The following is a 262,793-nucleotide window of genomic DNA, read 5'->3' as shown; positions in this document are numbered from 1 at the left end:
AGCCACCAAGCACAGCAGCATCCATCCAGGCCTTCAGAAAGGCCTGGCCTTGGTTACACCCATTCCTCAATGCCACCAGCTCATCAACTCCCTCTGTAAAACCTCTACAGAACGATTTTCACCGCTTCTACTGCCAGCTCAGGTGCATTAGAAACATCAAATTAAGAGCTATGACCTGTAACAGAGACAGGGCTTGAGGGGAGCAAACCTGCATATGCTTAAACCCTCATGGCTGAAGAAACCCACCACCCCACACCCGCTGGCAACCCCACTGCTCCTCTGAAAGCCCTGGATTTGAATCAAGTCGTTTCCCTGGTGTGTATGAAACCTACTTTCCCAGAAGTACAGTTCTGAAGAAGCCAGGTGATTTCCAGTGTTAGCAATTCCCATTTCTCTTTCAAGAACATGGATAAAGATTAACCCACGCCATGACAGAGCAGATCCACGCTCTGCCCGTAACAGCAACCCATGGTTTAACTCAACTAGATGAAAGAAGAGAAATAACCAAAGACCTTTTGCTCACGTACACTGCGACCTTCCCTCCACCACCTTCATGCTCCTGGTCCCTTACCTACTTTAACACTAAAAGTGCTGGTGGTTTTAACTTCTTCTAACTGCAGTCCCATAGCCCACAGCCCCACCTCTGCTACCAGTGAAGCAGGTACTTTATTTTCCCTTCGCTGTAGAGTTTACCTAGTGCCTTCATAAGCTATTTCATTGCCAATTTAAGAGTAAGAAGCTGCCCTGATCTCTTGCCTGACATGCCAATCCTCTCATTTCACATCCATTTGCATAAGCTTGTTGTAGCTGTTCGTTAATGCACCCCGATGACCAAATTAATACACCGCTTTACAGGAAAGGTGAGGACTGTCTGCAGCTCCCGTGTGTTGAATGAGCAGACTCTGGTTTTGGTTTTAGCCTCAGTCAGCTGCACCACAGTTGCTCCCCAGCGTCACACCAGGTGCTTCCCCATAACAGGGGCCACCAACACACATGAGGGCTGAAAGGCGCTACGTACTACAGTCTGCATTCTGGTGACAAGTCAGAGATGAGCTGGAGAAGCAAACCCAAACCCCCATGGAAGGGAGCCCACAGGACAAGCTCCAAGTCATTTGCTCTGCTGGGTTTCCAACGAGCACTTGGCATGTTGGCCAACTGGCAGGGCCCTCACTGGGTGCACAGTTCAGACCACCTGCAGCCCCACTAACTAACCCTCTTGCCAAACCCAGTTAGGGGACACGGAGGAAGACGACAGGGAGGAACAGGAACACTCACAGGGGGACTGATAAAAAAAAAGAAGCTATGGTAACACAGTCCAGACTCTAGAGGTGTGTCCAGCCTTTAGACCTGCCCTGCAGACAGGACCTGGAGCATTCTGTAACCAACTATGCCTTGTCCTTTCTGAAAAAAAGGATGCTATGTGCCAAAAAATTTACTGCACACTCACTGAAAACGGCTTTTTGTCACCGTTTGGGTCCATAAATAAAGACTGAATGTGACTCTTCAGGGAGGAAAGCAAAAAAGAGGAACCTTCAGGGAGCTTTCCACTCGTAGCTATGACGCCCTTGAGAGAAGAGGGAGGACAGCACTCAGAGTAAAGGGCTTCCCCCACTCCAGTGTCCTACCAAGACCTTCACTAGAGACACGCACACATGGAAGGACCGTTCCTAATGGATGCTCTGCAGAAACACACTGGTGGGTCTCCCAACTGCCCCGTGCTCTGCACCACAATGACCAGCACAGCCCTCCAGGGCACCGAGAGCCGCGCTGGAAATACCCAGGCTGCAGAAAAGCAGAAGAAACCCGCATCTGGTGCCCAATGCCACGACTCCTTAGGAACACATCTGCACTGCACTGCGGCCATTAGAAGCTTACCTAGGCCAAAGAGTACTTCAGAGCAAATCTGTAGGTCATCAGCTTCAGTTAAATTAACAGAAGTCGAAAAGGGAAGCAAAACTTTCACGCTGCCTTTTCCTCCAGGTTCACAAAGTCCCTTTAAAAAGAAAATCCTCCTCCTCCTAAGCTCCCCCAGCCCTCCCTGGCTTCAAATTTAGTTTGGTGGACAGCATTTAAAGTACTCTGGAAAGCCCAGAAAGCCTCCCTTAAGAATAAGGCTTTGTTCTAGTAGCTTAAAGATGACCTCCAAAAGTTATTGGGTGGGTTTTTAATTTAATTATTTATTCTATTTAAGTCCATATAAACTATCTGCAGGCTAGACAGCACTGGGCTTTCTAACACCAAACTAGATCTCTACTCTCACAAACAACTCTTGGAAAAAACAACATTCAGGAGCATTTGATTCAAGCTCCCAGACCATCCTCCTCCTCAAAGTCTCTACATGTGGAATTACAAGAGCTATTTAATCCATGGTTCTGTGATCTGTAAGCATGTAAACCTTCTGTTTGTAAGTTCTGGTTATTATTAAAGCCATGTGGCACTTAGCACTAATTTCTTCCTAATAGGGAACTGTGGGGAAGAGGATGCTAAAGCATCTCCGAGGTGACCACAGGAAGGACTAAAGCACAGGAAGGGTCACTCACATGTACACAGTCTGGGCGATTTCACAGCACACTGAGAGTTCAGACAGTAATTCCAAGATTCATCCTCAGCCTTTTGGGCTCAAACCATGCAGGCAAGTTCTACCCAAACCGCTGCCACCCATCACTATTGGCACACTGACGTGAGCACCCACAGATCCCCCCCCCTTTTTTCTTTGACTGTTTCTCCACCAAGGATCTACAACTCCCAGCACTTGACTTGACACGTGCGGGGCCAGAAGACTTCTCCTGCTGCAGAAGTCCCCCTGGCAGACAGCTCTTAACTGTATTCCCACCCCTGCCGCACCACCCGCGTGCGCTGCGGGACGAGCCCCAGCCATGCCTCCAGCAGCTGCAGCACAACGCCTGGTGCTGGGCTTCACCTGGGAAGATCCAAGAGGAGCTTCTGGAAGGGCAACAAGGCGCCTGCAGCGCATCCTGGAGTGATACTCAAAATCCACAAGCTCGTTCTTGATTTTCCCTTTAAAACTAGAGCACTGCCAGAGCAGTTAGCGTTAATTAACAGAGGAAGATGAAAGGCTCCAGCAAGCAGGTAAGAACAGGGCAATCCTAACTCACCCATCTTCCCCGCTTCCCGCCGAGTGAGTGCACGGGAGGCCACTGAGGAGGAAAGGCACCGGGCCCTCCCTGGCCTCATCCACAACTCCACGTCACCCACACCAACACTCAAGCTCTCGCTAACGTGGAGCGGAGGGAGCAGGAATAAGGTCATGGGACACAGAAGAGGCACAAGCAACGTGCCCAGCCACACCGCACCCCGGAGCGGCTGTCGGTCACAACACAGCCCTGGAAACAGCCCTTCAGTGTGCTGCCTGCTGCTAAAAACCAGTGTTACAAGCAGACCTTGAAAGGAGAAATGGGTTTCTAAGCACATGGGTTTATGCAACACCTCAGAAAATAAGCCCAAAACATGAACACAGGAAGTTTTTGCTTTCCACAATCTCTGTGCAGGAGTTTCAAGGGGGAAAAACTAAGAACCTCTGCTTAGAGTGAGGCTCATGAGAAAACAGGGGAGCTCCAGGTCCTGGACATGGGTGGTATCAACAGCCTCTGTCACCCGCCTGAACACGCATCCAGTTTCTGTCCCAAAGGGCTCTCCATGCCCTCCCACCAGCAGGTCCCCTCACAGACACAAGTTCCCCCACGGCCACTCTTGGGCCAGAACTGCTCGGTGACACACACACCTCCCTGGGGTGTTTATATTCCCTGAACTACAGTTTCAACCCTTGATATTCTATCCAAATTCCTGCACACACTGTCTGGTTTCATCACGTGCCAAACCACACCGGGACTGCTCTTCACAGCTGCTGCAAGGCCTCCTCCTTCCCCAGATCTCCTCCTCCGAGGCGCTCGCCCAAACCCACCTGGGCACATTCCCTTTTTCCTACAACTTGCACAAGAAATGAAGACAAAAGGTTATGGGTGGTCACACAAAGACTCAAGTTCAACCCACACACAAAGGGCAAAACCTCAGCGTTGGATGCAAACCTCCCCCAGCTGATGGGGGGACCAAAGTCCTTCACCTCCAAAGCTCTGTCCCACCCAACACAGGGCTTCTGCAGAGGATACATACGCACACAAAGGTGCTGTTGCATCAGAAGCAGTAAAAGCCGAGCTCCCCTGAAGGAAGTGAATATTATACCCATTCCCACTTCCCCTTTCCTCCCCCCCACGAATCAAGAGCACAGCCAGCTCCTCAATTCCTGTGGTTACAGATATCTTCCAGAGGGGAAAAGAAAAATCCAAACAACCAAAAAACTTTCTGGAGTAAAATCCCTGTATGCTTCATTTTGCAACCGAAACACATCATCTGGGCTTCCAACCTCAGCAGTCAGAGCCCCTTAAAACGCAGGTAACTCAACACAAACACCCCGAGCCTGAGAAGTATTTTCGACATCCAATGTGTACATCTACCCAAAGTTATACCTGATATGCTTAACAGATCCTCTACACGCCTTTTGTCATCACCTTTCAGCATTTTATAGTTGCAAGACAGATGTTCACCGATTTAGAGAGAGATTTACAGGAGAAGCAACTCTCAAAGCTTTAATTAAGGAAACGTGAACGGCGAGTACAGGACGATAAACTTATTGATAAGCCAGCGACCACGTGCTGGCTGGCAGAGCGCACACGTACAGTGACCTACATCTGGGAAACGGGCTTTTTTGTTAATAGGAATGAAAAGGAGGTTAAGAACCGCAGATTTTTACAATTTATACACAAGTACCTTCCACGTATATTAACACTGCAGACTCATCTCTCTGGGAAAACCAAGGATTTTTACATGAGTAACGTGCAGGGAATGGCACTGCTGTATGGCAGCAAGTGAGATACTACCAGGCTCCACTCTTCTCGCCTTTGTTTCCAACCAGAAGTCCTTGAGATGAAATTAAAAGCTGCCATTTCCAGTTGCTGCTCCACACGAGCAACGAGGTCTTTTGGCCAACTCCAAACAGCTACATGAGGGCTCCTTCCCCAAGCCCCATTTCCTCCTGTGCCTGAGAATTCTCACTGGATATAAATAAACCAAATCAATTGCATAACCTGAGGTAGAGAGAAGGTTTTATCAATATGATGTCAGAAAGGAAAACAAAAGCCATGAAGCAAGATTAACTGTCATCTCCCCAATCAAAAGCCTGGAAGTTGGATAATTACAAGCAAGAATGCCTTCACTTTGAAAATGAAGTGGCTGGAGATAAAAATAGCCATTGCTGTTAAGTTACTCTTCAGAACCAAGTTGCTGTTTACAGTCAAATAAAAAGAAATGTTTAAAAAATAATGGGACATTTGCAGAAAGCAGCAGCCTGTGAGACACCAAAAAAAAAAAATAAAAATTAAAAAACCTTTTAATTGTGAAATCTGGGTCTCCCCCCATCCAGTATCAGAGAGATTTTGTTTTTCTTTCGCATAATCTGGGCAAGTTGCCCAGGAAATATGAAAACCTGAACTCAGGACTCAGGGAGCAAGTTAAACAAAACACAGAATTGCCTTTTAATTTTAAAGACACATTTTCATTCACTAGGTGTGGCCATACCAACCTCTGCTCAACAGCACGTGACTCTTACCAAAACTTTTTAACCCCCCCCTTGCCTCGTGGATTAAGGCACCAACCTTAATGCTTCCTATTTTAAAACAAAGCATAGGCTGTCACTGCAGAAAGCCTTTTAGATCTGCCTTAAGATCTCTGTCCTGAGAGGAAGGAGCAGAATGAGCCATGCCTGATGCCCAGGGCCCTGCCCAATCGCAGACTCACCTCCAGCTGGGTTTAAACACAAGGTTTTGAATGGAGCTCACAACACAGACACATACACTCAGCTAACTGCAGACCTCAGCTTTTATTGCTCCTCAGAGCTCAGAAGAGAGAACAATCCACAAAGACTGCCATGGCAGCAGCTAAAAACATGATGCCAGGAACTCCAGAACAGAGATACCTATTTAAGAGAAGGTGATCTTCAATCACACATCACCGGTTCCTTTTTATGGGCCCTAATTACAGCCTGAACTGTTGCTCTATCTCATTTAGTGCACAGCAACTTCTCAGTAACCTTTCCTACCAAGTCCTCTGCTGCTGCTGCAGACCTCAGCAGGAAGTCATAAAGATTTCAGGGACAGGGCTCCTAACGTCTGATAGAGCTGAAAATGAGAAATCTTCCAGGTCCATCTTCTGCCAAGGTCTGAGGCCTGAAGCAGCTCCTGACAGAGAAGTATGCATTTCAATTAAAGGTTGGGGTTTTTTCAAGAACTAGCCAAGTTTTTCCAAGCATTTGTCTTCCCACCAAATCTGCCCAAACTAAGCTTGCTGCAAGAGATGAAGTAGGGAGCAGATGAAGATGTGGCCCATTCAGTCTCACAGCTACTCCCATTTCCTCCCTTCAGACGTGATGTTGTTCTCCTTTTTCCTCCTTTTACTGGATAAAGAGCACAGCTTCACCACTAGACTCAGGCACTGCACGGTCAGAACTCCATCCTGCAGAATGAAGTCTCCACAGCTATTAGCATATCCCATTTCACCGTCTGTCTCGTGCCCTAAACCAAGTTCTGCTCTGGCTGTCAGCTCCTAACAGCAGCGCACGGGGCAGGGGGGAGACACACACTTCTTTGCTAACTTCCTTTGAAGCCCGAACTTCCCCACGCTATCCTCTTCCCAAGGCACGGGGCTGCACTCAGGCTGAAGAGGAGACGCGCGGGGTTTAATGGAATTGTGTTTACTCAAGTCCTGCCTCACCAGGACTCGCTGATTCGGGCATGACAACTCCTTCCCAGCTGAGGAGAAACAGAAAGCCTTTATTTCAATTTAAACAGAAAACTGCATCCTTGAAGGCCCAGCTGAACTGCTGTTTCCAAGGCTGGGGAAGGGTTCGTGCCGAAGCCTTTGCTGCTTTTCATTCCAGACAAACATTGTATTCCTGGAAGTTATGAGCAGGGACGGGGTATTTATAAAATGCACAAACGGAAACGGTGCTTCTGGGATCACCTGCTGCTCTGAGTGCCCCAGCGCTGAGAGGCTACACGCCGTGAAGCGAGGTCTGCGAGCTGGATTGGCTTGTGACCTGCTCTGAGCAGTGATCCACCTGAGGTACTTCCTCTGAACCAAGCTTCCAGTTCGGCACAAGCTGGCCCACCAGTTTCCACACAGGCCAGTTGAAAATAAACCAACAAACAACAAAAAACAAGCCAAGTCTGGTACTGTTCAAAAGGGGAGGGGAAAGGAGATCCCTGACCCACTGTCAAAAAACAGGCCCTGAAGAACGTCATTTTCCATAAAGGGCCATTATATGGAAGGGGAGCAGGGGGGGCCCACAAATCAAAATACATCCTGCCCGCCCCTTCTTCCAAGCTGCACCCCTTCCCTGCCTCGGTAGGGGCTAAGGAGCCCCCAGGCCTTATCTGGACTTTGCCATACATCAAGTCTTCTCCTCCCTGGCAAAGTCTTTTGAGGTTCCTAAGGCCAGGCAGCACTCGGTGCCCGAGCAGAAAGAGGGTGGAGTGCTGAAACTCCAGAGACAGTCTTTGTTCAGAGGGTTCATTAGATAATGGCAGTTGCGTTCACAAAAACACAGTTACAAACAGGGCAAAAGGAAGTGACTTTGGTCAAAGAGCTGCTCAGTTTTCACCCCTGACTCGTGTGATGTCAGAATTTCACCAGTTCTCCAGTTACCGGATGATCTCTGAGAGCAAATGAAACTCAAACACAGCACTGAGAAAAAAAAGAGAGAGAGAGAAAAAAGGAGAGAGAAAAGAGGAGGGAAAAAAGCACAAGAGAAAAACACACCCACATCTGCCTGGTCATCTGCCGCTTTATCACCTCTGAAGAGGGAACACAAGTCATCCCCATTGCTAAATCATTACAAATCAGCTATAACAGTACCACCACCAAGTTCCACAATTAACTGCTCCTGCAGCGTATCAATCCATTAAGCCCCACGCAGCTGCGCTACCCTGGCAGCGGCTACAGAAACCAACCATCCCAGCCCTCCCGCGCCAGGAAAACACGCTGCCCGGAGCCGGCCTCTGACGGCGGCCGAGGCGGACACCTCGGGAAGGGGAAACCGGCTGCTCCGGGGTGCCGGTCCCGCCGGCAGCTCGGGGGGGGGGGGGGGGGGGAATCCCCAGCGGGGTCCTTACAGCCCCTGGGTGGTCGCTGCTCCATCTCGCCCTTCGCCGGGTTAAAAAGCTGCCGGCTTCTCAATTAAAGAAATCACCTAATGGGGTGAACGGCGCTGCTGCCCGTGCCAGAACGGCAATTCAAGAGGAAGAGCACCGGAGGCTCCTCCATGAAAACAAAGGCTATAAAAAGGACAGAGAGGGTTTGGAAGGGGAAACGCTCCCGGGTGCCGAGCAGGGCGCGGGTTTAGTCACACACACAACACCCCAACTATCGCCCCCCCCTTCTACCCCCCGTAGCCAAGGCTGAGGTGCTCTCCCACTCTCCTCCCTCCCAGAGAGGAGCTTGTTTCCCCAACCTCACCTTATTTTTAGAAGCGTTTTCAAGGTAAATAAATAAATAAGCGGGGATCGCAGGGCGCACACGACACATGATGTAACCGCCGGCACCGACGTGGCCCAGACCAGCTCGACACGCAACGGCCGGTCAGAACACAGCTAAAAACAACAGAAAACCGGCAAAAGCACGACCCAGCCCCGCACGAAAACAACACCGGCCCAAGCCCTGCAGCTCCTCCCGTAGCCTGACCGGTTCCATGGAAAACTACAGTTTGTCATTCCCGAGGATTTTACATAACAGGGAATCTAATCCGTGCAGTGCCTGCCCGCCATCCACCTGTGCAGGGACTGACGGAGCCGACACCCCGGCTCCAGAGGCTCTGCCTTCTGGCGGGGGCTTTACTAAGATCCCCCAGCCCCACGAGGCCAGCTCTCGGTAAATTCGGGCCGCTCTGTTTCTCCCTGGATGCCACCCACTTTTACAGCCAAAAGGAGGCAAAATCTCCCTGTAAGCGAGCGCTGGAAGATGCTGATCCTGCGATGGAAGAAGTAAACAGCCGTAGGGATCCCGGGGAGCGTTTGGGGGTTCAGCTGGGCTCTCCCGGCTTCTGAGGGGGGGGGAATAATTCGGGACCGGGCAGGGCCGGGTCAGGGGGGAAAAAACCCACCCAAAACAGCTGAGAAAAACATCAATAAAAACAATAAAAATAAATAAATGAAATGAGCCGCCGGAAAGTAAATACAGGCAAAGGGTTTCGCGGCTCAGCCCCGCACGGATTAGGCTCCGGCAAACCCCGCGGAGGGCTGAGCGCTCCGTGACACAGCCGCGGCCCCGCTGACAGCGCCGGGAGCCCACCGGCCGGCCCCGGCCCGCTACGTTCCTGTTTTCCAGGCGGGTCTGGGGCCGGGGCAGCCGCTCCCTCCGCGCGTTTTGCAAGATTTGAGGTTATGCAATTTTTTTTTTTAATTTTTTTTTTTTTCCTGTCGACTTTTAAAACTTCGCATGTGCCCCCCCCACCCCCTTCCGCCCCCCCCACCCCCCCCCCCCGCCTCCCGGTTAAGGAGTGGTGATTCCCACCCCCGTCCCCGTCCCTCCCCGGGGGAGCGGGGCCGCGATCCGCCGCCGCGGTGCCGCCGGCCACGTGAGGGGGCCCCGGCCCGGCCCGGCGGGACCCCACCGCCCACCCGGGCGCCTCCGGGCCGGGGATCTCAATTTAAAGTGGCGCCATCCGCCCCCCCACGTCCCCCCCACCCCGCCCGAGGGAGCCGCAGCACCGGGGGCGGAGGGGGGGGGGGGTTGGAGGGAAGGGAAGGGGGGGGGGGGGGAAGAGGAGGAAGAGCAGCGGGCCGGCGGGTCAGCCCGCCCCCGGTTCCCCCCCCCGCGACCCCCCGCGCTTTCCCCGGCACCGGGAAGGGAGGGGGGCCGGGGCGGCGGGGGAGCCGCCTCCCGCCGGGCGGAGAAGTTGGGGCGCGGCGGCCGCCCCGCAGCGGGGCCCGGCGGGGCGCGGCGGCGCTAACAAAGGGGCGGCGGGGGAGGCGCGGGGCGGCGGGCGCGGAGCGGCGCGGGGCGAGCGGCACCTACCACGTGACGAGCGGCGAGCGCGGTCCGGGCGGGCTCGGCCCCCCACAAAATGGGCGCAGTTTGCAAACAAGCCCCGGCCGAGGGGCGGCTGCGGCGCCGCAACCGGGGCGGGCACCGCCAGCCCCGGCCGCAGCCCCGGAGCCCCCCCCGCCCGCTCGGGCCCGCCCCGGCGGCAGGGGGGATGGGCTCGCCCGTCTCCCTCGGCGGGCGCAGAGCGGCGGCGGCGGCCGCAGTCCGGGCTGGGGCGGGCGAAGGGGGGGGTGGGGGGTGGGGAGCGGCCCCCCCCACCCCCGGCTCGGAGCGCTGGGCGGCGGCGGCGGGGCGGGCCCGACGGGCGGCGGGGCGCGGCGGAGCGGGCGCTGCGGCGCTTTTCTTCTCCCCCCGCTCCCCCCCGCTCCGGGCGAGCGCGGCGGCGGCGCGGCTCGGAAAATGGCGGCCGGGCTCCTTCTCTGCCCTCCCCCTCCCGTCAGCCGGAGAATGCACCGGGGGGAGGAGGAGGAGGAGGAGGAGGAGGGGGGGGGGTTCGGGGACGGGCGCTGTAGCGCCCCTGCCGGCCGCCCTGCGCAGCGCACCCGCCGCCCGCCCGCAGCCAGGGGGCCCCGCCGAGCTCTCGCCGCCGCAGCGCCGGGCGCCCGCCGCGCGGAGGAGCTGCAGTGCGGGAGGGGCCGGGGCCGCCGCCGCCGGGGGGAGGGAGGAAGGGGGGGGGGGGGAAGGGGAAGAGGAAGGACGGGCGGGGGCGGGGCGGACCCGCCGCCTATTGTCCGTGCGCCGCGTACGCCGCGGCGGGCGGCTGCACCCCTGGCGCAGCCCGCCGGGGGGCGCCCGCCCCCGCAGCGCGCAGGCGCGCTCGCCCCCGCTCAAGGGCGGGGTACCGCGAGGAATGCCGGGACGTGTAGTCAGGCGCCCGCCACGTGCCGCGGCGGCCGGGCGGGCCCGGGGCGGGCAGGGCCGAGCCCGCGCCCGGCGGGACCTGACCGAGGCGCCTCCCGCCGCCCCCGAGCCCAGAGCGCCCACCACGTCCCGCTCCGCACAGCACGGCCGTCACTGTCGGCAGGGCTTTCCCCCCAGACACCACGTCTCGGCCCCACGGGCCCAGCTCTGTCCACAAACATCTGCGGCAAAGCCCATTAACCCCCCCCCCCCAGCACGCCCCGAGCCCCCGGAGCCGGCCAGACGGTACTGCGAAGTACAGGGCCTCCTGCCCCGTCAGCTCCCCGGGCACGGGCAGGGGGAGGGCTGGCTGCTCCCTGCTGCTGCCCTCTGAGGCCCAGCGCCACGAACAAGCTTTCAGCAAGTGCCGTGAGGAGACTCAGGGCCAGACACCCCAGGGAGCCCGATCAGCACAGCCGAGAGCTTCCTGCACCCCGAGAAGACGCTTCCTCCCCACCCCAGACGGAGCCCGTCCCCCTGCACGCGCAGGGCGCTGCGAGCGGCACCGCAGCGGGAGCCCGTCCGCTCAGGGCTGCAGAAACCCCTTCACCTCTTTGACCTTCAGCTCTGCCATCTGCACCAGGGTGAAACCCATCTGCACCCCCAGCAGCGCGGGCCCCTTCGCCCCCCACACCCGGGCTGCCACGGAGCCGCTGCGTGCCGCTGCCAGGCGCAGGCCCTCTGCCCCTCAGGCGGGTCTCCGCCAGCACACATCTCCCCTCGCTGCACCTCTGCTGCCTCTACAGCAGCAATGCAGTTACGCCAATTAAAACCCCCAGTGCTTTACAGCCTCATTCGTCTGCAAAGGGAAAAAGCTACAGCAGCAACGCTGGTACACACCATCCCAGCAGGATCTGCCCTAGGGAGCCGGGATGAGAGCAGAACAATGGGAAAAGTTGTGTCTGGACTGCAGAATTGGGCAAGACTTGTGACTACTGTTCTGCAGCCAGCCTGGGCAACCCTGACCTGGGTTATGCAGCATAGAGACACATTTCTTTCCACCTCTTGCTTCAGATCCCACCACCACACAAGGATTTAGAGATACACAGTCAAGATACTACTACTGCTCTTTAAAGTCTAATACATCGCTTAACGAATCATGCCATGGAACTGCCACTACAGCTGATTATTTGAGGGCTAGGAAATTCATAAGCAACGGATTTCAATGTTTTCCTTAAGGGCCTCTGTGGCCAAAACCACCCCTGGGGCCAGAAACCCAGCGTGTCTCTGCTGCCCAACACAAATGCTCAAAACTTTGCTCATACTTCAGTGCTTTTCAATTAAAAAAAGAAGAAAAAGCACCTAACTAAGGCCAGCAGAGACACCAGTGGTGGCTTCTTGCCCTGGCAGGGGTCAGCAGGCACCCAGCTCTGCTCCAGTGCATGCCATCCATCTCAGTCACAGCCCTCCCCTCCTCGATGCACGTTCCCTGTCCCAATGCACCAGTTACCCAGTCTCAGCAGTTTCATGCAGTACCTGGAAATAAACTGGCCCCTGAACTGGGCTTAAAGTCAATGATGAAACAGTGCTGAGGAGAACATCAGGACAGCGTGTTACCAGCAACCCCGTACACAGCCCGGCACCGGGTCAGACAGAGAACACACACTAAAGGTGAGAGAAATGCTGTTTCTGAAAGACTGTCACACCAGGAACTCAGCAGCTTCGTGCTGTCTCCTGATCCATTTCTCCTCACCACACTGTTTAGGAAGCCAGGCCATGGGATCCTACAACAACACACACACCTCTGATCAGTTTTTGTCATTTCCTGGTGAATCCACCTTGAATTCAGTGCAGCTAAAAAGCAGAAGTAGCAACAAATGCATTTTCATACTGGAGCAGAAGAGGGAGGGCAGTCTGGCGGCGGAAGTTGGAAGAAGTTCCTGTGCAATGAGTTCCTAATCTTGTGTTCATTCTGCACCCAGTTTTCTGCTAATTGGGGGAAACTAACCAAGAGCTGAGACCTCTGCTTGAGTCTGGTACAGATCTGGAGCCTCCTGCAGCACAGACAAGTCCACAGCTTTCATCATTCCACCTGATCTGGAGATGATGTAGCAAAAATTGTTGTGCAGTCTGAGATTACACAGCTTTGGCCTCTAACACACACCTTTTTCTAGCCCTTCCAGTCTCCACTATCCATTCAAAAGCACAACATCTCCTCCAGCTCACCCAGCTACTCCTGTACCTGCCATGCCCACACGTCCCTCACACAGCCCTGCTGATACTCCGGAGATGCCCTGCACAAAGAGGAGGCACCTTCCCCCGTGAGTCCGCCTTTTGACAGCATCATTCTCCAAACCCTTCCTTGAATTCACCCTCTTCCACAGAGCAGAGACCACACAAACCACAGGGTTCAGTATATGGCGAGTGTTACGTGCCCAGCTGCTCACACCTGGTCACTGCTTTGTGTTTACACACACACACACACACACACAGCCTCTGCCCATCGCTCCTCATGACTCGCTTCCATTGCACCTGCCTCAGATGTTTACACCTCTATGCAACAGGCATACACATAGTTGTACACATTAAATGTGCTGGGGCACGTGAAGGGAGACTTTTGAGCATCCAAAGGTGCTGGCTGGGTTTGAGGAACATCCAGCAGGTAGAAGATGCAACAACCATCAAAGAACACAGCGATGAGACTCCCCAGAGACACAGCTGCAGCTTTTGCATCTTCTTCTGCCACTGCATGTGACACCCTAAAGGCCAGTGGCTGCAAAGGCTTCAGAACGTGCAAGACTCATCTGGTTTGAAGCTAATTAGAGATAAGCTGTTGCAACAGGAAGAGATTTCATGGCAATCATGGTTCTTCTCCTACATTAGAGAAAGTGTCTGGTGACATTAAGGCACTCCTCAGCTGAGACACACAGACACAGCACATCCCAGCCAGCTCTTCTGACAATCTCCAGTAAAAAGGAAAGAAGAGGAAATAAGTCCTTAAAAAAAGCAGAAAGTAGAGCAACGTGAAGGTCAACAGTGCAGAGACTGGTAAAGCTCAGCAACCCTGATACCTCCCTGATCAGTGAGGTTCCTGTTCTACTAACTTCTCTTAAGGTGAAGCAACAAACCTACGTCTTCCTTGGGGACTCCTGTATCCATGGATTAAGCTTTAGCTTGCTTGATACAAGCAGGAGATTCATATCCTACTCACTAAAGCAGCTGAGTGATCCACATAAGTAACACTGCTTGTTTGAAGACCCCCTTGATGATTCAGATTGAGCCACTCAATCCAGAGATTCATCATTTCAAGGACAACTGGTGTTGGTTGTTCTCATACTGGAGACTCTACTCGAGAGCATCGGTTCCTCTCAAGGTTGTTACCCAAGCTTGAGGGAAAACCAGTTTCAGTCTGCTGGGCCATTTGTTACCATGACATAGCAATAAGCCATTTCACATCATTTCTGGCTCCAACTGCAGGATGTATTGCTGTGGTTTCCACGGGGACGAGGAGCGAGCAATGTGAGACTATTTAACAGAGGTAACAAGCCTCATCGCTGTACGTCTGAACCCCTGCCAAAGACACTGGTCTCACTGTGCTGAGTACCTGAGAATGCCACCCTTCCGCATCGGATCGATGCACACTGGGAAGTCAGGCTCTTCTGTACAAAGACCTCATGGGAACTTCTATTTGTACCAGTTTGGGGGAACCAGTGAAGCATCTCCCACAGAAAAACAGCAGGCTGTGTCCTCTCAGTAAAGCACCCTGAATGTTTGAGCTTGGTCCAGCTGGGGACAGCCAGCCAGGTTTCATGGACTTACAGAGGATAAAGCACCCAAGCACAGATTTGGTTGGAACCCCAGCTCATGTTGGCCTGTGAACTGCCAACACCATTATCACGTTGGCTTTGATCCATCCAAAGCAGATGTAGAAAACCAGACAGGAGATGCAAGAGTTGGTCCCAGGTCCCATCAGCCTTCTTGGGTGTTTGCTTAAGAAACACCGTGGCGGCAGGAATTCAGGCAATGCTTCCTCATGGCAATCAGTGAGATCTGTGCTGAGGGTGTCGTGTGATCCAGACACCTAACGATGCAAGCAGCAAAGTGAAGTACGAATGAACAGCAGAGTAAGGAAGGTGATGGCATGCTTATAAAGTTGCATTCCTTCCACTTCAGGTTATGAGGGGAGGAGGAAAGAAGAAAGAAAATCAGAAGAGAGAGAAATGCGATCTGGCACTACCCTGTAAGCCCACATCTCATAAAGCCACGAGGCTGAGTTCACTGAGCCCTTCACATCCCAACGCCAAGACAGACCTTATGGGGTTTGTATAGTTACAGCACAGACACCCACACCTGTGTTCCCACTGCTAGGGGCGATGCTCAGTCCCACTGCACAGCAGACATGCAGATTAAGGAGTTTTCATGTCAACAGAAGAATTACCAGGGAGCCCAGCAGCTGGGAGCAGACAGGGGTAGGCTACTGGCCGAGTGGCACTGGGCAGGCGGCTGGATTTACACCACAACTCAACCCTTCCTCTGCCTTCCAGCTGGAAATCCTTGATGCACTCGCCTTCATCCACGAGCCACGACTAAGGCCCACAGAACAGCTTCAGAGATTTGACCTGCACCAGTTTGAAGAGTCTCTGTGTGTTAATTCATGTTCCAGTCCCTGTGGAGAAGGGTTTTCTCAGGTCCCCTGAGAGGAGAACTCTCTTTCTGCTGTGGGGCACTTGCAACAAGCCTACTGCTGTTCAGTGGGTGCTTGTAACTCAGAGTAATCACACTGAAACATAGCCCATAACCAGGATATTGGACTATTTACTCTCTTGGTCACGCTCAAGGGTCATCCAGCATCTCACAACCAGATCTGTGCTCCAACAGCTTCTGTTCCAGAGGTAACACAACCTGTGAGACTGAGCTCTGAGTCTCGGAGCTTCACACAAATTCCAGCCAAATCCACCTGCCCTCAAACCCTCAGCAACACAGGAAAACATCAGCCATCATAGGTGGAAGAAGTCAAGTCCCTACACGCTCCCCTTACTAACGATACCTCCTTGGCCAAGCCTAACGCAGCAGAACGGGTGCCCCAGCGACTGCAGGAAACACCAGCCAGAGGAATAAGGCAGCAGCGAGTTCCCCTCTTCAGCGACCAGCACCAAGCACAGAGAGCTCTGGAGCAGCAGAGGCTGCAGATCCCTTCCTGCACCCACCAGATGCCAAGGACTGGGCAGACCTTCCTGCTGCTCTGCTCAGAAAAACCCTCCCTCCCCTCTGCCCAGCTCCAGCTTTATGAAGCTTAAGGGCTGTAATGGAGCTGCTCTCTCCTGTGATGAAGCATCATCACAAACTGTGATGGTAACATCAGGTGTGAGGGTACGAGCACAAGTGGGACAGGGGATGCAAAGCCACTCGACTACGTACGAATCCAAGGTTGGAAGCAGTTGGCACAGAACAGATGACACAGTCACACACACTCAGAAAACCTCCACGGGCACAGCTCCCCCCCTCAGCTCCTGTCAGCTTGTGGGAAGCAGAAGGGACCTGGTGTTACCCTCCCACGTGCCCATCCCTGGGCCACTCCACTGCAGAACACAGGTGCCTTCAGCCCCCTCCCAAAGCCCAAGCTGGGGTTCTCCCCCCTGCTGCCAGGCACAGGTCAGGGCTGCACAGAGCAGCCACTACCTGCAGCTTCCCCAGCCACCAGCACGACCGTGACACTGTCTCTCCATTTCACATCGGTTCAGGTGCTGTTAAATCTCACTTTTCTTACTCTCCCAGACTGAAGCAGAAGCCTGATGAGCCCCCGTTTGGAACCAGAACGTTTAGTGAGGGCAACACGGCTGCCACAGACCCTCACCAGGCAGCACATGCACCAGAAGCTCACGCTGACAATGCCTGGGGGCTCCACAGGTACCCACACGGGCATCAAGCTCCTCACAGCCCTGCACTAAGCCCTCACTTATCCAGCACACCAGCACATGGCACTTTGGAAGTCAGGAGCAGTGTCCTGAGAAGCCACCCGCTGCCTCCCTGACGGCTTCAGCAGGAGCTGTAGGCACACAGACTTCCAAGAAATTCAGTGATAACCTCTAAAACCTACAGCAGGGAGCTTTAATTCCTTTTTAAAGCCCCCATAACAACTTCTGATATTATGTGTACAAAGAATAAGAGCCTTAACTGTTGTGTGAGCCAACTGGAGATCAGATACCAGAGCAGATTTGTCTAAGGTCAGCACGAAAGGATCGAGTGAAGATTTTTGGGTTTCCCATTAGAAGAGAATTTGTCTAAATTCAGCCTCCATAACTGGCCCGAAGTCAGGCTGCTTTGGCTTGTAGATTTATGGAGAGAGGGAAACATCCTTCCCTTTAGGTTCTATTCAGCTTCACAGAACCCAATTGCTTCTTAACCTGTAGTAAGATCAGCAGGGCAAGAGGTGACTTGTCAAAGCATCAGCCAACCCCGGCGCCCTCCGCTCCAGAACCAGAACCACTTCAGCTGCCTCACACATGGGAAGCCAGAGGCACGGAACCACGAGCATGAAGCCTGGGGTTCAGAGCTTTGGTTGTCACAGACAGAGCCAAGGCCGCTCGACAGCAGCAGCCGAGACCCTGGGTGCTGTAACAAGGCACAGGCCAGGTTCTGTCAGTAAACGGCTCTGGCTGATGTAAACCTGAGGCTGAAAGGTACAAGTAGCACAAGGGGGAAACTGAAAAGCTCATTCTTCTCCAGGGTGAGCCCTACCCTGACGCCCCAGAGGTGCTGCACACGAGGGCTGGTAACGCCAGGAAACACGGACACCGGCTCCCAAGAGGCTGCCCATCGCGTCACGACACAGGCAGCAGGATGGCTTCGGAGACAGAAACACCCCCACGCAGGGAATGACCCCCCAGTCCCACCTGTGCTCCCCAGCCTCCATTTTAAACACACACCTCGGCCAGGAAGCGGCATGGGGGGGGTCCAGACCCATCCCGCACCCTCCGAAAACCAACACCGGCTGCAAAGGCAGCTCAGCACCTCCAGCCCGGCCAGCACGGTGCTTCGCAAAGCCCGCAGCTCGGCCGCACCACGCCAGGCAGCTGGGGGGGGCCGTACCTTGCTGGGCATCGTGGCCAGGCCCATCCTCGCCACCCGCGGTCCAGGCGGTCAGCAGCAGCACGGGGACGGCCTCCGGGTCCTCCCAGCCGGCGCCGGGCAGCTCTGCAAGTTTCTGATTTATTTACTAGAGGAGGCGGAAAAATCCCAGACCTGGGGAGAGAGAGAAGGGCTGTCAGCAGCGGCGGGGGCACCGCAGACGCGCCCCCGGCTGCCCCGGACGCGGCTCCATCCCGCCCCGGGCCGGCCGGCGGGGACGGGGCCCCGGCAGCGCCCGCAGGCCGGGCCGGGGGTGCGGCGGCTGCCGCCCCCGGATGCTTCTAGAAGCCCCCCCGGGCCCGGCCTCGCTTCCCCGGGCTAAAATGGAGGCCCGGGCCGGGTGGGGGGGTCCCCGCTCCGCACGGAGCCGGCCCGGCCCGGCCCCCCGGGCAGCGCGGCGGGGCGGAGCTCTCCCCGGCGCCCCGGGCCCTGCGGCCGGCCCGCCCCCCCCACCTCCCCAGCACGGCGAGCCCCGGCCCCCAACTCCCCGAGCGGGCGCGGGAGGAGCCGCCGCCTCCCCCCCGGCCCCACCGCGGCCCGGGCCCCGCAGCCAAGTTGCGGGACGGCAGCAGCGGAGGGGGGAGGGGGGGGCCCGCTCGACTTGGCCTGGCGCTACCCGCAGGCGAAGGGGGCACCGAGGACTCGGCACCGAGGACTCCGCGCCGCACCCCCCACGCCCGCACCCCCCGCCGCGCCCCGCGCCGGCCGGGCCCCCCCACCCGCGGCCGCCCCGCACCAGCAGCGCCTCGCCCCGCACCTACCTGCGCCGCTCGGCCAGCCTTGAAGTGGGGACCTTCCGCCCTCCCCCGCCCCCATTGGCTGAGCGCGGGGCATGGGCCCGCCCCATTGGCCGCCGCCGCGTCAGTCAGCACGGGAGGGGCGGGGCGGGGGTGATTGATGCGGTGCCGCCGCTCGCCCCCTGCCCGGCTCCCCCCGCAAGCCCCCCGCCCCCCCCCTTCCCGCGTCCCCGGGACCCCCCCCCGCCCGGTGCTGCCCCCGCCCCCCGCGACCCGCGCCGCCCCTTTCCCCGTAGGCCCGGCCCGGCCGGGAGGCCCCGGGCGCTGGGCCGCCTCCCGGGGCAGCCGCGGGTCCAGCCGGGCCGCGGGACCGGCGGGGGGGGCGGGGGGGGAGCGGTGGTCCCGCCGCAGCGGAGGCGGGGGGCTGGGGGGGGTGTCCGGCGGGCGCCGGGGCTCGGCTGCCCCGCAGGTGGCACCGGATCGCGACCCCCGAGGGACTCGGGGCGTCCCGCGGGCCACAGGCCACCGGCGGGGACACGGGCCGGGGCCCGGCCGGTCCCGGGAGCGGCGCCGGGCTCCCGCCCGCGGAGACGAGGGGTCCCGGCCCGCGGGCGACGCCGGGCCCGCATCCCGCGGGGCCTGTGGCCCACGAGTGTCGCCGGGCTCGGTCCCGCCCCGTGCGTGGCAGCGGGTCCCGGTCCCGCCCCGCCCGCAGCCCCACACCACGGGGCACGCGGGGCTGGGGGTGACACCCGCATCGCCCACCCCCCCCCCCATTCACCCCGTGACCCCCCGCCCGCGGCCGTGCCGGCGCTGGCCCAACCCGGGCTGCGGCTGCCCTGAGCCAGCGGCCCCTCCGGAGCCCGCTGGGCCTCACCTGCTTCTCCCAGTACAGGGACCCCTGCCCCGGGCTTCTCCTGCGTGCTGGGCTGGGGAGAGGGGATGTCCCAGCTCTTCCTCCCACTCCTGCTGCTTCTTGTCACCATCTTTCAGCTTTTATCCCGGTGACACGTGGGGTTGATTCACATCAAATTGCCCCACGGCCCAAGGAGGAGACAAAGTCCTTTGCTCTTCGCTGGGGGTCCTTGTGCGTGTCCAGAGTCGCTGGTTCCCCTTGGGAAGGTGGAGCTGGGGCCAGGTTTGCTCCAGGTCTGGCGATGGCACAGATGACACTCTGCTCCCCCTCCAGGAGTCACCCAGAGGGTTTGTACCACCCTAAAACATCCCCAACAACTGAGCAAAAGCGAATTCTGCTGTATGGATCAAAGGAGAAAATTCCCACTTCTGGCTCCTTGGGCAAGCTGAGCCGTGTTGGGGCTGCGCTGCCCTGTCTTGCCCTGGCACCTCCCCAGAGTCCAGGTAGGTCCATTCACTGGCCGATGCGGATGGACAGACAGACACTGCTGTGCCCAAGGGCTTTACACAGGATGAGCTGAACGCTGGTACCCCATCCAGTGCAGGGAGGCAGGGGATTACCACGCACACGTGCCTTAGGAGATGCAGCCTTTCCCTCCTCAGCTGTTCTCTCAGCTTAGGACCCTGTGAACCTTTCACCACCACTTCTGGCGCAGGGAGGAGGCAGCGGGAACTTCTGGCCCCGCTCAGTGCAGTGGCCAAACTCCTCCAGAAAGACTTAAATGAAAGGTCAGGGGCAGCCACAGACACCCATCTCTGCCTCCCCGTCCCCAGGGACGGTGATTGGTGGTGGTGGGTACAACGGGCCATTTCTTCTGGTTACCCAGGGAAATCCAGAGTGAAGTCGTGTTCTGCAGGCAGCTCCCTTAACGAAGCGTTTAAGGGGGGGGGAGATGTGCTGCTCACCCAGTGCAATGGGCCTGGGAAACACCCACCAGAAAGGGCCTTTTCTCAATCTGTTGAGACACAGGAGAAACCAAAAGCAGCAGAAAGCAGCAGAGTAATAATCCTCTTGTCTTCCTAAACTCACTTCCAGATGTCCTGATGGCCAAGAACTTCTGTAGCCCTACACGTAGGAGCTGCTGGAGGTTGATCAGGAGTTTTTAACTGGTAAAATGTCTGTAAAGATTGTCAGAAAGGGACTCAGGGCTCCTTTCTGGTCATGGTTTCTGGGGTATTTTTGAGGGACTTGACCTCCCAAAGTGTGTTTTGATTTTTTTTTCTGGTCTGGGAGGCATTTCTGACGCTTCCCTTACCGGTTCTGTTAGGATATTTCAAATCCTTCCCATCCTATGTGGCTGAAATAGCCCGGGCCAGGAGAGCAGGTCCCGGATGAGAACAAGCCAGAGCATCCCATGAGGAGGGTGCAGGAGCTGATGGACAGACCAGAAATACATCCAGAGCCACAGACAAACCATATGGGCACCACCAAATTGTCCCAATCCCAGGGGAACACGACAGTTGGCTCTGGATGGTCACGCAGCCCAGGTGCCACATGTCACCCCCTCTGTGCCTACTCACCTGTTTCTGTCTCACGTCACTGTCGCAGCTGCTGCAGCGGCTCCTCTGTCTCCTTCACCCTCATCCATCCCACATCCTCCTCCACGGGCTTTTCTGGGTCTGGCATTCCTGGTCCATGACTTTGCTCCACAGCTCTGCCCAGCTGGATGTGAGGATGCAGAGGCTGGAGAAGCGTTTGCTGTCGGGGTCTGGTGCTGCGACCCCAGGGAAGGGACCGCGTCCCTGCTCGTCCCTGCTGCTCACTGCTGTGGGATTGCTGTGCGAGGAGCAGCTCCCAGGGTTTATACAGCAGCTGGACCCAAACTGAGAAGTCAGGTGCTCCACAAACACGGATTTGAGAAGCAGAAGGGCAAAAGCAGCAGAGGAAATCTCCTCTGTGTTAATGTCATTTCAAACCCTTCTGCTCAGAGGGCTTCCTGCTCAGAAACCCCATTCTTCTGCTCCATTTTAAAACCACAAACCAGCACTGGCTCCTGGACCGGGTCTGCCTCAAATAAAGTCACTAACTTGGACAGAGGGACAGACAACAGAGAGATGATGCAGTAGCAAAGTTGCTAACGAACAGCAGAACGTGATGCACCAGCCAGAAGCTGTAGGTGACCAGAACCATTCCCAAGAGGGAGATCCCGAGGTACTGAACTGCCAGCGCTCGCTGCGTGGCCGCGACTCGGACACAGACCGAAGCGTTGCAGCTTCCAAGTCACATTTCGTGAATGCTTCTGCCTTTCTCTGGAGACATGCAAAGCTCAGCCCACCAGTCACGAAGCTTCGCACCGCCGCTGGGAAGGAACAGCCTCAATCACCCGGATTTGAGCCGACACGGAGACACCACGAGCGAGACGCAGGAAGAGCAACGAACGCTGCGCTCGCTGCCGCACGCAGCGCGGGGCGGGAAGGCGGCCACGGAGCAGAGGATGAACCAGGGGGGCAGTTGTAGGCACAAGAGTTACAGTCCAGGATTAAAAGAAACATTGAGGAGGGAAAGGGGGAGGTAACCAGGTCCAGGAAAGGGTTATGGTGAGCATCAGTTTACAGCCAAGCTCTGCTCTCAGAAATGACTGGAGGAGGCTCGATGAGCACTAGGAAAGGCTCTACTCTGCGCTGACCGTATGTGCAGCAAGAGGAATTCCACACAGCCCTGAGCTGCAGCCTTCCTGGCTTTTCCTCCAGAGCTGAAAACCCAGGGAGGTCTGTGCTCACTCCTCTGCTGAGCCAACGGGAGCTGCAGCCACAGACAGCAGGAGCTGCGACAGAAGGGAGAGGGAAAATATAACCATAAAAATACCACCCCCCCCCCCCCCATCTGCTCCAGACCTGGGGGGTTTCTGGGGCTCCTGCCCAGCTGCAGGAAGCAAAACAACCACCAGCAACGCTGCTGGAAACCTCATCGTGTGCCACCCACACCCATCACCCACAGCTCACAGCACAGGCAGCCCACGGCTTCTGCAGGACAGAACACAACCCCCCCGGACCCCAAGGGGCATCCTCAAACCTCACTCCAGCTCTGCCACACTCACCCACCTCCTGAAGGTGACTCCCAACGCTGACCCAAAGGAGCTGGGGATGAACCTGCTTTTAAAAGTAGTTTATTTGGATTTTCCACATCCTTTAATGAATCGCAAATATATTAACAGAAAAGACCTTTTTCTTTTCCCCTAAGACTGTACAATTTCTGAAATAAAAAGTCAGGAAAAGCAAAAAGAGAAAAAAAAGAGACAACATACATTGTTTCAATGCAAATTGTACACACCACACCCACACTCTGCGCTTCTCCATAGTTCTGGTGTAAGAAAATGACAGTTCCCAAATTCATTGAAGTGAACATACTCCCTCTAACCCAGCTGCCAGAGCACCCCCCTGCTCCAGTCCTTCTCCCTGCCCCTCTCCAAACACAGCAAAGGTTTATTAAATAGCTACACAATTTCATGTGTCTGTTTCAGAGGTGAAACAGCAGCACAGCCTAAATATTCGAGGTTTTTTGGGGAAAGAAATCATTTGAAGGTCTGATAGACACACCAAGCAAATCCTCCAGGTAGCAGGAACGTCCCTTCAACAGCCCAGCCCAGTTAAGGGCTCTTTGCCAGGGAGTTACAAGTTTCACATAGAAACTGTGAATGGTGTTATAGAGAACAAGAAAAAGGAAAACCACCACCCAGTTTCCCAGACCTCTGGACCCCAGTGAAACAACAGTATTTGTTATGGGGAAAAACCCAAGTTTTGAGCATAGCACCTGCTTGCTCCTGGTTTTTGCTTAGAAAATATGTTGGGGACCAAAAGGAAGCTAATTAATACGTTAATTAGTGGCATTCACACAAGTGCAGCCTCCAGAGCTGGTGCAGAGGTGCTGGGATGCACCAGGAAGACGATGGGAGAACTGTGCTGGGACAGACTGGGGTAACTCAGGAACACTGTGGATACAGATTGGGAATTGGGGACAGGCAGCAGGAAAGGGGAATCACCCCAAAGAGGCTCCAGCACACAGAGCCCTGCGGGGCTGGGAACGCTCCGGGCAGCTGAAACACCACGGAGCTCCCCAGGCACGAGCTGGTGGGACAAACACAGCAGAGGCACAGAGAGCTCCTTTAGTGATGTTCCTCAGATTGGAGAGATGCCTTTGAGGCATCGGGGGAGTTTACGCCCAGTTGTTACTGCTTAACCTCTTACTTCAGAAAAACAACCCCCCAAACCCAGCAACAAGCACCCAGAACCCCCAAACCCAGAGAATTCAGAGTTTGCTCAGCACCTCCTGCTAATGTTTCACATAAAGGTGGCCGTGGGGTTCAGGACCAGAGGGGAGCTGGGACACAGATGTGCTGAGTGAACACAAGGACAGGGTTTGAAAAACCCCTGAAGCTCTAAAGGTAACTAAGGGAATCCTAAACATACATGAAACAAAATTAACTCTGATCACAAGTATGTTGCTATGAAATTTATATCATTCCCAATTTATTACGCATAAATTGCTCTTTAAAACTGTTGTATCATACACTTTCTGTATCATCACTGCATGAAGGGCACCAGTTGCTGCTACAGAGTAAGGTAAGTGTGGACTTGTCAGCGTGGAGTCGCTCTCCTCTCCCCGGCTCTGCAGAGGGAAGGTGTTCCTACAGCAAAAGCTTAAAGAAAAGCTTAAAAAAAATAAAGAGGAGAAAGACAGGTAATTCCACATTTCTGCATCCTGCTTGGATCACACTTTACAAAAGAGTTTTAAAAATCACACTAATCTCAGACAATTATTTGATGTGTTTGACTGTAAGGTTCTGATTGCATTAAGGCTTCCAGGGTCTTCCCAGTCTGTCCGCTCAGGAACGCGCGGTCGCTCTGGATCAAGGGGTTGATGCTTTCACATTACAGCTGTTCCTACATTTCTCTCTTGATTTTTTTTCTTTTTGCCCTTTATTCATGTTTAGTCTTAAAAGGGGAAGAATAAGTCAAGGGGTGTATGAAAAGAAACGAAGGAAGGTGTGTTGCTGCCTTGGTTCTTTGAAGTACAAAGTAAACACTGACCTTTTGGAAACTAGGTGAATAAATTAATTCCTGTTAGAACATGAAAGCGTTTCACAAGAGCTGTGATTCAGCAATGGGGTTCTCCTGCTATGTTTCCACTCCTGCAAGTCTGCTCAAAGTAGGGCCATGGGGCTGCTTTACGTAGTGTGACACACTCCTGGCCCTGAGCACGTGCCTGGGGTTTGTTCACTGGAGACTCTGCAGCTTTAAGGTCATTTACATTCCCTGGCATTCGAGTTACACTACAATATGCAAAAGTCTTTAAACAGCCTGTGCCTGTCAACACCGTCCTGGAACTTGGACACGAGGTTCAGCACTCTGCTCACCAAGAAAGAACCAAACTAAGACACATTTCTGGGAAAAGAACAAGACACTGCTTCATTAGTACTATCCCCACACCTACTGGCTTCCTTACAGCAAACCACAAGTCTTTCTTCCATGATATTTTTTTTCCAGCAAAGGGGAGTCCAAACCCAGCATTTCCTCCTCAGTCACAGCCATGAACGTGCACGAGCCAACGAGTCAGACTCGGGAGCAGCTGGATAGCGCACTGCCACTGACTCTGGGTACAGTCTAAGTCTGAGTGGTGTACTCATGGTGTCAGTGAGACAAATGACAATGCTGGCTCAGTGATGTGAAGACCCAGGATGCGAAGGAAGGGGAGAACACAACAGTACCAGTCACACTCAAGCTCGGATACAGGCTTCTGGAGGTTAAAATTCATCACTTTCCACTGCGTGGAGCTGCGTGTCATCTGCATCCGTCATGCTGCTCTCCTGGGATTCGTCTGTGCCGACTTGAAAGGGAGAAGGAAACACAGAGTAGTGAGACACTCCTGGGCTGCTCACAGCAAAGGCTGCTCTTCAAACCCCACCAGCCACCTGAAACACATCAGATACCCACTGCACCAGCAACCCGTTAATCATTTAACTTCTGCACTCGTTAGAACAAAGGTGAGTATCTAATGCTGGCTGTTCCTCCCACACAGGAACACAGCTCCAGTCTGCTTTGCAAAGCACAATTTAGCAGATTAATTGTGAAGTCCCATGGCCCAGAGTTGTTTTGTGTGGAGAAACACAGATGCCTCTTAGTGGTTTAAAGCAAACACTTCACTGGGTTCGGTGCAGCGGCCTCAGCCAGTTCCCAGCCAGGGAATTTAAAGCACAAAATGCCCTACACTCCTCAAGTTATTAAAAACAATGCCCCCTGCTCCAGTACTACCTTAATTTACTTATCTCTTGTCCCTAAACCAGTTACTCAGCCAACACTGGGAAACTCCTACATTTTACCTGCAGAGCCAGGAAAGCCACTCTGCTTGTGCACAGCCCAGCACTGCTTTGATTGGACAGGTGAAGTTGGGGGGGGGGGGAGGTTCTGGGGGTGGGTTTTGGTCCTTTTTGTGTGTGTGCGTGTGTTGTTGGTTTAGTTGGGGTTTGAGGTGTGGGGTTTGTTTTATTTGTACTGGTTGGGTGTCGCTCAGCAGTTCAAGTCCTCTGTCTCCATCTCCTGGAGAGAACCATGCTCAGCCCCAGCGTCCCAAGGGAAAGAAAAACTCCAGATACTTCAGGAAGTGCTGTGTGGGGTAAACTTCCAGTATTAAAAGGCACATGGTGCACAGGATCAATAAAAATCAACGTGATAACACACAGGAAAAACATGAACCTTCAGCTGGAAGATCTCAGAACTGCAGAACATCGGACACGTCTGTCCATCAGAACCCAAACCCTGCTTTATTTTCCTCTTGGGAGGGAAAGAACATTGTTTGTTAGTGTTTCTGTCCTGTCACTGTTCCAGGCTGCATCAGAGGGGTCAGTATTTATGACTACTCTTGCCTGACACAGCTACCCAGCTACAGGAGTTCAGGCTCATCATAAGCAGCTCAGGAGGAAGAGAAGCCTGGGCCATTCCCTGTGGTACAATGGGAACATTTTATTTTCTCTTAACACAACTGAAACCGCTCCCACAACTTCCATCCAAAGCTACCTTTTATGTTTAGCCAACATCCAGTTTAATTTCTGACAAAAAGCCTCCACAGACAGTTCCAGTGGCCATTCAGTTACCTTGAATTGATCCCATGTTTCTATGAGGGAAAATCTGCGGCTCTGGGAACACCTTGTCCTCCTAGGACACTACTAGCCAACCAGGATTGGGATGAATTGCCAATAGTCATTACCTCAGTCTCACTCCATCTACAGATTGTAAAGCAGCATCACAATCCTTTAGTTCATGCTCACAGTAGGAAGCATGAAGCTCTTCTGAGCAAGAGCCTCTGAGTCTTTTCTTGCGAGCAGCGAGGTTGAGCAGTACATGTCACTTCTTAAACCCAGGCTTCTTCCTACCACCTAAGTGGAAATCCCTCCTGGAATGACAAAGGGTTGGCAATACAGACCTGATTCATAGGGGTAACATTCACTGATTTGCTCCTCTTGAGTTATTGGTTCCTCATCATCTGGAAGGTAGCGTTTATCGATGGCCTCTTTAATCTGGTTGTTGGCTCCTTTGGGATCTAAGTCCATTGCCCATGAGAAATTCATTAGGGCCAAATGTGTTTGACCCAGTTTTTTATAAACCTGAAAATAAAAAGCATAAAAAGCTACATTTACATGAAGTTGCTACTTGAAGGTGTGGACAACAAAGACACTGAGCCTCCAAAGCCATGGAGCGTCGATCTGAAGGGTTTGTTATACAAGTCCCAAGGGAAACAGCAAATCTGTGGAAAGAGTGAACAAGTGGTTCTATTTCAGCCTCAAATTTAAGCTGAACTAGCAGCTGAGGCCTAAAGACATAAGGAGGTGGACCTTCAGATAGAAACTGAAGCTCTGGAATTCTGCAGCAGGGTGACAGTTATTTTTGCCTTACCCCCTGTAACCCCAAATCTACTGTGGCTCAGAAAAGTCCAAAGTCTCAGTTTTCTGATGTTAGAGGCCCAGAGAACAGTCTGGGGAAGTATCACCACATGAAGACATTAACCTTATGCTCTTCCCTACAGCTCTCTCAGGGAGGACTAGCAGAGGCAGGATCTGACTCAGCATGTTCTCACATCCTCAAGCAGCATTTGAGCTGCCACTGCAGGTGGAGAAGGTGACAGGACTTTGTGTGACACAGCTTGTTCTGCTGAACCAAACAGCAACCCTCTCAAGACAACCCTGCAGTGCAGAACCCAGCCCATATTTTTACCACCTTTGTCACTGCAGCTTGCCCTGCAGCTCCCCTTATCACTAAGGACAGAAGAGCAAGTCATTTATCTGTGCTAAGCATTTCAACAGGGAGAGTACTGAAGTTTGTCAAGATATGGCTCTAATGTCTATTTAGAGGTCCAGCAACTCCTGAACAAATACCAGTAAAAAAAAAAATAGCACAAGTCCTTTTACCTCTCTCCAGTTTCAATAAGTAAACCCTGCTGATCAAGAGTCATCCCATACTGTGCTAGAGGTAAGTCTGTCTTGTCACTCCCTAGTGACCAGACACCCCACAGAAGAAAGATTGCAGAATTATTTCAAATGTATCAGCAGAGGAGATGGTGAGGAAGGAGGATTTCTATTACCAGTTACTTTTCTCTGGCATCAGAAGGCAGCTGTCAGCTGTGTTCATGTAGCAGTATCTTCTCCTGTGCCAGGCTACCTATCAGCCTCATTAAAGACTCTTCTACTTTCAACCCGGTAACTGTGACTGTAACCACTGTATCTCTCTCCAGTGAAATATCTTTATCAGGATCAATTTCTTGCTTTGAAATTAACTGTCTTTCCACTTGACAGTGGTGAAACCCAAGCAGGCAAATAACACTGGCTTGGGCTGTTTTGTCTCGGTCTGTTGAAGGCTGCTCCAGCAATAACTGCCTTTTGCACTCAAAAGCTGATAGAGCACGGACCTGTGAGCAGTAAGCCTTATTTAAAGCTTTGGGAATTTTTACAATGCTGCTCCAAATGGAAGCAGCTGAGTGACAGGAATCGAGTTTTCCTTGCTAGGCACACACTCCTGCAAGAAAGGAAACCAGAGAACTTTGGATCACAGTGAAGCTTTACCTACCTTTCCTATTAAAAAGTAAACAAGAGACTCTTTGGGAACAATCTGTTTCAGTTCTTCAAGTTCTTGTAAAGCAGACTGAAAAGGAAGGGAGAAAAGACGACCTTAGTGAGCACAAGCTAGCAGTCTGCAAGTAGTTATGACATGACTGTAGCTTACTACTGGCCTTTATGTACAGTCTATTCCATCAGGAACAACAGGACTGTACCACAAAAAGCATCTAGAACACCTCTTATGTTTGTTCCTCATTTAAAGACTAAGATATTCTAGCCCCATTATTCCAGAAACAGAGCAAGTTTCTCAGCCTCTGGTCTCCTACACACATAAAAATTCCAGTGGCAAATTCCCACCACCCCAGCAAGGTGTAACAGTGTGTTGCCCGATGAAGGAAGTGCTGCTGAAGACAAACACCAATGCATTTTGTGCTGGATGTGCTGCCCAAGTCCATGTTTTTGAAAGCTTCTGGTTTTAGACACCTATCTGTGGGCTTCTACAAGTGATGGCTGCCTTTACAGCAGGTGTTTGAAGCCTGAGATGTTTAGTGTAATTCCTCATTTCATTTCCAACTAACTATCCACACTGAAGCAATTTATTCTGCTGCAACAGTAACCCAGCAGTATTAATAAGTTCTAAAATACTTAGTCTGCAGTTAGAAACAGCATTGGTTTTGGTTAGAAAACATTCCATTCAACCCTCTAAAACTTAAAGTGAAGAAATTTCAAGTTAGGGCTTCCTACATAAGCAGGAGTGTAAGCCTCCAGTTATCTACCTAACAACAGCCAAATTTATCCCACTATCCAAGTTCTCTTGGTACTGGAGCTAGAAACCAAAACATTTAAGTTCCATGTAGTTTATGCAAACAGTGCAGCTTCAGTCTTACAAAACCAAGGTCTGATAAAGAAGAGAGTCCAAGTGTTTCATTTGCCAAAGCATCACTCCACCCTGGTTAAACTCCTTCACTAGCCAGAGGACAACAGTCACCAGGAAGATCTTCCCTCCTTCTAAGCAGGGTACAGTTCAGCAGGAGATTAGGCCAGAACTGCTTAGCATCTTCATTTTCACTAACAGAGCCCCTGAAACAGCTGGTTCTCACTGTCATCAGTGCTTGGAGGGCAGGCTGATGAGCCCTTTTTTAGTAACTGAGTATAAACTCACAATAACAGTCACACACAGGCAACAGCTGCCATAATTCCCCCTTCTTTCCTTCCTTTTTCCATGGTCAGACTAAAATAATTGAAAATGATCACCTGTGGGCCCCAGATTTTATAACAATCAAAAGAGTTAACATAGTTCCCTTGCCCAATGTTACACTCAGAGCAGATGCTTGGTGTTAGCCCCAGCAACACAGGGTGATGCCCTGATGCTACCCAGTGCTCCTGGCTGCAGCTTGAAGGTAACTGCAGGAGGGGTGCAGCTGACAGCTTACCTTGTACTTCTCGTTTGCAAACAGTACAGAAGCTCTGTGGAATTTGCATAGTGGGTTCTTGGGGTCAATGTTTATAGCTTTGTTTAAAGTGTCCAAGGCCTTTTCGGATTTTTTCAGTGCATGCTGGACCTGTTAGAGGAAGGGAGTGATTTCAAAGAGGGAAAACAGCTCGTCTGCCAGCCAAGGACAAGCCCATTTGGCCATGTTTACTTACAGTCTGTTTCTCTATAAAAATGAATTGTTCAATCCCAGACCAAGTCTTAACAAGCTTTCTTGCAGGAAGAAAAGCACACCTTGCCTTGTCTCCACCTCAAAACCTTCTCCCCACCCAAAGGCTTACACAAGTTCCCTGACCTTTGCCCAGGAGTGAACTCAGTGTCTTTCTCCAGGTAAGTGAGAAGCAGCCACGATCCCTGTAGTATTTGACACAGCTCTGCTGCCACAGAGGTGGCAAATGAATGCCAGTCACTAGGAATCCATCACAACCACACAGCCTTAACTCACCACCACGAATCTGAGAGCTGCTTCCCAGCTTTGTAAGCCAGCATTTACTACAGCAAGGCTACTGGTTGTAACGCCTGCAGCAGCAGGTGGGTAAGTGACCAGCTTCTCAAGCAGCCCTGTAGAGTTAATTGAACAGCTGGTGGCCAAAGCAGCTCCCTGCTACATAAGCTTCATTAACACTACCTAGGAAGTTGTCACACCTACAGGTGACTTGAATAAGGGCAGTGGGCACAGAGCCAGGACAAAAGTACTGCACTCTGAAAGGTAAGGTGAGTGCCTTCGAATTTTTACTGTGTATTACGTAGTACTAAGTATAGTATGTTAATAGTATAACCTCCCTTGCAAATACTCTCTTCACATTAACATCCACATAGAGTCTCAACCGTCACATCACTTCTATTCTGGCTGATTCAGGCACAACCTGATTGTACCATTTCATTCCTGTCTCTCTCTCCAAATTGCTTATAGCCAGTAAGGTTTCTGTTCCAACACATCAATCCTGTGGTTATTTGTTCACTTCAGATCCCCCAGCAGTAAATGAACTTGTTGGGCTTTGTTACTAAGAAAATTCAGAATAACTTTTCTACTGCAAAGTACAGAAGGCAGATTACACCACAGAGTATAGAGTGAAGTACAGGCTACTTACTACTCCAATGTGACACAGTAAGACTGAGCTCTGAGGATTGATATCAAGTGCTTTCTGGAAATGCATTTCTGCTAGACTGAATTTTTCCTGTTTGTAGTAAATCATTCCCAACCCATACCTGCAAGCAGAAGAACAATTCTGTTAAGTAAGGCCTTATCTAATCAAACTTGTCTTTGTCAGTGAGTGTGACCTGGCAGAAGTGGGCTGCAGGCTTGCCAACCCCATCCAGGGTGGGAAGCAATTTCTTGCAGGGGAAAAAAAGCTGTTTTAATTTACCTTGGTTTCTTTTTTGCCTCTTCAACTAGGTAGTCTGAAGAACTGATAGCCAATACACAACTGCTAAACAGCTACAAAAGCACACAAAAGGCTTCTCTAGATTACAGGACTCTCAACAGCAGCCCTAACTTAGTGTTTTATATATTTTTTCCACAGAAAAAAACTGTAAGAAACTGACTGCATCTTAAGGTGTAAAGGTGCAAATCCCTCATCCCTCCAACTGCAACTGAAGATCAACTAGATGCATGAGGTGTGCTGCACAGAACAACAAAATAGCTGGCATAATGCAGCCAACATCATCTGTGGAAACAAAACCACCCTAGGCTTTTTGCCTTCCTTCTGAAAAGAACATGCTAACAGACAGATGAGGCCCACATCTTCTGCAGAAATAGCTTTGCTCTCTTCTTAGAGAGAGCAGCAGCAGCATCTAGAAGGGATTTCTCCCAAAGGGCTTCTGTAACACATACAGTAGGAGGGAGATGAAGCAAACCTTACCATGCATTATAGTGTCTGGGGTTGACTCTGATGGCATTTCTAAAACAAGCTAATGCTTTGTCTAGTTCTTCTGTTAACACAAATTCATGCCCCAGCAGAGTGTAGGCATAGGCATAGTTTGGATCAACTTGGATGGCTCTCTGGAAGAACTTGATGGCGATATCGTGCTCTCGTTGCAAGCTGAAGCAGTTTCCTGCAGCACACCAAGCCTAGGAACAGCAGCACCACAAAATTAGACTGGTTTACAACTCCAGAGTGACTGAGCCCAAGCTGAACAGATTTTTCCATACCAATTTACATAACTATATATAACTTTCTCCTAGACTAAGAAGTAATGAAACAGTTAAGGCTCATTCCAGAGAGGCAGACAGGCCTGAATGCACCTCACAGCTCGACAAGCTGAAATACAGGAATCGAGTATCTGAGGACACCCAAGCCTGTGCCAGTCAGATACTCTGATGACTGATGACTAAAGCTTTTGAAGCTGCTGAGAAGCCAGAAATAAACCATCTTAGATATTTAAGACTAATGAAGGGGGAGATGGTACATTCACTTCCACTCTTCAGCTCCCTCCAACTGACCAATCTGGAATCTGCAGACTAACAATAGCAGCAGCCTCCTCTTCCCCTCCTGCTCAGCAACCAGCATGGGGATTGTAAAGCATCCCAGCCCAGGGGCCCTTGCCTGCCTGAACTGGGAGCAGCACTGCCAAATCACCTAAGTGTTCTCCTTGCCTGAATCTGCACTCTCTTCCCTCCAGGCAATTACTACAACTACCAACTGCTTCTTCCCTGGCTTATATTTGTTGACAAGCTAACAAACAACATGAACAAGAAAATCCCAATGTGTGCAGTTTCCAGACCTTTACTAAGAACAATTTATAATAAACTCACATCTACAGCTTTTAATGTGACACCCATTAAAAGCAACCTGGCTTTAAAAGCAACCTGGCTTTCTACACATGATGACTTCACACTACCACACATGCTGCAGTTCAGGGGAGTTTGGCATTGAAACACACATTATATTTGGAAATAAGTTCTAGGACAAATATTTTAACTGCCAGTGAATTTACTACAGCAATTAGAAGAGGGTACAGGAACAAAATATTCCAGCAGCAGGAGTGAGTGACCCATGATCTTCCTGGGTGAGTGGTGCCAATACAAATTTAAGTAACTATTAACAGATTAAGTGTTTCCACCTGCTCCACATAAGCTGATAGTCTAGTTCTACAAAGCCATTTTGAGTATCATCAGTTCAGACAGTCCTGACACCTCCCTCTCCACTCTTGCCATGCAGCTCTCGCAGCAGAAAACACCTGAACCAGAGTTCAGAGCTTTGTTCTGGAGCATTGATTGTGCCACAGTCTCCCTCTGTTCATTCAAGGCCACAGCATTTTTATACCTCTGGTGAGTTTTTATCCATGTCTGTCAAATCCTTTGAAAGAACGGAAAGGGCAACATCTTTCTGTAGATGCCACAGTGTAGTTGAATAGATCTCCATGCCTTCCACTCTGTAGTTTTCAATCCTCCTTACTTCTGAAAATATTCTCTCAGCCTAAAAACCAGAAATTAAAGTTAATAAAATTCTACCCATTTCAGCAGAGGATGTAGGCCAAGGTTAGAAGCCTCCTATGTCCATACTGAGCACCCTCTTTGCTTTGTAAGGGTGCTACACAGAGCTACAAGTCCTGGAGCTTCTTGAGCAAAGGGAGGAACCACACCCTGCTATAGCCCTGGCAAGCAGAAGTGCAGCCAGCCCTCCCGACCGTGGACTCACATTACATTACTGCTTCTATCACGGTGCAGAAGGCAGGCAAGAGAGTTACCTGCAAAGTCCTAAAGTCACAGTGTAGTTTTATGGGCTGGTTATGATTATTATCTGTCCTAACAGATAACAGGTATTGCATTTATACTGAGCACCCCACCCCTCCAAACACCATGCACAGCAGCTAAAAGGCTAAAGGCAACACAGCCAATGTGGGGATGGGGGCACACAGTGTCACCTGTCAGCAGGTGACAGCACATCCATGGGCTTCACCTTCACTTGAGACACCTGTGCTGCTCAGGAGTCAATTCATGGAGTCAGTCTGACCTCACTATCTATTTCATTAACTCAAGTTCCAGGTTCCAACACATGAGGGAAGGAGCTCAGCTCCAGGAACTCGTTAGGGCCTGGAGCCTTAGTCTTCAAAATAGACTATTAAGCAGCACACTGTGCTCCACCTCTAGCCAGCCTGTATGCACAGTTCAGAAACTGATTCTGAAGTCTACTGCATTTATCTCCTGCTGACAACCTGTCACTAAAGTGCTTTAAGAACTTCTTAGGAAACAGGCACGTCTGCTGTGGGGACAGCAGTGACAAGGAGAGTTCAGCTGCTGAACTGCCCTTCAGCACTCGCTGCTGCTGAAGGGGTTTGACCTCCCCTCAGCTGCACCAGTGCTGCCACCTCTGAAGCTGCAAAGGGAACTGGGTCACTGAGGCCATCTGCCTTCACTAAAAAGGGTGAGAGAGGGTTTTGGTTTTAGAACCCAAGTTGTTTCAGCAATCTCATTTAAAACATCACAATATGGTTACATCAGCACAGCTGTGGGTGAAGGAGAGAGGAGGAAGAAACCCCAGTGGTGGGATGCAAGAGAAAATAACATTTCTAAAGTAACTCTTCAGGAAAGCTGAGGATGCAGGTTCAAGATTCAAATCCCTTCCAGGTATAACTCTTATTCAGTTATCTCCACTGTAAACTTCCCAGGGCTCTTGCAGGAAGCCTGCAAGTTCTGTGCAGAGCCACACAAAGCAAAAGTGAAGAGAGTAAGAACCACCCACCCAGCTCCTACCTGCATGTACTCTGCAAGCTCGAAGTAAGCTCTCCCAATTTGGCACAGCACCCAGCCAGTGTTGTAGTGGTGGGAGGGCAAATGGCTTAAAATATTGATCGCTTCTTTGCAGTTGTAGGAACACAAGGCTAAATAACCTTTCCCCATGTCACGAAGAAGGCTCATCAAACCTTCTAGGAGAAAAATACAATAAATAAAAGTGGAAAAGAAAAAAAAGACAGCTGAGACTTATTTACTTGGAACTGCTAATCCCATAAGCTCTTCATTGTGACGGGCACTGCTCATGAATTCCCCTATGAAAATCTTTCAGGAGTTCCCCAACACAGGCTCAGGCATAATATTCTAAACACCAACCCCTTTGGTAGAAGTCAGTAACGACTCCTTAAGGCAGCAGCAGAGCACTTGAGAACAGAGACACTCCAAAGCTCAGGGCAACTCGAGTTCTGCATTTACAGCAGCCATTCAAACATTTTGTTCGGTCTGAGCACAGTTCCACATGTCTGGTATCCATGGATACACCTTCTCACTGCCTGGAAACGTTATTGAGCCAGAAGAGAGGAATTCAACAGTTTGTCTAGGATTTCCTGACGACTGAATAGAGATTTGCTTTTAAACAAGCGGGAAATCTGAAGGGAGAACAGGCTACATAAACCTTGTGTTGAGGGAAGGTGACTTAGGTTACTTGTAGCTCATCTGAGCCAGTTTCTAAGGATCTTGTCTGAAAATATTTTAATCATTAGTATCTTGCAAGCTCTGATCTTCACATCCACTTACAAGTAGCCACTTCACCTTCTAGTTAGCTTGCAAAGAAGATGGAAAGAAGTATTTACTGGATTCAATCAGTCTGTATAATTATGCAAAGGCAATAGTTACAGACTAACTGAAACAAGAAAGAAGCAAACACTGGAGCAACTCTTTTTCATTCAACCTTAACACAGACATAGTAAGTTTTACTCTACTACAGTCCAATAAGAGTTAAAACAGACCTGCTGCTGCTTTCTGTAGCGTAAAAGCCTGGATCTGTGGTGTAACAGTAGAAATTTTCCCTTCTGAAATGATTGATGAGTCCAGTTTGGTAATTTCCAAACCATCATTTAAGTTTGGTTGAGTTATTCCTCCCTTATTTGTTTTACTTTTTGTTTTTCTGTTTGGAATCTTAGGTGGAAACTTCATTTTTAATTTTTTGCTATTTTCCTGCAAGCAAGAAGAGTGAGAGTTACATAGAGAAGTGTTTTAAATTCAGATGACTGAACTTGAAAGTGAATTGTGTGAAGTTAAAATTTATGCCTCTCTGCAGCATTAACAATGATGCCTAGCCCTCTGATTTTGAAGCTAAGTAAACAGACACTTAACTTCACTGATCCTTTAGCAGCTCCTTTTTAAACAGCAAACATTCACAATCTCACAGTTACAGTATCTGTGCTTTGGTTTCTGCTCTGCTGTTTGGAGAGCAGAAATACAACATGAAAACAATTTTGTTTCAGAAAAAAAAAATCCCAAAATTATCTCCTCAAAATAAATGTTTCAATGAACATATCTAACCAACTCAATCACTTTATCAAACTTGTTGACAGCCAGCAGCAGCACCACATTTATCAACCCAGCATGCATCCTGGGGCTTGCTCATCATCCTCTTCCTCCTGCTGTTTCAGTTGAGCACTCAAGAGCTTAAAACAATAGCACATTGTGGCATCATCACCTGTTTTGTACAGGAAGATACTTCACAAGTGCTGCTCATTATAGAAGCTGTTCTATTTGCTATGCACATGGGGAAGTTACTAGTTAGTGCAGCACCATGGGTAGAGAAACCCAGAAGCCTGCAAAGCAGGTGGAGTTGTTACCTTAGTCGTAGAGCTATCGCTAGTAAACAGGCGGGAGCTTCTCCGAGGCAGCGCGTTGGGTGGAGCAGCAATTGTTGGGCTCAATACCTGAGGTGTCGTACTGAAAACAAACCACATGTTAACAGCCAGAGGCCTTCACTCCAAAAGAATGCTCTGATCTGTTTCAAACAAAATGCCCAAGTGCTATAGCACAGGATTCCCACTTCACAGGATAAACCCCCAAACATCCACCTGCTGCATGCCAAGAGCACCAACAGAATTTTCCTCCAGCTGTTCTGTCATTTGTTGATGCAACAGTCTAACTGCAAAGGGGATTTTAAACACACCAACCACCCCACACAAGCATCCTAGCTGTCCACTGAAGTTATTCCACCCAAAAAAATACATCACCATCCCAAGAGGAATGCTGCTGGAATGCCCATATAGGTTGCACAAATAAAGCAGCAAATTCCTTCAAGACAGGAGATGCAAGAGGTAATACCAAGATGTTTGTGGGTTTCCCCCCTTACCTTGTCTGGGGGCCAGAGCTCTGTGTTTGTGCAACAAGAACTGGAGTCACTTCCCGGCTATTTCCACTCTGAGAGAAGACAGATTTTGTTCCAGCTTGGCTTATCCTGCTGACAGTCTGCATAAGACAGAGTTTCTACAGGTTTGTTATTATGTCACTAAGTCATCTCAATCTCTGCTATATCAAACCAAACCCATTCTGTCTATCAAACACTGCACAAAGGATAAATACAGGATAAATACAGATTCTTTCAATAAAGGGTGGTGGTTCCTTCCAAGGAAAGCCCAAAGTGTTTCTCTTTCACCTGTTAAAGTCAGTTTATCAACTCCATGCACATTATTTGAAAGATATAAAATCTCCATCTAGTGGCAAAAAACTACGTGTTAGGAAGTTTGTACAAGAATTAAAGGCAATTAAGAGATGTCATATTATAGTTCCTTCCCTGCAGAAACCTGTACAAAAACCAACCATGGAAAGAGTTTTTGAATGACTGTATGACAATCACATCCAGAAGTCATTCAGCATTTCCACCTCAGATACTCACTGCACAGCACCTGAGCCTCCTGCTCCCCTGTCTAGCATACCTGTTTGTAGCACCAATCACTATTTCATAAATTAAATCATTACTGAGTGAGCCTTTGGAGCAGATGTAGAAATAAACTGCCTCATCAAACAGGGACCTGCATTATGCAGCACACAAAGCTGAGAGATACTGACACTCAAGTTCAGCTGGAGCAGCAAGCTACATGTAACACAAATGTGCACATGCACATTCTTAGTGCCATTGGTTTGACACAGGTTACAAGGATGTAACATGACTCAGCACCAAAAGATTGTCCTGTATCTTTCACACATCTTCAGAGAGATAAAATGCAAACTTGATGCCTACCCTGGAACAGCTGAGGTGTGGGAACTTAGAGCTGTGGTAACTTGGCTGCAGATCTGAGACCTAAGGAACAAGTTCAGATAGAAACTCATTGTCTGACATGCAGACTTCCCATGAAGAATTCAGAGCAGGTCCTCCCCTCCCTGCCTTTCAAAGAAAGCTTAAAAACACTCTCCTCCTGCCCACTCCAGGGACACTAACATTCAGCTCTGGGAAGAGATGTCCTTTAAGGCACCAGAAATCAGCAAGCAGGATCAATGACAGCACAAGCAACACCAGTTATCTGACTTCTAATGCTTTGTCCTTCCCTTCCTTTCTCAGTTTCTCTGTTATCTGAGGACAGTGAAGGCAGCCAGCAAGCAAGCTTGCCCACTCAGGAAGCCTCTGGATCCATCCTAACGTTTCATTCATTTACGTAAGTGTTTCCTAGGAAACTGCCTCCGTCAAGTCATGCACATCCCAGCCACAGCCACACTAAACCTTCCCGGAGTCGGTAATGTGAAGAGCAGGAGCAGAACTGGCCAAGTAATTCTTTGCATTGATCAAAGTGTGTATCAGAATTCCAAGATGTTTATTAAAGTGTATAAATAATTGTGTTTAGGTAGCAGCACAGATGCACCTGGGCAGAAAGGATACACATGGAGTAGCAAAGTTTACACCTTGGTGCATGCACCATACCTAGCAAAGCAAGGCAGCAGCAACTACAGCTTGATACCCCAAAACTCTTCATCCACCATGTAATTCACCCATGGGTTCTACACCCAGGAGCTGCACTTTGCTGTTTCAGTTTCAGACCCATGGCTCTTTCCCTTCCTACGTACACACAATCCACCACGAGCCAGAGTTTAACACCACCACAGAACACTGGGGTGGGACTGGGATCAGCCAGACAAAGCATCCTTCTAGCAGAATCTTTTAGTCCAGTCCAGCCTCAACAGAACAAAGGCAAAAAAGCAAGCAGGACTAAGAACTGATTGAAAGCGTTACACTAATGAGATGGCTAGAGACAGGATGGGCAGTGAGATTCCAGAGTTTCCAGTCACAAGCTTCAGAAGCCCATCCAAATGGAAAAACAGTTATCTCCTTACTGGCTTTTACTCCTTTGAGTATTACACCAATGGGAGAAGACAAACACTGTTTATATCAGCTCCCAAAATTCACTTGCAGAATAACACAGCAAGCTGAGCACCCACTTGGTTTGTCTGCAGCAAAGATGGAAATTCGAGTTACACTTTGAGGAATTCTACACCGATTTGCACTGAACTTTAAAGACTTGGTTACCTATGAAACAGTAGCATCCCTCACACAACTTCAAGATTTACTAACATTTATAAGGAAAAAACTCAGGTTTTTTTGTTTTTAGAAAGGAACAAGTGGTTCTTCAACTGTCACCAGCATTCCACCTCTCACTTATCACTATGGAAACTAGGGCTGTTTCTTCCAGAGTAAGACAATTTTTAGTTTCCTCTACACAAGATGCAGCTGAGTGAAACAGAACCACTCCAGTCAGCCCTCCACAGACCACCAGCAATATTTTGATCACTGATCTGCAAACTAGAATTCAAGAACTGCTGGCAAGAAAGTATTAGCTGCAGCTCACTTGAGGCTTCTAGGTTTATTTGAAGTCATCCCTAAAAATGCACTAAATTGAGGAAAAAAGAAAAAGTGAAAACTTCAAGTTGGGACTGTCTTCAGACTCCACCTTGCACACTGAGAAGTTATGAATCCTCTGCTGTTTAGAAGCATTACTGTTCATACATCTCTCTGATGGTAGGTGGGCAGAAGGTACAGCACCTTCCTTCATGTGCCTCTAGCAACACCAGCTAGACAGTCTGCACAGGCCTGTGCATTTTGGGTGACAGAAAAAGGACTTGTTTTATTTAGAAACAGAAGATTATTGCTTATAAAAGTTGAGAAAACAAAACCATGTTTTGCTAGCCAAAGGAAGTGACACAATAAGCTGTAAATATTTACAAGGCAGATCATTACTTGAAACATGGTGTTTTTTCTTCTTGCCATCTCATCTGCTTAGCTGGAGATTCTAAAAATTAAAGAAACCCAAACTGTTGAAGGTTTAGAAACTCTAATTTCAATGTAAGAGACTATTCTGCAATGAATTTTAATTAACACTTCAGGGAAGTCTAACAAGTTGTGTCAGGGAGATACCTGACCAACTGTAGTCAAACCAATCTGCTCCCCTCACCAGCCTACACACATACCTGAGCTGCTGAAAATACTATTTCACAGCATTAAATAATTGTTAGTAAGAGCAGAGGTTTTTATAAAACACTTTGCAGACAAATTAGACAAATTTAATCCTAACTTAATTAACACAAGCCATTTTCACAATTAAAGGAGGCAGCAATCAGTTCCCTACTTAAATTGTTGCTCAAAACAAGCCTTGTAAGCAGCAGGTAAGCTGGGTGCTCCTCACAACCAGCACAACTCCGCTCACGTGCGATGTGTGTTTAACCCCACTGTGGATTCTCCTCTAGAGAACCCTGCAGTGTGAAACCCAACAAACAGCAGCCACGCTCTAGCACGCAAGGTACCTTCTTTGAAGGTGCTCCTGTGGATGGCACATCGATTACAGATGAAGAGTTGGTGTAGTTTTGCAAGTATGATCCATCTCCAGGGCTTGGGGTTTCTAGCGGCAAAATTCCAAAGCTGAGAACAAAGTGAAGAAGGGTCAGTGAGTGTCAGACCATGACAGCCACCCTGATTCTGGGGTTAAACCAGAGACCCAGATCAACTGATGCAGAATTACTTCACTGGTTCATGTCAATCCTCTAATGTCTTACTACCTTCATCTATAAAAGCCACTCCACTAGAAAACAGTTTTATTCCCAAAATTGAGAAATACAGACTTTCTTTGGCTGCCTGCACAGCAGACAGAGTCCATCCAAGCATTAACAGCTTGTAATATAACTCTGTTTAACCAACACAGCACATAGGACAGAGCACGTGTTTACAGGCTCTTTAGAAGAGAGCTGTTCAAGGAAAGCTCTTAAGGGCAGCTTTTCATAATGAAGTTTATTCCAGAGAAGAAATGTATTCCTTTAAAGATTTTTCCCACTGGAACATCACAAGTGATGTACTGCATCAACACTTCCTCTCTCCTCATTAAAATACCAACTGCTTGCTAAAAAACCAGAAGAGATGAACACCAGGACCAAGAGTGATTACTAAAGTCGCTCAGTTTTTGCTTCCACAGCATTATTTGCAACATGCTGTCAACACACACGTTCGAGTATGTTGTGCAGCACCAGGCACCCTCCCCCTTCCAAATCACAACACAGCTATAGACTGAAATCCTTCATCTCAGGGCCTCACCTTGGAGTTAGTGGGCTCAAAGCCGCAGGTCCCCCCAGTAAACTCCGCCCAGTTTTTGGTTTATTTTGAGCCTGTTTAGACAGTATGGTAGTTCCTGACCCAAGAGGGACAGCATCTGGTGAGATCACAGCCGAGTCGATGTAAGACATAGAAGAATCTGTGTTCAAGGAAGAGTATTTTGAATTGGAGGATTCTAGGTTGATTCTGTTCAGCTCCTGGGAAACAGAAGACAGATGTTAGATTGAGTTTCAGTTAAGCCAGAAACACTGTGTTGAAGACAATCATTTCAGCAAAACTCACAATTGTGTCTTGTGGAGTTTCCATGAGGACAGTCTCGGGCTGTCTATGGGATATGTTGTGATTAGATACCAATGTTGTGCAAGTGTTGGGCAGGCAGCTGCTGAAGTTCTGTAAAGATGTTAATTTAAATGTTTGGTCAGGGTCTGGTTTCTCACCTGCAAGATTGGAAGGAGATTTAAATAGTTATTTCTGAGTCTATATGCTGAATATCCAGTCTGAAACAAGGAGGACAGGGACAGAGTGTTTTAGAAGAGATGCATTCTTATTTAATTGTTTTAAGGTCCCTTACACTAGGTCAGAAGTGTTCTTTCACAATCAGTTTTTTATTAAAAAAAGAGACTTGCTTTTTAAGTTAGAAACCATGCTTCTGAGAAGAAAGGTCTACTAACTGCAGGTTGAAAACCATAGCATTGGTAAATCCAAAGGAGTGAAAATAAAGCAAACAAGATACAAGCTGTAAACACTGGCTTAATGTATTTTAAGTGCTCAGAAAAACTACTCCCAAAGAATTCTGCTGGCATTTTCCTTACCTAGCTCTGGACAGGGAGTAAAATAAACCTTGCCACATAGCAGTGGCAAATCAGAAAGCCTGACAATCAGAAACACAGCAAACATCTTCACTAGTAAAGCAGTTCTGCAGACTTACCTATTTCACATAGTGATTCGAAAGGGGACCAGAGGAAAGGATTTAAACTAAGGCTCTTTTGGTAACATTCTGATCCTTTGGCAAGCCGGTCTGTCTTGCTGCAAGAAGAATTTAAGAGTGTATAGGAGAACTTCAGAACTGCACTTTTGTTCAAGATAGCTTCCCAGAAGTGGGATTGAAAACCAAAAACATGGAAGTCACAGCAACATTCCCCATTTCCCAAGCCACAGAGTAATACTGAGGTCTTTTGAAGTTATCTGACATATTTGAATCCTCAAAAGGAGTTACATATGCACTAACATAGCTTAAGAATTTTCATGTTGGAAAGATGCTGTTCCTTCCAACAGTGGTGGGGGTTTTTGGGGGTTGGTTTTGGGGTTTTTTTAATACAGAGACCACCCTGATCACTAGCCTTTCAGCTATTTTAAATACCTATGGATAATAATTTTGCACATAAAATAGAGGATAAACTGAACACTTAAGTACCTCACCACAAAGACAGTTTTTCTGAAATATTTTTTTTTAAGACAGGCATACTGGGGAAGAACCTGAGAACCCCACTCTACCTACTCAACTTCGTTCACATTTATAGAAGCCCTTCTTGTGTGCCAGGCCAAAGAAACACACTTAAATGTGTAGTTATTCTGACTGGTAGTCCCCAAAATTTAAGGTTATAGCTATATATATAGCTATACACCTGAAAAAAGAGAACTTCTGTTTTCAGGCCAATTAGAAGTTCTGGGTGAAAGACAAACCATTCTGGCATTAGATGGCTTCCACAACTACCTGCCTGCCTCTACTGTACTCTGAAACTGTGCAGGCCATGCAACCCAGAGACAGGTGTACCCTGGGTTCTCTAAAAATATATTGGGCTAAAATTAGGCTTGGTCTACTAAAAAGCTCCAAGCTTTATTAGACAAAATGGAAAAAAAAGGTACATTACCAGTAGACATGTCCCAGTAAGGAGAGAGTAAAGCATGCGGAGTCACCAAACTCCATAACAATGTCATCATGGCTTTTCTGTTTGTTCAGCACTCCACCAGATAAGATCTGCTCTCCTTCTGCAAGCCTTTTTAAAAAAAAAGAGGTTTAAAGGTGTTACAAGGCTCACAGTATTGGTAGTCCAGTGTTTTCACCCTGCTGCAAACAAACAGAAATCCACCATCAGTGTTCACAAGTTTCAGACCACAGGCAAACCGATTCCTGCCAGTGAATGTTAAACAGTTGATGGTTTCCTTGGCAACATCAAGGGACACAGTACACTGGGGATGCAGCACTCTGAAGCCAAACATCACTACTGAGAGGGAAGAAAACAAAAACAGACCCCAAAAACCACATCACCCCAAAGCAAGAGACAGGATCCAAAAAGACTTCTCCAGAAGTCACTAATCTGAGGTAGAATGAATACTGAACAGGACAAGAGAGACTTCTGGACACTCCATGTTTTGAAGGCACTCTCCCTAGTGACAAGGTAAGATGACACTTGGGTTTGTTTCCAAGCTAAGAAATACAGTCTGTCAGGCTCCACACACTAAGTTAAGATCCATTATTGGGATGTTGCACAGATTTTGGATTTTAATGCCTTGCTTTCCTGCAAGAGGGGCTCAAAAGGAGAACAAAGGTTCTGTTTGCATCTACTACACCTGCACCAAGCAGCACCACTCAGAGGGAACAGGCTTGAAAACGCCTTTATACAACAGCTGGGGATGGCAGGCATTCTTCTGGCATTTGAGACAGACACCTGCACAAACAAATCATCTCTCCCTGCCTCCACTTGAAATCCTACTTGTAGATGTTTCTATGAGAACAGACCATTCCCACAAGAAAACAAGGTACATCTGTATAAATCAGCTCATATAACTAACAACAACAGATAAATTTAATACATTCTAAAGAATAGGTTTCAGAAGTCCCACCTATAACAACTGAAACAATTTCAGAAGCTGATGTGCTGTGTGCACACACCAGACTTCATAAAAAGCGAGGGAGGGAGCGATGAGCTACAAATTTGCTCCACTGGGACCTTTCCAAGTACAGCATTAACATGATTTCCCTTTCAACTGAAGATGCAAAACCACCCCATATTCTAATATCTAAATAAATGTTAAGAGTGTCAAAAGAAACACAGCAAGTTAAGGCATCCTCACTACTCTAATGATGTCAAAGGACTCGCCTACTAAAGAGAGTATCAAAGACTAAGGAGCTTCTCCTGCTGCCTCTGAGGCAGTTTGCATTGTGGTTACGTGTTGCAAGCAGGATCATGAATCCTGAAAAATAGTCACATTATGCTATGTGAAATGCCCAACATCACATTATTCTAAACAAATAAACTTTGTTTTCACCCCTGAAAGGCCACTCAAAACACACACAAACAAAAAAAGCCCCAACACAGGGTCACAAGCTGGTTTATACAGAGAGACATTTACGCTGCTGTAAAACACCCCCACAGTATTTAAAGTTTTTCTGTTCAGATCAGTTTGCCCTTTCTCAGTGCATTACCCTCTCTGTTCTGCACCTCAGTTCCCCCCATTTGAGCTGAAAGGCCTACACAAGTGAAGCACCCTCATGAGCAAACTCTCTGGGCGTTACAGCCTGGAGCTATTTCGTTCTGTGTGCTTGCTGTTAAGACTCCAGAACAGCAGCAAGATTCCTTGACAGGGACGCAGCAGCATCACAGTAATTCTGATGCTGAATACAGCATTCTTGGATGTGGAGTCAGGGTAGGTTTACTGCAGGTTTTTAAACACAGATCTTTCTGCTATCTTTTCCTGCACACATCTATTAGCAATAGCTGGGTAAGAGGAACAAGCTCACTGACCATTAAATTCATACTGGAAACATTTAATGAAACGAGTATCAGAGACACAAAACTAACCAAACATTTCCCAGAACAGTCTCCTTGAGACATCTCAGCAATCAACGTTTTCTCTCCCTACAGAGTTTGACACCCCCTCTGGAAGTTAGACCTCTTATGGGCAATATGGGTTAACCTTGTTAGATCCACACCTGAAAGCAAAATGAACTGAGCTTATAGCAACCTTTAGAGCAGAAGGACCAAAGACTTACTAGTTCATGCATTATGACAGCTTTCAAAGAGAAATAAAACAAGTCTTTGTAAGCCTACACTGAACATAAAGGATTTACTTACTTGCTGAGGTCAACACAACATTTTGCAAGCAGGTATTTACATTGTGGGGTAGTACAGCTGTGTCCCTTTAGGAGCCTGTATGCTTTATAGGCCTTTCCTGAGCGGTAATAACACGTTGCCAGTAAAAACAGTGCTTCTTCTGAATGTACTACAAGAGAAAAGAAAAAATCATCAGTTGGGTATTTACTGCTTGGATACAAGAAATTTGGGAGCTGGAAGTAAAAGCCAGCTAGGAACAAGATACCAGAACACAAGTATTTGCATTAGAGAAATTCCCTACTGAATGAAGGGCATCTCTATCTGTTGCATGTAACAAACTTCCACCACACCGACTCTCACTGTTGTAAGAGAACTTTGATCCTTCTGGCTACCCAATCTAAATAAGTGATAAGCCAGCTTGTTACAATGACAGCAAGCCAAGCAAAGTTGTTATTCCTAGTAGAACAGATGTACTTTAACAACTCATTGGCAACACTGTAACGCTGCACTAACTAGCTCAAGCAGGGCACAAACCCCAGCCCAACAAGGGCTGTTGGGCAGCACAAGGTTTCAGAAGGAAGATCTATTTCTGCCTGTGTTCACAGAACCACAGAATCTCCTGGGCTGGAAGGCACCCCTAAGGATCACTGAGTCCAACTCCTGGCTCCACACAGGCCCTGCCAAACCAGAGCACGGGACTGAGCACATCGTCCACACGCTTCCGAACTCAGACAAGCTCAGTGGACTGACCATTTCCCCCTGTGCCAGTGCCCGACCACCACCTCAGTAACACTGGTAAACCTAATTTCAAGTGGGTTTTTTTCCCCTGTTTGCAGTTTTACTTCTGTTCTTTTTCCTAAGGCACTGGACTGTATCATCACATGACTTCAGTGGGGCAGACTTTCCTAGTTTGATGACCAGTCAGCCAGTTACCAGTCACCTCTACCCCAACGCTGCCTTGTCCTTCTTGCTGCCCACACTCATCACAGCACGGCTTAATGCTACTATCCAGATGCTTTATTTATGTTAAGAAGTAGCAGCAGGGACAGGCTCTCCTACAAATCTTCCCAAGCTGAGTCCTCACAAGTTTATAAATTCTGAATGAAGCAGCTTCAAGGGGAAAGAAAAAAAATATCTAAACAGAGAACAAGTGCAATCAAGACAGAAGCATTTCTCTGTGGCAGAAAGTGGAACTATTTAGATTTGATGTCTGCTTCAACACTTCTTCCCTTGCAGAGATGAATTGTGCACCACACTGAGAACACTCTATTCAGACTGAGGTCTGACTTGCTGATTGTAGGTACAATTACAAGGTAAAGCACAGGGCTAACCCACGAAGGAACTTCACAACCTTACTGTAAAGTTACCAACTGAAACTTTCAACACCACAGTGTTCACTTGGGTATTAAACTGGGAGCATGTGAAATACCTGCATGACTTTTTAAATTTTAATTTTAACTGTCTTACGGGTTTTTTTAAGCAAAAAGGACCTATCCAGATACAGTCACAGATTACATACAGCTATGGCATCTTACCCTATCCTTTGTGGTTCCTCCTCATTTAAGCACCAGATGGGAAGCCCCAAATTTCATGGGTAGCATTGACATGGGGGGAGTCTTTATTCCTCAAAAAATTAGGTTTGTGCTTCTGTTATTAATCAATGTGTTGGGGGCACACCAGGCAGACCACTGAAAGCAGAACACTTCCTAACAAACACCCAGCATGAAGCAGGTTGCACAGTTTAATTCACATTAGAACCTCAACTTGTTTAGCATGAGAAATTATATTTGGCTTATATTTCAGCTTAAGGGTTGTGGTGGGTTTTTCCATGTTGGTGACTAGGGGATAAAGCCTTTCAAAATAGAGAAGAAAAGCTGAACACCAGTAACGAAGAGCAAGAAAGAGAGAAGAACAGAAAGCTTATCTGAGGTCATGGAAGAAAAGTTAAGGCAGAGAGGGGCTAGAATACAAAAACACAACACTCGGGGGACCCAGGGAAAGCACAGATTTGTACTGCTGCAGCCTGCTCCCCAAGATCTGACAGCATTACAGAGGAACAATGAACAAGGCTAGCAGGAGATACCTATTCCATGGGTTCTGATCCTTACTGTCTCCATCTTGCTACGCTTCTCTTTCACTGATGTAAGATTATCTCTTTCAGCTAACACAGCAATCAAGATATCTGAACAGCATTATTAGCAAAGACAATGTGTGCTGCAGCTATCCTCAAATGCCCTTGGAATACGTGCAATGCTTGAGGTTATTTAAAAAACCTCTCCCCCATTTGATACTGTACCACAGATCACTGAATACTTGAACACACAACTCAGTTTAATTTTTTTAAGGAGGCTTTACTTGAAAACAACATCACTGCCAATTTGATTTGCTACCATAATTGCAGGGCATTGTTCTGCTTTCCCCAAGCAGAAGGTTAAACTTCATCATCACCACAGCCAGACCACAACGAAGCAGGATCGGAGACTCAAAAATCTTACATCAAAATTGGAGGAAAAAAAAGCATCAATTTTAAATTTGCAAGGTACATACCTTCTGCATATAACCTTTCTGCAAGGAACACTGCATCGCGGTACGCATAGTGGTTCAGTGCTTGCCATATAGCAGCCTGCAAGACAAGGAAATAACCTAAATTTAGAGAGCAGCTTTAAAAACGCAAGTCATTAGCTCTTGCAGTCAAAAGACAAAGATCAATTTTGTTTTGCTAGAGTCCTAAGAAGAATGGAGAAGGATAAACATGCAGGCCAATTTTTAGTTGTTTCAACTATTAGTAAGGAGACCTAAACAAACCCAAACGACTTCACACTGCAGTCACGACCCAGCCTAAGAACAGGACTAGAAATCCCATCAGCATCTGCGGGTGTCAACACAAGACTGCTGAGCGAGCATGGCAGGTACACGGTGTTTTCCTTGAAGAGGTGTACGTGTTCCCTTAGGGACCAAGATGAATCGATCCCCTGATTTGAGTTGCAGTATTTTGTTGGGGTCTTTGCTCTGCACCACCACTCATTCGAATCGTGAGGTATCACACACAGAATGCAACACAAAGGAGATTGACACGGTGATACATACAGATATATATGAGCCTACCTCTGCATTCTGCTCATAGACCCGTGCTTGGCCAAAGCCAGCCACCTGCTTCAGGATATGATCTTTTTTGTGAACACCACACTCAAGAGTTTGGGACTGTCCATATTTGCACAGACTCAAGAGATGGGGCACATATCAAACACACATGCAGGTGCCCAAACTGCTCACACCATTACAGGTGTCACCATTCGCTGAACTACAAGAGCTGTCCAGCTGAAGAACGCAGCTGGGGTACAGGGGTGTCACAACAAACACCACTCAGCCAATTTTCTTCAGATCAGATTAAAACCCATCATTATCTATAAAGGAGGAACAGGGTGGGGGAAATAACTCCCTTAAAGGTGTGCTCAGCCTTTCTTCCCCACAGCGATACAAGCGGCGGTGAGGCTGCTTATCGGGGTTTGTGTGCCGCGGGCAGCAGCGCCGGTGTCCGGACTGCGGCTCCTTCCCACCTGGCAGTCCTGCTCAGCTTCCAGAGCCCTTTCCCAGCAGCAGCAAACAGCCATTTTGCAGTAGTTTTGTTATTACCAATACAAACACCTGAGCTTTGGCACTCAAAACGTTGCAGTCTGGTATTTCTCCACGATTCAACAGCAACCAAGGAGAAACAGAATTATGGAATCCTAGAATGGCACGGGCTGGAAGGGGCCCCAAGGATCATAGGGCTCCAACCCCCCTGCCACAGAACCAATCTCCACACCACTGCTCACAGCCATGGCACAAAGAGGACTTCAGAATTAGCTTCTGATACCCATCAGACACTCCCAACACTAAACCTCCATCTTCCAGAGCCATAGAAATAGCTCCCTGTAATGCTGTTCCCAGCAGGAAAGGCAAGCAGAAATTTCATCTAAAAAACCATCCAAACATCACAAAGTTACACGTACCATATGCTGCTGCTTCTAACACAAACTTGACAAACTCAGGGTGTGAAAAATGTGCGAGCTCTCTCCAGGGGAAGCCTACACAGCCTCCATGAACAGTACACACCAGCGCCTCCAATTACTATACAGATATTATACACAAACTCTCTGCAGAGAGACTGTTTTCTCTCTGTCAGTAGGTCCCAACAATACACTTAAAAAGTCAACAGTTAAGCTCGTGTGAAAATATTTAAAGCCATATTCTCTTAGTTTGCTTATTAGAATACAAACACCTTATTATTTCTCCCTGGCTGTACTCCACACTCCAGATAAGGCAGGCTCTGGCTGAAGTTAAGGGATTCCTCCCTTTTACCTTGAAAAGCTCCAAGGCTGTACGTGGTTCTGTGCACTGCAGACAGCATGGCACAAAGAGTACAAGACAGAAGGCAGGTGTTAAAGCCTTCCACACTATCCCCAAGCTACAGCAGCCCAAGGTCTCCTTCTCCCTCCCGCTCTCAGCAGCAGCTCTTCCTTTACCAGGTTTGGAGTGCCGTTCAGATGAAGCTATCCAGGTTGTGTCACCTTCAGGTTACAAATACTGCTTTACAGGGATGTAGCCCAGCGTGCTTACAAAACAAAGGTGTGGGGGCAGCGGTGGTGAAATCAATGTCATCTGACTTCTCAAACAAGAGCAAATTGCCAGAAACAATCTTGGCTAAGAGGGGACAGAAGTGATTTTTGGCTATCCCACCACCACATTGTAAAAGCTACACTAGATACCAGCTTAAATAACAACGGCTGCTGAGTCGAGCCCTGGTGAAAGCAAGATGTCAGCATCCCTGTTATCTAATAATTGTCATTTTGCAATCTGATAGGTGCAAGCTGGACTCAAGCCTTCACCAGATGGATGCTGAGGACTGGATCCACGTACTGGCTTTCCTCGAAGGGCAGAAGATGACAGGAAGGTGACAGGGAATAGGCCATGCCCACACAGTCACCATTTTCTATGAGAACAGATGTTTAAACTACAACTGTCTCCAACTCTTGAAAAGGAAGATTTCTTGTGCACCTTTTCAGAACCAAGTTTTGGACAGAAACTTCAACTCCTGATAAAGCAGCAGTTTCCTTTGTGCTAGCAGAAGGTCAATGCATCTACACAGCATCACCAGCACATGACAATGGCTAAGCCACCCCAGAAGAGTGGTCTGAAACAAAAGGCTTCAAGGGCATTTATCCAAGAAAAGCTATTTAATCCCAAACGACTTCAGAGCAGAACATGGTACCACCACAAATTCAATCCCAACACTGGGTTTCCTTCTTATGGTGGTCACCAAATTCTACATAGAACCTGACAATAGAAGCCCAAAGAAGCCTCCTCAAGAGTGTGTAAAGGAGCTGAGATACTTTGGCTGCAACATCTATTCTCAGGGCTACAAACACGGACCAAAGGGAAGGTTGAAGTGTTTGAACTGGGTTTTTTAAGCATGCTGGCAGCCTAGATGAACCTTCAGGCTCTAGTCACTCATTTCAAATATGTATTAACTCACAAATGCAGAGTGAGAAAAAGGAATTCCAGAACTACCATACCAGCTGTAGCTCTGCACCAAAGCATTCTCAGAGAGAAAAGGAAAAGCCCACAACAAACCAGAATCAGACAGCTCCATCTTCCACCCAGAAAATCTTGCCCAAGCAGCCTTCATATCTAAACCAAAGAGCTCTTGAAAGATAGGTGTTCTTTTCTGACAGTTACACAGCCTTGGAAATGATCTTCAATGCTTCATAGCCTATCGACAGGCTGAGCAGTTCCTGTCATGATTTCAGGCATCTTCAGGGTGAGCAGAGGAGTGTTTCCTGTGACAAGCTGTGCTATGCTTACTAGTTACACAAAGGCTTCCCAGGAAACAATCAGACATCGGCATTGCATGTTTTCAGCCATGACAGCAGCCTTGGAGCTCAAGTGGGTCACAGCAGATGATCACCTTGAAGAGATAAATTCCCAGGGAAGTGTTTATTTTGTTTCCAAGATGTTTTTCAGAAGTATTTGGAAGACATCCAGTCTGTTTCTCAGCATATGGGATACAAAGCTTTATGTCTGGACCGAAGAGTTTTCTGCTGTGCTTCCTGATGTGGTCAAGTTAAGTCTGCTGCCTGTGTACACCCTGGCACTTCTGCTCACCTTCAGGGACTAAAGAAGTTCGTGAAAATCTAATCAGTGAACGGGATGCCTTTTGGGACATTAATGTAATTAAAAGCCAACATTTATAAGGCAACTTCCACACACAGATTCTGTTATGCAAAGTGTAACAGATAAATATCACAACTGTAAAGATGAGCTTTTTCCTGGAACGCAAAGCCCTGTAGACATGTGCCAGGCTGTGAGAGAACAGACAAACAGGCAGGAGAAAAATCTCTGCAATGACAAAAATGAGAAGTAGGGTCAACTTTTCCAATCATGTTATTAAAATAAAATAATCAGAAGAGCAGAGTAAATACACAGACTCCAGCTAAAACAGCAACTCAGAAACGCAACCAACTTCACCCAGATGTTTACTGCAGAACGGAGACCACTCACTGGACACGTTCCACTGGTGAGAAGACAACCAGGAGCTGGTTTGGAAAGGCCCTGAAGAACCAATCTCTACACCAGTGCTCACAGCCATGGCACAAAGAGGACTTCAAGCTACAACAGCAGATCCTGACACGACTCAAGTGTCTACCCCATTTTGGGTGGTGCACTGGTGGTTTCCTTACCACCAGAAGGAACAATACAGCCAAGGCCACAACAAGTAGCAAACCCCAAACTCACCAGTGTTCCTGCAGCAGAGCCAACAGCAGCAGAGCCACTGATAAAGGAATTCTTTGGCATTTGAAAGTGGGTGGAATCTAAATAGATATATTACACGCAGCAAGTGTCATCAGAGCATCCAAACCAGTAAGAGCTTAGGAAGGGAGAATGACATCAGAGAGTCTTTACCCTTCTGAAAAATGAAAGCAAGACTACACGTTTCCATCAGGGAACTCTCAGAATAACAAGCATTTTCCACTTGGTTAGTCTAATTAACACAGTACCGGAAACATTCAATATTGTTTCCTGCCACTCACCCTGCAGTGCATTCTTGCTTACTGTTCTAGTGCAACCCCATGTCTTCCTAGAACACCAAGCTGGTGCAAAACACTAGTCCAGCCCCAAGGATAACAGCAGTGGCCTAAGTATGACCTTTGCAGAAGGGGCACCAGGTGGCCAAAATCATCTCCAGCACCACACTGACCTCACTCAAACCAGGTGAGTAGAAGGACACAAACTCCTGGTCTACAAGAATGCCACCACTGTCACCATCTTGCACAGACAGGGTCAAATCAGCAGGGTGGCCTTCCATGGGAGGACCTTTCTTTCTTTCCCACTTTTCATTAAAGGCAAAGAGGAAAGCCAGACATTTACTACTGAACACAATCACATCCTAGTAAGACACTTATGGGGAGAGGTTCCTAGCACAAATAGAAAAAAACAACCCGCCCGGATAAAAAGCTAAAAGTCAAAAAAGAAAAGGGAAATAAGACACCTGATTAATGAAGATTACAGAAAAGTTCGAGTAATGGGCACACAGGAAAGGTGAAGAGGAGGAACTCTTAATCCTGTGAACCATGCCTGCTGGATGGTGAGACTGAGAACAAGAGCAGGAAGCCCACCAAGGTAGCTACAGTGAGGCTAAACCATGGTAGAAACCCTAAATCTACGTTATTCTCTCTCCTGGGTCTCCAGCCGATCTAAAGATTCCTCGGGAAGGAGAAACGTCCTTCACCTGCGAGACACGCAGAGCCCAGCACGCCGTGAGCATTTCAAAACGAGACGGCAGCAAAGGCAGAAAGGTAAACGAGATGGAGAGAGGAATCAACAGGTCTCCCAGGGGGGCTCCGGGGGGACCCGAAAGGGCCTTTTCTCGAAGCCGACTCAGCCGCGGCACCGCCGGAGCCCGGCGCCTCCTGCGGGGAGGCCGGCTGCCCCCGGGCGGGGGCCCGAGAGGGGCAGAACGGCCGAGGGCAGCTCGTCCCAGAGGCGTAGGGGATGGGGAAGGGGCGTACGAAGGAGCGAGGAAGCCCCGCAGGCTCCCAGCCAAGAGGGCGGAGGAGCCCGGGCTGGCGGCGGAGAGCGGCCGGAGCGCCCTGCGGGCCGGGCCCGCTCCCACCGGCGGAGGGGACCGCCGGGGCCGCAGCCCCCTCCCGGGAGCGGCACAAGCGGAGCGCGGCCCTTCTCCCCCCCGCCTCAGGAGCGGCCCAGCGGCGGGGAGGCCTCTTCCGCGGAGCCGAAGGCGCGACAGGTCCGGCTCCCCCCGCCGGGCCGGGCCGGGCCTTGGGGCCTGACCGTGGCGGCGAGCCCGAGCCGCCCAGGGGTCGGTACCTGGACGGGTTCCTGCAGCACCGTCATCCTGCTCTCCCCGGCCTCCGCCTCCTTCTCGCCGAGCCCGGAGCAGGGCGGCCCCAGCCCCGCCTCAGTGCGTGTCCCGGCAGCGGCGCGGCCCGGCCCGGCCCCTGCTCATTTAAACTCCCAGCAACCGTTACCGGGGCAGGCGCCCGGGAGGGAAGGAACGAGGCCGGCCGAGCGCCGAGTCCGCCCGAAGCTGGCGACGGAAACACCCGAACCCTCTGCCGGAAATACCCGAAGCGCCAGGCGGAAAGAGCCGAGCGCCGGCGGAAAACAGCTGGGAAAGCTCCCCTCCCCCAGCAGCCAAACGGAAGCGCCTTGGCTGACGGAACCGCCCGAGCGAGGCCGGAGATTGCCGAGCCGAGCCGAGCCGGGCGGGGCGGGGCGGGGCGGGAGGTGGCTGCTCGATGCCCCCGAGCAGTGACACGGCGGCGGCGTCCGGCTGGGCTGAGGCGCCGCGCGGGGCTGTGCCTGGCGGGGCGGGCAGCTGCTGCCTCAGGCCCGTAGCGCGGCCGTCCGGCCCCGGCCCTCAGAGCGCCTCTGCGAGGCCCAGACTTGCGCTTCGTACCCAGCACCGCGCTGCGGGGCTTTGGCCGGGGCTTCCCGCGCCTCCCGTCCCGCTGCAGGGAGCCCCGAGGCGCTGCCGGCTCCGCGCGGGCAGGCGGCAGCCCCGGGCAGGGCGCTTAATTCGATGGCGCCGCTGGGCGCTGCTGGCAGGTGCCAGTTTGTCCGGCTCCTCCTCTCACGGCCCTCGGCCCAAAAGGCTGGGATGAAGATGCAGACCTACCCCAGTTAGTTACGAACACCGGCCCATCAATAGCCGGTCTCCAGTGCCCCGGGCCCGCTCCCTGTACCCTCCCCCCGTAAGGCCGCTCACGGCTCTCTGCTCCCTCGTCATCCCGCTCACACGGTTCGGGCTTGAGCTCAGCTGCCTGAAGAACTTGCTTCGTGCTTAGAAGAGCTGCTGAGGCCTCTCTGAGCCTTTCCTGAGAATTTTAGGTTAATGGGATATTAGGGCCCTGGCTGGTCTTGGTGAGAGGGCCCTGGGGGCAGCAGGATGCCCATGACCAGCAACGTGTCCAAGAAGGCCAATGGCATCCTGGGGTGTGTTAGAAGGGGGGTGGTTAGTAGGTCAGGAGAGGCCCTTCTCCCGCTCTACTCTGCCCTGGTGAGACCACACTGGGAATATTGTGTCCAGTTCTGGGCCCCTCAGCTCAAGAACACGGAACTCCTGGAAAGAGCCCAGCACGGGGCCAGCAAGATGGAGTGGAACCCCTTCCTTGTGGGGAGAGGCTGAGGGAGCTGGGCCTCTTTAGCCTGGAGGAGACTGAGGAGTGGCTTTATTAATGTTTATAAACACACAAAGGGTGAGGGTTAGGGTTAGGGTTTAGGGTTAGGGAATCTTTCTAAGGATGACAAGGGGCAATGAGCACAAGCTGGAGCAGAGCACGTTCCAGGTGAATATAAGGAGGAAGCTTTTCCCTGTGTGGGTGACACAGCCCTGGGACAGGCTGCCCAGAGAGCTTGTGGAGTCGCCTCTGGAGACATTCAAACCCACCTGGATGTGTTCCTGTGTGATTCAGTCTGGGTGCTCCTGCCCTGGCAGGGGGTTGGACTGGATGAGCTTTCGAGGTCCCCTCCGACCCCTGATGTCCTGTGATCCTGGCACCGCCTGCAGTGCTGCTGAGCACCACAGAGCACACACAGGATTGGGGGGCTGCAGCTTTAACACACGAGTAGAAGCTGCGTGCTTGGTGCTTGAGAAGGTGCGTGTGGGGCAGCAGGGCTGGGCCTGCCTGCTTCCCTGCTCTCTTCCCACGTCTTTCTCCACACCAGGGAAGAGCGTATTTACGAGCTGGTTATCGCTCCAGTAATCTGCAGGTGTTGGCTTTCAGGGTGTGAGCAGCTTGGCATAGGCAAGGTGAAGCTTCCTGCAGTCCATGACCTGAGACAAGTGGCAGAGTGAGTCACGGGGCAGTGCTCTCCCCCTGGGATGGGTACCTGGCTGCTATCGGGTGGACACAAGCAATTTTGCTGAACAAAATGATACAGGGAAGTGTCTGTTTCCCTAACGGCCTTTGACCTCAGGTGGTGGTGATGATGTGTGTGTACATGCGCTGAGGGAGCTTTCCAAGGAGCATGGGCCGTACTCCTCCTCCTCATCCCGATCTCACCGCCCTCCTGCCAGGGGTTGATAACTCCTCAGGATGAAAGCTGGCTCCATCTGTCTTCCATTTCACAGAGCACAGTGCTAACTCTCCTGACATCCAGACCATCTTTGGTATGAGTCTCTCTCTTATCGCAGCCTGAGGAGATACAGCCATCGGCATTCCTTAGAGTGGGGGGTTATTCCTCCCCCCCCCAGGTCCAGGGCACTCTAAGCAAAGCATCCGAACTATAAAAGGAGAGAGTGTTGACCGTTGTCTTAGGGCATCCTGGTTTGTAGAGCCTGCTGCAGGCCTGATGTGCAGTCCTGCCTGAGGGGTCACTCGCTGGTGTCTGTCCAGAGATGCTCTTTATAAATACCTGTAGACACACCACCACCTGCTCCTCAGGATCCTCAGCCTTTCCAGAGGAGGGGGCAGGGCATGGGGGCACATGTAGAGGTGTAGAGGGACCTACTGCGCCTGTTCAAGGGCTTCACTCCAACCTCCTTTGGTACAAACCAACTCTGCTTTACCCTAAAGAGACAGAACAGGTCCCCCAAGTGATGTGTGGGGCTGTTACCCCCAGGGTGCTTCAAAGGCTGGATTTCACGCCCCTCCCCCCCCCCCCCCCCAGCTCTATCATTTTTCACCACTCCCTGTCTGTCTCTTTGCAAGAGTCTCTTTGCTTTTCATGCACAGTGGCATTCCTGTCTACGAAGGAGCTGGAGGCTCCAATGCAAGGGCTGCACACTGCGTATTGGGGTGAGGGTGCAGCCTCTTGGCTTGCCAGGGCAGGAATATCACAGCTAGTGTGGCCCCCCAGTCTGTGTCGGGGATTTCCCCTGCAAGTTCAGGCAGGTCCCCCACCTCTCCTCTGCTCCGTTCCTCTCTGCAACAGCACGTTCCTCTGCAGGAGCCAATGCCACGGTGGTGGCAGGGGCAAACGTGACCCTGGAGTGAGCATGCAGCGAGCAGCATCCTTCCTCACCTTGTCACCACGGTCCTTTGAGAGGCTAAAACACAGATAGCACATTAAAGACACGAGATGCCCACATTCTCCCTGATGGAAGCTGGAGAAATACCACAGGCAGAAGCTAAAAATCGCATCTATAAACAGCTGATGTTGCTTTTTCTGAGCGTTTGAATCAAGCAGTGGGAACTGAAAGCAGCTGTTCTCAGCCACTGCACAGAGAGGAGCAGGAGGCAGCTGAGAGCAGCCACACCGGCTGTCCCCACAGACACTGAGCAGAGGCTGCCCATGGCCCCTGTGTCCCACCCTTCAGCTATTGATCCCCATTGATCAGATCCCCTCTCAGACTTCTCTCCAGGCTGAACAGCCCCAGCTCCCTCAGCCTTTCCTCACAGGGGAGATGCTCCAGGCCCTTCAGCATCTCCACACCCTCCTCTGGACTCTCTCCAGGAGATCCCTGGCTGTTTTATACCAGGGAGCCCAGCACTGGAATGTTCTGGGAGCCCAGCACTGGAATGGAGTGAGATAACAAACCCATCAGAAGCTGGCAGGGCAGCCTGGGCCAGCTCTTATTAATGTGGATTTTCTTTGAGATTGAATAGATTTCAGAGGGATGTTTTCCCTGAAAGAAACTTGTTTCCCTGTCTTCCTCAGGCAGACTCTGAGGAACACAAAGCACCTCAGCAGGCAGCAGTGGCACCACCTTGTCCATTGTCTTTCTAACGTTAGTGGGAACGTTGATGTTTCTCAGCTCAGAAATTTCCCTGCTCAGTCTTTGCCATTCCCTCAGCCTTCGCTACTGCAGGGCTTAAAACACGTATTTTCACTGGCTGCTGTTTGATGACCTGGGCTCCTGGTGGGTTAGGAAACCTCTCACCATAAACCACACTGACCTCTTTCTTTCCCAGCAGAGAAGGGACACGATTAACCAGACCACGAGTGACAGTCCTGGGGCTGATGCTGCCCTGATGTATTTTAAACCAACACGAATTACAAGTGAGGTTATTATATACACAGCAGTTGGGGCTTTCAGAGCTGGGGTCGGTCCTGTGTCCTTACTCCACTGCAGGGGTGCTTCTGGGGTGTGGGTTTTGGTTCTTCTGCCCCTGGCTGTTGCAGGCAGGGCTCCCAACTTCAGAGCAAGCAGCAGGAGACCCTGACAAACTCACCCGAAGATTCTTCTTTCAGCCAGACATGATGTGCTTGACAAAAGCTGAACATGAGAAATGAGAGCGTGAGAGGTGACAGCATGGTGTGAGCACTGGGGGGTGGGCGGAGAGGCAGCGGGGGTACCCCCAGCCCGGAGCACCCCAGGCATCAAGGGGACATGCTCTGCCAAGACTGAGCTTTCTCCTGTTCCCACCGTATGCCTGCAAGCCCAAACCTGTTTAGTGACACCAAACCCCTCTTGGAGGTGAGCTGGTACCACTATCCCCAGTCTTCTGAGGCCAAGGGAAACAGGTCCCCTCTTTTCGTCAATGCTCTCCAATTTAACCATCCCCTATTCCAGGTTTTCCCTGGCACAACCACCTTGTTCCCACCCCAGCTGATACATCTCACAGCTCTCCTTGGAGAGGCTTTCAAAGGTGGTCCACACCTCCCTCTCAGTGATCCCCAGTGTCCTCTCAGAGGACACATTTTGCACCCTAAGACAAGACGACCCAGTCTGAGGTGGCCCTGATGGGAATCTCGAGCTCCTACCTTCATAGTTGATACAGCCATTGGCATCTTCTTGCCCGGCCATGAGCTGCTCCACCTCACTCTCTGTCATCTTCTCCCCTGGAGAAGGAGGATGGAGAGGTGAGGGGAAGGGCTCCCAGCCTGCCAGGGCCTCCCTGTCCCAGAGAGCCAAAGCCAGCAGAGGCAGAAAACAGGATTGAAGAGGGGCCGTTGGCTCCCACACAAGCCTGGGAGCAGCAGAGCAGGAAGGGTCTCCAACAGGTGAGACCACCCACCTAACCCGAGCCGTCTGCCCAGAGCAGCCTGGGGTCCCGTGTCTGCCCCCCTCCCCAGGGCCAGCCCGTACCCAGCGTGACCAGCACGTGGCGCAGCTCGGCGCCCATCACCATGCCGTTGCCCTCCTTGTCGAAGACGCGCAGCCCTTCCACGAAGTCCTCAAAGGTGCCCTGCTCCTTGCTGCGGGTGAAGTGCTGCAGGATGGGGAGGAAGGTCTCAAAGTCCAGCATCTTTGTGTTCATTTCTGGAAGGAGAGGAGGAGACAGGGTCAGGGATTAACCCGTTAGGCTGAAGTCAGCCTCTGAGGACCTCCTGCTTAACCTTCGATTTCCATCTGAATACGGAGGAGAAACCCCACAAGGTGGTGGGACCATTACTGTGTCATACTGGAGATGGGACGAGCCACCTGGGGAGTGCACACCAACCCCTGAAAACCAAAAATTGAACCCAGGAGGCAGGTCCTTGGTGACCACGGCAACGTGGCTGCACTGGGACTGCTCTGGTTGCACCAGTTACACCAGCTCAGGATATGGTCTGCTGAGCATCAGTCGCCACCATCGCTGGGCGTGGGCAGCCTGTCCCTCACGCCAGCCACAGGATGGGGCAGGGGAGTGAAGGAATTGGGCAGGAATGACACCCTGGTGCGTCACTTCCTTCCCATGGGCTCTTCCTCAGCTCCCAGGGCTCTTCCTACAAGACACGTAACCCTTCACCTGCTGCTAGGCAGCACAGGAATCGCTTGTCCCACCCTGTCCCTGCCGCCCCAGTCACCTTCTGGTCTGGGCTTGCCCAGCACCTTCAGCACCTCTGCGTTGGTGGGGTTGTGGCCGAGCGCCCGCAGGACGTCCCCGCACTGCGCGAAGGTGATCTGCATGGCTCCCGTGGGCGTCCGGTCAAACAGGCTGAAGGCTTCTTTGAACTCTGCAGGGAAGAGGAGTTTGGGGGGCCCCTGCCACGCTGGCCCCTTCCCCCCTTCCCCCCCGGAGCGGGTCCTGCCCGGCACGTGCTGTGCGTGGCCAGTGCCCTCTCCACCAGGGCAGGCAGCCTGGATCCACGGGCCCAAAGCTTGCCAGACTCCTTCAACCAGTTGCTCAGCTTCTGGAGCAGGTCATGTCACCTGTTTGGAGCTGGCTGGATGAATCCTGCTGGGATTATTCTGGCACCACCTTGTCCTGGCAGCATGGGCGGTGTGTGCAGGCTGCTATTGCTGCTGCAGAACATCCCCTGCTGCTCTTCTCCTTTGCGACTTGGGCCTGCTGGGGACTCCTCCCCTGCACCCCCGTGACACCTCAACACCCCGCTTGCTCCGCTGGCCTCCCCCCAGCCCAGCCAGGCAGACTTGTGGGTGGGGACGGGTGTCCATGTCCACTCTGGCCTTGCTGACTCGTTTCCAGCTCGTTCTGGTAAATTATCCTGCATTAAAGGAGCCTTGTCTCTGCCTCTCATTTCAGCCCAGAAGATCCTTTCTGCTACAACAGGCTCCTCACTGGTGTTGAGGTGCAAAATGTGGGAAACTGGGCATCCCAAACCCACCCCCAAGTCCTTACCCTCCTCCACGGGCAAGCCCAGCACCCTGAGGCTGGTGGCTGGCACCTGCCTCTCCAGCTGCTCCACGTAAGCAGCAGGAGTTTCCTGCAGCAGATGCTCCACTCACAGCTCAGAGCTGAGTTTCTTGTCCATGGCACTAATGAATTCTAGGTTCTGGTCCATCTTCTTCATGATATCCAGAAATAGCTCACTGAAAGGTGACCTGCTGCTCTTTGTGCTGCTGGACGGGATGAAATGGTCACGGTCTCCATGTGGTGATGAGGATATCATGGTCTGGTGGGAATATTGGCCCAGAGCTTTGGGTTTGCTCCATTTTCTACTTGGCACGTTGTGGCACCGGCCTGAGGAGCCGGATCCATTCATTGCTCCCCACAGCCCGGTGGTGCCACCTCAGCTAAATCCCTGCACTGGCTCCTACTCCCCTCCAGCAGCGCTCCTGTCTCTGTCTCCTGCCTCCCCCCTTCCTCCCAGCACTCTTCCTCCTCTCCTTCCCAGCCTGATGCTGGCTGGGGATGTGACTCTGGTTTCATTTGTCCCATCTGCTGGAAACCTCACGACATTGTGCTGGAGGACAAGCAGCATGTCGGGGGAATGGGATCCCTGGATCCAGCTGAGCTTTCCTCCAGGATGGGGTCTGACGTGTGGGGCTTCGACTCGCACGTCTGCTGGGGAAAACTACCTGGGAGAAGCACCCCCTGTTTCTAATGGCACCTCTGGGAGAGGAGGGAGTCAGCACTCACCTTCGATCTGCTCCGCAGTGAACTCGATCTGTCAGGACAGAGAACGTAACGGGGTGTGAGGGCTGCATTGCTGTGGGGTAACAAAGGGGCTCAACCCCCCAACTGACACCCCCCAGCCTGCTCGGGGCAGAGGGCTGTAGCTGTGCCGTGCCCAGGAGTGCTCCTGCCCCTGGGGAGAGCACAGCCAGAGCAGCACAGCGGGCAGGGGGTGCGGGGTGGGCAGGCAGCAGGGATGCTCAGACCACAGACGGGGCTGTTTCGGGTGGGAGGGATGTTGTTTCCAGGCTTGGCCCCCAGTTCAAGTGGTTAAACAGCCTCTGTGCTGAACCCGCTATTAACAGCTCTCCTGGCAAAGCTCTGGCTTAAAACGGAACCGTATCCTGGGGAAAACGAGCTCCCCTCACACGGGGGAAGACAACACAGGGGGCAAAATACTTTAGGATGGGGACAGTGGGTGGCAGAAAAGCCTTTTAATGCCGCTGGGGCCCCAAGACAGCTCTGCCAGGGACCGTGGGCGAACGCTGTGGCAGCAGCGTCCTGCTGCAAGTGAAGCATTTTCCTTGGGCGAGGGCTGGATGGGGGAAGATGGCAACACCCCCCCCACCCCGTGAGGAGAGCATCCCTCCCAGCCCGCTGCATCCGCGCGGCCTGATGCTTCTCCCCTCCCCACCCTGGTGCTCAGCCTGGCCGACACACGTGCGTCACGCGCTGCCTCGCCCGCGCCGGGCCCATGACAGGGCACGAAGCGGCGGCGACGCCCTCGCTCCTCGCTCACCTTCACGCTCCTGGGGTCGAAGGCAGGTTCCCTGGGTGGCTCCGGGGCTGGAGCTGCCTTGGCTGCCTCCTTCTTGGGGTCGGGTTTCTTGAGTGGCATGGCTCTGGGTGGGCGCAGAGGTGCAGGGATGAGCCCTGCTGCTCAGCCAGGAAACCCAGCGGAGAGATGAAAGGCACAGCCTGCTCCTTCCCTTATATACGGAGCCCTGTCCTCACCCCGGAGAGGCCGGCCAGCTGCTGGAGCAACTGCTGCTTACTATAAAAGGAAGAAAACTCAAACGAGAGGGGCCCCAACTTGACAATTGCCCATTGTCATCGATTCCCGGCGCAGCAAAGCCACCAGCCGCATCCCCCTCCCCTCACCGCAAAGGGGGGAACGTCTCCCCCTCCAGCACCTGCCCCGGGTGGGCTGCACGGGGGCCGCTTGCTGAAAACCTACCGGCAAGGAGCCCGCCCGCCGCTGCCGTACCCCCGGGGAGAAGCCTGTCTGGCTGCAGGCAGAGCCCTGCGAGGGCCGAGGCTGCCGCCGCCTTGTTCAGACTGGGGTTTAGGGGCGCTGCTGTCAGAGGAGCTGCGGCCCCTTGGAGGGATCCCCTCGGCCTCGTGCTCGGCGCTGTGTTCTGGTCTCTCCCCTGTGCCCCGGGACGGCTGCGCTGCGCTGGGGGTGAGCACTGTGCTCCCCTCTGCCGGGATGGCGAACGTATCGGCTTGGGATTGGCATCATCGTCCGGTCGGCATCAATCGGCATCATCGGCATCACCGGCCTTGTGCCGGTGCTCCCACAGCCCCCAGAACCCGCCGGGCACAAGCAGCTGGCAGGGTGGGCCCAGCAGCTTCAGTGCAGCATTTCGGAAGGTGGGCGGTGCTGGACCCTCCAAGTGACCTGAGGTGCTGTGAAGACCGTTCCCTTGGCTGGGCAGGCCCTGAGCCCCAGGTTTGGGCGCTGTGAGAGGGCTGCGGAGGGAGGTTTCGGGCCAGGAATGTCTTCCAGCTCCCCACCAGCCATGGGAAGGCTTTTCTGGGGGCTGCTCCTGCTCTCACCCACCTCTCCCAACTGTTTGAAGACCAGCAGAAGAGACAGAAGCAGCCAGTGAGGTCCATCACCCCAGAGAAATGAGCTCGAGGGTTACACTGAGACATCCTAAGCTTAAATATGAATAAATCTGGTGCCAGATTGTGCCAGATCACGGGAGGAGGAACCCCAGTCACTGGGTGTTTTGGTAACAGAAATAAATAGCCCAAAGTTGTTAATGGCAGCTGATGGCATCTGCTCTGCTGTGGAGATGCTCCTTGGCCTCGTTTGTCCAGCCAGGGCTGCAGGGACGGTTCCAAACCAGGCGGGATGGGGAAGGATCCTGGGAGGTGCTGCTGCTCCTGCTGTGGGAGCTGCGAGGTGCTGGAGGCTGAGCCCCCACGCCGGTCCCTGCGTGTCCACGACCTACCTGTGTCCGTGCTGCTTACACTGGTGTTTTCAGGGGGTTGAGTCGGGCCGGTTCGGGTCGTGGTGTATCACAGCAGCTGAGGTTGGTGGGACCAGGGAGGTGTCATCCTGCTGCCTCAGAGCTGCTACAGGGCTGAGGGATGGGAACGCGGGTTGTCATCAACCCAGCCCTCTGCCCCAAGAGCCCCCCAGCCGCTTCCCTACTGGAACGGTGCTCTGGCTGGGGGCTGAGCTGCTGCCAGCCGGGTTACAGAGGCCTTTTGGGGGGAGGCAGCAGCCGCAAACTGCTGGGAAATTGGCTGTCTGCTGTCACCTCACGCTCGCTAGCGCGGGTTCGGGAAGCCGAGGGGGCTGGATGATGGGGCTGGGTGGGTGTTGTTTGCAGTGATTGCTCTCCAGATCTCTGCAAGATAGCAAGTAATTGAGAAAAAAAAACCCCAAACCCTCAAACAAAACAAGAAAAAAAATCCCACCAACGTGTTTTGCTGACTGTGAACTCAGAGCCTGGGTCAGATTTCTCCTGCAGCGCGACTCAAATTGCCCCTGTGCTTTGCTACCTCCCCCTCAGCCAGCATCCATCCATCCAGCACCCATCCGACCCCAAAATAACCTCACCTTAACCCTGTCCTCGCTCCCCAGCAGCTGCTGGGTCCGAAATCACCACCCAGAAGAGCCTTCAGAAAAACATCAGTCCTGCAATTTAACCGCTTCGCCCTCCTCCTGCCCTGTGAGCAGCGCAGCATCCCCAGAGCAGGGCAAGGAGCTGGTGTCAGCACCCACGCCATGGTGGTGGCTAAATTGGGCTGGGGAGATGGGCAGCTGCCAAAGATGCTCCTAATCCCTCCTTGGTTTGCAGCCGATTGCGGGGAGAGCAGCGAGAGGCTGGTGTTTCTGGCTGGTTTAATCGGGGGGGTGGGTGGGGAGAGCAGCAGCACCCCCGGAGCGCTGACATTTGGATTTGCTTTGCTGATCCAGCAGGAACTGGGCAAAAGTCTGACCTTTCTCCAGCAGCATCCGGGGCTCCTGGCTGGGACCTGGCTCAATGCCCTGCTAGGAAAACCCCGCAGGAGGCTGCGGGGGCTCTGCCCTGCACAGGATTTTGCCCTGTGGAAGCAAAAGTAGCTGTGCCCAGCCGGGGATTACACGGGCCAGGAGCCTGCTGCTCCCAGGGTTCAGCTCTGGGCTTTTCAATTTCATCCCATCCCATGGTGCTGGGAACAAGGACTCCCAGCTTTGTGCCCCTGTTGCCCCAGGGGGATGCTCAAGCTGCTTGGGGGGGTGCTCAAGCTGGTGGGGTGGTGGGAGCAAACTGGGCATCTGCCTCTTCCCAAAGGCAGGGGACAGTCCTGGGGTCTCCCTCAGGGGATGTGGGTGACAAGGGGTGGATGGGGACAGTGTCAGCTGTGGTGGGACCAGCTCTGTCCCATCTGCCTTACTGTTTTGGCTGTGCCCAGCCCCTGGTGCCAGGACTGTCTGTCTGTCCTGCCCAGGGTGCTGCTTTAGCCATCAGCCGCCCTCCTCAGAGGACTAAACGCAGCCGTGCAGCGAGGCCCTTTCCCAAAACAGGGGCGCAGAGGTGACGGGGTGCAGGATGGATCCCAGCACGTCTCCCCAAAACACACCCCACCTCCAGGAGAAGGAAAAGGGTTAAACTGGCATCTGCCTGAGAGACATCCCATCTCCAGGAGCATCCCCCAGGGTGACGCACCCGCTGCCTCCCTACCTCCAGCCAGGTCTCTGGGATTTTCCCCACTGTCCTTCAGCTCCTTGGGACCAGTTTGGGGCTGGAGGGACTGAGCAGCACTGGGGCAGCAGGACGATGCGTTGACAGCTGAAAAATGAACCACCAAGCAGTGAGAGGAGCTTCTGAAAAGAGAAGAGGAATCTGCCTTGAACAAGGAGGATTTTAGCACCTAGGGCTAAGCCAATAAACCTCTGCCATCCCCATCCAGACGGGAATTGTTTGCACAGGCTCCAGGAGCCGCTTAAAGCAGGCGAAGCGCGGAGACGGAAGAGCAGCAAGCATGGTGGGGGGAGAAGCACCCCTGCCTGGGAAGCCTGGGAGCAGCTCCCCATAGCACAGCCGGGACAGGGGACTCACCTTGGGGTGCTCCCCCCAGCCCTGAGCACCCAGGGCCGGGGCTGTGGCCCTGCCACCACCGCGCCTCGCCGGGGACCGCAGGTGCTGGTGGAAGATGCTCTGTCCTGCCCAACGCGCCAGCCCGACCCCAGCGGCTGGGGGCCCAGCTGAAGGCTTTTGCTTTCTCCAGGTCACCATTCCTGAGGTGCCCGTCCGAGCGGCGCGGGGGGACCATGGAGGCATCGCCCATCCCTGCGGGAGGCATCACGGCGGCTCTGCTCTGCTGCTGCCTCCTGAGCCCTGTGTGGGCTCTGGTAAGTCTGCGCAGCCCCGGGGGCTCCTCTGGTCCCTCTCTTGGCTTTAAATACTGTTCATTCTGCAGCTTGCTCTGGGTGGGGGCTGCGTGCTCCCCCCAAGCTGCGCATCCTGCTCCGCAGAGCTGCTGGCCGGGAGCCGGAGGGGAGGGACTCTCACCCCGCTAAAAGCTTTCCAGCGGCCGCAGAGCCACCGCAGCGTGATGGCTGTTCCAGCTCTGGCTGCAGCCAGGGCAGGGGCTGCGCCCTCGGAGGCCTCGGGGGAACGGGAAGAGTCGGGCGATTTACAGTCAGCGCAGGGGAGGCTGGGGGGGGGGTACGGGGAGGGCAGACCCAGCGCCTCTCCCAAAGCCGGGACCCCCACTCCTGCCCTACACCCCTCGCCAGCCCCTCTCTGCCCACCCACCCAGATGGACACTTTTGGGAAGAGCGTGAATGGGAATTCTGGCTCAGGGCTCTGGGGCAGGATTTGGCCTCACTCACCTGTGAGTGGTCCAGGGGTCAAGACAAAGCCCCTGCATCCCAGCTTCTCTCCACTGCCAAAGCCGTTTCCCCATCCCAGCGCCAAACTGAACATCCCAGAAGCCTGGGACAGGAGGCTGCAGGGTCATCCCTCGGCTTCTGTTGTGGCAGGTTGACCCCGATGATGTTCTCACAAAAGAAGAGCAGATCTATCTCCTGGTGGAAGCCAAGGAGAGATGCCAGAGAGACATCAAAGCCCAACTGGAGAAGATCAGAGGTACCGTCCCTCCCCAGCACACGGGGCAGCACACTGGCTACGCTGTGGGGAGTTTCCCCTCCGACGGGAGCGGGGCCAGGCTGGGGAGAGGTGCAGCTCCCAGGGCAGGGAGCTGTTGTGCTTTCTGCTGCTCTGGGTGCAATTAGGGGTGAATTAAATCATCACCCTGATTAGCCTCAGCCCTCCAGGAGGAGGTGGCATGTGATGGGATGTGTCCCCCTCCCCAGCCGCCCCTCGGTTCCCCCGGCTCTGCTGGACGGGGTGACTGTGGCCCTGGGGGTTGTGAGATGACGGTGTCTTTGCTCCTTGTCCAGACACCAGCTGCCTTCCGGAGTGGGACGGGATTATCTGCTGGCCAAAGGGCTCCCCCAGCCAGGAGGTGTCTGTGCCCTGCCCCGACTACATCTATGACTTCAACCATCAAGGTAAGTGCTTGCCCTGGGGCAGGGAGTGACCTCACCTTGGTGATGGTCCTCCTGGAGCAGGGACGTGTGTGGGCTCCCTGTGGGTCCTGTTGCCATCGCAGCACTGTCACCGTTCCCAGGTCATGCCTACAGATACTGCAGCGCTTACGGGACCTGGGCTGTAGCTCTCAGCATCAACAAGACCTGGGCCAATTACACGGAATGTGCTCTGCTCTTCTCCTCCGAGAGCCGGAGCCGCGAGAAGGTGACACCACTCATGGGGGGTGCTGGAAAAAGGGGTTGGGATGGGACCAGGAAAGGTGCAGCCAAGGCCAGGGGAGCTGCCAGGAGCAGGGGCACTCCCCAACAAGCCCTGCTCCTCCCATGCTCTCCCAGGGGCTGGGGGGAGGGCTGGGCTGCAGAGATGTGGTGGATCCAGCCCTTGTCTTGCAGGAGGTGTTTGATCGCCTGCACCTGATGTACACCATTGGCTACTCCATCTCCCTGGCCTCCCTCATCGTCGCCGTCTGCATCCTCTCGTACTTCAAGTAAGGGGGGGGCTGAACCCCATCCCGGTGTGGGGGAGAACCATCCCCTCCCCAAACAACCCCCCTGAGGGGGAGCAGCCTCCTGAGGAACAGGAACCAGCTCCAAACCCCAGCACAAACATTAAACCCTTCCCCAGAGCCCCAACACACCCCTAGTCTGACCAGCTCCCACCCACTCCACCCTAGTCTTACCCCCAGATCTGGCTTCTGTGCCCACGGGGGGCTGACACCTTGGGGCTCACCTGCTCTGGGTGCCCTGCATTGCCTGGGCCCACGTGTGATGAGCTTGTCGGGCAGCTGGGGCTGGGCTCATGTCGCACCCCTTCGCAGGCGCCTGCACTGCACACGCAACTACATCCACGTCCACCTCTTCACCTCCTTCATCTGCCGGGCCGTGAGCATCTTCGTGAAGGACATGGTGCTCTACTCGGGCACGCTGGCCGGTGAGGCAGAGAAGATGCAGGAGGACAACTTCAAGGCAGAAATGGGCCCCTCGCCGGGACAACGGAGCCACCTGGCAAGTGGCACGCTGAGACCGGGGGCAGGATCGGGGAAAGGGGATTGAGGGGCCCTGGTGCCAGGGGATGCACTCGGGATCCCCCAGATCAGGGCTCGCTGCTCAGGGGTGATGCAGCTGGGCAGCTTGCAGGGATGAATGGCCACCAACAGCTCTGCCCAGCTGGGCCCCATCCTGGTCCTGCAACAGAGATCAGAGCCACATAGGCCATGGGTCTCGCAGGCTGTGTGAGCTCCCCTCTCCTGTGGGGAATCCCTAGCGAGCCTGCTCTGCATCCGATGCTGGAGTATCCCAGGGGAGAGGGAACTCCCTCCAAGAGGAGCCACACGTGGCCACAGCCCAGGCTGGCTAGAGAGCAAAAGCCACCAGGTTTTGGTGTCAGAGGACAGCCTGACACAGGCGCCTCTCTGCCTGTGCCTCCGCAGGTTGGCTGCAAGGTGGTGGTGACTCTCTTCCTCTATTTTCTGGCCACCAACCACTACTGGATCCTGGTGGAAGGTCTCTATCTGCACAGCTTGATCTTCATGGCCTTCCTCTCCAACAAGAGCTACCTGTGGGTCCTCATCATCATCGGCTGGGGTAAGCACAGAGCTCCACCCAACACTGTGGCCACTGAGACCAGCTGGGAGCTGGGGCTTCAGCCATGGCTGAGCAGCACTGAGTGTCTGGAGAAGCGCATGGGATGCAGACAAGCTGCCAGAACTGATTTTGTCTGCCAATGTGATGCTTCATCCACACTCCTCACTCTGGTTCCTGCCCTTCCAGGTGTCCCCGCTGTGTTTGTGTCTGTCTGGGCCAGCGTCAGGGCCTCCCTGGCAGATACACAGTACGTATCTCTACCTTGCCTACCTCCTCTGACAGCCCTTTGGGGGAAAAGGCCGGTTGGTAGTGGAAAAAATACCAGGGGGCTCCAGAACTTCTGAAAGCAAAAGTTTTCTGAGAAGAACAAGAGGCCCCAACACACACACAAGGGTTGTTCCTAAAACCATCAGTAGGCAACAGTGGGTTTGTTCTGCTTTTGGGAGGAAGCCGGGTGCAGGGTTACACCATAAACTGGTCAATGAACAGCACAAAGGTAACAGCTTAAGGGCACAGGCTACAGGTGAACATCTCGAGGTGAGAAAGGGGCAGAACATACAACCTTGGAGGCGGCCAAGGAGCCCCCAAGAAGGTTGATGCTAATTAAAAGCCATTTGCAACACCAGGGTGGTGAGGGTGCTCCTACACATTGGGTGAAGGCACAGGCTCCACGAACTCCTCACCTGGGAGAGAAGGGTGGGAGGATGGTGATGCTGTCTGGGGGGACTGGGAGCCACGAGCTGGCAGTTTTCCTTACTGGTGAGTGCAGGTTTGCCAAGGTGTTTCTTTCTGGTCTCTTGAGGTGCTGGGATCTCAGCGCAGGGAACATGAAGTGGATTTATCAGGTTCCCATCCTGGCTGCCATCGTGGTAAGAATCCCGGGGCTGAATCTCCCAGTCCATTGTGGGGAAAAGGGATTGAAGAGACCCCAAGCTGTTTGCTCACAGCCCCTCATGTGTCCCCAGCCACCCTGGCACCCAGGGAGGGCCCGCATAATGCAGAGGGGTCCAGGGACACTGGTGCCCCCAGCTCTGACCCCCACATCCCTGCCTGTGGCTCGCCCAGAGCTGGCTGTCCTCACCCTGGGGGCTGCTCGGGCAGGCCCAGGTCACTGCAGGCAACAAAACCACAGCGGGGCTCTTCGGCAGGTCAACTTCTTCCTCTTCCTCAACATCGTCCGGGTCCTGGCCTCCAAGCTGTGGGAGACGAACACGGGGAAGCTGGACCCCCGGCAGCAGTACAGGCAAGTCCTTGCAGCAGCAAAACCACGTCCTGGCCCTGGCCTGGCTCATCCTCTGCCTGTTTTGCTGAGATGGCTTCTCCTTGGGCAGAGAGCAGAGGCACGGGAACGGCACGGTGGCAGCCAGAGCTTCTGGCAGCTCCACTGGACTCAAACAATGGGCTCAGGAGCTGGACAGCGTGAAACAACTACACACAAACCAGCTAAAGCAGCTGCTCTCCTGGCTAGGATGCTTACCAAGGCCTGCAAGGGGCTGCAGGCTGGCTGGCATGTCCTGGCTCACGGCATTTCTCCTCTCAGGAAGCTGCTGAAGTCCACGCTGGTGCTGATGCCTCTTTTCGGAGTCCATTACGTGGTGTTCATGGCCATTCCCTACACCGACGTCTCTGGGGTCCTGTGGCAGATCCAGATGCATTATGAGATGCTCTTTAACTCCTCCCAGGTACAGGAACACGGGGCTACCGGCCCCACGCCAAGCTCAGCGTGATGCTGGTTTGAGGAGGGGGAGGCACACACACAGCGTCCTGGCTCAGGACTCAAACTCCACCTGGGTCTCTGTTGGCAGGGTTTCTTCGTGGCTTTTATCTACTGCTTCTGCAACGGGGAGGTAAGTTAGAAGCAGGAGCAGCTGAGCTCCCTGCTCCAGCCCCTTTAGGGTCCGGGAAGTTAACCCACAGCCCCCAAGCTGGGATAGCCAGAAGCAAAACTTGTATCCATCCCTCTCAGTAGGGTTTGGAAAGAGGTGGGGGGAAGCCCCCTAACTAGGGGTGCGGCCCATGGGGAAGGGAAGCCTGTTCTGCTGGCTCTGGGCACAGGCAGCCCCTTCAACCCTCCCTCAGGTGCAGGCAGAGATTAAGAAAGCCCATTTTCGGAGAAGCCTGGCGCTGGACTTCAAGCAGAGGGCACGTGCCAGCGGCGCGGCCGGGAGCTGCTGCTACGGGGGGCTGGCGTCCCACGCCACCGCGAGCTTCAGCGTCAGCCTGGCGGGGCGGGGGGCAGGGGGCACGCAGCAGCGGGGGCTCCCTGCCCGCGCCAGCCTGCCCGGCCACGTGCCCAGCTCCTTCGCCTCGGATCACGGGCTGCCCTGGGGGACCCAGGAGATGAGCCTCAGAGCCTCTGGGGACAACACAGCAGGTGTAACAGACCTGAACCAGCGTCACCCCACCCTAAACAAAGAGCTGGAGACAGCGCTGTGAAGTGAACAGTCTCTCTGGACATCCAGCTGTGCCTGGGAAGACGCTGATACACACTCTGGGCTCCTTTCATGGGTGCACAGAGCCAGGGAAGGGGACAGCAGCCAGGACAGCACAGCTCCCTGTCCCTCACACCCAGGGACCACGTGCTCCCACTGCTTCTACCTTCCCAGCCTGCCAAGGAGCCGCCAGCTCCAAACCTCCTTTCCTTCCACATGCCAGTGGTTACGTGAGCGATGCCTGTGCATGCAAAGCCTTCACTCATCACCAGGAACCATCCCCCGGGCTCAGTCTTACCTGGACAGCCTGGAAGGTGACTGCAGCTCCAGTGTGTGTTAATGCTGATTCAGGAGCCTGCAGTCCTGAAGCCTGACGCCCCTTTTCACACCAACTCCTGCACTGTACAGCCTGGGGCAGGCAGAGCAAAGAGCACCCACCTAGCACCCAGCACACTGTTCTGCAGCACACCCTGCCTGAACTCCCATCCTTGTGCAGCTCGCAGGTGCTGCGAGGCCCAGCACTCAGCCACAAACTGGGAGCACCAACTGGGATCCGATGGGCTCCGGGAGGGAAGCCAAGCTTTACAGCCTGGGAGGGGTGCAGTGAATCGCCCGGGTGTCCCGGGCGTCACAGCACGGCTCTCTGTAAACTCACAGCCCTCTGCATGCAGCAGCCTTGGCCCTGGAGTGTTTTTCTGCAGGCTAAAAGGTGAATAAAGAGTCTGTACAGCTTGGTTCTGTCCTCCAGCTCCACAGGGACTCATCAGTGTTACTCAGAGCGATGGGGTGCTGGAGGGTGGCAGCAATGGGAAGGGCTGGAAGACCCACATGTCCGCTCCCAGCGCTCACTGTCGGGGACAGGGCAGCCCTGACTTCCCCCACACACTCTGCCACACGTGTGCTGCCCAGGAAAGCTCATCACCCCATGGGAAAAAACACTCCTGAGTTGGCAGTGTCCTGCCCAAACAGCTCAGAGCACAGGGGGAAGAGTTACGCCGTAGCTGGGAGCTGGGGTACAGGTGCCAGTTACAATCCAACAGCATGGAGGTTTTTCCCTACCTGCTCCACTGAGATATGGTCCCTCAAGGCAGGAATTTCACCACAGAGACAGTGATAGGAAATACCCATCTCATTCTGTGCATTCCCTGATCTCCCAGTGAAAGGCCAAGGTACAGAGGGAGTCACAAGGATTAGAGAGTCTGGGGAAGGGAAAGGCTCCAGGATTCATTCTGTAGAGGTCCAGAAGTCGGTGTGGAGCCAGGAACGTCCCCACCACCTCCCATGCAAGCGCCGTACGAGGGCTCTCAGCGCGGCTGCGTGTGGCAGCGACTGCCCCGCTCCAGGGGACGAGCGGCAGAGGGGGGTGGCTGCTGCACAGCACAGGGGCAGGAGCAGAATTCCAGGGTGAGGCTGTACAAACAAACCTGAGCTTCCTGCCATTGGTTTCCTGAGCTGTGAGGTGTGCTCTGGTCTCTACAGAAGCACGGGGCTCACACTGCTACTTGTTCTGCGGAGAAGACACCCACCCTCTCCCAGACCTAACACAGGCATGTGAACTGACACTCATACCCCCTGTCAGTGATCAGTATTTACTCACTCAAGTCTCAGGAGGCTCCTGGTAGCTGAGAGAAGGGTGAGGAATTTCGATAATCCTGTCCAACAGCAGAGAGATGTTGGAAAGGGAGAAACCCCAGCACAAGCCACGTACAAGACCAGATCCCAGCAGCAGCCAGCGGAGGTGCAGGAAGGGAAGGAGCAGGTGGCAGCTTCAGAATACAGAGCTATTTTATTTGTTTTGAAATTCAAACCTTTAACTGTTCAGAGTGATAAACCTAAAGTGTGATAAGGGAAGGGGAATTCAACAGTTGGTCCCAACCCCCATCCACACCTGCCCTGGAAAACTCTTGTCTTCATGCTAAATCTGCAGAGCTCAGACCAGCTCAGTGAGGTTTCTGCCTGGACCATGATTAGTTATTTCAAGTGGAAGGTATAAACAAAATCCCAACAGAGTGAGGGGTCCCAAATAAACAAACCAGAAACCAGTACACAGGCAAGTCAGAGCACAAGACTGCTTCCTTGAAAGGCTGGGATGAACAACACGCCCCACGCCGTATCCTCCTCACTTGTAAGATGCACAAAAATCTATTCCCCAGGAGGCTTTGAAGCTAAAGTTTGGTTTGCAAAGCAGTTTGGAGTGAAAAGACTTTGAGGAAAACCACCAGAAATGTTTTATCAACAACAATCCACAAGTCCTGGGGAAAGCAAGGGACACAGTCCCATCCCCATCCAGTCAGATCTCCATCCAAATGCCAAACGAAGACGTGGACAATAAAAAGCACACGCTGGGTATTTGTGTCCCAGTAATAAAACATTTACTAGAGCAAGCAGAAAGTAAATGCACAGCTGATAAAGAAAACATCACGTCACAAAAACCTGACAGTTTCTGGTACTCTTTCAGTAGAAACAAGACAGAGGTGGGTGCTGACATGTGTCAACAAAAGAGTTCTTCCTTTATGGCGCAAAGGAACAGGTTAAACCCAGGTAACACACACGACCAGTTAAAAAGGGTCAAGCAAGATTGTAGAGTTTTAACTACGTGTCCAATGTGGGGTGATGGCTGAGCTGTTCCACTCCAGCTATCGTTTTTCAGGTTCTCTCTAAGGGCTTCTGAGCAGCAGGTCCCTGAATTTCTGAAGGGAGCCTCTTCATTTAGATACGCCTCATGAGGGGGGGCACCAGCCTATCTACATTTTTGTCCCTTTTTTGTGTTTAGATTTGAAACAAGCACTCAGCCCTCTCAGAAACAGAGGGTGCATAGGCACAGCAGAGACGTGTTTGCTATGCAGGCTTCCGCCAGAGGAAGGTGATATGGAAAGAAGAGGATCTTTAAAAGCAAAAACAACCAACGTGAGCAGTGGGATAGGGATGGATGTACTGGCCACAGACAAGCCAGGGAGTCCGTCCTACACTACATGGGAATTTGTGGGCTGGAGCAGGATGCCTTAACAGCTTCATAAACAAGAAAAAAGAAAAAGAAAAGAAAAAGAAAATTCAACTTGCTTCATCCCACCTTCAGCAACACAAACCGATCCATTCTTAGATGATGGGGAGAGCTGGAAGGGGGAACCTGGGGGGCAAATTATTTGGGGATCAGAGAATATGCCAAAAAAACGAAGTGAGATTGTGGAAGAACTCACCATTCTGAACAAACTGCTGAAAGATGAATATTTAACAGGTGGGTCCTGAGCATCTCTAGATGGACTGGTGTTTTAAATGTCAACGCTGGTTAAGAAAAGACTACTTTATACTTCTATGGACAACAGTTTCTTAACGTTCCAAGGACGTGAAACAGTTTCTTTCTTGTCAAGATCTGTTTAAATTGAGCAGAGAGTCACTTGAGCACTGAATGTTTAAAAGCAGAACCCAGGGAGCTTTATCCAAATGATTTCTCTTTGACTAAGCATCGTGTGTACACATCGTTAGGGCGAATCTGTCCGCGGCTGTACCGGCCCAGACTTGCACAGGGAGTTCGTGTGGTTTCCTTCTCCTCCCACAGCTGCTCCACAGTAACCAAAACCCCCAAGAAATCCTCTGGAAAAAGACACCACGACCTGCAGAGACTCCAGGCTGCGAAACAGCAGCTTTTAACTGTCCCACCGACTCTTCTTACGTTTTGGGGGCTCTGGGACAGCAAACCCATCTGTCTTGTTGTCTCGGCTGTTGGCGTCCTTTCTGCTCTCACCGTTCCTGCTCTCGCTCCTGCCGTCGCTGCTGTTCCTGCTGTCACTGGGGTTGCGACTGCCACCGCCCCCATCAGCGAAGTGCCGGCTCTCGCCGTGGCGGTGGTTGTCGCCGTGCCGGCCCTCTCCGTGGCGGTAAGTGTCACTGTGGCGGCCGCCTCCTTCCCCGTGGCGCTGGACGTCGTTGTAGCGCCCGCCGCCCTCTCCACGGCGCGGCATCTCGCTGTGGCGACTGTTCCGGTTGTCACTGTATCGTTCTCTGGTAACACCCCCGCCGCCGCCGCCGCCACCGCTACCACCAGCGGCAACACCACTGGTGCTGCCGCCGCCTTCTCGGCTGTTGGTGCTGGCGTGTGTGCTGTTGAAGCCGTGTACTCCGGCGCTTGGGAAGGTGGGGACGCTGCTCAGATTCCCTGTGCTGGTGAAACCCGGGACACCCTTGGCTGCTGCGGCGATGGGGCTGTCAGGATTGGCAGCGTTTTGCTGTGCTGACCCGGTCGGTACCGAGTTCAGGCTCCCAGCACTGGTCCAGCCACTCGCACCAGCAGCAGAGCTACCAGTCTTTTGATTATTTAAGCTTGCAGCAACAAAGTGGCTCTTATACTGGGACTGTGGAAAGAGACAGAAAGGGGAAAAAACAAATAAAAAGAGCACGTTTGACTCTCCACCGCAGCACAAAACACACAGTCATCACCCACACACAAGCCTGTCAAATTCTGGGAAGCCCTAGGAAAAAAAGAGTTCAGGCTTGGAGTGACCACATCCCTGCTGCACTTACCAGCACAGCATGAGTAACAGACATCTGCTGCTAGACCACAGAAACACGGGAACTCCTCTGTGGTGGGGTTAATTTTGACACTGAAAAGACTCCCTTCCCCATTTCTTTTGATTGCAATTACACTGTTGCTGCTAGGTGACCTGAATAGGATCAAGCCTCGGAGCAGAATTCAGGAGGGAAAGAGAGCAGAGAGGCAGCAGAAAACAAAGTAAGTTTGGCAGATTAACTTGGCTTGAACACATTCAGTCCAGCCTGCACACTAATTCTGCCACTTCGGAGGTAGAAGAATGCTGAGTGTGTGTCTGAGTGGCTGAGACAACCACCAAACTCAAGTTCTCTCAAGCCAAGAGGGGTTCTGCATTTTCAGGGGAGAAAATAGAATTGTTTGACTCATCAGCAGTAGTTTTTTCCCTTGTTATTTCTTTCCTCTTGAGCTAGAGCTTGGAGCACACACAATTGAACCAACCTGAAAAGCTGCTTTCATGGCTGTCAGTCTGTCTCCCATCGCCCCAGTGGATGGCTTGTAGGCCTCATAGTTACTCATCACACTGTTATTGTTTCCACGGTCCTACGCAAAAAGACAAAGGGCAACTGGAGAGATTTATCCAACACACTTTCAACTCAACCGTTCAGTGATTTTATCTTGACCCAGCACTCAGGAAATACATCTGTGGAGGGTGACAAACTCTGGAGAGCACAGAGCAGCAGAACACTTTGCCCTGTGACCTTGAGGACAACAGGAAAATAAAGCAGCGTTAAGCTCAGCGGCTTGAGTCAACAGTGTAACAGCATCTCCAGCTCCACACAGCACAAGCACAATTCCCAGAGGCCACAGCCAAGCCAGAGCTGTGACTTTTGGAAAGGTGCCGAGCACGCTGTGTGTTCGACACGTTTACAGTTGAACTCTGTCCCCATCAGCTATTTTCCTAACGTGGATGTACCTTAGGAGGTGTTCCCAATGTGCCAAGATTTTTTTGCTGCTGAGAATCACCCTGGAAATGACTTTTCATAGAATTTAACAACATTGATTTTGCATTGACAATCGATTTTGGGAAGAATCTCCAAACACTCTGGATCACTCTCTCCTAACGAAGGCAGCTCTTGACAAGAGGGTAACAGCACAGGACAGTTCAGTTGGAGGTATTTCTGATATTAACTCTGAAATAAGCTTTGAAAGCAGAAGCTATACTCCAGTGCTGAGAAGATTTTTTAAAAACTGAAGTCAATTCTAAGCATAAACTTCCAGGAATCTGTAAATCAGCTTCTTCAGCATCTCTACTTACAGAATTTTCCGACCCCAGCCCGGGACGCTCGCGGTACCCTAAGCCCCCACCGCCGATGTTCAGCTTCTTGCCTTTCCCTCCTTTGAAACGGGATTTCCGGAACCATGGATTCTGGGCAGAAGGAAGACAGATGCTTCTCAACACAGGGAATAAGCAGCTTCATAAACACATGTAATGAGCTCAGAAAAAGTAGGATTTTGAGCACTTCAAAAGAAAAATATAAATATGGCATTTCCTACTCAGCAACACAGCTGCCAAGGGGATGGGATGGGACAGGTGACAGGTGAAACTAAGCTGCAGAAAGGTCTGTCACGTGGGTCTGAAGCTTTTTATTACCAATGGTTTTTATGAAAACATAGTATTTTGTCCTGAACTTTCATCCATGTTAAAGTTCTGTGAGTTTACATTCTAATAAATCCAGGAATAAATGCAATCTCTAACAGCACTCACTTGGGAGCTCTGAACTTGCTCACATGTGGCTTTTATTGATTTAGCCCTTTGCTAAACGAGGAGAAATGAGGTTCTGTCAGCAAAACATCCTGCAACAAGCAGTGGCCAGGAAAGGGCAGTCCGACCAGACCTCCTGTTACCAGATTTTTAAATAATGGTTGGTCATACCTCTTTTCATGCCCTCTAGTTCCTTCAAACCTGAAGAAGCCTGTGATCTAAGCCATTCAACCTCTATCCTCTCAAAAGGCAGCCTGTGGAGCTCTGCCTCACAAATTCCATCCCTTCTGAAACACTACATCTGTACCTCAGAAAAAGGATTTACCTGTAGCAGCTAGTGTCCAAGCTGCTTGGCAATCAAGCCACAAGCATGCTAATTATCTCTGAACTTGGGGATTACCAAAACACCTTTGCTCTCTTCCAGCTACACAGGCAGGAAAAGACAAGAACTTAAGAGAGTTGATGAGTGCAGAGGCACAAGTACAGTTTCTTCAGCTATCCATCATGCCTACATACAGCAAGCCTGCCAGACAGCACTGCCAAGCAGGGATAACGCTCACGCAACAACCGTTCACAAAGTGATTGTCCCTGTAATTATTTCCTAGTTTACCTTTCAACTAAGCTGCATTTCCCAGGTGCCTGCCATGAATGCTTATTGAAAATCTGATCGTAATGATACTGGAGTGCTCTGCTGACATCAGCCAGACTCCAGCTCCTGATTTCCTAGGCAGTTCCTGATCCCAAAATAGATTATATACTGTGTTTCAAAACCTTCATGTATCTTGGATGCTTTCAAAGGCCAGAAAACCCAACAAAATGCCTATTTAAAAAACAGTACAGGTTGCCAAAAGGTCATTGCAAACACATAATGGAGCCAGGAACAATTCCCTGAGCTCCTGATTTTGTGCTGATTGTAAAAGGAACCTTCCTCTACTCAACGAGTTGTGCTTGTTTGTACCTGCATTGCTAGATCCAACAGCTCTTTGGAAACATGTTGATTGGCACCTTCCAGATTTCTGACAAGATCACCAGCAAAGTTACTGTCTTTGGGAGTCAGCAGGGTGTAGGCAACTCCCTTCTCGCCCGCTCTGCCAGTACGACCAATCCGATGGGTGTGTGTGTCTATGTCCCGAGCCACATCGTAATTGATCACAGTCTTAATAGAAGGGATATCCAACCCACGGGCTGCAAGAACGACACAGTGCTAAGTGTGATTAGGACAAATAAACCTCAGAGCAGCCCCTTTCACATCACTTCATTCTGCTCCAGCACAGAAAAGGACTTTCCACAGGAACAGCCCCCAGTTCAGACATCCTTCCTAGGCTAAGCATCCTTCTTAAGTGTGGAAGTAACTAAGAGCAGTAAAAATTACACCAATCCCCAAGTTTACAGGATTAGAGATAGAAGAGATCCCTTTAAATGACTGTCATTCCAAGGAAGAGAAAGGGCTTTAAAGGACACTGAAATTCACTCTTTGTTCAGCTGAACATCTGGGTAAAAAAGCTCTTCTAGAGAAGCCTTCAAGTGTGTCCATTCCCTCTTTGTTTAAGCATGCATAATGCATCAGCTTATTAACAAATAGCAACTACTTCCTTAAGAAGCAGCTGATTTTCTTTCTGTGTATTACAAAGTACCCTTCAGACTGTGATTTAAACATCATTAAAAGACTTTAAAATAGAACCTCTTGCTAAGACTGTACTTCTGAACAAACAGCTGGGACTCTATGCTCAGCAGGCAGATGCCAACCTTGCTGCCTTCTGCTGAGACACGTTAGCTTTTCTGTGGATACCCACAACTTGTATGAGCTGCTGTTTCTTAGGACATCACATACCTGCCACATCAGTAGCTACCAGTATCGGGATGCCCTTTTTCTTAAACTCTGAAATGACTTTATTCCTCTCACTCTGGTCCATGTCACCGTGAAGCAGCCCTAGGTTATGATCCTCCTGCTTAAGGTTATTGGCCAGCTCTTCTGCATTCGCCTTCTTGGTGACAAACAGGAGAACACTCCCAGAAGATGTGAACTCCACGAGGCGCCGGGTCAGCCAGTTCCACTTGCTAGGGCCAGAGGGGAAAATCTCCACAATTTGAGTAACATCTTCATTTGCCTAAGGGGAGAAATAAGACAAGAACTGCAGGACAGAACGGACAGCGTGGCAAACACACACAGATGGCAGAATAACGCGAGGCATTTGAACCAGGTGTGAGAATAAAACGTGGGGAGCAGGGGACCAAAATTCTCCTTTGGAAGAGGTTTCAGCTCTCTCCACCTTTTCGAACTGCTGATCACTATCCTCACAGAGCAGAAAAGGCAGAGGTTGAATGAGTTACTCTGATAAACCTGAGAGGCAAAGCGTAGCCTTTGACTTTAGATCAGTAGGGTGCTAAACTCCATCAGGATGGATACTCGTAATTGGGATGCTCTTGCAACACATGCAACATCTAAAAGAGACTGTCCAAGAGCAGGGTGAGACACAGAGGATGCTCATTGGTAAGAGTTATTCGTATGGCAATCAGAGAAAGTACCCGTGAGCTGTGATGTGTCCTCAGAGCCAGGGGGAGGTACGAACTCCCCATACTCTGCACATTGCAAGTAATACAGGAGCAGTGGAGCACACAGCACTACCTGCAAGGGTCTGAAAAAACTGATTTGTATGCATTTAGCTAGCAGTGATTTCAAGGATGATGCTCTCAGAGTAGTGATTTAGATCACAGAGCAGTAGCCCTGTGATTCACCCAGGAAAGGTGCTTCTTTTCTTAAGCAATGTTTAGGAAAAATGTTTTCCCAGAAAGAAGCTTCAGGTAGCTGTTAATGTCTTTGTTATAAAGGGATACCTCACATTCCTGATTAAAAAAAATAATAGAGAAATACAGAGAGCTGGTTAAAAGACAACTGTTCTGAAGGCATCTTGTAAAATTCCTCAACAGTTTTCATAAGCTATAAACAAAGTTTCTTCACAGCAAGTAAACATCTGCCCACTTCATCATCTTATCACCAAATCCCTCGTCTGCAAATAGTTCAGCTGCAACTGTCAAGTATAGAATCGACATTCCCACATCAAACAGCTGAAAGACATTACAGCCCAAGTTTCAAATCCTTCCTTGCTAAAGCTGTGATTTATTTATAGTTTTGAGACAAACCCAAAGAGTATACTCATTGATCCAGACTAATTAAAAAACGAATTAAAAATCAATCACTGCTTTAATGTTGTTTCACTCCTTGATAAACCCTCCCATCACTACAAAGCTCAATAACATTAAAACTCAAAACCCTATTATTTATTGTTAAGCACAAAGTATTTACTCTGAAATTTAAACAACCACTACTGCAGCTTATAGAAAGTAGCTCATTTCTGCAGCTGCCTCAGAAGTGACGTGGAATTACCTCTCCAATGTCTCCCTGCACGACTCGAATTGGGTCGATCAGAATATCCCGAGCCAGTTTCTCGATCTTCTTCCGGAACGTTGCGCTGAACAAGAGGGCTGGAAGCAAAACAGCATTTGAACTTCCTGGGAAAGAGAGTTTCTTCAACACTGCAGAGACCTTGTGAATGACAACCTGGACAACTGTACTGCACGTCAGTGATGTGGAGTCTGTTTTAGGGGTTCTAATGACAACTACCAACCATACTGTTAATACCTCAAAGTGGAAACGCGTTTTGTGGCATCTGAAATAAAATGTGGATCATAAGTGGAACCCCCATGAACACTCCCTCATGGCAGCTCAGAACACAGGATCTCAAAGCATACTAAAATTAATTCAGCTAATCATCTTTTCCCTGAGTGAAGCCTGCGAAGGGATTACAGGCTGATGAACAAGTATGGGTCTTTAACCACACTCACAAGCACTCCCTCCCAACAGCCCACACAGAGAACTGACACCAGTGGACTCTCATAGAAATCTCATGGCTTGGCTGCATCAAGAACAGGAAATCCAATCTCCCTTTCAGATTCTAACTGGTACCCACCAAACAGCCTCCTTCAACCACCTGCAGTGCAGTCTGAAACACGCATATACTTACTCTGCCTGTCAGGACGCACGTGGCTTGCAATTGATCTGACCTGATATTCTGGAAGGGAGAGGAGAACATGCTGATCAACACTGTGCACTCCTTATTTAGTACAATTACAAAATGCAACTTCTTTGCTTTATTTCACAAGTAATCACAGAAGGAAGGAGTGTCTCTCACTCAGTATTAAACCTTAGACTGTCACTTCCAGGTGCTCTTTGCTGCACAGGGGAAGCTCCTTTGCTGTATAAGGAAACTTTTGGAAGCTCCTTCAGCAAAGAGGTCCCCAAGAAGAGATCTCAGCTGAGTCTGTGCACACCCTGTACAACTTCCAATGTCTCCCTCTTGCTTGTGGTATTATAGTACTGTCAAACCTTTGCTACATCCCATGATGCTTGAGCATGGATTCAAAACCATGCAGATCTGAATGGCCAAACCTCTCTCAGTAATGCAGAGAGTTCTTTCACCACCACTAGTTTGTACACACAGAACCAAAGCACAGAAGGGACTTGCCCCAAAGTTATTCAGCAACTCTTGAGATAAAAATGATGGGTTTTGGGCTCCAACATCAACAGGACTTTGACAATCTTTTTACAGCAACAGATTCTAGACCCTGAAATACATTTCTGTCTATGAAATATTTCCTTAATGTATTTTCAAGTATATGATGCTACAGGAGTTATAAACAGGGAACTAGACACCACTGCTTTCCAAACCAGTGGTCTTTGTTGATTACATACCAAAACCCATGTCAAACATTCTGTCAGCTTCATCAAACACAAGGTAAGTGACTCTTTGAAGGTTTGTAGCTTTCTTTTTCACATGATCAATTAAACGACCCTATTAAAAAAACAAACAGATGTTTTTAAAGTGTATTTTAAGATATAGGCATTCTAGGATTTTGTGATGATTCTATGACTTAAAATCACTGGTTTAGCATCAACACCCATTCTGATCCAGTGTTTCAACCCTTCAGTATCACTGCCATGGGCTCCACACTGATTCAGTAAGATGACACTGAAGTTCACGGCATTCTGGGAATTTTCTTCATGAATCTAAGGCTCAGCAACCAGAAGCTGGTATTCTGCACAACTGACAATGATTCAAGCACATCTTGCTTGCTACTCTGTCTTCTATTGGACATCACACCTAATGTCTTCCAATTTCTTTTGGGAGAAGAATAATCCCAGCATATTTTCTCTCAACACCTGATAACCTGTGAAGAACCCAGATTCCAGTGATCAGAGGACAAATTCTGCATCACTGATGGTGTTTAAAATCAGCTTCAGTTAAGCAACAAAAAAACCTGAATGGTGTGCATACAGGTACTTACTGGAGTGCAGACAACTATCTCTGCCCCTTCCTGGAGGGCCTTGGCTTGCTCCCACATGCTTCCTCCTCCATACACAGCTACAGAGCGCAGGTTATACGCCTTCCCAAAGCGTTTACATTCAGAATGGATCTGAGATTTTTAAACAAAGCACATCACAGTTCCCATTCAACAGATCTGAGAAAAATACATCTGCCTTGGACATAGAGTCCAGCTCTGAAATCCACTTTTCAGAGAGCAACTTAATGAAGCTATTCAGAAATCCCCAGGGCTAATTATTCAATGCTTGTGGATAATTCCCAGTAATTTAATTGGATGCCTGAATAGGTTTCCCAAACATAATTTAACCTGTGGGCTCCTTTTGTATATATCATTTGTGGCAATGCATCCACAGTATTCTTAAAAGTCAGGAATGATAGGGGAGCACTGTAGAAAAATTAGCAGTTTCAGATTTGTCATGATCCTTCAATGAAAAGAGGTGCAAGGAATCGTGAGCTTCCACTGGAAGCATGCTACTAATGAACAGAATAGGTTTTTTTCAAATACTTTACTGAGGTTCTCAGATAATTTCTGCCCAGAATTTGGCTGCCTTCTAGGAGGACAGTGTGGCATGTACATGCTTACTACAAACCTACCTGCTGGCAAAGCTCCCTGGTCGGGCATACGATCACTGCAATGGGGCCATCCCCTGGTTCAAGCTCTTTTTGATCCATGATGTGAATTAACATCGGCCAGATGAAGGCTGCTGTTTTTCCACTTCCAGTCTTAGCTATCCCAATCATATCTCTGCCACTTAGTGCAACTGGAACACCCTAAAAATGAAAAGATTCTAAATTGATATTACAGCTATCATAGCATATTCTTGTCCTAGTTATTACATAAAACCCCAGGTAACAGGAGAAAAGCTCACTAGAGAGGACTCACAACAATGTATGTTGATGCTTACACAGTCTTATTGCCAAGCTCAGGTCTGAATTACTTTGTTTTAAGGGCTGGAAGCAATTATCATGTTACAATTTTGTTGTAAACATGAAATCAATGTTTGGGAGCAGCAGAGCACCCCAAGGATATATTTACATGTTCACAAACGCATCTTGCTCAGCTGTAAGAATGCTAAACCAAATTCTGTTTATTCTTTCTGTAACCACTCAGAGTGCTGAAGGCCTCAGTTCAGCCCTACTGTTGCTGTAAGAGCCTCTTGACCACAGGTGTTCACAAACAGCACGGACTAAGGTCTTAATGGCCAGTCAAATGGTCCAGCTCATAAGGCATTTGCTCTAGCCACCAGAAAAAAAGCACCACTGACACAGCTCTTCTAGTTACAAGACTAAAATACAAGCTGTTAAAGAAACTGGGTTGTCAGTGTATGGCTCTTGGCTGCTATGGTTATTTTTATGGTTATTTTTAATATAATTAAAATGAAATTTTAGAAATGTATGAAAGACTTTTAAGCAAGAGATGCCACCTGCACGTTCTCCAGTCTTCACCAAGAGACAAATGAAGAAAAGAATATGGACACAGTGACAGGGATTGTTTAACAAAAAGTGGGCAAATTTCGAAATAAAACCCAATCAAAGCTATTTTCCTAGAAAAATACAAATTCTTATTCTTTGGAACAGCAATATGTAGGAAACTAGAACTGTGAGCAGGCTCACATGGACCAGGGACCTTCGGATGCGTTCTATTAGCTCTGTTTAGGTGATGGAGAAGTACGAGCACTCACCTGACACTGTATAGGAGTGGGCTGGGTATACTCAGATTTCCTAATTTGATGCATAAGTTGCTCATCAAATCCAAAATGAGCAAAACTGCTGCCAGGCCTTGGAGGAGCTGCACCAGAGACCTTTGAAACAGAAACAGGTATTTCTTCATGAACAGTAAGAGAAAAACGAAGAGCAATTTGTAAAGAAATGAAGTGCTTCTCTGCCTTGGAAACCAGCTTTTTATGTGTTGCACAGATATTAATTATCCAGATGTGTTGTATAAGTAAGACTTTCAGGTACAAAGATCCAGATAATATGTCAATTAACATAGCTACTAAACTCTGTACTTACCTCCTTGTATAATTGGTCTCCTTCTTCCCCAAATAATTCCTTTCACAGAAAGGCACCACACCAATGTATGACAAACAGCTAAGAATTCATTCTTGCTTATACACACTTACAGTTTCTATTCCTAGTTCTTTAGTCCAAGTGCAACAACGCCACTGACCATCTCTGGTGCCCATTTTGAAAATGGAAAACCAAGCTCCCTTAAATCAAAGCCAGTGAAGGTACCAAGAGGCTTGGTAATTCAAAAGCTGGAGTTTCCTGCGAAAATCTTCACTAAAACTACCTGGGTAGTCCAGAAAAAAGAGAAAGAAGATCCTAGGAGGACAGTTTTGTGACCAACCTACCCGGAGATTGAGCTTGTGACGTAACTCCACCACTTGCTGTGGGGTGAGACTGGTGATCTCCTCGTGCTCATCATAGAAATTTTTCTCAAACGGTGGATATTCGATCTGCAAGGGCAATTACTCAGTTAGTCCAGCACTCAAGATCTTCTCTCTGTACATTTAATTTGGGAGGGAAGGGATCCTTTTCAGAAGGAGTTCTTAATTGCAAGACTGTTGGTTTAATATGAAGTCATCTGAAGGTCTTTAGTAAGGCTCCTGAAACACTGCTTGATAACACTGACACACTGCATTTTACTTCTTGCTTTATAGAATGTTTCAGAGACAACAGAATGGAACACATTTCTTACCTCTGAGTGGTCAATAGGTGGGAGAGGATCAATGATTTTTTTGGATGGTGCTATTGGATTCCCATCACTATCATACTCCAGGTTATCCTCTTCCTCCTCTTGGACCACTCCAGCAGTGGGGTTTTCAGCCATGTAGCGAAAGTAAGCTTCCTGCAGCAAAACAGATCAGTAAAATCACATACAATAGGATGCAAAACCACCACTACACCTGTTTAAATTACATACATGCTAGGTGGCTGTTTGCTTTCACACCCACCATTGAGGAAAATAACCAAAAGAGTTGACTAGAACTGGTTCTTTTGATAAATCCCAACAGTTCTGTCCAGGAGGGGGACAGTAAAGACAAATGAAGACGACAACTATAACGTCAGATAGACCACAAAATGCTTTTTAAACTCAAACTTCTCTTACATGTCTGCTGAACAACTCCTCCTACCAAGACTTGTTGTATTTTAACAAAAGAAGCATCTATGAATCACAAAGTACAAACGCTGCAGGTTTTTAACCAAAGAGCACAATCTTACTAAGCACATGACATTTACGTGTCTGAACACACCATGCCAAAGGTAGTTCCCCTCACTGGACTCCAAGCAATTGACACACATCTATTTTTCATCAAGAGAGTCAATGGCAAACAGGAAAGAAACTGTTTCAGAAGAGTTCTTCAAGACAAGCCCAAGTCAGAAGTCACTGTCACCACTGCAACGTGCCACCCTTGCAGCTCACAAGTATGTAGGTGTCCTGCAGAAGCTCACTGGCACACTAAGATGTTTTCCTGGAGAAAACTCCAGTCTCACTTGACTTTCAACCGAGTATTTGAGATCAGATTCTTAAGGCACAGTTCAATTAAGAAGGAATATATATACTCATCTGGCCTTTCCATCTGGAAGGCCAGTTATCACTCAGTCACACAGACAGGCAGACAATGACTTGAACAGCAGCTGTTAAGTCACCTTTGCTCAAACTGTCACACTGCTACGCTCACCAAACTGGAAGCAAAGGCCCAAGGCCAGGCAACCCTTCCCTGCCCTGCTCTGCTGGAGTAACACAACAGCTATTCATGACAACTTAGCAGTAAGATGCATTTTGAAACGAAGACATTTCTCTTTGTTTCTTGTTTCTATTACAGTGATGCTTATAATCCTCAAGCAGAGCTGGAGCCCTTCTGAAAATAAAGAGCAAAAAACCCCGATTCTTGCCCTTAACAGACAGGAAATTTCACTGCAAGCAGCCTCCACAGTTTAAGAGCCTCTCAGTGGTGCTCCACGTCAGCTGATTCCGCTAATTTCAATTTTGGTGAGACCCTCAAATACCCAAAAACCTGCACAGGAAGTTAAAATTCAAATTGACCATATAACAAACCATCTTAAACGGAGTAAAAAAGAATGAAAATTTCTCATAATATTCTTCTTTTGTTTAGTGAAGCACCTAGAAGGGTAGAGGCAGCAGGGTAACCACTACAGCCTCCTGCTGAATCATCCGGACACTGCACATGATACTGGAGTTTTGTTTGTACCTACTAGTTATACATTGGGGGAGGGAAGGTTAAAAAAAAATACAACCCAAACAAAGAAAAAACAAAACAAAAAAAGAAAGTAGAAAGACTGCATAGGAACTCACTTGGTCATCTTCCTCTTCAATGTCATCTCGAATACCCCTGGAAAAACAAGCGGAGAAAAAAAAAACTTCCCTGCAAGTGTTCCACATACTCAGCTCCAGCCACGTGGTTAGTGCTGAGCTCCATGTTTCGTGGAAGACACAACACTAACAACTCAGCAACATTCATAACCCAAACCCATGGAGTTTCCAGATTTGGTGGCATCTGTAACAACAACCCTGCAAAGACTTCTGTTCACTTCTATTAAAGACTGAAAGATTAGGACTCTGTCTTCCCAGCAGAAGCCACAGCAAAGATCATCCTGGTCTAAGCTCTCAATGCTACACAAGTCCCATAAGTGAAGAGGAATATGAGCCAGGAAGTGCAAATCCAGTTCAGAACTTCCCCAGGTGGCGATTTGGATCCAGTGTTCTGTTTCAGGACCATGTATAACCTGATCAACCCTATGCAACACACTCCTACCAAAGCACCTGACATTTATATCAAGAATCAACAGTGTCATTATTTTCCTTGCCCAAACCAGAAAGATAAGCTGCAAAAATGCAAATGGTGTTTTTAAACTCCAAATGTAGTATCCCAATTGTTATGTGCTACCTAACATATCAGCTTTCCAGGAAAGGTCTTAGAACAGTTACAGTTTGAAAGGCTCCCCAGTACTACAGGTGCAGCAGCGCTGAGTTACTTTGCTCACGTAAACGCACTCGTAAACCAACCACCCCCATCACCACAGGGATGGGGAACGAGGAAAAACTGTTCAGGCTGATCTGGAAGGTGGCAGCAGTACAACGTGCTGCCCCCATTCCTGTGTCCTAGAAAGGCTTCTCAAGTGAGAGAACTCTCAGTGCTGTTACATTTTACTGTAGGATCCTGCCATGGATTCTTCCCTCCTATTATTCAATCTGCACTGCACAGAACTTTACCCATGGGGGATATCAGGCGCTGGTTAATGGTGTTTACTAGGGATATTATATTGTCTACAGAACAATCATCATCAAGAAATGGCACTGGAATTCTCAACACAATATAAGACACAGTCAGGCATGTGAATTATAAAAGAGAACTTACTTAACATTCTTTTTTTCTTTGTCTTTGTCTTCAAGTCTCTTCATGTCTCGAGCAGCTTGATCCTGACAGGTCACAAAATTATGGTGTTAAGAAAACTGAGATGATAAAACACGGATGGGAAAAATGTTCTCCCATAACTTGACCATCATGCCACAGACACAACACTTTTTGGATCAAGCTCTCTTGTCCCATATCCTACTATAATTCTCCTTTGAAATCTGTATACTGTAACTTCGTGGCAATGTTGTTGATAAAATACATTCTCTGCATTCCTGCTGAAAACACCCTGACAGAAGCCAGCTAAGAACAGAACTGCAGCTCAGGAACAGCTCATGATAAATACTGATCATTGCAATTCAGGTAGTGAAAGATGCACAAAGCCCTACTTCCATATTCAGACAATGTTCTCTGCTGCATTGCCTTGACATGCTCAGAACAGTTCTATCATTAAGCTACTGTAAATCATATCCTCCTCTCCCCCATCTAATCCAGCTCTGAGTTTTAATGAACACAGCACCTGCCACAAAACCCAAAAGCTAAGTGACATTCTGAACCCAGCAGCCAGAGCCACGGGTGCCATCTGCTGCTCCTGACTGGAGAGAAGTCTGACCACACAAAGGAATAAATACGCCAGGAGCTGGGTCTTGCCTCCACTTCAGCCATGAACGCCTCCAGGGGATCATCGTCGCTGTCAGAGTCCGCTGACTTGGAATGAAACTGCTGGCGAGTGGGGGAATTCTCTGCAGGAATGTATGGCAGCTCCACGTTGCTGGAGTCTTCCTCTTCATCCTCAAAGTACCTGAAAGGAACGAACAACGGCCCAGTCAGCACACTGCCTACAGCACCACGCTGCCTTTCAAGGGTTCTGAGCCAGGTTTCCCACCCAGAGGTGCCCAAGAGAAGTCAGTATGTACACAGGGAGAGATGCTGAGATCAATTCACACTGTAAGCTGGAAGTAGTGGCAGAGCAAACAGACACTACAAAACTCATCTTCCTGAGAGGCTCCCCCAGACTAGTGAGCAGAGAATGCTTTTCTCACCTCCCTTCCTGCAGTTATGTTGCAGCTTTGTGAGGCTGTGCTGCTGAGACAGTTTCTTTAAGCAGCAATTAGAGTTTTCTGCCAGCCCAAACTATAAACAACGAGCAATTCAAGGCCAAAGTCGTGGCCCGAGAGACAGTCGAGCACTTCTGAGAATCACACAGAGGAGAAAACAACCGGCAGCAGCTGCATTTTGCCACTGGAGAAGGAGTGAGAAGATGTAACAAGCTGAGCAGACACCAAGGCCAGGACAGGGCGGGAGAGGAGGTGCCCCAGGTGCCGGAGAGAAAGATGCCCCTGCAGCCTGGGAGAAACCCATGGGAAAGGCCCAGACCCCACCTGCAGCCCATGGAGGGGCTCCAGGCTGAGGGGAGCAGGTTGGAACAAGCCCCTGACAGCACCTGCAGCCATGAGGAGAATCAGAGACACAGAGATGAGTGAGAGTTTTGCATCAGAACAGGTTTGCTGGGGGGAGGTGTATAACCCCATGGAGGACTGGGACTGAGAGACACTGTGATAAAGAGATAAAGCCCTGGGGAAAAGATTCACGTTGGAGAAGTTCATGGAGGACGATCTCCTGTGGGTGAGACCCTACAGTGCAGCAGGGGGAGGGTGTGGAATGAATGCCCCCCAACCCACCCCACACCCCCCAGCTGAGAAGGGAACCAACTTGCAAGGGACTGACCGAAGCCCCCAGCTCCCAGCCCCTGCCCCCCTGTACTGTGAACAGGGGGAAGAAGGGAGTGGAATCATGACTAAAGTCTGCTAAGAAGGGAGTGGTGGGGGCAAAATGCTTTAAGATCTGGTTGTGTTTGTTTTAAGATCTGGTCACGCCCCCAACTCAGGTTTCACTGTTCCTTGTAGTTGTAGTGTAGTGTAATAAATTAGGTCTGAGGACAGCAGCTCTCCAGGGCTGCCCTAGTAGCTCTTTTAAGCATCAAGGTAAGGATGTTTTATTATTATTATTCTCATTTTATAGATGCTGGGCTGACCCCCAGAAAAAGGCTAAATACATGGCCCAGGGTGGCACTCAAAGTCTGCTGCAGAGCAGGGATGGGAGCTCCTGAACACAGCTCAGTACTGCTGTAAACTACCAGTGTTCTGTTACACCCTACGGCAGTGCCAAGGCAGCCACTGATCCCTGAGCAGGCTTTTCTGAGCAACTAAACCTCACAAACGTCACAGGTGTTTCCCCTGACCCTGGAAACTTTGAAACACCAGCACCTAGAGCCAGATGGACACGAGGAATAACTGCACTTACGCATTCTCCTCATCAAAGTTGGCACGCTTTGACCCGATTTTGTAGAAGGAAGGCAGCTGGGGAGGTCCTGATTTTGCAAATGCAGCAGAAGAACCGGCTGTTCCAAAAGCACTGTGAGACTGTTGAGAGAGCTTAGGCTCCTCTTTCTTTCCAGGTGTTATGGCAAATCCACCGAAGCCAAAGCCTCTCTTAGTGCCAGGTCCACCTTTATTCCAATTCATGATGTCCTCAATATACCTGTTAAAATAAGGAAAGATCAATCAATGTCCTTTCTGCTTTAGGTGTGTGTATATATAATTGTCACGACTTTTCTTGTCAGTGGATCACTTCAGTCATGTTAGAGAGACTGAGACCGGTGGAAACAGACAGACCAGAGTTTGATCTGGGCTTTGTTACCCTTTTTGTTTTTCCTGTTTCAATGTATCCACGATTCCAAAAAGAAGAAACCACAGGCTGTCTTCTGACACTGATCACACCTGTCAGTGACGACGTGAGCACCTTTAAGATGCTGCCTGTCTTGTCTGTTTTACAACCTCAGACGAACTCAAAGCTTCGAACATCAGGAGGAACAGGAGATGAAGAGCCAACTCAGTACACATTCTGCACGTGCACACAGGCCCATCCTTGAGTGCTCTGTGGCTTTTTAAGGACCAGAGTATTGCAATCCAGGCATTGCTAGAAAAGCAGGCCCAAAGCAGCATGCAGCACACCGCTCTGTGAGAGCAGGCACATTTCTGCCCTCTTCCTGAGAACACATCTTTACCCATATATATATATATATATCTATGTTCTCCACACTACATTTTTCAGACCACACTCCCCATATTCCACACAACACACCTGTCTATAACTCGGTTTTCTAAGCCAGATGAAGGGAAAACTGAAGCAATATACCAAGATTTACACTTCCCATTCAAAGCAACCCCATTACTCCATCTGCATGGTCAGTCAGTCATACCTTTAAGGCAGCCAAAGCCAGAATGACACCTGCTGCTTTCCCCTGCATTATAATCAGATGGCCCAAAGGCTTAGTAAAGTCTTACTAAACAAATCCTCATGGTCAGTGAGAATCCACCAAGGAGATCACAATTCACCAGCACGAGAAGCACCTTCAGGTTAATCTGAGAGTAAATACTGCTGCTGCCTGTGCAGAACACTGACCAGCTGGGAACTTGTTCAACAGATCTCAGGTTTAGACCAGAGCTCGCTAAGAGACCCTGGGGAAAACTGTTCATCTCTGTGTGCTGACTCCAGTGTCACCTTGTCCCGCTTGCACTGACACGCTCACAGCCTTCACACCTCCAGGAGCAGGGCAGGAAACAGAACAGAATGTGCAACAAAGGGATGAAAAGTGGAACTCTGCACTTCTGCTGCTGACAGCCCAGCGGGTCTTTTAGGGTCCAGCGTTTGATTTTAAGGATTTTGCTTTGATGCAGTTCCCCTCCTCCCCCCACCCCAGAAAGTAACCAGCCTCTGCCTCGGTCACGTTTGGTCTGTTTGCCCGCGGAGCAGCGAGCGTACAGGGGGAGGACTGCTGCAGGGCGGCAGCGCAACCCAGCGAGCCGCAGGGTGACTGCCGCTGCTTCCCGGTGAACGGCGTTCCGAGGGAGGCAGCGGGAAGGCACTGCCCCCCTCTGCGGATCCCCTGGACCCGAGGGACACGCAGCAACGCGCCCTGGCCGTTCCCGCTCCTGGCTGCCGGAGAGGAGGGACCGCCCGCCCGGGTCACCCTTCCCTGAGCACCACAGGGCGCGGAGCCAGGCGGCGCGGAGAGCCCCCTGCGACAGGCCAGGCGCAGCGGGCGGGCAGCTGCGCTCTCCCGGCGCACCGGGCCCGGCGCGGCCCCCTCACGGCCCTTCCCGCCCGCGGGGCCGCGGCGGGGGGCGGGCCCTTTGTGCAGGGTAGGCCGCGGCTGCCCGAGCCCTCGCTAGGCCGCGGTCCCGCCGGCTCCCGCCCGCGAGGGGCGCCGCTGGCCAGTAGGGAAGGAGCCGCCGCCCCGCCCCGCCCGGCCCCGCGTCCCCTCACTCACCGCTCGGGCACCGCAGCCGCCGGCCGCCGCTTCCCCGGTTACCGGGGCGGGGGGTGGAGACGGGACGTACCGACGTACACACGCACCACCGCACGTACGTGCGTGCGTGGCGCGCTGAGGTCAGAGCGCGCCAAGGAGCATGCGCAGTGGCGGCAGGTGAAGCTGCGGGAGGCGGGCAGTGGAACCGGGCAAAGCGCGAGCGTCCCGGGCCATCCCCTCCCGCAGCCCCGGCGGGGCGCGCCGGGCCCGGCTGCTTCCTCGGCCCCGAGACCGGCCCTTTGCTGCCCGCCGCCCACGCATGCGCGTTTGCGCACGGCCCTGCGCACATGCAGCCCGGGCGGCCGCGGCGGGCGGCCCGCAGTGCGCATGCCCCCCGGTACGCAAAACACGCAGGCTGCGCCGCTTGCGGCCGGGGCGGGTGTGGAGCTGGGGCCGGGCCTAAGCAGCGGCGGTGCCGCCGGAGTCAGGTAACGCGGCCCCGGGCCGGGTCCCGCCGCCTCGGAAGCGGCAGCCCCGTGCCCTGCCGGGGGTGGGGCAGCCCCGCTCTCGCCTCCCGGGGGTGGCCGGGCCAGCCTCGCCCCCTCCCGTTTCGCGCTCCCGGCGCCGCTCGCCCTGTGCCCGGAGCGCCCCGAGAGGGGCGGCCTGGCCCGCAGGGAGCGGCGTGCGCGGCCGCGCTGCGCCCCGCGGGGCGGGGGGTGCCGGCAGCGGGGCGGGGGGGGGCTGGCGCCTCCAGCACCCAGCTGGGGCCGGGAGCGGGGCTGTGGGGAGCCGGGGGGCGCGCTGGGGGGGCAGGGGGCTAGTTTTAGTCTTGCTGACCTTGACTTGTGTCCCTGGAAGGGGCTGGGAGCGGCGCCCGGCGCGAGGGGCCCGCGGCTGCCCCAGCTTCAGGCTGGTGGGCCCGGCACCTCTGCCTCCCCTCTGGCCTGTGTGGAGATGGGTGCGTGAGTGGGCTCCTCTGGCCTGCGGGAGGGGGTTTGCTCGGACTTGTGGCAGGCGGCCAGGGCCGTGTGCTGGTTGTTCCCTCCCTCTGCTCCCGCTGACCCTCAGGAATCGGCTGCAGGAGCGGATCTTACGTGAGGCTTTATGGAGTTGTCAGGTCTTTGATACACAGATAATCTCTTATGGTGAAGCTTGGTTGAGCCTGTGGCTCTGTTCTCTTGTTGTTTTTACCCTCTGGATGCGAGTTCTGCCCTGTGTAAATAGTGTTTTGGTGCTGTTTAAACTCACATCACGTTGTCAGGTGCTCACACAAGGTGCTGGATCCCTGGGCTCTGCCTCACTGTACTTTCCATCTTGGCTGATGTTCTGATGAAGGTGTTCTGCTCAGGTGTTTGCTCGAATGAGAAGTCGTTGACAGAGGCGTTTATTTTCGCGTCCTTGTCACTTGTAGCAGTGAGTTCCCTGCATGTGGCACTCGGAGGAGTGCTGGTCTAATTTAGAAACAAATCATTTCTATTTCAAGTTTTAAGAGAACAATCTCATCAGCATTCAAGTTCCTACTCGGATCTGGTTGCAGGAGGGAGTAAAACGAGTCCCTGCCAGGCCTGATGCCGCCGCTCCGCCGCAGGCGTTCGTGAAATGCAGCAGGAGGTCACTGCAGCTTTGTGGGGCTCTTCCTTTGGACCTTGGTAAAGTGCAGTCTGAGCGGGAGACTGGGCCTGGTTTGAGGACGAGCAGAAGGCATAGGAAGCTGAGGGCAGAAACAGGTGAGCTGGCAGACACAGCAGCTTTCTGGCAGAGCAGTGGAGAGATTGAGCTTTGGTCTCGTGAGCCCCAGTTTATCGTTCTGGGGACGGGTGCCATATCCATCCTCTTCCTGGTTTGGATTTTTGTAGCACTTGCAACAGAAGGTCTCTATTTCTGAACAGAACAAGTGCTGGGATGCTGTGGGACCTGATTCTGAGTGTGCAGTGCAGGATACTGAAGAATAGCTCTCTTAAATCAGCAGGCTCCGGGAGCATTGCTTTCCCAGTAAATGAAGTGCATTTTAAGACTTCCTGCCGTTGTTGTACATTCATTGATCTGGCCGTGTCTAATTGCTAATTAACAACCACCGTATGCACAGCGTGTGGTCTTTGAAATGAGCTGGCAGCACTGACTGACTGAGGTGCTGCTGCAGAGTCGGATTTAGAGCGGAACATCCCGGCGCCCAGAACTGCCTCATCGGAACAGCCTGGCCAGGTGTGAACTTGCTGCTGCCTCAGCCGCTCCTGCTGAGGAGAGAGGGTCTAGAACTTCACCTTCCAAGTTACTACTCCTTGTACAAGCATTCACTTTCTTTATGCAGAGGATGACAGGGTCAGGAGGGGGGTTATTTCTGGTCTGACCCTGGTAGTGTTTTTGCATTGTTCAGGGAGGGCAGGTGTTACTGGAGGTGGGATGTCACGGATTCCATAAGGACTTTTTGCAAAGGATGATTCATTTTTTCTTTCTCCAGTGAAAATGAAGAATTTACATATTTTTATTGCTGTTCTGTTCATCCCATGGAATTTTTCCTTGGCAAAGTACGATGAGTTTGAGGATGGAGATGACATTATGGAATATGATGATAATGACTTTGCTGAATTCGAAGATGTTAATGAAGATGCAGTCACAGAGTCTCCTCAGAGGATCATCACTACAGAAGATGATGAAGAAGAAGCCACTGTAGAGCTTGAAGGTCAGGATGAGAATCAGGAAGACTTTGATGATGCAGATGCCCAGGTAATGCCTCATCTCCTTCCCCTCTGTGTTTCCTGGTTGTATCTCTACACGTTACTTTCTCACCTCATCTTTTTGGACGTGGTGATTTTTGTCCTTCAGGAAGGTGACACCGAGAGTGAACCGTACGATGATGAGGAGTTTGAAGGCTACGAGGAGAAGCCAGATGCATCTCCGAACAAAAATAAAGACCCCATAACAATAGTTAATGTAGGTATAAATGTTGCTCCCTGTTCTGCTTGCTGTTTCATCACTTGCTTTTTTCTAAGGCTGCGTGCTGGTAATGTCACTGGTGTACAGATGTACACTAAGTCCTAAAGAGTCTGCTCTTTGAATTAACAAGAGGCCGTGCAGGAATGGGAAGAAGTCAGGAGACAAGGAACACCTGAAGCAATGCACCAGGCTAGCAGCAGAAAAGCATGTATTTTTATTATCCCTAAGACACCTTTTTTAAACTGTTGTGCTGACCTTGGCAGTGAAAGGTTGGGGTGCTGTCCTGATCGAAGGGTGATGCTGTGGTAGCAGAATGGCTAATTACTCTCTGAAGATGGCAAGGTCAGGCAGGCTCTCCTGCCCCCCTACGCTGTCTGTGGCTCTTGGTGGTGTCCTGAAAATGCTCCTGGACATTAGGTATCACTTTAGTTTTCAACAGAATTTAGGTGATGATCAGAGGATGTTGTGATGGACAGGGCACAAAGCCTAGTAATCAGTGGGTTGAAATGCTGGGCTGTTGGGTGCTCTGGGGATGCATGATAGCATAGGGTCACTTGGGAGAGACAAGTATTTTGTTTGTATCAGCCAGGTTTTGGGGATGCTCAGTTGTTTCCTGTACAGGTCCTGTTTCCCAGTCAAGCCAAATGCGTTACACAGGCTTATCTCCCTCCTCTCACCCTGGTGAAGCTTATCACTGTGTTTGGGAGGAACCTTCTCCAGTGCTGTTTTCCAGACTGCTTGTGTACATGGCATCTGCTCGGTCTGTATGTAAAAGACAATCTCTGTTCACTTACCCCAGGTGCCTGCTCACCTGCAAAACAGCTGGGAGAGTTACTACATGGAGATCCTGATGGTAACAGGTCTTCTTGCTTACATCATGAATTACATCATTGGGAAGAACAAGAACAACCGCCTGGCTCACGCCTGGTTCAACACTCACAGGGAGCTGCTGGAGAGTAACTTTGCTCTTGTGGGTGAGTTTCATAATGACTACTGGATAAAGCTGGGTTTAGCCCTGTGTGCAGGTTATAGAAAAGGGAAACCTTTTCTGTGCAGATACAAGACAGCACTAGTGACAGCTCTGTGTGCAGATAGTGTGCCACTCTGCCAGTGCTGAGATTAGGTTACAGTGTTGTAGTATAAATTACTCAGAAACATCACAGTGATACTGAAGTAATCCAGGAACTTAGAGCTCTCACCCACTGAAGGATTTGCAGTGTTTAAATTGGGATTTTTAGCTCTTTAACTGTTGTTTCCTTCAGGGGATGATGGCACTAATAAGGAAGCTACAAGCACTGGGAAACTAAATCAAGAAAATGAACACATATATAACTTGTGGTGCTCTGGAAGGGTGTGCTGTGAAGGAATGCTTATCCAGCTGAAGGTAAGGATGAGTTTGTAGCACTGTTTGCCTGTTGGCTGCCTTCGGGTTCCACATTCCAGTGTGAGCAGCAAGGAGTCCCAGCTTGACACTGTCACTTACTCAGAGGAAGGGTTCTGAATGCACATAAATGAAGGGAACACTGGGTAGACTTGGTTCAGCTCATAACCTCTGTGTGCAGAGCCCTGAGAAATTCATCTAACACAGAAAGTAGGTCTGCTTTTGAGCAGTATAGGTGACTTCCTAGGGGCCCTTCAAAGCTAAACTAGTATATGAAAAAAAATCTACTTATAGCTGTCCTGTTTTTCCTTAAGGCCCACTACTATCTGCCAGTGGAGTGCTGCACTCTAGGTATGTTCAGCTATCTTCTATGTTTACAAACTTGTGTTTCTAGTTTCTCAAGAGACAAGACCTCCTGAACGTCCTGGCACGCATGATGAGGCCAGCTTCTGACCAAGTGGTACGTATTCAGCCCTTGAGATGTGCTGTGATAGTGTTGATTTCCTTCAGTTCTGCTCTGCTGCTTTCACTTGCTGTTATGACAGGCAGGTGAACTGCTAGGTGTTTCTGATAGTCCTTGTCTTCCAGCTCAGTAACTGTCAAAACAATCCGAGACAATCATCCACGTTTCTTTTCTGCCTGTGAAATGCAAAATGCTGGGAACTGGGAATTCTTTCATTTGTGGGCTTTATTGTTTGAGAGGCTTTGTGAACAGTCTGTCACGCTTCAGGACTTCATCTTGATATAAAAAGTGGGTTTAGATCTGAAATGCTTCATGATTGTTCTTCTGTCTGTCCAGTCTGTCTGAACAGAGCTGCTCAGTGTGTATGTTGGCCTGGATATTGCTGCCTGCAATGTTCCTGTTTGCCTCGCCCCTTGCTCTTGGCAGTGAGGGTAATGTAACTGCATAAATGCCAGGGGAGGTTCCAGTAGTGGCTGTGTGCACTGTGAATACTCTTTCCATGTATCTATAATTGTATCTACATATATCAATTAAAAATACTTAATTAGATGTGGGTGGCTGCTCATAAGCAATATCTGTACAGCAAATTAATCTTACAGCTCTGCTGTTGTAGTCTCTGTCATTACACTGTAGCATTGTACCAGAATTCTGAATTGAGTGCTCAATAAATCAAAGCACTATCTTACCTTAGGCCATGCTGAGAAGCCTTAGATCAACAACCTTTACCTGAGCTGCGTGTGGCCTCGCTTGGTCTTTGTTCTTATGAATCAGTGTCAAACACTGAAGTCATGGAAGACATAGGTCTCCATTTGGCCAGTAGTCTGAAGGAAAAATACATCCCATAATTCTGATCAGGGCTAACAACATTCTGTCCCACAGCAAATAAAAGTAACGATGAATGATGAAGATATGGACACCTACGTGTTCGCTGTCGGAACGAGAAAAGCGCTGGTGCGACTGCAGAAGGAGATGCAGGACCTGGTATGTATGTGCACCCTGGGGATGCCAACCATAAGTAATAGGATATAAGACCCTCTGGTGAGGAACAGCAGAGAACTTGTGACTGACCTGTTGGAGTTAGTGGGGAGAAAAGACATTTTCATCTCATGCCATCAAACATCTGAAGTGCTAGCCAGCTGCCTTCAGAACAGTGGGAAAGAGGCAATCAAAAGCAGCCTACGTTTTCCTCAGTTCAGTCTGGTAAGATAGCTTGTATTTATTCCTTTCCCCTTGTTCTCTTTGAAACAGAGTGAGTTCTGCAGTGATAAACCTAAGTCTGGTGCAAAATATGGGCTTCCAGACTCGCTGGCTATCTTGTCGGAGATGGGGGAGGTCACAGAGGGAATGATGGACGCTAAGGTAATCTTGAATGCGTTACTACACATCTTCCTTGCTGACATGGTGTTTACAGCCTGTGCAAAAAAAGTTCTCATCTTTATCTCCTGTAGACATCCCACCAGGAGAGCCAAATGGCCTCTCTGAGATCTAGAGAGATCATGAGCCTAAGGAAGGTTGAGGTCTGGGAGGATGCAATTCTGATGTCTTTATTCCTTTTACATAGCAGCTGTTGGCCTAATGTGAAGTGCAGGCTTAAGATCGCCTTTCAGAGCCTGGAAGTTGGCTTCAGCAGCCAGTGTGAAGGAGGGTGTTGATGGAATGTCTGCAGGTCCTTAAAGCTGGCATGTTATCAGCTGAACTGAAAACCCCAAATGAGTGTTCCGTGTGTTGAGACCCACCCTAGCAAAAGCTTTAAAAAAACCCCAAACAAACAAATTCCAGTGTCATTGTGGCAAGCTGAGCACAGCCATATGAGTGATGCATGGACACTGGTGAACCCCCAGGGGGTGGGCAGGCTGCGGATGGGTTTGTTCTGGGAAACACTCACCCTGTTTTCTCTCTTAGATGATACATTTCCTCACACACTATGCTGACAAGATTGAGTCCGTCCAATTCTCGGACCAGTTCTCCGGTCCAAAACTTATGCAAGAGTACGTATAAAGCGAGATTTCTCTTCCCAGTAGCTATTGTAACACTAAAGTAGATGCTGACAAACTTGTTTGCAGTGTGAAGCCTGCTGGAATGCACACAAAGAAATGGGGAGCAAAGGTGAGACAGGTGAATAAATACCCTTGCAATGCAGCCAGATGCTGCATTCATTTAGAACCAGGGTGCTGCCTTACCTCAATACTTGTGTGCTGGTTATGCTTTAGTTTGGACAGCCACAAATTTTGGATAACCCCTGTCAGCTGCAGTGTACATTGCTCTGTGGGAAACAACTGAGTAATCCTGCTGAAGGTATGGGATGTTGGAGTTTGAGGGCTGAGAAATAGCACTGCAGGAGGAGAACTCCACACACTCACTCAGATGCTGTTTGGACGCACTGAGAACTAGGTTCAAGCAAAGCCTGCAGTGGCAAAAGAAAGAAAATCAAGTGTGCTTGCCCTGCCCTAGCTGCTGCAGCTAAACATTCCACTGTGGAATCCATTGCTTGGGTACTTTTGTTAGGTTGATTCTCAGCTGTGCTTTGGAAATACAGAGATGCAGTGTCTCTTCTGTTTCTCTAAGCCTCCTAGTCTGAGGGGCTTTTAGCTGCTGCTTCAGAATTGCAAAGTGGTGGGCGATTTATCTTACTTGAATTACCACGTAGGCTTTTGCAAGGGTGTGCTCTGCCTACTGGCATATCAAGAAATGATGCCTATCAAAACTTGAAATTGCCCTCCAAAAAAAGGAACATCCTTTGATTTAGTTGTGTGGCAGCGATGTGTGTGCCTGGTACTGAAATTGCTGGGCTTTGGAGGATCTGTGAAACTTGAGGCTGACTGTCTTACACTAGAGCACTGGGGTCTTTGGGCAGTGAAGGCTTGAATTCTTCAGAGTATCATTGGTTTTTTTCCTGATACTTACATAAGACCTGTAGTAGTATAACCAACAGGACATGAAAGCTGAATGTCACTGAAATCCACAGGTCTTTTCAGGGCTCGGATGTCAGATAGCCTCTGACCATCAGGTTGGATGGTGCTGGTAGTATGTTTTGTCATTAATACCTTTCACTGCATGCTTTTGAGCAAAGCACTTCAGGAATCTGAATAGTTTGAAACTGAAATTTGTGTTACAGCCAGGCTTTTCATGTTTGAGTACCTTGCAAGTGTCTCTGTTCTTCACAAGGTTTTCCCTAACAATGTTAGGTATTCTGTATGACTGTATTTTTCTTTACTCATTCCAGCTGCTTCTTTTCTTTCCTCCCAGGGAGGGTCAGCTTACAAAACTGCCCGAAACTAAAAAGACACTTTTGTTTACATTTAACGGTAAGAGAACTGGGGTGGGGGGTGTGTGTGTGTGTGTGTGTGTGTGTGTGTCTGGGGGGCGTTGTGCTTTATCTGTGCAAGTTGCATGCTTCAATTCTGTCACCTGTGGAGGACAATATGAGACAAATGACTTCTGTGCATGTAACTGATGGGTTAACCAGTGAACAGAAGGCAGTAGTAACACTGGGGACTGAGCGGTGTGTCATTATGATAATAGGATACTCAGTCGCTGTTATTGACCGTAGTGCTCCTGTCTCCACTGTTTTTAAGCCACAGACCTTGCAGTTTGAGCTTGTGCAGAATTACTTCATTAACCCTGGCTTGAAAAAAACAGCCTGTTGGGAGTCTGGTCAAAAAGGTTCATAGTTCTTTCTGGAATTCAAGGCCATAGCTTCATGTGAAGCTAATGTCAGAGCCTGAATTCAACCCTTAGGTTTGTATTCCATACTAGAAGAACTAAGGACTGGGCGGGGGGGATGTGCCTGTTGCTGTGTGAGGAATCTAAATGCCATTTCCAAAATGAAGTTAGGCATTTCCTAAAGAGTCGGAACAGAACATCTTTCATGAATAGTGTGAGCAATAAGGGAAGAGCATTACAAGTAGAAAAATCCTGCCAAGATGAGTTAACAAGAAACTCTTATTTCAGTGCCTGGTTCAGGCAACACTTCCCCAAAGGACATGGAGTCTTTGCTGCCTCTGATGAGCATGGTTATCTACTCCATTGACAAAGCAAAGAAGTTCCGTCTGAACAGAGAGGTAAGTAGCATGTATTTCTCAGTTGCAACTTCATACAATGTTTGGAAGACAATTGCCATCGGGTCCTTCATCTTCAGATTGGACCCGTATGTTTGCAGTGTGACTCCTAGGGGCACTGCATCTTGCTCGGCGGGAATTCGTATTAACCACACTTGCTTTTCTCTGTGAAAAGGGTAAACAGAAAGCTGATAAAAACAGGGCTCGTGTGGAAGAGAACTTCCTGAAGCTGACCCACGTGCAGAGACAGGAGGCTGCCCAGTCCCGCCGAGAGGAGAAGAAACGGGCAGAGAAGGAGCGAATCATGAACGAAGAGGATCCTGAAAAACAGCGTCGGCTGGAGGTGAGATGGGTTTTCAGGTTGTTACCAGCTGCTGGGAAGCTCCTCCTACGGTGTCTCCAGGGCTGTCTGTATGCATACCAGCAACGGCCAACTTGGATTTCTTACTTGCTTAGGCAGAAGGCTTTCAGTGTATACGCTGCTGCTTTCTGAAACATGGAAGGCTCCCAACAAGGAGCCAGCTCATGTAGTTAGAGATGGGAACACAAGTCTTTTGTTTGGCTCTTCAGCAAGCTGCAATGATCAGCTTGCTCTCCGAAGGGATCACTGATGTTCATCCAGTTCTCTGTGTCCTTGCCTACAGGAAGCTGCTTTGAGGCGTGAGCAGAAGAAACTTGAGAAGAAGCAGATGAAGATGAAGCAAATCAAAGTGAAAGCTATGTGACTCCATTGTCAGAAGCGTCTCGGTGCCACCTGCGGAATTTTAATTCACAGGGTACAAAGACCTGCTTAACTCCATACTCCTACACTTCTTTGAACACTAGTAGCCATTAAGAGAAATGCTCCTTGCATTGGTGTTACTTAAGTATTACAGCAACATGCAGGCGTACGTAGAGAGCTTTGTCTCAGCAGTTTTGCTCCAGGTGGTATACATTCTTGCTACTTGTCTGTTTTAAAAAAAGCAATATTCTTGAATGCTCTGTCATTTGTTCTTTGAAAACAGAAGATTGTAAACATGTCCACATGTGCTGGTAACATATTAATGCTTTGGTTTTTAAACTTTGGTTTATAGTTATTGGGAGGGAAGAGGGGGACACTTAAGAGGAGGAAAACTGCACAATAAGCATTTACTGTGCATTTATTTGCATCGAGCTTGTAAAGGCACAAAACTTCGAGCCTTCCATACACAGTATGGGTTCTTCAGGGATTTAAGCCCAGTAGAATAGAAGTGATTTTTATTTTCTTTTTTGTACAAACAAGGGCCTGAAACAGTGTTATGTCACTTGTGGGCACGATTGGCATACGTGTAGAACGTAGATGGGTTAGATATGAGGGAATGGAATACATGAACTGTTTCCTACTTGTGGTTTTGAGTGCTGCAAGCTTAATACAATGTGAAGTCTGTAATGTCAGCGTGGTGTTTCTTTGGGAGTGAGTGCATGGTGAGTTAGCAGCTTCCACTAGCTTTCCTTGAATACTTTTACCTGTACAAGTTTGCCTCAAAAACTTCTCTCCTGCTCTCAGCAGCTGCTGCCTAGTTCACTTCAGCTGGAAGCTAGATCCAGTGAAGTACCTGCAATTGCCAATTTCCCCAAGCAAGTAAAAACGTTTTGAGGACTCCTTTCCTCCTCATCCAGTGGATGATCACTTCAGGGTTTTCAGTGTATGTGGGGAGAACGAAGTGAACACCCCTGTGCAAGCACTTGGCTACCTGAGAGCGCTCTGCATTTTATAAATGCTTCCTGTCTAGAAGGCATTTTATTGTTGCTTGTAACAGACTTTTAACGGTTTTGTGGGGAAATGAAGTCTTGCTTTTTATTGTTTTGTTTGATACTTTGTGCAAACTTGGTTCTGAGGCAATAAGAAGGAGCTGCTGTAGAGACAGCACCTGCTTAGATGTGTTGTTCCAGCATGGGATACTTCACACTGATTGAAATGCAAATGTCTGTAACCTGATACCATGCAAATGTATTAATTTTATAATGGTTGGTAAAATTATTTAAACCAAACTAATGATTTAGATTATGAGATTTAGCACTATTTAGCTTTAAGATGAATGTGGTGTTGTTTCACAAAGGTCTCCAGAAGGAAATACGGGCTTGTGCTCTTTCAAGTCAGCAGACAGCTTTCCTCCAGGCCCAGGCGGCTGTGGGCCACGGCAGCTAATTTTGTAATACGAACGGTCAAATGAACTATCTAATGAAGAGTAAAATACGAATGAAACACTGGGCTGGGCTCCTTTCATCGAGCGGGCTCTCGCAGCCTCCTGGCTCGGTTTCAGAGGGGGTTTTAGCCAGGCGGTAGCGCCGCCGAGTGCTTCTCCCCGCCCAGGAGCTGCGCCCCGTCAGGCGGCGGCTGCCGCACCGGAGCGGCCGGGGCCGGGGGAAGGGGCTCGGTCCTCTCGCGCAGGCGGGGGTGGGCGGAGAGGGAGGGTCCGCGCCCAGCGTTTGAGGTCGGGGCGCCTCGGGCACGGCGGCTGCACGGGAGGCGGGCGGGGAGAAGCCTGGGCAGCTCTGTGAGGCGACCAATATGGCGCCGGCTCCTTCCCGCCCGGGCCGTGCGCGGGAGTCTCGGAGGCGACGTCACTCGCGCGCCCCGGAAATGCGGGCGCCCGGGTCGCGCGGCGGCGCGCTGGCGTCACAGGCGCGGCGTCTCCTGCCGGCGAGCGGCGGCCGCGGCGGTAGCGCCGACCCGCAGGCTGCCCGCGCCCCGCGCGCGGCCCCGCGCGGCCCCATGTCCTTCCTCGTAAGTAAACCCGCGCGCATCAGGGTGAGTGTCGGGCGCGGGGGGGGGGGGCGGGGGCGGCCTCCCGCGGGGCGCCGCGCGGCCCCGGCCGGGGCGGGGAGCGGCGGGGAGCGCGGTGGGACCCGCGGCCGGTGCCGGTGCGGGAGCCCGGGGCGCGCTGCAGGCCGGTGCTCACGGGGCGCCCGTGCTCGCTGCGGAACCCGCCGGCCCGGCCCCGCGCCCGCCGCAGGGCTGTAGCGCCGGTTGTGCTCGAGGGGCCGCGGGGCTCTGGGCTCCACCGGAGCGGCACCCACAGTGGCACCATCCACGGGCTCTCACTGCAGCCCCCCAGCGCCTGAGGGGACCCCAGGAACAGGAGGGGAACGGGCTGGTTAAAGGGCAGATAACGGCAGGACAAGGGGATGGGGTGAAGCTGGAGGAGGGAAGGGGGAGAGGAGAGACTGGGGGGAAGTTCTGTGCAGAGAGAGTGGTGAGGGGCTGGAAGGGGCTGCCCAGAGAGGGGGTGGGTGCCCCGTCCCTGGGGGTGTCCAAGGCCAGGTTGGATGGGGCCCTGGGCAACCTTGTGTAGCTCCAGGCCTGGAGGTTGGTGTCCCTGCCTGTGGCAGGGGGTTGGAGCTCTGGGACCCCTGGGGTCCCTCCAGCCCAGCCCAGGCTGGGGTTCTGTGGTTCTTGGCACAACCTGATCCCTGCTGTGGATTCTCAGCATGAATACCAGCAGAGAAACACTTATGTCCTAGTTTTCTGTTCAGTCCACAGGTGCACAGCCAAAAGCCTCACGTTTGCTAAGACGTCACCTCATCACCAGTACTTGAGACTTTCTTTTTTTGTGCCAGTTACGTCCAGACAGACGCCTTCTGTTTGCCAGGGGGGAGCTGCAGCGTGCCTCCTGTTCGTGCTGCATGTGTGTGGGTCAAGGGTGTGTTTGAATGCTCTGAAGTGATGTTTTATCCTCATTACAAGTGCACACTGGGCAGGAAAAGCCATTGCAGTGGCACAAGAAGATAATATCCTTGTCCAGAGTAAGGATGGAGCTCTGATGTTGCAGCTGATCACCTTCAGACTGCAGCAGAATCCTTGACGTGTTCCAGCTCTCTTATGTTTTGGTTTTTTTGTGGGGGAGGAGGGAAAGGAACTTGTTTCTAGAAGAAATAAGTAATTATTTGGGGGCTCTGTGTTTTGTGATCTCTTCTAGCGGTGGGTGTCTGAGAAGTTCATCGTTGAGGGCTTGAGAGAATTTGAATTTTTTGGAGGTAAGTTTTCCTCCTCTTCAGTGCCATTGCTAGAAATGGTTTCTGTTAGCCACCAGCACTGATAATTTGGTGGTGAACACGTATCTTAACAGTAAAAGAGATGAATAAACCTGGCTGCAGCACTAGATCTGGTTGTTCTAGCTGGCTAACCATATAAAGTTAATACAGAATTGTCCAAGATGTAGCACAAATGATTTGGGAATCAGTTTTGCATCGGTGCCAGTGCTGCTTCCAGACCCCCCATCCTGTTTCTTAGCATAATCGCTTTTTTCCCTGTGCAAAAGATGCATTTGGGGTTTGGGAAGGTTAATTATAATTTTCCAAGTGGTTTTTGAAACTCTGCTGGTAGCTCCCCATGTGCCTGTGGGAGAGCTGCTCCCCTGTCCAAGAGCTGCTTCTGTTCTGCTTCATAAGGAGCAGAAATCCCCCCGGGATGGAGAATTCTCATCGCTGCCTTAGAAGGAGATCAGAGCGTAGGAAAGGTGGCCAGATCTTCCAGGTGGAGTGGAAGAGTTTTCACCCCTTTAAGTAAACTTTAGACAGCTCCTCCAGCATCTAAGCACAGTGGAGGTGTCATTTTTAACCTGTTTAGAGGTACAAGACAAACTGAGTGTGTGGCCAGTGGCAGTGCTTGGATCTCATCCGTCCCTGTGCTCTCAGCGCTGCGAACTTCACTGTAAATGAAATGTCTTTGTCTAAAGAAGGGAGTAAAAATGTCTATTTGGAATCAGAGAGTCTCATGTGGGGTTGTGTACTGGAGTTTTCCAGCTGTGTTGTGTGGGTCTCTGCTGAACACAAGGTGAACAATTAATTTCTTTACTCCAGAGCAGCCTCCGGGTGACGCTCGGAGAAAAGTAAGTGGCTCCTGCAGGCTGTGGTGCTGTGGCTCGTTGCATGGAGACTATTCCCTGTGCAGCTTTGGTTTTTTTTTCTTTTTACCTTAGTTATGTCTCTCATCTCTGTATTAGATCTCCAAGTGTGGAAACAGGTTTCACCCCGGAGTGGAGATTTTGGTGTGTGGTTTTCAGACTCCACCTGGCAAAGTCACAACTTAAATCTCTCTTGGACTGGGAGGTGTGTCATCACCCCAGCCCCCCAGGGGTGTCTTTTGGAGATGATTTCAATCTGATCCTTCAGACACGAATGAAAGGAATTAAAAAAAAAAAAGGAGGTTATGGGACTTTTGAAAACTCAGCCCAAAAATGTGATGCTGGCCCCTCAACCACCAGTGTTCCCCTCTCCACACATAACTCCTGTTCCCTTTCTCTTCCCTGCAGAGCAGCCCCACAGAGGCTCCAACCTCAAAACCAAACATCATGTAGGTCTGTTTGAGGTCACCTCACCTACTGTTATTGTCTGGTTGTCTTCAGAGCCAGTTCTGTGACACCTGAGAGCTCTGTTCATAACGAGCAGTGCTCACAGAGCAACACAGCTTGGGACAGAGTGTGTTTATCTGCATCATTTCCCACCTGCCCACACCATAGCCAAGCATTTCTGTGTGCAGGTGCTGCTCTTTAGGCTAATTACAAACAAATTAAGTGTGATTGGATTATAACTGTGTCAGTCAAGCTGCTGAGAATTGATTTCTCCTGTCTGTAATTCACTGGCACAGAACAGAGCTGAAAATATGAGACAGGGAATGGTTTGTGTAAAGTCAGGGAAGTGCCCAGCCTGATTCGGGTCACAGAGCGTCACACTGGCCTGGAAGCACATTGAGACTGGCTTCTGGTTTGGGTTTGGTCGCCTCCACAGTGGTATTGCTGACTCCTGCTTTGATTCTGACAGCTACAGAAAGGCTTTTCCAGCAGGGCTATAGAATAAGGTAAATGATCTGGGGAGAGGGATGGGAGGAAACATTCTGTTGCTCGTGCAGAGTGAGGTGGGGGGAGCAGGAGGCAGCAGAACAAAGTGACATTCCCTCTTCCCAATCAAGGTGACTGTCGTTTGGCACACACAGATCCTCGTTAGCATCACCTAACTGATTTTCTGATTCATTTTCTTAAATCTATCCCCAGTTACAATTGGATCCAGAAGCTGGGAGGCTAGCTCTGAATGAATGCCATGCCATAAAGCCAGTCCCGTGCGACTTCATCTCCCAGCTGCTTCTGCTTCTGACCATACACCAAAAGTTCTCCTGTGTGAAACCACTGAGGAGCTTTTTTTTTTTTTTCAGTGTTTCATAACTGCCATTTCAGTTTGCTGATGTGTGGTGTCAGTATCCAGTAGAGCCCCTTTTGCATTAGCTCTCAGTTGCTGGTCACCAGAGGTGGAGAGGCAAGTGGAGACCTCTGACGTCCTGGAAGGCTTTTAAGAAAGGGAATTTACAGCATTTCCCCATCCCTGTTGAAACAGCCTACACCATTAATAAGATTAATTGAATTCTCTTTGGTTTTGCATCTGTTTGTTGGCTGATGCTGTACCTGGAGTGGCCTCTAACAAAGCAAACCACTTATGTCTTGCTCAGTGTTCCGCCCGCTGTCATTGCTCCGCCTGTCAGAGCCTCCTGCTGTCGCTCCCCTGGCAGTGCCTTTCTGCTTCAGAGGTTTCCATCTGCCTGTGTGTGTCCCCTGGCAATCTTGCTGTTGGCAGGACAGCGTGAAATGGCTGGAAGAGTAACGAGTGCTACACTGGAGCTCAGGATTGACAGGTGTCTGTGACACAAGTTTGAAGCCGTGGATGGGAAGCTGCTGTGTGTGCCAGGGCTAGGGAAGCGTTGGGCTGCTGGGGGTTAGCTGTGCTGGAGCAGGATGGAGCTGCTGTGCTGGAGGTGTCTGAGCTGAAGTTAATCCCACAGCACTCTTCACCCCGTTGTTTTGCCTTTTCCCTGGAGTGAAGAGGCCCCCGTTTGACAGGCAGAGAGGCCCAGCGTGCTGTTCAGAACCAGCTGAGCAAGGCAGAACTGGAGAAGTGAGACTCTTAGTTTACTCCTGAAGTATACTTAGGGACCCAAAGGTAATTTATGGCAAACTCCTGCCAGTGCTCGTTGCTCTACATTCATCCTGGACTCAGAGTGGAACAGCAAGTGCCTCGTTTCTCAGCTGTCCCTGCAGCTGGGTGATGGAACAGAGAGTACTGGTGTCACTGGAGGAAGATGCACGAGCCTTTTCTGCTTCGTGTACCGTGAGAAAAGGTCTGATAAAGGGCACTTGCAGTTGGTGAGGAATGAGGTGGAAGAAATGAGCCCCGAGTTCCAAATGTCAGGAGGAGTTAATGTGCTGGAAACGGGAGGTAACTGAGTCTTGCCTTAGACACCCAATAAATTTGGTTTCCTGTTAGATGCTCTCCTTGTGACTTTGGGGCTTCGAAGGAGCTGGAAGGTAGAGCAGAACTTGGGAGAACATTGAAATTTGTCTCCTGCAAAATCCCCCTTGGGAAGATTTGGGTTCATGTGAACACAGCAGGTAGAGTCATGTCAGGTGCAGGTGCCAGATGTAGCGAAGAAAAGCCGACAGGTTTGGGAGTGCTGCTTCCCTGGGTGGCACAGGGGCTTCTTGTCTTTCCTGGGTGTTATTTTTATCCTCTCCTGTGAGCACTGATGCTTTGCAGACAAGTTTCTGCCTTCATTGGAGCTTCTCTTGTCCCTGTGTGTTTGATGGCCACACCTCGGGCTAAGTGGGTTTGTCACTCCTCTGCTTGAGCTGCTCTAGTCACAGAGGAGCAGCTGGAAACCCAGAGGTCCAGCCAGGGATGTGCTGCCAGAGCTGGAAACCAGCACGGGACTTTGTAATCCATGGGAGAGGCAGCCACTACAGATCAGTGCTTGAGCTGTCCTGGGGAGTAGTAATTGGCCTTATCCAAACATTCCTAAAGAAATCCTAGCCTGCAGCAATTAAGAACCTGCCTGTTGTGGTCACACATGTTGAAACACAGATCCCTGGATCTTCTGAAGGGAGGCAGCGCCTGGATTTCCATTGATAAATAACTCCTTGCAGTTATTTTTACCAGCAATTCCATTTCTCTCTCCTATCTCCAGCCCTGCATTGCTATTTTGAGGGGTGTGATGATAGAAGGACCAGATGGCTTCTCCAGCAGGGGGTCTGGTTTGGTCTGACTGTGGGTTCCTCTCCCCAGACAAATGAAGCGAGCTCCGAGTCGATAGCGTCCTCCCCGAAAAGGGACACCATGAGCACCTTCCTGCCAGACAGCAGCTGCTACGAGTTGCTCACTATCATAGGTAAGTGGGATGGAGGTTCCACGCCTGCTTTGCAGAGAGAATAAGCTTCTGCAGATCTCTTGGCTTTTTCTTGAGCGACTGCCTGTCCTCCCTAGCTCAGAAGCGCCGTGTGAAGAAGTGAGGTGTCGGTGGCAAAGGCGTGTGGTGGGTTAATGATCCACAGTCAAGTACAAAGGCAGCAGAAGCAGCCTGAAACCTCTCCCTGTCCTTGGTGTGGGGCTGTGGCTTAGTCATTCTATTTCTACCTCAGTTCTGAACTTGAAAGATGGGATCATGTTAGTGGCAGGGAGGATTTCTCTCCGTGGGATACGTGCCAAGGGAGGTGCTGCCCGATGGAACCATCACTCTTTTCCAGAGGGACAGAAGTAGTTTCAGTAAATGACTGTAACGATTATTTAAGGGTCAGGGACTGGAGGGGCTCTCCAGAAGTGTTACTGAGGCTTTAATGCCTTTTCCTTCAGGCAGAGGCTTTGAAGACTTGATGGTTGTGAACCTGGCCAGGTATAAACCCACAGGGGAGTACGTCACAGTCAGAAGAGTGAACCTGGAGGCCTGCACCAACGAGATGGTCACGTTCCTGCAGGTAACATGAACCCACAGTGCCAGTCTGGGAGCAAAAAGCAGTGCTTATCAACACTGGAGTCATATTTCTGCCTCTGAAACTGAATCACAGTATCTTTTGTTTCATTTTAGGGTGAGCTTCATGTTTCCAAGCTCTTCAGCCACCCCAACATCGTGCCATACAAGGCAACGTTCGTAGCTGACAACGAGCTGTGGGTAGTGACGTCTTTCATGGCCTATGGTAGGTGGAGAGGGAGTACTTTCATCTGACCATCAGTCTGTGGAATGAGATTTAAGAGGTGAAGTATCCTGGGGGTTTTTCCTGGTCCATTAAGAGGTGGTTTGTTTCTTTTTAGGTTCTGCAAAGGATTTGATCTGTACCCATTTTATGGATGGGATGAGTGAACTGGCTATTGCATATATCCTCCAAGGAGTATTGAAAGCACTTGACTACATCCACCACATGGGCTATGTACACAGGTATTGAACAAAAACCAAGCAGCCCTGATCCATTTTCCTTCTGCTGGAAGGTCTCAGTGACACCTCATGGTTAGAGCTGGGTGGGTGGCTGCAGGAGCTGCAGGACATGTCAGGCTTTGCATTGCTCTGCTGTTGGCACAGGCCACTTCAGTGCTTGTGGGAAATTGTATCGTTGGTCCTTCTAAACGGTGTGTAAGTGGCACTGTGGGACAAACTGCTCCTGAAGAGCACTGAGTGTGTAAAATCACAGCCACAGCTCATGCTGCCAGGCTGGCGTGTTAGGGGACAGTTCAGGTTGAGAGACTCCTAATTGAGACTGGAGGGGCTGGGGGGGATTCACTCTGTTCTTGCTGAAGCTCCTGGGTCTGAACCTTTAGTCCTGCCTTTCACCTTGGGCATCTGCTCAGTGGGTGAACAGAGCCCTGTGAATGTCTTCAGAAGCACAGCAAAGCCACTCTGCTGTTAGGAGGTGGATCAAGTCCAGTAACAGGCTTCTGTCCTTTCATTAGCTGCTCACTAGGGATGAATTTCTCTTTAGTATTACAAGTCTCTTAATCTCTCTCTAAATCACTGTCTCCACCCCTTTGATTATTTTTCTTTTCCTCTGCCACATCCCTCTGCAAGAGTGAACTTCAGATGTGGAAAGCTGTAGGTTATTAGTGGGTACCTGTTCTATTGTGGACACTGCAAAGAACCTTAGCTTACCTGTGCCGCCTTCAAGCCTGTGTGCTGTGCTTCCACTGAGTCTTCCTGGGGAAGCTGGAAGGAACATCACCCCTCTGAAGCCACAGAACTGAGTATTCTTCCTTTCTTTCAGGAGTGTTAAAGCCAGCCACATCCTGATCTCAGTGGATGGGAAGGTGTACCTCTCTGGCCTGCGGAGTAACCTGAGCATGATCAACCACGGGCAGCGACTCAAAGTTGTCCATGACTTTCCCAAGTACAGCATCAAAGTCCTGCCTTGGCTTAGCCCTGAAGTCCTGCAGCAGGTGTGTTTACCAAACAAAAACCCAGCCTCTGGCTTGTAGTGATACGTGGTGCTGGTGTGACTTTGAGTGCTCAGAGGGCGGGGGGAAGCCACGGGGTTCCTGTTCCTCACTGGGGGCTCTTTCCTCACTTTCTGTCCTTTTTACCTTAAAATGAGTGACCCCTGGCAAAGGACAACCTGTATTCCTGTCAGAAGGGGCAGCTGCTGAGAGCCCTGTGTTAGGACATTACCTTTTCCTTCCCTCCAGAGGAAGGTGTGTGAATGCAAGGAACAGGGAGAGGCTAGAGCAGACCTACAGGGCAGGCGCAGGGCACTGGCTGGAGTTTGAGCTGATTGATTTGGCTGAAGAGCTTTCTTCTAGGTACCCCCCAGATTCTCCCACTAGCAAAGCATTCTATTTGGGGCCAGTTACCCTAAAGTAGATGCCATCCCCACTAACTAGCTGATCTCAGTTAAGTAAGTGTTACCCATAACTGTGTTTCAACAAAGAAAGGAGCAGCCCCCACGCAGGCAGGGTTGTTCTGGTGGTAGTATTTCTGCTCTAATCCTCTGGGTCTGCTGTTCTGCCCATCACAGGAGTTGCCCACACCATCACATCTTAAGTCCACAGGGACGATTATTTCTGTTTAATTACTATTTTCCCCTCCATGTAGAATCTCCAGGGTTACGATGCAAAATCTGACATCTACAGCGTGGGGATAACAGCCTGTGAGCTGGCCAACGGGCACGTGCCGTTCAAAGACATGCCTTCCACCCAGGTGAGGTCAGAACCTGTTCCTTTCCCATCCTTCACCCTGGCACGTGGAACTGTTTTGCTGCACTGGGATGTGGAGGTGGGAGGGTGACCTGCACGGGACGTCGTGTCTGGCCTTACCCTGGGTGACGTTGCTAATGCCCCTTCTCTTCCAGATGCTCTTGGAAAAGCTGAATGGAACTGTTCCCTGCCTGCTGGACACCACCACAATTCCAGCTGATGAGCTGACCATGAAGACCTCCCGCTCAAGTGCTAACTATGGGATGGGTGAGAGCATGGCTGTCAGCAACGTGAGAGCGGCCAATGGAGAGCCCACCCTGCACCCCTACCTAAGGACCTTCTCCACTTACTTCCATAACTTCGTGGAGCAGTGCCTGCAGAGGAACCCCGACTTCAGGTGGAAGCTGGAGTGTGTCCAGAGAAGGGAACAGGCTGGGGAAGGGGCTGGGGGGCAAATCCTCTGAGGAACAGCTGAGGGAGCTGGGGGTGTTGAGCCTGGAGAAGAGGAGGCTGAGGGGAGACCTTCTCCCTACCTCCCCTGCCCTGCCAGGAGGGTGCAGAGAGGTGGGCGATGGTCTCTGCAGCCAGGGGACAGGAGATGGGACAAGGGGCAATGGGCTCAAGCTGCCTCAGGGCAGGGTCAGAGCAGATGGGAGGGAAAAGTTCTTCCCTGGCAGAGTTGTGGGGCTGTGGCACAGGCTGCCCAGGGAGGGGCTGAGTCCCAGGGATCTGGGGCAGCACAGGACAGGGACGGTTGGACTCAGTGGACTTATAGGGCTTTTCCCACCTTGTGATTCTGTGCAAGCTGCTCTCAGAGCTGTGCTGTCCAGGGCAGATTAAACTCCAGCAGAGGTTACTCAAGTTTTCTTTCCAAAAGCGTAGTGGAGTGAGGATGCACTCTGTACACTGAGCAGTCCAAGTATGTAAAACAAGAGCCTGAGGAATTACTGTGCAGCCTCTTTGGGGCAGAGTGGTGCTACATGTCAGGAAAATCACAACAGCTTGAATTTCTGGTCCCTGTGGGACTGTGGTGACCCAGCTTCCATCACTCTGAACATTCAGCCAGCAGGGAGTAACAAAGGGAAATGGTCAAGAGCTTTCCTCTCTAGTGAGTGTAAGGTTGGCTTTAGCCACGATGAACTTTCTCCAGCTCACAGACTTTCCCTTGACCAGACGTTGGGGTGTAGGTAGCTTGTGCAGAAGGTTGAACTGTGTGTGTAGGACACTGTGTGTGCACAATTAAACGGTGTAGCGCTGGTTACAACAGGGAGATGCCCTGTAGCTCATATATGAGAGAGGCAAGAAGGACCCTGCTCTCGTTTTTCATCTGCTACTTGTCTGCTGCCTTCAAACAGTGACGTGTTCTCTTGTGTGCTTACTCTGTTCTGCTCCCTTCTGCAGGCCGAGCGCAGGCACCCTGCTCAACCATCCCTTTTTCAAGCAGGTAAGGAACTCGTTTTACTGCTGATGAAGAGCAGTGGCTTCTCTGGAGTTGTCTTGCTGTGTCACTGAACCCCAGGGTGGGAATTGCTGGATGTTCTGTGATCTGAAAGGATTTAGTTTGGTGACTAATTCCAGTGCAGCTGGGTGGTCCTTTCTCCTTGGAGGGGGGACAGCCCGTTCTCCAGGCATCTCTTCCCTGTCTAAGCAGAGGGTGTAAATCCTGCATGCCAGAGTAGCTTTTTATCCCACAGAGCCTTAAACTGGTTCTTAATGAGCCCAAACAGCAGTGACCCTTGCCCTGCTCCCAGCTGTGCAGCAGGCTGCTGAGCTCTGGGCCTGCTGGGAAGAGGCAGAGGATCTCCTGCCCCTGAAGCGGTTCTCTGGCTTGCTCAGAGCGGCAGGGCTGGCTGTTGCTTTGCTGGGGGGAGCATGGGAACTGTAGCACTGAATACTGTGCTCTTCCTGCCTGTGACCACGTGCTGCTGCTGCTCCACACCCCGGGGAAGCGTTGCAGCAGCTGAGCTCTCTCCCCTGTGCAGATCAAGCGCCGTGCTTCCGAAGCCCTCCCGGAGCTGCTGCGCCCCGTCACCCCCATCACCAACTTCGAAGGAACGCGGCCCCAGGATCCCAGTGGCATTTTTGGGCTGGTGTCAAACCTGGAGCAGCTGGATGTGGATGACTGGGAGTTCTAGAAGAACAGGGACTATACCTGGTTCTGGAGGAGCTTTCTGGACGTTGTAATTTATTGGTCCTATTCATAAAAGATGATGAATGTTACACAGAAGAGTTTACAGGTCCTTGGGAAGGAGCTTCAACTGCCCGTTTACTTAGGAAGCAGCCTGGAAACAAGTGGACAGACCTGAGCTGGAGGATCAACCCCAGGGAACGATGGAGTATTCCAGGTGGTGCAGTCCCCAGAGCCCCAGTTCTCTGCAGCTCAGCACTGGTAGATCACTCAGACGGGTTGAATAAGTCTTTAGTTATGGTCTTCATGGGTTTCTAACAATCACTGGCGTCCTCATATCACAGTTGAAGGCTGCGTGTCCCTCTTTGGTTTTCTCTTCTAAGGGTGCCTTAGAGCTAAGGGGAGGCAGGCAGCTCTTCGTTTTGGGCATTCTCTTAGAGCAGATCTGATTACTGCTGCTGCCTTGTCCCAGGGCAGGTTTTGTGGATGGGAGGAAACCAGGGGATTATGTTCTTAAATTCAGTCACTGGTTTGTGCTGGGAAACAGGAGCTCAGAGAGCTCTGGCTCACCGAAGCCCTCAGCTTCTTCTCCCTGGCAGCACAGCCAGCTGAGCCTCCCGTTAGCTGGGCTGGGTTTGCAGTGTCAGCGTCGCACCAGCGTGTTCTCAGTGACATATCAGAGGACAAGAACACTGCCCTTCATGCTCCATCCTCCTGCTCACGACTTCTCCCTGAACATCATGTGCAGAATTGCTCCTAACTGTTCCACGGCCGCTCTGCCTCCCCTGCCTGGCAGGGAGAAGCTCGTGGCTCCCCTTGGCCGGTGGCGGGGAGGCTGCCCCGCTGCTGGGGCAGCTCTCCCCAGGTCCCTGCCCTTTGGGGTTTTGTCTTTAAGGCTTTTTAGTTTGACCTTTCCAAGGACCGTGGGTGCTGGATGTCTTTCTACTCTTCAGTGAAGCACTGAGAAACCAGTCCTGGAGGTGGGGTTGATGGGAGGGGTGGTGCTGGCAGCAGGTCCGCGTTGTGTTTATAAACTGTACTTGAACCCAGATAAAGTTTGTTACTCTAGTTTTTTGCCAAAACAAATAAAATATTTCTGAAGTTTTTTTTTCTAAGGCTGCTGTTCCTGGAAGATGATGGGAGTGGAGCACGAGCGATGACAGGGCTGGCTCTGCACACTTACTCTCACTTCCTTAGAGGAGTAACCACTTGTTCATTGCAACTGCCTCAATCAAGAAGCTGCCACCAACTCTCTTGCTCTGAGAGTTTCTGTAGAGTACACACTCTCCAGAGCCGGGGGGGGGGGGGGGGGGGGGTGTTAAGGATAAACACAACAGGATGTGGCTTGATTAGGGTAATGAGATCTTAATTTCCTGGCTTGTGAAGTGTGCTGCTTGTGAAAATCCTCATCCCTCTCCCACATGCCTGGCCCGGGACTTGCTGGCACTCAGAGCAAGAAGAGCTTCCCCCCCACAAGAGCTTTATTCAGCCAGATACAAAACAGGATGCTCTGCTATTGTGGACCCTCGCCGTGGTCTGAATGGTGCTGCTGCTCTTCCTCCTCTTCCTCTGCTTTGTGTTTTTCCAGTTTTGCCATGAGCTCTGGGGACACAAGTCGGCAAGAGGAGACTGAGCACCCAGCTCTCACAAACACCATCTCCACAAGAACCAGGGCAGCTGGTTCCCAAGCACTTGTCCCCACAAAGGCTCAGCCAGGAGCACCCCCTCTCCCCCTGGGGCAGCCCCCCCCCTCGCCCCCTGGGGCAGCCCCCCCCTCTCTCCCCCTGGGGCAGCCCCCCCCCCCCCCTCCCCCCCTGGGGCAGCCCCCACCTTTGGCTGGGTTGAAGACACCGTTGGTTTGCTTGTCGCAGACGTAGCAGCGCTGGGACCGGCGGTAGTGCTGGAGGGCACAACTCTCACAGAAGTAGTGCCGGCACCTGGACAGACACAGGCGCCAGACACCTCAGCCTGGCTGTGCCCGGGGCTGCGGCGGCACCGGCTGCCCAGCGAGACAGCCCGCAGCACGGGCGAGGGCTGGCAGCCTGAGGCACCCCTGCTGAGCCCCCACCCCACACTCTTGGCTTCCCCAGGCTCCTCTGCTCACACACTGCAGCATGCAAAACCCCGGGGTTAAGGGGAAAGGATGTAAATCAGGCACCAGCTGTGGAAAGCTAAATGTTTGGCCAACAAAGCCCAGACCCTTTCCCGGAAGATGCTCCAGGTGCAGGCACAGGACTCCCTGGGCAGCAGAGCCTTTCCCACCCACCAGAAAGCCGCAGCAGCCAAGCAGCAGGTTCTATCCCCCCCAGGACAGTGTTTTTACACAGCATGAGCACTGGCCTCGATCAGCAGAGGACACTTGGCTCCTCACACCAACACAACCACTTACTTGGTGACCACGGGGTTCTTGAAGGACCCTCTGCAGATGAAGCATTTGAAAGGCATGTCCTCCTCATCGCTGCTCACCTCATAGTTTTCCTCATCTGAGGAGAGAGAGTTAACCAGGCTGGAGCAAGAGCAGGGACAGGCAGTCCTGCCCATGCGTGGGGCACGAAATACTAACTCTGGGGAGAGTGCAGCAGGTGGGATCAACTCTCTGCTGGAAACAATAGAGCTCTGGCATCTGGGTGCTGCTGCTGTCAGGAACATGGGGGCCTGAGATATAATTAGCTCTAATGAGCCAGCATGCTTGTTGCTCATCTCACCAGAGCAAATTCCTTTCTCCCTCGCCCACTCACTGCTATAAAGAGACTCCCCCACCCCCCCCCCGTTTTTAGGGTTTCTTCCAAACTCTTTGGCCTCACCTGAACAGAGAACACCCTCCTCCCCCAACGGCACAGTGGTTCATGAGCAGCCCTCCTGAGCCTTAGGCTGCAGCTACAGACACTGGGAGGGAGAAATAACGCTGCGCTGGGGGGAGGAGATGTCCTCAAGTACGTATGCCTGGACCAGAAACAGCACTGCTGCCCTTTAGAGAGAGCCAAAGGAAGTGATTCTCCCTGGAGGTGGCAGTGGTTGTCTATCTGAAGGGGCAAATTTGCTCAGGACTGTCAGTGGTTACTGGCCCTACAGTTACCCTGCAGCAGGGAGTTCCACAGCTTTGGAATGAAGAGGCCTTTTGTCTGTGCAGTCTGAGCAGCCAAGTGCCCGTTCCACTCTTAGTTCCAGTACTGGGAGCCACGTTCCCCTCTGGGCACGACAAGGCCGGGCCTGGCAGCCTCAGCCCCAGGAGCTGGGGGAGGGCAGGGGAGCCGTACCGTTGACTCCGTACCGGCCTTCGTCCAGCTCCCGCTCGATCTGCCAGCCGTGTTTGTAGTCTGAGCGGTCGTGGAGGAACTTGCAGCTGTCTGAGAGCAGGAGGAAAGAGGGGTTAAGAGCTGGGCTGCGTGGGGGACACCCCAGGCAGGGGCTCCCTCGGCTCTGCCCAGCAGAAGGTGAAGCCTGACCGCTTCCCCAGCTGCCTGTGCCTGGAGCAGGGGCAGGATCCCTCCCTCGGGGCTGACGGGCCGCAGGGATCCTGCTCTGTGTGACACAGTGACAGGCCCAGCACTGACACACCTGGGAATGGGGATAAGGCACAGGAATCCCACCCCTCAGCCACGCCTGAGGGAACGTGGGTCACTGCAACCTCCCAGGGTCCCTCCCAGGACTCAGAACCAGCGATCAGAGGCCAGCAGGTGTGAGAAGGGCTGAGGCAAGTGACAAGGACACTACAAACAGCCCTGCAGCAGCCCCCCCAGCAGCCCCTGTGCAGCCCAGCGCCGCCGCAGCAGCTCCTGGCCGGGCCCGCGCGCCGCGGCAGCCGCTCGCCTCCGAAGCCGCAGAAGCCGGTCTCCTTGTAGTCCTTGCAGATGTCGGGCTGGTAGTCCCAGCGCACCGTGGCCCGCAGGTGCTCCGGGGCGCGGATGGGGCCCTTCCTGCCGGGGAGGAAGGCGGCTCAGGGCGGCTGCGGCGGGGACGGGCCCTGGCAGCCGGCTCAGAGCCGGCCCCCCGGCCCCCTCCGGGGGTGGTCCCGGGCCCCAGGCTCCCCCGGCCCACCTGACCATGCCCGAGGAGGCGTTGCCCATCGATGTGTCCTTGGGCTTCACGTACTTCTGGTAATTGTTAATGCCGCGGTAAATTTTATCATCTTCCTTCCCCCTCAGCTCCTGGGAGAGGAAAAACAAGGGGTTGTGGCTCAGGAAAGCCTCACAGTCGCCTTCCATCACCCAGGTCTCCCTCCCCAGACCTGCCTGCCTTAACACCAAGATGCTGTCAAAGCCAGAAAGTTCCTCTAGTTGTAGGAGTTACACTTTGACTCCTCACAGTTCCAGGGAGGAAGAGCCTCAAAGCCTTCTTGGTATGCAGGAGGGGATGAGTAGAGCACGTGTAACTCCTGCCACAGAGCGTGAGTTCTTACAGAGCATCCTCACCTCCTGGATTCTCTGGCTGCGCTCGAAGATGGCCTGAGCATCCTTCTCCTTCTCTGTGTCCAGCTCGTACACCGCGGTGGCTCCCATGTCCTCCGGGCCGACGGGTTTCTGAAAAGAACCACTTGTGACAACACTGGAGAGAAAACCTGCAGCAGACACAGAGCTCCTGGCGACCTGCAGGGTCGGTCACACAGCAAGTACTGGATGCAGCCACCACAACCTTCCCTCAGCACCTGCCAGGGGCCAGACCCAGCCCGGTGCTCGCAGGGGCCGCAGTGCCAATTACCCATCGCTCCCAAACTTCAGCCTGCAGAGTCAGGAAGCACTTGGCCTGACTTTACTCCTCCCTGCTCAGGCTCAGCTCAGCCAGAAGCTGAGCTCTGGTCTCCCATGTCCTGATGGCTCCCCCTGAATTCCTTGGGAAGGAAAATAGTTGAAAACCGAAAACATGAACCCAAGAGTTGGGTGAACCTGATCCAAGCACTCCCTCTCCTGAAAGTGTTGTGGAACATTAAGCAAGTCTGGTAGCACCCTGGGGTTTTACATCCCAACTCCAAGAAGGAAAAGTCAACTTTGAAAGGCCCCCTGAAGACACAGGGTCTATCAGGAGAGAAAAAACTAGCAAAGGTGCTCATCTCTTAAGAGGAAAAGGACAGGGACACGAGTCTACGGATGAAAAAAGGAACAGCTGATCCCACACTCACAGAGGAAAAGCCTCTCCATCACGTGTGGGACCCACCAGTCCCCCCAGCCCCACAGCCCGACCCCGGCCCAGTCCTTACCGCCGACCTGGTGGATCTGTAGGTGACCCCGATCTCCTTGGACGGGTCCTCGTCCTCGCTGCTGCTCAGCGCACAGGCCGCCCTCTCCTTCGTGCACCGCCGGGTCTGGGGAGCGACAGGGCAGAGGAGCGGCTCCAGCACCGCCCGGCGGGACGCTGCGGACGCGCCGGGCCGGAGCCGCCGCCGCCGGGGCTGCCTTACCCGCTGGATCATGGGGTTGGGGGTCTCCCGCCGCCGCTCCTTCCGCACCACCGCGCTGGCCTCCTCCCCGCTGCTGTCTGAGGAAGGAAGCCCGAGGGTGAGCGGGGCGCGGGGGCGCTGCCGGCGGCGCCCCGCGCCCGGGAGGCCTCGGGAGGCCGCTGGAAGCGCCGAGGGCGGCGCCGGGCCCGGCCCCGAGCGCGGCCCCGGAGGCCCCGCCGGCCCTCACCGCGCTCCTGGTCGCTGCCGGGCCGCTTCCGCCGGCCCCGGCCCGCCGCCAGGCCCCGCTTCTTGAAGACGAAGCCGCACACCGGGCCCTGCTCCGCCATCTTGCGCCGCCCACTGCCGCCGGGCCGGCCAGAGCGACAGCTGGGGGGCGGGCGGGAAGCCCCGCGCGGCGCAGCGCCCCCTGCGGGAGAGGAGGACCGCACGCGCCGAGCGGAGGGGCGGGGCACCGGGGAGAGCGGCGGCCCCGGGGAAGGGCGCCCCCTGCCGGCGGGGGCTGCCGAAGCCCCTCGGGGTCCCCCCCGCGTCCCGGGACGGGCCCGTCCGCCGCCCCGGCCCCGCCCCGAGCCCGGCCCCGGCCCCGGCCCCGCTCTCCTCCCGCGCCCGGCCGGCTGCCGGGGCCTCCCGCGTCGCCATAGCAACGGCAGCAGGATCCGAGCGCGCAGCACCGGCCCGCGGCTGCCCGGGCCCTGCTCGGCACCGGCTCGTCCTGCCCCGGGACCAGTTCCCAGTCCGTTCGCGATGCCGGCGGCGGGACAGCGGGGGGAGCCGCGGCACCGCTGGCTCCTCGTCCAGGGGTTCCCTGACCCTGTTCCTCCTGCCGGGAGACAGGGACAAGCTCCGCAGGCAAAGCTCCCCTGCCTCTGCCCTGCGCCCTTCCTCGCGGCACCTCCCTGGGCAGCCCGAACGCGGGTGTTGGTTCCTTCATCGCCATCGCCATCGCCAAAGCCCTTCCCGCCGCCCCGCTGCGCATCTTGGGGTGCGACTCGCTGCTGGCTCGGGGTCCCTTCCACCCCTGTGGTCCCGCGATGCTTTGCCCTCCCCCCCCCCCCCCCCCCCCCCCATGCCCAGGTGTGGGAGGCGAGGGCGGAGCTCCGGGGGCTGCGGGGACCCTCTGCCCGTCCCGCTGGCTCAGGGACACCCCGGCTTCCCTCGCCGGCCGCAAACCTCCGATCTCAAAACATCCAGGTTTTAACTGTCGATATTTAACCTCTTTATTCCTCGCGTTCTGCCCTGTTCTGGGGAAATCCCAGCCCTCCGCACATCAGCCGCCCGGGCGGTGGGCGCGGGGGCAGCTGCAGGCAGCGACTTTCCTGACCCCTTCCCAGCACCGCTGCCACCCGCCGCCCAGCACCTCTCTGCGGGGTAACACACGGGGGTCTGAGTCCATCACGGGTCAGTTCGGCCCCTCTGGGGGGCACCGGGATCCCGTCCCTGCCGCTGCCCAGGGTCCTTAGCTCGCCGCGGCAGGGCGGGGGGACGGGATCCCCTGGGATGCTCGCAGGCTGCCTCCTGCTCTTAGCTCTGCTTCCGAGGAATAGTTATCGATACGGTGATAAGTGCTTTAAATAGATATTTATCTATATTTGTCTATATATTTACCTCTGTGTGGCACTAACCCACCTGCGGGTTACCGAGTGTTTCGGTGCCACATGGAGAGAGCCCCGGGCCGAGTCCGGAGTCCCGGGCGAGACCCGTCCGCGCACGCACAGCTCGGCAGGGCGCGGGGCGACAGCTAATTACAGCTGGGGGTTAATTGCCTGCTCGCTGCCCGCGGGGAGGAACGGGGGGGGCAAAGTTCTTGGGGTGGGTGGTGTTGGCTGCGGGTGTCCGGGGGGCTGCTGGGGAGCAGCAGCTGGGAGGAGAGGGGCTGGGGAAGGTTTGGGTTAGGGGTTGGCTTCACACAAAGGAGCTGAAAGACGGTGCAACGCCAGAGCCAATCACCGCGCCGGCCCGGCGATAAAAGGGCTGTGGGAGCGCGCAGGAAACGGTTCCTGCTCCCCCAGTCCCGGCCTCTGCAGCGGGGAGAAAGGGGAGCGAGGACACCCCTCCGGGAGGGACGGACCCGCGGCCGGACAGACCCCCCCCCCCTCCCGGCGTGAAGCCCCCGGCTCGGCGCGGCGTGAGCAGCCCGGGCATATGGTGAGGCCAACAACGGGGCTGCGGGCGGCTCGGCGGGAGACAAGGATGGTCCCCGGGACGTGGGGGGTGAAGGGGGGTCACCCAGCCCGGAGATCGCTGCCGACTGATCGCCCTGGCGGGAAGAGCTGCGGGAGAAGGCGAGACCGAGCGGTGGGGTGGGGGAGAGGGAAGCGCTGGCGGAGAAAGGGATGGAGGAGGGAGGGATGCAAAGACACGGAGAGCCCCAGGGAGCAGCAGCGCCAGCCAGGAGCCGCCTAGAAGAACGGGGGGGCTCACGGCCCCCTGCACGGTGTCCCCGGCAGGAGGTCCCGCCCTGATGCGCCGGGAACTTTCCTGCTCTGGGAGGAGGCTCGGGCGCGGTGGCCGCGGTGGGAAGCAGATTCGGCGGGGGGGGGGGGCTGGGAACACAAGGGGGTCTGTTCCCGGCCCTGGGTGGCCTTGCTGGGGTCAGGCGGGGGCAAGGAGATGCCGCCTGAGCCGCAGGAGCCTGGTAGGAGCAACGCTGCTGGGGGGGGGATGGGGGGGCGAGCACCCCGTGCCCTGTGTGAGCTTGGCGGGGGGGCGGTGAGGGGCTTGCACCCAGGATATCGTGGGGACGAGAGCCAGTGGAGGCCGGTGCTGGCCGGATCCACCACAGCGGGCACCTCGGGTGCAGCGTTTCGGGGCTCACGCTCCCCGCCTGGGCTGCAATCCCCCCTTTGTTGTGCGCTGCGGAAGATGCCGGGCTGGGGGCAGTGGAGGGGGGGAGTTGGGCAGATCCATTTTATTCAGCTGATCAGAAAGAGCAGAGATGGAAGAAAACCTGTTAGATCCTGAGTCCCCCTCGTTAACGCCGGCTGGTTCCTGGCAGCGTGTCCCTGCCGCCTCGCCCGGGACAGGCCGCTCGTCGCTCCCGGGCTGTGGTGGGATTTGGTAAGGACACGAATAATCCACAACCCCCAGCAGCCAGCCCCCTCCCCGGCCTCACAAAGGAGAGCGGCAATGTTTCCATCCCAGGGAGGGGAACCGGAACAGGAAAACAAATCATGGAATCCTTTGCCCAACCATCCCCCCAAAATTAGCAGCAGGGCTGGGATCCAGCCCGGGGCTCCCCAGGCCCAGTCTGGTGCTGGAGCTACTGTGTTCTGAGCCAGTCTGATCTGCCCAATCCCCTCGGATCAGGCAGATGGGATAAGATACCACAGAGGTCGTGGTTTTGATGGATTTTCTGCTGATTTTTGCCCCCGCTGTGAGCATGGGTGTCGGCAGAACCCGCTCCCTCGGCAGTCTGGGTCGTGCCTGGGAAGCCGGGCTTTGTCCCCGGCGGCAGGCGTCGTGTGAGGGCTCTCGCAGGGAAGACATCTGGTGCCCCAGCTGAGCTGTTGTGTGTCTAAGGCCAGGAGCAGCACATCTGCAGCGTTATTAACGTAGATTACAAGATAATTGCGGGGCAACCCAGGGAGCCCCCGGCCTGAAACGGCTGCAGCACCGGGTCCCTTGCAATGGGAGCCCCACGAGGAGGCGAGTCCCAGCTGAGAGGTGAGGCTCTCTCACAACCAGGCTCTTCTTGGGCTTTGAGAAGTGACTGGATACATCTTTCTGTGTTTCACACAGCCCAAAGCTGGGTCCCTGACCTTTTCCAGTCAACAAAAGTCCCACAAGACTTCTCACCAGGGAAGGGAGTTCCTCTTCTGGTTTCCTTCAGCCAGTCGGGTCTGTGGGCCCGATGAAGCCGTCTGGCCCGACGTGGTGTTTTGCTTTTCCTTTTCGCACACCCACAGCTGTCACAGGGTCCCTGCCCAGGGTCAGGCAGCTCCTGGTTCCCCCAAAGGTGTTTGCCTTTGGCTTTCCATTGTTACCTGCCACCAGCAGGTGCTGCAGAGCTCACCTAGCTGTTAGCTGGGATGGAGGACGCTGAATCTGGGTGATGGGATTACTGCAATCAATATTAAGTGCTCTTTGGACATATTTCTCACCCCTCTGGTGTGCCCCAACCCTCCCCATACGGCCAGCTCAGGGGTTCTCAGGTACAAGGAGCCTCAGCAAGCCCCGATGAGCCCCTCCTGGACTTGCTTTTCTCAGTGCACTCCTTGCTCCACAGAAAACCCGTGGCCTTGCAGGGCGCCAGGCTCTCCACTGGGCTGTAGGGCATCTTGGACCATCCTAAAGGGAGGATGCAGATGAAGGCTGACAATGGCCAGGGCAGCTCAAAAAGAACGGCTGATGGAGAGGTTTGTGGATGTGATTTTGGTGGCAGCTCTCACAGAGGTGATGTGGAGGCCAGGACCATGGTTGTGGTGTGTTTTGGGGCGCAGGACTCACTCCTGCTCTTGCTGTGTCTGCAGACAGTGAAACAGCAGAAGGTCGTGGGAGGGGATCTCTGGGATGGGCTGATGCAGACCCGGAATGCTGGTCCCAAGCCAGTTTTTTGTGGGTGCTCTTCCACGACAGGAGATTGGCCAACATAAGGTTCATGGGTTGTGTTTGGGGAAAGAGGGAATTGCTGCTAATTACAGGTCCATTAGTTGGAGTACAATAAAAGGTGAGTTTCTAGAGTAGCTTTGGAAGAGTAATGGAAGACGTGGTGCTGGGAAGCAGGATGAAGTGCAGAGTGGCTTTAACACAGGTGACGTCAAGTTGGCTCAGTACCTTCTAGGACACAATAAACTTCTGCAACGACTGGGCCTGATGAATCTGCACTTGAGGGAAGCACTCGACCCAGTGCCCCAAGGAAAGGATTATTTTCAGCAGAGACAGGGAAGAGGAGCGGGAAGAGACAGCAAAATGGAAGGAGGAGACTTGAATCCTTCCACAAGGAGAGATCTGGGGACTGAACTTGTTAATGGTGCCTTTAGAAGTCAGGAGATCAGCCCACAGGGAGGAAACCCCACGTCAGCAAAGAGGAAGGGGAGATGGGGACCTCGAAATGGCCAGGGCTGAGTTGGGCCAGAGCTGCCCCCGAGGCTGCTGTAGCCTGGAAGGAGCTCAGCAAGCGCAGGGCGCTGAAGAAGAACCAGCATCTAGGACCTCCTGGCAGAGGTGATGGGGAGAGAGAGAGAGCACATCAGGCCAGATGTTTTCAGGGGAGGCAGAGAACTATTTGCACCAGGGTGCATGTACCAGCCCTGAGAGATCCGTTGGTGTGGTGCACCCAGCAGCTTGCCCACTCGCAGGGGACCAGTGAGGTGTAGCAGCAGAGGACCCACCTTGTGAGAGCAGATTAACAGGAACTGGCTTCTCCTGCTAAAAACCCCGAGTGCTAAGGAATGTGATTGCTCTTTATGAATCCCTCTGAGAGGCAAGTATTGTGGTGGGGGAAGACCCAGGACCCGAACGTCAGTGTAACATCAGTGTGAAGGGTGTAGGAAACCAGGTGGTTCCCAGGTGGAACATGGTTTATGGAAGAGACTATGGAAATCCTGACAATGGGGAGGGAAGGAGCAGGAGCTGCTGTTTGCCCACTGAGCTTGTTGCACCAGGTTTATATCACTCTTAGCCAGTGCCATGCTGCTAAGTTTCCCATTCTTCCTCCTGGTGAAGTGGTTTCACCTGATGTCCACCCTGACCTGTGAGTTTTGCTCTGTCACCTGGCACTGCTGAGAAGGATTTGTCTCTGCCTGGAGAAGAGGCTCTTCTCATCCTCCAGGGAGGCTTTCCGTGGTATGTGTCTGCTCTATCCTCACAAGACAGGAGATCCCAGGTTGCTGAGCTGCCCTTCAGACCGTGATTTTTGATGGATGCCATTACCCATGGCCACGGTGCCAGGAACAGTGTCCATCTCTGGAAAATGGATGAATCCCAGCAGCATCCTGCCCCTGCTGCCTGTGTGGAGAGGCAGAGCCTGGGGACCAGCCTGGTCCAGGGCCGTGCACCTCTGCAGGGGAGGGGAGCTGAGGCGGGGATGAAGGTGGCAGAGCAGAGCCGGTGGGCAGGGGCTTCCCTCGGGCTCCCTCCTCACTCGTGCGGGTCCCCCATTGTTGCCCTGACAAAGGCAGCCCTGTTCCTCCCCACAACTGTTCCTTGTCAGCATCCCTCAGCGTTTCGGCTGCAGATTTCCTGCCCACTGGCAGCCTGTCAAGAGGCAGCCCGGGCACAGGACGTGGATGGAAAATGGATTAGTGGGGCAGGCTGGAGGAAGGTCTGTGCCATGGGGTGGGTGCAAGGACAGGTCTGTGTGGTGAGGCTGCTCTCCAGGAACCTGGTGAACAGGGTGGTGGTGCCCACAGAACTGGCCTGGCTGCTCCTCTACCCTGCGTCAAGCCAGCAGTGACCTGTCCTGGGTTCTCAAATACTGGTGAGGTCAACTGGTTGGCTTGAAGCCACACAAGGAGCCAAGATCTGGAGCTGGGTTATGGTCTTCCATGGCTATAGCTGGAGTTGTGACTATTTGGCTCGCTCCAGTGTCCCCCCAAACTGCATCCCCCTGTCTTGAGAAGCTCAGGCAGCCTTGGGAACTCTGTGGGGCACAGACCCTGTGCCTGGCTCTGGTGCTGGCTCTGCACCACACTTTGTTCCATGGGGTGGGTTGGCTGTGAGGTCCCGAGGCTGTAGAGACAGGGTGGGCAGCGAGGTGGTGATGCCCAGGCTCGGGCTCTTCCAGCTCCTCTTCACCTCCTCCCCACACAGCCAGGCCAAAACCCCGTGGGCTGAGCTGCCCCTGGAGCTGGAGGGTCAGCGGCTGCCCTGACTGTGGAGGCTGCACTAATCCTGCACACGATGTCGGGGACATCAGTCCCCACAGCAATCAGCTCAGCCCAAGATTTCCTGGGGCAGAGGCTTGACAGCCTCTCCGAGGTGTTGAGCCCCTGCCCGTGCCTGGCTGTGCTGCCAGGGGCACTCCACCGTCTCCCAGGGATGGAGGATGAGGGGGCCCGGATCCCCCACTTCGCCTCTGGGAAAGCCTCTTGCGATGGTCCCGTGATCCCAGCAGCAAACACACACTTCACAGGGCTGCTAATGGGAACCAGATGGCAGAGAGGGGCCTCTCGCCCCACGCTGCTTTCCTGCCCGGAAACCCCTCGGCTTTCGGAGAGGCCACGAAGCCAGCGCCGCGCTGGGGCCCGCTGGGAGCGGGACCAGCAGCGAGCACAGGGGAAGGGGGGAGGCTCCCTGCACGGTGCTTTGCAGGCAGGTCGCTGCCAGAGGTATCAGGGAACTTCCTTGAGGCACCACCCCAGATGCTCCCCTCTCCCAGCATCCGCCCCCAGGGTCAGGCAGGAAAGGCTGCTAGGGAAAAGCTCTGTGACCGAGCAGCTTCTGGGGTGAAAATCATCCTCCTCACCCCAAACCCCCCCCATTCAGCACTGGCAGAGCTGCAGCACCTCTCCAGCTGCTCTCACACGGCAGCAAACACACGTCCCCCATCAAAGCCAGACAAGCTCCAAGGTCCTGAGCTGAACACCAGCGTGCTGAGGTCTCCAGAAAAGCCCCTGAGCCAGACTGGCAGCTGCCAGTCAGGACCTGGGCAGGCAGAGCTGGCAGCTCTGGTACCACATCTCTGGAGCACACCAAGATCCAGCTCCCTCCCTGCCGTGCTGTGGCCACCAGCACTGCGGTCAGAACCTGAGGAGTCCTGCTCTTCCTGGGCTGCACAGGTGGCTCAGAGCCTTTGGGAACAGAGGTTTGGAGAAGTCCCAGCCAGGCTCCACAGGGGACACTTGGACGGGGCTTTCTTGCTTTGTCACACCTGCCTTGGTGTTCCTCAGAAACCAGCGAGGCCTCTCTGTGCTGGAGCGCTGCCCTACCAGTTGTGAAAGCTTCAGAACATCAAGGTGGCGACCTGTCCTTAAGCAAAGCCCTCTGAGGGGTTCCTCTGCTCATGGAGGCTTGTGCACACTGTCTCGGGCTCAAATCCCATCCTGTGCAAACTAAACACCTCTTTGGAAGAGCAGTGACGGCAGCTGAGAACCTCCTAGAAGCCCTCCTGTGGTTTCTGGCTTGCTCTGTTCCCCTTATCGCTCCAGCACACCCTTCCCCTTTGAGATCACTCCTCTTGCCTCTCAGCCTCTGCAGGAAGGATGTTTAGCAACTTCTACTCACGCCTGTAAGGCAGCTACACCGAGGGGGCCTCTGGCTTGACACCCAGGCTGGGAGAGCGTGGGCACGGCGCTGCGAGCAGGGTACGTGCGCGGAGGGGTGGAGGCACCTCCGGAGGTTGGGGTTGGCTGGAGGACATCAAGCCATGGGGTAGGGTAAGTGGGATGGCGTCCGAGGGAACGGGGCATGGGGGCAGGTGAAGCCAAGGAACAAATATTAGGTGGAAGGAGCCAGGGAGCATGTGTGTGTGTGTGGGGAAGGGCAAGAGGGGGCTGATAGAGAGGCTGGGGAAACCGAGGGAAAGAAGGTTACTGGGGTAGGGAGGAGAGGAGCTGTGGGGGGAGGTTAATGAAGCTGGGGGTGGAAAAATGCTGGTGGCAAAGGCAGAGGAGAAAGTGAAAGGTGTGTGAAAACGGGGAGGGTTGTGCATCCATGTTAGAGGTGTGCTTGGGGTGGGGACCAGAGGGGTCACCTGGGTCCCTCGTGTTCCCCTCGCTCTGCGCTGGGCTCTGGGCACTGTACAGACCCCAGGGACGTGAGAGGGAAGATCCTGTCCCTGGGAACAGGGAGCAGAGAGGGGCTGTGGGCTCGGGCCACAGGTCCTGCCATGGGGCCTCTCCCAGTGTCTGCCCGGGCCCGGCTGAGCTGTCTGTGTGCTGCCATCAGCCCTGCTGGGCCGGCAGGAAGCAACAGCCCGACCGCAGAGCAGACGGAAACGGTTGGGGTGAAACAGCCGACGCGTCAGGCGAGCGGCCGCGGGGGCTGCGGGGGGCACAGCCTGGGGCCTGGGGCAAGGGTCTCTCTGAAAACAGCCACTGATTTGGGGCGCTCTGCTGGGCACAGCTCAAGCCTGATGTCAGCTCCTGGGCACTGAGGTGTACTGGTTTTCAGGCAGCCAAACTGTCCCCAAAGCCAGGGCAGGTCAGCAGCCGTCACCGTGAGATCGGCACTGCAGAGAGAGCCCCCGGCCCCCACCCTGTGATAACTGTAGGAATTTTGGTTGGGATGGGGATTTTAAGGAGGTCTCCTGTCCTGGGGCTTCCTCAGGGTCTACCCTGGCCTGTGGCAGCAGGAAAGTTTTTGGGGTGACAGGACAAGGACAAGAGGCTTCAGTAGGAGAGGGCAGCACCCCATGGGGGTGTGACTGGGTGTGCTGTTTACCGGCCCCCAGCACACCCCCATCGCTGCACAGCCACACAGCCATCCCCTCACCCTCCACTTCTCCCTCAGCATCCTTTGCTCAGCCCTACATCTCCCTCAGCATCGATATGCAAAGCAGGGCTCATCAAGCCTGGCCTTTTATGGGTGTTTTGATGGTAAGGTGCAAGGGGAAAATCCCGCGGAGCTGCGAGGCGGTTTCAGCTCTTACCAAGAGGGGTGACTTACAACAGCCGTTACAGTCAGGGGTTTTTTTGCTGTGCTGCATTAAAACTGGTCTGAAACCTGTTGAACTCATCCTGGGGCCACTCAGACATCACACGGAGCCCACAGCTTACAGGCTAAAGGCAGCACGGGCCCCCCAGAGAAGACAAACTCCCCATCACTCGCTCTGCTGAGCTGTCATCTGCTCCGTTCAGCGAAGCTTTTCTGGGCTAAAATTAGACTAAAATCGCACCCCTTGCTCCAGCAACACCAGTCCTTCAGTGGCTACAGTAGTGAAGCACTGGGCTCTGACTGGGAGCCTTGCTACTGCCAGCCTGGCCATCACCAGGCAGTTGCCTTCCACACGTGGGTTTGGAGCAGAAACCATCCCCTCGCCCTCTGCTCGTGTTTCCAGCCACCCCCCTCCCACCCGAGCCCATTATCGGGTGCCCGGGGCAGGGCCCAGAGGATCTACTGGACCAGAGCTCCTGAGCTCCAGCTCAGTGCCCCAGATCACCTCAAGCTTCCTAAAACTGAGCAGTATTCCAGACCTGCAGCTGCCTGGCAGTCCAGCCCCACGTGCCTGAGTCTCTTGGGTCCCTCGGGACATCCCTTGACCGAAGAGGCTGCGCTGACCCCGGGGAGGAAGCTTTGAGCACGGGGGTGTCACACCCCAGCTCCCGCAGCTCGGGGTGACGAAACCAACCCCGCTCCTGTTGACATTTCCTTTCCAGGTGTTGCAAGAGCTCTGCCTCAGAGACCTCCCCAGGGAACATTGGCCCACAACCTTCAAGCTCAGGGTTAAACAGACAGAGGAGGAGAAGGAACCATGTTCCAGGCCACGGGACCTGCCAGCCCCCCCCCAGCTCATGTACGTAGCATCCCCCGTGGGCGGTGGGAGTATTTCACTCGGGGTTGGGCTCTCGGGGAGGGAGGGAGGGTTGTGTACAGAAGCTGTATCCCAGACTCGACATTTCAGGGTGATCAAAGGCACAGTCACTGCTACTCCAACAACAAAACCTGGCTGAGGAATGTTCCAGCAGAAGGTGCTGTTTGCTGAGCACACGGTCGCGCCGGCGCCCGGGCTCTGGCCCACAGGAGCTGCTCACCCTGCGCCCGGCTGGGCTGCTCTCTGTTTGTTTGTGTTTCCATGGCTTTCTGTGATCACAACCGAGAGCATGCGAGCTGGGCTCGCAGGGATTGGAGAGGGGGAAACATAAAGGCAGGAGAACATCTCCTGCTGGGACAGGATACGGCCCTGCCCCGAGGGAGCATCTATCAGATAGAGCGAGTGATGGGAGCCAGAGTGCTGCCGAGAAGTGACGAGCAACCGCCGGTTGCCTGTAGCCTTGGGAACGGATGTGCTCCAGCTCCGAGGAGCCAGCGTTTTCACTTAGCTTGGGTCAGCTGAGCCTGGAAACATCAACCCCCAGCCCCAGGAGAGCACCTGCGGTTGTGTTACCAGTGCCGAGGGATGCCACTGGTTTTACACGGCCCGAGTCTCCCTGTTACCCCCCTCCCTGTCCCTCTGCTGATTCTGGCTGCTGCACCCCCAGCCTGGTGGGAGTGAGAGGAAAAAACTCATGTCCCTGACCTCAGTGGAGGAGAGCAGCTGGGAAACATCCGAAGAGGCCGCGCCGCGAAGTGAGAGTTTCCTGTGTGGCTCCTAAACAAACTGTTGCCAAAAATACAACAGAGAAACGATGGGGAAGGACAAAGCAGGAGGAACAGGGCTGGAGGATGAGCACCCAGACAGTGCTGGCCAAGCAGAGCTGAACCGGCAGCATGAGGAGGGACAAGGAGGCAGCAGGGTGATGGCTTGGGGGTCACACTGCCCCAGATTTGGGGGCCAGTCGCACAGAGGGTCAGCCAGGCTGTTGTAAAGCTGTCCTGGCTTTGCTAAAAGGGTGTTTAACCCTTTGATCCTGTTTGAAAGGAAAAAAAGGGGCATTTTCAGTGCAAAGGCAGCCTAAAAATAGTGGCACGTGGCTGACTGGGAGCCCGTGGGTGCCTGGGAAGGGTGCAGGATTTCAGGGCTGCGCAGTGGGGCAAGCAGGGGGAGAAGCAGAGGTGGTTTGGGAGGAAAGGAGCTGTCACAGCCACGGATGGAGAGCACACCCTGAGACCCCGCTCTGAACTCCTGGGGGCAGAGGCACGGGCACCTCAAGGTTTGGATCTGCCGGGTGGGATCTGCCTTGAGCTGGGACCGTGACCCGCTGCCCCCTGCCCCCCGCACACAGAGGGTGTCGATGGCGTTTTCCTGCGCAGCAGCGTGATGGGCTGGTAACAGGGCAGCAGAGGACCCCCCCAAAACATCTGCTGAGGGGGAACCGTGAGAGCGAGGGCCCCCCCACTTATACCCTACAGGAACCGGCAGCCAGACCCCTCTGACCCACAGTAGCACCACTGGTGGGGCCCTGGGCACCACCAGCGAGGGAAGGGTTAATTCTCCTTCTCCAGCCCTGGGAGGGGGTAAGGGACTGTTGGCCAGAAGGAGCAGAAGCAGCACCCAGGGAGCAGAGTTGTGGTCCAGGGATGCATCAGCTGGGAGGGGCCTACACTGAGCCCCCCTGCTCCTCCTTAAACACAGCCCAGCACCAGCCTTGGCAGCCCAGACTCTCATTTCAGTTTCTCTTCTCCTCCCCTTCTTAGGAGGCACAGAACAACTCAGGAGGCAGCACGGTGCAGCGCTCCAAGGTACCTGGGTTTTACCACATCCTACTGATCCACGGTGAGGGGGGATGGACCCAAAGCCCAAGGCCCAAGCACCAAACCAGCACCAAACCAGCCCAGCATCACTGGAGTGGTGCAGGGAGGGCAAGGGGAGGTGGGGCTGCTTCATGCTAAGCAGCACTTGGGCCAAGGGCAGCATGGATGTCAGGGGAGAGAGGGGAGCCAGGCACAGGTATCCCAAACCCCTTCCTCATGCTCTCTCTCCCTTTGGTCTCCTCTTGCCCAGTCCTTCAGCCTGAAGGCGCAGGTGAAGGAGATGTGCACAGCGTGCCAGAAAACTGTCTATCCCATGGAGCGGCTGGTGGCGGATAAATTCGTCTTCCACAACGCCTGCTTCTGCTGCAAGCACTGCCACACCAAGCTCAGGTGAGCGGGGCTGGGAGGCTGCCATGGAGCACGACGGGCATCACCACAGCTCTGCCCAGCCTGGGTGGGGAGGCTCCTCCAAACAGTGCACCCGGCCAGCACAGCCCCGCCTCTTGTCTTGGCTAAAGCCCCCAGTCTGCTCATCACAGAAAAAAGGGCTTATTTGCCCCCCTGGCCCCAGCTAAATCCCAGCTGGTATGGAGGAAGAGGCTTTTGCCACGCCGAGCTCAGAGCTGGGCCAGAGCTTCCTCCTAGACCACAAGTAGCGAAGGCTGAGCAGCCTTCACAGACCTTCCATGCTGCTCACCACAGCCTGAGCTGGCTGGAGCCCTTCGCCCTTTCTGCGGGTCCCCTCCTGCACGTCCCCCTGCTCCCTCCTCCCATCCGGTGCCCCCAACCCTCCCATGCTCCCCACCAGCCTGTGGCCGGGTCCCCACGCCCAGCTAACCCTGCCCTCCTTCCCCAGCCTGGGCAGCTACGCGGCGCTCCACGGGGAGTTCTACTGCAAGCCCCACTTCCAGCAGCTCTTCAAGAGCAAAGGCAACTACGACGAAGGCTTCGGGCGCAAGCAGCACAAGGAGCTGTGGGTGCACAAGGAAGTGGAGAGCGGGACCAAGACGGCGTGAGCGGGTCCAGCCTGCCCGCCCCTGGAGCCCAGCAGAGGTGGCACGCAGCGGTGCTGAGCCGGGGGCTAACTGAGCTGATGTAAAGCAGAGGGGACCCAAGAGCTCGTGGGTGGTCAGGGAGGGGCAGGCAGCCCAGCCCTCTTTCGAGATGCTTAGAGGGGGCCGGGGTAGAGCCCCCAGACCTGAAGCTCTCTCTCTGCAGGCCCCTCTCTCTGATGAGATCAGGCCAGAGCCCCCTGTCCCCATGGGAATCCCAGCCCTGTTCATACCCTTTCAGGCCTGCCACCACAGAAAAGGAAACATCTGGTGGCTTGACCCAGCCTGTCAATAAGAGCAGAGCTCCCTGCTCCTGCCACACCAATCCTGCCTTGCTGGGGGGCTCTGAATCAGGAGTGTCCTTGGTTTACATCAGCTCAGTTCAGCTGGGATTGTTCAGCCTTAAGGATGTTGCCCTGCGACTGTTTAACTGTCCTTTTTCTATTTGCCTTCGACTGGTACGTGCTACGCTGGAGCCTGGCCTGCAGCCTGCCTTGCCTGGCCTGGCCTGGCCTGGCCTGGTCCGGCCGCTCCACGCGTGACACTGCGCCCTGCGCTCTTTTATTTTTGTAATACAAGGTTTCCCAGCCTTCCCTGCCTCGTCCTGTGTTCGGGGGGCCTGGGGAGGGGGAGTAGTGGTGGGGTCCTCTTACTGTGGTGAGAGCCTCTGCCCACGCAGGGTCAGGGCAGCGGTGCTGGGTACACGTGTAGTGTCAGGGCACTGTGCACCCACACTGCCACCCCATGCGGAGCCCAGACCACCCTCCGTGGGAATTCACCCAATTAGATCCATGCCCCTTGCCCTGCAGACACTCAGTGGCTTACTAACAGCTTACTCGCTGTCCCCTCCCTGTCAATAAACATACTCTGCCTCCACAAGCAAATGCCGGCTCCCTTCACTCGGCAGCCGGCGCAAGGGGCCGGCCGGGCATCAGAGCTGGGCTGACTGGGGCTGACCGGGGCAACACGAGGTCTGGATCAGTCCCTGTGCTGAGCTGTGAGGCTGAGCAGTGTCCATGGACCATAAGGAGCTCAGCAGGACCTGCCAGGCTGGAGACCCTGACACAGTGAAACCAGGGGAAGCTGGTGAGGGGTTTTAACTGTTATTTACCTCGTCCTTCCACACACAATTTGTAAGACCAGCCTGGAAGAGAAAGCATTCAGGAGCACCACATCTTTCAAATGCTACAGGAATTGGGCTTCTTGGAGCCCACCCAGCAGAGCAGCTGCCTTTGTGGTCAACAGGAGACCCCTATTCCATCCCGGAGTCCTAACATCAGCTCCCGCTGAGCACGTCCTGCTTGGGAGAATCCAGACACAGCCAGGAAAGCAGGAGTTGGGAGGGAAGGGGGAAAAGCATGGGTATGGGCAGTCTGGAGGAGTCTGAGCACGTACAGGGGTGTGTTCCTAACCCTGCACCTCAGTGGTGGTGCTCCCTCGACACGAGCCCTGCCGGGGTGCCGGGGTGCACCAGGAGCATCCTCACCACCACAGCTCCACCCTGGCTGCACCACACCCCGGGGAGTCACATCTGGGGGAGATACTGCTGGGTGACCCCGATGTCCCTCCTCTTGGCTGAGATATTGCTCCTTCTCCATTAAGGGCTTTCTGAAGGGCAGGTCTGGCAGCTCACCGGGGTGGGGACTACCAGGGTCTGTACATTGCCAGGGACCCTGGAAGCCCGAACCGACACACAGGCAGCAGATTCACCCCCTGACAGAAGCCGGTTCCTGAGCGGCCCTGCGGCGTTGTCACCGCCCCATGCCAGGCTCCTGTGACGCTGCGAGGTCGTGGCCCCTTCAGTCCCTTAGAAAACGAAAGCAGACTCTGGGTTTCGGTTCCTGTTCTTGCTGCCCCGTTCCCTCAGCTCGCAGGCTGCTGCTCCCTTCTGCACCACGGAGCAATCGGTACCAAGCGGTGTGGCTGGACGAGGTGATTTTGGGGTAGGCAGGGAAAACCCCTCAGCGTTTCACTGTTGGGTTTTCAGTTAAGAAAAGAACAACACAGAGGAAGGACAATGATGTTCCATTTCCCTCCTTCCTTCTTCCCACATCTTGCAGTTTGGGATTTTAGTCTAAGGAGAGCAGCACCCACCCCTGTCTGCTCCCCCCACAACCTCTCCCCGCACAGCCCAGCGAACTCCCAGTGCTGCAGCAGAAACAGAGCGCAGAGAGCTGTGAGATCTCCAGCCTGCCACCCCATCCTGCCCCTGATTCTGAGAGCAGCAGCTGAAGATCAGGCAATGTAACACCGAACAGGCTGCAGCACCCTGACCTGGCACCACAGCTCGTGGGGGAAGCCAGTCTGATGGGAAGCAGGTTCATGGGGGGACACGAGACAGTCGATGCAGCTCCGTGTCACAGCACGGCTGCTGCACACAACGCAGCGACAGGCAAACTCCTGCTTCCCCACTTAACACACCGGGCTCTGTACACTGATAACACACCGGGGAAGATGCTTTAAATGCTGTGCATTTATCTTCTCTGCCTGTTAGGTATCAAAGGCGTGGCTGCAGAGCACACTTGCCCTGGGAGAAGCAGCACTACAGAAGCCCCAGCTTAAAACGTCTCCAACTGTGAGGTTTCTGTGAAACACATTAAGAAAACAAAAAGGCAAAGCGAAAACAGCTTGTCTCTCTGCCCCCAACGTTTAGCTAATATCAGCTGATTTTAGGAGAGCTAATCTGGCTCCCCTGTGACTGGACACCTCCTCCCCACGGCGCCCATGCCCTCGGCACAGCTTCTGGGCAACACACACACCCCAATTCTGTTTCTCAGCAGACATGGTGACTTCTTACTGCAACACCCTCCCCTCAGAGCTCCATTTTCAAGCCCAGGGGATGCCTTTTCTCCTTCCAGCAGCCTCCCTTCACTGCCAGCCTAATCCAGCAATCCATATGGATGGAGGTACCAGGATTCCCAGTGTCCAGACCCCACAGTCAGGGGAAAGATTCACCGATGTAAATACCCGCGAAGAGAAGAAGGGCCGCAGGTTCTCAGCATCCAGCGCTGCCAAACGTTACTACAGCTTTTCATGAGCTCTCTGGGTGGCCGGATGCCAGCCACGAACGTTGGGTGGCGGGGAAGCATCCTGCGCTCCCCCTGCTGAGGCTGAGCAGCACTGCACCGTGGCACCGCAGGGGACAGAACACAAGTGCCACACGTGGATTTGCTCCATGTGCAGGGCAGGTACTGCATCAGGCTGTCAACCCCACGATTCTCACGGGCTCCCATTTCACATTAACAAGTATTTCAGCATTTAATCAACAGCACCAACCTGCACCACAGCCCGGGGAAAGGTTGTGTTATGGCCCAGCTTCTCAAGGGACCATGGTGGCAATCAAGCCACTGCTCGACTGTGGCAACAGAGAGCTGGAGCTGCCCAGACAGAGCAGCACAGGGAGGAATGAGCATTTCAGCAAGCAGCATAGAGATTTTATAGGAGCACTATTTCTGTCCTTTCCTAAGATAGTCTGCTGGAAAGAAACAAAAGCCTGAAAATATTTGGCAATGTGGTTACCCCTTCCCTTGCCCTACTCTGGGACAGGGAAACTTACCCTGTCCCACATCTCTCGCCGGCTCAACGCAAGGTTACCCAGATCCCCCCACTGCTGCTGGGAGGTGTCTGTTCCAGAAGGGACCTTCTGATAGAGGCCTCACTTCTCCCACTTTTTGCTTTCTAAAAGGACAGCACGTTCAATCAAGAAACAGTTCAGGAACCTTTCATTATTTCCAGGTACCCAGCATAAATCCATTCCCAAGGAGCTCAAGCTTCACAACCTGGATCTGGAGCTCCCCACTTAGCAACTACTCGGGTATTCCCTGGAGAGGTCCCAGGTGGAGCAGAACAGAGCAGGGACTCAGCCCTCAGCACACCAACCCTCTCTGCCCGGCCTCCGTACCAACTGCCTTCTCCCCACCCCATGACCACGACTCCAGAACATTTACAGACCAAGACCTGGAGCAAAGAACGCACCACCGCAGCAGAATCCCAGTGCAAACCTCAGCTCCTGCTCTGCATCAGGAGCATCACCTCAAGAGCCAATGAACCAGCCCAGCCACTCTCCCGCAAGGTGAAAGGAAGACGGTGCTATTTTTACCCCCTAACAAGGCTGGAGCTATTCCACCTCTGACCTGGAGGTGAGAACGGATGAAGGACCTTCTGCAGAGGCAGTCTTGTAGAGGACACACGCTTACCTGGTCCAAGCAGCACGGCTTCACAAACAGGACCCTTCTCCATCTGTCCCCAGGAACAAATTCCTGAAAGAAAAAATTTCCTCCTTCAGTTAAGGTCCTTGGTTAGAAGGAAAACTGGTTAATGTCTTACTTGCTTGAAACACCGTTTAAGAGAGGAAGTCAGAGCCACTGTGCTGCAAACCACCACCAAAGAGCTTCATATAAATGATAATTTTATTGTAAATAAAACGATACATTGGCCTGGCTTTGCACTGCAAGCCCCCAGTCGGTATATATAGACTACTGGTTCAAGGTCTTCTGCACAATCCAGGTTACAGCAATTTCTCCCTGCTCCACACAACTCAGGTCAGACTAAGTGCTGACAGACAATACAATCCTCCTTACATTTCTGATCCGCACCGCCGGCACGTTTGCCTTTTCTGACTGGGAATTCTGATCTGCTCCCAAACAAGGCTGGAGCTCAAAGCCCTGAAGCCCAAACTCCATTCAGCCAGAGAGATGCCTATTTTTTTTTCTGAAAATTAAAGACAGGATGAGTACTCCCAGGTCCCAGGGCAGGTACCAAGGTGACAGCCACAGGTCTGTACGTATTCAAATATATAAAGCCTTTCCAGCCAGCAGCTATTAACCTAAGCACCAAACACTGGGACCCCTGTACAGCTCTACATGTCTGGCCTTTGCCTACCAGAGAAAGCTTGCACAGCAGGGATGTGTATGTTTATACTGACAGAGGTTTCACAAGTTATCCTGGCGCTCTGGGCACTTGGAAATGACGTGTCACCCGAGCAGGTACCAGCTTCCCTCTCTCAGTCGATTTGTTTTGGTCATTAATGACAATGGGAACTTTTCTGGAGCATCAAGTCCTGTGGAGAACTACTCCAGAAACAGGAAATCAGAAAATCCCAACTGCTGGAGCCTGTCCCCACTAGACCAGGCAAAGAGAAGCAGCCAGTAACCTGGAACGCACAGAATCGTCACACCAAGACCAAAATGCCTCTGGTTTGTTTCCTAACAAGCTCAGGGGCAGCCGAATCCCCCGTTCCCCCCGAGTTCCTCTCCAGTGGGAATCTCAGACAGGTCCCTGCTCAGTTAGTTTCATCATTTCAACTAAGTGGGAGTCCTGTAAGTTCTTTTCATTCAGAGTAGTCTCCATTCCTGCAGCACCTTCCATCATGGATCCCAACTCTCAGTATCCACTGTACATCCCTCCCTGGGAGGAACAGCAGAGAACACGACATCTGGAACGGACACAACAGCTTATTGTTACCCTGGCACTCCTCCTCCAGTCTCCCCTGAAGGAGTTTATTCCCAGTTTTTTTCCAATTCTGCCAGGATAAAGAAGACAGATGTAACTCAATTTAAAGGTATAATTACATTTATGTCCACTTGAAATGTTTTTGCTGCCAGGGCTGTGTCAGAGGCCGTATTCTCAGTGTCAGCCCTGAGCTTATTCACCGGAGCAGTGGACTTAGGAATCCAGATCTTCCTTTCCCATAACCAAGAGGGCTGTGAGGAAACAAAGCAGGCATTCTGGCTTGGCTCTACTCGTTATAAACCATCAGCAAATTCTCTGCAAAACCAGCTGCTTTTTTTTTCCTTTTTAAATTCATAAAAGGCGTCAAATTTATTTCCCATCCCCTCCCCCCCGTAACAGTCGAGTCGATATATATAAAAATCACCAAATATGATCTTTTACCATATAAATAAAAAAAAAAGTATGAGGCATCACCGTTTACATGATGTAAAAAGAGCTAAAAAAGAGCGATATAAACTACATTCATAAAAGTGCATCTCCAAACACACAAGTAATGCTTTGGCTTGTTCCTGTGCCGAACGGGTGGCATTGGGTCAGGGACCGGGACACGAGAAGTCCAAGCTGGCACCCCAAGCTCTCTGTCACTGTGCAATCACTAATCACTCCCATTAACACAGACTGGAATACGAGTGTATACACAGAGTAGGCACATTTCAGCATTGGTGGTGGGAAGGGCCAGAAGCTCTGCAGGGAGAGGACTGAGCCCATCAGCCCACGACACTCTCCGCTCTGAGCCCCTTCCGTGACGCGGATGAGGTAAAAGCCACAACAGATCCTGAGGGTTTAGTTGCTGTGAAACATGACAAGTTACAGCATTTCCTCACGCCCTGTTCTCTCCCAAAACACCGTGTGTGGGGTAGGAAGGAAAGACCACAGGAGAAGGTTTTCATTTGGTGAGGACGAGCCAAGGGCAGAGCGAAGCCCGTGCAGACACCATCGCTGTGCTCGGCCGCTGGTGCACGTCTGCAGGCTGAGGTGGGCTGAGGAAGAGATTCCAATCTTTGGTACGTTTAGGTGCGAGTTACAAGGCTTGAAGAGTGCTACAGGCCCACAGGAGTGCTGACCACCCTACTTCTGTCATCAAGACTCCAGGAATGACTTCACATTCCTCTGCAGCATATGCAGCCGTCTGCACCGCTGCAAAGGGGTGCAAAACGCTCCCCAAGCACCGAGTGGAGTGTCCTGTCCTCCCTCCCCTTTGCTGTGAGACACAGCGAGCTGCAGGCCAAAAAAAACCAGGCCACATGCCTTGACAATCTGGAGTCAAGATCCAGGTTTGGAAAGATCAATAGAAGTGCTCTCATGAGAATTAAATAAATTATGGAACAAGGGCTTTCCTAAAAAGATTCCACCCCCAAGTGCCTACAACCTGAAGAGTGCATCTGTTCCTGGGAGGGAAAGCAACACTAGCTTGCTTCACTGATTACACCTCACTCTGAGCTTGGCACAGAGAAAACAGATCGTTAAACCCTTTCAGGGATTTTGGTTGTTTGAGGTTTTTTTAGGGTTCTTTTTTTCCTCTCTTAATTCAACAAGTATTAATCATGTGTTCAAGGAGCTGAAGTTTCATTACCACTTGTCATATCCTGCTATTTGCGTTCATTTAAAAACCGTTAGTCTGACTGCATCAGGAAAGCAAGTTTCAAGTGTTTATGGGGGAGAAGAGTGGAGGTGTGTGGACCCTTAACATGGTTTCCAACACAAGAGCAGAACACCTTTACCATTTGCTTTTCCTGGTTTCATGTCACACAGGTAACTTAGAGTTACCCCATGAATCCCAAGCACTTCAAAACCGTTGGGTCGTTTCTAACTGAAATAAGGACCCTCAGTGCCCAAAGCAACAGGCAGTGTTTGAGGCCAGGAAGCCTCCAGGAACTCTGTCCTCAGAGATGTGGTACCTTTCAAATGCAAAATCACTTGGCTGCACTGTGTTGGTACCTGCATGGGGATCTCCAGGTGGTCTTCAGAAATGTGCCAGTGTTACAGATGTTCTCTGTGGTTCACTGTGTGACTTAACTTGTACAGCAGCTTATTGACACACCTGTACAACAAACCACACACTCAAGGGTTGAGCTTGATGCTAACGTACTGTGCAACTCGTGACCAGCAAATTCTCCCCATGAAAAACTCCACTTGCCACTAGGCCAGATCCTCAAGAAACACCTAAGCTTTTCCTGAAGTAAATTCCTAAATTCCTGGGCACCAGATGAACTATCTTTGGTTTAGGGGTGGTAAGAAGTTACCAGCCAAAAAGATAGGTGCAAGTGAAAGCTGTTCCGCAGAACTCCCTTCCAGAAGGGATTTGTTTAGACCCAGCATCCCAGGGAGATGAAGCAGGAGCACAGATTTGTTGGCTATGAGACACAAATCAGCCGACGCCGTCGTGACGCTAGGACAGATCAAGCCTTGGCAATCAAGCTCTGGATTTTCTACCATCAGTGGGAGAGCCCTTCTCTCAGGCCCTGCAGCGATCGCATTCTGCTGAAACTCTTCTGATTATCCTGACATTTAGCTAGAAAGACTTCCCTTGCCCCCACCCCAAAATCCATGGTTTCATTATAAAATAACACTATTCACATACTTCTGAATCAATATTTTCTGAACACCTTCAGATGCTGAATACTTAAGGAGAAAAATATATAATTATATAGCGAGCGCATGCTCAATGACACATGGCTTTTTGCTGGGTTCATGTACTACAGATGCCTCTAAAGCCCTAGCAGAGTCTGGAAAACAGTGACCCACACGTAGAGAGCTGGTCTGGATGGCTGTTGCACATGTTTGTTCTGAAGATGGTAGCTCTTCCAGTTCTCACTTTGGTTCAGACCTTTTCTGCCTTCAGCCAGTGAGACACTCCTTCGATTCCCATTCTTGGACCCGCAGAAAACATGCAGCCAGCTGCAATTTCACATCAAGGTAACTAGGGCAAAAATGCAGCTCTGTTTGGACAGCTGTCGGTAGAATAAACATTAGTCCAGCAAACAAAGGTATCAGGCACAAGAGCAGACCCTAGGTTCCTTGGCTTAACTTCCCCAAAGGACTAGGACGGCTGAGTTGGCATTTTGAAGATGCAGCACCACAACGGGCAGTTGCAACTAGACCAGACGGGGCACCGAACGCCCAGCAGGAGCTGCTTAGCAAGGGAGGTAATTCAGTACTGGAGCTGTGCAAACGGGTGTCTGAGCAGCTCTTCAGCAGAGGGCCTGTGCCTGGCTTCCACAAAGATCTGCTTTAGAAAGTCCCGGCAATGTTCTGATATGTGAGAGGGGAGCTGGGGGTTGGTGGGTTGGGTGGCGATTTTGAAGATGGCGGCCATGGCCTCGTACTCTGCCCAGGGTGGCTTCTCTGTCAGCATTTCCACAACAGTACAGCCCAGGCTCCTGGAAAAGCAGACAGAAAAGAGGAAAGAAACCAAACAAGTGAGGGTTGACTCATAAAGCAACATGCAGCGGCCAGAGGCCTTCCAAGCAGCCAGCACCAAGGTGCAGCTCCTGCCCTGAAAGCAGCTGTGGAACGGCTCTGGCTCAGCAGGCCCCACACGTGCAGGGATCCCGAGCCAGACCTGCCAGGGGTGCTGCTCTTACTGATGGCAGGCAGCAGTGAGGGGCTGGGGCAGGGAGCCTGGACTCTGCTGCGGCTCTCGCAGCACCGAGCGCTGTGAGGCACCATCTGCCCAGCTCTCCTCGCTCACGTTCTGCTCTCAGGAAACACTGTCCCTCGTGACAGGAGACAAGAAGCGCACATGGGATGTCCTGGAGGTGCTGCCTGACCTCAGTGCTATTATTTTGGGTGCTGCTGCTGGTATTTGCTGAGTTGCAAGGTAGCAAACACACTTTCCAGCAAGGCCCAGTGAATCAGAGCTGGGTGACCCCACGAAGCCATTTCAGCAACATCCTTTTTGCGCGCACAGCCCAGAGAGCCCAGTGGAATACAGCAAACACAGGCACCTCCACTGGAGACCCAGCACTGCAGACAGTCAAGAAATAACTAAGGTCTTCAGAGCTTCAAACTGAGAAGGTGGTTAAGTTAAAACACCGGTAGGGCAGACGCATCATTACACTCAGGAAAAGCTCTGAGTGAAGTTAATGGGGCTCTGCAGGCCAATTCAGTGCAGGAATATGATTAAGGGGCTGGACGTAGCAGGGCCACCTTTCTGAAGCGAGTGGGACGCTGGTATCTTCACAGGGAAGATGGGTTTCTGTAGTATTGCACTGACTGGGGCTTATTCAAAAAGGATTAATTGCTTCCTCCAGGCCACTGATTAAGCAAAAGCAGTGGGCTTCTAATATCCAGCCCTGTGTTTTGATCCCATCATTCCATTAAAAAGGTAAAACTGCCTGTTCTACCTTTAAGCTAAACCTTCTTCTGAAGTAAAAAGCGAAGAAAAGACATTTTCAGAGGCAGACTCACATCAATTGCCAAGATGAGGAAGGAAAGGAATTAAATCCAGGGAATATGCAAGAAATGACTTCTTGACAAGGTTTAAAATCCAACGTGAAAATTTTACGCTGGTTTCCAGCCATTTAAGACTTACTAGAAGAGAGTACAGCAAATGCAAACCATGTGTGCTCAAGTGCTGGGGGTTTGCTCAAGAGCAAGCAGGGATATATTATTGTTTAGACTGATTTATACCGTTTAAGCAGATCCGGTTTCTTTAGGATATTCAGCAAACAGCAGGAATGTTTTTCATGTCAAGTCACTCCAGCAATAACAAATAGCTCACATATTCTGCTATTTAGGAAAAAGAAAATTGGAGAGGGGCCTGCAGTGGTGGCAGAGAGCCAGGCTGCTGGATTTGTTACGTCTCTGAGGCTCTTGGCCATACGCATCCACCCCGGACTAGCGCTGTGCTGGAAAACTCTGACCCCCCTAAATCACGATGGGGATTGTAGGAACTGGAGCCCAGCCAACGGCAGCGTCTCTTTGATGGGAATGGACCCGTGTCAGCACCAAGAGGAAATCCACAACTGCATCAACCCAGGGGGAAGGGCACGTGCTCAGTTCTCTCCCCAAGCATCCCAACAGGGGAAGTCTGCACCAGTTAACTCTTTGCACACCAGGTGTTTCACTGCCTGCAGGAAGCAGCACAGGCCTCGCTGCGCTAGGGAGACACAAACACACTTCTGGTCACCACTGCTCAGTTTAGTTTATCATCTCACCTTTCCAAGGCCTCCAAAACTAACATTCTGACACAGGAGCGCTCTGCTTTTTCCTTTTGACAGGGGCTGGTTCTTGGCTATGCCAATAATAGCATGGCTGCAGTTTCCATTCACACATACTTCAGATCACCTCTGATCTGACCTGTATCTTTTGTGTTATTCCAGGTTTGGGCATCTTTCCTTTAAAGCTTTGTCAACACGCTCCAGTTCTATTCCTCTCATTTCCACAGCGTTACGAGCGGATCTCTCATTTTACAACAGAATGAATGGACACTCCCTAAACAGCCTTCATTCTCTCTCATAAGGGATGTAAGAAGGATGGAAACCTCACGCCAGAAAGCCAGAAAACAGAAAACCAGCTATTGATTCGAGGAAGGAACAACTAGAGATTGTTCCTGGAAAACTAAAGGAGCAATTGTGTGCTGACACTGCAAAGCACAGCCTGCAGCAGGTCATGCCTTGAGTCCAGATCAACTACTGCAGCTCGCCTTAAACTTCTGATCCAGACCAAATCTGCCTTTGGCTGACAGAAGGTCTGTGTCTTATCTCGTTCCAGAAAAGCTGTAAATTGATCTATGGACAGCACGTTAGAGCCTCACCATACGTCGGCTTTCCTTCCGTAGCCTTCTCCGCTGATCACCTCCGGGCTCATCCAGTACGGCGTGCCAGTGACAGAGCGGATGCCTGTCCCAGACATACAGATTGTCTGCAGCCGTTTGCTGGCCCCAAAGTCCCCAAGCTTCACATTCCCAGCAGAGTCACGCAGAATATTGGCTCCTGGACAAAACACAAAGAATCAAGACAGCTTTTTTTCCATGCAATCCAGCTGTTGGACCTGCAGCTGATACCCAGCCCAGAAATACCCATGCTCATGGTGTGGCTTTTCCCCACTGAGCCTCAGGTGACCTGCTAGACAGCACTTCTTTATTTCAGGCTGCAGACAAGCCAGTTGCTAATGGCTGCAAATGGGAAAAACTTCAGGGGAAAAGCACAAGGAAGTGCAGGGGGAAGGGAAAGGAGAGCTGAGTCAGCACCATCATTGTTACACTGCCTGTAAACAGCCCAGGCAGCCTATGCAGGGCCCCCAGGCCAAGGGCTTAGATAGGACATGGCTGTGTAGAAAAGGCTTTTACTGGGATGCTGCTTTGGTGAGCAGAGCCATTGCTTTCTGGTCAGCTGGCTGACAGATGTAGCTAATTAAACCACTTTGCACGCCTGCAATAAACAAGTCAATCTCCACTTTACTTGGTCAGAGGTCCTGAACACGAAGCACTGGGAGAAAAAGCAAACTTTAGAGCTTAGCTTATATGTGGACACAAACTAAGGCTGAGACACCAGAAACAATTCTTCCTCCAAAGCCACAAGCAAGACCAAGAACCTTGTGTCACCATTGTCTGGTATCTGCCTACATGAACTTCTGCTCTCAAATAAAATGCACTTGTGCTGGGACATGGGTATCAGTTTGGCTCAGCAGATGGGTGCAAACTAGTGAATAACCCACCAGGTAGGAAACCATTTGGTAAAGAGCACGGTATGAGCAGTGTACAAGGTGTCATCCAAGAATCAGCAGCTCATTTCCCTTTGCCAGCTGAGAAGGGATGCAATGAACATTCATAGGCAGGAACAGGAGGATATTTTTCCTGCAGCAAACAACCTTCCTGGTCCCTCTAGAGCATAGAAAAATTCATGTGGTGTCTGCCACATCTGTTGACATTAACTCTTAAGGAGACTGGCTGGCTCCATGGGGTTATATTGGGAAGAGGAAGATTAAGGACTAATCCCAGAGGCTCTACATGGAAGATTAGTGGTTTCTTACAGAGAGAGGGCAGGACAGTCACAAGAGCCTGAGGTAAGCATGACTGTCAAGAGCAGGCATGGAGCTCTTATGGCAACTGGTGTGCCTACCACCTGGGAAATGGGACTTTGGCCAAGCAGAGAGGAAATGAGCATGCTGTCAGGGGGCAGTGAACATCAGGGGTGTGAGAGAAAGATGAGGAGTTACAGAAGAGCACTAAGAATTAGAGGCTTCCAGTCATCCTTACTATAACCAGCTGCCATGCTGTCATGTCCCGCAGAGTGAACAAGCCCCACTTCCCTGAGCAGAGAACAACCTTCCACACAGGGACACCAGACCAAACAGGGCTAACTGAGCGAAGTTCAGAAGCCCCAGCCAGGACACTGAATCCTTCACAGCTGGTTTCTTTTATCAGAGTTCCTTTAGCACGTGGTCTGTACATAGATCCCCGGCTGAGCTCACCCTTAATGTCCCTGTGCACAATCATGTTGCTGTGCAGGTAGGAGACTCCCTCCAGGATCTGGCGAGTGTATTTCCGGGTAACGTTTTCCGTCAGGGCACCATACGCCTTCAGCTGGTCCTTCACTGAGCCCTGTGCCAGAAGCAAACACAAGGGATTGGCAGAGACACGACAAACCACAGACCTTCCAGTCTCCACTCAATTCCCACAAGCTGGGACCACGTTACACGCCCAGCAGCCCAGTAATGGATTCTGACCTCTTCCAAAGGCTTTTTGTGAGATGCTCAGAGCATCCTGCCCTGTGAAACCCCTTTTAAGAAAAGCAAGGACATGCTTTACTGCAAAAATAGCTCGAGGAGTTTCTGCCTGCCTCCTCCATCCCTGAGCTGTGCTGCTACAACTGCTCATGAACACAAGCAACAGAAGAGTTCAGCAGACAGATGTGGGTCAAAAGTCTGGCAGGGTCAGTTTGAGCCTAATTTGCTGCATGATACAACTCTGCTAATTCAGTTAGCCTGACTTACAAGTTGGCTGGAGTCCTCTGAAGTACTCTGTTAGAACAGATTTCGACTGAAGAAAAGAACTAGTGTTCGTGACTAATGAAAAGAACATATTTCCAGTACAAGAGGGCACAATAAACCCCCCAAAGATACGGTTTTGGCATAAATGAAGTGGTGGCATAAAGCCAGGATGAGAAAGGGGCATACCTAAGGGGGCATGAAGGTGGGTTACATAGTTAGGATAATCACAGCGACTAATGAACCAACTAACAAAACCACCCATGTCACTTTGTGAGCTGCGACGGCGCTGCCTGTGCCAGCTCTTACCCCTGGCATGTACTCCATGAAGATGGTCAAGGTCTTCTCCGCTCGATCCCGTAGGCAGCCGTAATACTGCACAATACGTTCGTGCTGGAGATTTTTCAGCAGCTGAATTTCACACTCCAGGGCACTCACTTCCTATGGATGGTGAAGGAGAAAAAATAAGGTTCCGGCCCCAGGAAATATTCCATCCTAATAAATCTGTCCCTGTCACTAAAGACTACTACACTGAGGAGTCCAATCCACAGCACCAGTTCATCTACCTCCTGGGAAAGGCAAACAGCACCAAAGCTTCACATTAACCCTTATAACAAGCAGGCAGGTATTGGTGCAAGAGCTTGGACAGTGAGAACACAGGCGGTCTCATATATGGATTTAGTACCAGAAAAACATTTGTTTCTTGTCTTGATTTTGCCAGCTGAATGGTCAAAAGCATTCACCATGACCTACAGATACAGCTGCCCTTTTCACCACGACGCTGAGGGCAGGCAGCATTCGTTTCAACTGTGGAAAAGCTCTGAACGTACAGCTACAGAATTACTCCGAGTATCTCTACAGGAACCTCAACCCACTAAGCTCCTTTTGTCACTCAGTCTCCTTCTGATTCACACTGATGATTTGACTTGAATTGACCTTAGACACAACTTCCCCTCTTCTTTACTTCAGAGAATCTACATGAAACCCATTCTCTGCTTTATTCCTGCCACAGACAACTGGGTGTTGCAGCATAAAGGCAAAAAGGCTACCCAACAATTTCAGACTGAATCAGAGATGTTTGCTGCCCAGGAAGAGCATCAGATTATTGATGAATCCAGGGAATGAACAGGCTGAATAAAGCTACCAGAGAACAAGAATCTATGGAAAATGGAATGATGGTATCCCCCAAATTAGTCCCACTAGACTCCACTCCTGCCACTGGAAGGTGTCGGTTCTCCCACTTTGGGAGATGATCAGTTCTTCCAGACCAAGGACCTGGGTGCTGCAGAGGTGCATGGAACCAGAGGAAGCTGCTTAACTGATGGTTTAAGGTTTGGAGTTCCAGTGCCCTCACAACGCATTCCAGCCTCTTCTTCCTTGGCTCAGAGTTACTGTCTGATTTACAACAGAGACATGGTATACCGTAGAACTTACCAAGTTAGGACTTATCTTGGCACCAATACCCCATATAAAATCAGAGTAATTAAATCTTCATGGATCAGTCCCTCCAGCTCAAAGTGAATCTCTTCAATACTGTTGCTGTGAAAGCACTCCCAAAGAACCCACCAGCCACTCCAGCTGCAGCCACTCTGCAGGGAGTCCTGTGCTAACCTGCAATTTCAAGGTGCCCCTTTCCACCTCCACTGTTTCCAATGTGTTGTCACATCACTGTTCCTGATTAATTTACACGCCACAGTTGGGTTTATTCTGAGGACAGGGAGAATTCAGAAGCTGGAGCCAGTAATGAACATGCTTGAAACAGGCCCCACCATGTACCCAGAGTGGGTTTGCAAGCGCACGCAGGTTTTTCTGTTTAGAAAAGAAACAAGTCTGACTCTTCCTGGGTTTAGTTTCATTCACATCCACGTCTAACCAGGAACACAGGGCAGTCTAGTATTCCTCAAGTAACCTGGCAACAAACCAAAAAGCTGAGAAGGGAGAGCCAAAAATGAAGCCAGAAACCTGATTTTCGTTTCAGGCTGAAGTTAATACGGAAAAGTGATTTTTAAATGACTCCTACTCCTCTTCACATGACTTGAAACCCTACTACAACCAAGTAAGATGCCAGCTTTTGAGGACAGACAGACATAAGCACTCCACAGGATCTCAAAGTCAGAATAAGGAACTTCAGAAGCGGTGATGAGAATTACCTTGCTTGTTTCAGGACTCTCTGGGTCAAACTGGACCTGCTTAGCAGCAAGCTCTCTGCCCGTGTCCACATCGTAGCACAGGTACACACGACCAAAGGCACCCTGGCCCAGCAGCTTTCCTCGCCGCCAGTTTATTGGAGCACTGGGAGCTAAAAAAGAAGAGCAATGATTTATCTTTTCATGACGGTATTTAACCTCTACTAAGGAGCAAGTGAAATAAATACAGCCCTTACCTAACAAAATAACTGTAATCCACCAACCTGAACACAAACTGACATCCATCCAGAAAATAAACAGGGTTGTCTGACTCTTAAGAACCCCATAGATCATCTAGATCCAATCGACTTACAAGTTTTATTTTTACTTCTTTGCTGAATTCCCAGTGCTTTCTAAAGGAAAGGCCAGCTCCCAGCCCAAACCAGACAGCAGAAGAGAAAGAGGACCTGTTTACAGGTAACAACAGACTGGTCTCACAACACAGCCCTGTAATTGTGTGGTTTTGAATGGCTTATTAAAATCAAGTTGTGGGCGAGGCCTGGAGTTCCTCTCCAGAAGCCCTTTGCTGCCACCCCTGCTATCATCAGCACAACCCCTTACATTTGGTGGGGATGTTCCTCTCCTGCACACCGAGGGCGTTCTCACTGTCTGCGCTCCGCAGGCGGCCCCGGGGGTCCAGGTACTGCAGCGCCAGGCCCATGTTTTCTCCGTTGGTGCTTAAGGAGCGACTCGAAGGGACCAAGGTGAAGAGATTCCCTTGGTGACGCCGTATCCGGGGAAACGTCCTCCGGCCTGGAGAAACAGGGGAGAATTTCCAAACGGCATGTTTACAGGTGGAAGGTGATGGCTGGTGCTTGAGCAAAGAACAGAAGGGGAAGAGAGAGCCACGCTCTGGTCTGTTCCCATGGAGTGGAATCTACCCCCAAACAGACAAGATGAAAAATGTAACAGTTCAGGGCCCATGGTGCTTGAGTTCAGCACAGCTTTGGATCATCCCTGAAGCAGAAGGAAGAGAATACTTTGTAACGCCCTCAGTGCAGTACTGAGGATGGGAACTTGCCTTCCAAAGCAAGCGGCTGGTTCACAGGCCACCCCACAAGCTCCAGGGCTTGTTCACAACCACACAGGCAGAATGATTTTCTAGATAACATGGCAGGACTTGCAGATAAAAGCCACAGAGAACAATTATGACAACTTGTGCCTCTGATGGAACTCGGAGAAACTCATTTCCACAAAGCCATCTGTCTAGCAGAGATGTGATTCCTCAAGTCACTGGTATCTTTAAGAGACCCAGAAGCAAGTTGGCATTGTGAATTAGCAAAGCATAACGAAGCCCCGAGGTAGGAACCCACTATATATCACCAGAGGTAATACCTACGCCCACTGCTCAACCCCAGCAGTCCCTGATCAGTCTGGGTATCCCCAGAAAGGGCAGAGGAAACCAAGAATAACAAACAGCCACATCAGGTTACAGTGAAAACGTGGCACTATGCACAGCAGCATGAACTCCAGCGCTACCTGCAAGGGCACTTCAGACTCTTCAGCTGGGTCACCCTTCTCCCTGGAGGCTGCCACAGCCTCACCTTGTCCAAGCCTGGAATCAAAGGTCTGAAAGCAACTCACCGTCGTTGTAGTCTTTGTGCTGCATGGAGACGTTGTAGCGCCGGGGGTAGGTCCCACCTTTCCCTGCTTTGTCATAGATCTGATTCTCACGGTCTGGAAGGAGAGGCAAAGACAGCAGTGAGGCTTCTCCAACAAGCACACCTTCTCATGACAGTTTTCCTCTAACAGCAGGTGGTTTTTAGGAAGGGGTGAGGAATAAATGACTTCATAGCTTTTCAGTCCACACATCCCCACTTCTTCTGGTTATGTAATGCCAGCAAACACACAGGGCAGCCAGCAAACAGCAGAAAACACCTGGATCAAATAATCTCTATACTGGACACTGACATACCTGAGAACTCCTGTCTATTATCAGGAAAGCTCTGTGCCCTGGACATCCGCGACTTCCGAAAAGAGGGACTGTTAAAGAAAGAAGGGAAGAGTAAGTTCTGCTGTCTACTGGAGAAAAAACCTCAAACCTACAGAGACTTTAAATACAAGCCAATCCAATTGCAGATTTGTGTCCCTGCACTAATTTCACACTAATTAAAAGACAGCCATCCTTGCTGTTCAGTTTCTGCCCTGTATTCAGCCGTTCCCCAGCTGTGGTTTGAGACCCTCTTGCTTCAGCCACGTGAAACAGAAGGTTAAAAGCAAGGCTAAGAGGAAGAGCAGAGGAGGGCACTGCTTGCAGCACACTGCTCCTCAGGCAGTGGAGGACAGGGACCACTGTTCCAAGTGGTTTACCACGAGAGGTAGGAGTTCCTCTCATAAAAACCCCTCTGCACCTTCCCCTCTACCAGCAGCAGAGGAGAATAAACACAAACATTGCTTGTAACACTGGTCTCCCGCTCCTCTCCCCAGAAAGCAGGGCTCCTCAGACAAGCCTAAGTGTGGTCCCTTCTTTGGCAAAAGGCCTTTAACATCCCTTAAGAGATTACACAAACTCAAGCCGTGCCAGAGCCATGTTATTTGCACTATTTTTGGTTAACCAGTGTGAAGAGAGTGAGCCTGGTAACAGTTTTCACACTCCTTTCCTACTACACAAAGAACAGCTTCCACTCCCTACCAGGAATAACCAGGAAGGCTTCCCTCCCCCCACCAACATTCCACTTGGGCAGGGAAAGACAGGTAACAAATCAGCAGCATCTCCACCCCCAAACAAATGAACACATGCACATACACAGGGTAAGTGTGTGTGTTTCCTTCTAACCCCATAGACTGCAGGGAGTAGCTACAAAACCAAACCTCAGATGCCTGACAAAAGCATCCACTACCTACAGGAATCAGCTTGAAGAAATCTAAAAACACACTGAAGCCCAACACTGCAGGTGCTGGGAAGCCAGAGTCACTATTCAAGTTAGCAGGACCTACAGCTGCCACCACCACCTCAAGTAACAGCAAAGAAAGGGAAGAAAAGGATCTTGAGCATCAGGCTACGACAAACTCTCCATCAAAAGAAGAGCTCCCCAATTTACCTTTGAAATTAATATTGTACCTGGCAGGACACAGGAATCTAGTGTAATGATCTACTTCTGTAACCTTAGAATAGCTTGCTGAGGACTTTTTTCCCCGATGAATAAGTAAAGCCTTGTCTAAGAGAGATTTAAACACCCCGCAGCCAGATGTTCCCAGAGTCTCACCTTCCCAGAGACAACACATTTTAGAACTTTTTATTTCTAACACAGAGCTACTGAAGCTCTGCTTTGTTGGTGTATGGCTCTGCCAGAAAATAAAACAGCCTTAAGACATAGTTAATTCTAAGAAATGCATCGGGATATAGGTAGGAAGTTCCTATTTCTCTCCAAGAACATTTATGAGATGGAAAACAGACTTTTGTGTAAGTACAACTGGCATTTCAACTTGAGCACGTAAGTTCCTACCAGCCTGTACATTTGTACCTGTCTGCTGACCTGTCCAAGGACTGACAGCTTCCTGACACCGAGTTTTCAGCGCTGCTTAAAGGGTCCAGCATCTGCAACACAGAAGAAATCACACAGCAACATCAGTTCAACCAGAAAGAGGATCAGGGTCTGCTCCTGCTTGACTCGTGGACATGAGGATGAAGAATGGGGTCTAAATCTATTTAGAATGTACATTTTTCCTTTATCTCCCACAGAAATTGTTAAGGACAGATCAAATTTGAGCCACTGCTTTAGGTGTCAAAGGACTCTGCTGTGAAAATGAAAGGTTAAGGCCGCCTCGTGCTGCGTTTTGATCCCAACTGACTCCAGGAATGGAGCTGCTGCTGGTGCTGCAGCATCGCTCCTCCACCTGCACATCGGCCTCTGGCCTCGCTTCCTCCTTTTCTGAATGGAGAGCACAGTTGCAAATGCAAGAGGGTCACAGGAGCCTGGTAATAGGAAACCTGGGCACCCATGCACAATGCACACCAAAACCACTCATTCAGAGGTGGAGGGACGATGCCCAGCATGCATGGCAACTGCTTCTGGCAGCCCAACAAAGGCTCTGAGTAAAGCAGCACCAGTGGGTGGGAAGATTGTGGAGCGAATAGAGGGCCCAGTGAGCAGCAGCCAGACGTGCAGTTTTTCACCCTGGTGCTGGTACTTACACACTGTTCGTTGGTTTCTGGGATGAATTCACCTTCACTGTTTATGCTGGTGTAGGAACCCTGCCGAGCGATGCGCTGCTGCCTCTCTGGAACGTACCCAGGAGGTGGTGAACTCCGGCCTGTGTTCTGGGAACCTGGGCCAGAAAGGAGGGCAGGGTTGGGAGTTATGCTGACTGAAAGGAGACCGAGCGGGCACGTACGTGAAAGCCACACATTCCCCTCTAACACCAGACCTCTGTCATCACAGCAACTCTGAGTGAACCTTCCAGTCTGGACAGAAACGTAACCAGGAGGTGCCACATCAAAGAGCAGGTCACTTGCTGAGCACCTGTGTTGCCACTGTAGATACTGTAAGATTACTGGCAGCTCCTAACAGAGCAGCCACCGACTTCTGACTTCTGCTCAACCTCCTGCAGATAGCTTCAGCACCTTAGGGAAGGCAAGGGGCTCCAGGACACAAACTTCACTCACCTCCACTAAACAAAACATTTGTCAGGGCAACCAATCTTCTCCATTATCAGTAGCATCAATTTACCTTGAGTGGCAGCACTATCCCTGCTACTCATCCTCAGCTGCACTAATTTCCAGTTCCCATGGGAGCATGGTTACCTTTGGAAATAACCCCAAAAGTTCTGGTTCACTGTGTGAAAAATGACACTGTATGAGTAGTGTGGGTGAAAACACACCAAGGCCAATTCTGCCATTTCTGTTCCTTAGAGGAGACGGCTAGATGGACAGAGAGCACGTTCAGGGGCCAGAAGGATGATGAAAACATTCTGCTCATCTGCTAATGGGGCTACCTCAAGAGTTTTGTTGTGCTACATTCTGGGAAAAACTTCAACCCTAGGATTTGTTTTTCCTTGCAGAGCTCAAAGATGATGATACTTTAGAAACAGGATGATACAAAACCCTGTATCCACCTGCAACTCCCACCAAGTCAAGCAGTGAGCTCCAAGTAATGCTGTGGTCCAGCCAAGCTACTCAAGGTCACCCATGAAGTCAGAGACAGCGTTTTAAGCTCAGTGCTCAAGCTGTGCTCTTTACAATGCTGTCTTTAATTAACTGTGTGTACTCAGGTGCTATGAAAGATGGGTAAAGATCAGCAAATACTCTCCCAAGGAAAATATTTTCTACCAAAGTTATTGTAATAAGGAGCGAAGGCAAACAGCAGCAGCAGCTCACCAGACATCAGTGCACACACCTCTCAGAAGAGCACAGAAGGAAAGAAGAACCCAGCGCTGACAGGGCTTGGGGCGCGTGGGGGGAGCTGCATCACATGCAAAATACTCACTGAAATGAACAGGTATTGCTTAGAGAGCCACCACCTGATCTGAGCTCAGAGAGGCTCACGTGACCTTACCAGCCAAGTGGCATGGAGACAGACAAGAGAGCGTGCTCGGGCTGCATGGAGTCACGGGAGCACTTTCACTCCTTCCGCCGCGGTGCCGCGGTAGCCGAGGGGAGCCCAGTGCTGCTGGCACCAGCCCAGCTGCTATTGTGGAAAGGCCAGCAGCGCTGGGCAGGAAAGGGAAGCCAGCACTAAATCACTGCATATCAAAGGAAGCGAGTGGAAAAAACACAAGTGCTGCCAGAATGTTTAGCAACTCTTCTTTTTTTCCTCTATTTTTTAAAACCAGAAGTTCTCTTCACTCCCAAACTCGGAGCTGGGGACAGCAGGCCTGGGGCCCGTGCACTTGAAAGACAGGAACGACGCGATGTGTCTCCTGCACCTGAGGAGCTCCTGCTGAACGCTGCTTTCCACCCCCATTGCATGACAGAGCACGGGTAGGAATGTCTCCAGGACTGAAATGCTAGGAAACAGGGGGACATTCCTTTCCAAATGAAAGATGGGAAAAGAGAAGGGAGAAGAAACTGATTTAACACCAAGCTATTGCCAAATCGCTTTCAAACCTCTGACAGAACTGGAACCCTTCTGGGCCTCTTAATAATACAACAGTCTGGCACTTTGGCATGTTCAGAAAGTAAAACCAATGCTGTTTTGATTGATGAATGACAGGCTGATCGGGAAGCATCCATAAGATGCTGGGATAGGAAGAGAGAGACTGTACAACTGGGATACAGAAGGGACCTGTGAAGGAGCCCTGGGACAGGCTGCCTGGAGAGGCTGGGGAGTCTCCTCCTCTGGAGACATTCAAATGCCTGGACATGTTCCTGGGGGGTTTAGTCTGTGTGACTCTGCTCTGGCAGGGGGTGGGACTGGATGAGCTTCTGAGGTCCCTTCCAACCCCTGACATCCAGTGAGCCTGTGACAGACACTCTGTACAGGCTTTGGCATCGTTATCTGGATACCTTAAAGTGCCAACAAAGGAGAAAGGTTTTTTTTTTTAAATAAAATATTTTTGGCATTTGTCTATGAAAAAAGAAATACTGTGTTCAGATATGCATGGAGACTGCTGCCCCCCTCACAGGACCTTGGAATGTTGCTCTTTATGCATATTCACTTCAAACTGGAGCGGCTGGGAAATCCCTTCTCGTCCCAGTTTTGGTCACGTAATACACAAGTTTTCAGCACTTCTTTTGTTTGTTTCCTGCTGTGTGTAATGGAGCTGTATAAAAGGGGATGAGCAGGCTCTAAATGGGATACAAGCAGGTTTGCTGGACAAATCAGGTACTGAGAACTATTGCTGTAGATCTCAAGTCATCCTCTACCGAGCTGCCTCTGATCCTTGGTCAGAACAGCCTGGGTCTGACGCTGGTTTAGACCCTCCACTACAGAGACTGTCTGCTCCAGTTTAACAGGATTTGGTATTTGACACTAAGATTGCATTGCAAATAACCACCTAAAACCCTGTCATGATCACACCTCAGGTCTACACAGTTAATGAAACTGAACCACAGAGGGAGCTGGTTTAGCACTTGGAAACAAAGCAACTCCTGATAGTGTCCTCGTGACTTGCAGCACCTGCCATCCGAAGCATGAGGTCTGACAAGCCCTAAAATAGCTGTTGTAACTAACACAGCCATCCTCTGCTGCCCTTCCCAGCAGAATTTAGCTTTTTTCACTCCTCAAGCAAAAGTCATTTCCTCAGAACACCTTCTCAGGCTCTAGCTTTCACATCACAGATCCCTATTAATTGCTCACCTGCTCTTTCACTGCTCATGGAGTTCCATACCAAGAAGCCAGATTCTAAACCATAGACTTTTTATATACTTTTTTTAACCCATTAGTCTTCAAAGCCTTTTCAGTTTTAGTTTTTCATCTAAAAAAGTTACCAGCTTTGGCAGACTTCACCAGGGGTGTGAATAGCACCACACAGTTATAGAGTAACATAGAAGTTGGGGCGACTCAGACAAATCCACCAGAGATGGAAGTTAGAAAAATTACAGGAGTCTTACATGGACCTTCCCACTACAGATGAGCTCAGCTACAGAATCACAAAGGAAATCAAAGATATATATTACTCTGCCTTTTCTCATTTGCCAGTCACCTTTGATATGAGCCTTGAGCTCTATTCCTCAGAGAGTGAGAGGTTACGGAATTCGGTACGTAGGGCACTGTTGGATATGCAGTAGTAATCTGCTAGTAAAATGCTTGATTACAGGAGTGAGGACAGATTCCAAAGCCCAACATAAAAAAAAAATAAAAATCAAATCAAATGTAGGTTGCATGAAGAGAAATTGCCAATCTAAATAAAAAGCTTAATGGACCTCAGGTAAGCGTTCCAAACTTCTAACCTCAATGAATCTGGCTTTGGGACATCCCCTTAGCAGCTCTTCAGCTGTTCAACAACTTAGTAAGGAACTTTGAAACACTGCATTGTAAACATGTTAAGAGCTTTTGGAAACAAACTGCCTTGTCCTGGAATAACCCTTCCATTTTTCCTGGCTTTCCTAAACACTATGGTTATGGTATACCATAAACAGTGGTGCCCAAAAGATACCTTTTGCAAAACAAAGACAAGCAGAAGTGGCAGAAATACTCACTGACAGACAGATGCCTACTTCTGGGTTCTGGCTGCTGGTAGGGTGTGTTCACATCCCCCACAGATTGGGACGTTTTAATCCTGACTTGTTTGGGCAGTCCAGAATGGGGTGAAGAACTGGTCTGTTGGGTAAAATGGGAAAAAAAATAAAGAATAAATTAAATATGAGACCAAGGTGCTCTAACAGTTTGGCCAAAGTTTCAAAATCATCATTATGTTTAGTAGGAAGAAAGTAGCTGAGAAACAGCTCTAGTGCCTGGGATCTTATTAACTTCACAGCACACCAACAGTGAAAAAGCAAGCTTTACAACTATGGTGTAAACCAGGAGTTGAACAAGTAGAGCAGGCTGCCCTCCAGCCTCAAATCGAATGCAGGATTTACAAGTCTCCATCTGTGTCTTCCACTAGCATTTACCTATAAAACCATGGGGAGGGGGCTCGTATTGCTCTCTGGGACCACAACATGGGAGAACCTACGAGTTCCATCGGCCACCTTGGCCAGCAGAGATAAATTCTGCATTCTTCCAGCAGCACTTAGAGAGCAACCTGACTCCCCACAATCTCTAAAAATAAACTGGCAATTCAGTTCATCTAAGTGGGAGTTTAAGGGCACAAGGAGATTGGAGATGTCGTGATCAATGCTGCCTGTTGCTTTCATTCATCCTCCCTCAACAGACACCATCTAATTAAAGATCATTTCTCCACAGTGCCTTCATCTCATTCAGAGCAGGAAGAGGGACAATGGGAGACACGTCAAGGACTTCACCCCCATTTGTTGAGAAAGATGGAAGGGTTGTGGGGAAGGCCCTGCAGCGCGGGACAAGGCCCTGCAGCGCGGGACAAGGCCCTGCAGCGCGGGACAAGGCCCTGCAGTGGGGTTTTGCAGTTTCGGGCAGCAGAACTGGCACCCTCCTTGTGCAGCTCTTACACACAGCTCCGTGTGAGAGACTGCAAAGCCACTTCAGACTGTGGAGGGTGCTCCCTGAGAAGTGGAGACCACAGCTGCTGGCAGGTAACACCTCCCCATGGCTGATACAGGGCCCACGGGCTCCAAACACAGGACTGAAGAGGACACCAATGCTCTGAGGACGGTGCATGAAGGGTCACCCATCTCAAATACTGGACTGCCAGCCTCCCCCAAGCAGATGACATCCTGTGCATGTCAAAGCAGATGCTTCATACGACCAGAGAGTCTCCATTTTCATCTTGCTGTCCCAAGCTTTGTGAGAGGATATAAAATTCCCTTTCTCTTGCACGTTACAGAATGTAACTAACGCCTGTAAAGCACTTGTGTTGTAGGCATGAACAGACCTAGAGAGATGCCAAGGAAAAATGTTCTGCCTCTGAACATTATGTGCACAGGATTGGCAAACACGCCATGAGGCCACACAACCAAACAGCACAGGACAGCTGCTCATTTATTAAGCATTTACCCCTGGCAGAGTAAGGAGGGAGCCTGATTTAAATTACATCAACTCTACCGTGAGCAGATTCACGGGAGCTGAGTACAGGGTGCAGAGCTCACATCATTTATGTGGCCAGCCTGGCTTCAGTACTCTAGGTGTTCAACTTAACCAGTTCTTCCCATTAGTTTCTAAACACAAAGAAAGGACTGACAACAGTAGTGAGCTGCTTGGGAAAAGAAAGCACAAATGAGCCACAAAAAAGGCACAAGGAAATTAATCCAAACGCTATTCACACACGCAGGCTCTCAGTACTAGTCACACAGCTACTGCTGTAAGGTTAATTTGGTTTATAGACACATTTGTGCCAGAGTCATGGCATTACCTTTCCATCCCCAGAAAAAGAAAAGAGCACAACCAAAACAAAATCTGCATCCTGTACTTCAGGAAAAATAATGCTTCCCGCTCCCTCAGTGGGATGAGATCATGCAGCCAAGAAACCTCCTTCAGACTTGTGGGCTTTTGCTTTATCACATGTAGGGCTCTCCTCTCAGGCAACTCAGAGCTGAAGAGGAAGTCAGAGGAGAGGGGGGAAACAGTGGCACTTACTGAAGACTTCGCTGTTTGTTTCTGCTTTGAGCAAAAGAGGAAAAAACAGCTAATAAAAGGACAACACCACAGAGCTGGCTGGTGTAGGGATGAGATTTACTAAGTGTTTACTGTAGGTGGCTTATGTAAAGCTTAGATAGTATCATTTAACATCTGGTTTGCAGTTTGAAGACACTGGAATTATGAGGGCTGTAAAAGGGGATTGTTTTGCTGTGTCATACCAAAAGCTGAGGCCACCTTTTACAGACTGTTTCCTGACAACACAGAGCACTGTCTGATTACACTAGGTCAGACCAAAGGCCTTCTTGCCAAGTATTGTCTTCAGAAGAGCCAGTATCAAACATGTAGGGAATGGGCACAGGATGAGAAACAGCATCATCCCCTCCTACACCTTTCCAGCTCTTGGCTTCCAGTCATTTGAGCAAGGGCTGTCAGCACTCCTGAAGGTCTCTGTATTTCTATTAACATGGATTATCAAATTCAAAAATAGCAAGGGGCATATTTAAGTTCTCCTGACAGTTTCAAGCATTACAGGTGCGATTACTTTGAGAGTTTGAGCAGAACTTGACTAGGGATGAACATTCAAGACCAACAAGGTGCTACCAACAGGGCTTCCCAGGCAGAGTCGCCTTTTGTGTCGCACTCTTCAAGAGAATGTGACAGTTTGCAAATCAAATATCTAAGCTCTCAAGGTCTCTGGCTCATAAAGCTCTATGAGGGGAAAAAAACACAAAAATGAAGACACTGGTTGAGTGAACAAAGTTCTTCAGTCCCAGATCAGCACTAAGGGAAACTTCTGAACTCTTTTTGCCCTCTTTGCTCGCACTTCAATTCACTGTCCAGAACAGGCAGCTCTGGGAGTGTGACTTAAAAACTTGCTTCTCATGTTATGATCTTTTCTGCTGGAAAGTGTGAGCTACACTGACACCCACTGCCATGGCCACCAGTGGTACAGGGAAGTGAGCAGAGACACAACCAAACTCATTTTAGGCATGAATACAGCATCACTAGCTAAAAGCAACTTAGTTTTCTCCAGGGTAAGGCTGGATTCAATGCATTAAGCTATGAAACTGAAAAATCATTGGGAGCTGCCCTTGGGCTTCTCACCCAGGAAAAAAAGAAGTGCTAATAGCTTGTCTTCAAGGACAGCCTGTGCTTTCTCCAAGGCAAGGTAATTACATGCATTTTCAACACTCTGCTATTAATCAAAGGTAAAAAAAGTTCTCTGGGAACCAAACTCATTAAGTGTTTTCTGAATACAATCATTGGGTCCTTGATATAAAATGGCTCTCATCTTGCAGCTTAAAAAGCTGCAATGTTTTACTGCCTGAACGGCTGCTGAAGCCAGGAAAAGAAAGACAGGTGAAAAGAAGAGATCCCTCTAGCTAAGCCAAGGCAAAGAGGATAAACACAGGCATTTGTGAAGAGTGACTTTACTTATTCCTGATGCTCTCAGGTAAGGCCACTATCACGTTTGAGACTTAAGGGTAAAAACCTTCATGTTGCTGCAATTACAGAAGTTGTTACCTACATGGTTTCTGTCCTGAGACAGCAGTAATATTCGAAGGCTTTTCACATTAGAGCTTCGGTCTAAGAGATCTACAGCTTTATCCAGATCATCCTGATTTTTCAAAGGAATAGATAGCTGCAAAATAAAGAACAGGAAAAAAAATCATTAGCAAAGACAGAAAAAATATGTTTACTTCCACAACAGCTATTTAAACAAACACCTGGAAAAAGAGCCCAAGGAATTTAAGATAGGAGTCTGATTGCTCAATTATTCCACAAATTATCAGTGCAATACTTAGTGTGCTTTTTAACACAGCCTTTCTCCCACACTGACCCCATGCAAATTGCTCTAAAGCAGCACCCACAATAATATTCATTGTTACCTGAACTTGTTTGCAAAGCACGAGTCAGAGACAGGCCCCTGACTGCCTGGGCTCATATGCACTGACCTAACAATCCAGTAAAAAATTGGTTTCAGGTAAAGACTAGAACAAAGATGATTAATGCTTTGAAAGAGGGACTCAGAGAAGGATTTAAAGGTCACTAACGAGTAACCCCATGGAGTTACACTGAGACACTCTCTATTCTACAGCCCGCTCACATCCTGAAACACGCGTGTTACTAAGACATTAGTCTGACTCTTCCTGGTGAAAGGGGCTTTGCAGCTCTCATCAGGGAAGCAGTCCTGACCGGTGGCAGGGCACCACCACCACAAAATCAAACCAAACAAGGAAAACCCAGCGTGGCCAGAGGGAGAAAGCCAACAAAGCACTTTCAATTATTAACAGGAACTATGCTGTTTCTCAGAGACAAATGCTACTCCCCATGCTCCCTGTTCTCTAACTCCCCTTGTCCACCTAATAGCTGGGCAATAATCAGGAAGGGTGGAAGCCCACGGGAGGTAAATGTGTTGCAAACAGCTGGATGGTCAGTGGGCACACACAAACAGCACTGGCCCTGCCTTCAGGCAGATGAAGTGACTCTGGGACTGCTTGCAGTCCTCAGGCTCTGTGTGTGTGCAATTATTGCTTTCAACAGTGAAAATACTTCAAATACCTCTTTTTTTTTACTACCCCAAGAGAGTCTCCCAAACAATTCAAGCGTAAGGAAGCACGATGCTGATGTCTGTACCACACACATCAGTGTGATGCTCTGCCAGTGCCTGCACGCTCTCCTCTGGAACAGAGGGGTCCAACTAGGGCTCGTATCAGAGGGAAGGACTGAAAATTAGAATTCAGGGTACAAAATCTGGGATGGGAGGAGGCGTCATAGGTGCTGCCCAGCGTGTTACATGCTCCGAGTGCTGATACAACGCTCTGTACCTCATTGTTCATGTAGTGGAGGTCCAGGGGCTGGCCAAAGGCTGTTTTCACTTTCTGCTGCACGTCTTCGTAGCGCACGGGACGGACAAAGGGGATAATTCTGGAACAGAAGAGAATCACTGATTGAATTCAGAGATGTACTTGACAGTGCAATCAGATTAGACAGTTGAACTGTTATAAACACATTTGAATGTTCTCTCTTCATCCTCAAGCAGGTAGGTAATGAATCTTTCTAATTTGAACTGATATTAATTATTTTAGCAAGGAATTCTTGATCTCTGGTCCATTTCCAAACGGTTTGTCACAATGCAACATTCAACTGAAGATTTCCAATTGAAAGCCTTTCTCCCTGGAAAGAAAAATATCCTTTCCCCAATACATTTCTTCCACAAATCTCCTGTGCACTTCTGGCTTGAAGAATACTGCCTCAGGCACAAAACACAAACAAATACATTCAGTGAGAGTTGAATTAAAAGCTGCAAAGGGCCAAGAGAACCAAGAAGTATTTGGTTTAACTGCTCCAGTATCTGAACTCAGAAACTCTCTCCCTAAAAATTTCCAAATCGCGTTCCAGCCGAAAGGTTTCAACAAACATTCCCACAGCAGAGTTCGTCCTGAGCTCCCGAGGGGACGGCACGAAGGGATCTGAAAAGCTGCTTTCCCAAAGGTGGTCTGTGGCAGTAGCTCCCTCTGCACACTCAAACATCTGAATCACAGACTGGCTGCTCCTGCAGTTCTCCTTCAAACCCTGTGCACCATGGCAGTGGCTTCTCCTCAGAGTTCTGGTCAAATCTAACTGTAACCATGCAATGCTTTATCACTCATGGCATTATTTAAATAAACTGCCTATTTTTGGTTTTAATTATAAGCCTAATAGATAAAAATTTAAATATTGCTTCAGATGAATATCAGTGGCTAGCTGACATCCAGTAATTCCAAATATTCCCACAGAATAAGCATGTAAGGCAGATCAGGCTTGTACTTATGCCTCTTCCTCCAAGTCTTATTCCAAGGTAACGTGCACCCTCACCAACTGACTGACACACAAAATACACCCAGGTGTAAATTACTCTGATTATCTGCCCAGCCCTTGTGACACACCAACTCCTCAGTGCAGCACTCCACAGCTTCCCCAACAGTTGAGTGGCAGCAGTTTCAGACTCACATACTCAAACAGCCCCAAGAAATCCAAACCAGCAACAGGCTTCGCGTCCTAGGGGATCCCTGTGGCACCTCACACTTTGCAGAAGGTGATGGCATAGTTTCCTTTGTTGGGTTTTTATTACTGTTTTGCCTACCTTGGAATAGAAACTCTATTGCTTTAGGCAAAGTCATAATATGAAGTTCCAGCAAAGCATCTAAAGCTGTTCATTTTAGAGGAATATAGTTCACGACCCACTATTCTAGCAGACCAAGGACGTCTACTGCTCGGAAACCCACTTTTCATCTCTTTGCTGCCCAAGGCCCAGATGGTTGGTTGCTCCTGCCCTCAGGCTCCTGCAACCAGCATTCTCACCATCTGCCTCCATGAGATCAGGCTCCATCTCCACCAGCATGTTAAACAAACAGCTGTGGGGCAGAGCAGCCAGCCACCATCGTTCTGAAAGCTGCTTACCCCAGCGGGGCAACTAGAAACAACTCAGCTTCCTCATAGCTGAAACACCACCATAAAAAAGCTTGATCCTTAGCACTGCTGAACAATTCTGCTATCAGGCAGAAATAGGAAGACGTGACCAGACCACAGAAACTCAAGACCTATCCTGCTCACAGGGGGAACTCTTTCAGCTCAGTGAAATGCTGAATCACCTCTGGGGAAGCTCACAGTTCTTGCTGGATGCTTTGGGCAACAGGCTGTTTCCAAAACACCCATACAGGTTGCTTTGCCAGCACTTGGTGCCCTTTCATGATATGCAGCTTTTGTTCAAACAGCTCTGGTGTTAGTTGACTTCCTCAGCCCCTCCCCAGGAAGGGTTCATCTTGCTCCCAGACCTACAACATTCAGCTATTGAGAAATAATTGTCCTTGTTAAAAGCAGCCCACCATAACATTTTCTACATATTACTAAGAAACCCATCCATGAAATTATAGTCCTCTGGCACCACACAAACCTAATTTAGCTCTCAGTTGAGCTGAAGTCCCTTATAAAGACTTCCATTCTACACTCAAGGCATTAAAAAGCAGAGCTGTTCTCAGGTGCCACAAATTCTATTAGTTTAAAAACTCTGCGCACTCTTCTAACACAAAGTCATGGACTGGAGGGTTTAAGGAGCCCATTCCTGCCTGACCACCTTAAATACCTGTGGTTAGATCTGGCAGCTCCTCTGAAACCAAGCACACACACTTACATTCTCAGTGCAAGCTTGCTGTCTGTAACTGCATACCGCTCTGGGAACGGGGAATGCAGGGGAGCGTAACTGCATAATTAGACTGACACACAATCAACCTTTTCATTCTAATGTTACTTCAGGAAAAAAACCCAACCACCTTTCTTCTCCCCTGAGCTCTGTGCCATCTCAAACGCTCTGAGCCATGTGAGAGGACAGGACTGTGACAAGGTTTTGCTTCCGAGTTCTCCCGTCCTAACACGGTATCACAAGGGACTGTGGCATGTGGCACAGTTGGCTCTGCTGTGCTCTGCACCCTGCCTGTGACACAGCAGAGCACTGAGCAGATCTGGCTGACAAAGGTGGCAGTACATCCCCACTGCCACAATTTCTCCTTGAACACCACAAGTCAGATTAATAGTGACAGGACTTGGGTGAATGAAAACTTCACAGGTCACACTGACTGCTTTACCAACAAAGAATCCCTCTGCTTTTGTGTTCTAACAAAAACCCCTAGTCTGACAAAGGAGGAGCTTCGGAGGCTCAGCCAGCAGCCTTTGCTAGCACCAGGCTATTAGGCTCACTACACACAGCTCGCAGTGCTGTACTATTAACTTCAAATTCACGTGTTAGCATCAAACCAGGAGCTACTACGTGTTCAAAGTACTTGTGGGATGGGGAAACCAAGGATTCTCACAGGACGTCGGCAAAGACGAGCACATAAATTCATGCTCACAATTCAATTCACTTCTTCAGCAAAAAGAAAGGAAGAAAGAAACTGGACTGTAGTATCAAGATCCCTTTTCCCCTCACTAAGCTACTACAAGAGTAGCTGTAAAGTAGCTACAAGCTCAGAGCTCCTCCTGTCCGTTCACAGGACCATGGAACAGCCGTAACAGCACCAAGAGTTCCTCTCCATCAGATGATGTGAGGGGCTGTTTGAGCCCTACTGTGCCATGTCTAGGCAATTCTACCCACTGCCAACTATACTGCAAACACCAAAACAGTAAATTCAATTGATTCTGTTATTTTGGGAAAAGAAGTGTTTCAAAGCCAAGTATCAGAGGAAATATCAAACAAACTTGAGACCAGTGAAAACATCTTCCCTTGCTGTATCTGCTGCTCAGTCACAGCAGGACAGCAACAGGTCATCAGGAAGTGAGAAACTAGAAAAGAATGACACTAATTTGATCCGTTTTGTTTGGTTTCAGTTAAATGCAACAAATAGGGAGCCCATCTGAAATAAGACTATCAGGCTGAATTTCACTTACAAATAGACATGCAACCAAACCAAAGTGGTGTATGACATGCTGATTTTTAAACAAAACAGAGTTGTGTGAGACCTGTTTTGCTGTTGCCTTTACTGGAACAAGGAAAGTGAAACCAACAAAGCTTCTAACCAAAATTACTAATGACTGACTAATTCTGCTAAGCAAAGAATCAAAGCAGTGCAGACAGACTTACCGCCTTTCTCCATTGTGCTCAAACTTTATCCTTACATCGTTCTGCAGAAGAAAGAGCAAGCTGTTAGTTCACAATGAAACTCTGGCATAAATTATATGATTTTCATCATACTGGTGGTTTTAAAAGTCCAAACATAAAGCAGGTCAATCTGTGGCTGCAGCAGGCATCAGCTCCTCCAATGCCAACCTGAACATTAAGTCTGGGACTTGCTCTGTGGAAGCTGAAGCAAACTGTGGACAAGTGGCTGATGTGTGAACGTGGCACCATGGGGAACTGCTAATGCAGAAAAAGGAGGAAAGGGGTAAAATTTGTACTAATTGTCATGTAAACAGAGTATATGGAAACACACCTTAACTGAAGGGAAAATTAACCCATCTTTAAACTCCACAGTACAAGTCCAAAATTGAGTCCAACTGCATATTCATCTGAACTGGGCTAATTCCCTCTGTGTGTCCTCAGAGCAAGTGTGTTTCCCTCTCAGGCAAAACCAGAGAGGTGCAGGCAGCGTGCTACATCCTTCTTCTGAAGGCACTGACTGAACCTCTGCTCTTCCATGGAAGCAGCCCCTGAAACCCAAACCATGAAGTTACAAAGGAGTTAACTATGGGACACCTTTAAAGTGCACAGGGTGATCGATGGTATCTGGCAGACAGCTAAAAGCACCCACTGTGCAACCTGTGCATTGCACTGTAAACTCAGAAGATGCTTTGTGGCACGGAAGAGTCATCATGTTGAACTTTCAACTCTGGAGATCGAAGTTCAAATCCCAATTTAGGTCACAAAGATAAAAATAAAAGGGAAAAATCTGCTCTGATAAGACTCAATTTCTGCTGCACAATTTATGTGATTGGGATAGATTAAGCCATCTGTGAAAGCCTTAGACAATAGGCAATCATACATCTAGGAACTTCAAAAAAACCATGGCCAGGAAATGCTCTTTAGCTAGAGGAAGTATCTGGCAGGCCCAGTGGTCAAGAATGCAGCTCAAAGGGACGCGTGTGCAGTCACTGCCAGTACACTGTATTCCTGCTGCAGTCCTGGAGGCACTGGATTAGCGTGGCAAATGAGCTTCCCAACCAGAACAACAGTCGTCTGCAGGCAGACAACTCACAGCACTTCACCAGAGATGGTTTCTCGGATGGGGGAAGAGAAAGAACTTACTCCAGAATGACAGCAAAATGTAGCAAGTTCTAGGGAACTCATTTAATTAACAGTGAAGGAAAAATGCCACAAACTGCACAGGAATAATAAACTAGAAAAGATGTTCACCAGGCAAGTGTTGATGTTTCTTAGACACAAAGGATGGAGGAATGATCCCAAGGCATTATGGATCTTCAGGAAAGGACGGCTACACCACGCCACCCAGTCTAAGGGAACGGAACAGCACTGTTTGGACTAAACTGAAGCCATTTTTTGGATTCAATTTCTGACCCCAAGATGTGTATTAAGACATGAAACAGCTAAGCCACAAAGCCCTCACTAGTTATAATTAGACAACACTAAGAGATCCTCAGGGTTCCTTGGAAACCTTTCTTCACCTCGCTGTTACCTCTCAACGCATCGCACACTCCCAGACCCGTGATGTGTAACAAAGGGGAGGGGTGGCAGGTGGCACCCATCTCCTGACAGTGTTCCCAGAAGGATCAGGCCACTCGTGTCTATTTTTCCAAGCCCTAAGAGAAGGTATTTGAAGAGATCTTAGTGTTGACACTTCAAAGGGAACCTGGAGGAGCTAAACATCCAGCACTGTTTCCTCTGAAAGCACTGCATCTTACACAAATCGCTTTTCAAAGCAACTCTCATAAACTGTCCTAAGAGAGGAGCAGGAAATCCAGTCCAAGTTTGGTGCTCTCGTGTTCCAGGTCTGGGATGCGGTATCATAAATAACGATTAGAGATTCTGATTTAAGGCATCTCTGAATTTATGCTTCAAAGTGATTTGGAAAGGACTGTCTACTCCTCTGTCTACAGATTTGTCCAGCACATTTGAGGAAATCCCAGGTCCCAGCTAACAAGTGGATTAGGAGCAGGCAAAGCATAAGGAAGAGACAGACGTGAACTCTAAAGCCTGTTCCAAAAAGCTTAAGCCTGTAACAAGGATGTAAGTGGAAAGAGTTAGTTTACCAATATAGGCAACTTCTCCAGTTTAATATTAATCTAAGTGATTTAATTTTTTAAAAACAGGGATGGACAAAGAATTCTTGACTGGAATAGCTGCTTTTGCATTCAGGCATTTCATGCCAACCCTATGCAGTGCACACAGACTATTCTGTCCTTCCTTTCTACCTGAAAGTCAATGCAATAGTTTCCTCTTCAAAAACGTCTCTGGCAATGTAGAATGAAACTGAAGAAAGTTTAAGGTATTGACCTGGCTGCTTACAACCTTTAGAAAAGTGTTTCTTTTGGAAATTGGAGACTTCACATCCCCAGACCCAAATAAGTCTCACTCCTCTCTCTATGTGACACAGGACTGGGGATCTTCGAACAATCCTCCCTGCTAAGGATGTTGCCTCTATTCAGGCACCTGCAAAAAGCTCTTCCCTGCTTCACTGAAGCAAGGTTTATTGCAGTTTCACTGAAACCAGTCCTTCCAGACTGTCCCCATCACTGCTGTTCTTGGATCAGCTTCAGTTTGACTCCCTCTCATCTGGGTCTTCACTCTGTATTCACAAGCAGGCTGAATCCCATGAAGATGAGACCAGCGTTAGTTCGTTACCCAACAGACTGCAGCAGGCTCCTCTCGTACCAGAAATGGGAATACTTGCTTCCTTCTCATCATCATGCCTCTCAATTCCCTGCTTTGAATTCAAGCATTATTTCCACTACAATGAGAGGTGCATCGTACTGCTACATCACAACACAGTCAGCAAAGAAAGGCTTTCCTGGCCTCCCACACCTGCTTACCTGAACCCCGTAAAGCTCACTGGACACACCCTGAAAACAGCCTGATTTAGAATTGCCAATATGGACAAGGGAGACAGATCTCTTACCGGAATTTTTTTCTCTTCCACTGCAGAGGCACACTGGTTTGTTATTGCAGGGCTGCCCAGGAGGGGGGGACTGCTGGCATTGTGTTTTTTCTTAAAAAAAAAAAAAGAAAGAAGTAATTTAAAAAACGACAATATGATCCTGAGACCAGAAAGCCACATGGTGAACTTCACAGCTGATCTACACAGACCAAACCCCACCAAATACAGGCGTGGGAGGAAGGCAGAATACTAACATGTCACAAGCTCTCAAACCTGTACTTCTCCAGTCCATAAAGCAGCTATGAAAGCTCCATGCTGGCAACACAGCCTGTGCCAGACCCGGGCACTGAGCCACCCGTGGTGCTTCCGCAGTCGGAAGCGCAAGACAAGACAAGACACAGGCAGCAGAGCCACTGGCAACCCGCCCCGGCCCTCCTACCTGCAGGTGAGGACGCCAGGTGCTCCCTGAATAACCCATTACCTGTTTGTTGGAGTGAGCAGTGTCTTTATTCTTCATGGTATCGTAGCCAGGCAGTCGGTGGCGTCGGCTCATCTGGAGCGCTACCAGGTCCTTCATGATGGATTTCAAGGCCTCTTGTTCGTCTGTGATGCACAAGAACGTTAGTAGTGAGTGGCCTGAGTATCAACTGGAACGTGTCTGGGCTGGTTTTCTGCTAGCTCATAGAAACACAATCCTTCTTGGGATTTTGCAAACACACTGTAATCTCGTTTAGTCATAGAAAGTCCAAACTTAACCTTATCATGAAATAGCAAGCAGAGAGGTAAAGTTTAGGTCACTTCTCCGATGTCTCAAAAGGACCTGGCCACAGCAAGGTTCAGAACAAACATCCCCAGCCCCTGGTTCTGCTACAATAGCTTCATGACAGTACAGCTTGGACAGATCTGCTAGATCATCACAGGTCTTTTAGGACAGGCAAACTGATGTGCATCTGCCAAGGAAAACCTGGTAAGAATCTGTCCTTCCCCATTTTATATCCTGGCAACTTGGAATTCGAGCTCGTTAGCGGAGCTGACCACGGCTCAAGTCAAACTGCGGACAGAGTCATCTTAGAATCTCTCTGCCTACAAACCCCCTCGCACCGACTTCCACACCACATTCCTCTCTTCCCTCAGAACACGCTGATGGAACAAAGTTCAAACCATTTTATGAGACTCCAAGATCTCCCGAGCAGAGTCAAACCGTGCAGCGCGAGAACACTGTCTGCTGGCAGCGCCGTGACGCCGCGGGGCCAACTCGAGCCTCCTCGCCAACCCAGGGAAATAAAAACCACACGCTGAAGTTCTCCTCACACACACTGAGACTGAAAACGACTTGATGGAGCGAACGTTTCTGATGTAACCAGCTTCAAGTGTTCTCCCATCGCTCGTCGGTTCCGAGTGCTGCTTGGGGGAATTCTGCATGAAGCTCAGAGGGAAAAGCAAAGATGTAAAAGGAGAAACACGTGGTAGGTGGGCTGCAAGGGATGTAAGCATAAAGGTGTCTAAAAGCTAATGAAAAAGATGCTTTTGCAAGCACAGCAGCGCTGAATTCCTCGATACTGCAAAGGGTAGAGGAAGGCGACACGTGAAGTCTGGCTGAAAACAGGACTGGACGAGCTGCTCTGCTCCTGGGCACCGCGCCACCAACGTGAGCAAGCAGCGCCCGATGCTACGGCGCTGAGGATCTGCCGCTGGCACGCTCACGCCTGCTGACGGCCGGGCTGCTGCCTCTCACATCAAGAGTTTGTGGGGATGAAGCGTTGTTTCCCTGGCAAATAATACATCCAGTTAAATCCTTCTAGATATCAGGGCGTAATTTAGGCATGAAATGTGAAGTAGCGATTAGATCAGCTCTGAGCATGCCCCTTCTGAGAGTCTGGCTGGATGTCACTGCCAGTTTTGGAGGTAAAGCTTTTTTTTCCTTTCTTTTTTTGGCAACTGGAACTTCTGGGAGCGATGTGAACCAGCAGCACGAGGTGATCACAACCCCACTCACACGCCCGTGCATCAGGCAGTGGTTGCTACACCAGGTTCTTCCTTACCTCCCAACTCCACAGACATGGCACTCTGATGGTCCTCAACTGAAATGAGCATTTCTGGAGCTGACTTGTACATGGCAGTGGACTTCAAAGGTCCAGCACAGCTCACACACGCATCCCTGAGCTGTGGCACTGGTTAGGGTGGGTAACAGCTTACATTTGGAAGCGCTGTCCTGGGAACAGCTGCTGTACATTAAGGATGGACTGTCTCACATCTGTATTGCTCTGTGAGAGGGACTCACTGGGACTATTTGTTTCTTCAAGATCGTGTGATGCATTTGTTCATGATGACTCTCAAAGAAGCTCGCTTATGTTTTATGCAGAAGATTGGGTTCATAATTAATCAGTGCCTGAATAGCAAACGCTTAGAGATGACAGATGTGGGACACATACAGCTTCTAAAGCACGCTGGGAATGAATGCTGCCAACTCTGAGAAGCAAAAAAGGGGAAAATGGACCTATTTGTAACAGGACAACATCTAAAAAAGTCCTAGTCAGAACCGAAGTACCGTTATCTTTGGTGCAACCAACAGTCTCTGCCCAGAAGGTCTGCATTAGTGTTCCCAGTGTCCTCAGCTCTAGAGCAGAGGCACTTCCCCTGTGGACACTGGTATGTGCTACCAGGAAAGCAGAAACATCAAGCCTAGGCCTGACTGCAGAAGGGAAGGGAAGGAAATCTCCCAGTGCATTAGCAGAAGGTGTTAATTGGAGTGAAACCCTTAAAGAAAGGAAAGCAGAGCAGAGCAAAATGAAGTTGCTTTAAAAAAGCCATAATCAAACCCCACCACATCTCTGCTGTCCAAGACAAGCCAACCCAGACAATAACCACATTGTGGTGTGGAGAAAGGAGAGCGCTCCTTGACATTCCAGCTGCATGCAGAAGCAGCGAGGGGTGTAAGTATCACAACGAAAGCAAGCACTTGCTTTTCAAAAAGCACATCAGCCAAAGGAAATAATTGCCAGGATCTCTCTCAGCACCAAGTAACCCCTCGTGGGAGGAGAAAGTGAAGAGAGCAGTTCTGAGTGAAGAGTTCCAGGTAGCTAACAGCACAACTCTTTTCCCTTTTTTAGTTTTTCCCTTCTTTTTTTCCTTTTCTTGAAACAGTTTCTACCTTTACATTTGAATGTTTAAGCTTTTCCCTCACTGGAGTGTCTCCAGTTTACTCTTATTCTTCAGCCTTGTTTGAATATTCAGCAGAGCCCTTCAATCACCTGCCAAAGGCTCCAACTCTGCACACTGAAATCCTGCAAACCAACTGGCACATCCCTGGAGCTCCTACCACCCAAAAACACCCTGCAAAGAGCTGGGATACAAGTTTTCCACTACAGTGCAGTCTGGGTTTGGCCAGATACCAGGAGGATGAAGAAGAGCTTGTCTTGGCAGAGTTCCTTTGGGCAAGAAGCAAGGGAGCTATGAAAGCAGTTTATAACTGAGCACCAATGAGACAAAAATCCAATCAATCAGAGAATACATCTGTGAGGAAGAATTTGCACAGCCCTTGGAAATAAGGACCAATGGTGAGGATGCAATCACAGGCTACAGGTGCCTGAGCCCGAAGCCCAGGCTGTGCAGGGAGTCGGCTGGTTTAGCATCTCATCAGTGAGGAAGTGGGCGAGAGGACACGCGTCTACCCAACCAGGCACCTCCACAAAGGCTGCAGCTCAGCCCCGCAGAGAATTCCCTGACTCGCTCAGGCAACGAGTGGATTTACAATACGCTGAGACACGAAACTCTTCGAGGCAGCATCTGGCAAGCACGTAACCCCCAGCTGGTGCACTGCAAGGGCTGCGTCTCGCCCACTGCAAACTCAGCTTCCTCTGCAGACAAGTGCTAACGCTGAACCCCTCAGAGCCAGGCAAGAGGGAACACTTACTGCTCTGTCGAGGGCTGATGCAGCAGCTTCAGGGGCACCTGAGCCTTACGTGATGATCCCACATGTTTCACACTCTTACACCGAGTTACTGGTGCCCTGGTACCAAAATACACATCTGCCTCCATCCCTGTGCTGGTGAGCTGAGCTTGTGCAGGGAAAAACTGCTTCCAGTTGGGACAGCGCTGGTGGATGTATTGCTGGGTAAGCATGGGTAATTCTTTACTTCCATCAAAGGAGAGGATTTCCAGAGATAAGGAAGCACGTGCAGCAGCAGCACGTTAATCATACAATGCCAGAGTCATTACAAATGAGAACTGGGCGGCTTTGGGAGCGCACTGAGAGACCCTGTTTCACTGGGTCTCCAGCAGGTCTGGGAAACACAGCTCTGCTTTGTGCGGGAAAGATGTTGTCCAGGAAATGCTTCTCATGTTTTAAAAACTACACTCAAGGATTTTTATAACATCGATAAAAGGGAACTGCTGCTCCCAGAGAAAGCCAGTCCTCGGCACAAAGCATTTCTTTCCACTAATAGGTAGTTTATTAGGCAGGTCTGAGCCAGTCAGGGTATTTGCTGTGGCAGAAATGGAAACAGTGTCAAAGAAAAAAATCCTGAAGTTCAGAGAGAGTAAAAGCATCTGCACATGGGTAAAAACAGGAAGGCTGTGAAGCCCTGTAAGCCAGGATGCTACTTTATACGGCACGATAATAGAAGACACGATGCCACATGTGTTGAAGAAAACCAACAACCAAGCGTGTTCTTTACCACCCCAATAGTGAAGTTGGAGATCCAGAGGCAACGAGACAAACCCAGTCTGGGCTAAAGTTCTGAGAAAAGTCTTTGAAAAAGTTTAATTTTGAGCCATTCACCGCAGGCGGCCTCAGCAGGCACAAAATGCCCAGCTCTGAGGAGTGACAAGTGACTGTGTGTATAGAACCCAAAGACAAACTGGTGCTTCTCCATGAACCCGACCCACGGTGTATCTACCCGGGGTGCTGCTTCCCTCCCAGAAGTTAAAGGTCTGGGGTTTAAGCTGGTCCTAACCTGCAGGCTGAGCCCTGCTCCCCTCCCCCAGCGCACACACAGGGGGTGTCACCGCTGCTAAAGCCGGGAGCTCAGAGCTGGGCCCTGGGTGCGCGTGTGAGCCAAGGGAAGGAAGTGACACAGGCAGGAAAAAAGGGCAGATCGAGGGAAAGACTCGATGCAGCTGGGCCTGCGGCGAGCATTCAGCCAGGCCTGCCCTACACCAGCCAGCCCAAACCCTGCTCTCCCCCCCGTTTCCCTGGTGTAAACGTACTTCTCAGTACTGGAAGCAAGTATCTGGACTTTCACCACTGCCAGGGAGCTCTCTGCAGGGAAAAAGCCCCTTGTGCAAGGGCTGCAGCTGCACCAAAGGAGTTAGGACAAGGCGCCATTCCAAGCTCTCACCCTTACCCACCCTGCACATCTTTCAGAGGAGTTCACAAAATCCAGGATGGAGGGACAGCAGAGCGTGATACAGCCTGTTATCCGTGATTATTCAGACAGATCACAATGCCCCATGAGTTTAGGCAAGATCTTTCCTATCACGAGCCGTCTGCTTGGGGCTAGGCTGTGATTATTCCAGCACAAGCATACAGTGCTCCACTGTGAAGCTGGAGTTTTTCCTTTCACACTCACGTGTGTACAGAGAGGCATCCAACTGCCACTGGAAAATGCTTCTGTGGACATCCAACTTCTTCCTTCTCAACTATTTTCAGCTCAGGTACCATCTGGCTGGTTCTGTCTGAGAAGACGTGGGCTGCACAGTGCTGCCCGTCTCTTTGTACCAGAGAATCCTACCCACGATCTGCAGCGCTCACGGCACTGTCCAAATCACAGCACAAAGGAAACGAAGTTGCTGCACTTCTCTGAGCAACGTGTGCAAGGCTTTCTGAATCTGCATAATAAACAGAACTAAATACGGGTGCAGACTGAACCACGGGCAGCCTGAGAGCCGAGCTCGGCTGCAGGGGAGCAGCACTGAAGTGGTAACCCACGGAGCCGGCAACTCCACGCTCAGGACAGAGCAGTAAGTACCCAGCACCCAAACAGGAGTAACCTCTGGTCTGGAGTAATTCAAATTGTAATTCTAGTGCACGAGGCTCCTCTCTGAGCTGAAAAGGGAACTCGGTAACACAAGAAGTACCTCTGCGAGCAGCTCTCTGTACGAGGCACAGTCTGAAAGGACCATTCAAATCCAGTCACGGCGACACTGCGCCCTCCAAAAGCGTTTCCTAAACTCCTTTTGCCTGTTTTCGTGCATGACAGTGGGGTAACCGCGGCAGACGGGGACTCGCTCGAAGCTTCACAGAGAAAAACCTGCTTTGACGGGCACCGGCCCCGCAGTGAAAGTCTCCGTAAGCGCAAAACCTCCGGCCTCAAGCACGGGAGACCTGACTGCCGGCGGCCGCGAAGCGCCGGGCCCCGCAGCCCCGCGCTCGGCCCTGCAGCCCCGCTCCCCGGCCCCGCAGCCCCGCTCCCCGGCCCCGCAGCCCCGCTCCCCGGCCCCGCGCCCGGCCCCGCAGCCGGACAAGCCGTCAGGCCCCAGGCGGAGCCGGCGCCCCGCGCTGCCAGAGCGGATCCCTCTCCTGCCGCTCCGAAGGTCTCGAGGAATCCCCCGGACGCACCCCGGCTCGCAGCAGCTTCCGCGCGGCTGATGGCGCAGCTACAGCCCGATGGGACCGCCCCGGGGGAGCGCAGCCACCGCGGGACGCGGGACCCGGCCGGCACCGACCTCCCCGTTCTCCCCGGAGGCCGCTGACCGGGCCGGCCGCGGGGACGGCGGCCACACCGCCGAGGCCGCGGGCCGAGCCGCCTTCCCCAGCCCCGACCGGCCCGCCCGAGGCGCCCCGGCTGCGGCGCGGCTCCCGCAGACCGCGGCCCCCGTCGGAAGGCCCGGGACGGCCCGGGGCCCCGCCGCCCCCCCGCCCGCTCCGCCGCAGGCCCGTGAGGCGGCCCCGGGCCGCTCCGAGGCGGCGAGCCGCCCCCCGCCCGCTCAGCCCAGCCCAGCCCCCGGCTCTCACCCATCGCGGCGGGCGGCGGGCCCGCGCCCGGCGGGCGGCGGCGCGCTGAGGTGCGGGGCTGTCACCGCCGCGGCTCCATGGCGGCCGGGCCGAGGGGGAGGGGGAGGGCTCACAGCCGCCGCCACATTCCCAGGCCCGCGCCGCCGCCTCCTTCCGGCGGGCGCGCTGCGGGTCCCGCCGCGGCGGCGGGGCTGGGGGGGGCACGGGCGGTCCCGCTCGCTCCCCGCCGCCGCCACAGGGCGCCCGGGCCGCGAGCAAAACAAACCGCTCGGCGGCCGCCGCGCACCCGCCGCCGCCGCCGCCTGCCAATCACAGGGGCCGACCCGCCGCCCCCCGCCAATCCGCGCCGCCGAGCCACCCTCCCGACGGCGCCGCTCGCCAATGGCCGCGCGAACGGCCGCTCCACCCGCCCCGCCCGCCGCCGAGCCGGCTGCCAATCACGGGGGCCCGTTCCGCTCGCGGGGTAGCCCCGCCCCCTCGCCCGCCGCCAGGCGGGAACGGTCCGGCTATTCCCTCAGCGGGCTGTCAATCAGGATGACGGGCAGCTCCTCGGCCCCGCCCCCGCGGCCGGGTTCTAGAGCCGGGGCGCTCGGCCGGGTCCTAGAGCCCGCCCGGGGCCCCCCCGCACGCTGCCACGTTCCGCGTCCCCGCGGTCGCAGCTGCGGGGTCCGGCGCGCCCCCGGCCCAGGGCTGTGCTGCTGCGCGCTGAGCTTGGCAAGGAGGGGACAAAACGCCCAGCCCCCGCCGCAGGGTGTGGCGAAGCCCCGGCGCCCGAGGGAGCGGAACGCTTCGGGGTTCAGAGGCGTCGGGCCGGGCCCAGCGCAGCACCCGGGGCCGCCGCGCCGAGACGCGGCCCCTGCTGCCGGCACCGGGGCCTGGCCGCCGGCAGCACGGGGCTGCGGCAAGAGAGGGGGCCCAGGGGCTGCCAGAGCGACGGCACCGACAGCTCCTGCGCCTCCTCAGCCCCCCGGTCACCTTCCCCACGAGGCCCCGGAGCGCTGGGTTCCCGGCGGTGAAGCTCGGGAGCCCTCGGGCAGCAGCGAGCTCCAGCCAGGGGGAGGCTCAGCGTTCCCTCTCCTCTCGTTAGGAGCTTCTCTCAAGGAGCAGGCGGTTGTGTTGGGAGCAGAGCTGCTGCCCAGCTGCCTCCACTCGCCCCCTGACACGAGGCACCTGCCCGTGGTTCGGGCGGCGGCCCCGCACGCAGCAGTAACACTCGGGACCGGCACCGGGTACAACCAACTCCGGGCAAAAAGCCCCAAAACGAATGGATCCCGACACGTTTTCACAGATTCTAGGGCCAAGTAGGGTTGCCCAGTCTAACCCAGCAATTCTAAGCTGTGTTTAGACTGAACGGTCCCTTTCCCGGCTCCAGCTGCTCCCCCCCCAGCTCCTGCTGCCATTCCACCTAAGGGATGATGTTTTTATTGTCTCTTTTCCACACGAGAGACAGCAGAGAGGTTCTGGTTTCTTTTTCCAAGCACTGCCCTTCTTCCCCAGCCACCCCACTGCTGGGAAACCCACCTGGAGCAGATGGCTTGAGCAGCTGCTTTGCAGCCCAGCCAGCCTCTAGCAGCACGTGTGCTGCTCTTCTGGAGTGGTTTTGCTCCTGAGGAACACAGCAGCCATGTCCAAGGGGTTGTGTCCACTGGATAAGCCATGCAAAGAAGAGAGCTAGACTGGAAAGAAGGATCAGAGAAGGAAATTCTCTGGGCAAGTGCAAGACTCAAAATCCCACAGAGCAGGAGGGATTTCAGACTTAGCCAGAGCACGACAAGAACACCTCTGATATCCTTATTTTTCAATTGTCTGGATGGGATAAGAAGATGATGTTGTGATGCCACGTGAGGCAGACACCCAGCTCTGTAGGGGAACGCTCAGGCCCTCAGACCCACCTCACCAGAGCAAGACACTGTCGGCAAAGCCAAGAACCCAACCCTGAAGCTGGCCAGCTGCTTTCAGCAGGCAGGGGGGCTGGATGACTTCCCCAGACACCACCTTGCAGTTCCCACCCCAGTCTAACGCCGTTAGCAGTCAGACTCCTCTATCTGAGTCCCTCCTGTCTTGCTGCTCTGATGCTGGGAAAGTGCTTCTAGATCCCCTGCCTGCTCTATCCCATTTTCATGCCCAGCTTAGTGCTGATTTTTTTAATGTCAAGATTATCCTTTTACTTAAATAATCCTTTCCTCTTTCCTGGTATTTTCTCTCTAAATACATCAAGAAGATAATCATATCTCCCTCCAGGCTTCATTGTAATAGACAAGTAAGCCACTCACTCTTCATAACAGGAGCTTTGCATCTGTGGTATCCTCCTGGTAGCCTTTCTTTGCCCCTGTTCCAGCATCAATTCCCCCCCTCTCTTGTTTGACAGCATCATTATTGTTCTTGGACCAACTTTTATACATGCTTTTTTACAGCTTCATTGTGGTTCATCAGCTCCTTTATCAACCTCTAAAGCCTGGCTTCCTTTCCTCACTCATTTCCATGAAGGAAAAAAACCCAACCCCAACCCTGTGAGCATCCTTCACAAATTCCTCCTCACCCCCCAATTCACAGCCTTGCACTTTCTGCTGCTTCATTTCATCTCCGCTCTGTTTCTCACCCTTCAGAGTCATCAATTCTCTATGATATTCCAGGTTCCTCGGATTACTGAAGCCTCCCACTTTTGTTCATCACCAGATTTAATTATCACACTCGCTTTTTGTGCCAAGGTCATTATAAAAAGCCTCCAGTGAGATTACTCTTGAGGCCAGAACTGAAGAAGTTCTCGCGCAGCAGAATCAGGTTATTTGTTTCACCACCAACACTGGGATACAAACTGGTATTCTGTGGGTTTCCACCCAGGTTGCCCACATCCTTTCGAAGCTACAGCTTTCCTGGAGAGAAGCTTCATTCCTGTCAACACCAGCCACAAAACATACCTACTTCTTCAGCTCAAACCTTTTCAGGTTGTTTCAGGACATTTAATGCAAAATCCTCAGTGAAGTTATGCCCTGAGACTCTCCAGGAGCTCCTGTGTTTATTTTAAAGGAACTTCCCAGAGTCCCAGCTGTTCCACACTGTCACGCAGCACCAAGTAAGGAAAGGAAACGAATCCCTGGTTTAGGGATTACACAGCAATGTGTGGAGCCACGGAGAGGTTCAGAGTTACACGGGAAGGCTGCAGGAGACCTCTGGGATTTTAACTCCCGGCACCTTTTCCCAGTCTCTTAATCACGATGCCATCACCCTGTTTTCTATTTTGGTAGCACTTTCTGGAGCATACCTGTGTGCCTCAGAGAGCCTCCTCTCCTCGCTAGCAGATAGACGAGTCCTTCTTTCCTTCCTGTTTCCCTTCTTGTTTAGGTAGACACATCCTTCCTGGGGAGCTGAGCAGTCTCCAGGCTGAGCCCTGCCCCATGCCAAGACTTCCTCACTCTACATCCCAGACTCCAGACGCTGAACAGAAGAAATAAGGATTGGATGGAGGAGAAACCCTGCAGATCTTCAAAGGCTGCAGGACAGCGTTCTGTGCTCTCTGCTGTGGATCTGAGAGAAACCCCTCCCATTCCAGGCAGCTCTGGCTCTGCCAAGGGACTCCTGTTTGTTTGCAACGCTGAGAACACGAGTCAATAGATAAGAAACATCGTTATCCAAGTTCAGGGCAGCGTGGAGGAATATCTCTCAGCCAGACCTTACCTCACCTCGGGCAGAACGCATCAGCCATGGGAAACTCCTGGAAGCGTTCCCGGAGCGCACCTGGCCTGTCCTGCTCCTGCCAGCACCCCAGCAGAGGGGGCTCTGAAGCCGCCTGGTTAAAGGGCCGGAGCTTTTCTGCCGGTGGAGTGGGCAAAGCTACAGAGGAGGAGGAGGGATGTTAGAGATGCTACATGCTTTTAGGTCATTATTTGCTTCTGAGCTGGCAGCCGGGGCTGTTTATAGAGCAGCACTCGTGGAAAGGGACAGAAGTAAACGCTGGTTACAGTCACAGCCCCCCAGTCACCTCAGGCCCCAAGTTTCCTCTACACTGAGGTGTGTATATTGTGCTGCTGTGGAGGTTTTCCTTCCTTTTCAATCCACTTACTGGTCACTGAGCTGTTATGTGCTTTTCACTCTGGCTGGTATCAGAGAAGTGGTGACTGACCCTCCCAGGGTCACAGAGCCACTCAGCCCTGCCAGGTGCCGCTGTCCCTCAGTATTTACAAAGGGCAGAGAACTTCTCCTTGTTTCTTTTCCACCCATATTCCTCCACAGGACTGGATGGTGCTTGTTTTGCCACAGGCAGGCACCCCATTCCTCAGATCATCTATCAGTCCCTGGCCTTGTGCACTAGCAGCTCCAGCTTGTAAAAGCTGTGGAAGCTGAGAAAGTTTCTTCAGACAATCTGAAGCACAGACCCAGAGAAAAATAAATCTAGGAGGATGAAGATACAGTTGCAGGGTGAAAGACAAACAATTCTGAGAAGGAAAGCATCTTTCCCAAATAGGGAATACTGGCACGAAGTCTATATACAGCTTAGAAAGATCAGAGCATCTTTACTGACAGCTCTTTCCACTCTGGTCATGAAGCTTAAAGAGCTTTTTATTTCAAAGCACAACGAATGAGAGAGGAATGCAGTGTTGTCAGACAACAGTTTAGTTGAACTAGAGTTTATCTAAATACTTACTCATCAGTCCTGCTCACCCAAGTCTAAGGCAAAAGCGAATTGCCAGGTTGTGCCACCCTGGTCCCCTCTGGGTCCCAGTTCCAGGAACGACACCAGTGACTGAGCCTGTGCAGAAAACACCCTGTAACAGGTCAGCCAGGCACTGAAGGGACCGACAAGCTAAAGAAGTGCTTAATTGCTTTGTCTTCAGCTTGCCTGTATTCAAAGAGCCTTAGAGACCAATTATTTGAATTTAAGAAAATGTAAATCCCTCTTCCCCTCATCTTAAAAACACAAACAGGCGAGCAGGTAATTCCCACTTGATGCTTACATCATCACAACCACCACTGGCACACAGGGACCCCACAGCAGGTTTGATTTGAGAAGCCAAGTAGGTAAAGCACACCCACATCAACCATTCTGCTCAGGTTCTGTTGAGACTGGGTTCCTAACAAGGTAATTATCTGGAGTAACTTGCAAGTAGTAGCTGGAATTATCACGTTCGTTTGGGTAGTGGTAGGGTGAGCAATCAATAGGCTTCACCAGTTCTGCAGAGACAAGGCAATCACCCTCCTGAGAGCAGCAGTGAGGTCCACACAGGGCACACCAAGCTTGTTGGAAGCAGTTCCCAGCTCGCCCCGTGGCCACCAGCCTGTAACTCACCACACAGTGAACTGCAGTCAGTCTACAAAGGTTCCGTTTTTATTACAAAGTATGAAAGGCAGAAAATACCCTACCTAATACACAGGAGGCTGAAACTTAGAAAGGAGGTTAAAAAATCCGAATAGAACTACATGGGAAGCAGGAAATAGCACAAAGGGAAGGATGCAACATTCCACTCTCAAGCCGTTCCCCGAAGTTGAGTAGAATTCACAGGTTCCACAATACGGTTCCCTGACTCAGGGGGTAAAATCCATTGTAAGAAAAGCTTTTGTAATTTCTCCATAAAAATAAAGGGGTACAGGGACACTGCAGTTATCCATGTCAACAACAAACGTCTGTTGAACAGCAGGACACTAGGGTTCCTCTAGGACAGTACAGTAGCAAAGTCGCAAATCTTAATACAGAAGGTGGAGAAAAGAAGGACAGAAGTAAGCCTACTATTGCTTTAACATCTTTTAGTGAGAACAAGGAGTCAGGAATTCCATATGGATGCTTGTACAATCATGCTACAAAGATTACACCTTCAGGGAATTACCACAGGGACTGTGAATGGGAAGAGCAGAAGGGAAAACACACATAAAGTAAACGTCTACTTGACTACTGGTGACAAAAATGCTTCGGTGCAGCAGATTCAAATGACATTGTACACTGCCAGCAACCCAGGGTGACAAAAGAAAAGGTTCCTTTCAAACAGCAGACTTCATCATTGGCATTTACCAGGTTGTCAGGGAAATAAAGTGACGCTGGGCTTTTCAGCTGTACCAGGACTCTTCCTTTTCTGCCTCTGTCCAGATTCAACAGCCCAATCCTCACCTCCAACAGAGGAGGCTCGAGCCTCACGTGTCTTGTCACCAGGAAAGCAGCTCCAAGGGACAAGAGCTGGAACAGTCTTACAGCTACTCATGGTCACAATTCTATCATTTTTTTTCCCCAGAAAATAGCTTATTTTGATAATTTTCTGAAAATAAACAAACTTGACAGGAGCCACACAGGTAATTTGGTTTTATTCTTATGCTTATAGAAATTCTAGCTCGATGCTGAGCATCAGAGACTGCACAAAAGGCCACAGAGATACTGGGCAGACAAGGTGTTTGTCTGCTATCAAGTCTCACAAGTCTCACCACACCAGTGTCCCCTGACTGGCATTTAGCTGCATTTTTAATGACTGCTTTTTAGGGCCGGTCAAAGGTGCTGATCAGAAGCTCTGGAGATCTCTTCCTTAAAAAGAAAAGGGAGGATTGAGGGTCTTGTTAAACCCTTGATAACCTTGAGAATGAGCCGTTTCTGACTCCTCTTGGGTAAGCAGGGGGAAATACAGCTGTGTCTCTAAGTAGCATGAGAAAGTGCTCTTTAAGTGCCACATAGAATTAATTCCCTGGATTCTCTGTAAAGATCAATGGGGACATAGCTGACAGCACCTTGCCAGTCCAGGACTGAACTTGGATGCCTCCTTTTTACTGTCCACTGTGCAGTAAGTACAGGCTGCTCTGCAGCACGGGTCTGGTGGTGCAGAGTGGGCAGAACGTATCCAGGAGAGCTCCTGCCAACCGAGGGCGCAGCGCAGGGCGGATCCGGGGCGCTGGGACCACTTTGCTGACCAGCAGTGGGAAGGGTAAAACCCTTCAGCACTTGATGGAACCGTAACTGTGCAACCTACTGAGCCAAGAGCTTACCCTGTGCTGCTGTTCATCCTTTGCAGGATGTCCTGAAAGAGTTAAAACAGCTGGCAAGTCCGATAATTTATGGTGTGTGAATTAGGGAGCAGATGCCTCCACTCTCTGGGAGTTACCAAAAGAAATCCAGCCACAGCTCTACCCAACCACTCCACCACTGTCATCACATCCAGCCAGGAGAAAAGAGGATTCCCAAACACCCTCAAGTTCCCAAGCAAAAGGGACCCTCTGGGTGACAAGCAACAGTACATTGCTTGGGTTGGCCCTGCAAGACTGTGTCAGAGCACAGAGCTCCAGTTCATACACTAACAGCACTGTCAAGTGCTCCCGACTTCGGTTTCAGTAGAAACAGCTGAGGCTGCACTAGATGCTGACAGCCACAGCCAGTTTAGGATTGCAGCGACTGGTGTATTTAACATTTTATACAAAACACAGACAAATGCCTACCATAAAAGGGCTGAGGAAAAGATGACTCTCCCCCTAATCTTACCAAAAATATACTTGTTAAAGTGCCATCTGCAAGAGAACAAAACAGAGACGCTCAGCTTCCATTTACATGTAAAACAAGCACAGGAGCATCTGTGAACTCCAGTATCTGCGGCTCCTCCCCTCACCTAGTCTGGCAGGCAGTGATCTACAGTGGAGCCTGAGACTTCCTCACTGCAACACCAGGCAAAACCAGCTCTCTTAACTATCATCCAGAACATTCAGGAGAGTAATTACAGCCAAGTTTTGAAAGGATCATTAACTTTGACTTATGGGAGGCAATGCCTCCCCCGTTAAGTACATTTCAAGGTTCCACAAGGAACAACCTGTACCATCAGTCTCCTTCCACAGGGCTTTGGAACCGCGGTGTTTTCTTTCTGAGTGGATTGTCAAAGCACTCCCATCCTTGCCTTCTGCATCCCCGTGCACAGAAGTACAATTCCCACAGATGCAACCTACCCCAGCCCGTTTCATTTACACAACAACAGAGCTGGCACACTACGCTGTAATTCCACATCCAACGTGTCTGCTCTAGGGCTTCACCTCACTAAGGAGTTTTACACCACCAAGATCTCCTGGGCAAGAGCCAGTGTACTAGCAACAGGTTGTCCACATAATAGCAGGGGTCTGTGGAAAGCTTGGTTTACACAGAACACAACCACCCAACAGCAGTTTAGTACCTTGGAGAAGTGATACTGAATTACTCAAGTCAGAGGAGAGTATTTCAGTGCCAGGACCAGCCCTGCCTGTACCAGCAGTAACAACATGTGACTTTCTGCTTTGCTGACCTCACCCCTGCTCAGACTTTCCCCTCAATGTTACTTTTTACTCGAGGGAGAGGAGGCATTTGCAAGCAGTTGCTCTGCATCCTCTGCTGGTGCAGTAAGCACAAAACTGAAGTACCAAAGTATTTCTTTTCATAAGCTTTGGGAAAAAACAACACTTATGGGGCCTTTGCACCCAACATAACGATGTTAAGCGAGTGAAATACAATAAATGGCATTTCCTGATCCACAGGCTACAGTGACAAGTCTCAGGGCTTTATTTTATCCTGAAAATAAACTTGAACCAGCAAGCAGACAGTTAGCTGCCTGCCACCCTGTCAGCAGGTGCTGGCTAAAGGGCACGGAAGCCTCTGCCTTCCCTCTCTGGCTGGAAGTGCCATTTGCACTACAGAACATCTCACCCCGAGGATTTTCAGGTCTGCTCAGTCATTAACCTTTCTAGTGACTTCTTTGAAAAGAAGCTATTTTAAGTAGCATTTTCCTGTTCCAAAACAGCCTCTAGTGATTTCAAATGTAATTTCATGTGAAGGATGACAATGGATTATGCCCAAAGCAATGTGTTACAGATCTAGAAGGTACCCCAACTGGCTGAACAAAGAGGACACAGGCTTTTTATAGAATCCAGTGGAGCCTGCAAGATTCCTTCCCTTGCTCTGGTGAGTTTGGAACGGGCACCCAATTCCACAAATTACTTTTGAGCAGCTTTATGGATGGAAGGACTGACATTAGATCCTCAGGTTTGTAACAGGACCATGTTCCAACAGGAGCAGAAGCTGCCTGGCCGTTCAGACTGTTAGCCCCTTTATACACACTCTCTGCTCATCATCTCAGTGCAACAGGTCATAGAATCATAGAATGGTCTGGGTTGGAAGGGACCCCAAGGGTCATAGAGCTCCAACCCCCTGCCACAGGCAGGGACACCAACCTCCAGGCCTGGAGCTACACAAGATCGAATTCCTCCAGGAACAAACTGCACTGGCCTTTTAGTACAGCCTACAGAGTCTTTTAATGACCTTTCAAGTAAAGTATGTCTTTTTTTTTAAAGCACAGTTCTACAGTTGCAAAAGATGCATTTTTAAGCCAACCAACAGATGTGCTCGTCTCTTACTCGTGCCACCTACACAAGAGTGAGACTTCGAAGCATAAAGGGGAGTACTGAAAGCACTAATATTACAGACAGGTCCCTCACAGTAACACAGCATATTCCACCTGTTGTTCAGATTAGCAGTACAGGACAAGCCAGTGTACGTGTTTCACAGGACTCTCTAAAGCTGTGAATGCCATTCTATGTGTCTGCTAGGAAAATCCCAGTTCCCACTTCGTTCTGCACGAGCATTTTCCAGTTTCAGATGAAGTGCTGTTACAGAAAGCGATAACCTCACCGTCTGGCTAACACTGCTCTGACACCTGGATCAAACCTGTCTGTGGAACACACTACTCTGAGCTGCCCTAGTAAGACAAACCGACCCTCAGGTTAACTCAAGCTTTGTGTCAAGTGTCCCACAACTGAACACGGAATGTCACTGACAACACATCAGCCTGAACTGTGTTACAGTCTCTTGGATCTCTGATAGCAAAAGGGGCAATGGAATAAAGCTGTCCCTAATGAATTCCTATCAAATTCACACGGCAGTGCTTTTCTGAGCTCCACGTTGATAAGCAGCCTGGAGAACACTATTTCTGGATGTCCAGAATGACAAAAACTCCTCAAATTCCACTCCATATCTGACAGCACTTTCAGCATCAGCTTCACTGTTCCACAGCAGTAGCTTTTCCCAACTTGCCTCTCCTGCATAAGCTGACAAGATTCACCTTTGCCAGCGTCCTGCTATTTATAACGCTGCCTCCAGTTGCAGGTAAATACTCATTAGGTGGAAAGACAGTTCTGATCGTTTCTGACACTCCCATCAAAGCCCTGCTGGAATACCCTCACAGAGCAGCTACAGCTGTCATGTCTTCATTGAGAGGCCCTGCGGAGCATCCAGCCAGTTATCAACAGAGATTTTTATCTTGCCTAATCCACTCAGATTTGAGTGAAAAGTATTCCTGTAGAGCAATCCACTACTCAGAGCAGAAACAGAAACCCTCAGGCATATCCCCAAAAGATATGAGGATGACAAGTGCCAAACCTTAGCCTCTATGGCACAGTTTCTTTCCTTTCAAAGCCACCGTTGTGCATCACATTAGGGAATAATTTCTCAGAGAAACAGCTTTTGTTTGGACAGCAGAGCAAGCTTTTCCAAATCACCTCGCTCACTCAACAAGACCTGACAGCACAAAGCAAATACACTTTGGAGAAAAAAGTTGCTTTGCACTTCTTTCAAGAACTCCCAGGAACAGGGGCCAAAGGCAAAGGAGCTCCAAGGCTGAGGCTAGCCACAGAATCTTGCTCATATTATTTGCCAATCAAGCAAGCTACAAAGTGTGAAACCATTTTATTTTGGTTTAGATAGTAAGTCTTCTGAAGGGAAACCATTTGATTGGAAGCAGCAATCCCAAGTCCATTACAGATCACATTTTTTCAGAAGTCGTTTCCCTCCCTGGAGCTTAAGTCATGCACATCTTCCTCTGAAGAACATCACCACCCTGTCAGCTAACGCAGCCGCAGGGCACACAGGGATTCAGTTATTTAAAAATAAGGCCTACCATGTTAACAACTGCCTCCAGCATCAAAAAAGTGTAAAGAAATTGTGCAACAAGTACTTGTACTTCACAGCACCAGAAAATTCTGCCCAGGTGACCAGGTATAGAGAGCCAGGGCAAGAGTTAGTGCTGGCAGGCCTGTACTGCCAGGGAGCCTGCAGTGCTACTGCGATTCGTATCAACAAACAGATCCTGCTGTGGGCACATGGAAGTGGATCACATATCAAAAGTAAGAACTAGGGAGAAAAACCTTACTCAATAGAAAGTTAGCCCAATATATAAAAAACATACAAATGTTTAAACACTTTAGAGGCAGCAACAACAGGAATGATAAAGGTTCCTGCCAAGGTGGCTGTTAACATCAATGTCTTTTTTCCCCACCTTGTTTGCATCTATTAAACTCGTTGGATGTGCTGCCTCAGCTGGCTGACAAACACATGGACATAGGCAGCAACTTAAAAGCCTGCAAGCTTACTAATACAATCAAACAACAAATATACAGAATTTTAACTGAGAGGGGGAAGAAAAAAACCCAAAAGAAAAACCCCAGAACCCAGAAAGTCCAAGAGGCTCAGCACATCTCTGCATTTGAGAGTCTTGGCGAGACAGGAGACACCTGCCATTGATTCTTCTAACAGTTTCTTGTAACAGTAGATGCAAAGCAACAACAGATACTGGCCACTTGACTTGTGTTGTTCTTACTTTAGAGGGGAGGGGGAATTAATTATACAGCCCTGCTTCGATGTGGCACGAAGCAGTAACGTTACACCCGCAAGATCTCCAGGCAGTTGTTGTAGCAGATAGCTATCCAGTCTGGCTGAGTTGATGCCCACTGTACATTGTTGATTTCTCCCTCTGCTGTGTAGGCCAAGATAGGGTCCTCAATGGCACGAGGCATTTGCTGGATATCCCAGATGAGAGCCTGATGGTCATCCGCTGCAGAAGGAAGGGAAAATGGAAAGTGGAATCAAAGTGTGATGAGATCTCCACTGGTGGCTGCTAACAGGTGCAGTCCAAGACCCTCACCAGGGTCAGGCTGCTGCAGCCTGAGGAGTGTCCAGGCCAGGGACACAACGATACAACTATGCTCCAAAAAATAAACCTGGATCATTGAACATTATCCAGGATGGAGCTAGAAAAACAAATGATCACTGTCACTCATATCAGCTGACAACATTTAAGAACTAGATTGCAAAAAACTAAGGAGTATTAGAATAATCTGCTTAACCAAAGCAGATGCAGAGTTTGGGCGCTGAGCCGACTACTTCCACACAACAAACAAAATAAAGGTAAGTGTCTACCTCCATAGAGAATTCAGGAAACTCACTAATAAAGGGCTTCTAAACTGTGGGCATTCCTCAGCAACAGGCAGGTAAAGAACTGCATAAGCTTCTGGAGAGAGAGGATTTTGCAAATGCAGTGAAAGACCCCCAGAGATTCAGCTGGACAGAGGAACCACACTTACCTGCTGTACAAATGTGGCAGGAAGAATGAGGTGCCCAAGCAATTCCATTTACACACGCTCTGTGGTTGTTTAACCTGGCAACAGGAGTGCAGGGAACTCTGACATCAAGAATTACAACCTACAGAAACAAGAACAACTAAATTAATAACTTGCAAAGTTTTTTTTGTTTCTTCAGAAAGTCTAAGCTTTTGAGCCAAATACAAAACTATAAATACAGCTGCTTCCTAAGGGGTGAGGTTGGCAAGCAAACACTGCTCTCAAAGAATAGCTTCTAGCTGGTCAGTGTGTCTCAAGAGGAGTCAGACCTCACAGGGAGGGCTTGTGATTCATGCAACAGGGGGAAGAAGTTGCCCCGATGCAGCAGAGGTGACAAAGGAAGATACACTACCTTGTGCGCTGAGCTGAGAAAGAACAAGTTGACTAAACCCCTTGCAATTCAGATTTTGTGTGGAAACTATTGCCCAGCTGGCTCACAGACCCCTCTTAAAAACAGCAGAAATATATATGAGCCACAGACATCTTCAAGTTTATCATGTCAAAGTGACTTCTTTAACTGCTGTAGAAGTTATCACACCAAGAACGTGTCCCAAAATCCTACTCCAGGTACTGACATTGCCCCCCTACTTCAAACAACTGACAGCTGATTATCAAAAAGCCACCACCCCCTCCTTCCCCCCAAAAGAGTCCCAACCATGGGCACACGCAGAAGATGAGCTGCTGCCTCACCTCCATGCCGTCCATGGCCATCGTAGCCAGGTAGTTGGGATCCTGCTTGTTCCAGCAGAGGCGCAGCAGCGGGTGGTGCTGCGGGTCCTCGTAGATGATGGTGCTGTGTTCCAGATGGCGCAGATCAAACATCCGCACCGAGCCATCCGCGCCGACCGAGGCGAACATGTCTCTGCCCCCGCCGGCGCGGCTGAACGCTATGTCATACACCTGCCCAGCGACAGCACGGAGAACAGACCCTCAGCTCACTGAGCGCGCTGCCGCCGCCATGGCAAAGAGAGGGGGTGTGCAGACGGACAGCACATCCAGGTGCAACATGTTCTGTCAAATACTTGATGTTCCCGTAAGTGTTCAGTTATTACACTTCCCAAAAAGGAAGGAAAAAACCCCCAAACCTGAAAAGGGTGATGTCATTACAGGATCATTCCCCAAAACTAAGTGTACCAATCCCCCAGGCTCAAACTTCACATACTAATTGCTGAAAGTAATTTTACGTTAAAATGAAAGGACCTGGCAAGCTGTTTACTGCCTTTGACACCCAGTTGATTTTCCAGTTTAACATTTTACTTGATTTCTCTAAAATATTCTGGAGCATCATCCAGTCAAACAAACGTTCTCAACTTCAAATTCTATGATGAGTAAACAGGGTGTTTTTGTCAGCCAATGCTCTAGTTTTAGTTTGGTACTCAAAGCTTTGTGTCTTGATCTTAGATAAATTAACTTTTTGGATCATTAGATTTTTCAACAAAAAGGAGGAAAACAGAAAAGTTCTGTTCCTTTTCTACTGCTTAAAAACATGGAATATAAACAAACAAAAAAAATTCCTAACCTCTTTGTCATGAGCAATAAGCTGTGTCTTCACATGGCCAGAGACCAGATTTACTCTTCCCAGCACCTGTCCTGTCTCCAGACCCCAAATAGTGCAGGTTGTGTCAATACTAGAGGTACCTGAAACAAAACCACTCCTTTTAGCAAAATTAACATAATCACAAGTTATTTAATGACTTGCTGTATGGATGTAATATCCTGCAACATGGACAGATGAGACCAGCGACGTGAACAGCATACAATTAACATCAAGAATGTCAAACAGCCAAGAGTGAACTATGCATTTAAATGGCCTGAACCTTTTAGCTGCAGAAAGAGTCTCCACACAGGAATAAAGTGTAAATAGCTCCTGTCTGCTTCAATCTATTCAGAAGCCTGATGTAACTCTGGGATGAGCTTTCCTATCCCACAAGTCTCATGTGCATGTCCAAACCAATATTCAATCACAGTGTTGCAAAAGCATACTGTTATTAATTGATTGTTTCTGTGGACTGAAGGTGGGACTAGCAGTAAATCTTTTAAGAGATGAGAGAAGCAACACACAAAAAATAAATCGTGCAGTAAATAATTACTAGGACATATTATCACTGTTAATCTCTGGGCAAATCCCCCTGACATAAACAGCTGTACGCTTCTGGGAAACGAACTTCTGCTGCATCAGTCATCTTGGATTCACAATTTGTCCCATAATTAAGCCTTAAGTATTCAGCCCCTTCCTCCAACTGAATCGAGGGCTCCTAACTTTATTCTGCTGCTGGAATGGCTTCTCAAAAGATAAAGCTTGGTACCTATTTTTCTATCCACTCTAGAACACACTGAAGTCAGTCACGCGAGTTCAAGTACATCATCACACAGCACAACAGCAGCTCACCAGCCCTGAAGACTGTCACTCCCTACGTGCAACTCAGGATCACCCCTAATCCAACTTAGGTGATCCATTCTGTATTGGGCAGGGCACCTTTCAATGCAAAAAAAGTCTCTATAAACTGTTCTCTTATTCTTGTAGCCTAAGGCAGTGGCAGCTTCTGTGGTGCAGAAGTCTCTCCACCAGTTCTTTATCAGATGAACCAGTGACATGCAGCAACACAGCAGTCAGCCACAGCCCAGACTTCATCTTTTCCACACTGAAAACAGCATTTCAGTCTCACCTAGAAGGTAAGGATCCACTTCATTCCAGTCAAACGATGTTAGTGGAGCACAGAAATCAGAGTTCTTGTTATTGTTCAGCAAACACTCCAGCCGGGTCTCTGTTTCACCCACCTTTACAAAAAGTGAAACACCTGACTTAGATACCAACATCACACGACTTGCTGCACTTGCACTTCCAAAACAGAGGGTGTTAATCCCGGGTTTCTTTCCTCTCAGCTTTGGAAAACACAATCACCGTCTCTATAAGGCAATCAAAACATCAAGTATCTCTATAATTCTGCTTCTCCTACAGTCTGCATATTTAGTAATAGCACTGCAGTTAATAAAGCAAGTTATCAAGTGCTCTGACTTGATTCTATGTCTTAACCTGCACGCTGTAGCAAGGACAAGACACCCTGAAAGGAAAATAACTCACTTTAAAAAGCCCACAACTGGTCTCAAGTGAAAATGAAGTCAATATGCAACACAATTAATATCATGGCTCATCTCTTCCTAGGGAGGATTTACTCACTCTCCACACACGCAGATAGTCACCACTGGTTGCCAACAGGTCTGGATACACTCCCTTGGTGTCTGGGATCCACATCAGCTTTGTGGTAGGGTAGGGGTGATCAAAGGTGTTCCTGCAAATGAACTCTGAGCTCTCTTCATCCAAACCAACGAGCTGCACCTGTAAGAAGACACATTTAAAAGAAAGTGCTTGATCAGGATACTCATTGCTAACTACAGCGTTCAGCCTGAGTGTATTTCAGGAGGACACCCTCTGTAACCTCAAGGACAATATGAAAGGACCATCATGCCAACAGAATGAGAAATCATTACAGCTTTGCTTCCTAGCAGAGGCATGTAAGCCAAGTGAAGCACACATAATCACCACAGTGCTTTACTTTGTAGAGATGATCTCAAATGAATCAAAATACAATCCTCAAGGATTAAAGACCACCCTTCTCTTTTCCACAGTGCAAAGCTCAGTTTAAATCACAGGCTTAAACCGCACAAACATTACTCCCAGTTCTCTTTAACTGAGCTGATGCTGACAATGACATCTTCAGAGAGCAGGGCAAGCTGTGGCTTGGACAACAGCTCCCTCACAATTAAAGTCCTTGGTGGAATCCTTGGCCATAACAGGTCCTGTCCATTATCATGCTGTTTTCAGCATCACATTAACCAAGATGTTCTGCCACAACTGGAGGGCATTAAGATACAGATTAATCATACCACAGACTTCAAACTTTAAAAAAGAACTGGGTAGCTAAAATATTTACATAATTATTCAAATGTTTTGTGTGAAAAGACCAAGAAAGCAGGTCTGCTGGAAGACCCTAACTGAATTCCACATCAGTCCTTTTGCACAGGGATGTGGCAGTGGGAAGGGCTGGCTGACTTGCTCAGCTGTGAGAGCGATGCAAGACAGAGTAAGCACGAAACTATCTCCACATAGCTTGGTCATGACAACACCTGAAGTAGCGCTTCCAGTCCCAGACATGATGTTATTAGGAAAATATTGACATGTCAGAAGGTGTTCAGAGGACACCACGGTGCTGGGAGGACAGTTGAACCTAGCAGGCCTGAGCAGGATGAAAGCCCCACCGTGTCAAAAGCTGCATGGGAACAATCCACTACAATTAGTTTGTTACCTGTTCACAGTCAGAGCTTCCCAGTACTTTCTACAGGGCAGCTTCCTCCTGGAAAGGATGGCCTAATGGACTTTTTCCTAAGACGTTTATCTTGAAATATCCCAAATAGTCTGGGATGAGCAATTTAGTTCTTACCCACGGGTTTAAACTGGATTGGAAATCTACCAATTGTTTGTCCTCCACCTAACTGAAACCAAATAAAAGCTTCAGTGGATCTTAAGCTATAACATTAGCAGTTATGAGTCCATTTAGAGGCTCTTAGCAAATGCAAACCTTGTCCCCTGCCACAGCAAGATCCATCTTTTTGCCCCATAACAAACCCCACACACTTCTAAATCCCACATATTTCTCTGCCATGCACTCTCTTTCATTACAGCAGCTCGTTATACTTCCAACTCCAGTATGAATCAGCCAAGAATCTCCCAGTCTTTCAAAGTGATTGACAAATAGCTTTCTAACTCCTTTAGGGATCAGAAATACTAAGCGGATTTTACAAAGGAAGCAAATTGTCCTTGGCAGTAGAGAAATCTGGTGGTAAGGTCAGGATCAGAAGACAAATGACATCTAATCATTTCTTCTCCTTTGCTTATGCTGGTTTCAGCTCAGTATGAGTGGACTAAGCCTACACTGAGCAACCAACACACAAGCAGAAGCAAATCTCAAACAGCAGAGGACTGCCTTCACTGGTGTGAATGCATCTGTTCCTGCACTGCACACTCATGGTTAACCCCTCCTCGGGCCTGAGGCAAGGCCAGTGACTCTGCAGCGACCCAGCACCTTTGTGATCTTTGGTATTTTTAGGTTATAGAACCTAAACATTAGCAGCCTGGGATAACTCTGAGCAGGAGGCGTTGGTCTGCCGCAGACAGAAGCAGAGGTGCTGCTTGAGGAGCTCTATTCTTTCCTAGCTCAGCGTATTCAAAGGTGTGTAACTCTTATCTTTGGACTTGAACAGACACAGTGATTATAGAATCCCTCTCACACATCCTCTTGTGCAGGCTGAAAAGGAGGATGTAAGGTTTCACTGCCACAATGCACCTGAGTAGAGCAGTGCCTTTAATCTGCACTCCTTAAGTCACACCTCTCCCAACATGATCCAAAAGACAGACACAGATTTAAACCATCAAGAATTCAGAAACAGCTTATTTCTTTTTTCTGGCATGGTCTGAAGATCAGCAAAGTAAGTTCCCAGCACTTAAGAAAACCAAAACCCAAACAGCCCCACCAACCATATCCCTTTAACCAGTAATTAGGGAAAACGACATTTCACCATTATTTTAGCATCACGTACAATCAGAACAATCTTGCTGCACCAATTCATCTTCAACATGCTATCAATTTATCTGTGCAACTCTAAGCCTTACAGGACAAAAGGCACGCTGGTAAACCCAGCACCCTGACCCCTCTCTAATTCCAGGCACTGTTCAGAGGAGGGTGACAACTGGGGATGCACAGGGTCACACCTGCCTGCTCCTGCTAGAGAGTGAGCAGCATCACCTCCTGCTGTTTTCTAAACTGGAGGGTTCTGTCTTGCAGACAGATCCCCAAATCAGCCCTTCCTGATGTTTTGCACAGATTGTTCTTGATCCATGAAGCCACAGCCAGGAGCCTGCAGAACAGTGTTAACAGATTTATGGACACCTCTGCTCCCTCCCGCTGCGCCAGCGACCCAGGAGACACAGCCAGGGCTGACAGCACTTTGCTAATCCAAGAGGTTCAGGAAACATCCAAATAATTTTGTTTCTACCAACTGGAGCAAACAATCTCTCTTCTTGTACCAGTGATTTGATCAGCAAAGGTGTACAAAGTGAAACAGAACTCCTTTGGGGTTCTAACAGTTCTTGGCAACCGACTTTCTGGTGTGCAGGGCAGCTTGTTAGCGTGGTGCTGACAGAGATTAGCTGAGGCTGGGAATTGGGGAGAGCAATCAGTTAGGGTTTGGCTGTCAATAGATTGGAGTTCCCCACAACACAGAGGTGTAAACAGCCATTTTATACATGTAACCTGTAAATACTTCAAGCTCTGGTAATTACCACAGAGCCAGAAACCTGAGGCTCTCTTGCCCTCACTGCAAGCCCCTCACAGCAGCCCCGCTGCTGCAACACTTGGTGCACTAAGTCTTACCAAATAAACCTCTGCAAAATAAACCCTAAACCAGAGGATACCAGGGGAAAGGTGTACTCACCTACTTGGTTAGATTTTAAGCAAGCTAGAATTGCTATTCCAGACTAATTTTTTGTAGTGTATTAAGGGTAAGGCAGAAAGCCAGTTATTTGGAACAAACCAGTGCAACATCAGATCAGAAACGTTGTCAGGAGCTGGTCAGAAGCCTCCAAAGAATTTGAGTGCAAAGAGAAAGCTGAAATGAAACTAAGTTTTCATTATCCTTTTAATTAGAGCTAACTGTACCTGTAAGGGTATTTTGATGTCAGAACCTGGCAATATAAAACATCTCAAGTGTGAAGGGCACATCAAGCAGCACAACAAAGCCCTGAAAAAAGCCTTCACTTTCTGCTTACCCCAGAAGTCAGGACATGAACCCAACTGCTCCAGGGCCTCTGCAGCACAATGTTAGGGACTTCTTAAACAGAGCAACTTGAGTTCTTTCCCATTGCTCCTTTAGTTATACCACTTACATGGACAGGAGCTGGAGCTGAAAGAGTTTGCAACTAGAGTGCACCTAGCACAAGCATACGCTATCTGTCCAAGAATTCCCGATCCAGAGCTTGAACCTATCCCCACTCCCAAGCTCGTTCTAGTCCCCAAAGTAAAGGGGACAACATCAATACTCTAAACAATAACGATACTTGCAGTTACTCCACTATCTTCCACCAGTGGCAGGCTGTACTGAAAGCACCCAAAAAATACCAGGCAAGAAAACCACAAAAAACCCCCACTGCTCTCTGACAAATCAGAGACACAGCAAAGCCTCCCAGGAAAGGCAAGGCTATGTTTCACTGCATTTATTGTGCAAGAAGTTTAATTTTTAATCATACATCATCTTTATTTCTAGAGCAGCAGCATCCAGACTGGCATCTCATTCTCATAATTAGGTTCCAGCTCTTTACACCACTAGATCTTACAGCATGTGGTACTTAGACTGAAGTCAACAGAACAGTGAAACCCTGGGGAATATTTACAGACAGCAGTAATTCACATAGCCCTGCTCAAACTGTGCTGCAACAACTGTGAGTGTAAAGAGCACAGAAGAGAGCAGTTGACTCAACTACACTTAAAGCCTGAGCTAGAAAAGCAGACCTGATCTCACTGGAACTGACAGCAACCCCAGGGAACGTTCCAAACTTGAGGTAAAGGAAACAAACGTGTATCCCCTTATTAACCACTTCTACCATCTCTAAACAACAACAAAAACCCCCAACTAGTCGTGAGTTTGAAATTTCTCAGGGTACAGACTGCAAAACCCTTTTCACACCGGCCTTTAAACAAACTGAAAGTTGTCAAGCTCAGCTGCAGAGCAGCGCTCACCAGCACAAGCAGAGAACTGGACTACAGAGCGCTCCCAGTCCCACGGCTCACACCGCTCCAGCTGCACCAGTTCCACCACCCAGTTAAGAGGTGTCACCCTGCCCTGCCATCGCTCCCCCGCGCTGCATCCTTACACCAAGCCTGACCCCAACACCATCCTTCTGAGGGGATTTTCCTCAATTCCCATTAAACAGCTGGACAAAGCTACAAAGCACACACACTAAACACACACTTCACAAAATCTTAGGCGTCACACAACCCTCAGGGTGCTCTACAGCCAAGCCCACGTCCTCAGCACTACCCCACTCACATGGATTCGATGCAGCACACTGAAGCCTGTTCTGAAATGACCACACAGGCGTTTGTGGAGGTGAACGTGTAGCTGCTGTTGCCAGTGTAAGGGTGTCCCCTTGTACCTGGCAGAGAAACACCGAAGGTATAACCTGATGCCTCGTTACACCCTTGTTCTCTGGGAAATGCAGGACTCGGTGACAGTGGCTTAGGCACTCAGGGAAGAAGTCATTGCCCAAAAGCCCTCCACAGCAATAACCTACCACGAGGCCAGCCCGTTCCCAGCGCCCCCCAGACACTCTCTGTCTGTGCACACTTTGGCCCTGGCCACAAACTTTCCTCCCCACTGAGCACACCCGGCTTCGCTCTGCCGAGCAGCCGCCAGCGCCGGCGGCTCTTCCCACCCCCAGCCCCCGCGCCCCAACAGGCAGGGCCCGCGGGAAGGGAGCCGGCCCGAGCCCGGGCCGGCACCGCGCGCTCGTGGGGACACCCGGAGGCTCTACCCGGCTCCCGGGGCCGAGCGCACGGCGGGAAGGCTCCCTCCGGCCACACCGACCGCGGGGACCGTGCCCGGGGCCGGGAGGCGCAGCCCCCTCCCCCCCTCCCGCCTGTCCCGCCGCCGGCAGGGCCGGGCCCGCCGCTCCGCACCTTGTTGTTGTACTCCTCCACGAAGCTGCCCAGCGCCAGGCGGAACCGCTTGTCCGGCCGGACGCTCCAGTTCATGGCGTACACGGTCCATGGCGCCTCGTATTTGTAGATCTCCTTCCGCTTCCCGTGGAGCGACATGGCCGGGCCGAGGGGACCCCGGGCAGCGGCGGGGCTGAGGGGGGCGGCGGGCTCGGCCGGGGGGGGCGGCCCGGGCCGGCGGGGAGCGACGGGCCCGGCTGAAGAGGACGGCGAGGAGGGGCGCGGCCCGCCGGGGCGCAGCGCGGCCGGAGAGGGGGCGGGGAGCGGGGGAGGACGCAGCACGGCGCCGCGGCCCCAGGCCCGGCTCCAGACCCCGGCGGCGGCGGCGGCGGCAGCGCGGAGGCCGTTTGGGATTCGGCCCCTCACACAACGGGAACGGAAGCCACGCGGGGAGCCCCGCCTTCCGGGTGCGGATTGGCTGTAGTGCCTGTCACTTTACGGCCTCCGGCATCTATTGGGTAACTCACCCGTCCGTTTGGGCCTCTTCGGAGTTCTATTGGTCGCTTTGCCCTTCATTCCAAGCGGACGCTCACCTTCTGGCTGGGATAACCTACCGGTGCCTTGACCCCGCCCCGGAGGGAGGCCACGCTTGTTCTCGGCATCTTACTGGCTGCCAGGGGTCGCAGTGGCATAAGGCGGGATCTCGAGCCCTTGTCGATGCTCGATTGGCTGGACGCGGTGTCAGTCGCATCAGCCCGAGGCGGGCGGCGGTTCGGGCTCAGGGCCGCGCCGGGGGTTCGAGTCCCCTGGCTGCCGCGCCGCGGGCGGGCTTGTCCCTCCCGGGCCGCGGCACCATGGGGGGCAGCGGCATTGGCGGGTCCCGCGGCCTTACCGGGGGCCGGGGCGCCGGCGGGCGTCAGCCTCCCCGGGAGCTCCTGCCCGGGACAGGGCTGGCTGAGGCGCCGCGTCCGGCCAGAGCCCCTTTGGGCAGCCCGGCTCCCTCACGGCGGGTCGGGCGGGTGCCCCAGCGCCTGCCGAGGGCTGGGCACGGCCTGGGCGCCTCCCGGCTGCCCGGCTGGGAGCAGGGGCCCGGGAGAAAGCATTCCCTGCCCGCCAAGCTGGAGCCGGGCCAGGGTCTGGACAGACAGTCCCGGTGCTGGGGCTGTGAGTTTGGTCCCCACAAACGCAGCTGGAGCCCACGTTAGGTGCCAAAAACATCTTTATTAGCAAAGTGTACACTAAAACTCCAGAGAAAGAGATGCTCACAGTATTACTACTCTCAAAGGGAGCTCGGTACATGAGCAGGCGGCCTAGGACTGTCACAGCATCTAACCGAAGGGCGAGGCGGCAGTGCTAAGGGGGCTTCTCCTACGGGGGATGCTGCAGGAGTCTGCCAGGGACGGGGCTGGGGAGGAGGAAGCGTCTATCAAACCTTTATCAAAAGAGAAGCTGGGAGGAAGGGCTGGGGCTGGGGTGTCTGGGGCTGTTCTGCTTTCCAGGATTGTGCTTTAGAGTTTTGTGCTTTACGTCCAGGCTGGTGACCAGCTGGGTTCCTCTGGGGAGTCATGGGATGCCTGTTGGGGTGTGCAAGGCGCAATCGGCCTCGCTGGAGAAGTCAGTGCCCTAGGACTCATGCTGAAGCATGCTGAAGGGGCAGGGGCTGCTGGCCCTTAGTTTCTCAGCAGCAGTCAAGCAGGACAAGGATAGCTTCTGTCCTCGTCCTGGGCTTCCCAGCTGCAGCTCCCCGCAGTACCGCACTGTGGAGATCTCCTCTGGTGACTACCCGCTCTGTAAGGCCCACAGGCACCCCTGGGCTGAGCCCAGTACCAACGCGATGGTCCCTGCTCTGAAGAGCTGACAGCAAAGTGGCCTGGCAGCTGAGAGCTGTGGAGTTGCTCTCCTCTGGCCGCTCACTTGGCTTGCGCCGTTCTCGAGAGGAAGCCTTGGCAAGGAGGAGGCGGTGGGTACCGTTTCGTTTGGCCGAGCCAGCGTGTTGGAGGCCGTAAGAAAGAACTGCTCTGGGCTCACTATAATGTGCAAATGGAATCTACGCTATGGGCACCACTGGAAAATGTTGACCTTGGAAGCCAGCCACTCTACGCTTCCTTTCACGGTGGCAGAAGACAGCTACAAAGTATTCCCCTGAGCCAATGGCATTGTCCTCTGTCTTACTCTTGCAGTCAAAATCAACATCAACTGACCCAGCTCGCAGTTGAGGTTCCTCTTGACTTGCTTCGCAGCCCACCCCCACCTCTAACTTCCAGGAAGCACTGGGTCGGAGAGGTGTCTCTGAATGTCCTGGTGCTCGGAAGATGCCTCCAAGTGCTCAGGGAGGGAAGGGAAACGAGAGCCCCGGAAGAGTCCCTGGGTATCTGGTGCCCTTTGGTGGGGAGGCTCTGGGTTCGGGAGAGGTGGGGAATGGTGCTCCTGCTCGGAGTAGACGGTCATGGTTTCATCAGATGCCACAGTGAGGTGCATCCCGCTTGACAAGGAGTCCCTGGATTTCAGGTGGAACTTTTCTACCTCCGTGTAGCTCGGGCTCTGGTGGGAAAGGAGGAACCAGGTGGGTGATGGCAAAAGCAAAACTAAAGTAGCCAGGCTCTCCCCTCACCCCATCAAGCCCCAAGAATGGTGTTTTGGTGCCTGGGGAAGCCTCACAGCAGAGGAACCCACTCCCCTCTGTAATGAAGGGGCAACCTGACTGTGCTGGAGACGGTGGGCTGTGCTCCAGCATTGGTGATGCAGTGGGAAGAAGCATCTCTAGGTAGATCTAATCCCATTTAAAGATCCTTGGGCTCTGCCTGGACCCAGAAGTGCGTGGCCATGCTTTGCCTGCTGGGAGGCTGGAGGGGACCGCTTGTCCTCTGGGACCCGTCTGCTCGGGGCAGAAGGAAGCTCGGCCAGTGCTGAGCCGGGAAGGGAAGCCTTACCTGCTCCGGGGCCGCCGGCTCCTCGTCCTCCAGCGGCGCGCAGGGCGTGAGCGGCTCCAGGCTCCGTGGGAGGATGCCGTACATGGCCAGGTTGTGGGAGGACGGTGAGATGGGGCTGTATGCGGGCGGCACTTGGGACATCTGGCGCTGCAGGAGCTGGAGGATTATATTAATGTCTGACGACATCCTGGACTCCAGCCTGGGGACAGAGCAGCGCAGCGTTAGCACGGTGCATCCCGCTGCATCCCGCGAGAGGCGGCTGGGCAGGAGGTGCGGGTTCAGCTGCCCGAGGGTGATGACGCTTTGTTCGAGAGCCTCAAGCCAGCACTGCCACAAAGAGATCAATCCTGCCACGCTCAGTCATCCCCTGCCTAATTTTTTTGTGGAGCCGAGTGGGGATCTGGAGTGGGGAACTGAACAGAGCTAAAACTGCCCCTGAGGAGGGGGAAAAAAAACTGCAGTGGTTAGTTTTAATCTGGATCAATTCTCCAGGCCAGCTGCCTGTGCTGACAGATGGGACCAAGGCAGGTTGGTGCCAACAATTTTTAGCTGAGGAATGGAAGGAGATGGAAAAGCAGAATAAGTCCCTTCCTTTGGCCTTGTCCTTGACAAGGAGCAGCTCTGGCAGCGGCGGGCAGAGCCCCCTTCACAGCCAACAGGCCTGGCTGCACTTAGGGTGGGTGGGTGGGAGACCTGGCCCCTGTTGCCAGTGTGACACGTTGGCAGGATGCTGGAATCCATGCCGTGAGCACCGTGGTGGGGTGAGCTTAACGTGGGCAGCAGCCATGGGTGAGCGCCAGCCGCTCGCCTGGGTGCTGCCCGGGGCCTTTAAACCTGCGTCTCCATCGTGGGCTCTTCCTTCTCCTCCAGAAATCTTGTCTTTCCTATTCAGAGGGCAACGAGGCACACGAGGCTCATTTGCTTGAGCTAGGGGATGTTTGGAGCTCTGGGAGCAGGAGGAGGAGGCCTGCAGAAGGCTCAGGCTGTGGGCCTGGGGCTGGTTTCCTGTCTGCGGTTGCATTTTGTTTGGAGGCCGTGGCAGGGCGGCAGGTCCCAGGGGCGGTGGGACGGCAGCAGGAGAGGCGCTGGGCTCCAGCCAGGGCCAGGACTTGCTGTCTGAGAAGCTGCTGCCTTTGCAAAACGCTCCCACTGCTTCCCCAAGGCATTCAGTGTCCCTGGGGGTCAGGAGGCAGCGTCTGCTGCACACGGAGCCTTCTGCAGCTGCCCCAAGAGAGCAGGAGGAGGTGATGGCCCAGAGCCCCCCTGGATCCTCTCCACCCCTGTACCCCAGGGACCTTCTCACCTGCTGAGCTGGGCCTGCAGGAGCTCCAGCCTGGACTCGATCTGCCCTGGTCTGTAGTCGCTGTGCAGGGGGATGTCCCGCGAGCTGTGTACCAGGGAGATGTGTTGCAGAGGCTCTGGGTGGTGGTTCGGCCTTTGGTCCTCCCAGAAAGTGAACATGTTGGGGATGTCCAGCGGGGTGGCTGGAAGGAGAGGAGACATCTCAGCACTTCTGTCTCGCATCCCCCAGCCCCACTGGCATGGAGGTGCTCCAGAGCCCTCACCCCACACGTTCATGGAGAGCCATCACCCTGACATACATGGTGCTCAGATCAGCCATCACCCTGGCACCTGAGGTGCTTATGGACAGTCCACCACGCTGGCACCCAACACGCCTTACAGAAGGCACACAGCATTTTTCCCCTTGGGGCAGCTCCAAAACAGTCCCCGCATTCTAGGAGAAGCTCCAGGACACGGGAGGGACAGAGCAGATACTACTGGGGACAAGAAGCAGCAAAGACCCTTGGCCACAAGCATGGCTCCCCTCAAATCTGTGTGACTTGTTTGGCTGTACCCCAAGACAAGGCCACCATGCCCAAGCATCCCTCACTACCCTCCTGCCAGCTTTGGCTGCTGCTGTGGGTACCTGTGTAGGACTGGCTGCTCTCTGCCACTTGCTTGCTGAGCTCTGGGCCGGCGCTGGTGGTGACGAGGCTGAGCGTGGGCAGAGCAAAGTCATCCTTTCTGGGTGTGGGGAAGGGCTCAGCTTTTGTAGGACTCTCAGCCTTGGCCTCGTCATCGCTGGTCTGGGAGCAGGGAGTGGTGCTGCTGCCCACCTCATCCCACTGGTCCTTACTCAGTGGGTCCTGCGGGTTGGTGAGCTCTGAGTAGGTGTGATACTGCTCTGCATCAGAGATGCCCGTGTCTGGGTCTGTGGGGCAGCACAACAGGTTAGTGTGAGGAGTACCACACGCAGCACAATCAGCCCCATCCCCTCTAGGGTGCCTGCAGGGCTGGGGCCTCCGAAGAGAGGCGGGGAGGCAGCGTGGGTGCCCCCAGGGTGGGGACGTACAGGCTGGTCTGCAGGGACTGAGGTACCAACAGCCTCCTCTGCTCCAGGGCACCAGCTAGGGCAGGAATTAAAGGACGGTCCCGCTCCCCAGCCCTGCAAAGCCAGGCTCTGCTGATGCTGTGGGACTCACCAGGCTTGTCGGGCTGGCAGAGGGAGTGCTTGCGTCGGCGTGCCCGGCGGTAGGTACAGTCATACTCCTCGCTGAGCGGTGAGCGGGGAACACTGTCTGCCTGAGGAAGGAGAGGGGCTGGTCACTATGGCAAGGGTGCCCTGTCCCATCCATGGATGCCGTCTCCTGTCTATAGGTGACACATCCCATCTATGGGTGTCATGGCCCTGGATGCCACGGGGACTACGGCCCATTCAGCATCTTCCTAGTGCTGGTCTCCAGCCACCTCTGGCTCTCCCAGTGCCCTGTCCCACCCAGGGTAGAGTCACCCAGGGGTGTCTTTGGCCAGGGTCCCTCTCCAGAGCAGCCAGCTCAAACAGTGGTGCTGGCAATGAAAAATACTTTCATAAAGGAATCTGTTGGCTTCTGTGGAAGCCTGGAGCCAAACCCTGTGACAGTGGCTGACACGTGTCATTCCCGTGGCACTTACTGGGTCAGTGCCTCTGAAAAAGGTATCAAGAAAGGCCAAAGTCCAGTCATAGAGTTGGAGAGTCCAAGAGCAGTGACAGAAGTGCTCCAGGCCTCTCATGGATTGCAGACCTGATTGCTTGAAAAGGAACATTCAGGGGAAGCTGGAATCCAGCTCAGTGAAGCATGGGAATATTTCTTACTCAACAGCCTCAGAACATGCGTGTGACCCACTTGCCCAGGCTGGAGCAGTCCTGGAGATGATTTACAGGTGCTGCAGAGCAGGGTGCTACCTACATGGCTTGTGGGGCCAACAGGAGTGTGCAGTATGCACGTTTCTGCTGGGCTATGGGGACACTAACCCCATGGAAGGTGCTTTGGGAAACGTGGCTGTTGGTCAATCCACCACCAGACTGAGTGAGGAGCACAGGCTGGCACCCTCCCTTCAGCCCTCCCACCTGCCAAGTTTAAGGCATGGACCACAGCCCTTCTTGGGACAGCCCTGGCACTCACATCTCGCAGGTTGAAGGTGATCTCCAGGTTGCTCCAGAAGTTGTCAGAGAAGGCTGGGTACATGTCCAGCACCTCCAGCAGGTCCTCCCGCTGGATCTTGTGCAAGTCGCAGTAGGTCAGGGCCCTGACGTCCGCGTTGGACTTCCCTGGGCGGGCGTAGAGGCTGATGGGCTCCCCAAAGATGTCGTTTTTCCCTGTGCCAACAGACAGCTCGTTAGGGGGAGGTGGGCACACACACCAGTTCCAGATGTACTGGACCAGCAGACCTCGCCTTGCGGCTCAGGGACAAGGGTATGCCCAGCAACCCTGACCCTGGATGCTGGGGGTTACACCATGACAGCCATCACTGATGGGGAGACCGAGTCAGGGTCAGGGTCAGCAAGCCATACCCTGCTCTCCTCAGTCCTTTGTGGACTCTCCCTGGCTTTTAAGGGGATCCTCCATCCCTGTCCATTCGTGTGGTCACCAGCCAGGTGTTGAGGAATGGATTTTCCTTCTCCAGGACATGGAGAAGTCCTTCGCCCCTCGCTTGCCCCCCTTTGCGCACTGCTCATTGCCCATCACCCTTCACCCAGCACCCTCTGCCCCTTGCCCCCTGCCCCTGCCCTCCCAGAAGGAAGGAAGGACTCCTCCACCTAAGATGGCCACCACGATGTCTTCCCGGAGGATCTCGATGGAGCCCCGTGAGATGAAGTAGAGCGTGGTGAGGACGTCTCCGTAGTGCACCAGGGTGTCTCCGGGCGGCGCGTGGGTTGTCTTGAACTTCATGGCCAGGGCGCGCAGGCAGCCCTTGCTGGCTCCTCGGAAGGCCTTGCAGTTCTGCAGCAGCGTGCGGTTGAGGTGCAGGCAGATGTCTGCCTGCAGGCAGTCGGGAAAGCCCTTCAGCACCTGCGGGGAGCGAGGGAGAGAGGCCGTCACCCCACCGGCCCCATGGCGGCCCGGGCGATGCACAGAAAGCCGAAGCTGGGGACATCTGCTCTGCCCTTGGCTTGTTCTGCGTGTGGCCGGGGCTGGGAGCACTCCCGAGCAATGGGTAATGATAACCAGATCCATCTATTGATGCCCACTGGTGGCATATCCCCCTTTTCATCTTGCCACCCACTAATCTCGGCTGAATGAGAGCACAAACTGGTAACGAGGTGCTGTCCTAATTAAACAGCACCTGCCTGAAAGCCAGGAAGCAGCACGAGCCAGTTGTGCGCAGCAACAGCTAGATATACACGTGGCAAACACCTCACTGGCACAAAAGCAATCGAGGTACAACAATAGAGAGCCAGCTGCTGCCACCAGGGACTCCTGTGGCCAGAGAAACATCCGCCTGGGCTCGGGGGTTTGGGGAGGCAGCACATGGTCCCAGGGTCCCCCTTGCTCTCTTCTGACATCCTGCTGGTGGCCAAATCTGTGACAACCAGACTGGGACTGGCACATACAGCTTGTTCCTGGTTCCATCATGACCTCACTGGCTGGCAGCAGTGCCTTAGTTTCCCTACTGGGAAATCAGGGGTGGACAAATTGATCAAGCACTGGGATGATTGATTGGATTGCATCCTGTCTCAGCAGCATCCAGCAGGAATGGCAGCACATCCAAGGTGCAAGCTCAGCTCATCACAGGGGATTTGTGACCTGGGTTTGCACTAAGCCAGGAGGACCTGTGCTTGGTAGGGTGCCATGGTTTTCCTTCTAGCTGTTGCCACCAAGACCCAGCCCAGAGTGTCTCCTCCAGGAGACACGCTGAACCCGAAGCTCTCCCAGCAGCAAGTCCCCAAAGGCTGTCCATGTGGCAGCAGCAACTAAGGATGGGGAGGCTGAATTTATGCAAATCCATGTCCTAGTGGTGCTCAGGGACAGAGAAGGATCACATCTTCAGGTAAAAGGGAGCATGAACTTGGAATGAGCAGGCTCATGACCTGCCCAGGGCCATGGGATGTGAGTACCAGGTCCCGACTCTCTCCTTGCCTCGTCCTTTTCTCATTCCTCTTGCTGCCTGGCAGCCAGCACCTTTGTGCACCATGGCCATGAGCCGAGCCCTGCCACCCCAGCCCCAGCCCAGGACTCCTCGGCTGAGCCCCCTCCTCACCCCTGCAGTGCCCGGCGCCACGGGTGCAAGCCTCTCCACGGGGCTTGGAGACACGGCGCCTCTCCAGCGCGGCTCCGCCATTGATCCCCCTTTGCTAACAACAGCCGCCTCTCTGGGCTCTAATTAAAATGGATCGAGGTTTATTTAAATGCCCTCCTTTCCCTGCTGCTGAGAGCGGGATGCTCTTTGCTTAGCAACCGGCGGGGTGGAGAGGAGCTGGATCGATACCAGCTCCGCGGCTCTCTGACACCGGCCTGAAAGTGCTCGGCGCCGACGAGGGCTCTGAGCTCCTCAGCAGTGTGCTGGCACCAAACCTGCTCTCCGGCCAAGCAATGCCATCGTGGCCCCAGAAAACCTCTGGGTAGCTGAGGAGGGATGGACAGGCAGAGGGGAAGAAGGGGAAAGGGGGATGCAGGAGGTGGAAGGACAGACAGGCTCTAGTGTCCAGCCTCCCAAGTCTTCTCCTGCCTCCTCTCCGCTGTGGTTGAAAGGATGGAAATGTTTGGGTGGACCCAAAGCCAGACCCAGGGTCGTTCAGGACAAGGTGCCGTGAGGACACGGGACCTCCCTGCCCCGTACTCACTGCATTCATGTCGATGCCGTTGGTGTAGGACCAGGCGTGCTGGAAATACTCCTCCAGGCGCTGGCGCAGGGGATTGGGGATCTGGTGGAAGCGGATGAACTCCTTGACCCGCAGCATCTGGGTGTGGTAACGGGCTGTGCCCGAGTACAGGCGCTGGATGATAGCGGAGACGTTGCCAAAGATGCTGGCGTACATCAGAGCTGCAACGAGAGGGCAGGACAGGGAGAGTGTGAGGGGCTGGAAGGGGCTGCCCAGAGAGGGGGTGGGTGCCCCGTCCCTGGGGCTGTTCAAGGCCAGGTTGGATGGGGCCCTGGGCAACCTTGTGTAGCTCCAGGCCTGGAGGTTGGTGTCCCTGCCTGTGGCAGGGGGTTGGAGCTCTGTGACCCCTGGGGTCCCTTCCAACCCAGACCAGTCTGTGATTCTATGACTCAGCAGGACATGGGGAGATGCACGTCCAGCTACTACCTGAAACCAGCAGGTTTCCAAAACCCCTATCTACCAAGGACCTGAAACCAGTGGGTTTGTGAGACCTGTATTTCTATCATTTCATCCATTTTTCTGTGCTGCAGAGGCAGAGGGAGATGCTCTCAAAATCCCATGCGCTCTCTCTGTTTCTCCCCAGAACAGCCCCTCCAGCCTCCCACGCAGGGATGAGGACAAGGGGGTACTCACAGCCGATGAGCATGACGCAGATGGAGAAGATCTTCTCCGAGTTGGTGTTGGGAGAGACGTTGCCAAACCCCACGCTGGTGAGGCTGCTGAAGGTGAAGTAGAGCGCGGTGACGTATTTGTCCTTGATGGACGGCCCAGAGGAGAGGTCGCTGTCATTGTAGCGCTTGCCGATCTGGTCACCCAGGTTGTCCAGCCAGCCGATCTTGTGCTCCATGTAGGGCCGCTCCACGTTGCCGATGGCGTACCAGATGCAGGCCAGCCAGTGGGCGATGAGGGCGAAGGTGCACATGAGCAGGAAGAGCACGGCTGCTCCGTACTCGGAGTAGCGGTCCAGCTTGCGGGCCACCCGCACCAGGCGCAGCAACCGGGCGGTCTTCAGGAGGCCAATAAGAGTGGTGGTCTGCAGGGGAGAGGTGAGAAGCCCCAGGGACAAGCAGGTGATGAACCTGGCCAAAGGCATGTCTCCAGCGTAGCCACGCTCCCTTTGAAGCGTTTCTAGAGCATGAATCCCCTGGTTCTGGAGGTGACATCTGAAACTGGTTAGGTGGGTTGTGCCACAGAAGGGGCAGTTTCCCTCTGCTGACCAACAAGCTCTGGGATTGCAGGTGAGCCAGCCAGAGCAGCCAGGGCCACCCCCATGTTTCATGGTGGGTCCTCACCCTGACAACCATGCCCCCCAAAACAGCTGCCTTTCACCCCACCCCGCAGAGGTGGTGCCTCCAGGCAGCACAGTAACTACAGGGGCCATCCCACTGCCAACATTTTCAGTCTGGCTGGCAATGCAACCCCAAATTTGGCCTCACTGGTGCGTGGGGCCTGTCCCCAAACTGAGCTCCCAGCCTGCTGTGCTGGGACAGCCCCAGCAAGGGGAGTGGGTCCAGTTAGGCACCATTTTAGCACTTACAGCAGGGTCAGGGTGGCTGTCTGACCCTACTAACTAAAATTCCAGGTCCCAGATGCCTAATAAAAACCTGTGATGCTGTCCTTGTCCATCCCTCTGACCAACCATCCCTCTCCTTGCCATCCACTGTTCATACCAAGCCATCCGTATCCCTCCCTCTCCCATACATTTCTCCCCACCCACCCATGAATCCCCTCCTGTACCTCATCAGAGCCAGAGCGGAAGATGAGCAGGTCGAAGGGGATGGCAGCCACCATGTCGATGAGGAACCAGCCCTTGAAGTAGTGGATGGCGATCTTGCCGGGGTGACTGACCACCTCGTCGTTGATGTTGACGTAGGTGGTGCGGAAGTTGATGACAATGTCCACAATGAACATGATGTCCACAATGAGGTCAATGATGTTGAGGGGGTCACAGGAGTAGCTGCAGTCCCAGTGCTTCTCTTCCACCTGCTCCTCGTTGAGCAGGAAGGCAGCTGAGTAGGGGGTGAAGACGGCTGTGTAGATGACCAGCAGAAGAATGAGCCAGTCCCACACGGCCTTGAAGGGGCTGTAGTGCAGGATGGTCCATCGGTGGATGCGTGGTGCCTGCAGCTTGTACTCGGGAAGGACGTCAGCACCCAGAGACAGCACCTGCCGGGAGATGGGGGTGAGCAGGACACCAGGAGGGAGGTTGGATAACACCAGGAGCCAGGCAGGGCACTCCCAAGTGCTGGTGGGGCGCTGAGGAGCACGCAGTGGGTTTCCTACATGCTTTCCACCTTTTTTGCCTTAATGTGTGTTTGTTCAGGAGGCCCCAAGGTGAGTTGCACACTATGGCTGACACCAGCTGACACCAACATCTGCCCAGCTCCTCATCCATCTCTAATAGCCAGAGCACCCTTGCAAGTGTCTATCTGCTTTATGTCTTTCAGACCCTGCCACATCACCAGGGAGGAAAGTGCCACCTGCCACGTGTCCCTGTGCCACCAGCCCTGTGCCACCAGCCCAGGAGCCCTGGTGCAGGACGCTGAGGACAGCGAGCCTGGAGAGGCACGCTGCCTTGGCCTGGCTCCAAAGGCACCTCAGGCACCTCGCAAGCCTCGCACGGTGCCTTTCATGTCCCGAGTAGGGACCTTCCCCTTGTGCCCCTCTGGCACAGTCATTCTCCAAGCAGGGAGGGCACCTTGGGCCACCCACAGCAAAGCCCAGCCTTGGGCAATGCCCATTTCCCACCCGAGCATCCCCAGGGAGGGGGTGACCCGCAGCCACCAGCATGCAAACACCATCTCATGAGTCCAGGCACCTTCTCATCTTGTCCTGTGTCCCCAGGTCTGTGTCTCGTGGGGACACGCTCACACGGCTCCGGTGGATCCCCCCATGTCCCACGCCTGTCCCGGTTCCCCCTCCAGGATCAATGAGCTCTGAAGCCCCCCTGGGGATGCAATGCAAGGGCCTGGGGGCTGGGAGGGCTGGGACTGCCCTGCTTTGGGTGCTGAGAGGTGGTGGTGGCACAAAGGGGCTTATCCGGAGCTGGGGGTAGCTGGACCCTCCCTGCCTGCCCCTGCCGCTCTGATGTCCCCTGCGTGTCCCCGTGGTGCTGGCCACCATTGCCACCTGTGGAGGAGGGCGAGGGGTACTCTGTGTCCTCTCCTGGCACTAACCCCCTCCCCTCAGCTGCAGGGGAGGGAGAAGGCTTCGCGTGCCCTGAGGCCATGGTGGTGTGCACCCACCACGATTCTGGCACCAGCTCTGGAAGAACAGCCTGACCCTTCCCACACCGCCAGCCGTCCCGTTCAAGGGCTTCCCAAGGGCTCCTGTTGCTGCACCCCGGAGCAGATCCAGCCCCACATTCCCATCCCACCAAGAGCCGCCGCTCCCATGTTCTGCAGCCCTGGGACATCAGTGGGTCCCTGCACCTTGGGGGGTGCCCCCAGCTCCTACCTGCCTGCAGCTTGCCCGGCGCCCTAGGCGGCAGCTGACCCTCGAAGTCCGTGTGTCCACCATGGAGGCCCCCAGCACCGCACGCCCGGGCAGCGACCGGCACGGGGGGTGCAGGACCGGGGCCATGGCACCCCCCAGGCGGGCGCTCGGCCGGGCGGGAGCCACGCAGCAGCGAAGGGCAGTGGGCAGCCCGGCGTGGATTAATCAAAGCCGGTCGATGCCAGGGCCCCGTGGGGACGAGAGCGCCAATGGGGCAGCGGGAGCTGCCGACGTCGCTGCCAGATGGAGAGGGAGGGACTGGAAAAAGTGACCCAAACAGAATCGTTGTGGAGGGGAATGAGGCACCGGCTGGGCTTGGGGACCGGCTCCCACGGGCACGGTGGGGAAGGGGACAGGGTGATGCTGCTTGGCCCTAAAGCTCAGGTGTGGCCAGCAGACCTGAGATGGGCACCTACACCTCATGTCTGGGAACACCAGCAACACTCCACAGCTGAATCCTCCTGCTCTGCCCGGCCGGAGGCAGCTCTGTGGGGCCAGTCCTGAATTTGGGCCCCCAGATGCTGCTCCCTATGCTGGGACACCTGCCCTGCCCCCTCGTTCCTTGCTCCCGGCACCTGTCTCAGCAGGAGCAAGAGCAAGTCAAGCCCTGTTGTTTTCCATGCAGGAATCAATAAAAAAAGCCACAACCCGAAAGATTTGAGGGAGAAAATGAAAAAGAACCCCCAGAGAGCATCCAAACCCCCATGGGGCCAGGGAGCAGCTGCAGCCTTGTGCCTCTCTGTCCCTTGGGCATGGGGAGGGCTGCGGGTGGCACCCTTGGGTGGCCTGGGTGGCCCTGGAAGTCTCCATGGATGGCAATGCCGGGTGTCCCCGTGGTGATCCTGCTGGGTGCCCCTTCCCTCCTGCACTTACCGGCTTCAGCTGCAGCCGCAGGCTCATGGTGTGGGGTGCTGGGTGCCGGCAGCGGGGTGCTGGGTGCCAGGCGATGAGCGAGGGAGTGAGGCAGCCGCAGGAGGGAGGAGGAGGAGGAGGAGGAGGGAGGGAGGAGGGAGCAGGGTGTGTATGGGCTGTGGGTGATGGAGGGGGAGGCTCCCACAGCCCTGGCTAACCCAGGCTGTTGCTCCTGCCCCATGGAGCCCAGTGGCCATACGCCTTCCTCCTCCCTTGCCCTGTGCTGGGGATGGATATGGGGTGGGAGACACTGAGCTGGGGAGGGGGGACCATGCCAGACCCTCAAGCACAAAGGACTGGGCAGGATCAGGCCCATAGTGCTGGCTGCAGGCAGGCACTGACCCAGTGTCACTCCCAGCACGTACACTGACACAAGTCAGCCCCCATCCCCATCTCCAGCACCCTCCTGCCCAGCTCCACCACCACCTGCTGTCTATGGGAGGACCCCATCCTGGTGCCACTGACCCCATGGCATCCCCATGTGCCTCCAGCCCTGTCCCAGAGCCACAGCCCTGGCAGGCTGAGCCTGGCACATTCGTTACACTTGTGACCTGCCCTCCCTGCCTGCTCCTGCGGGGCCAGACTGCCCGGGCCAGGCTGCTGTCTCCCCTCCCATCAGCTGGTATTTTTAGCGGCTGTTGGTGTCTCGCCGCTGTCTCTGCCTCTCCCCTGAATTATTTAGCAGCCAGGAGCCACAGCCTGGTGGGAGGCACAGGGACGTGGGGGTGAGGACAGGCAGGGTGCCAGCGTCTCCCCAGGCCGTGGGGAGATGCACCAAGGAGGAGAGGTTCATCCCGTCTTATCGTGTCCCACCCTGTCCCGTCCCATCCTCCCTCCCATCCTCCCTGGAGAAGTGCAGGGGTAAAGGACTTCTGTGGGTGCCACAACCTCCCATCACCCCACAACCAGCTCATGACCCCGCACCACATGGCCGGTGCCACCGCGCCAGCGTCACCCCGGCGCGCAGCGGTGGTCCCTGGCGTACGGGTGTCCCCTGGGATGGGGACAGGAGCATGGAGACCGCTCACTGTCCTGCTGGGGCATTTGGGGGCTGATCCTGAACCCCCAGTTGAGAGGGACTAAGTGGGTTTGGGGATGAAGGGGACAAGCCAGGGGGACACCAAGCCTAGAAGCCGCCCCATGCCATGGGAAGTGGGGAGCCCGTCTGCTGCTGACGGAGGCTGCGAGCCTGAAGGTTTGTGGGCACTGTGCTGGGGGGAAACCCTGCAGAGCACCCCACTCCCATGGGGCAAACTGTGGCATGTGGGGACTCTTCTGGGGCCAGCTGGCTGCGCCTCCATTCCACTGGCCCTGGGCTGCTGCTGGCAATGGTGTCCTGCGATGTGGTTTGTATACCGGGGCTCTCCCGTGCCTCAGTTTCCCCACTGTCAAGAGCTCCCAGCCCAAGGCTGCGGGACACAGCAGCACCTTTCACACACGCTGATGTCCCTGTGCCCCTCACAGTGCCACACGTGTCCCCGCCGGGACGGGCAGTGCCGCGTGTGTCGGTGACAGTGCAGTGCCACCTGCTGTCTCCCGGGGATCCCGGGGCCACCCGTGCTCCCGGTGGGGTTCCCCGGCAGATGGGTGGTGACTGGGGGTCTCCATCCCCGGCACTGGGGGGCAGGAAACGGCGGCCAGAGCCTCCCAGGCCAGGAAGCCACATGCACACACGAACACACACACAGCGTGTGGCCCTTCGAGGCCACTGTCACACCATGAGCAGTTCACACCACTGTTCTCATGGCCACAGTTACCAGAAATACTCATTTGAGGGGAAACGCCACAGGATACTGGCACCTCCTGGGATGGGAAGTCCAGGTATCCCTTCCCTCTCCCCTCCTCTCCTCCAAACCCCACGGGAATGGCTGTGACTGTACCCCAGCAGCAGCAGCACCACCCCACCGCTGCCTCGGTGGCATCTCACTGCCCACATACCTGTGTGACCTTCTCGGTGACGTTCTGGGTGCGCTCCATCACCTTGTGGGGAGCAATGATCTCGATCTCTGTGGTGGAGCCCGAGCGGTGCTTCTCCAGGTTGAACTCCACGAAGTTGAGCGTGAACTGGGGGATCTGGCTGATGGTCCGGTACTTCATGAGGTCCGAGTCTGAGGTGGAGTTCGGAGGGTTGGGTTTGACATGAGAAGCCTCTGAAAGAGGATGGAGAGGAGCATTGAGAAAGGCACTGTGAGGAGGAACCAGTTCGCAGAGCCCTGACCTCGGTGTAGGAGATCCAGGAGCTGGGGACCACCGCAAGGTGCCACCAGAAGACACCAACGTCTGCCTGGCCATAAAGGCTGGGCTTCTTCAGGGTGGCTCAGACATGGGATACCCAACCTGAGAGACCTGAGGGGGGGGCTGCTTTTCAGACACATCACCCATCTTTTCACCATCAAACCTCCTTCAGAGGGCTCAGACCAACTGTCAAAATGCAGAGGCATCCAATGCTACTCCTGGAGACTGGTGGGTTGGAGACCAACCCCAGTGAGACCCAGGAGGGATGCCAAATCTGGCATGAGAACAGGTGAAGGAGGAGGTGGGTCTCTTCCACCCCTGCATGCTTCAGCCTGACCAACACCACTCCTGAGCTGATCAGCCTTGGTTTTGGTCACCTAACTGAACCAGGAGCTGGATGTTATCCCCACTCAGATGTATCCTCCACCCACAGGCTCCAGATAGGGAGGTCAGAGCTGTAGTGGGGCTGGGTCCCGGGACCTGGGGGACCTGCCTCTCTGGGTCCCCCCAGCACAGGACCATGAGGTGGCCCAGAGGCAGTTGCTTCATGCTCAGGCTTGTGGCAATGTGTAGTCATAGAAGGGAGCTGTACCCACACCCAGGGCTTCAGGAACATCCCCAAGCACTGTACCCAGTGTGTCCCCACCTCTCTATCTCCTACCAGCAGGACAGGGGTCCATTTCCAGTTTCCTGCCCCTTCTCCCTTGTGCTCTGACAACGACCTGAGAGTCTGACACTATCTGAAGACTCTGTGAAGGTGCCCAGTTGGCACTAGCCATCCTGCTGCCACCCTTCCCTCTCTCTACAGTTGTGTCCCCTCCTGAAGGTCTGTAGCTGTGTGAGGATCATGCCCCCCCCCGTTTTCTCTAGCCAGACACCGCAGATTGATCTCTCTCCATCCCCAATTACTGAGGCTTCTTGTGCCTGACCCTCATCTGATTTGTCATCATCTCCCTCACGAGAACAAGAGCTCAGGACGTGGACACGGTGGTGGAGATGTTTCCTCCAGCCCTACAGAGTGGCCTGGCCGGTGTCTCATCCACCTCCCACGCATGGACACAGCTCACCTTGCACACGCCAGCAGACCCCTTCCCTCCCTCCTGGGGAGGTGGGTCGGCACCAGGATGCCCCTCACGTGGGGCAGCCAAAGGCAAACTCACGCGGCCTCACATCTCACACGCAACACCACGGGTGGCTCTGCCCAGGAAGCAGGACCTGCCCACGCAGGGAATCGCATGGGGAGCAGCGGGTTTTGGGGAGAAGACCCCCAGCTTCTCTCCACTTTGCAGAGGGAAGAGCAGTGCAGGGTAAGAGACCTCCCCCCCGAGACGTGCCGGGGCATCACCCAGGACCGTGGCTCCCACAGTAGGACCGACAACTCCGGGGTTTTTCCCCTACCTGAGTTTGCCCTCCTTTCCCTGAATTTTCTCTGGAACTCAGACCTCGCAGCCTCAAAGTTGTCCAAGGAGGAGACCCTGCGGAGGCTGTGGAAGCTGCCCCCGGGGCGAGACCAAAAGAAACCCCATGCAGAGTACGACCCTCGTGGGCCCGGCAAGGGAGGCTCTTGTTTCGGGGACGAGTGTTGTAGGGTGGGGTCGGCCTCCAGGTTCGGCCTCCGCTCCTTTTCCAGGAGGGATTCGGTCTCTGACTGCACACAGTTCTCCTTGGGCGATGTCTTCAAGTCCCTCAAAATCAGGGAGTCACCACCAGGCTTTAAGACAGCCGGGAGAAAGCGTTTTATTAGAAGGGGTCCTCGCGTGCTGGGGGGGAAGGAGGGGGAGCCGGGGGAGGTAAGAGGAGGGGCGGAGGGCTGGGAAGCGCTGCGGTGCCTGAGGTCACCTCCAGCCGGGACCAGGACCTGCTTTGCGGTGGGGCCACCGAGTCCTCGGGGACTGGGCAGCTCCCACCTGCTGCCAGCTCCTGCTGAGGCTGCGCGGCCGCGGGGCGGGTTGCAGGGCGATGCTGCGCAGCTGGGAAGCAGGCCAGAGCAGAAGAGAAGAGGAGACCCAGGGATGGGCTTGCCTGGAGTACCTGCCCTGCTTCCCCCAGGCATCCCGATGTTCCCACCGCTGGACCTGCCCTTCCCTCACCCGCTGCAAGAGCTCAGGTCACCACTGAGGGTCGGTGCCTGGGGTCCTGAGCTGGCATCTGCAGGACATGATGTGCTCTGCACCAGGAGGCACTGGAGGAGCTGCTGGGCTTGCAAGCTACGTGGTTCTCCCTCTCCCACAGCACCCTTGGCCATCGCTACACCTTTTTCCCTGGACACCTAAAGGGTTTCCAGCCTTCAACAAATGGAGTGTACAGAGCAACCACCTCCTGGGCAGAATTCTGTGGGGCTGTGCCCCCACCAGTCACACCCATGGGAGGGACTGGGACTCCACACGCGTGCCCAAGGCACACTGGGGCACTGCTCACCATCCCTAAGGACCGTACAGCAGGTTTTGGGATGGGGTGCCTGCAGGACTGGCTGCCCCTGCATCTGCTGGGCTGCCTCGACCTGGACCAGGCTCCACCGAAGTGGTGGGTTATCAGGTTGTCCTCAATACCCTTCTTCCATGCCTGTACTCCCAAAACATTGCAGTGCACCATGCAGCTTCGAGCCAGGGGGACCCAGAGCCTTTAGGAGTGCTGGTGTCTGTAGGAGCGACCTACCCAGTGCACCTTGTAGTGCTACAGATGCCTTCAGCTTGCAATAAGCACAACCTCTGAGAAGACAGGCACCTTTCACCTCATCATACCTGTCATTTTGGGAAGCAGCTGTAGCCAGGCTGTCTGGATACACCCAGCACAGCGAGACCCCGGTGCCCAGGGACATGAGAACAGAGCAAAAGTCTCCTGCCCCAGCCCCGTGCCTCCAGCTGCAGCATTGCAGGAAACAGCACGTCTTTGCCTGGAGGTACCTTGAGCACTCGTGAGAGTCAAGAAGCCACCAAGAACAGCAGTCTTGAAGGAGATCCCACCAATGGTTTTCCCATCTCATCATGTCATCATGACAGCATCACCCTCTCTGGGGGAAAGCACGCTCCTTGCTGAAGGGCTAAGCCAGCGCTGCCTGTCCCCTGCCAGGAGAACGCGGGGAAACGTGCCCTTCCGAGGTGTGCCTGCAAGCCCTGCCAGTCCCTGCTCACACCAGCCCTGCTCCAGTCTCCTGCAGTCACCAGCACATCTCCTCCTCGGGGTTGGGACAACTCCCTGGAGCTCCACCATCCCGGACAACTCGCACTACGGAGCCAAACCTTCCTTCCAGCTTCGGCACTGGCACCCGCCAACTCGGCACGTCTCCTGCTCCTGCTGCCAGCCGTGGCATGTGCCGTGCTGGGCCCTGAGGAGCAGCACCATCTAGCTCCATCCCACGCTACCAAAGCACCGCTGCTCACCGCCAGCCCTTGCCGGTGCCAGCGCCGAGTGCTGGCCCAGCACCGCAGCCCCTACCGCTGGATCCGGCCCGTGCCACAGCAGCCGAGGGAGAGCAGGATGGGGAGAGCGAAGGAAGAGCGCTGGGACCTGGCCTGAGGCATGGGCTTAGGTCAGACAAAGGCTACGGTTACCTTTCCATAGTCAATGGCTACTCCATCAAACTCACTGGTGGGCAGAGATTTCCGCTGGATTGTGAGTCGCCGCAGGGACGGGAGACTAAACTTCAACCTCCTACCTTGACCTTGTTAAAGAGAGAAACAAAACACAAGAGAGACAGGTGTAACCTGGCTGCACGTGATCGCCGGGGCGAGGTGGGTCAGGGCGGTGGCTGTGAAGAACTTAGGGCGGCTCTGGGGGCTGTGCTCCTCCGGCACAGCTCCTACTCCCGTGCCTCCGCATTGCTGTGTGCTCAAGGCAGACCCTGACCTCGCAGAAAGCATCGCTGGGCTGGAGAATAGTCCCCTACGATGCAAGATGGGAAAGGTGCAGAGCATCCCTAAGCCAATTAGAGGTTAAAGCCACTTAAGGGATTCGGTCCTGGAGGAAACTGAGCCTCTAAATCTCCTTGGTGGGACTTGGAGGGAACCTCCCCGCCCCCACACAAAAGAGATGGTGAGTTTGCAAGGCATTAAAAAAAAGTAGCTCCAGCAACTCTGTTCCTGGAGTTGTTCTGGATTTTAGGTGAGTGATGCTGAACCGAAGGGGGGGTCACTTGTGCCATCACAGGGGACCAGGAGACCACCTCGCTGGAACCTGGGACTGGGGCAAGGGCAGCCAGGGCTGCAAAAGCGGCTCAGGAGGGGCAGGGCCAGACGTGGTGAGGAGCCGGCAGTGCCCGCAGCGGGACCCCGCGCCCCCGGTGTCCCCCCCAGCACAAAGCCGCTCGTCCTCTTCTAGTGCTGGTCCGTGGAGGAGCCCGCGGCCACCTGCTCCTACGGGCCAGTGTGAGCGGCCAGGGCGCACCCTGCGGCCACGGGGCCCGGGCCAGCCTGGGCTTCCCCTCGGCCAGCAGCACCCGGAGCACTCGCCGGCTGCACCGAGAGCGGCCCAAGTCCCAGGGCGGGTGGGATGTCACACGAACTCTGCAAAGGCGCTGACCCTTCCGAGCCCCCACACGCCGCTGGGCTCCTTGGGCCGGCTCCCGACCTGCCCGGCTCCCCGAAAATGCTCCCGCCGACGGGAGACCCGTGCGAGCTCCCTCTGCGCATCCCATCCCCGCTGCCCGGAGCGGCTTTCCAGCCGGAAGGAGCAAAGCAGCCGAGTCTCCCCGTGCCCCAGGGCGCAGGGAGCAGCATCGCAGCCGCCTGTGGCTGTGTAATTAAAGACTGACTCAGAAAACCCGGGCACGAGAGCCCCACCTGGGCTGCTGCCAGCAGCTCTGGCCTTTCCGCACTCCCCAGCGCTGGAGTGGGAAACCTGAGCACCGCTCCTTGGATGCGCAGCGCGACCGCCGACTCACAGGGAAGACAAGAGGTACCCTTAGATTCGGGTGCCTGCTGCAGCCAAAGGTCCGGCTCAGGGTGGGGTGGGGTACGGATGATCCTATGTGGGGATGTAGCAGGAGGTGAGGGGGCTGCGGAGCAACCCCAGTGCTGGAATTCAGGATTTCCTCAGCAGTCTGTGCACTGGGATTGACTGGTCCCAAAGCAATACACCGAAGCTACGCATCGCACCCCTTCTCAGGCACGGGGACACACGCACAGGTTCTACATGCACTCACACACGCATGTCCGTCAGTCCCGTGTGCGTCTGTCTGACCGGAGGATATACAGCGCCCAGCACCACACCAAGCTCCTCAGCTCGTACCCGCTGCCACGCACACCAACACCTCAACGGCTCCGGGGTGTGTATATGCAGCGAGGTAACTCATGTCACCCCACTGACACGAGCAGTTGTGTCCCCGTCGGTCCCTGATGCAGCCCCAGCCCTGGGTCCCGTCCCAGTCCTGCCGTGCCACCCGCCGTGCCAGGGGGGACAGACCCAGGCTGCTCCCACAGCTCAGCTTTGAGTCCTGCCCAGAGGCTCTGTACAGCCACCCGCATCCCCAGGGAGTGTTTGTGTGGAGAGAGATGTAGGGTTATTTCCCTGGCTGAAGTATGGGTGAGTGGCACCAAGGGCCACAGAGCAGGAGGATCTTTAGAAGCTACAGCTCTCCTTCCCCTGGGCAGGTCTAACATCTGTGTCCCTCGGTATCCACAACCCCTCGAGAGCCTCCCCACAGCTTCCCTTTGATGCAGCCTTCCCAAAAAAGGGAGTTTGAATTTTCCACTGCCTCCAAAAGCCCCACAAAACCCTGGGATAAGCCTGGGAGGGGACCCAGGACAGGCTCAGAGCCATCCCAGCACAACCATCCTTGTGCCATCCGCCTGTGGTGATGTCCCCATAGCACGTTGGTGACACCAAATGCCCCCCAGCCCACCCGGTGACCTCACACGTGGGTCATGTCCCATACCAGCAGCTCCTGCCCCAGCCAGCGCAGTGCTGCCGGCACACAGGAGGGGTCCCAGGCGCTGCCAGATAAATCCTCCCCGTGTTAAACATGGAAAGGACGCAGCAAAGCGGGGGTGTGCGGAAGGGGCTCACAGCTCCCTTGCAGCAGGACACCCTCTCCTTAAAAACACACCAACCCGTGCTGGGGGTGGGGGGGCCGTCAGTCCCCACCCCTGTCCCCAGGTCCCTGGGGGTTCAGGAGGTGTGTGCAGGCTGGTGTGCAGGTGATGGGCTGTGCGGGGGGCACAGCCGGCTCCAACAGCCCCCGAGCCGGCAGAGCTGCGGCTGTGCAGGAACAGCGTGGGGCTCAGCCTCACGGGGCAGGATGCTGCCCTGCCAGGGGCGCAGCCCCTCCATCAGCTCCCGAGCAAACCATGGGACAGGGATAGCCCTGCGCTGCCCTCCCGCCGTCCCCACCGCCCCCAGTGACACCCACCTCCACGCCAGCTCTGCGACAGGCGCTGGTGCAGGCTGCGGCCGGCGCTCTTGGCGATGAGCTGGGCCAGGTCCTCAAAGTTGAGGATGAACATGATGACCACGCCGTCCTCGTTCTTCACCGGCACCACGTCCACCAGGCAGCGGAAACACGAGGCTGCCGAACAGAGACACGCTCAGAGGGGCCAGGGGGTCGCACAGGGGGCTCTGCCCACCCCATTTCCCCAGCACAGAGCACTCTGGACTGGGGAGTGTTGTTTGAAGGGCTTTGATGGGTGGAATCCCCGCTGATGAGGAGCAGGGGGGGTTTGGAAGCCCCTCAGAGCCCCAGGGAAGGGCTGTATCTCTACAGCACCCCCCTCACACAGATCACATCTTCCCTGTCTCTTTCCTTCTGTCCCAGACAGTCATTTATATTAATGTACTTGAGAGCAGCAATTAAAGAGTAGGTAATTAAGAACTCGGAAAGTCCCAGGTAGCAGTTTAACCTCATTAAGCATGCTGCTTGTAATCACGCCATAGCTAATTGCCCTGCAATCACCAGGCAGTTTTTGAGGACTGATTTCAGCTGTCTTATTTCCTGGGTGTGGGTAATGGAGGTGAGAGCCCAGCTGTGTGCCCTGTCCAGCCCCGGGCAGCAGGACATGCTGGAACTGGTGTGACAGTCCCCAAGGACATCCCCTGACAGGACTGGAATGAATGGTCAAGTGCAGGCTCATCTCACTCCTGCCATGGGGAAACTGAGGCACGAGGGGGCAACAAGGACCGGCTCAGTGTCCTGGAAGTGAGGGGGTTGTGGGGAGGACCCTGGATGTGGCCACAGGGCATGAAGCCAAGTGGATTTGCTGGTTTGATGCTGGCTCAACCCCTCAAGCCCTGCTTGTACCAGCAGTCAGAGCAGCATGCAGAGGATACGGGGGGTCCCACATCTCCTGATGTCTTAGTTCCCCCCCAAATCCTCCAAAACCCTGCCTGAGGGTATAATCACTGTGGGCCCTTCCTTGCACTGTCTCCTGTGGCTTTGGCACTGGTGGGAGTGGGATCCCAGAGCCGCAGCTGCTAGAAACCATGGAGCACCCAGTTCCCTGAGTACCACTGCCTGGGCAGCACTGAGCAAAGCATCCTCCTCCTGCAGCAGTTCTTGCTGGGTGTGGATCCTCCTCTCTCCTTCCCCAGGCACTCTGATCACCAAGGATTAGCCGATCCAGCAGGGATGTGCTGCCCGGCCCATCCAGCGCTTCCCCGCTCCCGCCACGGCCAAGCTCCGCCCGGGAGGGGGATGTCAGCCTTTCTACGGGTAATTTTAAGGAGCTCAGGGCCTCCCGTAATCAGGAGCAGATGGCCAGCATTGGGCAACTTCAGCATCTGCCGTGACGTCAGGGATGTGCACACACAGACACACACACACACAGAGACAGGAACGGGCAAGACATGGATCTGGTAAAATCCCTTTACAGGGCCCAGCAGTGGGATTAGTTCTCCCTTCCCTTCCCTTCCCTTCCCTTCCCTTCCCTTCCCTTCCCTTCCCTTCCCTTCCCTTCCCTTCCCTTCCCTTCCCTTCCCTTCCCTCCCCTTCCTTTCCCTTCCCTCATGCCTTTCCCTGCTGCACTTTTCCTTCCTCCGTGGTGGTGCGAGGGGTTGGCCTCCGAGCTCTTCTCATGGGGCCCTATGTGGCACGGAAAGGGTTAATCCCAGACCAATACTAAACAGCTGCAAACTGGACCCAGTTACATCCAGTTGGTGGGATATAAGGAGCAGCTGGAAGGAGTCTGGGGTTGGGTTTGGGAGGCAGCTGGTGCCTGGTTTGAGCCTGTGAGTTGTGGAGGGGCTGAGCCTGAGCTGCCATGGCTGGGGCTGCTGAGCCCCCCCTGACCCCAGGGGAATGGCCCCACCAAGGCAGCACAGCCCTGTGTGCCAGGAGCTGGGTGCCCAGCTCTGACCCCTGCCCCATGGTGTGGGTGGCACTGGGGGGATGTTGGAGCATGAAGGGTGGAGAAGATGGAGCTGGGGTGGGAGCAGCGAGTTCCCTTGAGCCTGATCCAAAGGCAGAGCAGCCCCCCAAGGTTTGGGGGCTCTGGGAAGCTGTGATTTGGGGGACCCCCAGCTCTGTGGAGTGGCTGCAGCTGGGAGAGCCCTGACAGTTCATGCCCTGCCTTGGTTTCTGTGCAGTGAGCCAGCCTGGTCTCTGCAGATGCTGAGTTACCCTATCCTCACCCCCAAAAACCCAGGCACCTTGGACCTGCCGTGGTGCTGGTGGGCTGAGCCGTCCCTGGGAGGGACCCCAGCCCTGCGCTCCCATCCTCGTTCCTCGATCCCCTACCCCATCCATCTGCCTGTCTCTTCCTTTCAGCTGTTCAGCTAATCTGTCTCCATCCATCTAATTTTATCCAGCTACTGAATGATCTCTTGGAGGAGCCCTGGGGGCATTTGCAACCTGTCTGTGCTGTGGGGCTGCCTGTGATCCCATCTGGGACAGAACCCAGCCTGGAGGGTGGGGAAAGAGCTCTGCAGGAGGGATGCAACAGGGATGCTCTTTTGGGATGTCCCACACTGGTGGGTTTGCATGGAAACCTCATTCCCAGCAGGGGCAGTTTGACCTTCCCAGCCCGCATCCCCTGAGCCCGGTCTGTGCTTTCCGACCTCTCTTGTCTTCTGACCTTGATAAAAGTGAGCACTTAATAACATTAAAAATGTCATTGTCGGGGGCCCTCCCTCCCTCCCCAGCCCTCTTATCCTCTGTGGCCTCCAGTGGGTAATGCATTTGTCGGTATCATGAGTATTAAACTAATCAACAGTACACGGGGGTTTCCAAGAGCCGGACACAAACCAGTATTGTTATGAATATTAAAAAGCAAGCTATTAATCTGCCCTCGGAGCTCTGACCGAATCCTTCCCTCCCCCTGGCTGGGAGATTTAATCTGCGGGGTCTCATGGCAGAGTGGCTAAATCTACAGTGGTATTATATAACGGAGCAGAGGAGAGGGGCTGGAAGGGCACGGCGGGGACGGGGATGGGGGTCACTGGCACGCCCAGGGAGATGCTCAGGAGTGCAGAGCCTTGTGCCCATCCAGGGATAAATCAGTGTCAGGGTAGAAACTTCAAAGGGAAGCAGGGATTGCTGGGATGCCCCAAAGCAAATCCTCCAGGCGGGATGGAAAATGATGGAGGTTGGGGCTGAGCCCATGGGATGGGTGTTCCTTCGGCATCCGGGGTGAGCGATGGGCGCTGGGGAGCCCCTGCACCCAGGTCTGCATCGCCCTGTGCCAGGGGGGAGTGTGCGCCATGGGGTCTGAACCAGCCGCTCTCTGTGCACCCAAAAAGGGTACTGGGAGACTGGGACCCGCTGGGACATCAGAGCAGCAGAAAAGTGCTCCTAGCAGCAATCCCCACACCAGAAAAATGACCTTATTAAGTAAGGGTGGTGGGAGGGAGGTTGCTGCCCTGCAGCGATGACCAGCCGGGATTTCCACACTCAGCAGAGTTCGCTGGTGGGAAGAAGAGTGGGAGGGGAAAGCTGGGAGCGTCGGGTGGCTGAGGGTGCCCACCGGCTGCGCAGCCACAGGAAGGAGCCTCCTAGCCCAGCGGGATGTTTTGGGGTGCAGGTGGAAGGATGATCCCCAGGAGCCAAGAGGGGTCCCGGAGCAGTACAGGGGTGGGTGGCAAAATGCAGCTGAAGTGAAGTGAGCGGCCGCATCCAGCCCCTGGTCCTGCCCTTGCTAAATCCCCACTGGCCACAGGAATTATTCCAGCTTAGCACGGGGCTGTGCGGCCAAAGCTGCAGCACTGACAGCATTTCCCTGGGCTGTCGGTCCATCCTGAGGGCCCTGTCCCCATGGCATGTGGGGCCACCTCTCACTGAGGATGCAACTGCCAGCCAGGATGGGGAGGGAGGGTTTAGGAAGGGAATTGGGAGCTCTGCTGGGGCAGGGATTTCAGGAAAAAGCCGCCTGGGGAGGATTCCTGGGGATGCTGGGGATGCTCTGGGACTGTCCCACCATTTGTGAGGTATCTGGTCCAGGCATAAAGCATCCAAGGAGCAGAAGATGATGGGAAATGTGTCTCTTCCAGCTTTGTGCCAGATCATGCTGTCCCCAGGGCAGAACCAGGGCAATGAGGGTGGCTGGAGCTGCGGTGCAGCAATGCTGGGATGGCAGGACTGGCCCCTCAGCACGGGAGCTCCAGGACTGGGGCGTTTGTCATCGCGAGGCAGAATGTTTATAAGTCCCATATGGAGTGAAGCCGTGATGTGTGTCCCTTTCCGGAGGTCACAGCTCCTTTTGCTGAGCCCGACCCTCGCAGGAATGCAAAGCAAACGGTCCCAGCTTGGCTTAAACCCCACATTTTTGTCCAAGCAAAGAGCTCGAGTTGGGGTTTTGTCAGCAAGCCGTGCCCCCCCGCTCCTCCTCCAGCCGGGGGGTCCACCCCACGGGGCAGCAGCAGAGGGGCTGCCAGCCCCAGGAGAGCCAGGAACTGGCAGCTGCTGGTGGGGTTTTCCCTCCTGCTGCCCGCGAGCCCGCGGGGCACAGCACGCAGGGCTGTTCGTGCAGCCCCAGGGACACACCAGGCCGGATCCGTCCCCGCCTGCCAGCTGGCAGCAGCTGCTGCGAGGTGACTGCTGTGCCATGGACGTGCCCTGGGCTGGGGGCAGAGGGGACATGTCATACGAGTCCCCCTGTCCCCTTCGGGTGCGGTGACACCCCACAAGCCCTGCCTGGCTGGCTGCCAGCCCCACAGCTGCCTGCTCAGGCACCCCATGGGTCACACATCCTGGTGACACCGGGAGTCACAATTGCTCAAATCCCAGTTCACAGCACCAGTGCAGGAGTTCTCTGGGCCGACCAGGTTCCTAACCCTTGGCCCCAGGGGACCCGCACAAACTGCCCCTGCTGAAGGGGACCGGCAGTGGCTCTGCCTGGAGAGGGGACGACGGTGCTGGGGCTGCAGGCAGCTGCTGCCCCCCCAGCTGCTCCGGCTGTCTCAGCCTCGCAGCTCCCCTTTCATGTTCACAAGCATCACATTCATGCAGATTAACGGCGGAGCGTTCGGCGGGCACTGCCAGCTGCTGCCGCCCGGGCCGTGCCAGCGTCACGCTGCCCAGCACCTGCGGCCACCAGCCCCACCACAGGGACCCCGAGGGCTCTCACTCTCTCACTGGTGGCTTCACTGCAAAGCACATCACCCCCAGATGGGGGAAAGCCCAACCCTGCATGGGGCTCAGCCCCACCAGCCCCTCAGTGATCTCCCCAGGGGATGCTGGAGGGGGCTCGGCTCCACCCTGGGCATCGTGTCCCCAGGGCTGGGCCTCACCCCGACGGGAGCTGACCCCCCCCACCCCGGCTGGGGCAGCCCCAGCTGTGCAGCATCTTGTAAGGAAATTAACTTTTCACTGATCTCCCAGCTTTGAGCAGGGGATTAGAGCCCACACGTGCCACGGCTGGGCTCTCCCCTCTTTCCAAGGCCTTTTTGGGGATGTGGGGCAGGGAGGGACAACAGCCCTTGCCAGGCTGGTCCCATCTTCCCCCAGTTGGGTTTGGTTCTTGGCTCCATTTCGGCTGCCTGGGGCTGGGCTTGCTGTCAGCACCCGTGCCGCCTTTCATAATTAGCTAATGACAGCATCGGCATCCGGGTGAGGAGGGAGCAGCAAGGCTGTCCCCAGGGCCAGGCATCACCCCATCACCCACCCTGCGCACGGGCAGAGCCACCTGCCCAGGCACCCACGGGTGCCCCCTTCCCACCCACCTCCATCCACCCCCCCGGCCCTGCCGGGAAGGGCTCTGACAGGCAGGTTTGGGGTGTGATATTGTCTCTGGCAGGCAGAAAAGCAAGGAAACAGCCCCGCAAGCCGCAGAGCCAGGAGTACCGCAGTAATAAACAGCAGGTCGAGGCTGGAGATTGGTGCCGCCGGTCTGAAAAGGAGGACAGGCGGGTTCCGAGCCTCCGCCGGCTAATTAAGCAGCAGCTCCCTGTAATGCAAAGGCCTTTTCTTTGCCGATAAGACCCATTTATAATGGGCTGAGCGGTCGCAGGCTGAGTGCTGTGGGGAAACAATCGGAAAGCATATTGCTGGTGGGGCTGGGGTTTAAAAATAGACACGAAGGGCTTGCTTCTGGGCTTTCTTTTCTCCCCCCAACCCATCCCCTTTTTTTTTTTAAAGAAATAAAAGAGAAGAAAGCAGCTCAGGGCTGTGCTGAGAGTTTCCCGTGGCCTAGAGGAAGATCAGGGCTCCAAGGAGAGCACCGAGCATCCCGTGAGCCTGGCGGGAACGGTTCAAAGCAGGGAGGATGCCGTTGGATCGGGCTCCCAGCCAAGTGGCTCCCAGGGATGGATGGGGAAACTACCCCGAGGGAGGGAAACAGGGCTGGCACATGCTGTCCTTGCGCTGGCATTGGGATGGGAGCAGGGGGACAGCGTGTGCCCACTTCTCACACCTCCTGGGTAGTGCTGGGCTCCAGCCAGCCCCCTGCAAACTGCACCGGCCGAGGGAAGATTCGCAGCCCAGCCCTGGCAGTGCTCCCTGCTCCTGCTTCACCCAGGACTGGCTCCATGGGGAAGAGCCTCGACCAGGTCCCTTGGGAGGGAAATCATATGGGAAAGAGCCGGCGAGTGGCCTGACCCTGCCACGGTGCGGGGCCTGACCCCGTCGGGTTAACTCTGTGGGTTAACACGTGGGGTGCTGCTGGTGGATAATTCCCAGGGCCGATAGCTGGCACCTGGATGCCAGCCTGGGAGATAGGCTCTGGGAGGGCGGCCAGGACACCCGGGTCCCAGCCCTGGAGATAGGGTGCTGGGCTGGGAGCCAGGGTTCCTGCTTTCTCCATTCTTTTGCTCACAGTGGTTTCCCATCCCCTCTGCTGCCCCAGGAGCTGCCGGCAGCAGGGTGCAGCCCCTTGCTCAGGCCAAGCCCCCTACAACACAGTCTGAAGCGATGGGGAAGCTCCACCACGTTGAAAAGCAAAGGAAATACTTAATGTTTTTAACCTCCAGCCAGCTCCCGGTCTGCATTCCCCTGCCCCTGGGAGCCCTGGCCGCTGCTGGTTTGCAGCACTAAATATTTATTTAACTTCCTGCAGTATTAGAACTAATCACCAGTATTTTCCATCAAAGCTTCATTTTCATCTTAACGTAATTCCATCTGTGCACGCACAGCCGCATCCTGCTCGCTGGGAAGGCAGCGCCGAGGCTGCCGGCTCTACCTGCTTTGGGCAGAGATGGGGGGAACGTCTGTCTCACCTCAGAGAACAGACCGTGTGTCCCAGCCTGGCTTCTCCGGGCTTCCCATGGGATCCTCCTTCATGCCATGGGGATCCCAAGAGCGATGGCATTGCTTGCCCTAGGAGTTCTGAGCCTTCACCAGGGGCTTGCAAACAACCTGATTCCCAAATAATCTGGCAACAACCTCCATTGCTCGAGGTCCCGATGCCCCCGGTGCCCCATCACAGCAGAGTCGGCTCCATCCCACCAGGAGCCACCACGGACTCGCCCTCAGCAAAGCCCCGGCTCTGGGTGCAATCCTGATGCTCTGGTAGCATCAGACCCCTTTTGCCTCCCAATACAGCCCAAAATCCCGGGGAGTGGCACCTCCCATTATCGGATCACCCCAAAAAAGTGACTCTTACTGTCTTTGCGGTAGTAAAGGATCTCGAGCTTGCACTCCTCGGAGCCGAGCAGGGCCTGGGTGAGCTGTGCAATAGAGCTCTTGGTGGTGTCGGGGCCGGTGAGGAAGTCGCAGGTGCAGGGCCGCTGCATCACCTCCACGCGGGAGTAGCCGAACATCTCGCAGAAGCCGTCGTTGCAGTAGATGATGGCGCAGTTCTCCATCTGCGCGTTGGCGATCAGGAACTTGCGGTCTGCGGGAAGGGGGTAGAACTTCGTGAGGATGCAGGGACAGCTTGGGGGCAGGGGGATGCTCGGGCTTTTCCATGCCACCTGCCATGGGACTTGTGCAGTGAGTCCAGAGAAGGGCAGCCAGGCTGGGGAAGGGGCTGGGGGGCAAATCCTCTGAGGAGCGGCGGAGGGAGCTGGGGGTGTTGAGCCTGGAGAAGAGGAGGCTGAGGGGAGACCTTCTCCCCACCTCCCCTGCCCTGCCAGGAGGGTGCAGAGAGGTGGGCGATGGTCTCTTCAGCCAGGGGACAGGAGATGGGACAAGGGGCGATGGGCTCAAGCTGCCCCAGGGCTGGGTTAGATTGGATATTAGAAAAAAAAAAATTACTGAAAGAGTTGTCAGGGCTGGAACAGGCTGCCCAGGGAGGGGCTGAGTCACCTTCCCTGGGTGTGTTCAAAAAAAGGGCAGATGAGGTGCTCAGGGATATGGTTTCACTTAGGATGGGAATGGTTGGACTTGATGATCTTAAAGGTCTTTTCCAACCTTGTGATTCTGTGATTGTGCAGGGAGAGGTTCCCCAGGGACACCGGTAACCGGGCTGGGGGGATGATGGCTGGCACCAGCTCACACCACTCTGGGTGCTGCTCTGCTCTTCAGGGAGAGAAAATCCCCCCAATTTCATGTGAATCAGTGGCCATGTGCACAGGGGGACCCAAAGTGGGGGGTTCCCTGTAAAGGCAGTTTTTCCCAGGGTGAGACAACCTGTGCAGCCTTGATGTCTCACCGCTGGCACGTGGGGACTCACTGCTGGCTAACACACAGACAATCTGTCCCCAACCAGCACTGCAGGCAGCAGGAAGAGCTGCAGTCCCTCCCCAGGAGCTTATCAGAGACACAAGTTATCTTGGAGACTTCCCACCCTTGCTCAGATTTGCCTGAAGTCAGGCACGGGGTGAGAGGAGGAGCCGGTGTGAGGATGGGCTTTGTGGGAAGCCAGGTGAAATGGTTCTCCAAATGTCTGATAGGATAATTGTGTCTCCAGACTCTGCTGGGCTGTGCTCAAGAAGAAAGGGGCTCAGGTAGAGGAAAAGGGAAACTGAGGCAGGGAGTTGTGCTACTCTATCCCCTCCTGGTGCTACAGCCACCCAGGTTGGGCTGGGGCCAAACCTGCTGTTGCACTGGGGTGTGTGGCAGCACTGCCCAGCCCAGGCTGTCCAGCCTGGATGGAGCCGCTTCCATCCTTATCCTGGGGGAGACCCAGCCTAGAGCTTTGATTTGCTTTGATTTTGGGGGGGGTTTCCAAGGAGACTGGGGGGTGCTGGTCTAGGGAGGACCCTCTCTGGGACAGGTTTGCTGGGCTGTGATGGGCGGCTGCGGCTGCTGGTGCGACAGATGCCGTGCCCTCCCCAGCAGCATCTCAGCACTTGGCATTGGCTCTGGGCTGGAGCCAGAGGCAGGTCAGAGCAGAGGGTCCGTTTGGAGGCTGCCTCCCAGCCCAGACCCCAATTAATCTCCTGGATTACCCAGGAATGGCATCTGCAGCCTGTGCGCTCCAGAACCCTGCTGAGCTCCAGCCAAATGCAGGAGAAACATCTGCATGGCTGTGGCATCCAGCACCGGGCCCCAGTTGGGTGGGGAACCTCTCCCTGGCACATTGGGGCTCTCCCTAATGTCACCTGCAGAGTCCCAGCTCTGGGGGATGCCTCCCAGCAAAACCAGTGCCTCAAGGGATGCTGCACCGAGGTCTCCTGCTTCACCCCACCCTGTGACAGCCATTAGTGGCCCTTGGTGGGGAACTCCCACCCCAGCACCTTTCCCTCTCCCACGCAGGGCTGATGCTCGTGCTGGTGCTGCAAACCCCACACACTGGCACAGCCAGATGCTTCCCAGTTCCCTCTTCCCAATTCCTCTCTGTCCAAAGTGCTCTGCCAGCTGGGAAGTGGCACAAGGAGGGGACCTTCCCCCAAAGCCCTGCTGCTGGGGTGTGCTCCTCCAGCCGGGACTCAGCGGGTGCAGCTGCACCCACGGAAGCTGCAGCAGGGAAGGGGGGGTAACGGCACCCACAAGCAGGGCTGGACATGGTGCCAGCGACAGCGGCGTGATGGGGGGAGGGAGGGGCTGGTTCGGTGTCTCCCGATACCCGTCACGCCATGGAGCTGCGGTGGGGGAGCTCAGGGCGGTGTTTTTGGGCATGGCTGGCAGAGCACAGGCCGGCAGCGGGCAGGGACGCGGGGCCCTGGCTGCTTCCCCGCTGGCACGCTGCGCCACGTGCCCCCGCTGCTCCCCAGCCGCCGCTTCCCAGGGGGACTGATAGGAACCAGGGACAGTTTTTCTTGCTTTCCGTCCCCGGGGTCATGTCACTCACAGCCAGGGCAGCTCAGCACGGAGCCGGCAGCAGTGGGGATGTTTGCCCACCCCGCAAACTCAGACACCGGAGAAACACCACAGCGAGCCGGGGCGGCGAGGGGTGCACAGCGCCCCACGGCCAGACCCTTGAGCACAGCTGTTTTGGGGCGAACCGGGGCCCCCTGCTCCCCTCCGTTCATCCCCGGCTGCGTAGGGGTCCCCCAGCCCCATCCGACAGCGGAGCCCCCGCTGCCTCCTCCCCACGGCCCCCCCCAGCGCTCCCCGATGCGCACAAACTCCTCGCTGTATTTAACACAAAAGGAAAAAAACGGCCCCAAAAAAATTCATATAAAGGGATTACTCGGAGCAACAGCAAATGGCAACGTCTCGCCAGGGACCGGCTGCCTCCGAGCCGCGCGGAGTTGAAGGCAAACAGGCAGCCAGCCCGTCCGCGCCGGCGTACGCCCCTCTCCCCACCCCTGCCAGCCGGGGTCCCCTCCCCGACACCCCCGGGGACCCCCCCGTTAGCCCGGGGACTGCGGAGGGCTGCGGCTTCCCCAGCCCCCGGGGCAGCGCCGGGCCGGGACCGCTCGTCCCCTTGTGTCGCCCTGTCTATAAATACCCGCGGGGACTCTGCCTGCCTGTCGCCCACCCCTCTCCCTCCGCTCACACCCCCCCCCCCCCATCCCCCCGAGGTCACAGGGGCGCCTTCCTTTCCCCGGGGACACCCTGCCCACCCTCCTGACCCCCCCTTTCCTCTTCCCCCGAAGTTGGGGGGCCGCCCGCCGCCGCGGGGGGTGCGGGGGCGGCTCCGGGGGTGCGGTACTCACTTTGCCCTTCAAATTTGCGGATGATGGTGTCCAGGTAGGTGTTTTGGGGGGCCACATGGCCCCGGCGTACCGGCATCGCTCCGTCTCCCTGCGCGCCCCGGGAGCGGCGGAACTTGCCGCGGGGGCGGCGGGGAGCGCGGCCCGGCCCCGGAGCGGCTCGGCACGGCCCGGCACGGCGCGGCCCCGCTCCGCCTCACCCCAGGGCTGGCCGAGCTCTGCTTAGCCGAGCCGGCCCGGGGCTCCCATGCTCCCGGTGGCCGGAAGGGGGAACCCCTCCGCCCGCCCTGCCGCGCCCGGCTCCGGGCGGGGGCGGCCGGGGAGGGTGAGGATGGGGCGGGGGGAGGTGGGGGGGGGACACACACGCTCGAAAGGGGGAGAAAATAACAGCACGAAATAATAAGAGTAGAAATCCCCAAAGTGCTTAGTCACCGCTGCCCCGGCCCGCCCGAGGCTCCGGGGGGGCTGTCAGCAGCAACAGCTGCCGGCCGCGGGCAGCCGGCACCCCCCGGCGTCCCCCGCGTCTCCCCGGTACCTGCCGGCAGCCCGCGGCACCGGCAGCCGCACGGTACCTCCTGGCACCGGCCGCGCAGGCTGGGGGTGCTCCGGGGCGGGGGGCGGGGCGGGGGGAGAAGGTGGGTGCTGGGGGTGCTGGAGGTGAGGGCCTGGGGGGAGGGGGTGGGACAGGGGGTGTTTGGAGGGTGCAGATGGGGTCCTTAGGGGGGGGATGGGGATAAGGGGTGATGGTGGGGGGGGGGGTGGAGGTGGGATCCTTGGGGGGCTGGGACGGGAGGTGATGGGGAGTGAAGGTGGGGTTCTGGGGGGCTGGACTAGGGGGTGCTGGGGGAAATGGAGTAGGGGTCCTTGGGGGCTGGGAGAGGGGGTTCTGGAGGATGGGGTGTTGGGACAGAAGGATGTGCTGGGGGTGGGGGATGGTGGGAGTGCAGGTGAAGGGTGCTGAGGGCGCTGGAGAAGGGTGCTGGAGGAGATGCTGGGGGCGCTGGGAACTGGAGCGTCGGGATGGTGAAGTGGGTGGGGAGGGGGTGCTGGAGGAGGGGGTGATGGCTGGCGCTGGAGTGCCGGGGGTGGCAGAGGAGAGGATGCCGGGGTGCAGGGGGTGCAGGGGGCGGTAAGGTGGTGCTGAGGTGCGCGGGGGGGTGGTGGGGGGTGGGGTGTGCGGGGGCGGAGGAGGATTTGCAGGGGTGCAGAGGCAGAGGAGGGGGTGCCGGTGGGTGAAAGCGTCGGCGGGGGAAATGTCTGGGGGTTCAGGGGCAAGGAAGTAGAGGACAGGGTGCCGAGGGGTGCAGAGTGCAGAGGAGGGGGTGCAGGGATGCATCAGGGGAGAGGGTGCCTGTAGGTGCAGGGGGACAGAGCAAGGGGTGCCGGGGGAGGGTGGGTGGAGTTCAGGGGGACGGAGGAGCGGGTGCAGCGGAGCGGAGGAGGGGGTGCAGGGTCACGGGTGCGGGGGGTGCGGGGGGTGCCGGGTGCCCGGCCGGGCGGGACCCCGCGCCCGGCGCTGTCCACTCGCGGCGGTGCTGAAGGGTCGGGCGGGAGGGGCGGGGGGGGCGCTGGATGCTTGAATGGGGAGGGGGGGCTGCACGGGGCGGCTGGCCTGGCACAGGGCTCTGCGGGCACGGGGGGTTCGTGGGGTACACGGAGGGTCCGGGGCGTCCTGGGGGCTCTGGGGGACATGGAGGGTCCTGGGGGTCTCAGCATCCTGGGGCTCCGTAGGGCACAGGGGCCGCAGTGGGTACCCAGGTCTCAGGGGGATGTAGGGGTCCCATGGCGATGCTGCTGTGCTGGAGCAGATGCTCAGATCTAACCCCAAGTCCAGCTCTTCTCCTGCCCATCTCTCTGTGCCCCTGAGTGGTGATGGTTGAGGGGAGCAGCTCCCTTTCCTTCCCGACAACCCCCCCTCTGCCCACCCCTCTTCTCCCAGCCCCACTGCTAAGGGCAGTGCCCAGCCAGGGCCTTTCTATTCTGATTCTTCCATGCATGATTTTTCAGGCATGAAATTGGTCTAAGAGGATTATGGTCCATTATCATCAGTGGGAGTGTTTTGCTGGGATTTTCAATTAATATTCCAGTGCACCCCAGCAACCCACGTGGGGACCAGGCCATGCCCATGGAGTTGCCTCCTGTCCCTGGGCCAGCAGTGCAAATGGGTGAGCCAAGGCAGGTGCCCTTCCAGGTCCATTTCAGATCCCCGGTGCTGCTTTTATCTCTGCCTGTCGTAGGAGTCAGCCTTCCCCAGCAGAGAAAAACTTGTTCTATTGTTGAAGAGGGTGAAAAACCCATTATCTCCCCCCATCCACTCTGCACACTGCCTCTGCCATGATTTACTGCGAGTCGTGGAGGATGTTTTGCTCTATATTACACAGATGCAGCTTAATAGCGTGGGGGAGGGAGAGGGACACGGAGTCCAGGCTCCTGCCTTCTCTGTTTCCTTGTTGATATACTGGGTGACTCAAGGGAGACAGCTCCGTGCCGCAGTTTCATCGCTGGGAACACAGGGACGCTGGTCACTCGGCCTTGGGAACCTGCTCGGGTTCCTGGATGACCAGTCTGCAGGGGAAAGCAAACTATTATTGCTACAGCTAATATGAGCATAATTGTGATTATTAATCACCAGGCAGTCAGGGTTTAAGGTTGGCCTCCTGCCCTTCTCTCATCCCATAAATCAGTCCGGGATGCGCGCGGACACGTCACGTGGACAGGGATGTGTCTGGTGATAAGGGCATGTGCCGGCTCGCAGCCCTGCCCAGCGGGGAGCACGGCTGCAGAGGGGACTGCAGGGCCACCAGCGCGACCTGGACCCCTCTGGCAGGGCTGGTCTGACAGTGAGTGACCCCTGGGAGGTTTGTCCTGCGCTGGGCATGGCAGTGGAGACACTCTGATCCCCCTTTCTCTGCCCAGGGAGTCTCATCCCATCACGTAGATGACGGAAGAGCGTCTCTTACCAAGCATCCTCCCCATGCAGATGGGGTTGAGTCATGTCATTGCCTTCAGGTTATGATTGACTAAGCTCCAAGAGGCTCCCAGTGCCCCCATGGCTCTTCCGATCCCTCTGCAGCTCTCCTCATTCCTCCATGGCTCTCCTCATCCTCCGTGGCTCTTCCATCTCCCCCACAGCTCTCCCAGTCCCCCCAGCACATCCCTGCAGAGCCAATTCATGCGTGAGGCTGCTGGTCCATGCATGCCCTGCCTCCCTGCCCTCCTTGGAGCACTTTATGCCCAGACTTTTCAATTCCCTGAGTCGTGAGCATATGCTCACAGTTAATCCTGTGCTTACATTTTATCCCAAATAGGAAGAACTGGGGTCTCTGGGCAAATTCTCCTGCTGTTCAAGGGCTCCCTCTAATTCACTGAGCAGTAATCCTCTGCCTCCCTGTCCTGCTCTCCTCCTCCTCCCTGGTTCAGTTCTTTCCTCTCCTCCTCTTTGGATGGTTTTGAAGTTTTGCTTGTTTCCCCTTTCTCCCCTTCCTTCCTACACCCCAGGGAATGAGGGGGAAACCCCATTTTCAGGGCAAAGGACACCTGGGTGCTTCCCAAGGGTGTCCTCCCCTTCCCTGCCCCTGCAGCACCAGTGCACAAGGAGCCACCTGGTAGTACAGGGAATTATAACCTGTGCAGGGGATTATCACCCACCCAGTGATGGGGATGCCCCCCGGACAGGTGCAGGAGCATTGGGTGAAGGGGTACAGCCCTTCCACGGGGTGTGGAATTGGGGTGGGAGGTGCGGGTTGGGAGGGACAGGCATCCCCTTGAATCCCAGCTGCTGGCTGAGAGGAATGTTTGCCAGCGCAGAGCCGCGTTCCCCCACACTGCTGTAATTAGAGCTGCACGGCAAACACAGCCGGCACGGGGAGACAGACGGGGCTCTGGCTGTCCCCAAAGCTGCCTTCAGCCGCCAGCTCTGTCCCCAGGCAGGCTGGGCTGTCCCTGCTGCCTGGCACGGTTCATGCCCCTGCTTTGCCCTTCACTTTTGGAAGATGCTCCAGTGATGCGACGGGGAGGGAGGAATCGGGGCTGTAAGTGGATTTTGCAGGGGGAAGCACGCTCCTTGCCCCAGCTCCCCCCTCTGCCCTTACCACTCCAAACCCTGGCATGTTCTCCAGGCTTTCACCCTGCACTGTTTGTTTCCTTAGTTAAAAAAAAAAAAAAATACCCCACCCAAAACAAACAGTGTTTAGAGTGCAGCCAAAATTAACCCTCCTCAGGCTGGGCTTTCAGCCACGCCTCCCTGGGAAGGACTCGGTGACATTAAACCACATCACAGGTGCTGTGTTCCACCTCCTGCCTGGAAGTGGCAGGAAAAGCTGCAGGGACTCAGCTCCAGGCACACTCAGGTCACGGCTGACACACCAGCATCCTGCCTGTCCTGCCATACGGCTGGGGAAACTGAGGCACGGGGTAGGCTCGTGACTCACCCACAGTCCTTGGGCTGGGAGGATGGATGGGGAGAGCCGGCAGCTGCAGTAACTCCTGGCACTGCTGGAGGGGAGGGCAGGATGTGCCCGAGGGAAGGGTGCTGGCAGGGGGTCTGTTTGGCTGCAAACCTGGGCACGGGGCAGAGCAGCGGGGCACCAAGGGCTGGGCCCCTGCTCCCCTGTCTTTCGGGGCTGCAACACTTTCTGTCTGTGGCCATGATCTCCCTGCCGCCTGCGAGGTCCTGGCAGGGATGGTTTCAGCTTGAGGGGGAGCCCTGAGGGGTGGGGACAGTCCCCACCGGTGTGGGGACATGGGCAGAGCTGGCTTTGGGGTCCTGTTGCCAAGGAACCCCAAGGAAGCGGGGCAGGGGGGTGCTGCCTGTGCAGGGTGGGGGCTCTGTGGGGCTGGGGGGGCTGGGGGGGTTCAGCCCAGTGTGCAGCCCCAGTGCATCCCCCGGTGAGGGTGGGACCCGGCTGCGGGCCTGGTGCAGCGTGCCCACAGGCGATGGTGGCATCACCTGGGTGCTTGATGCCTGATGGAGGATGGAGGGGATGTGGGGAGGGTGGGGGTGACATTTGGGCTGGAGCTGCCCCCTTCTCCCCTTGGTAAGGAACTGTAGCTAAGTCATGGGTCTGGGGAGAGTCTGAGCTTGCTTGGGGGGGACAGGACTTTGGGGTTCCCCCCCCAAATTCCCCTTTACCCTCCTGAGCTCGCTCAAGCAGCAGAGACAGAGGATGGTGCAACCAGGGGCAGGGAGCTGGCAGGGGCAGCATCCCTACGCCAGCTCACCACATCCCTGCGACACTCCTGATGTCTCCAGGGACCCCCCCCTCGTGCTGCCACCCCCCATCTCCCCCACCCGGGGAGGCCCCCGCTGCCGGCCCCCCGCTGCCGCCAAGCTGTGGCTGCGTATTTCCAGGCTGTCCTTGTCCCCAGGGATGGGGAATGTGAGGAACGTGGCCCATGCACCCTGCCTGCTCCTGCCCGGCCGCCCCGCTAAGAATAGACCCAGCTTGGCTGGGCCCCTGCAGCACCGAGGGGCCGGGGGTGTGGGAACCCCCCCCAGCAGATAATGAACAGGAAAGGGAACAGCAAAGGGCTTTTTGCGGTGCCCAAGGGGGCCTTGAGCAGGTGAAGGGAACCCAGGGTGCCCCTTCCTTCTCCAACTGCAAATCTCCTCCCCGGGGGGGGGGCTGATGCTGGGCAGCCCCCAGAGAGCCTGGGGTACCTGCTGCTGCCTGAGCTCCGTGTCGAGGAGTTACCTGAATCAAAGAGGAATCTCCTCTTTTCCTGCTCTTTTTCCTTCCCCCCCCCCCCCCCCCCCTTCTCCTTAGGGAGTAATTTCACTAAGCCTCCTAATTTCAGCAGAAAGCATGATGCAGGAGCCAGAAGGCAGCAAAATCTCTCCAGATGTTATCGCAACGGGGAAGGGAAATCATCCCCAGTCTGAAGGTATCAACACATCACTGCTGGGCAGGGCAGAGCCCTCAGGGCACCCCCAGACCTGCCTCATCCTGAAGAGCTTCACTTTCTCTGCGCCCCCCAGCCCCTCCCCTGCTCAGCTGCTCCACTGAAATTAAGGTGGGACCTTCAGTCTCCCCCTGAGCTGGCCGTGATCTTGTATCCATCCCCTCCAGAAAGCCATTTTCATGGAATATGTAGGATCTGGATGGTCTTGGAGATGTCTTTTCCCCCATTAATGGGGCAGAAAGAGCTGGGGGGGAGGAGCTGGATGGAGCACACCTGCACCAGCCTGCTTTCCCAGGCTGAAAATACACTTGGCTTCAGCCCCAGCTTTCCCTGTGCCAGGTCTCTGCTCCGTGAGCGTTGTGCTGCCAGGGAAGGGGGAGAGGAGGGTGCCTGGTGTGCTGGGACATAAAGCAGACGTGTGGGGATGCGGCCATGGGAAGAACACGGGGTGAGTGACGGCGTCTGGCGCGGCTGCTCACCGGGTCTGGGGGTGGCAGCGCAGACAAGGGCCGGGGGTTTCACCTCCCTGGGGACACGCTGTGCTGGGGGGACGGAGAGCAAACAAAACCCCGGTGTGGGCGGGCAGACACCTGCCTTCTGCTCCTCTCCTGGTGCAACGAGCCTCTTCGGGGCCTCAGTTTCCCCATGTAAGACATGACGGAGGGCAGAGGCCATCAGATGGGAGGGGGACGGTGGATCATCCCAGATCCCCTCATTTCCCCTGCTGCTCCAGGCTGCAGCAGATCACAGCTCTTTAAGGCTGCAATAATCCCCAGCCTGGGATTAGTTTTGCACCTAATCACTGCAGAACAAATACCAAGTTTTATTTACAGAAGTAGAAGAAAGATGGGGCGGGGGGGGGGGGGGGGGGGGCAAAAATGCCTCAAGCTTGGCTGATCCCAAGATAATCGGGAGCTGGAGGGCAGGAGTTGATCTCTGACCTGGGAGCCCCTCGGCACTTACGTAAGCACATGGAATTCCTGCCCAGGAACCACAGCAGCCACCAGCCCCAGCCGTGTGTCCCAGCTCAGGCTTGCTGACCCCCCAACCCCTTCAGCAGTTTGGGTCTGGATTTTGGGGCTTTCTGGCCCCGATTCAGCCCCTTCCTCACGCCCATGCTCCATGGTGAACCCAGAAGCTGCCAGGTGTGATGGGAGTTGCGGTTTGGGGGGGGATGGGGACGGTGCAAGGGGCTGCTGGGCTCTCATGGTGGCGATGGGGGAGGTTGGGTGCTGCAGGGGCGCTGCCCCAAAGGCAAGCTGATCCTGGGGGGGCTGTAGCTGCAGCAGCTTGGGGTGACAGCTTCGCTCCTCAGAGCCCTGTCCCCTTGCCATCCCAGCCCACCCCCAAGAAGGAGCCAAGCTGCTGCTCTGGGCATGGCAAGACAGGGGTTTATTTTTCATCCATGCAAGCAAACAGCCTGGCAGTGGGCAAACCAGGAGTGGGAACGTGCTCTGTCCCTCCCCAGACTGCCCTCTGTCACTTGAAGTCCCCGCAGCTTTGCCCACAGGTCGGAGATGGCTGGTGGGTGCCCAGGCTGGACCAGCTCCCAGCCCTGGGCGCAGGGGCAGCCTGTGATGGCTCCGTGCCCGCCGGTGCCTGAACATCTCTTCCCCTGATGCAGATGTTGACAAATAAATAGCTCTTTTCTGCTTTGGCTCTTGCATAGTGAACCCACCCCCCCAACATCTGACCTGATTGGGGAGGAGTCCTGGGCTTCATCGGCATCGCTGCTGGCTTGCCCAAACACCCACGTTTGCACCCTGCCCATGCTGCCCTATTTCAGTTCCATTTCTGAGCTGGATTTGAAGGCCTTTCTCCTGGATGAGAAGAACTTGACGCCCAAGAAGATGGTGGTGATCAGGAAGACGAGTGCCAGGGCGAGCAGAACCCAGCCACCCGCCGTGGCTTGACTGCTGGTCAGGGACATGCCCAGGAAATCAGCTTGGCTGGAGGCAGGTTGTGCTGGTGTGGCTGGAAAAGGGAGAAACGAGGGATATGATAAGTGCTGGTGGCTCTGGGCTGGGGTGTGTTGGGTCACCAGCTCCCCCTTTACTCATCTCTTGGATGCCCTGTCCCCTTTAGGTTCAGCTCCATGGCCAATCAAGGAGAAGCATCCAAACACCCTGTTGTTGTTGGGTGGGGCAAGAGGCACCAAGCTGCATCCCTCCCGCCTGCCCCATCCTGGTCCTGGTGAGAGCTGAGCTCTGCCCCATCCTGAGCCCTGCATACCTGTGTAAGGAGTCCAGCTGTACTCCGGCCAGCCCAGGACCTCCCCATTCTTCTCATTCTCCTCCACCAGCCATGTCATGAGTGGTTCAAAGTAGCTCATCAGGGCATCAGCTGACATGTTGGGTTGCCCCGTGATGAGCTCCATGGCTTCAGGCCACGGCTTGCTGAAACCCAGCTTCAGGGCCTCCCTGCGGCAGGAGAAATCAGCTCCAGTGGGCTCCACATCGCCCCCTTGGCCACCAGCCCTTCCCTCTTCCCCAGGGCTTGGGACTTTTGGTATCAGCCACCCTGGGTACAGGCTGTCCCCAGCACCGCAGGGCTGCCAGCCCAGAGAGCAGGCAGGGAGGTTTTGCTTGGGGTGAAGGAGACGTTGACATGGATTAAAACCCTCCCGTGAACCCAGCCTGACGCAGAGCAGCTGCTGGGGGAAGGGTTAATTTTGCAGGTGCTTTTCCTGAAGCAAGGGGATGGTTTTCCCTAAGGAGCTGGGAGCTGCAGAGGAGGAGGAAGAGGAGGAGGGAGCCCAGCCTTCCACCTGCCAGGGTCCCAGCTACCATCTAGTGGCTGCTTTTGCAATCACAGCCCCAGCTCCAAGCCCGAGGTCCCTCCCGCCCGCCCCCAAGGGCTGGGGACCAGAGCATCCCATGCTGGGGCAGAGAGGGGATGGAGGACCAGGTGCTGCGTTACCTTCTGTCTTGTTTGACTGGTTTTAAGGTATTTGGGGACATAAATGTCTTGGCTCTGCCCTGCCCACACACCTACCCCAAGATCCTCCCAGCTTCCTTGGACTGGTAGATGTCACAGGTGTGCAGGGGACCTGTGTGCCCGGCTGCTGCACAAAGCGCCTGGTGGAACTGGAACTGGATCACGAAGCTGACGAAATACCTGGGGATGTGGAGGGGGTGAGGACGTGGGAATGGACCCCTCTGCAGTGGAGTATGTGGTCCCCCTCATCCCCTAGTTGCACCCTCACAGCCTGGAAGAGCATCACTGGCTTTGGAGCCCCACTTGCATCAACTCACCCCAATATGCTGGTGCCATTTTGCCTTTAATAAGTGTTTTATTCTGCCTGGTGCACAAAACCACCCTCCTCAGACAGGGAGAACTCCCCTCAAATTCAGCCTTCTCCTCTGAAGCTAGGTCAGGGTCCTCAGACCTTCCCAGCACGCTCAAGATGGTACCACCAGTCATGAACCAACATGCCATCACTGGCATCTGGAGAACCTGCTTCTGTGTCCAAGTGATGTCCCTCCTGCCCAGCCCTGTTTACTCACCTGATGTAGGGGACGTTGGCAGGGATGTGAAACTTTGCCCCAGGGTCAAAGTCATCTTCAGACCTTTGCACTGGTGAGCACAAGCCTTGGTACTTCATCCTGGGCCAGAGAAGGAGAGTTAGCCCAGCATGGGGAGGAGAAGATGGGGTAAGCTGGAGGGGACACAGTGGGGTGTGAGGACAGGGTGAGTGGTTATGTATCCCATCATCTCCCATTGCAGCCAAATGGACCACAGGGAGAAAGCACCCAGCAGGATGATGACCAAAGAGGGGTCTGAATTCAAGCACACCTGAGGTTCCACCACTGCTGGTTGTACTCATCCTCCTTGATCCGCCCATCAAACACCTTCCAGCGCCACTGGTCCATGAGGTATCCGAAGGGCAGGAAGGCAATTTTGTCCAGGGCGATGCTCATCAGGTAGTTAATGTCACTTTCTGCCCGGGGCGTGAAGGGGTGAGCAAGTCAACACTGTGCCCAAGAGCAGGGTGTCCCCAACATATCCTGTCCCCTCCATGCGTGCAAAGCCACTGTGCATGTCCCTCATCCCCTCTACCTTGCCCAGCCACCCCGACCCTCTGCATTCCCAGCTGTCCCCAGCAGCCCACCCCTGCCTTTGCCTGTGCTCCTCCCCTGCCAGTTCACCTTTGTTGTCTGTGACTTGGTCCAGCAGATTGATGCTGTGCAGGTGTTTGGGGGTGGAGACAGACAGGGCCATGACATCCCCAACAGCCTCGTGGAAGCCAGGGTTGGCCCCGTCGCGGAATGAGATGGGCTGGTCCATGTACTGCAGGAAGTACTGGACATGGCCCATCTCGTGGTGCACTGTGATCAGGTCGTCCATGTTCACCACGGTGCACTGCTTGATCCTGGACCAGGACATGTGGGATGGGGGAGAAGGGAGGGCAAAGCTGGGGTGAAAAGCTCCAGGAATGATCACACCTCCTTGAGTCATTTTTCCCTTTGGTCTCCCTTTCCATGTGTTCCCACCCCACACCTGATGCCAGGACAGGCTGGTCCATCATCGGGCCGGTCTCTTTCTTTTCTCCTGCATCTCCTGCTGCCCCTGCCCATTCCCTGTCCTTGTTTATTGGCTTTTCCATTCTCCATGGCAGGGCAGGGAAGGCACCGATTGCCCTCCATACACCCCGGGCTCTCCTGCCAGCAATGCCCACATCTTGGGTACCAGCAGCACCGCCAGAGTGGGGCTGCCACAGCCACAGGACAACAGGCACTATGGTGGCACGGTGCCATGTGCCCTTATTCTACCAAAACATTGGTGTCTGCCCCATCAGCTGAGGCCACCACCTGCACCCCAGGGCACCTGAAGTCCTTGCGGTTGTAGAAGTCCCAGGCCGAGGCGTGACACACCACCTCCCGCCCGTCCGCCGGCTTCTCGATCATGGACTTGTCCCAGAACTCCTGTGGCATGGGGATGAGGCCCAGAGAGGTAAAGAAACGGTCTGACTCTTCAAACATCTTCTTGGGTGTCCAGCCCTGGGGAGAGAGGAGACGGGGACCTGGTAAGGGGCAGCGGTTGGTGTTCAGGTTGCTGGAGGCTGGGAGGGAAGGGAGGCCAGGGACAGCCTTGTTCCCCTGGGCAGGGGAAGTCTTTTGGGGGCAGCTAGAGCTGTATCCAGCCCTTGGTGTAGCCACGTGGGGAGATAATATGGATGAGCCGTGGAGGCTTTTGGCAGCACCAGAGCATTTGGCAACACAGGTGGCAGGAAGGACCAAGGGGTGCTGGGTCCAAGGGCCTTCCCCAGAGCAGCCTGGAAAAGCACTGACCTGTTGTTTCATGGCTGGGGTGGCATCCACCTTGGTGGCATCTGGGAAAGGTATCACCAGGTCGAAAATGTTGGACCATGACTGGGCCCACATGTTGCCTGGGAAGCACGGGAGGAGAACACGTGTCAGGGAGGAAATGGAGAGAAGAGCAGAGGCAACCTGTTGCTCCCGACTTCTCCACAGGGTGAATCACCACGCCTGGGCCCTGCCCTGCCTGCACAAGGATGATGCAAGCTGGAGCCCACCCATGCAGGAGAGGTCAGGTCATGCTGAGTGTGTTGCCCTTCCTTGGGGTAGACTGGCCTCTGCAGACCCAGCTCATGGGGTCTTGGCCCTTTGGCCAGAGCTGAACAGAGACCAACCTCAGCTCTTGGCATGACTTGGAGCTAACTATGCCTGGTGAGAGACATGGTTGAGCCTGAGGACCTAGCAAAGCCCTTACCTAGCAGGTGAGCAGGGATGGGACCCTTCAGGTTTATGTGTTCTGCACCGTACTTTTTGTACAGGGCTCGTCGTACGTAGGCATGCAAGTTGAGGTACAGAGGCTGCAGCTGGAGGTACAACCTCTCCAGATCTTCCTCAAAGGTGGATGTCTCATACAGGGATCTCCAGAAGGCCCCATTGTCTGGGTAGCCTATGGTGGGGAAAGAGTAGAAGCTGTTAGACTCTGTACTTTTTGGATTTGCTGTTCAGGTCCCTCCAGATCTGAGAGATAGTGGGACCTCCACACACTCAAGATTTTGGCCCTGAGCTGGATGATCAGCCCAATCCTCTGTTCATAGGGTGCTAAGACCAAGGTGGGTTTCTAGGGGAGTGGGACACTGACCATTAAGCACGGCTGCCTTGTTGCTCAGTTCCACGTATCGCTTGTAGTTGTTCTTGATCTTCTTCCCAGAAGCATCCCGCCAGCCCTTCCAGGCAAAGAGGAGCTCATCATAGTCCCGTGAGGTGGCCATGATGTCTGTGAGGTCTGAGGAGAGAGCAACAAAGCCAAAGTGATGCTGTTGGATGGGCTGGGCTGGCACAATGGTGCTCGACCCTACATGCTACTCAGGGGCCACCACAGAGAAGGCAGGAAGGCCTCTTCATGGCCTCTCTCTATGTCTCTATTAAAAATCCCTCCTTTCTGGGTCTCTTGCAGATGACTCACTGGATACCCAGCCAGATCTTACCAGGATCCAGGGGGTGACAGGTCTTGTTTTCTCTGCAGACCTTGGCTATGCTGTACGTGGTCTCCATATCTGAGAGGAGGGTGTTGTACTGCAAAGAAAATCAGATTATGTGAACTCACTGTCCCTGCTTCTGCTCTTGGACAATGTCACAGCCTATTGAGATGTCCCCAGGTGTTTTCCTCTGGTCCCTTCCAGGGCCACGTGACCCCAAATAGAAGCTATGGGGAGTCCACACAGGAGGGACTGGGGCCAGCAAGCGCCGTGCCATTGCCACCCAAAGAGCCCAGCTCCACTGCAGCCCGAGGTAGGCACCTTCTGGGTGGTAAATCCTGGAGACAGGGATCACAGCTTTGTGTAGAAGGTACCAGACTATCACCTTGTTCAGGGACAAGGGGTGACTGCTCAGTGGCATTTCCTAAAAGCTGGGACAAGTCTATGTCTCCACAGGAGGTAGTGGTAAGGTCCATCCCCTCCTGCTCTGCCCCTTCGCCACTCACCTCCTTCAGCTCGTTCTCAGGCAGGGCTGCCCTCTCAATGACACTCAGCTTCTTGAGGATGCGCTTGACGCTTTGGTCCTGGAAGTCGGAGGAGTCGAACTGCCTGGCCCTCATGCCATACTCAAGGGTGTGCTTGGACATGGCCAAGTTCTTTTCCAGCTGCAAGGTCAGGAAGGGACAAGGGAGAAGGTACGTGAGGGAGATCTTTGAGACACGTGTCATCCCCAGAAACACCACCTGGCACCCCATGGCTGGCAACCTCCCCTTGGGGGTACCTCATGGCATGATAAAGGGTTTAACAGAAAATGTGCCTCCTGGGTGAGAGCATCACCCCTCGGACAGGGGCAGAGGCTGCCCTGGTTTTCAGAGCTCATCTGAGACATGCCCCAGCTGCCTGCCTTGCCTGTTGCCTCTCGCCCCGCAGCCCCAGGGTCGTTCCCGTACCATGATCTCCTTGTTGTGGTCAGTGATGTTGGTGTTGTAGGCCCAGGATGCCTCAGTGTAGGCATTCCACACCACCTCAGCTGTGCTGTTGTACTCAGCCAAGAACTCTTTAGCTTGTGTTTCATCTGCTATTTTGTCTAGAGGACGAGATAAATGGGAGAAGAGACGGGGACTCAGGGGAGCCCTTCTCCTTGCCAGAGCACCAGCACATGGAGAAGCCATGGTCGAGCTTTTCCCAGAGCCATCGAAGGAGCCCACAGGCTGCGAGCAGGTTGAGCCAGGAAATGGGGGCAGAGAGGTGCTGCTTTGGGGTGTTCATTGGACAGGGGAGAACAGGACATGCTACATGCTCTACACCCTCCCACCTGGGCAGAGAGGATGCAGCTGAAAACAGGTGACCTGTCACACCACTGCCAATGGCATTAGTAGAGTGGCAAGGCCACAGCTTCAGACAATGGTATGTCAAGGGGCTGGCTAATGGCACCTGCTTCCCAGGAAGCAACACCCTCTGGGATGCCACATGGGGTTATTCCTCCTTTCTGGCATGGGTACCTCCTCTACCCATAGCAGAGACCTCCCTCACCGCTGTCCTGCCTGAGGGTCAGCAGTGTCCCTTGGGAGACCTCTTCCTGCCCATTTCCAGACCCAGGATGGAGCTGCAGCCTTACCAATGCCTTCAGGGTAGCCTTCAGGCACTGGGGGACGCCAGTCAAACTCAGGCCAGCCCAGCACCTCATTGGTCTTGCTGTTCTGCTCCTCAAGCCACGTAGTGACAGGGCTGAAATACTCCAGGAGGGCCTCAGCATTCATCTTATCCGTGCCAGTGAGGTTGAGCAGGATTTCCTGCCATGACTTAGAAGATCCAGCTTTCAACACTTCCCTGCAGAGGAATGGGACAGCAAGAGCCAGCAGGAGATCAGAGAAAGGATGGGAGAAAAGCAGTGATGGTATTTCAGCACTGCAAGGGTTGAAGATGCTGCTCCTGAGTGGGACATGAACCTGGGAACTGCCTCTGAAGGCCCCTATCTGTCCTTCATATGGGAACGAGGACTCCCCATCACACTCATGTCAACACCCAGGGAGCCAACAGGAAGCAAATGTGCTTTAGTGACCTCTCATCTGGGACCTCATAACAGGGACAACAGCAGTACTCTGGTGAGGACCACTCACCCCACCTCAGTGCTTCCATCCACCCATCCCTCTATCTGCAAAGCTATTTCTCCAGCCATCTCCACAGCCACTTCTCCTTCCAGCCTTCCTTTCTTCTGTCCTTCCTTTGCACACCATCAGCTTCCATGCACACATCTGCCTGACCCTCCTTTGTCCCCACCTGAGTTTGTCTCCAGCCTCTTTGGACATGTAGATGTCACAGGTGTGCAGGGGACCGCTGTGTTTGGCTGCCTGGCACAGCGCCTTGTGAAACTGGAACTGGAGGATGAAGCTCACAAAGTACCTGCCAAGGAAGCCCATGAAGGTGAACATGAGACAAAGGGAAGCAGGCAAGTCCCAGGGTGTGGAGGAAGGCACCCATCAGCTCCCCACCATTGGTGGTCCCACGCACTGGATGGTCCTGGAGCAGGAGCCATGCGTCCCCGTCCCTGCCCACAGAGCTGAGCTCCCACTCCCCTGCTCCCCAACCCTCCAGCCCCTTGCCAGCACCTCCCCTACCTGATGTAAGGGGTGTTCCCAGGGATGTGGTACTTTGCTCCAGGGTCAAAGTTGGTTTCATTCCTCGAAACCGGAGCACAGATCCCCTGGTATTTGGTTCTGGAGACAACAGAGAACAAGAGCATGAGCATGGACATAAGCATGGGTCTGAAGAATCAAGACAGGGAAGGGGAAGGGAAGGCACAGTGCTGGTGAAACCTGCACAAAATTCCATGTCCTTCCTTCCTCCTTTTCCTTTCCTTTCCTTTCCTTTCCTTTCCTTTCCTTTCCTTTCCTTTCCTTTCCTTTCCTTTCCTTTCCTTTCCTTTCCTTTCCTTTCCTTTCCTTTCCTTTCCTTTCCTTTCCTTTCCTTTCCTTTCCTTTCCTTTCCTTTCCTTTCCTTTCCTTTCCTTTCCTTTCCTTTCCTTTCCTTTCCTTTCCTTTCCTTTCCTTTCCTTTCCTTTCCTTTCCTTTCCTTTCCTTTCCTTTCCTTCGCTCTTTCCTCGTTTCCTTCCTTCCTTTTGTCTCTGCTGTCTTCCTTCCTCACACCCCCAGCTTCCCCCCGATCCAGCCCTGGAGCCTGTCCTCTACCTCAGATACCACCAGTCGTAGTTGTAGCGGGTGGGGGGAGTGTGGCCATTGAAGACGTTCCAGCGCCACTGGTCGATGAGGTAGCCGAAGGGCAGGAAGGCGATCTTCTCCAAGGCCATCTTCAGCAGGTAGTTGATGTTGCTCTCTGCATGAAACAGAGCCTGAACCAGGCTGGGAAGGGGTCTGGGGGGACAGTACTATGGCCACTAGACCTTTTGTGGGCAAGAGAGTGAGCAGCTCTGGGTGAAAAATGGGGACAGCGTTTCAGTGTCTAATTGTGCTCCTAGAGAAGGCTTTGCTGGACACAGGAGGTTTCTCTAGGTACAGCACCTGCTTGGAGCAGCATGTACCTTTTTACTGAGTGGGGACAATGGGAGTGACAAGTGCAGTGTCCCCTTGCCTTCAGCCTGGCTCTCAGAGTGAGGAGGTCTTTGGTGAGTGTAACTCTAGTGGTTCCCTCTTCAGACATTCACCCTGGGGCCTCAGGATGGAGAGGGGTTGATCTCAGGGCCGTCACACCACTGCAAAGGCTCTCAGGGTTTAGTCCCAGAACCAGAATCAACTCAGCTCCATGTCATGGGGACCACGGGGATGGTGACCTCTGCTTCCCCTATTGCCTCAAGGAAACCTGGGTAAGGAAGGTTGGAGAAGGACCTGATGGGGACCCAGCTGAAGCTGTGGGGTCAGAGAGGGGTTGGCTATTGGCTCCCAGCAGTATGGGGGAACGGCTGCCAAGGGCTGGCTGGTCGGGCAGTGATGCCCTGAGGCAGGGACCATCTGCTCCATGGCGACACGCAGCATCGGCCCAACGCTCTTGGCTGCTGTGATGGGTTCCCTGTCAGGGAGCGTATTTAATGCCAAGGCAGGAGGACCCCGGGCCTGTCCCTCCTCCACAGAGCCGCTGCCCAGGGCAGGCATCTGCCCACGCTCAGGCTCCTCCGCTGCTGTCTGCTCGGACGTGCTGGCGGAGAGACGCTGGGCGGGGGGAGAGGCTCTGGCCAAGCTGGCAGTGCCCTGCGGAGACAAGTTCCCCTCCGCTGCGCCGGCTGGCAGGCAGACATGTCACCCGCTGACTGTCCTTGTGACTGTGCTGGGTGCCACCTCCACAGAGCTCCCGGGGTGGATGGTTCTTGGGGAGGGGAGGGGCGATGCTGGAAAGGTCAAAGCCAGTCAAGCAGAAAGATGCTGCTTTCAGGTCTGAGGCTCTGCTGGAGAAGGGAAGGGAACAGACAGGCTCTGGACAGCATCCCTCCTGCCCTGGGTGTAGCCATGAAGGATTCTCCATGGAGATAAGAAGGGGTTGTGTGTGGAACCAAGTGTGGATGAAAAGCACACATCAGCCATGGGGTCTTGCCTGCTCTGGGTTGTGTTGCCTGACTGCAGTCCACCATGGTGTGTCCCAAACCCTTCCTGGTGCCACAGGCAGTGCCTGAGCCCTCCAGGCCGCTCAGGGCTCCAGGGTGGCTGCCATACCTGCGTCCTCGGTGGCACTGCTGAGGAGACCGATTTTCTTGAGGTGGCTGGGGGTGGAGACAGACAGGGACATGACATCACCAATGGCCTCGTGGAAGCCAGGGTTGGCCCCGCTGCGGAAGGAGACAGGCTGGTCCTTGTACTGCAGATAGTACTCCACATGGCCCATCTCGTGGTGCACTGTGAACAGCTGCTCCATGGTCACTGTCGTGCACTGCTTGATCCTGTGGGTGAAAACAGAGCACTGCCTGAGCTGAGTGAGGGACCCTGCCTGCCTGTGCACCCCCTGGATGGGAAGGACCCTCCCCAGTCCCTGTAGCAGCACCCCAGGGGGTAGGGGAAAGACCCCGTGGAGGGGAAGGCAGGGCAGCATGGTGCCCTTACCCAGGGGGTGACATGTTGGGCTGCATGGCCAGGCTCAGGATGCCCAAAATGGGGCCACCAAGGAGGCCTGTAGCCCTGGGCCCTTGCATGCCCCCAAGCACCTGAAGTCCTTGCGGTTGTAGAAGTCCCAGGCCGAGGCGTGACACACCACCTCCCGCCCGTCCGCCGGCTTCTCCAGCATGGACTTGTCCCAGAATTCAGGGGGCATCTCCAGCAGCCCCAGAGAGGTGAAGAACTCCTCTGAGACCCGGAACATGTGGGTGGCATTCCAGCCCTGGTGGGTAGCAGACGGTAGGTTACAGCTGAAGAAAGGGCTGCCCATGCCCTGGCCATGCATCAGCCCTGGCCTCTGATGCTCTCCCAGCACCACGGGGATGAGGTGGGTGCCTCCAAAGGACCAGGGTCCTGCCCCTCTCACCCAGCTGGGGAGCCCTGGCCCTGGAAATGGGGTGAGCATTCCTCAGAACCACTGAACAGTTCTGGACAAGAGAAGGGACCAGAGCTGATGCCCCAGGAGGTCTTGGAGTTGTGTGATGGTGTGGACACAGTCTCCAAACCAGGGATTGGCACCAGTCCCACTGTACTGTCATTCCTCTGCCCACCCAACTGCCTCTTTGGGCATCACCAGAAAGGGAGTGGGGTCATTTCTTTGTCCCTTCCCCTCCTGGACATGGCTTTTCTGTTGTCTTCTATGCAGCTATGAGAAACTGCTTCTGTGGGGGTCAACATTATGGGCAAACCTTGGCCAACACCCCCTGGTTTTGTCCCCCTGGTGCTACGAGTGTGTCCCTCAGTCCATCACCTGCTGCACCATGGTGCTTGTGACATCAAGGTTGGGCTTCTCAGGGTAGGGGACCATCAGGTCATAGATATTGTTCCACTGCTGAGCCCACATGTTGCCTGAGAAAACAGTTGGAGCAGAGCTGGTGGTAGGTCAGGAGGAAGAGAAACACAGTGATAACTGAGACCTCCTTGCCCCACCATGGCCCTGCGTGTGCCCCTCAGTCCCCACCAGCACCCCTGGGCACAGGCTGTGGGGGTTCCTCCTCTTACCCAGGAGGTGAGCAGGGATGGGACCCTTCAGGTTGATGTATTTGGGGCCATAGTGGTCGTACAGCTTCCTCCGGACGAAGGCGTGCAGGTTGAGGTAGAGCGGCTCCAGCTGTTTGTAGAGAAATTCCAGATCATCCTCGAAGGTGGCTGAGTCGTACCAGGAGCGCCAGTAGCTGCCCGTGTCCTCGAATCCTGCCAGTGACAACCCTCAGCATTGGCCCCTGGGGGCTTCCCCCAACCCACAGCCCCAAGAGCTGGGACCAGGGGGCAGGATTTATGCCCCTTCCCCAAAGTGGAAATGGAAGCTGGATGCATGTGGGATAGGGAGAGCAGCAGGGCACCCCGTAGTGCCGCTCCCAATCCCCACGCCAACACCTGACCACCCCCTGCATCCCCATCCTGCTCGTACCATCCATCTGATAGGCCTCGTTGCTCAGCTGCACAAACTCCTCGTACGTGGCGCGCAGCGGGTTGCCTGCGGCGTTGTGCCACCCCTCCCAGGCATAGAGCAGCTTCTTGTAGCTGCGGGAGGTGGCCATGATGTCCGAGAGGTCTAGGACAGAGAGCACAAGCAGGACATGAGAGGTGGGCAGGGGAGGGGGGTACTTCCCACAGTAGCTCTGCAGAGGTGCCACCACCATCGCACACCCATTCTCTCCCTGGGACAGCCCTGATGAACAGGGACCTGCCAACCCCAACCTGCTGGAGAGGGGGGGACCAGGACAAACTCATGGCCACGGGGTGCTCAGCACCTCGCAGAGGCAGAGGGACAAGGACCGTACCTGGCTCCAGCTCCCAGCAGGTACCGTTGGCCGGGCACACCTTGGCTGTGGAGTAGATTTTGTCCATGTTGCTCAGGATGGTGTTGTACTGCAGGGAGGGAAAAGATGTTGGGTCTGGAAGGGGATGGGAACGGCTCATCAGGAGGGGTTTGCAGCCTTCCCAGCTCTGGAGCGTGTGTCCATGTGTGTGAAGGGATGCAGAGAGGGATCGGTGTGTTCACACAGCATGTTACAGTGAGATCAGCCTGTTATCACCCAGAGTTCTTGCACCCCTGGCATGGTGGGAGCAGGGAGGCTCCTTGGGACAGCCAGCGCGTGCAGAGCCACTCGCCAAACCCCCCTCAGAGGCAGCGTGAGCGCCGGCCACGTCCCAGAGCAGAGCTATTTATAAAGCTCTTTGTCAGTGGGGCTGCGGCTCGGACTGTTTATCCAAGTGGGGAGGGAAAAAACCAGGAGGAGCAGGAGAAGGAGGGGGGTTTATTTCTGTGAACTTCAACAACAGCAAACAATAGCTACAGGAGGCTTCCTGGAACCTGCCCGGGGACCCCATTCCCAGGGAAGGAAATTTCTCTGCTGCCCCCTCCCAGCCGAGTGGAGGGGATGGAGTTGGGGGGGATGGTGGTAGCTGTGGGGTGGAGCTGTGTGGATGGGTAAGACAGAGCTGATGTGCAGGGAGGAGACGTGATGCTGTTTGTTGTCTGGAAGGGGGCAGGGATGGGTTTCCTGGAAGGAACCGTGTCCGACGCATTGCCGGAAGAGATTGTATCGCTGGGCTTCTCCAGCGTGGTGGGGAGGGCTGTCAGGGGGCCAGGCTGGAGGGGATGGCAGTGCCACCATCCCCACAGTCGTGCAGAGACAAACCAGCCTCAGCCTGGGCAATATTTGCATGCACAGCAATCAGCATTTGGGTGCATTAAGGTATAGACCTTGAAAGCCCTGGACCCTGGTAGGACAGGCTCAGGATGTCCTGATGCTCCTGGCATGGAACTGTGTCACCACCTTAGCGTGTCTGGGCTTGTGGGGAGGGCTCAGGAGTCGAGTGGCTGCAGCAGCTCTCCTTTTCAGTGGGCTGCATCCCCGAGGAACACTGGGGTGGGGGTTGAGCCAGCTGGCCCATGGCCATGGGGCTGGTCTCCAGGTGACGCCTGAGGCCACTCAGTGTAAGCAGGAAATCTCTGGTTCCCAGTGGGATAGATCTGAGATGAGATTAGGGCTGGATAATGGGTCCAGCAGGCACCCCACATCTCCTGGAGACAGCACCCCATCTAGCCCCCTTCTCCATCCATTGGATTTTGGAGGGTCTCCCTGTCCTCTCCCTTCCTTCTCCTGGCCAGGGAGACCCTCCAAAATCCAGTGGAGGGGAAACAGGCCAGCGACAGAGTCTGGAGGCTTGGGAAAAAGTCCCTTTAAGGGGTTTTACAGCACCCCAGAAATTCCTGGGGTTCTCCAGCATTTCTCCTACCCGCTCTCTTTTCTCCAGGGGCAGGTTGGAGGGTCCCAGGGTCTGGATGGAGCCGATGATTTTCCTCAGCTGCAGATCAGTGAAGTTGTTGAAGATGTCGCCGTAGAGCTGCTTGGCTTTCTTCCCCCATTGCTCCGTGAAGTTCTGCTCTGCCAGTGACTTCTCGACCTGCATGGCAAGGTAGGGCGTGGGGAGTCAGCACCAGCCCTGGGACACGCCACCACCCAGGCGATTGTTTGGGGTCTGTGTTCAGAGCCACGAGGGTTTGTGGGAGCCAGAGGGGACAGGACACGAGGTGACAGGCTGGGATGTCCCCAGTCCATGACACTCATAGATAGAGACACCAGCTTCGAGCTGACGTGGCATCATCTGCAGCCCCACTCGCCTGCTTCTGGCAAGCACCTGCCAAGGTGGCCTTTGAGGATGTTTTGGAGGCAGCTCTGGGTGTCGTGGCCCAGATGGGGATGCAGGGACAGGGGTGTCCATGGGATGCGGGGTGTCTGGGTGCTCAGGGGCTGTCTTTAGCAGCTGCCAGCCCCTGGGTTCAGAGGGAGCTCTGAGATCTGGCTTCATTTTACTCCTGCTCTGTCTCACCTTTGCAGATGCCCAAAGGAAAACTATGAAGATGCCAGGTTCCCTTTCGTCCTTCCTGTGCCTCCTCACTAGAGCCACACCTTTACCCTCGGGCTGCGTGCGGCCCCTGCCTGGCATGTGGGTTTGGCCTTGCAGAGGGGCACCCGGCTGCACTGGGGCCCTGTTTTGGTGTCTCTCACTGTCCCCATCTCCCGCCAGCCCCAGAGACAGCCCCTCTCTCTTCCCAGGGCCGTGGGATGGCAGGGAGCTGTCTACACCACGGGGGGTTATTTAGGCAGCTGGAGCTGTGGCCGATGGCCACAGTTTTGGGACGGGGTGTACTACAGCAGGTCACAGCTCAGCCTGGCCGGTGTCAGCTGTACTTTTGGGAAACACTGATCCCGGCCTGGATGATGCCCAGGCTGGAGTGAGAAGGTGCAGTGCCTGTTCGCTGATTTATGGACCTCATTAGCTGTTATTTGTGGCATTTTGAGCCTGGCTCCAGCCAGCCTGGTTTGTTTTATTTTAATTTTCACATTCCCTCAGCTGGCAGTGGGGAGGGAAGGGAGTTACAGTGCGGCAGGACCGGAGGCTGCCTGGGGCAGGCACCCACGTGGGCAGGGGACACGGGGTGGGGATGCTGGAAATTCTGAGTGCCCCTGGCTGCCTGCCACCAGGCACCCACCACATCCCTTGGACATCCCAGCACCCACAGCATCATGCTGGGTACCACCGGTCCTGATGCCCTGACGTGCTGGGATGTGCCAGTCCCATGGACGCCCCTGAGCAAGATGCTCTTGCATCACCCCACTAAAAGGGGATGTCCTTCTCCCGTCCCAGACCCCACTGCAGAGCTGGGGGAGCTGTAGGAAGCAGAGTCCAGCTGTGTTTTGTCTCCTCCTTGAACAGGCGCCTGTGTTTGGTCAGGCGAATAGTACCCTAAACTCTCCTGACAGCTCCGGCAGAGCGAGCCGAGGCCAGCGGCATTGCCCAGACCCCCTTGCTCTGGCCATACCCACCAGTCCTGGCCCTTCACCCTCACAGCTGGGAGCCCCCTCTGTAGGGATGCCCCTCTGGGAGGCTCAGAGAAACCCTCTGGATGCCCACAGTCCCCAGGTCTCCCCACTGAAGGGTCCCTCCCCAGTGGTTTCCTGGTGCTGCTGTGTCCCTCACACTCAGACGGGTCCTGTGCCCAGGAGCAGCCACTGAACCCCCAACACCATCGCCAGGCTCCTGCCTAGAACCCCAGTTTGCAGGGGATGGCAAATCTCCCTCTCCCATGGCCAAGCTCCTGTCGTTCCAGGATCCCTCTGTCTGTCCCTGAGTGCCCCTGGTGTCCTGCCCTTCCATGTCAGTTTATCCCAGGGGCACTGTTCATGGCAGGTCCTGGAGGAGGCCATGCTGTGGGGGCCTGGCTCAGGTTTATAGATGCAGGGAGGGGTGTGTGTGTGTTCCTGGTGCAAGGGTTCCCCAAATTAGCCTTTTTTAGGTTGTGCTGGCCAGCTGTTAACCCTTTAGGAGTCAATCCCTGCCCATCCCACCACACACCTCCCTGCTGCCCCATCATCGGTGGGCTCATTTCCCCTCCTCTTCCTGGGCTGGCTTGGGAGCTTTGACATGGCAGGGAGCACCTGGTCGTGGTCCTCAGGACAGGGTGAGAACTGGCCCATAAATGCTGCTTGAGAAAAATCCATGCAAGGTGCTTTCCTGACCCTAAGCTTGGACTTGGCACAGCTGGAATGCTCTGCTCCAAAGTCCCTTGGCCACACCACCACATCTGCAGCGGGTGTTGGGTTCCTGCCCAGACATGGCATCAGTTCACTGAGGAAAGGCTGAAGGGGCACTTGGGTGCTCTCAGGTGTCCTGCCAAGTTGGCAGCGGCTGGACCTGATGGTAGTCTTTTCCCCTGGCCCACACAGGAAGACATGTTTCCTTCCTGCTGCAGGGCACACTGGTCCCCATTCCCCTCCCTCCTGTCCCTGTGGGATCTGGAGGGGTTTGGGGCTGTATGGCAGCCTTGGGCATGTGGGTGTGATGCTGGGGTCCCTGAATGCACGTAAAGGCTGCACAGCCCCCTGTGCACCACCGCTATGTGGGGTGGCAGGTGTATCTCTGAGCTGCATGCAGCACCGTGGCCGTGCCCCCCGTGCCGGGGCAGCCAGCAGCTCCTGGGACATAGCAAGAGCTGGGAAACCTCTCAGCCCATCCAGGCACCACGATTCCCTGGCTGGGCTGAGCAGGGACTGTGCTGCAGCTCAACTAACTGAGAGCAGCCCCCGAACTCCCTGCCCCACTAAATCCAGCCCAAACACATGCAACTCCCTGGGAAAACACACACATGGGGGATGCACACAGCTCTGCTCCCTCCGGGGACTCTGCTGCACATAGCTGGGCTGGTGTCTAATCCCCTGGAGCCTGGAGTGCTTTCCTGAAGCTGGCTCTGTCCCCGCGGGCTGGGGACACAGGGATGAGGGCTGACAGCCTCGTCACCCTGTTGCTTGTGCACACTTTGGGTTCCTGGTGCTTGCCCCAAACCAAAAGCCCCCAGCGCTGGGCTGCGGTGGGGCTCCAGCACGGCACAGTGCCGGGATGGGATGCTTGACACCTGACCCTGGTCCAGCAAGGGGCAGAAGGTGCTGGGTGGGTGGGGGGAAACCATCTCTAATAATAAGCAGACTCCAGGACCAGGGCTGCTGCTCTGGGGCAGAACCTCTCCAAGTGCGAATCTGGGGCAAACCCCTGCGGTCCCCAGGCTGTGTACAAGTCCCAGCCCTGGTTTGGCATCCTGGGGTGCTGAAGAAAGGATCCTGCAAGGAGGAAGGGGACAACACCAAGTGTCCCCACCATGCCCCAGCCCTCCCCGGCCCCCGGTGCTGGGGCCACCGCCGCGGTGGCATCGCCCCCGTCCCGCCACCCACCTGCAGAGCAGCGTTTTCCTCTGTCAGGTTGGTGTAGTAATTCCAGCTGGCCGAGACGCTCTGCGAGAGGACGACCTCAGCCGTTCTGTTGTAGTCGCTGGCAAAGAGCTTGGCCCCGTTCTCATCGCGGGGATGCTCGGGGGGCTCAAGGTTGGGCTCAAGGGCGCTTGCCAGGCTCAGCCCCAGCAGCAGCCCCAGCACCGGGGGCATCGCGGCGGGAGCGGTGCACGGAGGAGGGGGGCCCCGTTCGGCGCCTTGTGAGGCAGCGGTGCCTCCGCTGCCGGCTGCTTATAAGCCAGCAGCCCTCGCGCAAACCCTGCCCACCGAGCCAGCCTCCCCTCGCAGATAAGAACCCAGCATTTCGCTTCCCCTTGGCGGCTCCTGGGCTCGCAGGAAGGAGCGGGGAGCGAGCGCTGCCGGGGGTGCAAAGTCCCTCTGGCGCCCGGCTGCACCGGGAGGGAAAGGGAAGGGGCTGGGACGGCAGGGAGGGAAGGACAGGGAGGGAAGGACAGGGGGGACAATCCAGGGAGGGGTGGAAAAAGGGGAAAGGAGAGAGAGGCTGGGTTGGACTGGACAGGGTGGGAGGGAGGCAGGTCCATCCCTGCAGGGTACCGGTCCCCTCCCAGCTCCGTGCAGGATTCAGCTCAACTGGACCGTGATGCTTGGCAGGACATCCCCTCCCCGTGCCAGCATCACATGGCAAGCACCCCTCAGCAGCGCCTGGCCACCCGCCGCGGGACACGAGGGCGAGCACAGTGGGGAAACCACTCACTTGGGGTCGGCCAAGGTCCATCTCCCACTGCCCCTTGCCAAAGTGACCCCCTTCCCAGCACAACCTCAGTTTTTTCAGAGAAATGGAGTATTTCTGATGGCTCTGAAGGAAATCCCATCATCACATCAAGTGTTTTGGACTTGGGGGAATTGGGTTGATGATAAACGAGACACAAAAAGTTCCTTCAAAATGAAAACCAGACCCGTGCCAGTGGGCTGGATAGCTCCTTTTTTCCTTGTCTTTTTCATTAACTAAATCCCTTTTCCCCAGGGCCTGGCCTCAGCCTGGGAGACATGCCCAGTCTGAGCATAGTTCTTGCCTTGGCTGAGCCCATCACCCCTTATGGGAACCACCACCCCATGGGGACACAGTGGACACCTGCCACAGAGGGGACAGTGGCTTTAGGGGTGGCAGAGGGAACCCTTTGTCCTGTTAGCCCTGCTGGGTGCTGGAGTGCAGCTGGGCACTGCTGCAGCCCCTTGAGGTGAGCCCGTGGAGTGACCCCATGGGGACAGCATCGCCCCTCGACAAGGGACAAGTCCTCCTACCAGGGCTGGGGACCCCACAGGGTTTGCAGAGGCCTTTCCAAAGGGAAAAAAGAAAGGGATTTAGGAGGCTGGAACCCTTTGAGGCCTGTTAAACCCCCCTCCAAACCTCACAGCTTCCCACCTCACCTGACACAGGCACCCAAAGCACCTTCATCCCATCCAAGCCCAAGCTCATTTGGGTGTGCAGCAGCGCCGGTGCCGCCTGTGATCTGCACCTCACGGAGCCAGGGCCCAGCTCCCCTCTGCCGATCCCTTTCCTCACTGGCCACGGGTCCCTGGAAATTCCAGTTTACTGGGAAGTTGGACAAAAAATGGTTGGTTTGCTTCCAATTTGGCTGGTGATCAAGTCCTGATGAATGGAGATTTCCTGCTCCCCACCAGCCTCTATTCCCAGCTGTGTGGGGAGGGGTTTTCCCGGCTCTGGAGCTCTGCGGTGCAGCGCTGGGTGGGCAGCACGGCTGAAATGGGCTGCACAGCCTCTGTGTGGCACTGGTATCTGGAAATTCTGGTGAGGGAAGCCTTTTCCAAGGTTGGTGTTTCCACGGGGTGACCCTGAAGCTCTCCATCATTTTACATGTGAGCATCTTCCATTGCTGGTGCAAGAGGGACTGATGCTGATGCTGTGGGAACTTGCTTTGAGCAAGAGGTCCTCTTGGAAGCTGCATCTCCAAGGTTGCCTGCAGCTCCATGGCATCGCATCCTATAAAGCTCCAGCTGGGCTCAGGCAGAAGAACTTGGCCAGGAAGGTAGGTGAGATGCCGGCAAGCTTGAAGATACCTGTTGGTGCCTCTGTGCTTCTCTGAAGACATGCTGTCCCCCAGCACCCACCATGGATGAACTTGGAGACACCCATGGGACACCCTTCAGAGCAGGAGGGTTGGTCCCTGCTCTCCTCACACCTCTCAGGGCTTCTGAGGTGGGTGATGGGTGCCCATCTGCTCCAAGTGTGCAGGATAAAGGGGGTTTCTGGTGCCACCGACCAGAGGGATGGGAGGTATTGAAGGATGTGAAAAATGTGTTGCCAAGGAGACGGATGCTGAACCATTCGTGGGGACGCGGGCTCAGGGAACGCTGGCGAGACATGGTGTCCCCAGGCCGGGAGGATGCTTCCCATCACCTTGCATCGCCATCACCAGCTGCGTGGAGTCCTTGTCCTTCCCCTCCCCAGAGTACGTGTGTGCAGACACGTGTGCGATGCCTGGAGCATCACTGGGCTGTGCCTGTGGCGGTGCCTCACTCGTGAAGGAGCACGGCTTGCTTTGGATGAGCTCCTGGGACTGCCAGAGCTGCAAAATCTCCCTGCCTGCTGTGGGCAATGCTGGCAGGGACATTCTGTGGCCCCAAAGCCCCTAAAATAAGGAAATGGGGGGGTTGACAGGAACTATTTCTTAGGGGAGCTGTACAGTACTGGCTGCGATAGTGGCGTGAGGGGAGAGGGTGAGCAAGGGTGCTTGCGCAAGGGAGCAGCTATTTGGGCTCAGCCCCAGTGCTGCCTGGGAAGATTTGATGACTTTTCTGGATATATGCCAGCCCTGTGGGCTGTGGCTGTGGCTGCTCAAGCTCATTTTCCCCTTCTTTTATTCTAAACCCCATTTCGCGCTTCCTCATCCCAATTCTCAAAAAAATCGAGGATGCTTCCAAACTCCCGTCTGATCCATCCATCTCTTTGGGCAACCGGGAGCTTCTGGAGGGGAGGGGAAGGATTCCCTCTGGATTTAAGCTTCTCCAAGAGCAGGTTTGTACCCTGTGGGCAGCCTCGTGCGGTACCTTTCCCGATGGCCGCGGTGTCAGGGGCACGGCAGCTCCTGCACCGTTTGGTGCCACTCACTGCCTGCAGAATTGTTTTCTTCCCTTCCCAAGCTGCAAGTTTAAAGGCTCCTGGTTTATTTTTCTGATGAATTCAATCAATTATCACAGCGTATAATTTGCCAAGCTGCTTTCCCAGATGCAGTTACGCTGCCATGAAGGGGGGGGGGGGGGGGGGGGGGGGGGGGGGAACAACACACATGACAAAACCACATCCCCCATCAGCGTTTTTAAAAGAAAGAGGCGCCTTTTTTTTTTCCTGAATCTTCACAAAAAACCCACCCCAACCTCCAAAAACCTGAGTTTTTCTACCATTTATTTCAGATCTGTGATTGCTAAAATAATTATGAACCATTAGAGTAAGTGCTGTGGCCAGTGCCACCCCCTTATTTTGGGCTTGGGGACTAGGATGGCAAGAGGGACCCAGGCGTCCTCCCTCCTGGGTGCTGCTATTGACTGCAGGTGGTCTCTACTGAGGAGTTTGGACAACACCACAGGGCCTTTTCCAGCTTTTCCCTGGACAAAATGTGTATTTAAATCCTGGTGTGTCCCCTCTGCACAGGGACAGGGTGCAGTGAGCCGTGGGGATCTCACCCCAGCCCTGGAGCAGTGATTGCTTCTTTATCACCAGAAGCGCATACTCAGCTCCTGCCAGAGGCTGAACACAGCAGAAATGCTCCTTATCATCAGGGGTTTCGCCCTGCCCCTCCCCCCCCCCAAAAAACAAACAAACAAACCAACCACTTCCCAGCACGTGCCTGTGGGAGGACAGGGGTTTATGGCCCCAGAGAGGCTGGTCCTGGCATAGGAGACTGGCTACATGGAGCAGCCCAAGAAGCACTGTGTGTTGCCCCCAGCCTCAGCACTGGGTGCTTTGGCAGGGCTGGAAGTGGATGGGAAGGGGATGGAGATGTGGTTTCCAACATAGGATCACCTCTGTCTCCATCATCTGGGTCGGGACCAGTGCCAGCAGCCCAAGGATGTGCTATGACATTGCAAAGCCCTGAAAGCGCCGGATGCTGAGGGCAGCTGGGGGTTTGGGTCCCCTAAATGATGCCCACGTGTTGGGAGGGTTGTAAATGAATGCAAGACTTAGAGAGTCAGCCCCTGGGGAGCCCCTGGCCACAGTGCAGGAGACATGTCCAGTGCCATGCACATGGCTGGGAGCATCATGGGGTGAGAAGTAAAAACCTGTCAAGAAATCACCCCTCCCCCTTCATCCCTCATCCCTCATCTGTTATCCTTCACCCTTCATCCCTCCTCCTCCATCTCTCATCTTTCATCTTTCTTCCCTCATCCTACATCCTTCCATCCCCCTTCCTCACCAGCCAGCCAGTGCTGGGCACTGATCCAGGGTGAACACAGAAGGCAACATGTCCCCTCTGCACCCATCAGCACAATAAAACACAGCAAAGTCCATTATTTCCCCCCCGTCTTCCCCCTCCCCTCCCCTCCCCTCCCCTCCCCTTCTCTAGTAACTGAAAACAATCCCAGCCCCACGGCGAGTTAGCGTGACTGCTCCGGGAGCATTAATCATCTGTGAGCCTGGTGTGGGTTATCGTGGTTGTTTACCCACGCTGCTAGTAAAAAACTCGCCATAAATGTGCCTGCAGCCTGTGCTGAGGGAGATGAAGTGTTTGCCCTGGCTGCACCGATCGTATCTCCTGCCTGGCTCAGCAAAGTTGTGTTGCCATCCAGAAGGAGGGCAAAGTGGAGGAAGGAAATCAGGGGGTTGTGGGCTTGTCCAGCCAGGCTGCTCCAATCCCCAGCCCAGGAAGGAGATGGATTCCCATGGGACCTTCATCCCAGCTGAGAATCACCAGTTGCTCAGCCTTCATGGGACCCCAGGGAACTGGGAACCAGTGTGACCCAGTAGGGCAATTTGTCCTTAATCCTGAGCTGCCCTGTGGCCACTCCCTTGGTAGCTGCAAAGCTTTCTAACATGGCTTTTTTTGAGTGGGGTTTTTTGTTTTTTTTTTGTTTTTTTTTTTCCCACGCCTATATTTAATGAAAACCTGTTAATTTTGCCCCAGGTTTGGGGTTCTGAAGGGAGCTGCAGCAGCTGGAGGTGTTTCAGGCGGCAGTTCGGATCCTCTGAGACATCTGGGCTCTTGAATTGCAATGCTCCAGGGAGGCATCTTGCAAATTAGCATTTCTTAGCTATAAAGACTTGATTTAGGAAGGGAAAAAAGAAGGGTAAAAAGAAAGAAATATAGAAAAGAACCAAACCAAAGCAAAAGAGGTTAGATCAGCAAAATGGTAATTTGATAATCTCAGGCGCAGGGAGGGGAAGCTGCCTGTACCAGGGCAGGGTGAGCAGCTGGAGAAGGGGAGAAACTGCTGGGTTTACCAGGAATTATCAACTGATGGTGCTCCTATTGATCCGTGGGTGTCTGGCAGCCCGGGACAAACCTGGAGCGGGTGCCATGCTTGGCTGGTAGCCAGGGTACTGGCTGATAGCCAGGGTACTGGAGCAGCCTCTGCTGAGCTGCTGCCACTCACTGAGCTTCAGGAAGCTGCGGCAGCCCCCTGAGCATCCCCAACCATCCCTGAGCATCTCTGAGCACCCCTGGGCATCCTGAGCAGCCCTGAGCCCCACAGGGCTGTGCCAGGACAGCCAACCCTGGCTCTGCTCCCTGCCCAGCACATCACTGCCCTGGCCGCACGGGCAGGATTTCATTATTGCCAGCTCAGGGAAAGCTCAGGCAGATTTAATAAAGCCATTATGCCTCTGGCAATGTCTTTAATTAAAGAGATGGTTACAAATAGCTTGCTGGTCCCTGTAAGAGGAGCGTGCTAGCTGGTGCTGAAGGGGCTTGTTTGTCTTCAGGTCAGTGGCCGCCGAGTCCCCTCGCGTGTGGCAGTGGGTGCAGGGACCCCCCTCTGCAGATGCTGCCTCGTGCCACCCTTGGGTTTGTCCCCACGGTGGGCATGGGACAAGCATCCATGTCCTTTTAACCACGCAGGGATGAGAGCTGCTGTTTGGTTTTGGCTGCTGAAGGTCGAGCTGGTTGGGCTGAACCAGCTATAAACATTTATAAACATGTCTGGTGCTGTTACAGCAGCGCAGCCTCAGCAGAGGGTGAAGCTGCTTCTCTTGCCAAATCTCGTCCCCTTCGAGGTTCTTCAGAGGATGTCAGGACGGGGGAATCCTCCTGGACACCCCACCAGCCCCTGCCTGCCGGGGCACAGCCCCACTGGCTCAAGGTTGGCGGTTTATGGCGCCTTTATGGCGCAGTTGATGGATTAACGCTCGGTACGCGGTTCCCGACAGGCACCACGGCGATAAAGCCCCGCGGGCGGGGGGGGGTGCGGGCGGCGGGGCCGTGCGTGGCCTGTGCCGCTGCGGGGCTGTTCCCCGAGGGCGAGTCGGGGTGGTGGCCCTGGGACTCTGCCCCGGCCTTCGCTCCCGGTGTGACAGGTCTCCGTCGGCTGCACCGGGGTTTCTGCTGCGCTGGGTCACGCCGTGGCGCAGGGGGCTTGTCCAGCGCCTGGGGGCTGTGCCCCACGGAACAAGCCCCCGGTGGGGCGCAGAAGGGGGTGGGGATGTTGTGGGGGGACCCTCGGTGGGGTCCTGGGTGGGGCCTTGTCTCAGGAGCAGGTAGAGCAGCCCCCCCGCGCCCGAGGCGGGTGGGTGCTGGGGGGACCCTGATCCTGAGCCCGGGGCAGAGGCGTCTCCACCTCATCCCCTGCTCCGGGTCCCACCGGCCGCTGCGGGTCCCGGGTGCTCCGGCGGGGGGGTCCCGGGCCGAGGGTGCTCCGGACTCCCCCGGCTGCTCCAGGTGAGGGTGCGCTGGGGGACCCGGCTGGGGGACGCGCACCCGGGGGTGGTGCCAGTCCCACCCGCCCCGTACCTGGGCACTCCGGATCCCACGGATGCTCCAGGTCTCACTCCCGGCCCGACGTCAGTCTGTCCGTCCGTCCGTCCGTCCGTCCCGCCGCAGGGCGCCGCGCACCGCGAGCTCCTGGTGACACCTAGTGGCACCGCGTGACGCGCACAGGGACAGACGGACACGGAGACAGACATACAGACACACAAAGACACACAGGCACACACAGACAGCTAGAGACCCAGCCATGCAGACAGACAGACACAACCCACTGCTCACCTTGCTGGCAGCGCTGCACCCACCAGCATCCCTGCCCACAGCCGGGCCAGCAGGAGCCAGGAGGTACGTCCCCCATCTCCCCCATGTCCCCCCATGTCCCCCCACATCCCCTTGTTGCTCGGGACCATCCCAACGGGGAGCGCAGGATGGGGCTGGCGATGCCTGGGGGGATCCCAGGAAGGGGCAGGCAGAGGTGGGGGGGGTCCCTGGGGACATGTCATCCTGCTGCCACCCCCTGACCCACAAGCCCCACCAAAGGCCCCCCAGGGCTGCTGGGTCCCATCACCTGATGCCACTGGGTGTGGGGTCTCACAAGGTGCAGGGGTGCAGGCAGAGCCTGGCGCAGCTCGGGGGGGTGTCACTGATACTGCCAGCACCTTGGGGACCTTCCCCACATAGACAGAACCCCCTTCATGCAGGTGCTTCCCCGGTTTGAGGTCCCCTTTCCCCTCCCCAGCATGCAATGGCACCCTCCTGCTGCTGTGATGCGGGGGGTGAGCACAGCCCCCCCCCCGCTTTGCCATCACTCCGTTGCCTTGCCAACGCGGTGGCCCTGTCCCTCGCTCGAACACTGTCACTGCTGGGCCTGGCGCAGGCGGCACCACCCGGCACCCGCAGGTAGGGCTGGAGGGACTTGGGGGGGGTGTCTGCGTGGGTGTCCACCTTCAATCCCCTCCCTCCCCACAATGCATCCCCCCCACCTGGCCAGAGGCCATGGTGAGGGTATGCAAGGTGCACACACCAGCCTCCCCCACCACCACGTGGGGAGGGTTTAAGTAGAGACACCCCCACCTCTGAAAGTGGGGAGCATCAGCTTTGCCCTGGAAGGGGAGACCAGACCTGCAGTTGGGGGGTGCAGGTGGGAGACATGAGGGCATGGTGGGGGGGAGGCAGGTCCCCACTATGGGATGTCTTTATGAAGATGCCTCTGGTTCCCCCAGTGCTTGGTGGCACTGGGAACAGTGGCCAGGACTATGCTAGGGCTGAGAGGCCTCTCACAGAGACACACCCCCCCCCCCCCCAGCACCGTGTCCTGCTGCCAGTTCCCATGGTTGGGGGGGGGGGGGTGTGTCATTCCCTGTCGCTCTGTCCCCAGTGCGGTTGGGGACCAGGTTGGGTTCTCACACCAGGTGGCTGCATCTGGCAGGAAGGTGCAGGGCAGGGTGGGGTTACATGGACACTCATTGGGACCTATGGCCTCATGGGAGCTGGCAGGATTTTGGGGGGGTGTTGTGCCTCTTGCTACACCCCCTCCATGCCTACTCTCCGTGCCTGTCCCCACAGAGCATCCCATGGCCCCGGGCAGTGAGGCTGGGCAGCAGTGCAACCTAATGGGATAAACCAATTCCCTTAACCCACTTATCTGGCTGATCCAATAAAGGTGGCTGGGAATAAAGTGTGTGCGTGGTCTTAATGCACCACCCCCCCTTCCACCACCATGCCCCCCAGTCCTGACAGCACCACGGATCTGTCTGCAGCAGCCACCCAGTGCTCCTCCCCAGACGCAGCTGCAGCGGCTGGGGCAGAGGCGAGAAGTTGGTCCCTTTGATTTGCTGCGACTCACTGGAACTCGCTGGGTCTCACTGGAACTCGCTGGGTCTCACTGGTCCTGGCTGACGGGGAGCAGCGGAGGCGGCTGATCTGGTGACAGCGGTGGCAGCAGCTCCGATCCCTGGGCCAGCGGGGAGCATCAGGGGAGAACCCAGCACGAAGCACGTGGGTGCAGGTGGGTTGTGGGGGTGGGGCCGTGGGGCAACTCTCTGGTGTGGCTGGGTAACAGGAGGTGTCCATCCTCCAGCACAGGGCAGGGTTGCTCAGCCCCGTGTCCCTTAGGGACATTGCTGTGGTTATGGGGGGTGGTTCCAGGCAGCCTT

At 53.4% G+C, this 262,793-nt stretch overlaps 12 protein-coding genes across 18 annotated transcripts; 4 read left to right on the top strand and 8 right to left on the bottom strand.

Moving 5' to 3' along the window:
- Positions 1 to 24,147: 24,147 nt before the first annotated feature.
- Positions 24,148 to 54,127, bottom strand: CDC27 (cell division cycle 27). Of its 4 annotated transcripts, none has more exons than XM_084275601.1 (19): positions 53,971 to 54,127; positions 48,154 to 48,229; positions 45,628 to 45,775; positions 43,423 to 43,548; positions 42,480 to 42,577; positions 41,834 to 41,988; positions 41,534 to 41,748; positions 40,753 to 40,867; positions 37,316 to 37,449; positions 36,807 to 36,906; positions 35,952 to 36,159; positions 34,966 to 35,138; positions 33,536 to 33,688; positions 32,132 to 32,340; positions 31,361 to 31,478; positions 30,211 to 30,339; positions 28,788 to 28,862; positions 27,175 to 27,331; positions 24,148 to 25,557 (listed from the first exon to the last, which is right to left on the bottom strand). In XM_084275601.1, exons 1-19 carry the CDS (start codon positions 53,995 to 53,997, stop codon positions 25,475 to 25,477), a joined length of 2,499 nt encoding a protein of 832 aa, XP_084131727.1. In that variant the 5' UTR covers positions 53,998 to 54,127; the 3' UTR covers positions 24,148 to 25,474. The 4 variants fall into 4 exon arrangements, with proteins under 4 accessions (XP_084131727.1, XP_084131729.1, XP_084131726.1 ...); XM_084275603.1 differs by having other exon boundaries at positions 37,316 to 37,431; XM_084275600.1 differs by having other exon boundaries at positions 27,151 to 27,331; positions 34,966 to 35,135; positions 37,316 to 37,431.
- A 4,068-nt stretch (positions 54,128 to 58,195) lies between these two features.
- Positions 58,196 to 62,235, bottom strand: LOC311201029 (myosin light chain, embryonic). The gene is made up of 6 exons (XM_084275333.1): positions 62,131 to 62,235; positions 61,356 to 61,383; positions 59,839 to 59,988; positions 59,138 to 59,311; positions 58,813 to 58,890; positions 58,196 to 58,324 (listed from the first exon to the last, which is right to left on the bottom strand). The coding sequence occupies exons 1-6, from the start codon at positions 62,227 to 62,229 to the stop codon at positions 58,296 to 58,298; spliced, it is 558 nt and encodes a 185-aa protein (XP_084131459.1). The 5' UTR covers positions 62,230 to 62,235; the 3' UTR covers positions 58,196 to 58,295.
- A 3,648-nt stretch (positions 62,236 to 65,883) lies between these two features.
- LOC311201044 (parathyroid hormone/parathyroid hormone-related peptide receptor-like) lies at positions 65,884 to 71,187 on the top strand (the record flags this gene model as incomplete). Its single annotated transcript, XM_084275350.1, has 13 exons — positions 65,884 to 65,964; positions 66,598 to 66,703; positions 67,018 to 67,128; positions 67,248 to 67,372; positions 67,561 to 67,655; positions 67,986 to 68,172; positions 68,598 to 68,751; positions 68,938 to 68,998; positions 69,554 to 69,620; positions 69,900 to 69,994; positions 70,292 to 70,433; positions 70,557 to 70,598; positions 70,831 to 71,187. 13 exons carry the CDS (start codon positions 65,884 to 65,886, stop codon positions 71,185 to 71,187), a joined length of 1,623 nt encoding a protein of 540 aa, XP_084131476.1.
- A 2,201-nt stretch (positions 71,188 to 73,388) lies between these two features.
- Positions 73,389 to 90,718, bottom strand: DDX42 (DEAD-box helicase 42; the record flags this gene model as incomplete). The annotated part of the gene is made up of 17 exons (XM_084275645.1): positions 73,389 to 75,532; positions 76,168 to 76,269; positions 76,985 to 77,095; positions 78,390 to 78,616; positions 79,263 to 79,539; positions 80,817 to 80,914; positions 81,454 to 81,501; positions 82,182 to 82,281; positions 82,775 to 82,903; positions 83,407 to 83,583; positions 84,495 to 84,614; positions 85,167 to 85,271; positions 85,514 to 85,663; positions 87,134 to 87,170; positions 88,197 to 88,258; positions 88,845 to 88,995; positions 90,498 to 90,718. 17 exons carry the CDS (start codon positions 90,716 to 90,718, stop codon positions 74,828 to 74,830), a joined length of 2,820 nt encoding a protein of 939 aa, XP_084131771.1. The 3' UTR covers positions 73,389 to 74,827.
- Positions 90,719 to 92,938: 2,220 nt separating this feature from the next.
- Positions 92,939 to 102,749, top strand: CCDC47 (coiled-coil domain containing 47). 2 transcript variants are annotated; one of them, XM_084275511.1, is made up of 14 exons: positions 92,956 to 92,993; positions 94,043 to 94,232; positions 94,964 to 95,229; positions 95,329 to 95,436; positions 96,239 to 96,413; positions 96,702 to 96,823; positions 97,215 to 97,280; positions 98,163 to 98,264; positions 98,532 to 98,642; positions 99,186 to 99,271; positions 100,530 to 100,588; positions 101,235 to 101,344; positions 101,517 to 101,684; positions 101,986 to 102,749. In XM_084275511.1, exons 3-14 carry the CDS (start codon positions 94,969 to 94,971, stop codon positions 102,064 to 102,066), a joined length of 1,449 nt encoding a protein of 482 aa, XP_084131637.1. In that variant the 5' UTR covers positions 92,956 to 92,993; positions 94,043 to 94,232; positions 94,964 to 94,968; the 3' UTR covers positions 102,067 to 102,749. The 2 variants fall into 2 exon arrangements, with proteins under 2 accessions (XP_084131636.1, XP_084131637.1); XM_084275510.1 differs by lacking the exon at positions 94,043 to 94,232 and having other exon boundaries at positions 92,939 to 92,993.
- Positions 102,750 to 109,399: 6,650 nt separating this feature from the next.
- On the top strand, positions 109,400 to 115,537 carry STRADA (STE20 related adaptor alpha). The gene is made up of 9 exons (XM_084275643.1): positions 109,400 to 109,511; positions 109,973 to 110,094; positions 110,205 to 110,313; positions 110,429 to 110,552; positions 111,370 to 111,541; positions 112,194 to 112,298; positions 112,450 to 112,691; positions 113,696 to 113,738; positions 114,277 to 115,537. Exons 1-9 carry the CDS (start codon positions 109,460 to 109,462, stop codon positions 114,427 to 114,429), a joined length of 1,122 nt encoding a protein of 373 aa, XP_084131769.1. The 5' UTR covers positions 109,400 to 109,459; the 3' UTR covers positions 114,430 to 115,537.
- A 234-nt stretch (positions 115,538 to 115,771) lies between these two features.
- Positions 115,772 to 120,153, bottom strand: LOC311201268 (E3 ubiquitin-protein ligase RNF113A-like). Its single transcript, XM_084275626.1, has 10 exons — positions 120,044 to 120,153; positions 119,818 to 119,894; positions 119,617 to 119,721; positions 118,835 to 118,942; positions 118,461 to 118,570; positions 118,233 to 118,339; positions 117,680 to 117,769; positions 116,812 to 116,905; positions 116,253 to 116,359; positions 115,772 to 116,024 (listed from the first exon to the last, which is right to left on the bottom strand). Exons 1-10 carry the CDS (start codon positions 120,141 to 120,143, stop codon positions 115,936 to 115,938), a joined length of 987 nt encoding a protein of 328 aa, XP_084131752.1. The 5' UTR covers positions 120,144 to 120,153; the 3' UTR covers positions 115,772 to 115,935.
- Positions 120,154 to 121,823: 1,670 nt separating this feature from the next.
- Positions 121,824 to 133,690, top strand: LIMD2 (LIM domain containing 2). 3 transcript variants are annotated; one of them, XM_084275574.1, is made up of 5 exons: positions 121,824 to 121,962; positions 130,074 to 130,210; positions 131,992 to 132,036; positions 132,299 to 132,438; positions 132,905 to 133,690. In XM_084275574.1, exons 2-5 carry the CDS (start codon positions 130,169 to 130,171, stop codon positions 133,062 to 133,064), a joined length of 387 nt encoding a protein of 128 aa, XP_084131700.1. In that variant the 5' UTR covers positions 121,824 to 121,962; positions 130,074 to 130,168; the 3' UTR covers positions 133,065 to 133,690. The 3 variants fall into 3 exon arrangements, with proteins under 3 accessions (XP_084131700.1, XP_084131702.1, XP_084131701.1); XM_084275576.1 differs by lacking the exon at positions 121,824 to 121,962 and adding an exon at positions 128,038 to 128,060; XM_084275575.1 differs by lacking the exon at positions 121,824 to 121,962 and adding an exon at positions 128,094 to 128,132.
- Positions 133,691 to 141,762: 8,072 nt separating this feature from the next.
- MAP3K3 (mitogen-activated protein kinase kinase kinase 3) lies at positions 141,763 to 170,522 on the bottom strand (the record flags this gene model as incomplete). The annotated part of the gene is made up of 17 exons (XM_084275349.1): positions 141,763 to 141,991; positions 144,370 to 144,547; positions 146,028 to 146,157; positions 146,853 to 146,984; positions 148,694 to 148,842; positions 149,291 to 149,482; positions 150,314 to 150,406; positions 150,645 to 150,712; positions 152,206 to 152,267; positions 152,865 to 152,998; positions 156,810 to 156,930; positions 160,352 to 160,465; positions 161,652 to 161,751; positions 165,440 to 165,480; positions 168,429 to 168,518; positions 168,889 to 169,010; positions 170,450 to 170,522. 17 exons carry the CDS (start codon positions 170,520 to 170,522, stop codon positions 141,763 to 141,765), a joined length of 2,028 nt encoding a protein of 675 aa, XP_084131475.1.
- A 16,149-nt stretch (positions 170,523 to 186,671) lies between these two features.
- DCAF7 (DDB1 and CUL4 associated factor 7) lies at positions 186,672 to 196,601 on the bottom strand (the record flags this gene model as incomplete). The annotated part of the gene is made up of 7 exons (XM_084275590.1): positions 186,672 to 187,169; positions 187,699 to 187,816; positions 188,425 to 188,634; positions 189,254 to 189,372; positions 190,401 to 190,512; positions 190,913 to 191,071; positions 196,464 to 196,601. The coding sequence occupies 7 exons, from the start codon at positions 196,599 to 196,601 to the stop codon at positions 186,997 to 186,999; spliced, it is 1,029 nt and encodes a 342-aa protein (XP_084131716.1). The 3' UTR covers positions 186,672 to 186,996.
- Positions 196,602 to 198,695: 2,094 nt separating this feature from the next.
- On the bottom strand, positions 198,696 to 229,575 carry KCNH6 (potassium voltage-gated channel subfamily H member 6; the record flags this gene model as incomplete). Its single annotated transcript, XM_084275637.1, has 14 exons — positions 198,696 to 198,983; positions 199,373 to 199,571; positions 200,676 to 200,856; positions 201,300 to 201,584; positions 201,856 to 201,955; positions 202,816 to 203,009; positions 203,451 to 203,703; positions 205,476 to 205,675; positions 206,148 to 206,547; positions 207,252 to 207,680; positions 211,860 to 212,071; positions 218,503 to 218,658; positions 226,118 to 226,348; positions 229,500 to 229,575. The coding sequence occupies 14 exons, from the start codon at positions 229,573 to 229,575 to the stop codon at positions 198,696 to 198,698; spliced, it is 3,204 nt and encodes a 1,067-aa protein (XP_084131763.1).
- A 7,338-nt stretch (positions 229,576 to 236,913) lies between these two features.
- Positions 236,914 to 253,894, bottom strand: ACE (angiotensin I converting enzyme; the record flags this gene model as incomplete). Its single annotated transcript, XM_084275504.1, has 25 exons — positions 236,914 to 237,371; positions 237,630 to 237,817; positions 238,392 to 238,514; positions 238,904 to 239,002; positions 239,193 to 239,337; positions 239,546 to 239,769; positions 240,225 to 240,397; positions 240,689 to 240,786; positions 241,131 to 241,322; positions 241,515 to 241,658; positions 241,861 to 241,948; positions 242,358 to 242,516; positions 242,802 to 242,938; positions 243,470 to 243,681; positions 244,132 to 244,254; positions 244,470 to 244,568; positions 245,040 to 245,184; positions 246,513 to 246,736; positions 246,998 to 247,170; positions 247,699 to 247,796; positions 247,950 to 248,141; positions 248,359 to 248,502; positions 248,732 to 248,819; positions 250,194 to 250,361; positions 253,685 to 253,894. 25 exons carry the CDS (start codon positions 253,892 to 253,894, stop codon positions 237,175 to 237,177), a joined length of 3,843 nt encoding a protein of 1,280 aa, XP_084131630.1. The 3' UTR covers positions 236,914 to 237,174.
- Between the last annotated feature and the right edge of the window lie 8,899 nt (positions 253,895 to 262,793).

Source organism: Gallinula chloropus (genome assembly GCF_964237585.1).
Source record: "Gallinula chloropus genome assembly, chromosome: 26".
NCBI classification, from domain to species: domain Eukaryota; kingdom Metazoa; phylum Chordata; class Aves; order Gruiformes; family Rallidae; genus Gallinula; species Gallinula chloropus.
The sequence above is the reverse complement of the archived record's forward strand: the minus strand, read 5'-3'. Positions and strand labels throughout refer to the sequence as shown.

What these genes read in the sequence shown, in the direction of transcription:
- CDC27 (XM_084275600.1), bottom strand. Translation starts at nt 53,997, where the DNA reads ATGACGGTGCTGCAGGAACCCGTCCAG. An exon ending in TGTTGTGTTGACCTCAGCAA is followed by an intron (nt 43,549 to 45,627) that starts GTAAGTAAATCC and finishes TTTTTTAAAAAG; the next exon opens with GCTTGCAGAAGGAGAGCAGA. An exon ending in TTACTGGGACATGTCTACTG is followed by an intron (nt 42,578 to 43,422) that starts GTAATGTACCTT and finishes TTCTTCTTGCAG; the next exon opens with CAAGACAGACCGGCTTGCCA.
- LOC311201029 (XM_084275333.1), bottom strand. Translation starts at nt 62,229, where the DNA reads ATGCCACTCAAGAAACCCGACCCCAAGAAGGAGGCAGCCAAGGCAGCT. An exon ending in CACTGCGGAGCAGATCGAAG is followed by an intron (nt 59,989 to 61,355) that starts GTGAGTGCTGAC and finishes TCTTCCCTGCAG; the next exon opens with AGTTCAAAGAAGCCTTCAGC. An exon ending in CCACGTGCTGGTCACGCTGG is followed by an intron (nt 58,891 to 59,137) that starts GTACGGGCTGGC and finishes CTCCTTCTCCAG; the next exon opens with GGGAGAAGATGACAGAGAGT.
- CCDC47 (XM_084275510.1), top strand. Translation starts at nt 94,969, where the DNA reads ATGAAGAATTTACATATTTTTATTGCTGTTCTGTTCATCCCATGGAAT. An exon ending in GGCCAGCTTCTGACCAAGTG is followed by an intron (nt 97,281 to 98,162) that starts GTACGTATTCAG and finishes TCTGTCCCACAG; the next exon opens with CAAATAAAAGTAACGATGAA. An exon ending in AGAAGGAGATGCAGGACCTG is followed by an intron (nt 98,265 to 98,531) that starts GTATGTATGTGC and finishes TCTTTGAAACAG; the next exon opens with AGTGAGTTCTGCAGTGATAA.
- STRADA (XM_084275643.1), top strand. Translation starts at nt 109,460, where the DNA reads ATGAGCACCTTCCTGCCAGACAGCAGCTGCTACGAGTTGCTCACTATC. An exon ending in CGAGTTGCTCACTATCATAG is followed by an intron (nt 109,512 to 109,972) that starts GTAAGTGGGATG and finishes CTTTTCCTTCAG; the next exon opens with GCAGAGGCTTTGAAGACTTG. An exon ending in CAGAGGAACCCCGACTTCAG is followed by an intron (nt 112,692 to 113,695) that starts GTGGAAGCTGGA and finishes TCCCTTCTGCAG; the next exon opens with GCCGAGCGCAGGCACCCTGC.
- LOC311201268 (XM_084275626.1), bottom strand. Translation starts at nt 120,143, where the DNA reads ATGGCGGAGCAGGGCCCGGTGTGCGGCTTCGTCTTCAAGAAGCGGGGC. An exon ending in CGGCAGCGACCAGGAGCGCG is followed by an intron (nt 119,895 to 120,043) that starts GTGAGGGCCGGC and finishes TTCCTTCCTCAG; the next exon opens with ACAGCAGCGGGGAGGAGGCC. An exon ending in GCAGCCAGAGAATCCAGGAG is followed by an intron (nt 118,571 to 118,834) that starts GTGAGGATGCTC and finishes TTCCTCTCCCAG; the next exon opens with GAGCTGAGGGGGAAGGAAGA.
- LIMD2 (XM_084275574.1), top strand. Translation starts at nt 130,169, where the DNA reads ATGTTCCAGGCCACGGGACCTGCCAGCCCCCCCCCAGCTCAT. An exon ending in GCACGGTGCAGCGCTCCAAG is followed by an intron (nt 132,037 to 132,298) that starts GTACCTGGGTTT and finishes CCTCTTGCCCAG; the next exon opens with TCCTTCAGCCTGAAGGCGCA. An exon ending in CACTGCCACACCAAGCTCAG is followed by an intron (nt 132,439 to 132,904) that starts GTGAGCGGGGCT and finishes CTCCTTCCCCAG; the next exon opens with CCTGGGCAGCTACGCGGCGC.